Here is a 288358-nt window from a genome sequence, read left to right on the forward strand (position 1 = left end):
CTCGCTGGCACCAAAAGGCCTCTCTAAGGCAGAAGAGTTAAAACCTGACCCGGTAGCCGGGCTACTGGTGTCTTCCATCCAGCCACCACACTCGCGAGAGGCAGCCTCTCTGCAAGGTTGTTTTCAATCCCGTCTTGCATTTTGTGCTGCCTTTCCCACAGCGGCAGCCCGTTCACGTAAGGATGCAGCCTTCTTTACGGCAGTGCATGTAGAATGGGGCTCAGCTACTGAATTGCATCTTAAACACCTCCTGGTTCATTAAGCAGCCCTCATCACTCAGCCTCCTGACAGTGTTGCTGGCATTCATACCTCCTGGCAGCAAGATTGGCCCTTCCCTCTACTGAAGGCATCCTGCCAAAAGCTGAGTCCTCCTGCCTGGAACATTTTTTGCCTTGAAGGCTCCTTTTTGCTAATCCAGCTTCAACTAAATGGCATTTCTTTAGAGAGAGCTTCCCTTGATTACTGAACATAAAGAAGTCTCCACCCCAGGCTATATAGTTTTCAAGGTAGTGGGTTCCTTTCCTTCTTAATGTCTGTTTACCACGGATGTCTCCATTGGTCTGCAGACAGCATGAATAGCATTTCCTAAGGACATTCACCATAGTCAACCCTGTCATCCATTTGCATGATAGGCCTTGCAACTGGTGTCTTCTCTGTCAGTTGTGATGTACAGTTTATTGCTGCTTGTTCTTGCCACTTTACATAAGTATAGGTGTGAATATGTAGATGGTAGTAACCCCATGGGATGATTTGAGGGTGGGAGGGTTTAGACTGTGGCTATTTCCATCAGCACCTTTCTCACTCTATGCACTTGTGTGAACTGAATTAGAAGGGAGGTGGCTGTCAAAATGTAACTTCAGCAGAAGTCCCTTATGGCCTCCCCACCCATCTGTAGACAAAATCTGAAGCCAACACTGAGACATTCTCATTGAAAACCAGAGGGAATGTCTCCTATGCCAGTAATGGCTATTTTGCTCCAGCATCTGCATGTTCATATAAAAAAAAAATTATTGTCTAATAAGACTGTGCTTTTTTTGGTAATGGAAATAATAAATATTAGAGCATAAGTTAGTGATACAGATGCAGAAACAGAAAATCAGTAGAACACATGAATGAAACCAGGAGGTAGCTGGTTCTTTGAAACAATTAATAAAATTGATAACCCCCTAGCCGGGCTTCTCAAAAAGAAAATAGAAATGATAAAAATAAGTAAAACCACAAATGAGAGAGGAGAAATATCAACCAACACCACAGAAATGCAAACAATTATAAGAGAATATTATGAAAAATTATATTCCAACAAATTGGATAATCTGGAAGAAATGGATAAATTCCTAGAAACATATAAACTACCACAACTAAAACAGGAAGAAAAAACTTGAACAGACCAATAACCAGCAATGAAATTCAATCAGTAATTAAAAATCTCCCAACAAACAAATTTGAGGGCCAGATGGCTTCCCAGGGGAAAAATACCAAAAATTTAAAGAAGAGTTAATACCTATCCTTCTCCCATGATTCCAAAAATAAAAATAGAAGAAAAATTTCTAAACTCATTCCATGAGGCCAGCATTACCCTGATTCCAAAACCAAAGATTCCACTAAAAAGAAGTACAGGCCAATATCCATGATGAATATGGATGCAAAAATTCTTGGCAAAATACTAGCAAATCAAATCCAACAGTACATTAAAAGAATCATCCACCAGAATCTAGTAGTATTTATTCCTGGGTTGCAAGGGTGGTTCAATATTTGCAAATCAACGTGATACACCACATTAATAAAAGCATAAGATCTATTTGATCCTCTCAATAGATGCAGAAAAAGCATTTGACAAAGTACAGTAGCGATTCGTGATAAAAAACCCTCAACAAAGTAGGGATAGAAGAACAGACCTCAACATCATAAAGGCCATATATGTAAAACCCACAGCTAATATCATCCTCAATGGGGAAAAACTGAGAGCTTTTCCTTTACAATCAGGAACAAGACAGGGATGTCCACCGTAACCACTGTCATTTAACATTATACTAGAAGTCCTAGCCTCAACAGACAACAAAAAGAAATAAAAGGCATCCAAATTGGCAAGGAAGAAGTCAAACTTTCACTCTTTTCAGATGATATGATACTCTACATGGAAAACCTGAAAGACTCCACCAAAAAATTGCCAGAACTGATACATGAATTCAATAGTCAGTGGATACAAAAGCAATGTACAGAAATCTGTTGCATTTCTATACAGCAATAATGAAGCAGAAAAAAAAAAAGAAATCAAGGAATTGATCCTATTTACAATTGCACTAAAAACCATAAGATAACTAGTAATAAACCTGATCAAAAAGGTAAAAAATCTGTAGTCAGAACTATAAAACACTTGGGGAAGAAACTGAAGATGACAGAAGGAAATGGAAAAAATATTCCATTCGCATTGATTAGAAGAACAAATATTGTTAAAATGTCTATACTGCCCAAAGCAGTCTACACATTTAATGTAATCTCTATCATAATAACAACAGCATTTTTCACAGAGCTAGAACCAACAATCCTAAAATTTGTGTGGAATCACAAAAGACCCCAGATAGCCAAAGGAATCTCGAAAAAGCAAAACAAAGCAAGAGGCATCACAATTCCAGACTTCAAGTTATATTACAAAGCTGTTGTGGTCAAGACAAAAACAGACACACAGATCAGTTGAACAGAAGAGAAAACCCAGAAATGGATCCACAACTATGTGGTCAACTAATCTTTGACAAAGCAGAAAAGAATATCCAATGGAAATATGACAGTCCCTTCAACAAATGGTGTTGGGAAAACTAGACAGTAACATGCAGAAGAATGAAACTGGACCACTTTCTTAACACCATACACAAAAACACATTCAAAATGGATGAAAGACCTAAATGTGAGACAGGAAACCATCAAAATCCTGGAGGAGAACATAGGCAGTAACCTCTTTGACGTCAACCATAGCAACTTCTTAGTAGATATGTCTCCTGAGACAAGGGAAACAAAAGCAAACATGAAGTATTGGGACCTCATCAAGATAAAAAGCTTCTGCACAGTGAAGGAAACAATCAATAAAACTAAAAGGCAACCTTTGGAATGGGAGAATTTATTTGCAAATGACATATTTGATAAAGGGCTACTATCCAAAATATATAAAGAGCTTATAAAACTCAACACCAAAAACAACAACAACAAATAATCCAGTTAAGAAATGGGCAGAAGACGTGAACAGACATTTTTCCAAAAACATCCAGATGGCTGACAGACACATGAAAAGATGCTCAAATACACATTAAAAGTAGAACAACCCTACCATCCAGCAATTGCACTACTAGGTATTTACCCTAAGGATACAAAAATACGGATTCAAAGGGGTATGTGCACAGTGATGTTTATAGTAGCACTATCAACAATAGCCAAACTATGTAAAGAGCCCAAATGTCCATCAACTGATGAATGGATAAAGAAGATATGGTAGGTATATGGTGTGTGTGTGTGTGTATATATATATATATATATATATATATATATATATATACATATATATATATATAGATATGTATGTGTGTGTATACATGAACATATATGTACATACCCACAAACACAGAGATACATACAATGGAATATTAATTATAAAAAGGAATGAAATCTTGCCATTTGCAGTGATGTGGATGGAGCTAGAGAGTATTATGCTAAGCGAAATAAGTCAGAGAAAGACAAATACCATATGATTTCACTCATATGGAATTTAAGAAACAAAATCAGTGGAGGAAAAAAAAGAGGGGCAAACTAGAAAACAGACTCTTAACTATAGAAAACAAACTGAGGGTTGTTGGAGGAGAAGTGGATGGGTGGATGGGTTAAATGCGTGATGGGTATTAAGGAGGACATTTCTTGTGATGAGCACCAGGTGTTGTATGTAAGTGATGAATCACTAAATTCTGCACTTGAAACTAATATTACACTGTATGTTAACTAACTAGAATTTACATAAAAACTTGGAAAAGAAAAAAAAATTATTCCAAAGACCTCAATCTGGTATTTTATTAAAGTAATAATGGATTCAAATGGAAATTGTTAATAAATTGTTAATAAAAGCAAATACTTGCTTAAAGTATTTAATCCATAGTATGGACGAGAAATCCAAACTGATGAATATAAATGTATACAGCTAGTATGTGTCTCCTCGTCTGTGAAGCCACACATGAGATGTAAAGATTGAATCCAGTTTCACATTTATTGAGCACCTAGAATGTGTCGAGTATCTGCGCGGCAGGCATCTAAGCTGCTACGAACATTCTTGTCCATGTATTTACATATGCTTTCTTTTTCTTGCCTGTTTACCCAGGAGTGAAATTGCAGGTCATAGCGTATATGTATGTTTAGCCTTAGTAACTCCTTCCTTATCCTCTCTTATATTGTACATTTTGATTCCTTTTATGCACGGCACCAGCTTTCGAGCCTTTAACATTTACCCAAGATAAGTGGTTCCATTAGCGGTATATGTAATCTAGAACCATGTCAATCCTGTTCTGATCTAAATAGCTTGAGGCTTTGTTCTGTGACCCAAATTCAGCTCCCACTCATCACCAGCCAGCTCACACTCTTGAATTTAAGAGGAAGCAATGAAAAGACAGGATATCAGGTCACATTATCACCAACATCTGAAAAACAACTTAAATTCACGCTCCAGGAGAGCTGGCTACCATCTTCATTTTCATCTGCTGCGCTGAGTTTACCATTCTCGTCTGCACAAGCGGGCCTGTCCCCATATCTGCACTGTTAACGGCCTTTCCTGTCTAAATAGTGTCTGTGTTTGATCCCTGATCAACAGTGGTCTTGTAACTTAAGTTTATAGACAGGAAATCCTTCTACACTTCAGCTCCTTAAGCTGGTCTAATACCACACTCACTTTAAAAGCATTTTCTTGCATAGCGAATGGTTTTGCTCAGCCTTAATGTCTGGTAGTTTTATAAAATCAATGTTAATAATAAAGAGCAGTGCCATCTAATGGAACTTTCTACAATTATGGAAACCTTCTATATCTGTGCTGTTTAGGATGGCAGACACTAGACATAGGGGGCTATTGAGCCCCCGAGAGAGCAGCATGTGATGATAAAATGTGCCAGGCAGTGCTGATTAGGTGCTAATACTTAATGCAACTTCAGTAACCAGAAAACAGAACTACAAATATTCAGTCCCAAATACTCTGGCAAGTTTAATGTCAATCACCATAGATGATTTAATAGTGGTTTTTTGAAACTCAGGAAACAGTCAGGGGCCCAACTTTGAAGCCATGACACTTCTGCAAATTTAGAAAGTTATCACGTTCTTCAAGTCCAAGGCTTGCCATTCAGACAACTGAAAATTTAATCTAATTTTAAGTTTCAAGGTGACATACCTGTTCCACAGAGTTCAACTTGAATAGTAGTCACCAGGAAAAAGAGGCCATAACATTCTTTCGGAGTGGAAAACACAAGACAAACAGAGAAAGGGGGAAAGAAAACAAAACAAAATCTGCCCTCCACTTAAAGCTGCCTTAACCATTCTGTGACCCGGATTAGAATATTAGAGAAACAATCAAGCCACCACCTACAAGATTTAATGATTAAACCGCATTATTTGGGTTAATACTTAGATAGAAGCAGCCCATCTCCTGTCAGTTATTTACGAAAATCTGTTTGGAAAACAGATTAGCTGTCTTTTCTGAACTCTGGGTTTCCTCTGCTGACTCAAAGTCAGAATCCTCCCCTGCCCTTTCTGTCGTTGTCTGGCTAAGTGCACTGTGGACATTTTCCTTGGCCTCAACTTTCTATCTTGTCAGGGCTGAAGTAACTGGCTCATAGATAGGCTATCCTAATTTAGAAAACAAACAGCACTCCTTTCTATCTCTGGTGAACAAAGGACGCCCTTCCAAGAATGGTCTCACCTGACTCTCACCTCCACAGATAAACATCCCGAGAGAACTTCCACTTCAAAGGGAATCATTTTGGTCAGCCCTGAGTTCTGCTGGTTGTGTAAATTCCAAGTTAATGATAGAGAGCACTGCTGTCCAATGGAACATTCTGTGATGATGGGAATGTTCTGTATCTGTACTATCCAATATGGTAGCCACCGGACATAGCTGGCTGTTGACCACTTGAAATGAAACTACTGCTGCTGAGAAACCAAATTTTCTCTTAATTTATGTAGAACGTGTGACTAGCAACTACATTGGTCAGTGCATCTGTAGGACTGTCATTAAGAGCCCCCTGCCATGAACTGGGTGTGCTGGATTCTTTCTGGCACCCTCAAAGTAGCACCTCACAGTTGCTGTTGTTCGAATCATCTTACACGTGAGGGAACTGAGGAGCTGGTGTTTAAGGCACTGGTGGCAATGGGGGAAGACGAAAGGGTGTCACTGGAACCCTATCTCCACCACACTGAACTGCACTGTGTCTGCATTGGTCATCATCGGTCAAAACTGAAATTGCAGCAAAGCCGCAGAGATGCTCTGAGGATTGCCACAATGAGTGGAAGAGAGTCTCCCCTAGTGGGCATTCTACAGATGCCAACAGAAGTGCCCTAGCAGGTTGATGTCTGGGCTTTCCTCTCTACCATGCTGCCTCTTCATGAATTCAGCCCCCAAGTTCCACCTCGTTGCTTGAAAATCATGAGTGGAAAAATTACATCGGGTGACCCTGGTGAAAATGGGGACTTTCAAAGCAACAATGAGAAAAAGATCAACAGCCACACTCCTGCAACACTTTGAGAGTCCTACCACTTCCCCCTCCTGGATAGGGTGATATCGTATCATAGATGACCCATTTCTGTTTGGTGACGCCACCTGGAGGAGCCTCTCCTTACCTTGGTTGCAAGGGCACAGGGCCAGGAAAAGTTGTATTAGAGGGAGAGACAGCCAATATTAGACCCATTCTAGCAATTTCACTATTAAGTGAAATGGAAATTTCCTAGAAGGAAGAGCTCACATAACTTACCCCTGAAAACAAAGTCAGACTAGATGAAGTTATCTCGGGAAATGTTAGACTGGATAAAATCATCAGGAGAATAGAAAAGCCAGTGTGTGGAGATTTTAACAAAGCTAATTATTTGCATCAGGGAACAAAGCCATTTTGGAGACAGATATGATTCAGCTTCAGCCTTAAACTTCCTAAAAGTAGCGAATGTCTTTCTTTCGCTGTACTTAATCACTTACGTGACCAGAATTGAGGACAGTAAAATGCTGTATTGTAGTGGAAACCATTCATTTAAAAAGAAGAAAATCTCTTCCCCTTTGCAGTATGATTTCCCAATGTTTGTTGTATCATTTTTTAAAAGTAGTGAAAAAAAGCAATGCAAGTTCTTTATAGAAAATAACAGAGAAGCCAAAACAGAAAGGTAGAAATCACCTGTAATTCCACCAACATCAAGACCATTATTTATGTTTTCTAAATATTTGGAACATATTTTTCTTAGCCTTGGGTCTGTATGTGTGTGCGCACATGCGCGTGCATGCACATATGTGTGTAAATACAGGCATGTATGTAGACACAGATTTATTCTTAAAAAATAACTGGAAGTAGATTGGCAGCTAACGGGCTGGGGGATAGAATAATTGAGGGAATGGGGAGATATCATTTAAAGGTACAAACATACAAGTAGAACATAAATAAGTTCTGGAGATCTAATTCACAGTGTAGTGATTATAGTCAACAATACTATATTGTAAAATTCAAAGTTGCTAAGAGACTAGATCTTAATTGTTTTCACCATAGAAAAGAAATGATAATTATGTGATGTGATAGAGGTTTTAGTTAATGCTATAGTGGTAACCATATTGCAATGCATCAGTGTATCAAATCAACACATTTTACACCTTAAATTTACACTCAGTTATATGTTAATTAACTCTCAGTAAAAAACTGGGATTATATTATTATGAAACTTTGTCACCTTCTCCCTTGAACTTAACAGTGTGTTTTGAATGTATTTCCACATCATTAAATATTCCTCTATGATATAATTTTTAATGATTGTCTAATGTTGCATTCATTTTATGGCTGTATCATATGCTTTTATTTTTTTATTTTTTTATTTTTATTTTTTATAATTTATTTTTTATTTTTTAAAATTTACATCCAAATTAGTATATAGTGAAGCGATGATTTCAGGAGTAGATTCCTTAATGCCCCTTACCCATTTAGCCCATCCCCCCCCACAACCCCTCCAGCAACCCTCAGTTTGTTCTCCATATTCATGAGTCTGTTTTGTTTTGTCCCCCTCCCGGTTTTTATATTATTTTTGTTTCCCTTCCCTTATGTTCATCTGTTCTGTGTCTTAAAGTCCTCATATGAGTGAAGTCATATGATTTTTGTCTTTCTCTGACTGACTCATTTCACTTAGCATAATACCCTCCAGTTCCATCCACATAGTTGCAAATGGAAAGATTTCATTCTTTTTGATTGCTAATACTCCATTGTATATATATACCACATCTTCTTTATCCATTCATCCATCGATGGACATTTGGGCTCTTTCCATACTTTGGCTATTGTGGATAGTGCTGCTATAAACATGGGGGTGCATGTGTCCCTTTGAAACAGCACACCTGTATCCCTTGTATAAATGCCCAGCAGTGCAATTGCTGGGTCATAGGGTAGTTCTATTAGTTTTTTGAGAAACCTCCGTACTGTTTTCCAGAGTGGCTGCACCAGCTTGCATTCCTACCAACAATGCAAAAGAGATTCTCTTTCTCTGCATCCTTGCCAACATCTGTTGTTGCCTGAGTTTTTAATGTTAGCCATTCTGACAGGTGTAAGGTGGTATCTCATTGTGGTTTTCATTTGTATTTCCCTGGTGATGAGTGATGTTGAGCATTTTTTCATGTGTCGGTTGGCCATCTGGATGTCTTTTTTGGAGAAGTGTCTATTCATGTCTTTCGCTCATTTCTTCACTGGATTATTTGTTTTTTGGGTGTTGAGTTTGATAAGTTCTTTGTAGATTTTGGATACTAACCCTTTATCTGATATGTCATTTGCAAATATTTTCTCCCATTCTGTCGGTTGCCTTTTAGTTTTGCTGATTGTTTCCTTCACTGTGCAGAAGCTTTTATTTTGATGAGGACCCAGTAGTTCATTTTTGCTTTTGTTTCCCTTGCCTCCGGAGACGTGTTGAGTAAGAAGTTGCTGTGGGCAGGATCAAAGGTTTTTGCCTGCTTTCTCCTCGAGGATTTTGATGGCTTCCTGTCTTACATTGAGGTCTTTCATCCACTTTGAGTTTATTTTTGTGTAGGGTGTAAGAAAGTGGTCCAGGTTCATTCTTCTGCGTGTCGCTGTCCAGTTTTCCCAGCACCACTTGCTGAAGAGACTGTCTTATTCCATTGGATATTCTTTCCTGCTTTGTCAAAGATTAGTTGGCCATACGTTTGTGGGTCCATTTCTGGGTTCTCTATTCTATTCCATTGATCTGAGTGTCTGTTCTTGTGCCAGTACCATACTGTCTTGATGATTACAGCTTTGTAGTATAGCTTGAAGTCTGGGATTGTGATGCCTCCTGCTTTGGTTTTCTTTTTTAAGATCGCTTTGGCTATTCGGGGTCTTTTCTGGTTCCATACAAATTTTAGGATTATTTGTTCTAGCTCTGTGAAGAATGCTGGTGTTACTTTGATAGGGATCACATTGAATATGTAGATTGCTTTGGGTAGTATCGACATTTTCACAATATTTGTCCTTCCTATCCAGGAGCATGGAATCTTTTTCCATTTATTTGTGTCTTCTTCAATTTCTTTCATAAGCTTTCTATAGTTTTCAGTGTATAGATTTTTCACCTCTTTGGTTAGATTTATTCCTAGGGTTTTGGTGCAACTGTAAATGGGATCAATTCCTTGATTTCTCTTTCTGTCGCTTCATTGTTGGTGTATAGGAATGCAACTGATTTCTGTGCATTGATTTTATATCCTGCAACTTTGCTGAATTCATGAATCAGTTCCAGCAGTTTTTTGGTGGAATCTTTTGGATTTTCCATATAGAGTATCATGTCATCTGCGAAGAGTGAAAGTTTGACCTCCTCCTGGCCAGTTTGGATGCCTTTTATTTCTTTGTGTTGTCTGATTGCAGAGGCTAAGACTTCCAATACTATGTTGAGTAACAGTGGTGAGAGTGGACATCCCTGTCTTGTTCCTGACCTTAGGGGGAAAGCTCTCAGTTTTTCCCCATTGAGGATGATATTAGCGTTGGGTCGCTCATATATGGCTTTTATCATCTCGAGGTATGAGCCTTCTATCCCTACTTTCTTGAGGGTTTTTATCAAGAAATGATGCTGTATTTTGTCAAATGCTTTCTCTGCATCTATTGAGAGGATCATATGGTTCTTGTCCTTTCTTTTATTAATGTGATGAATCACATTGATTGTTTTGCGGATATTGAATCAGCCCTGCATCCCAGGTATAAATCCCACTTGGTTGTGGTGAATAATTTTTTTAATGTATTGTTGGATCCGGTTGGCTACTATCTTGTTGAGGATTTTTGCATCCATGTTCATCAGGGAAATTGGTCTATAGTTCTCCTTTTTAGTGGGATCTCTGTCTGGTTTTGGAATCAGGGTAATGCTGGCTTCATAGAAAGAGTTTGGAAGTTTTCCTTCCATTTCTATTTTTTGGAACAGTTTCAAGAGAATAAGTGTTAACTCTTCCTTAAATGTTTCGTAGAATTCCTCTGGAAAGCCATCTGGCCCTGGACTCTTGTGTTTTGGCAGAGTTTTTATTACTAATTCGATTTCCTTACTGGTTATGTGTCTGTTCAAATTTTCTATTTCTTCCTGTTTCAGTTTTGGTAGTGTGTATGTTTCTAGGAATTTGTCCATTTCTTCCAGATTGCCCATTTTATTGGCATATAATTGCTCATAGTATTCTCTTGTTATTGTTTTTATTTCTGTTGTGTTGGTTGTGATTTCTCCTCTTTCATTCTTGATTTTACTTATTTGGGTCCTTTCCTTTTTCTTCTTGATCAAACTGGCTAGTGGTTTATCAACTTTGTTAATTCTTTCGAAGAACCAGCTTCTGGTTTCATTGATCTGTTCTACCGTTTTTTTGGTTCCAATAGCATTAATTTCTGCTCTAATCGTTATTATTTCCTGTCTTCTGTTGGTTTTGGGTTTTATTTGCTGTTCTTTTTTCCAGCTCCTTAAGGCATAAGGTTAGGTCGTGTATCTGAGATCTTTCTTCCTTCTTTAGGAAGGCCTGGATTCCTATATACTTTCCTCTTATGAGTGCCTTTGCTGTGTCACAGAGGTTTTGGATTGTGGTGCTATCATTTTCATTGACTTCCATATACTTTTTAATTTCTTCTTTAACTGCTTGGTTAGCCCATTCATTCTTTAGTAGGATGTTCTTCAATCTCCAAGTATTTGTTACCTTTCCACATTTTTTCTTGTGGTTGATTTCGAGTTTCATAGGGTTGCAGTCTGAAAATATGCACAGTATGACCTCGATTTTTTGTACTTACTTAGGGCTGATTTGTGTCCCAGTATATGGTCTATTCTGGAGAATATTCCATGTGCCCTGGAGAAGAACGTATATTCTGCTGCTTTAGGATGAAATGTTCTGAATATATCTGTTAAGTCCATCTGGTCCCACGTGTCATTCAAAGCCATTGTTTCCTTGTTGATTTTTTGATTAGATGATCTGTCCATTGCTGTGACTGGGGTGTTGAAGTCTCCTACTATTATGGTATTACTATTGATGAGCTTCTTTATGTTTGTGAGTAATTGATTTATATATTTGGGTGCATTCACATTTGGCGCATAAATATTTACAACTGTTAGGTCTTCTTGGTCTGTAGACCCTTTGATTATGATATAATGCCCTTCTGCATCTCTTGATACAGTCTTTATTTTATAGTCTGGATTGTCTGATATAAGTATGGCCACTCCGGCTTTCTTTTGTTGACCATTAGCATGATAGATGGTTCTCCATCCCCTAATTTTCAACGTTTATTTATTTTTGGGACAGAGAGAGACAGAGCATGAACGGGGAAGGGGCAGAGAGAGAGGGAGACACAGAATTGGAAACAGGCTCCAGGCTCTGAGCCATCAGCCCAGAGCCTGACGCGGGGCTCGAACTCACGGACCGCGAGATCGTGACCTGGCTGAAGTCGGACGCTTAACCGACTGCGCCACCCAGGCGCCCCTCCATCCCCTAATTTTCAATATGTAGGTGTCTTTAGGTCTAAAGTGGGTCTCTTGTAAACAGCATATAGATGGGTCTTGTTTTCTTGTCCATTCTGTTACCTATGTCTTTTGATTGGAGCATTGAGTCCATTGACGTTTAGAGTGAGTACTGAAAGATGTGAATTTATTGCCATTATGATGCTTGTAGAGTTGGAGTTTCTGGTGGTGTTCTCTGGTCCTTTCTGATCTTTCACTGCTTTGGTATATATATATATATATATATATATATATATATATATATACATATACACACACACATATATATATACACACACATATATATACATATATACATATACACACACACATATATATATATATATTTTTTTTTTTATCTTTTCTCCCCTCAGAGAGTCCCCCTTAAAATTTCTTGCAGGGCTGGTTTAGTGGTCACAAACTCCTTTAATTTTTGTTTGTCTGGGAAACATTTTATCTCTGCTTCTATTTTGAATGACAGCCTTGCTGGATAAAGAATGCTTGGCTGCATATTTTTCTGGTTCAGCACATTGAATATATCCCGCCACTCCTTTCTGGCCTGCCAAGTTTCTGTGGAGAGGTCTGCTGCAAACCTGATCTGTCTTCCCTTGTAGGTTAGGGACTTTTTTCCCCTTGCTGCTTTCATGATTCTCTCCTTGCCTGAGTATTTTGTGAATTTGACTATGATATGCCTTGTTGATGTTGTTGAATCTAATGGGGGTCCTCTGTGCTTCCTGGATTTTGATGTCTGTGTCTTTCCCCACGTTAGGAAAGTTTTCCGTTATGATTTGCTCACATACCCCTATTCTACCCCTATTTCTCTCTCTTCCTCTTCTGGGACCCCTGTGATTCTGATGTTGTTCCTTTTTAATGAGTCACTGATTTCTCTAATTCTTAAATCATGTTCTTTTGCTTTAATCTCCCTCTTTTTTTCTGCTTCGTTATTCTCTATAAGTTTGTCCTCTATATCGCTGATTCTCTGTTCTGCCTCATCCATCCTTGCTGCCGCTGCATCCATCCGTGATTACAACTCAGTTATAGCATTTTTAATTTCATTCTGGCTATTTTTTACTTCTTTTATCTCTGCATAAAGGGATTCTAATCTATTTTTGACTCCAACTAGTATTCTTATTATCGTGATTCTAAATTCTGGTTCAGACATCTTGCTTGTGTCTGTGTTGGTGAAATCCCTGGCTGTCGTTTCTTCATGCTCTTTCTTTTGGGGTGAATTCCTTCGTTTTGTCATTTTGAAGGGAGAAAAGGAATTAATGAGGTAGAAGTATTGAAATTGAAAAAATTAAAATAAAAAAAATTAAAATTAAAAATTAAACACACACACACACACAAAAATCAAATAGATGATGCTAGATCCTAGGTGTGTTTTGGTCTGGGTGTAGAAAGTGGTTTGACAGATTAGAGAAACAAACAAAAAAAAGGGGGGGGGAGAGAAAAAAAAGAAAATCGTTTCAGAATTTGAAAAAATGAATACACTAAAGTAAACTAAAATACACAAAAGTAGAGAATATAGTAGAAAAAAGTTATAAAAAATATTTTTAATAAAAATTAAAAAGAAATATGAATATTTTCATTTTCTGTATTTAAGAAAAAAGAAAAGAAATGAAAGAGAAAAAAGAAAACAAGAAAAAAGAAAAGACAAAAAAATCATTTGAAAATTGGAAAAAGTGAATACACTGTAGTAGACTGAAATAAAATGATGGGAGTAAGATAGAATTTGAAAAAATTTACATAAAAGCAAAAAATATAGTAATAAAAATTAAATAAAAATATTTTTAAAAGAAATTGAAAGTAAAAATTAAGTTTTCCTCTTTCTGCATTTAAAAAAAAGAAAATAAATGAAATAGAGAAAAAAGAAAAAGAAAGAAAAAAAGGAAATTGTTTGAAAATTTGAAAATGTGAGTACACTGAAGTAGACTAAAATAAAATGATGGAAGTAAAGTAGAATTTGAAAAAATTTACACAAAAGTAAAAAATATAGTAATAAAAATTACAGATATTTTTAATAAAAATTAAAAATAAAAATGAGTTTTTTCTCTTTCTGTATTCAAGAAAAAGAATTGTAAAAGAGAAAAAGGAAAAATAGAGAGAGAAAAAATTGAATAGATGAACCTGCTAACAGATTGAAGTAGGACTGAAATTGCTTTGTTTTCCCCTAGAGGTCAGTCCATGTAGCTCTTTATAGTCCATAAATTAAGCTGGTCGTGAGGTTTGTGTTCTTGAAGAGCGAAGTTGGCCCAGTTGGGCAGGGCTTGGTGTAACAGCTCCGCTCTCCCCTAGATGGCGCTGCTAGCCTACTGGGGTAGATTGTTGTGGTGCTTGTCGGTGTGCATGCGCGGGAGCGGCGAAAAATGGCGCCACCCAGCCACCCAGTCTGTTCTCCTGGATCAGCAATCGTGCACCGGTCCTCTGTCTTCAGCTCTCGTCCACTCCCCGCTTTTCCACTCTCTGTGACCAGGCCCCAGGCAGTACCTCTCTCCCAAGTTTTGTCTCAGATGCGGCTGTTTTCCCTGGCCCCTTACTTCTGAAGGACTGTGGCTTTGACCCGTTCTGCCCCTCTGGGGGAGGGTCTCACTGAGCAATGGCTGAATGAGCAATGTCTGAATATCGGCTGCACCCAGGTGCCTGCTGGACCCTGCTGTTGCCGGTGCCCCGAGACTGCAGTCAGGTTCCAGCCCGCCCCCCAAAAAGATCACGAGACAGTATAGCCTCAGTGTTTCAGGGACCATGGAAAATCGCAACATACGTCTGGCACCAGGCTTCATCCTCAACAACTTTGCCCCAGCACCAGCGAATGTGGCTGCCTTCCAGGGTCTGCTGGGACCAGGTGACTTCAACAGTCTCTACCAAATGTCCTTCCAGCAGTGGAACTGCTTTTCCCCGTGTGGCCTGGGAACCTCCCGGACCCCACTCTGTTCCTGGGGATTCACCTTTCCCACCAGAGCACCGCCATGTATCGAGCTACGGAGTTGCAGCCTTTGCGTTCCCCTTGTTTACAGTCTTAATGGAATTTAAAGCCTCTCCTTTCTCCCTTTTTAGTTTAGTCCCTGTGGCTGTTTCCAATTTTCCACTTTCTCTCCAGCTGCTTTTTGGGGAGGGGTGCTTTTCCCATATGCTCCCCTCCTCCCCAGTCTCCATCCTCTCTCTGCCCACAAAAGGGGTTCCCTACCTTCTGGGGCTTCTTGCTCCCCAAGTTCAGCTCTTCGTGTCATGTACCTGCTGAATTCTGTGGTTCAGGTTGTGCAGATTGTTGTGTTAATCTTCCAATCGGTTTTCTAGGTGTGTAGGATGGTTTAGTGTTGATCTGGCTGTATTTCATGGACGCAAGACACACAAAAAGCTTCCATGCTGTTCCGCCTATATCATATGCTTTTAAATCTAATTTACTTTCTTTTTTACTATAATAAAAAATGCTGTGATAAATATTCTGGAAGCTAACAATTTTTTGCTCATTTGTAATAATATCTTTGGTATAAATTCTTAACATTTAAATTTTGGGGTCAAAATTATGCAAAAATGTAAGATTTTGATATATGTTAATGTCCTTTCAAAAGTATTAAGTCAATGTACATATTTTCTGCAGCACAGGCATGTTCATTTTCCAGTATCCTGCATCATTGTCCTCAAAACACTTTTGGCAGTACAAATGGAACAGCAGTATATAAATACTGCTTTGATTTGCAATGCTTTGTTTCACCTAAAGCTGAACATCTTACATGTTGAATGACCATTTGTATTTCTGTTTTGTAAATTGCTTATTTGATCCTTTGTCCTTTTGGGGGGCCAGAGTGTTTATTTTTCTGAAATTTTCTGTGTTGCACATTCTTTGTCAGATATCAGTTCCCCCTTTCAATTTGATATGAGATTATCCCCTTGCATTTTCCTGGAAAGCAGTCCTATATTGCATGTTATGTGCACATGTTTAAACTTTTTCTTTTACTCTTCAACAGTAATACCTAGCTGATGATGATGTTGTTCCTCTTCTGTCTCATTGCAGTGGCACTATCAGAACTGGGTGTTGTAATGGTGGGAATGACATGGACCCTTGTCTTCTTCCTCACCTTAATGGGGGTGCTGCTCTTCCACAGGATCTTGTGAGGCATTTTAGTATTTTTTTTACTTTTTAGAAAATTTTGTTAATGTTTATTTATTTTTGAGAGACAGAGAGAGTCAGAGCATGAGTAGGGAAGGGGCAGAGAGAGACAAGGGAGACACAGAATCTGAAGCAGGGTCCAGGCTCTGAGCTGTCAACACAGAGCCCAACGCAGGGCTGGAACTCCCAAACTGTGAGATCATGACCTGAGCGGAAGTCAGATGCTTAACAGACTGAGCCACCCAGGTGCCCTCAAAATCAACGTTTCAATCTCAAAAAATGTTATAACGAATCAAGCTACTCTTTTCTTTCTTTCTTTCTTTCTTTCTTTCTTTCTTTCTTTCTTTCTTTTTCTTTCTTTCTTTCAAAAAAACTTTTTTAATGTTTATTTTTGAGAGAGATAGAGTGTGAGAAGGGGAGGGGCAGTGTAAGAGGAAGACACAGAATCCAAAGCAGGCTCCAGGCTCTGAGCTGTCAGCACAGAGCCCGTTGCGGGGCTCAAACCCATGGACTGTGAGATCATGACCTGAGCCAAATTTGGATGCTTAATCAACTGAGCCACCCAGGCGTCCCTGTAACTCTTGAATTGACTAATAAGCTCATTTATTTCTAGTCATAGTTAATAATGAAAACATCTGTGACTATGTATTTTCCTCTGACTACTGCTTTGGCCACACGACATAAGAGGTGTAGATGCACAGTGATCTCATTATCATTCATTTTCAAAATACACAGTTTTAATTTTTTCTATAACCCAGTAATTACTTAGAAAAGTGTTTTATAAATTTCTGAATCCCTTTCAAGTTTAACTAAACATACACAGTTAAACCTTGGATTGCGAGTAACTTGTTCTGCTAGTGTTCCACAAGATTAGCAAACATTTCTAATAAATTTTAACTTGATAAATGAACAGTCTTGCAATACAGGTAGTGTTCGTGATGTCACATGTCCCATGATCACAACTGAACCAATGGTTCTTGAAATTCGCTTTGATAAACAAGTGCTTTGGATTACAAGCATGTTTCGGGAATGAATTATGCTCACAAACCAAGGTTTTAGTGTATATGTGTATATCTTATTTTAAATAGCATTCATATTAATCTGAAATACATTTTTATTAATCTGATGCATTTTTAATCTTAGAATTTATAAGAAGAAGTATGTACAATTTACCCACTAATATACAAAGATATTTCATTCATAACTTCAAGTAAGTATCTAACAATATTCTTTTCAAAGGAATCATAAATGAATACTGTGCTGTTAGAGTAAATTTCCTTTTTTACAATAAAAGCATTATAGGTGACTGTTTATGTTGTTTTAAAGCAGATTTATCAGAATATTAAAGAGCTATGATATATATAATTTCTAAGGTAATAAGATCTTTATATCAGAATAAAGCAAATTCCTTACTATGGGTTGATGCACTCATATGCTTGGATTTGTTTGACAACAGCAAAACAAATTGTCAGATGTGCAGCCCAGAATGTCATCATTCAAAATAGCAACTTTCATAGGTCCTGCCAGGGGATTAGAAAGACAGAAGCTCAAGTGACAAATATGAGACACTGTTAATAATTTGACTTCAAACCCAAAGACACCACAAGTTACATATTACATAGAGAGCACTAAAAATAAATTAATTGTTAAATAGCTTTATAGAGATCTCAATAAAATAGATGGAAAAGTAAACTGGATCCTAGGGTTCTTATCTATCAATATACTGTCTTTACTTTCTTATACTTTTTAGTATCTTGCACAAACTTAGTATGTACAAGTTTTAAGTAGTGAACTTGCAGAGGATTCACCTGTATGTAACTTGCTTCATACAATGCTTATTTCAGCATTTCCACATATAGGAGCCCAATAACCAATCAGTAACAGTGGTAACGATGTCAAATAAAGCAGTTTCACTCATCCTGAATATGTTACTATTTACTTCCAAGCTTCAGAGTTTAGAGAATGAAGATAAAAAGTTCAGATTACTGTTGCCCTGTGCAATACAAAAGGCACCAAGTCTCCTGAGACAGGAAAAAGAAGTGGATTTCTCCATGTTTTTTTCATACTCCACAACCCTATTGAAAAGTAGTTACTCATACATAACTATTGATCTGCTGCCCTGGAGGATAAATTAAATATGAGATCACATGGAAAGAAGACACATGTGTCATTCCTTTAATTCATGCAAGATGCCTCTTAAAGTTCATAGTACTGTGGGACACTTGGGTGGCTCAGTCGGTTAAGTGTCTGACTTCAGCTCAGGTCATGATCTCACAGTTCGTGAATTCAAGCCCTGCATCAGGCTCTGTGCTGATGGCTCAGAGCCTGGAGACTGCTTCGGTTTCTGTGTCTCCCTCTCTCTGCCCCTCCCCCGCTAGACTCTGTCTTTCTCTCAAAAATAAATAAATGTTAAAAAAAATAAAATTCATAGTGTTGTAAAAGCATGTGGGCATATGTATATCCATTTACTTGCAGTCAAACAAGAGATGGTAGAGGCCAATGTCCCTTGTGAATTTTGACCCTGATTATTCCATTTCATTATCACAAACAGAAATTTACTAAACCTGTAGCACCTAAATCTACTACAGTAAACTGTGAAACCGTTTAAAATATGATATTACCCTGTAAATTTTTATTGGCTTTGGAAAATGTATCTGACATTAAAAGAAATCAAATAAAACCTTTAATCATTGAATATAGACCTTTTATAAAATAAAAACCTGTACTTTTAAAACTAGCATCTCAATTAGCAGCACTCACTAATTTTCTTGAATAGAAGTTGTAGATGTTTTTTTAAGATTTTATTTTTTTTTAATTTTTTTTAACGTTTATTTATTTTTGAGACAGAGAGAGACAGAGCATGAATGCGGGAGGGTCAGAGAGAGAGGGAGACACAGAATCTGAAACAGGCTCCAGGCTCCGAGCTGTCAGCACAGAGCCCAACGTGGGGCTTGAACTCACGGACGTGAGATCATGACCTGGGCCGAAGTCGGATGCTCAACCGACTGAGCCACCCAGGCGCCCCAAAGATTTTATTTTTAAGTAATCTCCACACCTAGAATAGGGCTCAAACTTACAACCCTGAAATCAAGAGTTGTATACTTTACCAACTGAGCCAGCCAGGCGCCTGAAGTTATAGATTTTTAATATAATGTGATCCTTCATAGTTTAATTGGAATGCAATTAACATATCTATATAGTAAACAATTTCAAGAGGTTTATAATAATTGCCCTAATATTTTCAGAGTACTTAGAGAGGTAACAAAATGATTCTACCCTCTTTAAGCTATCATTAGGTTATGATAGTTTGCATCATATGGGGATACAAAAAACAAATAATCCAGTGAAGAAATGGGCTGAAGACATGAATAGACATTTTTCCAAAGAAGACATCCAGATGGCTAATGGACACATGAAAAGATGCTCCACATCACTCATTATCAGGGAAATAGGAATCAAACCCACGAGGAGATATCACTTCACACCTGTCAGAATGGCTAAAATTAACAACACAGGAAACAAGAGGTGTTGGTGAGGATGCAGAGAAAGGGGAACCCTCTCGCACTGGTGGTGGGGATGCAAACTGGTGCAACCACTCTGGAAAACGGTGTGGAGTTTCCTCAAAAAGTTAAAAATAGAAATACCCTATGACCCAGCAATTGCACCCAAAGGCTACAAAAATCTGATTGGAAAGGGTACACACACCCTGATGTTTATAGCAGCATTATCAACAATAGCTAAACATTGGAAAGAGCCCAAACCTCAAATGTCCATCGACTGATGAATGGATAAAGAAGATGTGGTACACACACACACACACACACACACACACACACACACACAATGGAATATTATTTATGAAAAGGAATGAAATCTTGCCATTTGCAATGATGTGAATGGAGCTAGAGAGTATTATGCTAAGCAAAATAAGTCAGAGAAAGACAAATACCATATGATTTCAGTCAAATGTGGAGTTTAAGAAACAAAACATGAACATAGGGGAAGGGGGGAAAAAGTAGCTTTGGGTGTATTACGTGGTTCCAAAAGATCTAGGTGGAAAATGAGAATAATGGAGTGTGGGACTTAAAAAACCACTAATAATATAAGAGTTGGGATATTCTTAATCACTTTTTTATCTTAAGCAAGATTTGCTTAAATTTATTAAAGGCTAGGTGACATATGATCTAAATATAATGGATGGATGGGGCGCCTGGGTGGTTCAGTCAGTTAAGCGTCCGACTTCAGCTCCAGGTCATGATCTTGCAGTTCGTGAGTTCGAGCCCTGTGTCAGGCTCTGTGCTGACAGCTCGGAGCCTGGAGCCTGCTTCCAATTCTGTGTCTCCCTCTCTCTCTGCCCCTCCCCTGTTCACACTCTGTCTCTCAATAATAAATAAACGTTAAAAAAAATTAAGAATATATATATAATGGATGGGCTTGCCCTGCAAGAGTCACCATGATAAATAATCTCAAGGGTTAGTCGCGTTTGAGCACATGACTCTTCATCTTGCCCTCATCCCAGTAAGCTGAAGACAAGCCCTTCTTGCAAATCTCACTTAGTGTTGCTTAACAGTAGCTACCACATAAGATTTTGTGAGTATCAAATGAGATCTGTATGCTTTATGCTTAAATAGTTCCTGGCATGTAGTATTCATCCAATAAATGCTATTAATAATAAATGATATAACATGTTCACAGATTGAGAAAAAATGGAGCAAAATGTTGGTGAGGAGTAGAAATCAAAGGCAAAGCAGTCGAGTGAAAATTTCCAGTCAGTATCTAAAATGTCAAGGCAGAGTAATCTGGGCTAACCATTTGCATACATGTAAGGAAAGTAGCCCAGGGCATGACCCCCAAACAGCAGATGCCTGTTATTTCACCACAGATAATGTGTTGCTGCTAGAACCCAAAGAAATGGGCAGCCTTCTTTTCTGAAAGAGTAAACTTGGGACCAAGATGTGGGGAAGTTTTGGGTTGTCTTCTTTCTCCTTCTTTCCAGCTACTTCAACTTCGGTCTCTTCAGTAAAGGCAGGAGTGATTCATAATGCAAGAACTACTTTGCTACATGTGGGGGGAGAGCGAAGTCCAGAGTTACGAACCAAGGACAGCAAATATGTTGATGAAGCTTGACTTACTCAGCATATCCTTAAGCGTCTACTACTTTAGGATTCACTACAAAGCAAATAGGTTCTCAGTGAGCTTCTGTTATTAGCTATCTGATGTGGTGTCTGGCCCTTACTGGGCACTTTACAAAAGTTCCCTGAATTTGGTCTTAAGCAAATAATCTTTGAGCATTTGTCAGCACCAGAGCACTCAGGGAGGGTGAATGTTGTTGAGAAGCAAAAGTATGACACTGACAAGTAAGGACGGTACTATTTTTTAGTTAACAAAAAAAAAATTTTAATGTTTATTTATTTTTGAGACAGAGAGAGACAGAGCATGAGCGGGGGAGGGGCAGAGAGAGAGGGAGACACAGAATCCGAAGCAGGCTCCAGGCTCTGAGCTGTCAGCACAGAGCCGGACGTGGGGCTCGAACTCACAGACCGTGAGATCGTGACCTGAGCCGCAGTCGGACACTCAACCGACTGAGCCACCCAGGCGCCCCATTATTTTTTATTTTTTAAAAAAATCTGTCAGCTGACAAAGGAACATTAAGAAATGCAGTGACTAAATGGACTTTTGGAGCATTGGTGAAAGTTTCTGGGGGAGGTGAGATGTTCAGGCTGAGTCTTGCACAACAGACCAGCCCCGGAGAGGACAAAGACAACCCCGCCTGTGTCGAGACACAGAGGAGGCCTGTATGTGGGTTGTAGGTGGACATAGCATGGGATGGTGTGGAAGGGGTGTAGGAAGCTGGAGAGGCAGATTAGGACCAGGCGATAGGTGTTTTACAGACTACCAGGGAGTGTAGACTTCGTTTGATGTCCAGTGAAAGGCCAGTTAGAGTTTTTAAATTAATAGAGGCACACTCAGATTTGCTCATAGGAGCAGCACAGCGCACGGGTGTGCGAGAAACAGGTGCCAAGACACCAGCCATAAGCCAGTTCTCATGAATCAGGGAGGCCATGGTAGGGCTTCCTTGATGATAATGCCAGTCGGTGAGGAGAAGGGACAGACTCAAGAGGCCTTTAAGAGACAGAATCGACAGGACTTCCCAGCCATTGATTATGGCAGGGGAGGAAGGCAAAGCAGTCAAGGACCACAGAGATTTCTAGCTGGGAAAACTGAGTGGAAGAAACACTCCTACTGTGTTCATGGGGTACAGAACAAGGGGCGGGGGGGAAGGAATGTGATGAGGTCCGTTGGAGAGACCCTCAGGACAGCGAGGCTCAAGGCAGCTGGAACCCCCTCATCTCCTCTAAGCCAAACCTTGTTCCGGGGTCCCCCTGGCTGACCCCCATGGGTCTGATCTCCCAGCAGCTCCACCACCTGCCCCCACCCCACCACTGCTGTCCCAACAGTTTTCCCTCTCGGTGCTCCTGCAGTCACCACACCCGTGAAGTTTTATTTTTTTCTCCCAGCTCTGTTACATCGGGACCTGCTTTTCAGATTAGCTAGCACCCACCTCAGCCCCCCTTGCTTCTTTCCTCAGATTGTCTGTTCACAATCTGAAACACAATGGAACAGTGCAGAATTAGTAAACCTGAATCCAATCTAATATATCCTTTAGTGCGGGTGTCACTTTCCAAGTGTAAACAATAGCTGAGGCCCAGAAAAAGTGGCATCAAGTCTACGTCACCTATTATTTCCAAACTCCACCTCTCCTGCTTCATTCACTTACTCTACAAACTCTTCTCCCCTTTCCTTCCTGCCTCCAGAGCCTCCCTGGCACTCCCCTCGTTGCCTCAAGCACTGTGGGCTGGAGAGAGAGAGAGGGAGAGGGAGAGGGAGAGGGAGAGGGAGAGAGAGAGAGAGAGAGAGAGAGAGAGAGAGAGAGAGAGAATCCCAAGCAGGCTCCACGCTGCCAGCGCAGAGCCAGACATGGGCTCGAACTCACAAAGTGTGAGACCATGACCTGAGCCGAAACCAAGAGTCGGACACTTAACTGACTGAGCCACCCAGATGCCCCTCAATCCCCTAACTTTTATTCTCTCCTTTTCTTGTGTTCTCATAGTATTTCTTTTTCACATTCGTACATGCAAGTGTTGCCAACATGATTTGCTCTTGTGTTCTACAAAATTGAAACTTCCTGGAGGGCAGGGGCCTGCTGTATTTGGTTCATTTTTGCATTTTTTATGGCTCATGAATATTTGTCGAATATAATTGAATTGACTAATTCTAATCATAAAGTTGATTTCTATGAAGCCCAATACATTTTTTTCTCATTCCTAGACAGAAAAAAAAAAACAACCAATTTCCAGGATCTATCATAAACAAGGCTTTGGAATATTTTTGTCTCCATCCTGATATTTTATGCCCTATTTTAGGACAAGAAAATCTTACAAAACTGTGATATTGAAAAGGCTCATCAAGTTTTGTAGGTTAATTTTACAGCCATAATCATGATGATCTTTGATGTATTTCCCACAGGCTAACATTGCCTTACTTCAATGAAAGTGAATCATTACTGCTTGGAAACAAAAACTAACTGTAGTTGTGCCAACATCGTATTCCTAAAGTGGGACTTTAAACAGCAGTTTCTCTTTTCTTTTCCTTTCTTTTCCTTTCTTTTCCTTTCCTTTCCTTTCCTTTCCTTTCCTTTCCTTTCCTTTCCTTTCCTTTCCTTTCCTTTCCTTTCCTTTCCTTTCCTTTTCTTTTTAAAGAACATATGTGCCTGTGTGTTCCATCCTGTGAATGAAGACCAATAAATCATGAGTTTTATGTAGTAAAAGTATGACTACGGAGTGTTCTGATATTTTCTCTTAGAGGTTTAATTATTTACACTGCTTCTTAGATGTTATGCTGAAAGTTTTTCATGGTCTTGGCATACAATGCTTGCTGCTTTTCCAGGCGAAAATTCTTGCAACCATACATGGAATAGCATTTTCTGTCTTTGATTGCCTATCAGGCCACCTGGTGGAGTTTAACCAGAGATATTTACCCTGCCCATATGTACTTCCTTTGCCAGCCTTTTTAAAGAGGTAGGAGGGGCGTCAGGGCATGTACCACTTGGGTTAGAAGCTCTCATTTTCATAACAGAACCTTAAACTGTCCTCCTCCTAGCTGATATATGAATTAATTCCTCAAAGCTTCTGCCCTTAAGTTTTGGCCAGCAACAATGGCCTTGTACTCTCTTCTGCCTGAGAGTTAGCAGCAGCCCTTTAATGAAAAATGTGGTTTCTGAAAGACTGTAAGGACCTCTACTCCTACAACTCAGACATACTGGACAGGTTGTTGCTTGCAGTCACTCCCTCATTCTGTAGTGTTGATCAATCACACAACTTTTTCCTTCCATTTTCCTTCCTTCAGCCCCCAAACTTCCCAGTATGGTTGCCCAGTCAGCTACTATGAATGGATCAGAGTTGAAATGCTAGTTGAAACCTACTTGCCATCCTGGGGAACAATAATCTAAATGCTACCCTGGGTTAGGTAAGACCACTCAGGACCTGTATACTTTACTTAGTTGGACAGGAACGTTTGGACATGGCTTAACACACTGTGCTTTGTGCTTATGGCAATGATTTATATGACATTTATATTCTACTTAGCTCACAACACTGTCTTTGTGAGAAAGCAGGATTTCTCTTAGTACTAAAAATTGAGAAAGCTTTACTTCCCCAAATCAATCAGCTTTTGTGTTATGAACACTGGAAAACCTTAAAATGATTATCATTCTCTCTTTTGATGGGCATCCAGAGGTTTACAGTCAAATCTCTGGCCTGCCTTTCACAAGGACATTTTCCTCTGTGCTCACAAGGGGAAAGTTCAGGATCTAATGGCTTGTCTACTTGTCTATCTTCTCATTGGCTACATTACTCTCTTTCTTTTAAGCTCTCCTTTCCTTGATTCTTTCAGCTATTTCGTTTATCCAGCATTGTCTATATTTTCTTAAGTTGCCTCAAATCATTTGGGGAAGAAGTAAGCTATTGCTAACTACATAAAAAGTAACTCAGTAACTCAGTCTGTATTTGGTCTCATTTCCTGTTATTTTTAAGGCAAGAAATCAATGACACTTGAAACATTTTATGTAAATAAAGCAGAGTTCTCAAGGTCAGAGTTAGCTGAATAAAAGTGCTCCGTTGAGAATTGTTCTTTTCTCTGTGTACCTTCTAGCTCAACATTGTGAATGTTCCCACCATCTTCAGGGCAGAAATGGAATGGAGGGGGATGGGAAGGAAAAGTAACTAATATGTTATCCTAAAATCATTATTGCTGGCAAATGAAGAGTTACATGTAGCAAATCTTGCTACTATGGAGGGAAGAAGATAGCTCTCTCTACATGAGTTAAAGGGATGTACATTCAATGAAGATTTATTGAGAATTTATTGTGTAAGGGGCCATAGTAAGTACTATATTTTCTGCCCCCAATATTCCTACTAATCAGATCAAGAAGGCCTGTGGTTATTATCAGATGACAAAAATAATACAGTTTAGTGACAAATTTGATGTCCTTTATTCAAGGGAAAACAATGCATGGATTGTGGGGGACAGTGCCTCACAAGCAGGGCCGCACTGTTCCTAATGGATGTGGGGCAAGAGTGAGTTTCAGAGAGTATTAGAAGAGGCAGCCCAGAAACAGAGCATGATTGGGTAGGAAGCCAAGAACTTCTTACGAGGCTAGGAGGTCCTATTTTCCACGGTAAGGTAGGCCAGCTAAAGCAAAGCTGGAGGTACCTGGTGTACCTGCTGTACATTAGGTTTTCCTGACAAGCGTTTCCCATAAGTGCTGGCTGACTTGGGTTTAGAACTGGGATGTGGGCAGGGCCACTGGAGCAGCCTCCAGTTTGTGGACCCCAGTATACAAATTAACTTTATCATTACCAAGTCCTTTTTCCACCTGTCAACCCCCTTGACGCACCTTTCTTAACTCTCCAGTCATTTCTTGTTCTTCAGAACTGAAGTTGGGACAACTTCAGGCTGTAAGATCCTTGAGGCTCATTTGTCACTGGACTATGGTACTTAATAAATATGGTTTGAATGAATGAGTGAGACTGAATGGCTAGTGCAGAGAGCCCTGGCCCCAGGAGTGCTCATTCTGAGATTTTTGGATGGGAAAGAAAGTTGGTTATATATAACCTCTTCATCGTTTTCCTTCGGGACTCAGAGTTGTAAATGGAGGAAGCAAGGATAGCGGAGTAATCTCAGAGTCCAGGGCTACAACCAGAGTTTCATTCTAAGCGGGGGTGATGTCAGGTCTGGCCCTAGACAGCCAGAGCACAGCAGGTACCCAGGAAGGGTCCTTGGGAGGAGACATCAGGAAATACAGGGTTGCTGATTACTCCAAAGCATCTGTCTAGCACTTAAGGTCAGCTGAGGAGCTGGAAGGAGCGAGGTTTTCCAGGTCACGTTATAGGGCATGAAACTTGGCTAGAAGGAACATAGGTTTAATGGACATGGAAACTGGCCAGAAGGAACATGGTTCTGTGACCCATCTGCCAGTTGTGTTTACCCACTAAACGACTACGTTGCTTCTCATCAAGTCGTGGCGTTTGGAGCCAGGAGGAATCTGAGGAAAGTCACATTTTATTCATTTTCTTTTTTTAATTTATGTAAAAGTTTATTTATTTATTTTGAGAGAGAGCGTGCATATGCATGTGTGTGCACAAACAAGGGAGGGGCAGAGAGAGAGAGTATCCCAAGCAGGCTCCTCACTGTCAGAGCAGAGCCTGGCTCGGGGCTCAAACTCACAAACTGTGAGATCATGACCTGAGCCAAAATCAATAGTCACATGCTTAACCAACTGAGCCACCCAGGTGCCCTAGGAAAGTCATATTTTAGACAAGGACCATGGGTCCACAGCCTCCTTTCATTATACACATGCCACTGGAACCAAGCTCTGGGGCCTGAGTAGGATTCTCAGAACCTGAGCGACCCCCACAGGCACTCCCTGAGGTGTCAGGGACCAGGACTCGCCAGTGGGGAAACAAAAAGGTTGCGGCACATACAATAGATTGAGGTTGAGACAGAGTGCACCTAGCTTTCCTGGTACTGGATGGGCGAGGCCATAGAAGGTTGCAAGGATGTGGCATGGGCAGAGAACAAAGAGATAGCCCAATTGGGAAGGGCATGGCTGAATAAGAGGGGCATGACCACTGGGTGTGAACGGGGTATAGCTATGATGGGAGGGGAGTGAACATTGACTAGCACACAGGCCAGCCAGGGGAGTGGCCTCAGAGGGAGAGGAGTGTTGGATACAGAAGGGAATATAGTTAAGACTGCAAGAGCATGGCCTTTAGTGAAGGTGTCTGGCAGATTGGGAGGGGGCTTATTTATGACAGATAATAGGGAGCAAGGCCCTATAGGTAGAGGTGTGCTCACAGATGAACTTGGAGTACTTAGCTTCGCCAAAAGAAGTGTATTGGGAGGTAGGAAGTGGCTAGGAGTGAATGAAAGGAACTGCCAGTTGGTAGTGATAGGGGTGTGACCTGAACAGGAAGTACATGACCAGGTGGAGCCCAGTGGCATGGCTTTGAAATGATGGGCATGGATGTAAAGAATTACAGAAGCGTGTTGGGGCAACAGCCAGAGACTAGAGAGACATGAAGGGGGCATGATGAAGGGTGGCCCAGTTGGACCACAAGAACGTAGCCATAATGGGAGGGCTATTGCTCATGCAGAAAGGTCAGGAGAAGGTGCAGGAGACCATTTATCTATACATCTCACATACCTTGTCTTTCCCATAATTCGTTGTCTGTCCCCAAAGTCTCTACATCTCCCAGAATTCCTTGCTCTCACTCACAGTTCTCTACTGTAACCCACAATCTTCTCCCCTACAATGCTTTGTTCTTTGCCATGCTGCTTCTTTCTCCCTCTTAATACTTTTCTCCCACATTTCCGTTTACACACATAATTAATTCCATGTCTCTCCTGCAATTCTTTTTTGTAACCATCTTTTTTTTTTATTGAGGCATAATTGACATATATTAGTTTCAGGTGCACAGCATAATGATTCAGTATTTACACATATTGCAAAATGATCATCACAATAAGTAGTTAACATTTGTCCCCATACATAGTTATACATTTTTTCCCCCTTAGGATAAGGACTTTTAAGATCTACTCTCAGCAACTTTCATGTATGCAATACAGTATTATTAAGTATAGCCATGCTGTTCATTACATCCCCATGACTTATTTGTTTTATAACTAGAAGCCTGTACCCTTTGACCACATTCCCTCCCCTCAAACAACAATCCGTTTTCTATATCTATGAGCTTATTTGTCTTTTTTTTAGATTCCACATATAAGTGGGGTCATAGAGTATTTATCTTTCTCTATATGACTTAGCATAATGCCCTCAAAGTCCATAAGTGCAAATGGCAGGATTTCATTTCTTTCTTCTTTTTTTTTTTTAAGAGAAACCATCTTAGGGGTGCCTGGGTGGGTCAGTCAGTTAAGCGTCCAACTTCAGCTCAGGTCATGATCTCTTGTGGTCCATGAGTTCGAGCTCCACGTCGGGCTCTGTGCTGACAGCTCAGAGCCCAGAGCCTGTTTCAGATTCTGTGTCTCCCTCTCTCTCTGACCCTCCCCCGTTCAAGCTCTGTCTCTCTCTGTCTCAAAAATAAATAAACGTTAAAAAAATGTTTAAAAAAAAGAGAAACCATCTTAATGTTTATTTCTTTTTGAGAGACAGAGAGAGAGAAAGAGTGAGCATGAGCAGGGGAGGAGCAGAGAGAGAGGGAGACACAGAATCCAAAGCAGGCTCCAGGCTCTGGGCTGTCAACACAGAACCCGACGTGGGGCTCGAACTCACAAACTGTGAGACCATGACCTGAGCTGAAGTCGGACGCTTAATCAACTGAGTCACCCAGGCGCCCCAGGATTTCATTTTTTTTAATGGCTGAGTAGTATTCCACTGTGTATGTTTTTATGTATGTATGTATTCCACAATTTCTTTATCCATTCATCCCATTAATAGACACATGGGTTGTTTCCATATCTTGGCTATTGTAAATAATGGTACAATGAACATAGGGGTACATTTTTCTTTTTAAAAGGTAGTATTTTTATTTTTGTTGGATAAACACCCAGAAATGGAATTGCTGGATTGTATGGTGGTTCTATTTCTAATTTCGGGGGGAATTCTATACTGTTTTCCATAGTGGTTACACCAACTTACATTCCTACCAACAGTGCATGAGGGTTCCCTTTTCTCCACATCCTAGCCAATACTTGTTATTTCATATCTTTTTGAGAACAGCCATTCTGACAGGCATGAGGTGATAACTCATTGTGGTTTTCATTTACATTTCCCTGATGATTACTGATGTTGAGCATCTTTTCATGTACCTGTTGACCATCTGTATATCTTATTTGGGAAAATATCTATTCAGATCCTCTGATTTTTAAATCATGTTGTTGTTTTTTTTTTCTATTGAGTTGTAGTAGTTCTTCATATATTTTGGATATTAACTGCTTAACAGATATATGATTTGCAACTATTTTCTCCTATTCAGTTGGTTGCCTTTTCATTTTATTGATGGTTTCCTTTGCTGTGCAGAAGCTTTTTAGTTTAATATAGTCCCACTTGTTTATTTTTGCTTTTGTTGCCTTTGCTTTTGGAGTCAGATCAAAAAGGCATTGCCAAGACCAGTGCCAAGGAGCTTACCACCTATGTTTTCTTCTAGAACTTTTATGGTTTCAGGTCTTACATTCGAGTCTTTAAATCATTTTGAATGTTTCAGTATAGTGTAAGATAGTAGTCCCGTTTCATTCTTTTGCATGTAACTGTCAAGTTTTCCCAGCACCACTTATTAAAGAGACTGTCCTTTCCCCACTGTATATTCTTGGCTCCTTTGTCATAAATTAATTGGCCACATATGTGTGTTTATTTCTGGGCTATTTTGATCCATTGATCTATGTGTCTGTTTTTATGCCAGTACCATACTGTTTTAATTATTATAGCTTTGTAATATAGTTTGAAATCAGCAAGTGTGATGCCTTCAGCTTTGTTTTTCTTTCTCATGTTTGCATTGGCTATTTGGGTTTGTTTTTGTGATTTCATACAAATTTTAGGACTATTCCATTTCCAGAAAAAAATGCCATTGGAATTTTGATAGGGATTGCATTAAATCTGTAGATTGCTTTGGGTAGTGTGGACATTTTAACAATATTAATTCTTCCAGTTCATGAACCTGGAATATCTTTCTATTTATTTGTTTCTTCTTCAGTTGCTTTCATCAATGTCTTATAGTTTTCTGTGTATAGGTGTTTCATTTCTTGGGTTAAATTTATTCCTAGGTATTTTATTCTTTTCGATACAATTGTAAATTGGATTGTTTTTTAATTTCTCTTTCTGATAGCTCGTTATTAGTGTATAAAAATACAACAGACTTTTGTATACTGATTTTGTATCCTGCAATTTTACTGAATTCATTGATTAGTTCTAACAGTTTCTTAGTGGAGTCTTTATGGCTTTCTATATATAATATCATGTCTTCTGCAGACAGTGATAATTCTACTTCTTCCTTTCCAATTTGGATGCCTTTTATTTCTTTTTTTTGTCTAACAGTTCTGGCTAGGATCTCCAATAGTATGTTGAATAAAAGTGGTGGCAGTGGGCATCCTTGTCTTGTTCTGATATGAGAGGAAAAGCTTTCAGCTTTCACCATTAAGTATGAAGTTAGCTATGGGCTTGTCAAATATGGTTCTTATTATGTTGAGGTATGTTCCTTTTATACACGCTTTGTTGAGAGGTTTTATCATAAATGGATGCTGAATTTTGTCAAATGCTTTTTCTGCCTCAATTGAGATGAGTGTGTGATTTTAATTCTTCATTTTGTTAATGTGGTATATCACATTGTTGATTTGTGGATGTTGGATCATTTTTGCATCACTGGAACAGATTCCACTTGATCATGGTGTATATTTTTTAAATGTATCATTGAATTTAGTTTGATAAAGTTTGTTGAGAATTTTTACATCTATGTTCATCAGGAATATTGGCCTGTAATTTTCTTTTCTTGCGGTGTTCTTGTTTGGTTTTGGTATCAGGGTAATGCTGGCTTTGTAAAACGAGTTCAGAAGTGTTCCCTCCTCTTCAGTGTTTTAGAAGAGTTTAAGAAGGACAGATACTAATTCTTTTTTGATTATTTGGTAGTATTCATCAGTGAAGCCATCTGGTCTTGGACTTTTGTCTTTTAGGTGGTTTTGTTTACTGATTTAATCTCTTACTAGTAAGTAGTCCATCTATTCAGATTTTCTATTTATTCATCACTCTTGGGAGATTGGATGTTTCTGGGAATTCATCCATTTATTCTAAGTTGTCCCAATTTGTTGGCATGTATTTGTTCATAGTAGTTTCTTATGATCCTTTGATTTCTGTTGTATCAGTTGTAATCTCCTCTCTCATTTCTGATTTTATTTACTTGAGCCCTCTCTCTTCTTTTCTTGGTGAGTCTACCTCAGTTGTCAATTTGTTTATCATTTCAATGAACCAGCTCTTAGTTTTGATCTTTTCTGTTGTCTTGTTAGTGTCTACTTCATTTATTTCTGCTCTGATATTTGTATTCCTTCCTTCTATTAAATTTGGGCTTAATTTTTTTCTTCTTCTTCTAGTTATTTGAGGTATAAAGTTGGGTTGTTTATTGGGTTATTTATCTTATTTTCTGATGTGGGCATTTATCACTATGAACTTCCCTCTTAGAACTGCTTTTGCTGCAGCCCGTAAATTTTGGTATGTTGTATTTCTATTCTCACTTGCCTCAAAGTATTTTTTATTTCTTTTTAAACTTCTTCATTGACCCATTCATTGGTTGTTCTCTCCTGCAATTATTAGCAGCAGGCAGGTAAGAGGCATAGCTAGATGGCACAGGGGTGTGGTTATGGAGAACGAATGCATATGGCCCCAGCAAGAAAGGTATTGTGGTGCAGGAAATAGTGTGACCTCAGAGGGAGGGATATGACAGGGCATGGCCACAAGATGAAAGGATGGGCCCTGCAGGAAAGGTGGATAGAAGAACAAGGAATGAATTCTCTTTCCTCCATAGCCATAGTGGGAAAGGCGGGTTGGCAGCTGGGTGGGGAGGCATGGTGGTCATGAAGTTGACAAAGCAGAAGAGGCAGGGCAAGCACAAAGGGTGAATTCTCAGTATCTCCCACAGGACCTTGTTTTTCCCACCATTCCTTTTCTCTCCCAGAATTCCTTGACTTTCACATATTTCTCTTCTCACCAACAAGTCTTTGTTTTATGTATTTTCTGTTTTAATTGTGTGTTTCCCAGGGTTCTTGGTGATACCTTGGTAGTGGGCATTCTATTCAGATGTGCAGGGGGCATGTCTCTGGCAGTAGCTGTGTGGTCACCACATTGATCAGAGGGCTTAGCTTGTGGCAATAAGAAGGAAAAGGACATGGCCTGATGGAATGTTAGGAGCTTGCCCAGGCTGTGGTGGCCAAGGTGGAGCACAAGGGTTGATTAGGAAAAGGAGGAGTGTGACAAGGAGAAGGAATGGGTAGTGACTCAGATAAGAAAAGCTCGGTCAGCCAGAGTACAGGGGCATGACTCAAGAAAGATGAGAATGGCCATGAAGGAGCATAGGCGCATCCAAGGGAATATTCCAAGGACTAAGACTGAGCTCAGGTGCCAAGGCCAAGGTGAAGGGACACATTTTTGGTCTCTTCTATAATACCTTGTGTATCAGGGTTCTGCAGAGGAAAAAAAAATATATATATATATATACGTATATATGTATATATATATACATACACATATATACATACACATACATATATATGTATATATATACATACATATATACATATATATACATACATATATTGAGAGAGAGAGAGAGATTGATTTTAAGGAATCAATGATTATGATTAAAGTATCAATGATACTCCAAATGATTATGGAGTTGTTAAGTCCAAAATCTGCAGGGTAGGCTTGCAGGCTGGGACTCAGGATAGAGTTAAGTTGAGTCCAAACAGTTGGCTGGCAGAATTCTTCTAGAGGAGGTCAGTCTTTGTTCTATGAAGGCTTTCAGTTGATTGGATGGGGCTCACTCACATTGTAGAGAATAATCTGCTTTACTCAAAGTCCACCAATTCAAATGTTAATCTCATCCGAAAGGACCTAAAAAAAAAAAAAAAGACCTTCATAGAAACATCCAGAATAGTGTTGACAGAGTATCAAAACATTACGACCCAACCAAGTTGACACATAAAATTAACCATCACACCTTGTCTCACCAAACTCCTCTCCTCTCCCACAATTCTCTGTTATTGCCCCAAATCTTTGATTCTCCCCAGAGTTTCTTGTCCGAGAAGGAAAAACACCTCACTGCTTCTGCCATCAAGAAAGCCTTGCTATGAAAAACAGTAATCCTAACTAAATACTGTGTTTCATGACATATCAGATTTACATTCCAGTTCAAGCTTCTTATCTCAGCTTGGACTAGTAACTAGCCATTCCTGAGCTAGTACTTGGGTAGCACTGCCATTTTTCATTTATAGCCTATTCCCTGGTATATAACTGAGCAGTTACTGAGGTATTCAGTCAGCAGGAACTGAAGAGATGAAGGAATCGATGAGTCTTGAACATGACTTATTCACTAATATTTATAGAGCACCTGCCGGTGTGTCAGGTGCTATGATAAGTGCTGGGAATACAAAGTTGAACAAACTAGTCAAAGTCCCTGCTCTTATGGAATTCACATTCTAGTAACCAACCAACCAACCAACAATCCAAAATACAAACGAGTAAATAATTTCAAGTTGTAAGACACAGCATGAGGAAAATGAAACAGATAATATGATAGAGATAGAGAAGTAGGGCTGCTACTCAAAGTGTCTTTTGTGGAACATCAGGTTTGCATCTCCTGAGACCTTGCTTGAAATGCAGAATCTTGGGTCACACTCCAAAATCACTAAGTCAGAGTATGCATTGTATCATGATCTCCAGGTGATCCCTATGCCCAGTGTAGATGGAGAGACTCTGGATGCAACTTCAGATATGGTCATCAGGAAAGACAGCTCTAAAGAGACAACATTTGGGGCAGCTGGGTGGCTGAGTCCGTTAAGCAGTGATTCTTGATTTCAACTCGGGGCATGATCTTGCGGTTTGTGAGTTCAAGCCCTGAGTTGGGCTCTGTGCTGATAGTGTGGAGCCTGCTTGGGATGCTCTCTCTCTCTCTCTCTCTCTCTCGCTCTCGCTCTCGCTCTTGCTCTCTACTCCTCTCCCACTCTACAAAATAAATAAATAAATAGATAGGTAAATAAATAAATAGACAACATTTAAACTGAGAACTAAATGATGAGAAAAACCCAGTCATGTAAATCTCGGCAAAGAGTGGTCCAAACAATAGGAACAGCAAAGGAAATGTTCTGAGATAGGAATGAACAGGGGAAGAGGTGCCTGGGTGGCTCAGTCAGTTAAGTATCTGACTTTGGCCCAGGTCATGATCTCACGGATCGGTTTGTGAGTTCGAGCCCTGTGTCAAGCTCTGCGCTAAGAACATAGAGCCTGCTTCAGATTCTCTGTCTTGCTCTCTGCCCCTCTCTGCTCACTCTCTGTCTCTAAGTAAATAAATAAATGAACATTTTTAAAAAAAAGGAATGAAGAGGGGAAGACTAGTGTGGGTGGGACAGAATGAGAGAGGGAACTTGAACTCCGCTGTTAGATACTTAGAAAAAGCCCTATAAGGGCACCCAGGTGGCTCAGTCAGTTAAGCGTCCAGCTCTTGGTTTTGGCTCAGGTCATGATCTCATGGTTCATGAGTTCCAGCCTGGCATCAGACTCTGTGGTGACAGCGTAGGGATTCTCTCTGTCTCCCTCTGTCTCTCTCTCTCTCAAAATAAATAAAACTTTTTTAAAAAGCCCTATAATGAGAATTGTTGATTTGGAGCAACTACACAAAAACTCTGCATGCAAAGACCTCTATTTCTACAAATCAGAGCTACCAAATAGGTTTTTTGTATGTAGCCATTCACCCACCTGGACCCATGACAGACATTATTAATCAGTCACAGAACTTTTTCCTTCTGAGCCTAGACAAATACACAAAACTCAGCATAGTTATTCAGGTAGCCACTACAAACAGCTTTAAGTTGACAGATGAGTTGAAACCTATTTGCCATCCTAGGAAAGATTATGAAAATGCTACCCTGGAGGGCCTGCGTACTTGAATGAACAGAAAATTTTGATGGTTCACAGAATTGATTTAATGCACTGTGCTTTGTGATTGTGCCAATAGCTTACATTGAGGGAATCTGTGTTTAACTCCTCACGACTCCCATTTCCCACTTAGCTTACTACATCATCTATATGAGGAAACAGGATTTTTCTCAGGACTAAAATGCAAGAAAAACTGTGTTTCTAAAAAAAAAAAAAAAACACCAAAAGGTTGATTTTTATCTTAAGAAAACAGGAAAACCTTAAAATGATTGCTATTTCCTCTTTTCTATTGCTGTTCAAAAGCTTAGGGGCAAATCTTTGTCCCAAGTTAACAACTGTTCTGGATCTGGTGGCCTGCATACTTAAATGCTAATCTTATCATTGGCTGCTTTATTCTCTTTACATCAAGTTCCCCTTTCCCTGGCTCCTTAAGCTATTTGTTTTATCCAGTAATGTCAATATTTTAGTAAGCCGCCTCAAATTGTCCATGGAAGAAGGTAAGTCATTATAAAAATCAACTCAGTGATTTATACAGGCTGTATTTGGACCATATTCTGTGAGTTCATTTTCCAGGCAAAAATGACTGACAGTTGAAACATTTTATAAATGAGGCAGGGTTCTCAGGGTCAGGGTGAGCTTAATACAACTGTTCTGTTGAAACTTGTTCTTTTCTCTGTGTTCCTTGTAGCGCAACATTTTGTATGGTCCCACTATCTTCAAGCCAGAAATGATATGGAGGGTGGGAAGGAAAGAAAAACTAAATATGCTATCACAAAATTATATTGTTGGCATATGAAGAAATAAATGTAGCAAATCTTACTGCTAGGAAAGGAGGAATGTTATCTATCTACACATGTGAAAAATATAAATATTCAATGAAGATTTATTGAGAATTTATTGTGTAAAGAAGTATACTAAGGCCCATAAAAGTGGCTTCCTGTGTTTGCTACCCAAAATATCCCTACTAATCAAATCAAGAAGACTTGTGCTTACCAAATCCTTTTCCACCTATCAGCCCCTTGCCACATCTTCTCTTTCTCATCATTTCTTGTCACATTGAGTCCCAAGTTGGGACAACTTCAGACTCTAAGCTCCTTGAAGCTCATCTCCTTTGTTACGGGAGCATGTACTCAAAAAATAGGATTTGAATTAATGAATCAGATTTCTGCACAGGAGTAGAAAAGCTGGTTATAACCTTCACATTTCTCTTGTGGACCCAGAGTTTTAAGTGGAGAGAGTAAGGCTAGCACAGTGATTTCAGAGCGCACACAGGGCTGCAACCAGAGTTTCAGTCTCGTGGTCGTGTCTCTACAGGCCGTAGACAGCCGAAGCTCACTGGGTGCCTAGCCAAGGTCATCTGGAGGAGGCATCAGGAAATACAGGAATTCTGTTTACTCCAGTAGTCTGTCTAGCACTTAAGGTTGGCTGAGGGACTAGAAAAAACATTGGCCCATAGTTCTGGTTGAGAGGATGTGAAAACTGGCACAAAGGGGCAGTTTCAAATTCTAGTTCAAATGTGAAAACTGGCCTGAACAAACTCAGGTAAAGTGGACATGAAAATAGCGGGAAAGGGACACGGCTGCGTGACTCGTCCAATGCTTGCGTTTCCCTACTGAGCCACGTGCTCTCAGTACATTCAGTCTTCATGTTTGGAAATGGGAGAAACCTGAGAAAATCATTCTCTCTACACGAGGCTCGTAAGCCTGCAGTCTGATTGCACCCGACAAAATGTCGCCAGCGCTCAGTTCCCAGACCCGGGAGTGTTTCTCTAGAGACAAGGGGAGGCCGCCCACGCGATCTCAAATTCCTACGATCAAGTCCCGCCTGGTAGGAGGGAGCGCTAAGGGCTCAGGGCAAGCGGGGCAAGCGGGGCCAGAGCGGAGCGCAGAGGCGTAACCAAGGTGGAGGGCTGGGCCCAGGGGGAGCTCAGGGCGGTGGCCCGGGTGGGGAGGCGTGGCTGTGGCCGGGCCGGAGAGGCCAGGCCGCGGACTACGGAGAGCACGGTCGGGGGGCGTGGTCAGAGCAGCACGTAAGGACGTGAGGGGGCGGGGTCCTGCCCTGTGGGGAGAGGCCTAAATGAGAGGGGCGTGGCCTAGGCTGTGGGGCGTGACGGTGGGGCGTGGCTATGATGGCCCCCCGCACTAGCGGCAGGTCCCGGGACTAGAGCTAGCCGCCAAGGTTCGCGCTCTGGAGAAACGCTAAGGTAAGGGCCGGTGGCCGACTGGAGTGGGGGCTACAGCGGAGACACGCCGACTCGGGGAGGGCTGAGACCCTCCTCACACCCCCCGCCTCACCACGCCAGGTCTCAGACTCGGGACAGCTGTTGGTCCAGCGAGAATTGCCGGGGTCCCCGCGGGGCGTCGCTCTTTCACCCCTGCAGCCCTATTCTACCATGGGACTCATCAACTAGATGGCTGCACCTCCTTAGGGTTATTGCACTTGCGGGAAACAGTTGTCTGAGGGAATTTGGCGGGGAGGCGTGAGGGCAGTTCCCTAGGAGAGAGCGCTGCCAGGGGTGGTTGGATGTGAATTAACTCAAGTCCAACCTGCTGTGAAATAGGTGTAGACAGGGGTAAGGGCTACAAAATCTCAGATTGCAGTTCCGGAAACCAAGGCGCGACAAACTGGGGCTAACTTGGGTCTGGATTGTATTCCCCCCCACCCCCGACTATACCAAGGTCTGTGGACGGAGTCCCAGCCACCCCCAAGGCAGGGACTCAGCATCACAGCTGTGTCACGTGGACGAATCTGAGCCTTCTCCATTCCGCAGTTACTTCTGGCCTTTTTGTTTTGTGCCCCGCCCCAGAACTGAAGGAAAAACGCCTAAGTACATTTTTGATAGTTATGAGTCTTTGTGGCATTCACTGCTAAGCGCTGCTACCTTAAGGCTGGTGGCAACTCTTTAATATTAATGTAAGCACCCTCCCGTCCCCTGTATTTTCCCTGGGAAAATTTGAGAAATACAGAAGTTAATGTGTACACCTGAATTTGGTTCGAACTTGTTCTCCCAGCGTCTGAATACTACAGACTATATTGCTTTCTGCTTCTCCTTCTTAGTCCTTTACAGATAATGTGGCCACCTCCTCTCTGCTATTAAAAGCCTTGCTGGAATAAGGAAAGGAGTAGCCAGATTTTCGGGTGAGGGAAGCTCCCCAGCCCCTACCCCTTATCTGCCTGCACATCCCTCAGAATATGTTGGAATATGGAAAACGTTTCAGCTATCTAGGGCCTTTCTCAGATAATTTTTATGTCAGAACCAGGACTGAAATTCACCAGAAGGCCAAGATCATCAAGGGCACGGTTCTCTGTGCCTGTACACACCGGCCCTGTTCTCCCTGGAGCTAGGCGAAAGGTGACCACTCACAGTTGAGACTCGATAAAGAATGTGAATTGTGAGTGAATGAGAGAACTTGAATATTTTGGAAATCTGATGGGAGGAAGAAAATTCCATCTCATCGGCACCATAGGGGAGCTTGGTTGTGGCACACAAAACAGTTACTGGAAATGTATTTTGAAACCTTTGGCCACCCCAGATTGGAATCACGATCTTGGGGAAGAAGTGGGTGAGAGGAAGAAGCTCCGTTTTCTCATCAAGACGTGACAGCTTAACCTTTCATTTACATTTCAGGGCATATTGCAAAAGACTGGCTTCCTTTGGAACTCAGGAGGTGAGAAAATGGAGAGTCAGTCTAATGAAAATTAAGGAATTTTCTTCAATGTAATTGTAACCTTTAGTTAGTACTTTTTTTTTTCTGTCTGTTTTGCATACATATAAATGGCTTAATCAGGCAGAGTTCAAACTACAGCTGACCCTTGAACAGCACAGGGATTAGGGGACACCAACCCCCTGCCCAGTCAAAAATCCATCTATAACTTTTGACTCCCCCTAAAACATAACTACTAATAGCCTAGTGTTGATCAAAAACCTTACCAATAACATAGCCAATTAACATATTTTGTGTATTATATGTATTATATACTATATTACAATAAAGGAAGCTAGGGGCACTTGGGTGGCTCAGTCAGCTGAGCCTCCGATTCTTGGTTTTAGCTCAGGTCATGATCTCACGGTTCATGAGCTCAAGCCCTATGTCAGGCTCTGTGCTGCCAACCCGGAGCCTGCTTGGGATCCTCTCTCTCCCTCTTTCTCTGCCCGTCCCCTGCTCGCTCTCTCTCTCTCTCTCTCAAAATAAATAAATAAACTTTAAAGTAAGCTAGAGAAAAGAATATTAAAAGAATCATAGGGAAGAGAAAATACATTTACCCTACTGTACTGTATTTGTTGAAAAGAAACCCACAGGGGCGCCTCGGTGGCTCAGTTGGTTGAGTGTCCGACTTCGGCTCAGGTCATGATCTCATGGTTCACTAGTTCGGGCCCCGCGTTGGGCTCTGTGCTGACAGCTCGGAGCCTGGAGCCTGCTTCCGATTCTGTGTCTCCCTCTCTCTCTGACCCTCCCCCCATTCATGCTCTCTCTCTGTCTCAAAAGTAAATAAATGTTAAAAAAAATTAAAAAAAAAAAAAGAAACCCACATACAAATGGAGCTGTGTTGTTCAAGGATCAACTCTCCCTATCATTTAATAAATACATAATTTATTAATGATTCTTTAAAAGCTTTTAGAATCTTTTTTTCATACATTTCTAAGTCTGCAAAACATCAGATAAAGAGACATGTTAGTAAAAGTTAAGGATGTACATAAATAATTAGTGATAGCAAAGGCATATAGTGAAAAAAATGTAGCGCTCCTGGGGCCCATTCAAGCTACTGTCCCATCTTTAAGGACAAACTTAAATAAGGATGGATTTTCTGTGAAATCTAGTAATGTATACTAGTAGTTCATTGTTATATATAATGTTTGATAAACATTATTTATGGTTTTTACAAGTTAAGGTTTTATGAGATCAACAGGTAAATTTAACTATCAATAAATTATAATTTTAATATAACAGAGGGGATTATCTTTAGGCTTTGGCATAAATAACCTCACGTATTGCTACAGGTATTGTAGCCCAGCATTAGCTAAGTTGAGTTTCTGTTTATTTGGATTTCCCTGGAACCCTCCTCACCCCTGACCTTCCATGCTCTGTTCTTTCCTTGATCGCCTTTACTCTTCCTTCTGTCTCTTGGCTTCCTCACTGCATTTTGTCAGTCTCCCTCTATACACCTGTTACTCCTGGGGGAGGGAAGGGAATTTTCTTCTCTCTCTGACCTCAGGACCTCTCCTGAGCACCAGAGCTGCACTGACTCTCTCCTAGACTTTTCCTCCCGCTGTCCCCTTGGACCTCAACTCTGTAAGATTCACGGGAAGAATGACCTCTTTCCCTTCCCACCTGCTCCTTGAGCCGGCTTATTTCTCTCTCCAGGGACTCATCCTCCTTCTACCGTCAGCATCATCCCTCCATAAAATCATGGGGCCTTCTTCAACTTCTTCCCTCTTCTCTCTTCCAGTTGAGTGCCGGATCCTAGGTTTTCTTACCCAAATGGCAGTCTCTTGCATCCAGAGTACCTTGGTTCATCGCTACTGTCACTCTCCCGTCAGTGCTTCATATTCTGTCACTTGGATTCCTGGAATTTCATTTCAAACTCAAGTGCCCAAATCTGAGCTGCTCCTGTCCCACCCGAAACCTGTTCTGCACACTGTGGCGCTCATCTCGGTTCCTGGCAACTCCGTCCCTCTAGCTGATTAGGTGGAGAATCTTTCGGTCATCCTTGAGTCCTTTCTTTCACATCTTACGGGCTGTCTCTCCAGGATACAGCCAACACCCAACTGCTTCTCACCACCTCCACTACGACATCCTTCGTTCCAGCCCCTGGATTATTCTGAGTGATCTCCCTGCTTCTTTCCTGCCTCCCATCCCAGTTGATTTCCAGTAGGCACCCTGAATGATCTTTTAAAGATACAAATCAGGTTGTGTCCTTTCTCTGCTCCCAAAACTCCATTGTGTCCCCCATTTCACTTAGAGCGGGGGTTTCCACTCGGGTGATTCCCCTTCTCCAAGGAACATCAGCAGTGTCAGGACACATTTTTGGTGGTCGTAAGGGAGGGAGTGTGTCATCGGCATCTAATGGGTAGGGGCCAGGGATGCTGCTAACCATCGTACAATGTATGGGACAGCCCCAAAACAGAGTTATCTGGTCAAATGTCAACAATGTCAAGGGTGAGAAATGCTGAATTAGAGACAGAACCTTTACAGTGGCCTAGAAATCTACTTGATCTGGCATTCATGATCTCTCCACCTTGTCTCCTACTACCGTCCTGCTAGTCCACTCTGCTCCTGCCGTGTTGGGCTCCTTACTATCCCTTGTATGTGCCAGCCATGCTCCCGCCTCAGGATCTCTGCATAGGCAATTCCGTCTTCCTGGAATACCCTTCCCCCAATAGCCCCAGAACTAATTCCTTCATTTCCTTCAACTTTTTGCTCAGACTTCACCTTCTCAGTAAGGCCTCCTTCAAGCGATTTATTTCAAAAACAACACTCCTTTCCCAGTGGCACTCCAGAGTCAGCTCATCCTGCTCTACTTTTCGCTGAGTTTATTTTAATCGTCCGTGCAACTGACTTATGTGTTACGTTGCTGTTTATTATCTGTCTCCCCGACTAGAATGTAATTTCCACCAGGATAGGGACTTTGTTTTATTGCCTCGGTGATCCGAGACCAGTGTCTGGCATTTGGTAGCTGCTTGATTGACGTCCTGATGAATGAAAGGATGAAAGAGTGATGGATTGAATGAAGGATGGTTGGAGGAATCTCCTTGTCACGGACCTTCCCGCGTCCGTTCTGCCCACTCCCATCCATCCTGCGCTGTGTGCATGGAGTCCTCAGAAACCATCCTGTATATGTGGAATAATACCTGAGGGTCTTCCAACCTCCTGGAAATTCATATTCTTCAAGTTAATCTCCAGTCCCATCCAGCTTCACCTTCAGCTGCGTCACCTGGGCATCTGCTTGGCCAGCACCTTAACAAATATTCATAACAGACTTGGGATAATGGGAAATTCAGATACACTTGGCTTTGTAACAAAACGGGATTTTTTGGTCTAAAAACACAATAAAATAATCCTCAGAGACTATGTTCACTGCAGTGAGGTCAGCAGCATTCTTAGAAGACAGAGAAATGGTTCAGGTTTCTAGACCCTGCGCACAGCCCACTACTTGGTGGGCTTTGTGAAAGAAGATGACCAAGAGCTGAGGGTACCAGCGGGCTCGCTGGAACTTTGTGTACTCCTTACCCCTAGAGAGCGAGTCCAGAAGTGGGCAGGAGATACTTCCTCTGGGCCGGGTGTCATCAGCCACCAGCCTCAGTGTCGTGCACAGACAGCATGACTACAGAAAGCAGGGCAGTCGCCCAAGGAATGAGCACAGCCCTGGCCATGCCACGGTACTTTCCTGATGGCTCTCTGTGGAGCTAGACCAAGGATCATTCACCCAGACTTCGCTGGGCACCACGCTCACATGCTTCAGATCCCCACACAGCCTCTTATGCAGGGCCAAGTGAGTACCCACTTGTCTGTACAACTCCCCTGGCAGTCAGACACGCACTTGGCTGTGTCTTATCACAGCTTTCCCTTTGAAGGACAACCAGCATGTCCCTTCTTTTGAGTATATGTTGTACTTATCATTGGGTTCCTGGGAATTACTAAGTCTCCTTTTCCATTTAGATTGTTAAGCAAGAAAGGAGTCCTTTTCGATATGTTTGCCAACCTCTCTCTGACACTGGGATTGGTTATTGAATAAGCCCAAGGTTCTACCCATTTCAACCTCAGTTGTCCTCTCCAGCCTTGACTACTAAACACTCCTGCCTCCCCAAATGTCCTCATCATCCCTGACATTACCCCTATCTCTCTAGCTTTGCCTCTCCTGTTCAAATTGTCTCTCTCCTGTGACGCATGGTCCAGATGCTGCCCCCTGCTAAAATTTAGAGCCTCTGCCCTCTGTGTTCTCATTGAATTAAGTCAGAGCTGCCATCACATCTGGCTTTGATTAGGAAGTATTCGTGTAATTATACTAAGTGAGATAAGACAGGCACAGAGGGAAAATGTTGTATGAGTCCACTTACATGAATTATCTGGAATAGGCAAATACACAGAGGCAGAAAGTAGACCAGGGGGTGCTGGGGGGGGTGGGGAGGATTGGGGAGTTATTGTTTAACAGGGATACAGTTTATGCCGGGAATGATGAAAGCTTGGGGTATAGATACTGGTGATGGTTACACAACGTTGTGAATGTGATATTTCATGCCACTGAATTGTACACTTAAAAAAGGTTAAAATGGAAAATATTATGTACATTTTTCCATAATACAAAAAGGTAACTAAAAAAAACAGAAAAGTTACATGTTTAATAGTTTTTTATAGATTGTAAGTTTGTGGGAATGGGGAGAAAACATGACTTTTTCGTCTTCACCCAGCCCGGTGCTTTGCATGAGATAATCACTCATTATTGCTTCAAGTCAGGAACGGAAATCAATGAGAAGAAGCACAGAATTCAGGCAAGGTTTTCCCATACCTCTTAGCAATTTTTAAAATTTTATTTTATTGTTGGAGTGCCTGGGTGGCTCAGTCAGGTAAGCGTCCAACTTTGGCTCAGGTCATGATCTCACGGTTCATGAGTCCATGCCCCACTTTGGGCTCTGTGCTGACAGCTCAGAGCCTGGATCCTGCTTTGGATTCTGTGTCTCCCTCTCTCTCTGTCCCTCCCCTGCTCGTTCTCTCTCTCCCTCTCTCCCTGTCTCTCTATATATCAAAAATAAGTAAACATTGAAGAAAAAAGAAAAAAATGTTACCGTCAAATTGATTTTATCAGAAAGAACCTTCTGTAGTTGGAATTGTTTAATGGCATTGTCTCAAAAAGAAAACAAAAAACATGAAATTAAAAATTGTCCCAAACTGCTTTCTATTTTCTTAGTGTTTGCATTTATAGCATCAGTAGCATTTTAGCAAACTCGATTTGAATAATAAGAACTTTCATTTATACAACACTTACCAGCTTTTCTGAGAGCTTTTTCAGCCCTTAGACCATTTGAAGTCACAGACAGAGTCAACGTCATGTATAGCATTACTGAACAAATGTTTCTCCTTCTTCTCTGGTTCTAGATTCTTTCTTGCATAAGATGAAGTGTGTACATTAAGCCTTATTCTTACATATTTCAGTTCATATAATCCTTTTATTCTGCTGATCTGCAATTATAAATTATACAGTTTCGTGCTGCACATAGTCTTACAAGTTAGAAAAAAGCATAAAGATCTTGATATGACTCTCATCCAAGATTAGGGTGGAGATATCAAGAGAGAGGTGAAATGTTTACATGAAGGGATAGGCAGGTACTGAGAAAATATCAGGTTACTGGGCTTTTTTGCCATGTTTTTAATTTTGGAAAATTGATTGTTTTCATATTCTGTCCATAAACAACACCAGAGGGTATTTTCTACAGATGATTTTTGTGGAGAAGAAACTATAAATTTGGAGATATTTTCCTATGGAAAACAATCATGGATAAGTTTCTAAGATGTCGACCATTTGCTTCAAAGTAATACAGAGAGGGGAAGTAGAAGGGAGGGTAGAAATAAAACATGCTTGGCCACCAGCAGATGATTGTTAGAATGAAGTATTGGGTATAGAGGTGGTTTTATTATAGTATTTCCACTGTTTGTACGAATTTGAAGTTTGCCAAAAGAAAAAATTAAGGACAAAAAAGAAATAGATTCTGAAAGGAGGTAGCCGATGGTCTATTATTTCATACACCTGATGAGTTAATTCAGTGAATGGAGGGATTTGAAAATGAGGTACTTTTATTTGGCACAAGGCACTATCAAGATAATATCTTGAGAAGCAGCCTGTGTGGCTCTGTCAGTTGAGAATCCGACTCCTAATTTTGGCTCAGGTCATGATCCCAGGGTCATGGGATCAAGCCCCGTGTTGGGCTCTGTGCTGAGCACGGAACGTACTTGGGATTTTTTTTCTCTCTCTCTCTGCCCCTCCCCTGCTCGTGTGTACGTGCATGCATGCTCTCTCTCTCTTGAATAAATAAACATTAAAAAAACCTGATAATATCTTGAAGGTTTATTACCAATCTATATTTGAAATCTGCATAGCTTAAAGAAGGTACATATTGACATATCGCCCCAAAATGTGTATGCGTATGTATACGTGCACACACACATAAAACTAAACAAAAGTGAGTTTATGTTGGTTTGAGAATTTCTGATACCTGTTGGCAATGCAAACATATTTTAGTTGTCACTGATCTAAAGACCCCAGGTAAGGAGTTAGGCCTGCAGGCGAGGAGGCTCCATGGGATTCAGAACTTTCTACCAGTCCCCTTTAATGCAGCGACCATGCATCTTTGCTTCCTGTGTTCAGTGTGTTCACTGGCAAAGTGATGTATACAACAGGGTACATGGCACCAGGTTTCAAGGCTGGCTGCTTGCCACAGGTCACTTTACAGTACTTGGCCAGACACATGGCTCGTTGATGGTCATGAAGGGTTCTGCCTGGAGCCCTCACTGGTTCCTTTCAGGTAGTAACAGGAAGTAACTCTCCTTCCTGTTTTTACTGGACACACTTCAGGTGTGATTTTTTTTTCTCTCCTTTCCCTTAGATGTAGACCTCTCCTCTAGCTCAGATCTAGCAAGGTTAAGGGCAGCAGCACAGGGGAGAAGAGCTAGTTCACTGCCAGTTAAAACCAGTGAAGTACACGAAGAGAGGAAAGGGTGAAATGAGACAATTGCCTCTTTGCTCAGCATTGCTAGGGATCATTATTTCTCTTTTTATGCCTTTGGGCACCTCTCCTTCCCCCACCATTGCCAGACAATTGAGAGGCCTCTAATAGGCTGAAGGCAGAATCTGGGGAGTCATGGTTTCCCTTCCCGTATGATGTGCATTTCAAGAGGCCCTGAGCAGGAGAAATTAATGGCACACCTGGAAGGTAGAGTTCATGCCTTGTTCGGCTTTGCATCCCAGCACCCAACATGGTGCCTGGAACAAAGGAAATGACGATAAATGTTGAAATACAAACGTTTACTGGCAGAACTTCCATCCCTGTGAGACCAGCTTAGACTCATATTTAGCTATGGTCCTCCTTCAGATCGTACAGAACTTTGGGGGTCCTTCAGATCTTACAGGTAGGGATTGGGGCCCTACCCTTAAATGGCAAGCATTTCAAAGTGTTTCAGAAGTATAAATAACCCCACAAATGGGTGACGGTGGCATCTAGGAAAAGGAAAAACCCTTCATACTGTCTTAGAACATTCTGGCATCACTTCACAGTTTGTGGTTCTTGAAATTAGTTAAGATCAACATCTTCTCTATCGCCAAGGAAGTGTGCCCAGGTCACTGAGTGGCCATCAGGTGCCAGACAGTAAGAGATACAGCTACGGGAGAGACAGACATGGTCCCTACCACCATGGGGCTCGGCTGCCAGGAAGGTGGCGTCATAAAGTACATTCCTGATGAGGTGTTCAACTGCAAGGAGCACCATGAGGGAGACGAGGGTGCTGGGCTCACCTGGTGAGTGCCGGTCAGGGGAAGCTTCTAGGAAGTGATGCTGGAGTGGAACACCTGGAGGGGGGTGGGGGGGAAGAACCAGGTGGGGATGGAGGGAGAGTGGTCCAGAGAAGGAGGAGCATCTGTACAAGCCCTGAGGCCAGAGGGAGCATAGGGAGTGGGAAGAACCGGAGTCCTTGTGGCTGGTGTGCAGGCAGAAGTGGGGAGGAGACTTGACAGCAAAGGATCTTTCCTGCTGGAGTGGCAGGTAATTTTCAGGAAGAGGAGTGGATTAACTCTTGACTCATTCCCCCTCCACCCCTCCCCAACCCCGCCCCACCATGTGTGCTCAGAGTCCTAATGTTGTTGCCCTACTCAGAGCTTCCGCTCGATGGTCACCCTCGGTTGTTTACAGCTTCGCCTTCTCTGTCCTCCTCCCTCTAGGTTATTAGGTTCCTGCATGTTATTTCGGGCCTGATCAACATTTCAAGCTAAACATGGTGGTGATGAGTATCCTCAGGGCCATTCTGCAAGCCTCTCCATGCAGGTCACCGTGGAGAAGATTCCAGATCCCCAGCTCCGTGCCGGCGAGGCCCTGCAGCCTCTACACCTGCACATACAAAACCCGGAACCGAGCCTGTGAGTATCCCGCTGCCTTTGAGAGAGCGAGAGGCTGGTTTCGTAGCAATCACGTGTGCCCTGTTTATCCACGTGCTGTCAGTGGCATTCCAGAGTGGGATTCTGTGCCCTAAGAACCGTGAGAACAGCTACTTGTTTCTCTACTTGTCTTTTCAGATAAATGTGGAAAATTCTTTTCCCCCAGGTTCATTGAGATGTAGTTGCCACATAACATTGTGTAAGTCGAAGTTGTGCAGCATGGTGATTTGATACACGTATATTGCAAAACCGTCATAAGGTTCAGAAAGTCCTTTCCTTGACCGATTCTAACATGTTCAAAGGATGTCGTGCCGAAATAGGACAAGGGAGATGTCCCAGTTTCCGGTACTCTGGAACCTGTTCTGTGCTGTTGTGGTTAGCAGTGGTCTTCTTACTAACGTGGATCCACAGACGGCGAATTCTCCCCGTGAATCTTAACGTTCTGCAAGTTGCATATTCACTTTTGCCAGCAGGTCAGTGGCTTCGCGCTCTGGAATATTCTCTCCCGAGTCACAAACTGCAGAGTTAATTCCAGCCGAGCAGCTAGCCAGCGTGTGCTCTGCTGTGAGTGCGGCATCAAGGGAGGCGGCAGATGGTCTCTCCTGCCACCTCCCGCATCCCGTTCTTCTCCTGAGACACCAGCTACCTGGTACATCCCTGTGGTGCAGGGATTGTCCACTGAGGCACTACTGACCGGGGGGATGGGCCACTCTGTGATGTTGCACGTGAAGCGTGCACTGTAGGGTGATTAGCTGCATCCCTGCCCTGTATCCACAGTGGTCATCCACAGAGATGACAGTTGCACCCTCACCCAGTTAGAACAACCACAAATGTCAGCAGACATTACTAAATGAGCTCTGCGGGAGACAGAATTGCCCTGGTTAAAAATCAGTGGGACAAGAGGAGAGAATAAGAATGCATGTTTTTGTGGAGAGGTGAGTTTGAATTTGTGGAGAGGTAAAATGCCTAAGTATATTGTGAAAGAGGAATTTTTCGTACTTTCTATTATCTTAAAGGAATTGACGCAGGGTTTTCAAATGTTGGTTTCCTCCTAAGTCTGGGTTTCTCTGCTTTTTCTCTCTGGGTTTTCTCTCTTTTGACATCATAAGCACATACTAAAAAAAGAAGGTAAGAAAGGAATGCTTTTATATCAGTAGTACTAATCTAGCTAAATCCAAGGACTTGAAACTTCTTCACAAATGCATTTTTATTATGAATTTACTTTGTTTCCTCTAACATTGACAATGTTCTCATTAAAATGAATTGGTTGGAGTCATAATAAATTTCTGGTTGCTGGGTGTGGCTTCCTACCAGCAGACCCACATCCTACTGGGACTGGCTTATTCTCAACACTGGCATTTTGTGGTCTGAGGCTTCAAATGGAAAAAAAGAGTCATATTTATGTAACTACCAAAGTTTTACTTTTTTTTTTTTTTAACAGAGAGTTGAAAGATAAAGGTCTAAAGTCCAACATACATATGTCTTGCTTCTTTTAGTGCTGACAAACAAAACGCGGTGGCTTGGGGAGGTATGGGCTTTCCTTGATTAATTTTTCACATCAGATGTTCTTGTTTTTAACTTACTAAGAGAAACAGGCGACAGTCATGATTTGGTTTTGCTTTTCGCATATTGCTCTGCCCCTCCTGTTTTCACTGGGGAGAATATTGTAATTTCTGCTGCGCTGAGCCACTGGCAGCTTAATACGATGGCAGAAGGCCCCGTTGTGTACTTGTGTGACCAAGAATGACCCAAGATCGTTGAGGGCTAGAAAAGATAACCTGCAAAGCCCGTAGCTAGTGGCCGCCGTACAGTGAGGACTGTGTTGGCAAGTACTCCTACTCCTAGTACTACGATTATCGTCATCACTGTCCTTATCGTCATAGGCTCAGTGCCCCCGTCAGATGTTTTTGTGACCATTTTTAAGATTGGGTTAAGCGGGCGGCGCCTGGGTGGCTCAGTCGGTTGAGCGTCCGACTTCGGCTCAGGTCATGATCTCACAGTCTGTGAGTTCGAGCCCCGCATCGGGCTCTGTGCTGATGGCTCAGAGCCTGGAGCCTGCTTCCGATTCTGTGTCTCCCTCTCGCTCTGCCCCTTCCCTGCTCATGCTCTGTCTCTCTCTGTCTCAAAAATAAAATGAAAACATTAAGAAAAAAAAATTAAAAAAAAAAAGATTGGGTTAAGCGGAATGAGGAGTAAATGAAGTAGGAGGATATGGCAAATTCAGGAAGCAGCATTTCACTAGGGCCTTGTGCTCTGGGATTCACCTTCTCACCTCCCAGGGAATCATTGGCTGTCGACTCAGATCACTGTTCGCTGTTATCTCAAGTAGCAGACAGTGTTGACAGTCCTAATTTGAGGACTTGTAGTATGATAAAATAAAGCTAAAAGCCTGCCCCTGTTCCCCAAGATGAGAATAAAATCAAATTCACTTAGTATATCTTCTACTGAAATTTATGTTAATTGTCACATAAAACATTCAGTGTTAGAGTAGATCAGAAAATGAAGTCCAACAGTCAACAATAAAAAAAGTCTAATTAAAAACGGATCAAAGACCTTACTTAACAGACACTTCACCAAAGAAGATCTATAGATGGCAAATAAGAATATAAAAAGATGCCCCACTATGTGATCTGTGATCAGGGAAATACAAACTAACAGAATAAAAGATATCAGCAAACACCTATTACAGTGGCCAAATTCCAGAACACTGAGCATACCGAGTGGGTATGAGGGTGTGGGGCAACACAAACTCTTACTCATTGCTGGTGAAAATGGTACAGCCACCCTGCAAGATAACTTGACAGTTTCTTTCAGAACTAAATATATCCTTGCCATACATTCAGCAATCATGTACCTTGGTATTTACCCAGCATTGTTTTAAACTCATGTCTATACAAAAACCTACACATGGATATTTACAGCACCTTCATTCATAATTGCCAAAACTTGGAAGCAGCCAAGAGGTCCTGCAGTACTTGAATGGATGCCTTATCTATGGTGTATCCAGACAATGGAATTTTATATCCTCACTGAAAAGAAATGAGCTATGAAACCAGGAAGAGAAATGTAGGAACCTTAAATGCATATGACTAAGTGAAAGAAGCCAATCTGAAAAGGCTACAAACTGTGTGATTCCAACTGTATGGCATTCTAGAAAAGGCAAAACTATGCAGGCAGTAAAAAGATCAGTAGTTGCCATGTGTTAGAGTATAGGGAGGGATGGATAGGTGGAGCAGAGGATTTTTTTAGGGTAGTGAAAATACTGTGTATATTATGATGGATACAGATCAGTATACATTTGTCCAAACCCAAGGAATATATAACATCGAGAGTGAACTACAATGTAACATATGGGCTTTGGGTGTTATCATGTATCAGTGTAGGTTCATGAATTATAACAAATGTACCACTCTGGTGGGGGTTGGTCATAATGGGGGATGCTGCATGTGTGGGGGCAGGGGTAAATGGGAAATCACTGTACCTTAAATTAATGAATAAATAAAGTCCTAAAAAATTAAACATGTGATCTGAGACCAAACGACATAAATTTAATAATTTTAATTCTTAATTAAATATAAAGAATATCATCTAGAATTGAAATAGTACGTATTTTTATTTGTTATTATTTCATTGATTCTTATTTTTCATGATCTCTATGTTTAGATGGAAGAGAAATATTATTTTAGGACAACATGGACTAGAATGGCACTGTATAGGGGCACCTGAGTGGCTCAGTCAGTTAAGCGTCCAACTTTGGCTCAGGTCGTGATCTCATGGTTCGTGAGTTCAAGCCCCACATCAGGCTCTCTGCTGTCAGCACAGAGCCCACTTTCTCTGTGCCCCACTCTCTGCCCTGTATAAAATCTAGCCACTAACCCCATGTGTGTATTTTCATGTAAATATAAATGTATTAAAATGTTATGGCCACATGTTGCTAGCACTTACCACAATGGAAATTTCCATCATCAGAGAAAGTTCTATTGGACAGGACTGGTCTGTATTATAGTTGAACTGTGTTAGAAAGTTGTTCTGTTATTTCTCCAGTTAATTTTGAAGGATAAAAATCCTAGAGGACAATAGTAGTAAAAAGTTTGTTTTGCAATGTGTTCACAAAGAACTCTAATAATCCCTAAATAATACAGATTCAGGATGCCCCACATAGAGTTTTTCATTAACATTCAAATAACCTTGAGAAACAATAGGCTGATTAAGAGCCCCTTGGAATTGTATTAATAGCTTCAGGGGTATCAGCAGCAACAAGGAGCTAACAAACAGCCCTGAACTGACCCCCAGGAACTGTGGCCTTTAGTCTTCTGTGTTGTTGACTGCATGTGTATGCTGCTGTTACCTGGGCTCAACATCAAAGTGCCTTTTACAGCCCTCATGCTCTGAGAAGACAATTTATGATTCTGTGATCATCCCTAACAATATCACAAGGGAGGGGGCTGTCCCTGTGTATCCTATCACTGTGCTAAGCCCTTGGGCCTACTAGGATGGTCTTCAATCACATGAGAAAATTGTACAGCTCAAGAAAAAGGATGGTAACAGGGCAAGGCGAATGAGAAAAAAACAATGAGGGCCTAGAATAACAATGTCCAGTAGATGAATAATGTGAACCACCAATATGAGAGCCATATAGGCAATTCTGTATTTTCTAATAACTACATCTTTAAAAAGAACAAATAATGTCAATTACATCTCAATAAATCGGGAAAATTAATTCTAAAATAGCAAAAGCATAGGCAAAATATAGTATATAAAGGGGCACCTGGGTGGCTCAGTTGGTTAAGTGTCTGACTCTTGATTTCAGCTCAAGTCATGATCTCACTTTCTTGAGATTGAGCCCCGCATTGGGATTCTCTCTTTCCCTTTCTCTCTACCCCTCCCCAACTTGTACTCTTTCTCCCTCTCTCTCTCTCTCTCAAAACAAATAAACAAATAAACTTAAAAAAATATATATATATATATATATATATATAGTATATAGTTAAAAATATTTTTGCCAATATATTTGTTGGGGAGGAAGAATATTTAACCTAGCATATCCAAAATATTCTCATTTTAACATGAGATGAGTATAAAAATTCTAAACGAAATATTTTACATTGCTTTGTGCTAAGTCTTTAAGGTCCCTCGCTGTTTTACATTTATAGCACATCTCAATTTGAACAGTCACGCAAGGTGAGTGGTTACCTTATTACGCAGTGCAGGTACAGAGAATAGATATCAAGGGATGCTTAATGTAGTGTGGGGTTGTCTGGGAAGGGGCTCGAAGTGATCTTGAGAGCCTGTAGGATTTTAAGAAATGAGAAATGGGTAGATGTGATCATATGAACTGTTAAGGGGGAAGCATTTCTTTTACCCAGTTCCTGCTAGCCGGACTGAGAATCAAATTGACATGAGACAGATTAAAGGAAGATCAAATTTAATAACATACATAAGGGAAATCCACAGACATGAAAATTCCAAGTATAGTGAGGCAACATGAGGCTTGTATGAGCTACAGAGAGGGGTAGGGGTCTGAGGACAAAGGGGAGGAAGACCATTAGCAGGAAGGTGTGGAGAGATGTTTGGAAAACAAAGGTTTCCCTATTAAGATCAGTCTCTTAAGTAAAGAGGACTCTTTATTAGTAGCTCTCTTCCTGGTATAAGCAAGCAGTTGAGGGAGAGGTACAGAGCTTTTCCTGAATCTGCTGGGGTTATTTGCTTTTAGCACAAAATAGCATTCATGCCAAAGTGGCCTATCTTGGGGCAGCCTACCTGTGGCCCCTACAGTTCGTTCCTCTGAAACTTGCCTGAAGTTTCTACACATTAAAAGTTGAGCTGGCAAATTGTTCCATCTCATTGAACCAGTCTTAGTCCTGACAGTAGGTCAATTCAGCTAAGTTCATTTCATTTCTACCATGATGCAGATGTGTTTTCAAAATTAGGCCTTTGGTTCAAGTCATTGGGTATTAAACAACAGACATTTCTATGGAAACAAAAGAAAAACAATGGTTATTGATTAGGTCAAAATATACATCAGTTTTTTTTGTTCTGAGGATAGCCGGTGGAGAGGATTTCTAGATGTCAAGCTCGAAGCATCTTCAGATAGAGTGAGAGCAGGCAGTGGCAGTGTGACAGAACTTCCTGGTTTGTAGTTCTGAGTGTCTGTGGTGATTTTTGCATGGCCAATAGAAGAGCAGGCATGAAGATTGTCTACACATGAGCTGTTGTGATTTCTCTGAACTTACATCAGGTGGTTTATATTTATTTTGCAGGGCTTCGGGGGCAAAAGGGCAGTTTTAGTTCTCAAATGAATCCAATTCAGAAAGGAGGAACAAAAATCAAAAGCATTAGTTTGGACAGTTGCAGCAAAGCATTGGAAGGGACTAGAAGAAATTAGGAGCTAGCCTTGTTTGTAACAGACAGTATTAGAATCTAGTATTTACATAGGTGTGTTATTGAAACATACTTTTTCCTTTCTGTAATCACCCTGATTTCTACCAAAGATAGTTAAATTTAATATTTGTTTACAAAGTAAGTCTAGTTTTAAAAATTTGGCCTAATTATTTACAGAACCACCACAAGAATACTGATTGGCCATGTAGTTTCCTTTAAATCTCCTTTGCTGGAACTTTTCCTTGTTGTTACGAAATTATTGGAGTCTTTAAAAAAATAGGAAATACCTAGTTTCAAGATTTCAAGCTTAATTACCTTTTTTTACCATTAAAAATTTTTATTTTAATTCCAGTATAGTTAACATGCAGTGTTATATTAGTTTCGGGTGTAAAATATAGAGATTCAGCAATTCTATACATTACTCAGTGCTCATCATAATAAATGTACTCTTAATCCCCTTCACCTACTTTACCCATCCCCCCCCCCCACTGCCCCTCTGGTAACCACCAGTTTGTTCTCTATAGTTAAGAATCTGTTTCTTGGTTTGTCTCTTTTTATCTTTGTTCCTTTGTTTTGTTTCATAAATTCCACATATCAGTGAAATCATATGGTATTTGTCTTTCTCTGACTGACTTACTTTATTTAGCATCATACTCTCTAGCTCCATCTGTGTTGTTGCAAATGGCAAAGGATCTCATTCTTTTTTATGGCTTAGCAACATTCCATTGTGTATACATGTACTTTTTCTTTATCCATTCATCTATAGGTGGACCATTGGACTGTTTCCATAATTTGGCTATTGTAAATAATGCTGCAATAAATATAGGGGTGTATATATCTTTTCAATTAGTGTTTTTGTATTGTTTGGGTAAATACCTAGTAGTGCCATTACTGGATCGTATGGTAATTCTATTTGTAATTTTTTGAGGATCCTCCATACTGTCTTCCACAGTGGCTACACCAGTTTGCATTCCCACCAACAGTGCACAATACTTCCTTTTTCTCCACACCCTCACCAACACTTGTTTCCTGTATTTTTTTTATTTTAGCTATCCTGTCAGGTGTGAGGTGATACAGCATTGTGGTGTTGATTTGCATTTTCCTGATGATGAATGATGTTGAGCATCTTTTCATGTGTCTGTTGGCCACCTGGATGTCTTTTTTGGTGAAATGTCTCCTGCCCATTTTTAAATCGGATTTTTTGGGTTTTGGGTGTTGAGTTGTAGAATTTCTTTATATATTTTAGATAATGACCATTTATCAGATATATCATTTGCAGGGGTACCTGGGTGGCTCAGTCAGTTAAGTGGCCAACTCTTGGTTTTGGCTCAGGTCATGATCCCAGAGTCATGGGATCAAACCCCGCATCAAGTTCTACACTGAGTGTGGAGCCTGCTTAAGATTCTCTCTCCCTCCCTCCCTCCCTCTCTCTCCCCTGTCCCTCCCCTCACTCACACGTGCTCTCTCTCTCCCAAAAAAAGATATCATTTGCAAAAATCTTCTCCCATTCTGTAGATTGCCATTTACTTCTGTTGATCATTTCCTTTGCTGTACAGAAATTTTTATTTTTATGTAGTCCCAATAGTTTATTTTGCTTTTGTTTCCCCTGCCTCATGGAGACATATCTAGAAAAATGTTGCTACAGCTGATGTCAGAGACATTACTGCCTGTGCTGTCTTCTAGGATTTTTATGGTTTCAGGTCTCACATTTAGGTCCATAATCCATTTTGAGTTCATTTTTGTGTATGGTGAAATAAAGTGGTCCAGTTTCATTTTTTGCATGTAGCTGTCTAGTTTCCCTAGAACCATTTGTTGAAGAGACTATCTTTTTCCCCTTGCATATTCTTGCCTCCTTTGTCATAGATTAATAGACCATATAATAATGGGTTTACTTCTGGGCTCTTTCGGTTGCATTGATCTATATGTCTGTTTTTATGCCAGTACCATACTGTTTTGACTACTACAGCTTTGTAGTATATCTTAAAATCTGGGACTGTGACAGTTACAGCTTTGTTGTTCTTTTTCAAGATTGCTTTGGCTATTCGGCGTCTTGTGTGGTTCCATGCTTATTTTCGGATTATTTGTTTTAGTTCTGTGTAAAATGCTGTTGGCATTTTAATAGGGATTGCATTAAATATGCAGATGTTTTGGGTAGTATAGACATTTTAAGAATATTTGTTCTTCCTGCTGGAACTTTTCATAAGGAATTTCTAGTTGTATTTTTAGCAGCATCAAGGCCAGAAGCCAAGCCAAAACTTGCACCAAATACCTGCCAGACTTTGCCTGTAAGACCTATAGATTTGGGTGAATTCTTCTCTTCTTGAGGTTCTCCAAATGTTCTGAGGTTCCCATATACCTGTCATGAATTAACCTTCTTTATCATCTGGTATGGCTGCTGGGAACTCTGTAAGCAAGGTTAATATTAAGGCCAATATTTCCAGGGGGCTTTATTGGCTCCATGAAGCCAATCTTAGTTCCTTAAAGCTGTCTGGTCATATCTAAATCTATATAGGTATCAAATATTACATTCCAGTCAAAGCCTTGGTAATATAACCTATGTTTCCAATTGTGTCCTGTTACAGGAGAACAGATTCTTATTGACCTTATGCAAATAAATGTATTGCCATAAAAATATAAGAATACTTGGGCTCCTGGGTGGCTCAGTCAGTTGGGCGTCCAACTTCGGGTCAGGTCATGATCTCACGGTTCGTGGGTTCGAGCCCTGCATTCAGGGTTTCCATTGTCAGTGTGGAGCCTGCTTTGGATCCTTTGTCTCTCTCTCTCTGCCCCCCCCCCTGCTGGTTCTCTCTCTCTCTCTCATAATAAATAAATAAACTTAAAAAAAAGTTTTAAAAAATATAAGAATACTCATTTTCTGAATTATGGAGGGTTCAGGTAGGGAGAAAAGATAAATGTTTCAATTCTGTTTATAACAGTATAATTTATCAAATTATTATAGGTCAGTTAGCTTAAGAGAAAATATTTCCTCAATCTTGAAAAACAAACCATTTCATGGGGCGCCTGGGTGGCTCAGTCGGTTAAACATCCGACTTTGGCTCAGGTCATGATCTCACGGTCTGTGAGTTCGAGCCCCATGTCAGGCTCTGTGCTGACAGCTCAGAGCCTGGAGCCTGCTTCAGATTCTGTGTATCCCTCTCTCTCTGCCCCTTCCCTGCTCATGCTCTGTCTCTCTCTGTCTCAAAAATAAATAAAAACATTTTAAAAAAAAAGAAAAGAAAAACAAACCATTTCAAAAAGTCAGATATATTTTAAACAAAAAGTCACCAAAATTATAATTATCATCCTCAGTTCATTGAGTCCCATGTTTTTGTTTTGCTTGAATCCAGTTTTTCCACTAGTTTTAGAGATTCTTACCTAGTTCTGTTTTATGATTTTTTTAAATTATATTTAAAAAAAGTTTTTTTATGTTTTTATTTATTTTTGAGACAGAGAGAGACAGAGCATGAGCAAGGGAGGTACAGGGAGAGAGGGAGACACAGAATCTGAAGCAGGCTCCAGGCTCTGATCTGTCAGCACAGAGCCCGACACGGGGCTTGAACTCACCATGAGATCATGACCTGAGCTGAAGTCGGATGCTTAACCGACTGAGCCACCCAGGTGCCCCTCTGTTTTATGATTTTAAGGTTATCAGAAACCTGTGCTCAAGAGTTTTTTCACTGAGTTTTACTGAAGATGAAATACATTTGCAGTGACATCCTAGTGTAAAACAGTAACTGTCAATGACGAGAGTTAAAAATGGCCATGGCTGAAGATTTGATTAGAGTTCAGTATGATGCAGTTCACAAGGAAATTTGATTATTTCTCTAACACACAGCACTTCAAGATAACATACCATGACATCAGATTTCTAGGGGTGTTATAAATAGTTTTTAGGACACTTATTTTAATTGTATATTTTACACAAATATAATTTCACAGGGTTTAATGTCACTTATTTGGCAATGCTTCTCATTTAATTTAATACATCAAATAAGCCTAATTAGTTTAATTTCTCACAAAATCTTTGAAATGTTCCAGGAGTTCTCTCAAACATCTCAGTTAGATTGTAGTGAAAAGATTTCATTTTAGAATTTGATTTTGGGGTGTATGTAAAAAAAATATCAAAAGGTTTAAACATTTCATTAAATAGGATCTCTGATCATTTTGAAACAATATTTAATTATCCATGTAACCAAAGTGACGATAAAAGATACCAAAGGCAAATACAGAAGGTTACACAGCTGTGAGCAAATTTAGGTTTTTTAAAAAATATTATGATTCAGGTTTTTTACAAAAGTAAATCAAAGACCACAAAAACATAGAAAAGTTTGGCAAAATACAGAATCCTTGTTTTCTAGTCAGATAACTTTAAAGATAAAAGCATTTACAGTGTTTTATTAAGAGCAGATCAATAGTTTAAGAAAAATTTTTTTAACAATGAGAAAACAAGAATTTTACCTTTGCGTTAGTATATTTTTGTCATTGAAACCCATTTACTTACTTAAACTTATTCTAATCTTAGCTAGTACTGACCATACACAAAATTCCCTTCTAAAGATTCCCTCTTCATAAACCTTCTACAACTTTACTGTTTACATTCAGAGTTTGTCCTAAGTTTTCCTTCTTTAAATAACCAGTCTTACTTTAGGAAGAAATTACTTTCTTGTCCCTCAACAAAAATGTATTCCCATTCCTCATATTTTTCCCCCAAACACAGATCTTACTTTTCTTGCATACAGTCATTTTTCTTATTATTTCTAGTAGATTTAACTACATTTATTAGAATTCTTAACCCGTAGGAACTTTAGCTTCTAGTGAAAACTAAGTACTAAGCAATTATGAACTTTTGTTATACCAACATTCTTTAGATTCACAAATTTATGAATACATTCCATAATTTCTAGAAACATGCATTTTTTCATAGTACAATTTCTTAAAGAAATCACATAGCAAATTTACTAATAGAACCATATTTGTCTTTAGTTGCTCTGCAATAAAGCAAAAGTAGACAGATCTATGTTTACTACTTAATGTTTCATTATTTTATCTTATTTGGAAATGATGCAGATAATTCAGTAAATCAACTCATCATGTAACTTAGCAAAATTCCAAATTTTCAGGCTACCAAACATTTTGGAAGCCACCCAAAAGTTTACCTATAAACCTTTTTTTTTTTAATTAAAAAAATTTTTTTTAATGTTTATTTATTTTTGAGACAGAGGGAGACAGAGCGTGAGCGGGGGCAGGGTGCAGAGAGAGAGGGAGACACAGAATCTGAAACAGGCTTCAGGCTCTGAGCTGTCAGCACAGAGCCCGATGTGGGGCTCAAACCCTCAAACTATGAGATCATGACCTGAGCCGAAAGTTGGACGCTTAACCGACTGAGCCACCCAGGCACCCTGCTTACCTATAAACCTTTTAATCTTATTTATATCTATTTACTCTACTTGTTCTTAGAACAATTATGTTCAGGTTACCCACAAAACTGCATGAAGCATTAGACAAAGTTAACCATTACTCTAATGTTTTTGACACATTTGCAACAGAGACAACAAGAACCCATTCGACCTTCATTAAACATAGACAAAAGTCTTACATTTAAAATTTTTTTTTTTAACGTTTATTTATTTTTGAGACAGAGAGAGACACAGATTCTGAAACAGGCTCCAGGCTCTGAGCTGTCAACACAGAGCCCAACGTGGGGCTCAAACTCATGGACCGTGAGATGATGACGTGAGCTGAAGTCGGCCGCTTAACCGACTGAGCCACCCAGGCGCCCCAAAAGTCTTATATTTAATGCACAATGCTAAAGACAATTTTATTTTAATTAAGCCAACAACCTTAAATTAGCTTTAGAACTGGATATTTCCCCGGATCACATATCCTTAACAGAGCATTTGGGTTTCTATCTTCCAGAGTTTTGGAATACTCAATTCTTATAAGCACTTGCCTACAAACCAATGAAATAGAACTCTTTTACAAGTTTATTTTATTTTATTTTTTTTAATGTTTATTTTTGAGAGAGAGAGAGAGAGCAGGGGAGGGACAGAGAGAGGAAGACACAGAATCTGAAGCAGGCTCCAGGCTCTGAGCAAGCAGCAGATATCCCTATGCGGGGCTCGAACTCACAAACCGGTGAGATCATGACCTGAGCTGAAGTTGGCCACTTAACCGACTGAGCCACCCAGGTGCCCCTAGAAGTTTGTATTTTTAAAAAACCTCTTTTTCCCTTTTATTTCTTCAGTCTCAGGCAATTGTGGGATGTATTTACATTTTAAAGATGTAAGATTTATGATTTCAAGGGACAGGATGAATGCAAAAAAATGTGTTTTTTCCGAGTTTCAGGGTAATTGTGATTTAAAATTTACCTTTTTTTAAAAAAAAAAAAAAGTACAGGACACTGTTTTAATATCCTGATCTTTCATGATACCCACAAATACTTTGAGAGGAATAGGTGAGGTTTGGGGATTGGTAAAGATAGGTGGGCTTTGACTGGCTTCTAGAGTTGCATTTCTGGGTTTGTAGAGACTTATAAGACCAAGAGTTGTTTTTAATTCCTCAAAGAACTAGATTACAGCCCGAATATCAAAAGACTGACCTGTCCTTTTAACTAAATTAGGGAGGTTTTTAACTAAAATGGGAATGAAAAGATTTTTCTCTGTATAAAGCATCTTAACATTCTCACACTTAAGAAAGCATTTTAACCCTTCTTTCTGGGTACATAATTCAACACGGGCCTCTATTAATCCCTGAATAATGCTTTTTACAGATCATTTGTAAGAGGGCCTAGGAGAAATCTTTGGTCCTGTTTCCTGTGAAGGGGGTTTGTGTAGTCATTCTTTTTATCTCTACATTTAGTTGGATCTTTTCAAAGTGCTGTCCAGAAGACATGAATTCTTTTGTAGTAGGGGGTCAGGAAACACCTGCAAAGGACATTGCATTGGAATGCCTGAAGCTGACAGGGCCTGATTATCAATCCTTGGAAGGTAGAATCAAAGCAAGCCTTGTTGGTAGTTTCAGGTGCTTTTTTTAAATTCACTTCCTAGCTTTCAGGATTTACATGGCTACCTGCATACTTTAAGCCTGGAGATTAGGCCTTGAGTGCTCCCTATAAATCTTCCATAGAAAGGAAAATTCTTAAGTCTAATTTCTGTGATTTTTACTAGTAAGACAAGTGAGAGCTCTCTATAAAGAATATTTCTCTTTTAAATATAGCTAATTTAAAGGTTCCATTGTCTGGCCATTGATGAGTGGGATCTATTAATAGCAACGGAAACCAATAAGCCTTAATGGTTAACCGAAAATGCAAGATGCGTCCAAAGAGGGCACAGGTGATCTGTCCCTGTGATCCAGAAGTTTACTCCCAAAATCAGTCTAAGAGAGCAAAGACCTTCATTTCACAGGCAGTAAGGGTCATATGGTGAAAATGGTGTTTCCAGTCTCCCACAGCATTGTGAGACGCCTCCAGTAGAACAAAGGAGGTTTACTGGTGTAAACCTGCTTGCCTGGTTGGAGAGACTATTGGTGTGAGTGAGGTAAGGGTAGAGAGCCTTGGTATCAACTTATTTGGTTTTCTCTATCAATAAAATAAGCATTAAGTGCCTCCTTTGTGCCTGGTACCAAGTTCAGCCTGGAGGTTGTAGAAGAAGTCTAGGACACAGGCCCTAACACTGAGGCCTTGACACGGGCCCCGTGAGCAGATAAAGCAAATGCACACTGCACGAGCAATGGTTGGATGCGAAAACGGCTAGAGTCAACACGATGTGAGTTCAAAAGAAGGAAAGGTCAACCTGGTGGGAGGTAATGTCAAAACCAAAGTTTGGGAAGATGGAGTAAAGGGGAATGAGAGAGCAGGAAAAGAAATCAAGGAGCATGGTGTGACGTCTGGGGTGTAGGGGCCTGAACTGGGCTGCTGGTGGTGGGCCAGGCACGGAAGAGATAAACCTGAAAGATCCTTAATGAAAAAGTAATGTGGTGATCAGTAGGGTACTAGGAATAAACAGAAAAGGGGACTGGAACCTTCTCAAGGATGCTCTTTATCTTGTACATTCAGTGCACAAGCAGTGATTGAAAGCCAGCTCAGCTGTAGACTGTGGAGCAGTGGGAGAGGCAGATAATTACGCGTATATGTGTAGGGGAGAACAAATCATTTTCCTTCCACCTTTCTGAGTTCTTGGCCGAGACCACCCATAATAAAAGACAGGTTAACAAGAGAAAAACAAACACAAGTTTAGTAACCTGTACACCTCCTGGACACATGGGAGAGACCTAGGAAGACTGAGAAGCTCCCTGAGATGGCCGCAGCCATCACATTAAATACCATCTTCAGCTAAAGACAAAAGATGTTGAGGGGGGGCAGTTATGGGAGGTTACCGAACAAAGCACAGTGAACAAGGGCATGGTTGTTAGGTGGATTTAAGTCTAGCCTTTTCCTGTTGATGAGAGCTTCTGGTGATGTATAGTCATCCTTCTCACCTGGTACAGAGAGGGAGACACCCATGCACAAGGAGATTTCCCTTATAAATGGAGATTTCCCTTACACCAAGAGTAATTTCTACTCAGTTTTCAGAGCTTCTCCTGTGTTGGCTGTTGCCAGAATAATCAGCTCAAAATAATCCTTGTGCCAAAGAGGCATATGGGATGGTGTATCTTGCTACCCTTCACCACCTCAAAATATGCCTCTTTGGCATAAGGATTACTTTGAGCTGATTATTTTGAGAAACTGCAGACACAGGAGAAGCATTGAAAGGAGAGTAGAAGTTATCCTTTCATCAGGGAAATTTACATTAAAAGGGGGGGGGCTGGACCAGGAAGAGAGTTATTACCAGAGACAGCTTTTTCTTTAGAGAGACTTACCTGCTTGGAAGGGCAAACTTGGCTTCCCCTGCATTTTCTCTTCTCACCTTCCTGTGAATTGCCTTCCTCCGCTTTGAAGCCTCGGGCCTCTGCACCTTTCCTTAGCTCCCCTGTTATTTAAGCCTCAATTGCCTGACTGCCATTGGAGTCTCATACTTCTGTGGGTCTCCAGTCAGGAAATAGATAATTAAAAATTTTTCTCCTACTAATCTATATTTTTATTACAGTGGGGGGAGGGTGTCTCAGCTAAGGACCTCGAAGGGTAGAGTAAAACTTATTTGTCCTTCCCTACAATGGCATATTCTGCTACCCTTCATATAAATACAATAATAATTATACCAGTGGAATACATCTTTTGAAAGAAAAAAAATCAGAGTGTTATGATCAAAAAATAAGAAGAAGATCATATTATAAGAGTAGCCAGAGAACATTTTACTGAGGAGGTGACGGTAAAGCCCAAGACTTACAATGGGAGCTGAGTGAGGGGAAAGTGTTTTCTGAGGAGAGGGAGGAGCAGGAACTGAGGGGCCAAGGCAGGAACGTGCTTCCTGTGCTTCAGGAGGTGAAAGAGGGACACTCCTGAGGCTGGACACATAGGGTGGTATAGGCACAAAAGAAATCAAAGCCGGGACTAGTCCTATTAATAAGAACTAAAACTGAGCACATTTTCTCCATGGAATCTAAAGAGATGTTGATGCTTGTCAGCAATAGATTAGTGACTCCTTCATGATGACGGTGTACCTCGACTCACTGAAACTATAGTTGATAAAATCACAGTTTCTGTTTATTTCATTTTCTTCATACAAGAAGAACCTGAAAATGAAGGCACTGTTAGTCAGAACACGTAATCGTCTTCCTATTTGGGGGGAAAGTATGAGCAACTACCAAGATATTGTTTCATTCTGTATTTTGTTAACATGGAGGAAGAGGATGGGAGAGGAGAACAAAATGTGAATTATTTTTAGCAGATCAAACCGTTGGCAAAAGTTGTCTTCCCTAAGGCCACAGTAGACAAGGGCCCCTGGTGGGGGGATGGTTTGGGTTCCAGAGGAGGAGGTTTGGGGTGGGAGTGGGGGTCAAAAATCTTCCAGAAGCTGACCTCGTGAATCAAAGGACATAAATTGACAGAAGCATCAAGGTCATAAAAGAGCAATGAAGGAATAGGTCTGGGATTTGGGGGCTGGCGTTTGCATGGGTGAGAATAGATTCTGGTCATTTCCTGAATGGAGTGGGGGACGAGTCAGGGTGAAAGGAGGGATCGTCTTGGGGATCTGCTTGTTAGTCCCCTTCTTGCCTGGTCTTTACAGGAGACCCTCACGAATTGGTTTTGAAGAATGTGAATTCTCAACTCCTGGGCCACAGTCTGAGTATCTCAGAGGGGAAGGTCCTTCAGAGTCTCTTGGTGCCAGGCATCCTACAATTGAATCAGCCTGAACAGACCAATTACCAGCAAATAGATTGGATCTGTAATCAAGACTTCCAGCAAACAAAAGTCCAGGACCAGACGGCTTCACAGGCAAAATTTAAAACATTTAAAGAGTAAATTAAAAAAAAAAAATTTAAAGAGTTAATACCTATTCTTCTCAAACTATTCCAAAAAATAGAAGGAAAACTTCCAAAATCATTCTATGAAGCCAGTAAACAGCCTGATACAAAGCAGATAAAGACACCACAAAAAAAGGAACTACAGGCCAATATCTCTGATGAACAAAGATGCAAAAATCCTCAACAAAATACTAGCAAATAGAATCCGTTAAAAAAAACCATTCACCATGATGAAATGTGACTTATTCCCAGGATACAAGGGTGGTTCAATATTGAAGTATCAATCAACGTGATACCTCACATCAATAACAGAAATAATAAGAACTATATGATCATTTCAATAGATGCAGAAAAAGCATTTGACAAAGTACAATATTCATTCATGATCAAAGCCCTCAACAAAGTAGGTTTAGAGAGAACATACCTCAACATAATAAAGGCCATGTATGAAAAACTCACAGTGAACATCATACTCAATGGGGCAAACCTGAGAGCTTTCCCCTAAAGGTCAGGAGCAAGACACAGATGTCTACTCTCACCACTTATTCAACATAGTACTGGAAATCCAGGCCACACTAATGAGACAACAACAAAATAAATAAATGAAAAGGATCCAAATCTGGAAGGAAGAAGTAAAACTTTCACTATTTGTAGATGACATGGTACTACATACAGAAACTGGAAAGACTCCATCAAAAAAACTACTAGAACTGATAGATCAATTCAGTAAAGTCACAGGATACAAAATCAATGTACAGAACTCTGTTGCATTTCTATACACTAATATCAAAACAGCAGAAAGAGAAATCAAGGAATTGATCCTGTTTACAGTTGCACCAAAAATAAGATACCCAGGGATAAACCTAACCAAAGAGGTGAAAGACCTGTATTCTGAAAACTATAAAACATGGATGAAAGAAATTGAAGATGACACAAAGAAATGGAAAGACATTCCATGCTCACGGATTGGGAGAATAAATATTTTTTAAATGTCTATACTATCCAAAGGAATCTACACATTTAATGCAATCCCTATCAAAATTCCAACATTTTCCACAGAACTAGAACAAAATATCCTAAAATTTATATGGAACCACAAAAGACTCCAAATAGCCAAAGCAATTTTGAAAAAGAAGAACAAAACTGGAGGTATCACAATTCGAGACTTCAAATTATATTACAAAGCTGTAGAAATCAAAACAGCATGGTACTAGCACAAAAATAGACATATAGATCAATGTAACACAACAGAAAACCCAGAAATAAACCCATGATTATATGGTCAATTAATCTTTGACAAGGCAGGCAAGAATATGCAGTGGGAAAAAGTCTCTTCAACAAATGGTTCTGGGAAAACTGGACAACTACATGCAAAAGAATGAAACTGGACCACAGTTCATACACAAAATAAAGTAAAAAATGGATTAAGGGCCTAAGATGTGAGACCTGAAACCATAAAAATCCCAGAAGAGAGCACAGGCAGTAATGTCTCTGACATCAGCCATAGCAACATTTTTCTAGGTATGTCTCCTGAGGCAAGGGAAACAGAAGCAAAAATAAACTATTGGAACTATATCAAAATAAAAAGCATCTGCACAGCAAAGGGAATGATCAACAAAACTAAAAAGCAAACTACTGAATGAGAGAAGATATTTGCAAATTACATATCTGATAAAGGGTTAGTTTCCAAAATATATAAAGAACCTATACAACTCAAAACAAAGCAAAAAACCCAAATTATCCAATTTAAAAATGGGCCAAAGACATGAACAGACATTTCTCCAAAGAAGACATACAGATGGCCAACAGACGCATGAAAAGATGCTCAGCATTACTAATCATCAGGAAAGTGAAAATCAACACCACAATGATATATCACTTCACGCCTTTCAGAATGGCTAAAATCACTAAAGAAACAAGAAAGAGACAAAAATCACTAAAGAGACAAGAAACAACAAGTGTTGGCGAGTATGTGGAGAAAAAAGAACCCTCTTTCACTGTTGGTAGCAATGCAAAACTGGTGCTGCCATTGTGGAAAACAATATGGAGATGCCTCAAAATGTTAAGGAACCTACCCCTTAGTTCCCAGCAACTGCACTACTGGGTATGTACCCGCAAAATACAAAAACACTAATTCAAAGGGATACATGCACCACTACGTTTATTGTAGCATTATTTGCAATAGCCAAATTATAGAAGCAGCCCAAGTGTCCATCGACAGATGAATGGGTAAGAAGAGGTATATATACACATACATATATACACACACATACACACATATACAATGCAGTATTATTCAGTCATAAAAATGAATGAAATCTTGACATTTACAAGGACATGGATGGAGCTAGAGAGTATAATGTTAAGTGAAGTAAGTCAGAGAAAGAGAAATACCATATGATTTTACTCATATGTGGAATTTAGAAACAAAGCAAACAAGCAAAGGGGAAAAAAGGAGAGAGAGAGAGAGAAACCAAGAAACAGACTCTTAAACTATAGAGGACAAACTGATGGTTACCAGAGGGGAGTTGGGTGGGGGCTGATGGGTGCAACAGGTGATAGGGTTTAAGGATGAGCACAGGTTGATATATGGAATTGTTGATTCACTATATTGTATACCTGAAACTAATATAACACTGTATGTTAACTAAATTGGAATTAAAAGTTTGAAAATCAGAACAAAAAATAATCAAACCGAATCAGGGCTTTTCTAGGGGATTCTAGAAGTTTAAAAAATATTACACAGTAATGAAATAGACCTTTTTATTCCAGAAATGGCAGATGGACAATCAATATGAAAATGAAAGGACGTATATTCAATAAGGCACTATAGGGGAACAAACAGAGGAGGAAGATATGGCTCCTGTCTGCAAGGAATTTGCATTGTAATCAGATTGTGACTGTATTGTAACAATTCATATATATTTTTCACTTAGGATTTATGAAACAGAAAGTTGTCATTCTTTTCTAAAATAAATTCTCGTTCTTCACCAGTTCTTTTACACTAAGGGAAAAAAACAAAAACCCTGGGTTCAGATTTCTCTAGGGATGGGAGTACTGAGCTATATGAAAAAAGAAAACGAAAAAGAGGATAGTTTGAGTTTGCCTCTATCTTTCAGCCCAAGACAAAGACTTGTCAAGTTTTGTATTATTGGTAATTGGGGCCAGACGATTCTTTCTTGTGGGTGCCTGTCCTAGGAATTTTAGGATGTTTAGCTGCATGCCTGGCCTCTACCCACTAGATGTCAGTAGCACCTAACTCTAGTTGCGACAACCAAAAATATCTGCAGACATTACCAAATGTCCCCTGGGAGCAGAATTGCTCCCTTCGTTGAGAATCGCTATTCTAGTAACTGCCTGAAGAGCTTTGTCTATACTGCTGGGGCTCTTTTTCCAAAAGTAACAAGGCTAAGATCTTGAATTTCTAGCTTTGGGGCAGCTAGCTCAGAAAGAGATGCCTTCTCTTTAAGAGTAAACAGTGGTAGGGGCGCCTGGGTGGCTCAGTCGGTTAGGCATCCGACTTCGACTTCGGCTCAGGTCATGATCTCATGGTCTGTGAGTTTGAGCTCCACATCGGGCTCTGTGCTGACAGCTCAGAGCCTGGAGCCCGTTTCGGATTCTGTGTCTCCCTCTCTCTCTGCCCCTCCCCTGTTCATGCTCTGTCTCTCTCTGTCTCAAAAATAAATAAACATTAAAAAGAAAATTTTTAAAGAGTAAACAGTGGTAAGTTTCTGTTTGGCTTTGTTTTATTTTATGAAAAGTGGAGTGTCAAGGGACCCCATCATACACACAGGAGATCGACTAAGTCACAGCTACCTCATCACTTTCTCAAATCCTTAGACTCTTTCTTAGAGGTGGAGTGAGGTACAGAGCATTGTTGGTAATGATTTATCTCAACTCATATTTCTTCTGGTTGTCCTGCTGCTCTTGGTTCTTCTGTGTCTGTGGTGCTACTAAAGGGCAGAGAACTGGAGCACCCCGTATCATGCACATGGGTTCTATCACATCATGCATGGATGTCTCAGCAGCTGCTCTGTCTATGTTACAGGAAGTCTGCTGAGATTTATCAGGAATTTAGCACAAAGACCTGTTGCTTGGCTCTTTGTAGAAAAATCATCATCAGTGCTATATTGTGTCTGTGGGGAACAAACTGTGCATGGACACTTTAATATATAATGTCCATAGCTATGCATGTGACAGAACTTGAGGGACCTTAGCAGTACTAATATTCCACCCGGGTTTTGTAGGATGGTTGCCTAATCCTCACAGTTTGCTTATATAGGAGGTGAACTCAGCATACACACTTATATAGGACCATATAATCCCACCAAAGGGATTCATCTCTCTGCTTCTCTTCCCTCTGACACACTTCTCTGCTGTGATTCAAGAAGTGTTCAAGTCTGTCCTTAAAGATGTAGGTGTCTCTGTGTCTCCTGTTTTTGTTTTTTCTTCTCCTTGGTATAATATGGCCCCCAAACCCTGAACATCTTACTCATATGTCTCAAATTTAGAAGAAAGTACTCTTCTTTTCCCCAGATTCTTTGGCATTTGTGTTAGTTTTTCTAAAACCCAAGACTGTCTCCCCCATCTCAGTTGGAAGACTGTAATATTGCATTGTGTAAATAATCCAGAGATCTTCAAAACTGCAAGTTAAGTTACAGGTGCATGCCACACAAGTGTTTATTTCAACCAGCCAAGCGATCAAAAACTTACAGTGCTTGGTTCAACATTTGCTTTCAAAAATTCTTCCTCTTCTTCCCACATTTCCTTTGTTGGAAATAATTCATTATTGGAAATTTCATTGATTTGTATTTGTATGTAAACTTGGTTTGGTAAGTGGGGCTCAGAAAATTATCAATAAAGAAAAACAGCTCATTTGAAGGTACCCTCCTTCTACACAGTGCTAATCTGCACGCGTCTTACTGTTACCACAAGAGCGGGTAGCACTTGGTTCGGGTGAAATCAGAGGGTGGACTGAGCCGCTTGTGTCTGACAAAGCAGCAGACGTCTGTGCCCGTGCAAGGTGCTCCCTGAGCTGCCTTTGTCCTCTGCCTTAATCAGTCCGTTTAGCCCCCAGGTGGCTAATTCCTAAGATGTAGACTCCATGGGCCTTGACACACTCCCCACAACTAGAATTGCCTCGTGTGTGATCCCACATAGCAGACGTCTTGATGATAGCCCCGCTGTGCTTTTTCTCCTAGTGCACCCGCTCTGGGAGAGCGTGGACCTGGTCCCGGCGGGCGAGCGCCAGTCACCCATCAACATCCGGTGGAGGGACAGTGTCTATGATCCTGGCTTAAAACCGCTCACCATCTCTTACGACCCGACCACCTGCCTCCACGTCTGGAATAACGGGTACTCCTTCCTCGTGGAATTTGAAGATTCTACAGATAAATCAGGTGAGGGTCAGACTGGTGGTCTTGTGTGGAGTTAAAGGGACAGTTTGATGTGAGCACAGGCCACACCACACTGCCTCCTTGGGACCATGGACCTCTATGAGTGGTGGCATGGGACTCCTTGCACTCAGCTTTTTCAATGTATGAAAAAAATCCCTTTGAGTTTTTATGAACATTTTCTTCTACTAGTATAGGTAGTACTTTTATTAATAAGTATGTGTATCTGTATGTATAGACAGAAGATAGGTTGTGAAATTAAAGCTTTGCCTGAAATTTATTTTGTGTGTATTGAATACGTACTGATTTTCTCTGCTTGCTGACTTTACAAGACACTTTTACATTTAATAGTAATACTATTTAATCAGATTTAACTGATCAGATTGCAGTACCTTTGAAATGGGGCAAAAAAGCATATTCATGTGTGCATGAGGTTATAATCTTAACAACCAGTTCTATATTATAAAATGAAAACTCATATTCTGTTAATTTTGTTGATTTAGAAGAAACACAATTTAAAGGAGATTTTCAAAACCAGATATTATATTGCTTTTGAATCTTCTCTGGTTTTGAACCTACCCAGATATAAACTAATCTGAATGATTTCAAAGTTTACCTAAAACTTTTAGTATCTATTGAACACAGAATGTGATTAATTCTACGTAGGTTTCTTTTCTCTTTTTCTTTTCCTTTTCAAATCAGATTTGATGGTACCAAATAGTCTTCATCTGAAATAATTATTATTTGAAATAGTCTCTCTTTGTGGTTATCAACCAGTGGCAATTTTACCACCCCTTCCTCCCCAGGGGCTGGGGACACTTGGCAACATGCATAGGCATTTTAAGTTGTCACACTTGGGAGGGTGGGGTGCACCTGTTGTCTTGTGGGTCAAGGCCAGGAAAACAGCTGAAGAGCCTACAGTATGCAGGACAACATTTGCAAAGAGTTATTCAGCCCCTAATATCAATAGAGCCAAGATTGAGAAACCCTTTAGGAAATTAGTTTTCTCTTATGAATATGAGGAAATGAGCCCATGAACGTGTTAATGAATCAAGTACAAAATGTAACCTAAAGCATAAATGGAAGCGTTTAGTCCTGTATCTATCCTCGCTCTAGAATTCCCAACTGTATCTTGGTTCTCTATGCATTTTCCTAGGGTTGCTCTGAAACTTAGACATGGCTCTCTGGCCCAACAGCAAACAGACTGCTCCTCCAATGGGAATTCTCTCTCTCTGGCTCTCTTCCCTTTGATGTACTTCTCTGCTGTGATCCACCAAGTGTTCAGGCCTGTCTTTAAGAGCTTAGGTGTTTCTGTGTTCCCCATTTTTTTCCTTTCTCCTCTGTGGTATGACGTGGCCCCCCAAACCTGAACATCTTGCTTACATTTCTCAAACTGAGAAGAAATTACTCATTTTCCTCCCAGATTCATTAGTATCTTTCCTAATTTTTCCAAAACCCTATAGCGTGCTCCTGTGTCAACCGGAAGCTATATTACTGGAATGCTGTAGTGTTACATTGTATATAAGGATTCCAGAAATCTTCAAAACAGCAACCTAACTTCCTATATTCCAGATAGCTATCTTGCATGACAATGAGCTTTACTTGTCTCAGGAGTTCTAGCATTACTCCTGCCGACTACACCAATGGGCAGACCCAGTCTGTAAATACCAACTCTCCTACATACACTCTGGATGCACAGCAACCCTCTCAAGTCTCACTTTTGTCTAGGTCCTTGGCAACCTTCTTTCTTCTCTTCTGAGGATCCTAAGTGTTGGTCAGCTTTCTAATGACCTTGACGGTCTAGAGACTGTTTCCAATATAGGTTTCCTTCACTGAGTTGGAAATTGTGGGAAGTTGTTAAATAGGTTTCTAACCAAGTGAGTTAATCTCAAGATCATTCGAGGCAAATAGCTTTCTGTTTCATTTTTTAGTCATTTTTCCCCCTTTTTAACAATAGATTCACGAATTCTTATCCACCCATTTGCTAGGGCAATCTCAGATGGAATACAAATGACCTGCATTTTCCTCATAACAACTCCTTAGGTACCTCCAAGCACAACTCACTAAATTGATTATTCCTCGATGTTACCTTCCCTAGGTATGTCAGTGTCGCACTATTTTTATAAAATATCCAGAAAAATTGTAGAGAGGTTGCTAATTTTCCACTTATTTTGTTAGGAAGGACCAAAATAGGTAACCCTTTTTTAAATTATGCTTTAATAATCATTCTCTTTAAAATACCATTAATCTTTGATAAGTATCTAACTTTCTCTATCTCTCTCTTTTTCCACATTTCAGTGACTGCCTCCTATTTCCTGCTTATTCTTCATTGCTATTTCTCCATGCTGTTGCAAAATAATTAATAGCATTCAAAGAGGAGGAAAGAGTGAATGAACATAAAAAATAAAGAAAAAGTAAAAGACAGCAAAGACTTCCTAGAAATGAAGAAAGGCAAGAACCAATTCTAATTGTAGAAAGGAAAGGAGCTAATAAATATCAATGTCTATAAATTTAAAAAAAAAAGCAACTAGGAAATGCTGCTACAGTGTGCTTTACAAAGAACTCGGGATAAGGTGTGCAAAGAAAGGGTTTGAGGAAGGTATGTGACAAAAAGAAACCATACCAAACCTTATGGGATGTAGCAAAAGTAGTGCTTAGAGGGAAATTAGAGATGAAAATGCCTTTATTGGAGAAGAAGAAATTTCTCAAATCAATAATCTAGCTTCCCACCTTAAGGAGCTAGAAGGAGAAGAGCAAACTAAACCCAAAACAAACACAAAGAACAGAGCAGAAACCAATGAAGTCAAAAGTTGGTTCTCCAGAAAGATCAACAAAACTGATAAACCTTTAGCTAGGTGGAGCAAGAAAACAAATAAGAGAAGACTCAAATTACTGAAATCAGGAATGAAAGAGGGACATCACCACCAACCTTACAGAAATTAAAAGGATAATAAGAGAAGGTATGTGAGCATCTCATAGCACTGCCCTTTGCTGGGTACTGTTTTGTTGTTTGGCTCCCCTGAATAGGACACAGTGCATGTGAGGGATGCAAAATGCCATGGGGAATGGCACTAAATTATGCCTGAGCTGAGGTCCATGGATGATCTCTAATTTCACCTCCTGTGAAAGTACTCTCATCAGCTAGGTCACTAGACCTCAAAGAGAGGAAGAGATGGGTCCTGTTGCTCCCCAAAGGGTGCTTCCTGCCCCATCTTGTGTCACTTTACACACTTCTGGGGTATCACCGGTAAACCCAGGAAGAATGTTTCCCAGACATTTGAAGAGTTCTCCTTCCTAATTTTGGTCTTACATTTGCTTTTTGGGAGAAAACAATGTAATGATTTGTAGCAAACCTACAGAGTGGTGTATCCGTTAGGGCCATCCAATTTGAGAACATTTCCATCACCCCACTTATTCCATATATCTTATGACCACTCTGCTTTCTAATTTACAATCTTCTGTTTCCCTTCTGCCTGTTTCTTGCTGACTGTATTTCCCCCTGTCATCCACACATCTGCCCCACCCGACCCCACCTTTTTCTTCGCTCTTGCTGAGGTTACCAGTGATGTTTCAATTAACAAACCCAACAGATACTTTGCAGTCTATTTCTTTAGTTCCTGGTTTCATTGAGAATCTTCTAAGTACCACACACTGTGCCAGGTGCTCAGAATGGAAAGAGGAAGAAAGGATGGTTGCCACCTTTAAGGAGCTAATACTGTGGTGGGGAGACAGACCCATGAACAGACAGCGCTAATGCAGAGTGCCAGGCGCTGCGAGGGAAGTGTTCAGGTGGGGTCCGGTGGGAGAAGGCTTCCTGGAGGGGGTGACACCTGTGCTGTCTGCATGGAGGGGGAGGTTCAAGGCAGTGCAATGCTTGTGTTTGGTACTACTGTGTGTAAGTGCAAGAAGGAAATGGCAGCCAAGTGAGGCCTGAGGTAGGCAGGAGCTAATACACAGCCAGTTCTGCAGACCTTGCCCAGAGAGGGGTAATGTGGGTGCAGCTTACCTGCGTACTCTTGCTCTGGGTCTCGAGCTGGGCTGTGATGGAGGTGTCAGCTGTGGTTGGGGTTTCATCTCAAGACTCCTCTGGCGAAGGATCCTCATCCAAATTCACTCACGTGGCTGTTGGCAGAATTCAGTTTCTCTCAGGGTCTTGGTTTCTTTGCTGGCTGTTGGCAAGAGGCCACTCCCTTTTCCTTGCCCAGTGGGCCTCTCCATAGGGCAGCTCACAACATGGCAGCCGGCTTCGTCAGAGAGAGCAAGCAAGATGACAACCAGCATCTTTTTGTAACCTAATCTCAAAACTCATATCGCATGACTTTTACCCTTAGAAGCAAGTCACAAGGTCCAGCTCACACTCAGGGGAGGGCATTACACAAGGGTGTGAATACCAAGAGATAGGGTTCATTGGGAGTCTTCTTAGAAATTGCCAGGATACATGGCCAATGGCACAAAGCCAATGAATTCAAACTGAGGTCCCTTTCCTGTAAAGTGCATGCCCTTAGCCCCATTATATAGGAGAATACCTCCCTGTCTCACTTCTCCCCTATGTACAATTTATGTGGATCCAGTGCATGTAGAGACTTCATGATTTTTCTAGTTAGAAGTGCCCAAATCAGATGCCTGGGCATCTCACTTCTCTCCCAGGGATCACAAATGGAGAGGTGCCTATAGCGCCATAGAAGTAATGAGCATGAGCCAGGCTGGGAGAATCTGAGACAAATGGCAGTGATGGCGACTGAGAAACTGGCAGGACCATTGAAAGGTGGTGGCCGTTTCTCCCATCTAGCCTGTTGTTGCCTGGTGGGAGCATGTACCCCACATTCTCATTCTCCATGTGCCTCCATGTGCCTTCTCATTCTCCAGTTAGAAATGTAGACTTTATGGGAAATTGTCTAGCTTTAAATGTTGGCAATGAACTTTAAGATGTATTTAGTATTGTGTGGGTGAATCAAAACACACCTGAAGACCAGTTCTGCCCCCTTCCCCCTGCAGCCACCCACTGGTAACAGCTCCTCTCTGCCTTGCTCATTATGTTTGGAGGAGACACACAGTAAGTTTCCAGAATATGTTGCCAGTGTTTTTCTGGAGATAGGAGAGAAAAGCTAGCCTTCCCCTCTGCCTTGGTCACTTAACATGGGACGAGAACTTCAATTTCATTCAACAGATTAGATTGGATTTTGCCAAAGTCAAGCTCCCAATATGGAGCTGGCATAGAAAAGCAAGGTTTTGGAAAATATTTCATTTTTATTTCAGTATGCTTTAGTACCATCCTCCTGTTATTTTAGTGAATCAGGTGGTATTAGTCTCTGTACCTCCCCTGCCCCTTAAAGAAAAGTGGTCATTGGTGTCTTTGCTCACCTCTTTCAAAACATTTTTTTTAGAGGAAGAAATTATGTAAAGTATTTTCAAAAGGCAATAAGATACATAGCAGACCACTGCATGACATATCCAATGTATTTAGTCCTGGGATTGTTGTAATTGCAAATTTCCTATTTTATTTCAATGGAAGGGGAAAAAAAACAGTAGTATCTTCCAAAATTGAAATGCAAGAGGCACCTGGCTGGCACATGATGGCACATGGTACAGCACATGACTCTTGATCTCAGGGTCATGAGTTTGGGTCCCACATTGGGTGTAGAGTTTACTTTAAAAAAAGTATCAGTGCATAAAAAAATATCTTTTGTCCCCATACTTCAGTTTTATGAGATTGGGTTGGATAAATATGCTAAGAGAAATTTGCATTTTACTGCACATTTAAAAAGTAGGCGCAGTAACTCAAGGTCAAGAGCATGTTCTAGCAGGAGGCGAACGCCCTCGTCTTCTAGGCACAGGCAGTCAGGAAGCAGATCGAGAAGGAGATCATATTCTAAGTCAAGGAGTAGGGGATGATCCAAACGTCCAAGACAGAGAAGATCTCATTTCAGAGAGAGAGGTAGAAGGTCAAGGAGTACATCAAAAACCAGGGCAAAAAGAAAGAAGACAAAGAAAAGGAGTGTTCCAAAACACCACCAGAAAGTTATAGCACAGCCATAGATTCCAGAAATGCAAGCAGAGACAGACAACCCCAATGAAGTAGGCGTGGCACAAGATCTCCTACAAAGCCTAGGTCACCTAAAAGAAAAATGTCTAGTTATATCCCCTAGGAGATATAAAAAGGAGAAGAAAGGTAAAGAAAGAAGCAGAGATGGAAGAGAATGACCAACAAGCAAGAAGAAGAAAAGTAAAGATAAGGAAAAGAATCAGAAAACGAAATCAGAGAGTGATAAAGATGTAAAATTAATAATGAAGAGGAACAAGGGAATGACAGTAAGAAAGAGAAAAAAGAGAAGAAACCAACAGAACCAAGTTCCCCTAAAACAAAAGGATGTTTTGTGGAAAAGGGAGCTGGTGATTCACTAAAAGAATCCAAAGTGAATGGGAATGATCATCATGGAGAAGACATGTTTATGAGTGACTGAATATTGCCACCATGGGAATCCAGCTGCATACATGCACGAGTGTCATTCCTTTGTGTGATTTCTTAATGCTGTTTTTGTTCCTACCAAACCTAGATGTTTACAGTTCTGAGTTATAAATGGATACAAAGCTTCTAATATTGATACTAGTTGTTTACATCCAAAACCATTTCGAAAATGATACAGGAGTAACCAATTCTTTAAAAAAAATTTTTTTTCAATGTTTATTTATTTTTGACAGAGAGAGAGAGAGAGAGAGAGCGCCAGCGAGCATGAGCGGGGGAGGGGCAGAGAGAGAAGGAGACACAGAATCCAAAGCAGGCTCCAGGCTCTGAGCTGTCAGCACAGAGCCCAACTTGGGGCTCGAACTCACAGACTGTGAGATCATAACCTGAGCCGAAGTCGGACGCTCAACTGACTGAGCCACCCAGGCACCCCCGGGAGTAACCAATCTTGACATGGTGAAATCTGTCAAGCAGTTTTAAAAGTATTCTGGTGCTGCTTTAAAACAAAAACGAAAAGCTGCATACATCACAGCACCCATGGATAGTTTATGTTATATGATCTCCTTTATTAAGTAAGTTCACTTGTAGTATTTCTAGAATTTGATTCCTTGCTATAATGCAGCTATGTAGGGAATGCACTGATTGCATGTTAATTGTGGCAGGAATATCCTAAATGTCATTAAAACCCTCCAACATGATGGATCTACTTATGGTCTTATCTGTTGACATGACAAATTAACATTCTTTTTAAAAAATTTTTTGTTAATGTCTATTTATTTTTGAGAGAGAGTCACAGCATGAGCAGGGAAGGGGCCTGAAGCAGGCTCCAGGCTCCAAACTGTCAGCACAGAGCCTGACACGGGGCTTGAACTCATGAACTGTGAGATGATGACCTGAGCTGAACTCAGACACTCGACTGACTGAGCCACCCAGGCGCCCCAACATTCTTATTATTACATCTGAAAATGAAAATTTGACATAAATCACCCTTTAAGGCTTTTAGCTAAATTTTTGTGGTTTTTGTTTAACTTTGAAAGGTTCTATCTGCACTAACCTTTTTTGATGACTGACTAGGCTTTAATTACAGAAACAAGATTTGAAATGAAATTGTCTTTGGTAGTGAGCAAATAACATATTTTGAAGTAGAGTTGTATACTTTTTTCATAAGGTGTTTGGGAATTTTTTTCCCTGAAATAATTTATTCCACATCTACATCAGTGAAGGCTTCTGCCTATCCTGAGCCCATCTGTTAAAGAAAGTTATCTCTTGTCCTGGTTTTCAATTTTCCACTCTTTTATTAGTTTGTTTTAATCTCAGTGTTGGGAAAAGGGGGTAGGGCATTTTAAATTGACGTTCATATACTTTAAAATACGACAAATCTACTTTTAATGTTTATTTATTTTTGAGACAGAGACAGAGTGTGAGTGGGGGAGGAGCAGAGAGAGGGAGACACAGAATCTGAAGCAGGCTCCAGGCTCTGAGCTGTCAGCACGGAGCCCGACGCAGGGCTCGAACTCACAAACCTGATCATCACCTGAGCTGAAGTCAGACGCTTACTGACTGAGCTACCCAGGTGCCCCAAGACAAATCTACTTTTAAATAAATGTTTATTATTTTGAGAGAGAAGTGTGCATGCACATGAGCAGGGGAGGGGCAAAGAGAAAGGGAGAGAGAGGATCACAAGCAGGCTCCACACTGTCAGCACAGAGCCTGATGCAGGGCTCAATCCCAAGAAAGCCTGTGATCATGACCTGAGCCAAAGTGAAGAGTCAGACGCTTAACCGACTGAACCACCCAGGAGTCCCAAGACAAGTCTACTTGATAATGTACTTTTATGTGACGTCCAGTATAAAACCTATCAATTTGTGTTACTGGTACTGCAGTAGTAATCTTATGCGCACAGTGATTCCAGGTTAAATGCAAAGTAGTTAGGCAACGGTTTTCTTAGTTACAGGAGTTTCAAGGTTCACTTTTGTGCAGAAAAAACTAAAGTAGGCTATAGTCTGTGTCATGTTGATGTACAGTTTCTGAAATTGTTTTATAAGACTTTGTTAATAAAACCCTTATTTCATGTTCCTGTAAAAAAAGAAGTGGGCACAGTAAATATAGAATATAAAAATAAGTCAAGAATTGGCCTTTAATGGTTGTACAGAGCTTGGAGTGTGTTAATTCTCAGTGTCTTTCAGAGTGCAAGTCTTGCCCTTATACCTGTACTGACTGCGTGGAAATCAAGTTTATATACACGCGTATCTAATACAGTGTGCCCCATTTAAGACAGTTCACATAGAAGGTCCCCCCAAAGAGTCGGCCTTTCCCCTGCATTCCTCCATGGTATGAAAAACTGTCCCCTGAATTGTTGGATGTGCCATTTCAGTGATCGAGGGAGGACCCCTGGAACACAACTACCGACTGAAGCAATTCCATTTTCACTGGGGGGCCATTGATGCTTGGGGCTCCGAGCACACTGTGGACAGCAAATGTTACCCGGCAGAGGTATGTTGAGCAGCTTGGGAACAGCGACAGCCGTGAAGTGGGGATAATGCTGAATTTCTAAGAAATTATCATGGAAAATCCAATGATTCCTATAAATGCTAAATAGCTCTCTCGGGCATATTTGATTATTCCCAGGTTATACATGTAAAAATGATACGTGCCCTCATCTCACATAATCGAGCAGAAATGAAACTCAAGATCCTAAAACGGAATCCTTCCAGAATTCCAAGCTAGGCTCAAATTATAGCCTGAAGTTATAAGCCAGGCAACAATTCAGGGCCACCAGATTAAATTAATCCAAGTGAGAATTGGGAGAAGCCTAAATAAAGCCTGCGACAATAGAAACAGAAAAAGAGCAAGATTTAACAAGCATTTCTGAAATAAAAGCAACAGGACTTGGAGGCATGGTCCACTTCAGGAGAGGAGAGGAGCAAGTTAACCGTGACCTTGAGGGTCTTACTTGGGAGACTGGGTGATGATGCATTGGCAAATGATGGACAAGAAATAATTTGTAGGGAAGTACAGGGACCGCATAAGGAAACACAATTTATTCTTACAATTTCTCCTTAATTTGGTTTTAAATGTTACCGTGAAAAGAAGCACATTTTAAGTGGTTATCCCTCAAATAAATTTATCTTCAACTCTTGTTTAATTCCCATACAGAGAATCTATTTCTCTCAATATAAACATCTCTCCTTTAGATGCAAATGGATTTTGGATATGACGGTTTCATATCCAAAACAGCATGGGAATGGACAAAGTTTGCTCCCTCCCTGAAATGTTACCCACTTTGCTGTATTTGTTTTCTTTTATTTTTCTCCAAATAAATCCCTCTATTCAGAAGTAATGTTAATTGCTGTTCCTGCATACATTTCTTCCTGTTATTTATTTCTATCTCACTTTGCACCAGATTGGTGTATGCTTTTCTCAGTGGCTTTATTTTGGGCAAGGAAACATTAAAATATTATGTGTTGAATAAGGCTGTCTGTTTTGGAGCAATCCTATATGCTCATGTATCAAACCATCTTTTAATGCTGTTTTAGCTGCACTTGGTACATTGGAATGCAGTCAAATTTGAAAACTTTGAGGATGCAGCACTGGAAGAAAATGGTTTGGCTGTGATAGGAGTATTTTTAAAGGTAAAAAAGTCTTACCACTTTACATGATGTGTTGTATTGTGGGGTAAAAAGATACAACATTGTCATATTAAGATCTAAGTATATTGGGATAAAAAAAACCATAATTGACTTGTGGAATCAATATGTTGTACACCCGAAACTAATGTAAAATTGTATGTCAACTCTATTTCAATTTCAGGGAAAAAAAAAAGAAAATGAACAATGGTTAAAAGAAGAGATTGCTATGAATATATTTCAAATGATATTAAAATGCACAGTCCAGGGGCGCCTGGGCGGCTCAGTCAGTTAAGCGTCTAACTCTTGATTGTGGCTCAGGTCATGATCTCATGGTCATGAGATCAAGCCCCCTGTCGGGCTGTGTGCCAAGCAGCTGAGCATGGACCCTGCTTAAGATTTTCTCTCTCTCCCTCTCTCTCTCCCTCTGCCCCTGCCACACACACTCTCTCTGAAAACAAAAATGTCCAGTCCAATAGAGTAACAAGAGTAACAAGCCACATGTGGCAAATGAGCTCTTGAAATGTGGCTACTTTGACCATGGTATGGTTTTTCATTTTAATTAATTAAAATTTCAATGTAAGAACCGGTGTTTATTATTTATTTGAGAGAGAGAGAGAGAGAGCATGTAAGTAGGGGAGAGGGGCAGAGGGAAAGAGAGAATCTTAAGCAATCTCCATGCTCCGCATGGAACCTGACAAGGGGCTGGATCCCAGGACCCTGAGATCATGACCTCAGTGGAAATCAAGAGTTGGCTGAGGCACCCAGGCGCCCAATGAACTGATATTTAAATGGAGCTGGGGCACCTTTCCCCGCAGGCACACTGACCCTATCAGCAAACAGCCTGCTCATTTGTTTTGTGTCTAATTTGATTCAGTGACGTTTATAGCAACCTAAATTGCCCGTTTAAGTGTAGTTTAAGTAGTGTGATTGTTTTGTTTATATGTGATCACCAGGTGGCTAATTTTAATTCATATTCTGTTCTGATTTCAAAAGTGAAGTGTCAATTGTTTTTAATATTTTCTCATTGCTTCTTCTTTAGCTAGGAAAACATCACAAAGAGCTGCAGAAATTGGTGGATACTTTGCCATCAATCAAGCATAAGGTAATTTCCCCCCCTAAATCACTTGAAATACATTTTATGTTTAATCTGCGAGTGGAGACGCTGACAAGGCGCCCTGGAACACAACTCGCCACTGCCTTGGTTCTGCCGCCATGCCACTGAGCGCTCGGCACTCGGGAACATGGTGCCGTCCCCTCCTCTCCTCCGACACCTGCACACCAGCGTCTTCGACGTCCCCGTGGGAACACTCAGACCAGCCCTCTTGGCTAGACCTCCCATCCCGCAGGCGGGGAGCAGGGAAGAGTGGGACGGACGCTTGGCTTGGCTGCTGTGAAGAACAGTTACCCGTTTCCGTCCGGCCCGTCCGCATGGACGCCTCTGTCCAGACCCCAGGATTAACTGTTGCTTCTTGAGGATCCCAAAGGGGCTGTTCCCTGGAAGTCCTCCTCTTCCCTGTCTCCCCCTCTTCTCCCCACCTCAGTCCCTCCCCACTGCCTCTTTCCCTCTCCCTCCCTCTCACTCTCCCTCTTTTTCCTTGCCTGTCTCTTTCTCCCCTTTTGATGCAGGAGCCTGGCTCCCTCTACTTTGCGTTGTGTTTTAGAAAGGAGAATTCTGTTTGTTTCTCTTGAGAAAGACAAGCCTCCTTGTTCATGCACCAGCTACCACCTGACGCTTCCCACCTCCCGAAGAGTTCAGAGGAGACTGGCACCTGCAGCAAACTCATGACAATGGAGGGGGAAAGTGCTTTTGGCTGTGTTCCCATGGGGGATGATCAGACATACATAGTTAATTACAGGAGCAGTGCACGGGTGTGATTCTGTCTGAAGGTGCCCAGAGATACTCTAGACCACTGCTGGTCCCCAGATTCCCCTCGAATCATTGCCTCATCATCCGATTTCTGAGTGGTTTTCATCACAAAATGATGACTCGGTGACCCCTTCTCTTTGCCAGGACACCCTTGTGGAATTTGGGTCATTTGATCCTTCCTGCCTGATGCCCGCCTGCCCAGATTACTGGACCTACTCGGGGTCCCTGACTACCCCGCCCCTCTCCGAGTCTGTCACCTGGATCATTAAGAAGCAGCCCGTAGAGGTTGATCACGATCAGGTATGTTCTTTCCACCTTTCTGTATGAGGACATGCTAGTCTGCCCCTTTAACACAAGGCTGGGCTCAAACTTTGGCACCGGTTTTGAACATCTTGTAATGCTTCTACATTTTTATTAAAATGCGCTAACATCTTATCTCAAAATGTGGATATAAATTGGGGAATTCTTCAAACCAACTAGAGAGAACAGTTAAAATTTAGGACACATAAGCTTTTTACTTCCATATTTGGCAATGACATATGTCTTATGTATTGTGTATTTTATATATAAATATGACTCTCTATATAAACAAGGCCCTTTTAAAGGGAAGAATGAAGACTGGAGATGGGTGTGCTCACAACCCTTTAAAATCCTTAAGGAGGGGCGCCTGGGTGGCTCAGTCGATTGAGTGTCCAACTCTTAATTTTGGCTCAGGTCATGATCTCACTGTTCATGAGTTCAAGCCCCACATCTGGCTCTGCAGTAACAGTGCAGAGCCTGCTTGGGATTCTTTCTCTCTCCCTCTCTCTCTGTCCCTTCCCACTTACATGCACTTTCTCTCAAAATAAATAAATAAACTTAAAAAAAATCCTTAAGGAAATTTTGCTCTGGAACCTCAGGATAAAGACAGAATCCAACAGTGTCTGTCCATAAATTTTAAGTCAGTTGTTTTGAACTTGGAGTTTATTTTCTCTTTAAAAAGTAAGTTTTACAAGTAAGTTTCTTTTTTAAAAGTTTCTCTTTTAAAAGTAAGTGGTAATTACTTGCCACTAATTACTCAATTCAGTGCACAAAATCCTGTTTAATTCATAATTTAAACTATAATGGTACTTGTATATGCTTGCTTTATGGGATTTTTATTAATTACAAAGCATTTTTATAGGAGCAAAGGCTTCCAAAATCTTTTTTATGAAGCCAAGATAACTGATACCAACACCCATTAAATATTTTTAAAAATTAAAAGTAAACTAAAGATTGATATCTCTGAAGAATATGTTTTAAAGGAAGCAAAGGTAATACATGAAAAACAGAAGCTAGCAGTACATTAGAAGAAACATACACATTTTGACCAAGTAGTATATATTCTAGTAAAGCAAGGATGGTTCATTATTAGGAATGATATTAACATACTTCATCATATCAGTGAATCTTAATAGAAAAATCATGTAATTATTTCCATACATTGTTAAAAGGCATTAGCAAAATGTACTATTCAGTTTTTTAAATTTTTAAATAAAATAGAAATGAATGGAGATTTCCCTAACTTGCCAAAAAGACATGGATCTCACTTCAAAAGTAAATAGTATGTTTACTATGGAAAGAATTGTTACCATATACACTTTGGAAGTTGTTCTGGAAGTAGCCAATACAATTAGACCAGAAAAGAAAAAATAAATTAGAGAAACAATAAAAACTACTTTAAAAATAAGGTAGTTTAGTAATTAGTGGAGTATAACATTAATTTGTAGAAATCAATACATTGATTTTTTAAGCTTTTTTAATTTATTTGAGAGACAACATGCGCACACAAGCTGGGGAGGGGCAGAGAGAAGGAGAGACAGAATCCAAATCAGGCTCCATGCCGTCAGCACAGAGCCCAGTGTAGGGCTGGAACTCACAAACTGTGAGATCATGACCTGAGCCGAGACCCAAGAGTTGGATGTTTAACAAACTGTGCCACCCAGGTGCCCCTAGAAATCAATACATTTAAAGCACATATAAATATATATATCACTATATGTAAATCACAATCAGTTAAAGGATGCAATGATATAAAGTTATAATGGAAGAATGAACCCTATTTATAATGGAAACAAAAATATAAAATGCCTTGGAATAAGCTTAAGAAAATTTAACAAGTAAACTTAAAATATCCCTGAAGGATACAAAAGAAGAATTCATAAAATGTATACCATGTTATTGAATCAGAAGACACCATAAAGATATCTTTAGATGTCAATTCTCCCTGACTCGTTATTATCCACTGTTTATTCTCCATAAATTTGATGTGGTCCATTCACTATGCCAATAGGATTTTTAGATAGATGTGCTACTTCTAAAATCATGTGGCAAAACGAACAAGCATAAATAGCCAGGGAAAATTCTGAGAGAGAAAATGAGAGATGATTAGATCTACAAACTTATAAAGTCACAATAATTAAATAGTATGGTCCTGGCACACAAATAAAGAGATCACTGGAGGGAAGAAAGCGGTAAGTTCAGAAATATGTCTGAGTACATATGAGAATTTAGTTTGTGATAAAGGTAGCATCTCATCTCAATGGGGAGAAAAGATGAGATTCTTCAGTAAAGGCTAATGCGAGGACAACTGGGCAGGCATTTGGGGGAGAAAAATTAGATCCACCATGCAGACCTTATGCAAGAATATATTCCACATATATTAAATGTTAAAAACACTGCTAGGACAAGCGTAGGAAAATCTTTTTATACCTCCAAATGGAGGAAGCTTTTTTCACTATATATCAAAACCAGAAGTCCTAAAGAAACCAACTAGTAAATTAGACCACATAATTTTTTTAAATCTGTCTGATAAAAGCCACCAAAAACAAATGACAAAACATAGCGCTTACCTGTTCATAAGCCTGGGCTTGGTGACCTATATGTTTAGTCTGCGTTTATCCTTCACATTTAAAAATTGACCTAACACTGGGGCACCTGGCTGGCTTCCCTGGTTCAGTGTCCAACTTCAGCTCAGGCCATGATCTCATGGTTCGTGAGTTCGAGGCCCGCATCGGGCTCTGTGCTGACAGCTCAGAGCCTGGAACCTGCTTCCGATTCTGTGTCTCCCTCTCTCTCTGCCCCTCCACCACTCATTCTCTCTCTCCCTCTCTCTCTCTCTCTCTCTCAAAAATAAATAAACGTCAAAAATCAACCTAACACTGAAAAATAAGTCAGTAAAATAAATAAATCAGAGAGTCAGTGGCCCATGTGAGGAGTTTTCAAATGAAATCTCTACACAGAAAATTCAGTAAGAAAAAAAACGTTAGCTGTCATCTATAATCCTAGTCACCTATAATCAGTGGTAGTCATTGTTTGGGTAAATCTTTCTGGTTGTATATCTATACACGTACACATAAATCCTTTTAGTCTTTTATCTATATAAATATACATAATTTTCTTCACCAAATGGAATCATTCTGGACATACCATTTTGTTCCTCTTTTCACTCAGTGATATGTGAAACATTTTATCGGTAATAAACATCTTCAATATCACTTTTAATGGCTATGTACTAGTCCATTTTATAGATCTAATGTAACTTACTGATACTTGAGCGATTTCTAATCTTTTGCAATTAGTTGAATAAAAATAAATCTTAAGTACTTGGACACATTCTTAATTTCTGAGGGTATATGCGTAATTTGCAAATACGGTCCCTATGTTTGCCACTCGCCCCTGGTCACAATCCTGCCTCCGCAGCTCTACTTGGCCTGAAGTCTTTGATCGAAACACATCTTCACATGCTTGCCTACTGCGCCCCAGGCTGTCCTCTCCATAGCTGCAGCGTGCCTGACTGACTGAGGAGAAATGTTGTGAAAAGATTTTACAGCGGGCTTGAAGTCCAGTGTTCCATAATAAGGTGGCTCGGAAAGCCAGCGGGGCGAATGATGCTCTCGCCATATTAGAGAACAAGCTTTTGACTTGGGGTTGCTCCTCTCTGTACTGAGCTCCATTGTCCAGTCCATGAGCCACTAGCTGCACATGGCCATTTACATTGAAATATAAACACATTAAAATAAAAATTAAACATTCAGTTCCAAGGTACCTGGCTGGCTCAGTCATTAGAGTATGTGACTCTTGATCTTGGGATCGTGAGTTTGAGCCCCACGTTGGGTGTAGAGATTCCTAAAAAATAAATGAATAAACTTTCAATACATAAATAAGTAAGTAAATAATCCAGTTCCTTAGTTACACTAGCCACATTTCAAGCACTCGGTAGCCATATGTGGCTAGTGGTTATGATAATGAATCACGCAGAGGACATTTCCGTCATTACAGAAAGTTCTATTGGACAGTGCTGGCTGGGGGCATCCCAGTGCCTGTTAAGAAGACATCCATACTACGGGCACCTGGGTGGCTCAGTCGGTTGAGCATACAACTCTTAGTCTCGGCTCAGGTCATGATCTCATGGTTCGTGAGTTCGAGCTCCACATCAGGCTCTGTGCTGATAGCACGGAACCTGCTTGGGATTCTCTCTCTCCCTCTCTCTGCCCCTCCCCTGCTCGCTCTCTGTCTGTCTCTCAAAAATAAATAAATAAACTTAAAAAAAATGTAAAAAGAAGAAGACATCCATATGCATTGCCTTCCCCTGCAATGCCCAGGTACAGTGAGCAATGAAGAAGACATTGTTTACATTAATGATTCAGTTACATTTTGAAAAAAATGAAACATTTTTGGCACTGTTACTGTATACATCAGGCCTTCCCTATAGTATTCTGTAGGCTAGTTATTTTGCCCATTTAAAGATGAGGTTCCTGGAATCAAAGATGAAAACTTGTCCTTGGCAAACGGCTAATGTGTGGGGGACAGGGCCTTTGACCCCCAGTCTTTGGATCCCAAGTACCCTGCTGGCTTCACCACCTCCTGTTACCCTCCTCCTCATACATTTTATTCCCTGTCTAGTAGTGAAGGCATTCCTAACCAGAAATAAGTTGTTCTGTATCTAGTTTTAGACAAATGTTTTGGAATTGTAAAAATAAAAGTAATTTATTCATGAAGTTAAACTGTTACGCCATTGAAATCATTTATGCTTCCTACTTCTATTTCTAGCTTGAGCAGTTTCGGACCCTGCTCTTCACTTCGGAGGGGGAGAAAGAGAAAAGAATGGTGGACAATTTCCGCCCCCTTCAGCCCCTAATGAATCGCACTGTCCGCTCTTCCTTCCGTCACGATTATGTACTGAATATACAAGCGAAACCCCAGCCTTCAACTAGCCAGGCAACTCCCTAAGACATTCATATCTAGGCAGTACTTTGCTTTAATGAATACATACTAGCTTTTTAGAGATTGCTGGTTGGACTGTTCTAAACGCCTACATTTAATAATAATTGTAGATGCGCATTTCTTGGTGTGGCAGTGCTCCTTCAGTCTTTGAAGAAAGCTCTTTGGTAAAGAAGTTCTTAACTTTTACTGATAATGATGTTTAACACTGACGTGGCAGTAAGAGACACAAGTTTGTCCTTCAGCAACCTGTTGGTAATCGTAATGTCTTTTTATGTCCTATATTTCTGAGTTGTCTTATGTTTATTAGTTGTCTTTTTATGTTTATTAGTAACTCTATAGAGTTGTAAGTAGTGATGGTAATCAAAATATTTAACACTGGTAAGGTGCAGACACTGACCATCCAGAATGCAGGCCTTTCAGAAATGGTCCCAGCGCCCAAACTGGTACTTCCTGGCTAGCTGAACATTGGCCATGGTTTTAGGGATATTTTATTTCAAAATCTGAATGTATATTCTTTTCTAAAGCCTTCTCAACAAGTATGTTTGCCTGATCTTTAGTTGTTATCCCTAGTACATGATATGCTTACTATCAATTTATGACATAGAAGAAAATATTTTGTAGTTCTAAGAAAATAAGAATTTACTTATAACAGGGAATCCTTTTGCACTTCTGAAGATCAAATATTTTACCTCAAGACCTGATCATATAGAAAGCATATACAGAGCATTTTAAAGAAAATGCTTGAAGTTCCTAAAATTTAAAATTCTTTCGTGCTTTATTTACAGACATCGTTTTCAAAAGACTAGTAATATAATAGTCTATAGTTTATAGTGTTATTTTGCATTATTTGTACACTGTTTCATAGAATATAATATTTTCCACAATGACAGAACTATCATGGCTTTCCTTGAGAACTGCCTGACCTTTATTTCATGAGTTGAGGTTCTGTGCAAGGCAGGTGCTCAACATAAATCTCCCAGTTAATATAATGGTTTAAATGACGTCTGCTACAGTAATAAGGAGAGAAAATTAACAGGCTAAAATCTAGAGAATTCTACATATTTGGGGGAATCCATGCCATTGTTGCCTTTGTTCGTAAATACCTTGGAATGTTTCTAGTTGCCTATAAGCCTGTGTTCAAACTCAATATTGAATTTACTAGTGGTCTTTCTTTCATTAGTATGCTAGTCATCTGATCTGCAAGGTAGGGTTGGATGAGTAGACTTGACACTACTAAACTATACACTGAAAAAGTTTAAGATGCTAAATTTTATGTGTATCTTATCACAGTTAAAAATAAATAATACATTCAGTAGAAGAAAAAGAGGGTTGGAGTTGTATATGTGTTTCGGGGGGGGGGGCGGATATCTGCTCTTAAAAAAGGGAGGGGGTGCTCCTGGGTGGCCCAGTCTGTTAAGCATCAGAGTCTTGATTTCAGCTCAGGTCATCATGACCTCACGTTCGTGAGATGGAGCCCTGTGCCACGCTTAAGATCGTCTCTCTCCCTCTCTCTCTAAAAAATAAATAAACAGATAAATAAATAATTTTTTTGTTTTGTTTTTAAAGGGAGGGGGTGAAGGCATTTGCTTCTAGAGTACATGCCTTCTCTGGGAAGAAAATGAATAAAATTCTTAAAAAGATAAATGCGAGGGGAAAAGTTTATGTTAACTATCTAATTGATCTGTTCAAACCATAGTTATCTTTAAAAGGGTAAACACACACACACGATATGCATTTTCTAGAGCACAGGCCTTCCCTCCTAGGCCTCTCACAAAGTCTTTGTGCAAAATTCTATTGCAGTGAGTCTTCCAAATTGGAGTGAGAACCAGTGCGCCAATACCCGACTTGCCCTTACTTCTTAGAGCTACAGAGGATGTCTTTATTGGGTGTGTCCCAGCTTGCCACTCCTGATTCACCTGCACCTGGTGTTTTGGTGTGATTATTAACAGCACCCTCTCACTCTCAACCATGTCCTGGTTTGCATGATCAATTCTTGCTCACCTTCTCTGCAGAGGTTACATGGAAACCACCCTGGGGAGGTGTGTTTCTTTTCCTCTGTGCCTTAGTCATCTGAGCTCCAAAGGGGCTTGCAGATTCCGGGGCTACTGATACACCCTAACAAGAAACTTTGTGTCTTTTGTGCCTCCAAAAGTGTTTTACTTGTACCTTCCTAAACAGCAAGGGGCAAAATGTCCTTGAGAAAGAATTTTGTATTAACATTGCTGCTTATCTTCATTAAATACTATAATAAAACCCTTTCTTTACAATATTAATATTGAATGCCTTTTTCTTCCTATTAGTTTTTTTTTTTTTCAATATGTAAGATGTCTGTAAAACTAGCGAGACATCCTTTACCATGTAGTGACTTTACCATGGAAGTGACTGGAAAACTTGTAACGGATTTATTAGAAAAGCAGGAAACAAAAACCACCCACTCTTCAGCTCACCTCTTTCTGTCAAATTAGTGCACAATCTGCTGATATCACCAGTAGGGGAAACTGCCAACCCTTTTCTCCTCTGTGAGCCTACATGGATTAGGGTAAAATTGCCTATTCTGAAGCAGGCATTCACCTCAAAAAAGTTTAGGAAGATACCTTTCCCTTGCTCACTGGGGGACACATTTCTTTTGGTGTGTTAGCAAAATTACAGTATTGTAATCATTTTAGGTATTTTTCTGTGTCACTAGAAGAACCAACACTATTTACTTGATACGTGTTCTCCTTAACATTTTACTGTCTTCTTGATTCAACTTTATTGGTTAAATTCTTTCCCATAAAATTTTACTTGGATATCATTGTTTTTTAAGCGAATAGGCTCTAATTTTACCATATAATGAGTGCATCTAAACAATACTGGCTTCTTTACATATAAATAGTAATGCATCCTTGTTAGGAACTGAATGTTTATGTCCCTCCTGCACCAAATTCATAGGTTGACACCTAACCCCCAACGTGATGGTGTTAGGAGGTGGGGCCTTAGGGAAGTGAGTAGGTCATACGGGTGGTGCCTCATGATGGGATTAGTGCCCTTATAAAAGAGACCCCAGAGCGGTCCCTCACCTCTTCTGCCATGTGAGGATGGATACAGCAAGAAGATGGCCACCAATGAGCCAGTAAAGGAAGTTCTCACCAGACACTGAATCTGCTGGCACCTTGATCTTGGCCTTCCAGCCTCTAGAACTGTGAGGAATAAACAACCCAAAGAGACTAAGACCCTTTCCGTCCCTTCGTACATTTTGATTCTTGCTTTTTGAGTTCAACCACTCTTCAGAAATAGTACTTTGCTTTGGGTCCTGGGTGCCCATATGGACTCACCACCACATTTTCTCAAACCACCAGCAGTTTTTTGCTTAGAACCTACCACCAGAGGAAAGAATCGAGTAATAAGCGCTAGCACTGCATAGTTTGTTCCTCTTTCAATCAGTTGTACAAATATAGATTTGCATGCACTTTTCATGTTAATATACATCAAGTATTTTATTTTGCTATCTTAGGTAACATATATATACTCTGGAAAATATATAAAGCCCTTGGTATAGCAATGACGGTTGGAGAGGAGTTGAGATCCCATTCTATGTCCCTGAATAAATCTGGTGACTCATCCTGAAATTAATAGTAGGTGAGAAATTAAATGTTCTTTCCTGAGAATTTCTGCATTGACCGTTCCATGAATCCTCGTACCACAGTCCTACGAGGGCAAGAAAAAACCAAATTAATTGAAAGAGTACCAGCCTGGCTTTCAGAGAGTAGATTCTTGCTTTTTCTTGCTCTCTCTTTATGCTTGCAATAAATGTCAGATATATTTATGGATCATTCTTTGGTCATGTTATAATAACTAAGATTCATATGTACTAATAACAGTATCTATGACATCATCTACATAAGTTAAAAAACTTTAACTTTTTGAAGATAATCATCTATTTTCTACTGACGATGTAAAATTAAAATTTAGGCATTTTCCCATAGAGGGGGGATAAACTGAAATGTACATACCTGAGAATAAGTAGATGTTGCATATCAGGAACCAAGAAAAATACATGTTATGTTGCAGAATAAAGATAACTTTGTTCTATTTATCAGGATATTATAGTAGAATGTACCTTTGAACTAAATTTTTACATACTTTATTTTTATCTTATGATTTATTGAATTCAAATGAGCATAACTACAGTTTGAAATGAAATTGGCTTTTAGAATAACTTCTGTAATGAAGTTAATTTGAGCAATTCAAGCTTGTTCATGAAAATGAATTCAGTGGTTAATTGTTGAGGATAAATGTCTAACTCCTATAAAAGGAGATTTACATTCATTTGTAAATCATAATAAAATAAAATCTAGGGGCACCTGCCTGGCTCAGTCGGTTAAGCATCTGACTTCGGCTCAGGTCATGATCTTGCAGTTCACGAGTTCAAACCCCACGTCGGGCTCTGGGCTGACAACTCAGAGCCTGGAGTCTGCTTCTGATTCTGTGTCTCCTTGTCTCTGCCCCTCCCTCATTCTCTCTCTCTCTTTCAAAAATAAACACTGAAAAAAATTTTTTTAATAAAATCTAAATCTGTATCCTTTTTAAAGTAGGAGCATGTTCACAGAAGACATTCTCACTTTATTGCTCTCACATGAAAGTCTGGTCTAACTCATAAGAAATGTTACAGCAATCCAAACAACAATCCAAACAGTGACACTTTCAGAATGGCATCATAAGTCCTGGTCCCAGAAACCAGCAAAACTGGTCATTTGTATAGCAACGTTTTTTGCCCGTCAGGGCATTCTCCAGTTAGGGGCTATAACCACCAAGTCTCCACCTTCAAGTTTAAGATTTAGTTCAAGAAGCAGCTTTGTGAAAGCCGCAAAGAATATAGCATGAGAGGTGTTATAAAAGGTGAAATACTTGAGCTAGGAGCATACACAGGACAAGTATCAACCCACTCTTGAGGGAATAGGGGAGTATTCACACTGATGATGATGATATAACAGATAATGTGTCAGAGACACTATTGCCAGGCACTATGCCAACATATAGCACGCATTTGGGAACTATTATCACTACCTTGATTTTTACAGATGAGAAAACCAGGGACTAGACATTAAGGAGTTTACTCAAGATCAGAGAGCCAAGGCTTGAGTTTCCCAGTCTGTCCAACTCCAAAGCCTGTAACCATAATTACTGACGCACTGAACTGGACAAGGTCAGCTTGGAGGTGTGTTGTTCCAAGTGTGTAAGAGGGAGCAGGGCAAGGCTCTATGCACTTTGGGCTTTGGGTGGCTGCTGAATGATTCCAAGGAGGGACTAGGAGAAGCAGGGGCAGTTTAGTAATTGGGTAGCTCAGTGATTGTCATTTGGAAGAGAGAGGAACAAAGGTAGGACAAGGAAGTTATCCAATCACTAGAAAGATGGGGGTTGTTAATCATTTTGCCGCTGCAGTATGTCCTCAAGAGAAGCATTTTCTTCTTGGTCTTGTCTCTGGCCTTGTCTGTATACATCACAGTCTGATTATTAACAGGGCTGATTTTACTTTCTCAGTCCTACCCTCATTGCCCCAGTTTAATTCCTCATCTAGACTGTGATATTCCAGCGTTATCCTTTGTATTGCAAACCAGAGTAATTTACCTACAACACAAGTGACGACAAAACTCAACCAAAAAGCTTTCAGTACTTCCCTGTTGCGTAGAGGACTTAATTAAAGCTTCTGTGCATGGTTTACTAGGCCCTTCTTCATAACCCAGCTCCACCCCACCTCTACTGCTGTGTTCCTTGATATTTTGGAGCTTGCCTTTAAATTCGATGGCCAAAATTCTTGCGGGTCTGGCAGATTCCACATTGTTTCATCCGTCAGTGGCTTTGCTTATACTGATTTAGCTTTCCCACCTGGGGATCCCACCCTTCTCCCCCTGGGTAAAGGCCACCTTCCTTTAAAACTCAGGCATCATAAAGTCCTCCCTGAATCCCAGGTGGACTGTGTTAAGTAAATTCAGTTGCCTGTACCATATTATCTTTGTATTTGGTCCTTCTTCGTCTCTAGAGTGCACATTCCTTGGGAGCAAAGATGACGCCTTGGCGGCCCAGGTGTTGCTTTTGCCTACAGAGGTGGCAGGTGTGAATGGCAGAGGGCGGAATCTGGCGCTTCGTCTGAGGGACTGATAGGTGGGACCGCAGAAGAAGGCGGTGCCTGAAAGTCGGACTGGGAAGCTAGGCGATACAGTGTGCCTGGAACGAGGTTTCGTGTGACGATGAGGACAAGAGAGACAAGTGTAACTTTAACGTCCTAGCCACAAGACACACCAGTGTGGTGTGGGTAGAGGTAGTGATATTCCCGGGGAAACGCTAGGAGGGAAGAATTACTTTCAGGGAGGGGTAGGAATTTTCGGGAAGGAGACGTTCACTTGTGCGGTTTCGGAACACCAGCAGCCTATCAGAACCCCCACGCGCCATGCGTCTTTGTTCCCCCCGGGACGCCCCGCAGTACCCGCGCCTGCGCGCGGCCGCTCCCTTTCTTGTCAGCCGGCCTCTTCCGGCCAGCTCGTAGGGGCGTGGCTGCCCTGACAACATGGCGGCGCCCGGGAAGATGATGTTTCCGGAGAAACCGAGGTAGGCTGGGCTGTGACAGATGAACTGATGCGAAGAGGGGACGGAGCTGGCCGAGGCTGGACATGGAGGATGCGTAGGCAGGAGGGAGAAGGGAGCTGGGCCAGGCAAGAGCCACCGTGGCCGCTCGAGCACTTCCTCGGGCGCGCCCCAGGCTGTCACCGTCGTGTGTGGGTTCAGGGAGGTGAGGAGGGGACCGGGGGGCGGGATGGAAAAGACCTGCCGTCTGCTTGTGGAACGGCGAGGCGAGAGTAAATCCGTGTTGTGTGATTAAAACACGGGAGGCAAGATTTCACTCCCGGGCACCCGAGCGATTTCCTGTACTGGGCGCCGAGGAGACGGCGCGCGGAGCGGGCGGGCGGGGAGGGGAAGTAGGGGGGGGGGGGGCGGAGCGGAAAACTCCGGCAGCGCCGCAGGTGCGGTCAAGTGATGCTGGCGTGTGCGTGTCTCAATCTTCCAGTCACAAAAAGTTCAGAGCTGCCCTGAAGAAGGAGAAACGAAAGAAACGGCGGCAGGAACTCGCTCGATTGAGAGATTCAGGTAATTTCCCCAGCCCGTTTTGTGTGTCAGAAATTGCTGTCTCCGCTCCCGTCCTGACTTGAAGCCCCCGTGCCAGAAGGAAGCCAAGTATTGTACGCGCTGAAAAATTACTGCGGCCCCTGCCTCCCGGGTGCCGTTAGATTAGACCCACTTCCGAAACGCTGTTAACGTACTAAAAAGAGAGGGGGACAGGTCATGGTGAATCGCCCCTGGTCGTGTGTAAGTATTTATGAAGTATCCGGTATTACAGGTGCAGGCATCATGAATTACAGCAGCTAGCACAGCCCTTGCACATAGTAACTATTCGGTGAATGTTTCCCTTTGTAAAACCAGCAGGGCTCGAGGGGTTTAGACCTTTTGCACAAGTTTCCTCACCGTTTCTCGAGTAACACAAGAGACCCTTTGTGGGCTCCGATTATTATTGTCATTTAAATGTATCTAAGCGCAAAACTGGATACGAAACTCTGACCAGAAAACAATGTCTTTACAGATTACCAAACCAAGTGAAATTACACATCCAGTAAAATTCAAATCTACGTGAATGTAATGTTAGGGATGATGTGAAGCAACCTTACAAGCATGATTATCGTACTGATTGGAGTTTGGAATGCCACTGCTAGTGTTGCCCTGTGGTTATTTAGCAGTTTTTTTTATTCCTATTAAAATACTGTGGCACCTTCGTCTGTACTGGCTGTGGTGTCATTTGTCCTTCACATGGCAGAATCTAGCATTTATATATTAAACCTGCCTGCTTAATACAATGAAATTAGTACTAACGCAGTTTTAAAAGTTACATAGTCATTATAGAGGCTGATGGAAGCACTGAAGCAACACAGTACTGTGTTAGGGTTGCCACCCCGATTATTCAGACAATTCTCTCTCTCTCTCTCTCTCTCTCTCTCTCTCTCTCTCTGGAGTTATAGCCCTCACTGCATTAGTTTTATGGATACAATGTAATGGTTTGATATTTGGATACATTGCACAAATGTATCCAGACACTTCTTGCAGTCCACCACAATGGCCTCAAGTAACCAAGATTCTCTGGCCTTGGGAAACATAGTTATAGACATTTCATTTACTCTTGGAGTTGCCCGGTAATTATTTTAGTAGCAATACTTGCGATATTTAAAATGGGAAGAGTGGTGTGTTTACCTGGGGCCTGTGTTAGTGTCTCTCTTTTACTCATTCCACACTGAACCACTAAACGCAGGATAAAGCTTCAGGGATAAAAAGAAAAAACAGGGCAGGTTGCAGTTATTGATGTCCTTGGTGTCTGCCCCACCCTCATTCCCCTTAACATCTCAGCTACAGTACTTTGTGTACTTAACCTGTTTTCTTCCAACATAACTTTTTTTTTTCACTTGTTAATCTTCCCTGTTTTAAATCCTAGACCTGTTTGTATTGTGTTGATTCCCCCCCGCCCCCTTTGACTTTGCAAAGTGCTTTCAGAGTGAGCCTTTGTGGAGAAGCAAGCTGGTCATGTCCCTTGGCAGTTCAGTCAGTTGAAGGATGCAGTCACTGGTTTGGTCAGGATTGTATAGCTAATGGCAGATCCAAGACTAAGCACTTGTCTTTGGACTACTGCCCCAATTTTGGCCCACTCCAACTCCTAATTCTTAGTGGTGCTTCATGAATAGTGTGGCGTACCAAACACTGCTATTAATTGTAGCACATGTCAGATGGGCAAACAATACCCAGTAAGCTAGAAGAGATATTCTGTAAGAGTGGGTTGGAAACTGAGTGGTAGAAATTTCTGGAATATTGACCGCTCATTTACAAGAAGCCTCTTTAGCATCCAGTTCTACTTGAAATAGCCTGAAATGAGCTGCCTTCTCAGAAACCAAGGTGACATTAAGAATAAAAAGCAAGTTGTCTGATTCCAGTATGTACAGTTATATGTATAATACGGTTAGATATACTATACTTATATATATCCTTACATATATTTGATTGTACGTATAGAGCAAATGCTATACCTCGTACTGTTAGTGATCACCTCTGAGGAGTATGAGCTTGATTTTGAGAGGATGGAGGGGTTGAGTGAGTCAGGCAACATGTTTTTGAGCATCATCTGTGCCCGGGCAATGTCTACTCTATGGGAATACCTCTGTAAGTCAATCAATCATAGCCCCATTGCCAGGTTCTTTGGAAGGCCGTCTCTGTAAATTAGATCATTTAATGATCTGAATAATTAGATTTTATTCTGTGTGAGTTAGGATTTACCCTAATTTTTTTTTTTTTTACCTATTTTAATTTCAGGTGCTAAAATAATAATGTTTAGTCGCTTAAGTAAATTATCTAGGACTGGGTGTGCCTTTGATTAGACCTGTACTCAGCATATATGTGGCAGATACAAAATCTTTTTCCTTTAAGTCTGAGATCTTCTGTTATATTTCCTTAGGATCACTTCAGTTTTCTTCCTTTTTTCTCAAATTTAAATTATGACTAGGAAAGGATAAAAGTTTTTATTATATTAAAAATACTTTCCTACGTTCTTATTTTGAAATGGTCCAGTGTACAGAAAGTTGAAAAAATGGTGCAATAAACATCCACGAACCCTTCATCTAGATCTCCCAATTGTTAACAATTTGCCTTACTTTCTCTTGATATATATGGATACATATGTACACATTTTTTTCTGAACTCTTTGCATGTCATTTGCAGATACCATGACTTCTCATCCCTAAATACTTCATCCTGCATCTCCTAAGAATAAAGACCACAATATCAAACTTGCAGCCAAGTAAAGGAACAATATCTCAGTTGCGATATATAGGCCATACTGGAACTTTCCCAAACCAAGACTGATTATTGTGCAAAGCCCACGGTAGTTGTCTGGTGGAACACCCAGACTTCTGGATTAGCCTATCTTCTGATTAGCTTACAGTTATACTCCTTGTGACAAGTACTACAAAGCCGATGCTGTATACGTGTCATTGCACACCTCAGGGGGCCTGTGATGTCACATTGTTTTGCTCTTAGTAACGCTAGGAGCGGTCAAAGTGTCACCAATCAGATGGCTCCACGGAAAAGGGTATTCCCCCTTTGGAATTAGTACTCATCCGTGCGCTCAGGTTTTGAGGTGGGGTAAATAAATTTCTTGCCAACAAGCTTTCATCCAATGTTTCTAGCATTTTTTTCTAAATAGTTCTTAAGTGGGGGTTGCAAAAATGACGGCCTTTCTGCATTTTTTTTTCGTTGCCGTTTTTCTGTAAAAATGAATGTTCCTTCTCACACCCCACCTCCTTTTTGAGCATGACGATGGAAGCATCAATTAATTTTTTAAATTTAATGTGTTATCTACCATTATTGTTCTTTTTGGGTATCAAAATTGTTACACATTTGGTTGAAGCCTTTATTGTTAGACCCTTTATTATTAGAAGGCTTTAAAAACAGGTTCGTACCATAATTGTAAAGATTAGCTTTTATCTTTTTTCTTTTTTCTTTCTGAATCATTGACCAAGGTTTTACAATATTCAGATCGTTTAATAAAACATTTAAATTCCCTTAGGACTCTCACAGAAGGAGGAGGAGGATGCTTTTATTGAAGAACAACACCTAGAAGAAGAGATGCTGTTGGAGATAGAGAGGTCAGCAGTGATCGGAGCACTTCCTCATGAACCCAGTTGTTTTATTTGAATTTTATAAGTCTTTATGAACTAGTACAGGTCTTTATAATATCTTATACAGCATAGGTCTTATAAAATACCTTGGATACACTATTTAAATCTCTACTTGACAGACTAAAGTTAGATGTTCTCATTTTTCTTAAATGGAAGTATTTTTCACTATTTTTGCTAATTTATAAATGTTTTTGAAAGAGAAATTGAAATAAGTGTAAAAAAGTGAAAGGGCTTCAATGAAATCAGCACACCCAAAGATAGCCACCATTAAAAATGTAAGTGGGGGTCGGGGGAGCACCTGAATGGCTCATTCAGCTAAGTGTCTGACTTCGGCTTAAGTCATGATCTTGTGGTCTGTGGGTTCGAGCCATGCACCGGGCTCTGTGCTGACAGCTCGGAGCCTGGAGCCTGCTTTGGATTCTGTGTCTCCCTCTGTCTCTGCCCCTCCCCCACTCATGCTCTGGGTCTCAAAAATGAATAAACGTTAAAAACAAATTTTTTTTTCAATTAAAAAAATGGCCCATTTTGAGCTCTGCACTGAGTGTGCAGTCTGCTTAAGATTCACTGTCTCTCTTCCTCTGTCTCCCCTGCTTGTGCGCTCTCTCTCTCTCTCTCTAAAAAAAAAAAATTTAAGCGTGTAAATGTACTATACGTGTTTATTTCTATAATGGGAGGATATTTATGCATTTTTTAAATTGCTTTTTTTGCATAATATATAGGACCTATATTTCAAATTTTTTTTTTTTAATGTTTAGTCATTTTTGAGAGAGACAGCATGAGCAGGGAGGGGCAGAGAGAGGAGACCCAGAATCTGAAGCAGGCTCCAGGCTCCAAGCTGTCAGCACGGAGCCCAAAGCAGGGCTCAGACTCATGGACTTCGAGATCATGACCTGAGCTGAAGTTGGACGCTTAACCAACTGAGCCACCCAGGCGCCCCAGGACCTATATTTCAGTGTTGATTCACATACCCGATTCAACAGTTTCAGTGGCAACATAGTGTCCATTGTTTGAATGTGGCATAATTCTTTATTCATAATTTATAGTTCTCTACTGATGGACGTTTAGGTTATTTGCTATTAAATAACGTTCACTTATTATTTACTATGAATTTCCTATTATTTATTAATTTATACTTAGGTATTTTTTATAATTCAGTAAAAAGTTGCCATGAGTATCCACGCTTATGTATCATTGGTAATTGTCCTCTTTTTTACTCAGGAAAATGCCTAGAAACGGAATTGTTGGGATCAAAGGATAAGTACATGTAAAATGTAGGTGGTTGGGTAGAAAGGGCATCCCAGTATGCAGCCCTTCGAGCTGTGAATCGAGGTGCCCATTTCCCCATACCTTCACTCACACTAGGCATCTATTTTTAAACCTCCTGTCGTAAAAGTTGTATTTCATTGTTTCAAATATACATTTCTTAATTAGTAAGCCTGTGTATTTTTTAATATATTTTATTACCTATTTTAGATTAAGTCTCGCACCTTTCTTTTTTGGGATACATGTTTTTAAAGTTTGTTGTGTAAGCAGTATTATTACTATTAATCGTTGGGGCGCCTGGGTGGCTCGGTTGGTTGAGCGTCTGACTCTTGGCTCAGGTCATGATCTCACAGTTCATGAGTTCGAGCCCCGCATTGGGGTCGGTGCTGACAGTGCGGAGTTTGGCATTCTCTCTCCCTGCCTCTCTCTGCTCCTCGTGCGCGCGCTCTCTCTCTCTCTCAACATAAATAAATTTAAAAAAAAATGTAAAGAAAAATTTAAAAAAAGATATTGATCCTTTATCTGTCATATGTATTATATATGTTTTTCTCATTTGTCATCAGTCCTAACTTGGCTTATGGCATTACTCACCATAGTTTGATTTTCACGTCCTCAACTTTCATCGTGATATCTGGCCTTGGTGTCTGGACTGTAAAAGGCCTACTCCGTCCCAAGATGATGAACATATTCTATTTTCTCCTCAATATTTTTCAGGGGGTAGTTTTTTTTTTTTTTCCCAAGTGGTGCAGAATAATGTGCATGTACTTAATGCTGTTCAACCATACACTTAAAAATGGTTAAAATCCTAAATTTTATGGTACATATATTTTGCCACAATAAAAAGTAGATGTTTTTTAAAAGGAGTAGAAAACTTTATAGACACCCTCTAGCTATGTGTATTTAGTAGGGAATGTTGCTTCTTTGCATGTAGTTCATTCCTGTTTTCCACCTAAGCACATAAATAGGTGCAATCAGCAAAATGCCAAGAGAAAATACAGTGGTGATGCAGGCCATGGAGTCGATTCAGCCAGAGCTGCATTGCAGCCGTGGCCCTGCCAATTACATGCTGTGTTCCAGTTGCTTATCTCTCTAACTTCAATTTCCTCGTCTTAAATCTGGAGATAAAATGGAAATAAAATCAATCATAGTACCCACCTCATAGAATTAGGGCGACGGAATGAGTCGGCAGGTGTATATGCTTACCATCATGTTAGCAGATGGGCGGTGCTGTAATAACTCTGCTTGTTTTAGATTCCTCTTACGATGAAGATGATATACATGGTATGATATAGGGAAGTCACTTTTTTGTTTTCCCATTTATTTGAGGCGCTGCTTTTAAATCACATAAACAGATATTTGTGTTCCTTTGGTGTTTTTGGTTCCTGTACAAGTTGCATGATACCGTGTTGTTGAAAAACAAGAGAACTAATTCTCTGGCAGTACCGTATGGCTTTATGTACTACTGCCTTAACGCAGATGTATAGCATCAGAGAAGAACACGGGCAGACTTGAAAGTGGTGAGAACAGATTGTGTCCCGTTTCTCCTGACTGTAGGGGAAAGAGCTGAGCTCCATTCTGATTTGTGCAGGGGAGATTTGCGCCTTTTAAAGGGAGAGAGCAGGAGGAGTATAGGGGCTCAGGAGAATTCAAGAGGTGAAGAAGTACAAAGGGTCAGTCAGTGTAAATGTGACCAGGCCAGCTGCGTTTGTCAGCAGGCAGGCAGAGAATTCAGGAGTCTGTCCTCTCACAGAGGCTGGGACACATAGGCCTTATCCTTCTTAAAGACTGCATGTCCAGCGAATGGCTCTCGGGTCCTGGAGAGAGACCTATTCACAGTCATAAGCCCTTTTTAGTAAATGCTCTAAGGGAGGGCAAGGGCCGATCATCCTGTGTTGGCTACAGCAAATGCTCCATTTTCCTGGCAGTGTTGAGCTTTCTCAGGCAGGCATTTTCGCGGGGGTGGGGGTGGGGTTTCTGGGGGTCAGTCTAAGGACAAGCCTTCCACTGCAGCAAGCCGTGCTAGAATCTGCTCCAGGCTTCCCGGGGCAAGGACTTGATGTACTTAAGTGACCAGAGCTCTGCAGTCCTAGTTCTCAACACTGTATTCAAGTTGCTAAACTGTAAAGTTTTGCCATTTTACTCTTTTGAGGTCTTAGATTTATATGCACTTTGTTTTTTTGGTTGGTATACAATTAATATATTCCTCAAAAGATTCATAAATTAGAGTCCTACACACTGAAACATCTATATGTAACCTACAATGTGCACCGGAATGTTGATGTATGCGGTGTGCCCATCTTTACCATGGGTAAAAGATGTGTTCCTACCATCTGTGCTTGGAAATGAAATCTATTTTCCCGTAGGGTATTTGATACTGTGAATAGGTTCCCCAGACTAGACATAAAACCTTATTTAACTCCTGACATTGCTGAAGAACCATTTCTCGTATTTCACTTCTCTTTTACAAATTCAGTGGCAAAATGGCAATCTAGGTTCTAAATACCATGGGGCACCTGGGTGGCTCAGTTGGGTAAGTGTCCCACTTCAGCTCAGGCCATGATCTCATGGTTCGTGGGTTCGAGCCCTGCGTCAGGCTCTGTGCTGACAGCTCAGATCCTGGAGCCTGCTTCAGATTCTGTGTCTCCCTCTCTTTCTGATCCTCCCCTGCTGATGCTTTGTCTCTCTCTCCCTCTCTCCAAAATAAAAATTAAAAATAAGTAAATAAATACATAGATAGACACCTGCTTGACTTTTGAACTTTTGAAATGTAACCTATCTTTCAATTAGAACCTTGTGCTATTGGATGTCTGAGACGCTTGCCATTTTAAGATAACATCACTCTTTATAATTGGCCATTTTCAAAAATAAACTAGACACCTGCTCATTTATTTTTATAACTCCTTGTCATCTTAAAGCCTGTAGCTTTATTTTAAAGACCAGATCAGGTATAGTTTTATTTCCCTTCTTCGAGCAGTGTAGGTGCTTGGGGCAAGCCACAGGAGTGTCTTAACTGTCTAGACTAGCCATCAAAGATCTATGGCAGCAGATGGCAGGTTTTCATGGTGCTGCGGTCTTCCATCACTACTTGTAAAACGCATAGAAGAGAAAGGATAGGACCCTCGGAACGGGAAAAGCTAGATGGTGCTTCGAAACTTGGCATCTTTATTGACACCTAAACATCACAATGGTCAACCTAAAGGGAAAGTTGTAGCGTCATCGTTCTATGTAACAGATGTCACAGGTATCAAATGTGCACGTAGTGATTTTCAGCTGTCACCCTCTAGGAAAAGAGCTACTGAGATGCAGTGCTTTTCCAAGATAGCTACTCATATCTTCTGTTCCTCTTACTTTCCACTTACCTGCTTTCTGGAAAATATCTTTCATGATAGCTTCATCATTTTGCTATCATTGGGTGTATTTGTAGATTAATGCTCATTTCTTTTGTTTGATTGCATCATTACATTGATAGGCAAAAATTACATGAGGCATGGTTGCTTCGGGAGCAGAAAGCACAAGAAGAATTCAGAATAAAGAAAGAAAAGGAGGAGGCAGCTCGAAAACGACAGGAAGAACAAGAGGTATGGTATTCATCAGATAACCAGCTAACTAGTTAACCAAATAACTCTAATTAAGAGTTACGGGTTTTGAACTTAAAAGAATAGATATTATCCATTTTACCAGTGGTAAAGCTTTTACTTTATCTTCCCCATACGTTACATGTTTTTAAAAAGTGTGTGAGAAGAATTACCTTTCCTTTTCTTTTTTTCTGTAAAGAGAAAGTTAAAGGAAGAATGGGAAGAGCAGCAGAGAAAAGAGAGAGAAGAGGAGGAGCAGAAGCTACAGGAGAAGAGAGAAAGAGAGGTGATTCCTGTCACAGGAGGATAAACGCACTGCGTATCCTCTCAGTGCGCAGATCTGGGCTGGGCTGGGGCTGAGGAATAAGCTATAGGCATATCAGGGTTTGGACTTTGTTTTCCTGGTTAGTAAGAGGCCTGTTTTGTATAGATACACACTAGAGTTGCCTTATGATGCTCTGCTTTGGGTCTTTGCAATGGCAGATACCTTAAATTAACGTTTTCCTGCAACTACCCATCTTCCCCTTTATACCAGGGATTGGCACACTTTTTCTGTAAAGGCCAGAGAGTAAATATTTTAGGTTTTGTAGTTTGTATGGTCTCTCTTGCAAATATCCAACTCTGTTGGTGCGCCATGAAAGCAGCCAGAGATAATATATAAATAAATGGTTGTGGCTGTGTTCCAATAAAACTATTTCTAAAAACAAGCATCTGGCCCCTGCTTTATACTTTGTATCACTCTAGTGCAAGTGTTGTTTTTTTTTTTTTTTTTTTTTTTTGCTCTGGCTCTTCACATTCACACCAAAGTGTTTTTCTGAGCTTCTGTTGTATATGGGTTGACTCATTCAGAGAATATTTTGTATGGTTTCCACACTTATTTAGTAAATAAGACACTTAGCTGCTTATGGCATGTCAGCAAAAATGAATTGGTTGAAAGAAATCACAAACTCACATATTGAGGAATTAGGAAATATTTTTTGTTGCTAAATATTGACTCCCTTTCCAACTTGGCTATCAAGGTCATTGTAGGTAACACGTAGTCACTCATTAAAGAAAGAAATGTATGAGGTCTATGTATATATCTTCCAGGATGTTTTAAAGATTGCTTTGATGTGTTTTGCTGCTGTTCCTTAATGCTGTGTGTTTATTTCCAAGATCCCACAGCTCATCATTCCTTGACTGACTCATCAGGATGTATCTTTTCCATCATATTCCCAAATTTGAATAGCATAAAAATGGGTAGTCACCTTATCATGGAGAAAAATGGATTTGTTTGTCTTAGTTGTGATAGGGTAGAAGCAGCCTCCGTGAACTTTGTTTTTTGTGTCTCAGGCCTTCAGTTAATTGCAGTGCAGATTTTTAACACCCTTATTTGAGAGCTGCGTTACAGATGAGACCATGCTAGGTTTTTAGGGGGCAGGAAAACAGTTGGGAGCTTGTCATTATTTTACAGAGTAATCGATTCCCATTTTAACCGTAGAATATTCTCAATTGAGGTCTTTCTGGCATCAGATAAAAGCTAAGGCTTCTTTTAAAAAATAACTAAGGCTTTTGTTTGAAAAAAAGCCTGGTGAGACATTACGGAAAGGCAGGTAGAATGAAGTAGGTTCTAAACATGTATAAAGAAATATGCAATCTGTGTTTCTGCTGTATGCTCGGTACTTTTCTAGTAGATGGAGGTAGAATGGTGAAAAAGACAGTCCTTGCTCTCCCCGAGTGTTTTAGATGGGGGAACTAGATAATAAGTAAGCAAAAAATAATTTTAAGTGCTTTGAGATAATGGTAAGTGCTACAAAGAAAGAAAGCAGAGTCATGTAATAGTGATTAGGTCGGAATGTACTTTTTTAGATTGCCCTCATCAAGGAAGACTTGTCTAAGGAGCCGATGTTTGAACTGAATGCAGAGATCTTGGGAGAAGGGATCCAGGCAGAGGGAAGAACCTGAGCATGGAGCTGAAAAAATGTCAGGGTGTCTGAAATCTTAGAGAACAAAGGAGAGAGTGGTGGGGGCTAGGAAGGAGGTCAGGAACGTAGGCAGGGTCAGATCATGTAAGGCCTCCTGGATTGGGAGGAGGAGTTTGGGTTTTATGTTACGTGTCATGGGAAGCCATCGTGCGGTTTTTAAGCAGGGTTTGACTTCATTTAATTTATATCTGTACCCTTAACAGATCATTTTTTTTATTAAAAAAATTTTTTTAACGTTTATTTATTTTTGAGACAGAGACAGAGCATGAACTGGGGGAGAGTCAGAGAGAGAGGGAGACACAGAATCTGAAACAGGCTCCAGGCTCTGAGCTGTCAGCACAGAGCCCCACGCGGGGCTGAAACTCACGGACCGCGAGATCATGACCTGAGCCGAAGTCGGACGCTCAACCGACTGAGCCACCCAGGCATCCCAACAGATGGGATGCCTTGTGTAAAGAAGGAGGGCTGAGGAGCAGGGAGCAGTGACCCAAGGAGGCAAGAGTGGATATAGAGTGACCGATTAGACAGTCTGTTCCAGATCGGACATGATAGTGGTTTGAACGAGGGTAGTGCTTCATATCAGATTCGTATCAATCACACAGATTTGGGGTGTGTGGAGGCAGAGTCACTGGGACTCCAGCTTGTAGATTGGACAGGGAGGGGAAGAAGGAGAGGCATTCCAGTTCTACTTTTTAGGCTGTTAGGCGGAACAAGCCAGCAAATGGCAGCACCAGTTACCAGGTGTGGGGCAGCCAGGTGGATGGGGATAGGAAAGAGCTAGAGCTGTGCCCGTGGGCACACTAAGCCAGCACCCCACGTGGCTAGGTAGAGTTCTCCAGCAGCCAGACGGATGAGTCTTCTAGGTCATGCTCTCAGGGGCTGGGGAAGAGAGGTCTGTCAAGAAGATTTTAAAATGTGTTTAAGTGACAGTGAGCTCAGAATTGACTGGCATATTGCAGGATTTCCTTTGCCTTACCAAAAAGTTTGAGATTTTGTCATCAACCCGAATTACTACTGTTCATGTCATGATTTAACCTCTCTTAAGTGGTGATGGCGTTTCACCTGAGCATTACATTTTGTAATATTCACTAATACTAGATCACTCATCTTAAAAGCTAGAATATGGTATATATGAGTAAATATGCTAAATGGTACTATTACTGAAACTTATAAGACTGTTTTGCCATGTGAGCTGTTCAATGCCCTATTTGAATAAACATTCTCAGCCATATGTACTTTGAAGGCTTTTCAGAAGATCTGTGCTAGAAGAGAACAAACTAGAACCTGAAGCCTTTTGTGTGTGTGGTTTGTTTTTGTTGTTGGTTGTTGTTTTTTTTTTTTTTAATTGTTATACTTGAGATTCTTAACCAGAGAAACCAGACGTGACTTTCCTGACTTGCACACTTTCCTGACTGTCCTGTGTTTGCACCATTTGTAGGAAGCTGTGCAGAAGATGCTGGAGCAGGCTGAAAACGAGGTATTTTTAAACCTTCCATTCAGAATTCGAAACTAGTGAACATTTCTATAAAAACGGTTCTAGTAATGTTAATTTTGTGGTAAGCTATTTAGGTCATGTCTGAATATTGGAATCTCTTTTGTGGCTCTGTGACTTTTTTACGGCAGCGACAACAACGGCAGGAGTTTCCTGACAAACAAAAGCAAATGGTATCAAATCAGCCCTGTGGATGTTGCTTATTTATAGTCCTTAAAGTGTGTGTGAGCAACATGACACGCTGTTTCCCCAAAATAGACAGTTTAATTTGCTACAGCGCAGCATAACGTTCCCTCAGGGGTGGCTCCCTGACAAGTCCTTTGACCCTGTTCAGAATGGATGGGCAGCAGGCAAACCTTGGCGACTGCTCCTGGTAGCCACAGTGATGCCCGCTGTGGGCAGTGAGTGGGAGCCAACAAACACCCAGTGCGTGTCTCCAGACAGTTGTTTGTGAAGTCTCAATTGTGTATTATGACCCAAGTGTATATATTCTTAACTCCATTTTTTATTGTTGGCCAAAATATTTGGATATGTTTGAAACATTGAGTTCTTTGTAGATTTTTACACCACCAGTAAAGTCATGGTTATTTTCAACAGTTGGAAAATGGTGCCACATGGCAAAACCCAGAACCACCGACGGACTTACGGATAATGGAGAAAGACCGAGCTAATTGTCCATTCTACAGTAAAACAGGAGCGTGCAGATTTGGAGATAGGTAACTAATTTTGCTTTATCGTGAATTGAAATGTCGAGGGTTTTCAGTTCTCTTTTTGGGAGCATCACAGGCTTGAGTTGGACATGTTTGCAATCAGGTACCTGCTGCATTCTTGCCACTTCTGCAGCCCGCTGTTCCTCCTGTACCCGTTCCCTGGGTGGGCTCAGGCTGGTTCTCTGACCGGGCTTCCTTTGCCCTCCTTCCACGGCTTCACGAAGACCTTTTGCTTCTCGTTCTCTTCCTGTGCTTGCATGGGTCACGTGGGGCGGTTTGGATGGGGAAATGATGTAGCTCAATACGCTGGAGTAGCTTGGCTTTCTTTTTTTGAATGGCCGACACTGTGCGCAAAAGAGGCTTTAAAAAATTGGCATGCCTCAAAAAAATAAGTTAATTAATGAAAGTTTAAAATTTAAATTTAAAAAATTGGCATGCCCAGAGGGCTATCTGTGAAAGACAGGACCGGAGGGAGTGAGGAAAAGTATTGTAATTCTCCATTCTCAGTCTGTCTGTTCTGACGGAGGAACAGATCCTGGGTGCAGAAACTGACTTCAGCAGCTGTCACTTTGAGAAAGTTACTTAAGAAAAAAAAAAAAAGAGAGAGAAAGTTACTTAAACTTTCTGTGCCTTAGCTTCCTCATTTCTAAAATGGGGATTAAAAATGGTATATCTCCCTTCCAAGGGAGGCAGTTGTGAGGCTGCGAGGAGCGCGTGCGGGGAGAGCACAGAGGACCGTGGTGGGCACATGGCAAACACTGTCTTGAGTGTTTGCTGCTACTTTCATTGTGTTCTGGTTGCCCTCATTCTCTGAGACACTCAGTTCCGCCTCTTGTGGCTCAGTGTTTTTGAAACAGGACATTCATGTGGAAAACTAAGTGTCGGTGTCTTCATTCATTTAGCAGATATTTAAATGGTATATGCCAGGCGTTGATGATTTTTATAATTTGGCTTATTTATGAATGAACAACTCAAAGTAGATAAATAATTCATAGTGGTGAATTAATCTATCCAAGACAAAAATCTGATCATTACTAAGCATTCGGCAGAAGAGATCTAATCATTTCTTAGTGTCCTGTTAATCCCAAAAGGGATATGAATAAGCAAATTCATATGTATTTAATGAGAAAACTTTATGTTGTTGCTCACTTGATTCATAAAATTATCCATGCCATGAGTTTCATTTCCTTCTTTGAAAATATGAACTTTCTCTTATTTTTTATTTTTCATTTCTCATTTAAGCCCTCATGCCCTTTTACATTTTTTAAGAGCAATGGTTCTCAATCCAGGTGCACGTTAGAATCCTCTAGAAAGCTTTAAAAAGTTTGTGTCCTACCTAAAGTTGAGTAAATCTGTGAGACTTGGGCAGCCTTACTGTTGAAAGGCCCTCAGACATTTCTCATGCGCCCTGGGATTGAGAGCCACTAACATAGGACGCGTGGCTCCATTTACAATTTAGAGCTGGGCTTGTGTAAACCTACAATATCTGTGAAAGGGCTCACAGGATGCGGTCAGTACTGGAAGCATCCTCTTGAGGAACTGGGAACTAGGGAAAGGAGAAGAGACTTTATTCCCCTTTGTACCTTCAGAAGTGTTTCCTGAAATTTACTTAATTTCATCAAGAAATAGTCATAATTGATGTTAAACACCCCCCACCAAAGAGAACTGTTGAGCCTCGATACACATTCACATTTGTGTGGGTAGCCGAACCAGATTGCGTTTAAAGTTTTCTAGCTGAAGGACTTCTCGTTTATGATGTATCTCTAGCATTTCCTTGAATTTGAAGACTGTGCTCATGTGATTCTAAATTTTCCTTTCGATGGGCAGAAATGAGAGAAGGGGAGATGGCCTAAATGATTTCAGGCAATCAGCCAGCAGTACTTGTTTGCCGAAAGGAGAGCGGACTGTCAGGCTCTCAAAACCCTGCCCTGAGAATCGTTTCAAGGAGATAATTGGCAGTGATCAGATTAGTTTGTGAACATTTCTTAGTATTTTCCTTGGCACGTGAAATTGGGAACATTTGGGTACTTTCATCATTCCAGTGATGAATTGTGAAATCAGATTCTATGCAATGAGCAATTTTGAAATCCAGCGCCATCCCTTCAGACAATGAAGCTGTTCCTCTTCGACAAAGGGCTGCGGTGACTTGCTCCAGACTCACACAACCGTTCTTTGCTGTTGAGGCTTGTCCCATTATCAGACAGACACTTCCATAACCTAAGCATTTCTTCAGTGGTTTTGTTTTCGTAATTAGTACACAGTTCAATTCTAGAACCTTTCTGGAATTGATACTTCTTGGAGTCACAGCTTTGAGGGGAGTTCTATTTTTTTTCCTCCTGAAAACATAATTGCTGATGAAAAGTAAAACTTATTTATCAGAATATTTATAATTCACTGATTTCCAGGAGTGATTTAAAGAGGGCTCGTAATCTACTGCACTAAGTTTACCCAGAGAAATGGAGAACAAGGAAGGGAGGAGAAAGTGACCTATTGTGAATGGGCGGTACGTTTGGCCCTGGATTGTAACATAGCCTGGGCAGATAATGGCTCACTTAGTTCTTACCAAAAAGGAAGAATGAGTGGTATCTCCAGAAAGACAGAGATTTTCCAGGCATCAGATTCTACATGTTTCTCCCATGGAATACTGCGTAAAGACCTGGAGTAAGGAGATGGACACTTTGATAGATGTTTTATTAACAGCTGCTTACAAAATTTCCCCAAAAATGTTTCTTTTTTTTTTTAATTTTTTTTCGTGTTTATTTTTGAGAGAAAGAGCATGAGTGGGGGAGAGGCAGAGAGAGAGGGAGACACAGAATTGGAACCAGGCTCCAGGCTCTGACTTGTCAGCACAGCGCCCGACGTGGGGCTCGAACTCACAAACTGTGAGATCATGACCTGGGCCGAAGTTGGACGCTTAACTGACTGAACCACCCAGGTGCCCCTCCCAAAAATGTTTCTTACAGAGACCTTCAATAAATGGTTGCAGCCTAATTTCAGGATGTAACTTGGTTCTGTGGAGGACAAAGGTAGTGGGGACCTTGAGTGCCCCCTCAGGAAGAGAAAAAGAGGTGTAGTCAGTTGGCTATACCTGAGGGGGCATCTGGAGACCATATGGTTCACGGGCCGACCTTGGGCTAGGGTAATGTCTTATTATGTGATTTCGTGGCAATCTTACTCTCTACTCAACTAACTGCATGATAAGCCTAAACCATGGCTTCGCAAACATGGCTGACCTTCAGTATCAGGTGGGGAGAGTTACTGTGAAAATATGGGTTTCCCACACTGAGCTCTTAACAGATGGTCTGGAACAGAACCTGAGAAATCTTCGTTCCTTCCAGTGATTCTGGGAGTCACACAGGTTTGGTACCACACCTTTAGATTGCCTTCCGAGATCTCTCTTGTCTGAGAGGACTCCTCAGTAGGCGCTTTAGGGCTGGCCCCGAATGAACTCCGATTGTATGGACTGTCTCCAGGCCAAGTGGGGATTTTCCCTAGACAGGGACTTTGGCTCTGTTCCAAAACTCAAATGCTCATTTGACACCCTGGGAATTAGAGCCAAGTTCATTCAGATGTAATAATCCCATGAGCAGAATTTTAACCTTGTTAAATTGGTTTCTTGTTGAAGTCTGTATGTGCTTCGTACTTGGAAAATTCTGATTCACCACCAACACTTGTAGTCAGGTTGAGGTTTCACTCTCTGTATTGCTGGTAGCTCTACTTGGGAAGATGGATCTCATCACAAGGTTTCTAACTGAATCTATATAGGAGGGTCCTTTGGACATTTCACATTAATGGACACTGTGCATCTCTGTACTGGGTATGATGTATGGGAGGCACTTTGTATGCATTGTCTCTCTCGGTGCGCAGATGTATTACAGATGTGGAAAGTGAGTAGGAGTTCAACATTTAGGCATTTCAAGGCCATTGATTTTTCTAACACTTGCCTTTTTCTTCAGCTTTTTTTCTTCCTAAGTTGTGGGGATTTTTTTTTTCTTGAAAATTTTGCCTCAACCAATTTTTTAATAGAAATCTAATCAGGAAAATTTGATGATTTAGAACCGTGAACTACATTTTTTGCCCCTCATTTTTGGAGAAGGAGGTAAATAAAGTAAACTCATATAAAAGACTTAAAATATTCAGGTATAACATGATTCAGTTTAAACTGTGAAAAGAAAAATGTTCTTCATAATGGTTACTCTCTTTATTACATGAAAACTAATTGCATTCATCACACCATATAATGAACAGGCATTAGACAGGTGAACTCAGATCTCTTGAATCCTCTCTTACCAGCCATGTGACTTGGATAAGTATGCTTCTCTAGGCCTCAGCTTCCCTCTTTGCAAAGTGGGGAAAATACTGGCCCTGACTGTCCTAATGGGTTGCAAGGATCAGCAGAATAAATATAAAAATGCCACAGAAACCATGAAATGCTATACACATGTGAAATTGAAGTATTCCGTTAGCTCGAAACTCTTAGATTATATTCGCTAAGCATGGAGTTAGTTGAAGATTGTATGGAACCAGGATCGTATTGTTCTCACCTTCCTCCTGAGTTCCACATCCGGTATCTTCATGCTGTCACCACAATCTGTCATGGCAGTGGACCTTTTTTTCCCTGCACTTTTACATGTAGGAGGCTTTGTGAGCATCACCAAAAGGCAGCTGAATGGCATATGAACTTGGAAATAATTCCCAACTTTACATCTTCATGAAAGCAAGTATATTGGTCAGTCTTAGAACAGTTTAGGTGTTGAAATTGGACATCTGGATAGGGCTTATTATCTTGCAAGTAAGTGGAAACAACCAAGTTATTTGGGTCTCTATCCCAAAGTTTAAAGTGAGCTTTTGATACTGTAACTATTGGACTGCTGCATTTAAGTCTCCCTTTCGTATGCAGGTGCTCACGTAAACACAATTTCCCATCCTCGAGTCCCACACTTCTGATTAAAAGCATGTTTACGACATTTGGGATGGAGCAGTGCAGAAGGGACGACTATGACCCTGATGCAAGCCTAGAGTACAGTGAAGAGGAAACCTACCAGCAGTTCCTGGACTTCTATGATGACGTGCTTCCCGAGTTCAAGAACGTTGGGAAAGTGATCCAGTTCAAGGTGGGCGTGCACAATGCACATGAAGGAGGGGACTGCTCACCTCCCACCAAAGTGCCCCGTAGGACATGAGTGCTAGGGTGTAGGCTCCCTGCCTGGGTTGGGTGTGTGTGATGGTACAGCACCTAGTCCACTGGTGGGCACCCAGGCACTCAAATGTGATTTCCTTGGCCTCCCCCCTGCGTTGGTGTCTGTGCAGTAGAGGACTGCATAAAGTCCTGTGTACTAGTGTGCTATTTCCTGGATTCCAGGGTCTAGATGGATGGAAGGATCTCTCATCTATTCATAGTACCTTTATAGTCCAACTCTTTCCCAGCCTATGAACTCTCAGCATAAGGTCCTGCACATAACCATCCCGGCATTCCTTTAGAGGCTGTGTATGACAGAGGATGCACCCGCTCCCTTCCAACTGTAGTGGATCTCACCTAGAGCCGCAGTGTATACAGTGGAACACCACTTACTGAATTTGTTGCATTTTGTTGATGGTGCCTGCTTGCAATCTCCATCCTAGAACCTATTCGGTCTTCTGGAGCTACCCTAGAAAAGAAACCTTGATTCCTTTTTTTGACATTGTTTTTGTTCATTCAGTACTCTCAATACTGAACACGGTGTTCTCCAAATCATGGCTTGTGGTGCAGCATCCTGGGTGAAAAAAAAGAGCCTTTCGGGTTACAGATAGTTATTTGAGAACATTCCTTAAGGCAAGAATAAAGGCAGAGGTCAATAGCTGCTGCTCTCAGGACCCAGGAATTGAATCCTAGCATAGCATGGCCTCCTACCTCATCTGTGATTTGATCAGATCCGAACCTGAATGATTTTGCTGTGTTAGGGTGGGGAAAACGTCCCATAATTTGGAGGGGAAAAAAAGGAATAAAATCCTGTTTTTTCCCCCTGTTCGTTGGCACTGACCAGGGGCAAGGTGTAATAGCCAGGGAACAGAGCAATTGCTAAGCACCAGTAGCACTCACGGAAGCCAAAGCTATACTTCTGTCCACTGAGTGCAAAATTTAAAAAAAATTATTTTAAAATTTCTCTTCCCCCTTTATGTTTTATTTCTGTGGCGTGCACCTTCCTTCCAGTCTTCACACCGCTTCTCGACACAGGCAGTGAACACGAGAGTGGAAGGCCCGGCCCCACACGGCACAGTAGCACATTAGCAGCGCGACCGAGGGAGGAGTCTGCGTGCTTTGAGTAGCTCTGGGCTTTTGAGCGTGTCATTTTACCTCTTCCTGCCTCTGCCTCATCCCGAAGGGGAGGGACTTTGACTACATCAGTGCGTTCTGATCTGTGGGACCACCTGTGGGCCTACATTATACTGCTTCTGTGAAGTCAGTGGTGCGGCTGCTTTCAAAACTTCCACCTGCTTAGTGGGGACCCCACCATTCGTTCTAATGGGCTGCACCCGCTAGCCATGGCGTGGTTTTTTTTCTGGTTTGGCCAAGCTCATGCTAATCACATTGGAAGTTCTAAATGGAAAGGTGTTTGGTAAGAAAATTTCCAAAATACTGAATTTATCATGGAAAATTAATGGGTCCTTGGGAGCCACTGGATTAAATGATCTCTAAAGTTGATGGTGTAACTGACATGGCCTCCCCAGGCCTTTTAGTCCTCCTTCTAAGGAAGGGGTTTGAAGCTATCATTATGGATCTGCCTCTTTGTGGATACTCTAATAAAAATACTCTAGAACAAATTTGTAACAATGTAGATTCATTTTGAAAATAAAAGCTAAACATTTGTATCAATATTTGAGGACCTTCTTATACCATTAAATAAAAAAACAAGTCCTATTTTTTTAATTTAAGTTTATTTTAATTTCACCATAGTTAACATACAGTGTTAGTTTCAGGTGTACAATATAGTGATTCCAAAATTCTGTATATTTTTCAGTGCTTGTCAAGATAAGTGTACTCTTAATCCCCTTCCCTCATTTCACCCATTCCCCTTCCCTCCCCACCCCACCTCCCCTCTGGTAACTATCTGTTCTCTAGTTTTTCAGTTTCCTTTTTTTTCCTTTATTTTTTAAAATTGTATATATGGGTGAAATCATGGTCTTTGTCTTTCTCTGACTTACTTCGCTTAGCATTCTACTCTCTAGCTCTATCCATGTTGTTGCAAATGGCAACATTTCATTCTTTTTATGGCTGAAGGACATTCCATTGTATATTACCACGTCTTTTTTATCAGTTCAGTGGACACTTGGGTTGTTTCCATAATTTGGCTATTGTAAATAATGTTGCTATAAACATAAAGGTGGATGTGTCCTTTTAAATTAGTGTTTTCATTTTCTGTGGGTAAATAGCCAGTAGTACTATTACTGGATCATATGGTGATTCTATTTTTAATTTTTTGAACCTCCATACTGTCTTCCACAGTGGCTGCACCAGTTTGCATTCCTACCAACGGTACACAATGGTTCTTTTTTCTCTGCATACTTGCCAACACTTGTTGTTTCTTGTCTTTTTGATTTTAGCCATTCTGACAGGGTTTGAGGTGGTATCTTATTGTGGTGTTTATTTGCACTTCCTGATAGTGATGTTGAGCTGCTTTTCGTGTGTCTGTTGGCCATCTGGATGTCTTTGGAGAAATGTCTGTTAGTGTCTTCCCATTTTTTTTAAATGTTTATTTTTGAGACAGAGAGAGAGAGAGAGAGAGAGAGAGAGAGAGAAAACAGCAGGGGAGGGGTAGAGAGAGGAGAGAGAGAATCCCAAGCAGGCTCCACACTATCAGTGCAGAGCCTGACACAGGGCTCCATCTCACAAACCCATGAGATCTTGACCTGAGCCAAAACCAAGAGTCAGATGCTTAACCTACTGAGCCACCCAGGTGCCGCCATGTCTTCCCATTTTTATTATTTTTAAAAAGGTTTAGTATCTATTTTTGAGAGAGAGAGAGCCACGAGCAGAGGAGGGCAGAGAGAGGGGGAGAGAAAGGATCCCAAGCAGGTTCCACACTGAGCATGGAGCCCGATGCAGGGCTTGAAGCTACAACTGTGGGATCACAACCTGAGCTGATACCAAGAGTCGGACACTTAACTGACTGAGCTACCCAGGTGCCCCTGCCTTCCCATTTTTACTTGGATTATTTGTTTTTTGGGTGTTGAGTTGTATAAATTCTTTATATATGTTGGATACTAACCCTTTATTGGATATGACATTCACAAATATCTTCTCCCATTCCATAGGTTGCCTTTTATTAGTTTTATTGATTGTTACCTTTGCTGTGCAGAAACTTTTTATTTTGATGAAGTCCCAATAGTTTATTTTTGCTTTTGTTTCCCTTGCCTCAGGAGACTTATCTTGAAAAATGTTGTTTTGGCTGATGTCAGAGACATTACTGCCTGTGCTGTCTTCTAGGATTTTTATGGTTTCAGGTCTCACATTTAGGTCCTTCATCCATTTTGAGTTTATTTTTGTGTATGGTGTGAGAAAGTGGTCCAGTTTCATTCCTTTGCATGTTTTCACAGCACCATTTATAAAAGAGACTTTTTCCCATTGCATATTCTTGCCTCCTTTGTTGAAAATTAATTGACCATATAATCGTGGGTATATTTTTGAGCTTTCATTCCATTGATCTGTGTGTCCAGATTTGTCATTTTTGAAGGCAAATGATCAAATGTTCAACCTGACTAGTAATAGAACAGTGCATATTAAATGAGATTATTCACACCTATCAGGTGAAAAGTTATAAATTCTGTTAATACTAAGACTGGGTGAGGAAGTGTCCATCAGCAAAACCACTTCAGAGAGCACTTTGTCAATACTTAGTGAAGTGGAAGGTACGTATAACGGGGACAGCACTTCTAATTATGCATACCAGAGAGATCCTACCCACGGAGACATGTTCAGGGATGCCGATTGCAGCACTGTTTGCTGATGAAAAATTGGAAGCACCTTGGATATTTATCATTTAAAGGAGTAGCTAAATAAATTTGAAAATTTGATCTATCCAGCATATAGTTAAAATGAGTCATGTTTATGTGATGATACCTTGAAAAAAGAATGTAAAATATACGCTATTTTTGTAAAAATTTTAAATGTACAAAGCAATACTATACATTATTTGTCAATACATATACAAGTTTCTTTGCATATGTAAACATAAATATACCCGTATATTCACAAAAAATATCCCCATTTATTCGTAATAGACCTGTCTATACATAATATACCTGTGTATTTTATGGCATGCATATATGTGTATATGCCTGTCTGTGTGCATATAGCTATGTGTGTGTGTTTCCATTTGGAATGTGAAGGATACGCCAGCCTCAGGCTAGTGCTCTTCTGTGTGATGGGGGAGGGAAAATAGGCAGAAGGGGTTTCAACTGGGTCTTTCATGTTTTGCATATTTCAACATTCTTAGTCAAAAATAGAAAGCCTTAGTGTTGAATCTGGGTGGTGTATGTATGGGTTGATTTTTGTTCTCTATATTTTTATATATGTGTGAAGCATTCCACATCTATGAAAAATGAATCTAAATCAACAGGGATCAAATAATTGGGGCCTGCAACACTGCTGTGTGCTGAAGCATGCCTTCAATAGACCTGTGAGTGGTATCGTATCTGGGTTTTGGAATCTTCAAATGATAACTACTTTTGGTAGTGTTACTCTGGAAAAGATGCCTGTGATGACCTGGGAGGTGGGGGGGGGGGGTTCTTTTCCTTCATTTTTCTTAATAAGATTTTTTTTTAAGTTTTATTTATTTATTTTGAGAGTGAGAGAGCACGAGGTGGGGAGAAGCAGAGAGAAGGAAAGAGCGAACCCCAAGCAGGCTCTGCACTGTCAGCATGGAGCCCAACGTGGGGCCTGAACCCACAAGCCGTGAGATCGTGACCCGAGCAGAAACCAAGAGTCGGACGCTTGGCCAACTGAGCCACCCAGATGCCCCTTCCTCCATTTTTTTAAATCAAATTTTTCATTGCTCCTTAGGTCAGCTGCAACTTGGAACCTCACCTGAGAGGCAATGTGTATGTTCAGTACCAATCGTAAGTATTTGGAACATAAACATCTTCACGTTTTGTCATGGTATAGTGTTGTGATTATGTTGCCATCTGGGGTTCTTCCACTAAATATATCGCTTTCATATGCATGGTATTTTTAAAAATGTAAATATCAAGAGCTAATATAGAAATCTATATAGAAGGGATTTGAAAATGCATTTGTATTTTATCCGTTGTACACTTAACATAGTTTTGAGTCTTTTGCAATGGTTATTTTTTACTTACATAGTTTTAATAATTGAAATACAAACTGGAAAGGGGGATCTAGAATAGAGAACAGCAAAGTATACAGTGAAAGAGCCAGAAATTGCAGCCCCAAGTAATCTCCGTGCATTTGGCCCACTGAGAAAGCAATCGGTGTATCATTTCTGCCTGTCTTGCTGTTGGTTTGTGCCATGCCATGGCTAATGGGTTAAATTAACCATTGTGATAAGAAAACTAGCAGTCCTAGCTGAGAAAGGAGAGGCTCCGACAGTCTGCGTTTTGGATGGTCGGATCTTTGGTTTAAGCAGCTTTGCCTCCGGCCGGTGGCCATTCGTCAGAACCTCTCAAGAGGGTTAGTACGAAGTGTTCCTGAATAGATTGTGAGCGTCAGGGGCTTGAATGCTCTCATGAGGACTCCTTCGAGTGAAAGCAGTGGACTTGGTGGTCCTACGATAAACTGCTAGAAGGGTTAATTACCAGTAGGGCTTATCTACGTAATAGAAAGTTACTGTAAAATGCACCCTTTAATGTGTGTTTTTTAAAGGGAAGAAGAATGCCAAGCAGCCCTGTCTCTGTTTAACGGGCGATGGTACGCGGGACGGCAGCTCCAGTGCGAATTCTGCCCGGTGACTCGGTGGAAAATGGCAATTTGTGGTAAAATACAGCACGGTGGTTTTACGCCACTCGTTCCAGTGTTGGATAAGAGGGCTTTCTTACGGGAAAAAGCGGTCTTTTAAAGGGGTGAAACATAGCTTTTGCCTCACACCGGACGAGCAGAGGTCGTCCTATAAAGGCCCTCCCGTTTTAGATCTGTAATAGACTTGTGGGTCACTTTATGGATGAGGTGACTGAAGTCCCAGTGTCTCGGTGGCAGAGTGGAGGCTAGAACCTCCGTGTTCTGGTCCTCAGTCCTGGGCTCTAAAATTTGAGGAAGCCTGGGAGTTGTGTCAGTGGGAAGCCGCGTCTTCCTCGTGGCGGTCAGAGGGACTCCCCTCACTCAAGCTTGGTTTGTTTCCCCGTCTTTATCCCTAACGGATCTCCTGTCATCTTTGCCACCTAAAACATGATAACATGTCCTGCCTGGCTCGAAAGACATGTGTTTGTGCAGTGGAGAGCGATGATGGTGGGGTGTGGTGAGGGTGCGTTTGGCCAGACGGACTCCTCGCGGTGTGGCTGCCGCGTCCAGGAAGGAGTCTGTCCTTTGAATAGCTGGCAGTTTTGAAGGCCTCATTATTGTTTCGTCTCTGCCACATGGGCTTGGCCAAACTCTTTATTGTTGAACCATTCCGGGAGCAAAGAGATAGAGTGATCCGTGCCTCAGGGGAGCGCTTCTCTTACCCTTTCCCTTTCTTGGCTTTACACTTGTCTGCTCAAAGCCTACTATTAAAAAGAATCTATGATTTTCAAATTCTTTATCTTTGGCAGCGTGGTCTTAATGGATGCTGTCACTTAAAAACCATCTATTGAAGGTGGGGGGTGTGTGTGTGATAATTTAGAGTTCCTTCTTTTGGAAAGCCCAACTTTTCCGTCTTACATTTGAAAGCTTGTGGGCTGCAAGAGACGGAACTGTTTTTTCCCCAAAGGTGGTTATTTTTGTCGGTTCCTGGGAATCCAGTGTGACTTCAGTGAGGTACCTCTGGGTGTGATATTGAGACGGTTTCACGTTTTTTAAATAACCACTTTGTGATATTCCCTCGTAACTAATGACATTGAGCAGTTTTTGTGTGTCCTCATTATTGGTGATTTGTAGAACTTCTTTGGGGAGATGTCTATTTAGATAGTTCGCCCCTTGTTAATTAGGTTGACTTTCTATTACTGGGTTGTAAGAGGGCTTGATCTGTTCTGCAGACAAGCCCCTTATTGCATATAGGATTTGCAAATGTGTTCTCCCATTATGCTGCCTGTTCACTTTCATCATGTCCTGTAAAGCACAAAAGGTTTTAGTTGTGATGAAATCCATTTAATCTGGTTTTTTTCTCTTTTTTTGCTTGTGCTTTTCGTGTCCTATCTAAGAATGCATTGCTCAGCCCAGTGTCCCAAAGATTTTACTTGTATGTTTTCTTCAAAGAGTCATATGGTTTCACATCTTACATTTAGGACTCTGGTCCATCCTGACTTTTTGTTTATAACGTGTGGTGTGGAGGGATTTCACTTTTCACTGTTTTCCATATTTGGGGAATTTACCAATTGAAAAAAAAAAAAAGTTTGAAAACCTCACGAGGGTCTCTGAATCGTTCAGATAGATTTTACCTTTGACAAGAATCTTTTATATTACAAGCACTTGGTATAAATTTAAAAGCATTTGGCCAGTGTTTACCATCTTCTTAAAGTGTAAGGCAGGGACTCCGAAGGGCTGGGTGTTCAGTGTTAGGGATTTACACTGTCCATCAGTGGGATGGTGCAACCCTAAAAAAAAGATGTGGTCACCATTTGTTCACTTGCACTGCACACTGTCATGCAGTCGGGGAACAGGAGACTCTGGTTAATTAAAACTTCTGGCTTGTTACCTTTTCACAGTGCCATTTGTTAGAGCATTTGAATATTTTTGAAATTCTGGGAACCAGAGCTATGCCATCAATTTATGTCAGCCCCTTTTATTTTCTTATTTATTTATGGAGAGACAGAGCAGGGGAGAAGCAGAGAGAGAGAGAGAGAGAGGAAGAGAGAGAACCCCAAGCGGGCTCGGAGCTGTCAGTGCAGAGCCCCATGCGGGGCTCGATCCCACGAACCGTGAGATCATGACGTGAGTCGAGACCAAGAATCAGACGCTTAACCGATCAACCACCCAAGCTCCCCTGTAAGCCCCTTTCACATACGCAGGAGAAGATAGGTCTATCACCTCCAAACATCGGCAGCGTACCCTCTGAAAAGGATCAAGTGCCAGCAGTAAATGCTGTTTCCTCACTGTGCCATTGCAGGTTTATTTGAAATACAACAGTGTCCGAGAGGAAAACACTGCAACTTTCTCCACGTGTTCCGAAATCCCAACAATGAGTTTTGGGAGGCTAACAGAGACATCTACCTGTCTCCAGATCGGACTGGCTCCTCATTTGGCAAGGGCTCAGACAGGAGAGAGAGGATGGGCCACCACGACGACTACTACGGGAGGCCCAGGAGGCGGAGAAGCCCTAGTCCGTCGCATTCCTACAAGAGAAATGGGGAAGCTGACAGGAAAAGGAGAAGCAGCCACCGGGGGAAGAAGTCTCACAAACACCTGTCCAAGAGTCGCGAGAGGCGCAGTCCGCGCAGTAGAGGAAGAAAAAGGGATGGCAGCCGCATCCGGGCCAGCCGGAGCCAGAGTTCCTCCAGGTCCAGGAGTCGTGGCAGGAGGAGGTCAGGCAGCAGAGACAGGACAACGCAGAGTCCCAAATCCAAATAAACCGATTTTGTTCCGAAATGATCGTACATCTTATTTGTGATGGCTGCTTCATACTTGGGTAGTAGAGGGCTCTGAGCTCGATGGATTAGCAAGTCCGGCAGAAAGAACCCTATTTCAAAATACTTTTATTCTCTGAGAATCAGTGTGTTTAGCATAGAAGACACAAAATGTATAGATAATGTGAAGATCACTTGTAATCCTAACCCTTGGTGATAACCAACACTGGAGCATTGCTTAAGTCTTTTTCCTCTTCTTACGGATGTGTACAAATATTTTTTACACAGAGACCATATGTGGCTGCAGTTGAATATGCTTTTCTTCCTATGCAAAACCTCATATTTTGTCAACCCTCTTACTTTTCTCACTGCATGGTGCGGGTCTATCAGTTTTATTCAACCATATCCCTAATTGTTGGATTTTAAAGTTCTCCCTAATTTTGCACGATTAAAAGAATCCAGTGCCATAAACAATCCTGCTGTGGATCTCCTTAAATACTTTCACACGTTTCTGATGGTTTCCTTAGGATAAATTACATTACACCAAGAGATAGGACTACTGAAGCATTTACAAATTGCCCTCTGGAAAGGCTGCAAAAATTTTACTCTTTCAATAATGAATTTTTCTATTCCCACAACACCAAGTTATTTTAATCTTTGCCAATTTGGTAAAATTTTAATCTCTGCCAATTTGGTAAATTTTATGGTTAACTCTTTGTTTCTCTATGTATTGGTTAAGCCAGACACTTTTTCTGTATTTAATCGCTGTTAAATCTGGTTGTTTGCCCTTTATTAATAATCTATTGGATTTCTCTACGTGCAATAGCTGAGCAGCTTTTTGACTTTAAAACTCACTTTGCTTTAAAGTACTTAAAGTGGGGAGGGGCGCCTGGGTGGCTCAGTTGGTTAAGCGTCGACTTCGGCTCAGGTCATGATCCTCGCGGCTTGTGAGTTCGAGCCCTGCACCGGGCTCTGTGCTGACAGCTCGGAGCCTGGAGCCTGCTTCGGATTCTGTGTCTCCCTCTCCCTCTGGCCCACCCCCGCTTGTACTCTGTCTCTCTCTCTCAAAAATAAACATTAAAGAACTAAATAAAGTACTTGAAAGGTAAAGTCAGTTTTTCCTCTCCATCCTGTCCCTTATTCACAGCGCCTTCTCAGGTGGAGGTTTAACATTGGGGGGGGTTCATCTTTCTTATAGTGTGTTGGGGAGCTCTTTATAGAGAGGTAAATCTTATTTTTGTCATTTTCAGGAAAATTAGGATCCTTGCTACTGCCTACTGTTAAAGGAATTCTCATTTAAAAAACAATGGTCAGAGACCTGTTTACAGAAAAAAAAAAGGCTTAAGGCCAAAAAATACCATTCTTGGATTTCAGATCACAAAGAAGAAAAGATGCTCTCATACTTGATATGTTTTTAATGTCCTTAGTAACCTTTCCATTGACATACTGGAGATACTGAATTTCAGAGTATGTGGCATATGGCAACTTGAGATTTGGAAATAAGGATGCACAAAATACTGAAGCCAACAGAGGAAGAGAAATTTCAAGATTGGGATTTCTGAGTGGTTATCTGTTGAAAATGAGTTCTTAAAAAAAAAAAAAGAAAAAATGAGTTCCTCAGTATGTAGTCTATAGAAGTATGGTCCAGGTGTGCCTGGGTGGCTCAGTCAGTTGAATGTCCGACTTCGGCTCAGGTCATGATGTCACAGTTCGTGGGTTTGAGCCCCGTGTTGGGCTCTGTGCTGATAGCTCAGAGCCTGGAACCTGCTTTGGATTGTCTCCCTCTTTCTCTGCCCCTCCCCCACTCGTAACTCTGTTTCTCACAAATAAACATTATAAAAAAATTTTTTTAAAGTATGGTCCAGAAATCATTTTACCTTACAAATTGATTTGTTCAACTTTAAATGCTTGCTTTACCCTAAAAACGATTGAAAACTGTCATTATCTACTGGACTCACTAATGCAGAATAACTATCCCTAAATCCAGTGTTCTTCAGTACTTTCCTAAATATAGTCAAGATATACACAATTAAAGGTGGTATTCCGAGCTGAATGGCCTTCACAGATCATGGAGGACAAAAGGGGATAAACACCAGCTTGTGCTCAAGGTAATTATGAGATGATGGGGTCTTTTCCCTTGGGCATTCATGGGCATTGTGTGGAGAGAGGGAAAGGGCAGTTTTTAAACCACTTGACTGGTTCATTCGAGTGTGCATCTTGAACTTAAATGTATTACTGTTTTTTAAATTTATAACGTGATTTCTATTTATGATTTAAAAATTCCAGCTCTACGTTGCCAGCAGAAGCCCATCAGGCCTGTTTCCAGTGAATAAACCAACTGAGTATTGGAGACTAAGTCTGCAAGTATCTTTTTAGCAGACTAGAAACTTGATGGTAGTTGATCCTTTGTTCTTTACCATCCTTGCTTTAGTATGTAACATTTCCCATCTGCACTTAGGAGGGGGTCCCTTAACTATCATGATAACCAAAGTTTTGAGTTGCTGCTTATATTAGGCAGTAGTTTGCAAACATCAGTTCATTTTGGCAAGTGTGCTAGCCTCTCCGGGCCTTGGGGGAATGGGGATCCGGCTGATGTGCAGTACCTTCGATTACCTGGAGTAATCAAGAGTTGCTCATTCAGAAAGAGTAGAAAAGTCAACTGCATCAAGGTTTTAAAAGCGGCATTTATTGATTGAAAATAAATGTGTGGATAGGCTCTCAGCATGGAATCCACATTATTTTTTAATGAGCTTGAAGTACATGAAGACTCCTTACATCTTCAACCGTTTATCTTGTGTGCTTTTAGCAACCACATTGAAACGGAGATGAATTTTTGACATTTGACTGAAAAAATGTAAAATTCTTTAAGCAGCTCCCCATAGTTGATAAACCTTTGCAAAGAGAAAGATAAAAACACACTACAATGGTATACGTTGAACATTTATTACAACCAATTGGTGATGTGATAAGACAGTGCTAACATGGCCCGAATATGTATTGGTCACAATCACAACAAAGCTTAATCCAGCCCAGCAGATACAAATGAAAGTGTAAACCATGAAGACATGTTTACATACACAGAAGTATGTATAAAAGTGACATTGAAACAATTGTACAGCTTTAAAAAATATAGGGCCCACTAATGCCATTTTACCTCATTCGACTATCACTTTTATATGAAAGGTGGTGTCTGCTTTTAGAAGATTTCTGATAACTAGGCAGTGCCATGGAAGGGAATGAAGCTGCCCTAACGTTTGCAGCACTTGTAAGTGGAGGGAAGCTAAATAAATTTGGCTCTAACAAGAACCCCGGAAGGAATATTCGTGCTTTAAACAATGACTTAAGCAACACTCTGTGAAGAGAAGAAACATGTTTTCTGTAAGATGCTGTTATGAAGAATTCCAGGTTACGTCAATGTTTCCTTTTTTATTTGGGGGCATCAAAAACCATCTAAGTCACTACATGGTTATGACCACAAAAAAATCTGTCTCAGGAGTTGAATGTTCCTTGGCCTTAAAAATAACGTGCTCACTATTAGCCGCTCTCTGTTCCTCGTCCCAGGTCTGGAATGCCAGTGAAAGATCTTTTAGTGTAAAACACACCATTTCAATTTAGTCATTTGTGTATTCCCTTTAAGTATGTAGTTTCCAATGAGGGTCTTTGGTATAAATTTGGTTCTCTGTTTTAAAGTTTCAACATAAACAGTTAAATTTTAATTCATTTGATATGTATCAATTCCCTTTATCCTCAGATATACTGAAATGTCCCACACTAGTCTTTGGTTTCATATAACCAGGTTTCATATTATAATTTTTAACAGTTTCCTTTGCCAAAGACCGTAATTAATGAATGTAGATTGCCTAATTGTGTCATTCTCATAGATACATAATCAGATTGAGAGAAACAGATTTAAAAACTAAAATATCCAGAAAAGGTACCTTTCTTTTTCTGCATCATTCTAACTCATGTTTAAGTCCCTTAAGTTATCACTTGATTAACCAAAGTTCCCTTTAAAAAAATTTTTTTTGTGTGTAGGCCTGAATGAAGCAGCTTAGCAAAACAGTAATACTGACAAGACGTCATCTTATACCATTAGCTAACATGGACATGAAGGCAGTGACCATCTACAGTGTGTGAAATGTCACAAGAAGTCATCAACAAGGGAGGTGAGTTATGTCAGTCCAATTTCTTCAAGAACACTACGTGGGGTTTCAGCTTCCTGTGGAGGGAAAATGTGAGACTCTGGTAAGCAGATCCGGGGAAGCTTGAGAGTGTGAAATTGACACGGAGGGATGTGCAAGTTTCAGAGAACAATGCAAGCAGTTCATTGGTTTGGGCACAGTCTAAAACTGAGAGCAGGCGGTTATTCAGGGTTGTGGACCCCAAAAGACCACAGAAGGGTATTTTCAGCATGCATTAAATACCCACTAATTACCTACCAATGTGCTGGGTACCATCGCTGTAACACAAAAAGCAGTCAAGCCCGCTGGCAATTTAGGAAATCATTGCTACTGAATTAGCTACAGGAAAAGTAAGTTATCTTTGTGTTAAAATTCAAAACCTCCCCTAAATAAAAAGCAGGGAAAACCCCGAGTTCTTCTGAATCTTCACATAATGTTGTTTCCCATGGCCCTTTTTTTTTTTTTTTTTTTGGTCATGTGTATTCACAGAAATGTCTTACTCTGAGTTTTTACTCAGTTTTTAACTTAACTGTCCCCAGCAGCATGGCTTCAGAAACTCACCTTCCCAGACCTCTCCAAGGCAACCAATGGCTTTGGTGAGGCAACACAGAAAGAATACCTGGGGACAAAGGCATTTTTGTCCTATGTAACAATCAATATTCATTTTTAAATGTCAAAGGAAGACAAGACAAAGCAGGCATATCTAGAAAAAAATTACTTAATATTCCAAAGTGGCTGATTTTGCATATCACAAAATAGGACCAGGTCAGATTCAGGGGTTACTTGTAATAATTCTGTAACTAAAAGGCATACTAGAATTTAATGGAGAAAACGTAATTTTTAGTATCCAATAACAAATTAACTTACTTTTGCATCCTAATTATGGTACAGCACAAAACAAGGAAAAGAACAATATTAAACCACAAATCCATACGTTAGATTTAATTGCATGTAAAGCAGTACATGGAATAATCTTAAGTAAATTAAACGCTAGTCTGTTTCCGTATTTGGATAGTACTTACCTTCATATAGAGATTTGAGGGAGAGAAGGCTTAGTGCCCAACTTCTAGAAAGTGCTCAGAAAAATGTCAACCGATAACATTACACAACTGAGACCTAACTGAAGGTATTTAGCATTTAGTACTAAATAAAGTACTATAAATCAACTCTGCATATAAAGTTTTTATGGTAACCTTTTAGTAGGTGTGTTTACTAATGAAAAATGGGTAAAAAATCAGCTTTGGTTAAAGAAAAAAATTCTGAAGTATTCTTGCCCTCGCCACCCCTCCCCCCAATGAAACCTCAGCTTAACCAGGCTACACATCAAAATATATATGGTGGATAAGCAAACAAGTTAAACAGCGCCACAAGATTACAACCCGCTGGAGGACATTCTACAACATAGGTGACTCAGTTTTAAAAAAATGGCAAGGAAAAAAAGCAGACGAGTTGTTAAAGATGAAAAGACTTAAAAGACATCAACCAGATACAACGTGAGCCTTGTTGGAAATCTGGTTCTAACCAAGTATAGAAATGCATTTTCAACAATTAGGAGAAATTGAACCAGGAACAAGTATTAGGAATTACTGTCAATTTTGGGGGCGGGGGGAGGACTGTGGTACTTCTTTCTCCTGGTGATACATATCGAAGGATTAAAGATGAAATAAGAGGTCTAGGGGCTTGCTCTAAAATACTGAGGCAAAAATGGGGGTGGGGGGAAATGGATGACGAAACAAGCATAGTACTAAGAGTACTGAGCTGGTGGTTGCTGAAGCTGAGTGATGTGCACACAAAGGTTCTCTTTTATTTGCAGGTCTCAGAGTTTTCACGATACAGTTTAAAGAAAGTCTAATGGAAAGATACAACAGTCCCAAGAATCATGTAAGCCAGTCTCTTTCCCTTCTCATGTTTAGCCTCAGACATTACATATACTGTACTGACATCTGAATCACATATATCTTAAATAAAGGAAACAATTTAAAAACAATCGTTTCCATTTAGGCCTTGAACTGTAACCAGTCCATTTACATGTTACCATATGGTAACTCTATTTTCCTTAGGATTTTCTTAACATTTTTTCTCTAGCTTACTTTACTGTAAGAATATGGTATATAATACATATACAAACGAGGTGTTAACTGAATGTTCAGGTTGTCGGTAAGGCTTCCAGTCCACAGTTGGCTGTTAAGTTTTTGGGGGAGTCAAAAGGTGTATGTGAATTTTCAATTGCCTGGGAGGGTTGGCGCTCCTAACCCACTCATTGTTCAAAGGTCAACTGTAATGTTAAATTGTCTTTAAAAACACCATACAGCCTTTAATGCATTTATTAAAAGATGCCTACATTGAATTCCATGCAGGTAACATTCTTCACTTATCCATGTAAGAATGACTCCCATTCTGTTCCCCGGAGCTGGTCAGACTTCCCCTATGTCCTTACTGCCTGTAATCCTATATGGCATTTCCTGAAGAGAACCATGTTACGTGTCCCATATGCATTATTTAAAATATATGTCCTTTCCAAAAGGCCTACTTAAAAGCAATCAGTTACATATTTGATTCCTTGAGACTTGTACTATTTGTACATTAGTTTTTTTTTTTTTTTTTTACAAATTGTGTTCATAATATAAAATGTAATTTTGCCATGTTCACACTGAAATTGTAGCTCAGAATTACCTAGAAAAACTATTCTCTAAAGTAATCAAATTCATAGAAACAAAGTAGAATGGTGGTTACCAAGGGCTGAGGGGAGGGATGGGGAGTTGTTTAATGGCTACAGTTTCAGTATGACAGGATGAAAAATTTCTGGACATCAGCTGCACAACGTGAATATACTTAACAGTCCTGAACTGTACATTGAACAGAATTTGCCAGCTTAACCATTTTTATGTTTTTTAAATATGTTTAATAAAATTACCTGGAAAAACTAAAGTGTAAAATATATTTGTCAAAAGGGATGGAGAAGAAAAAAGTCATTCACATGAGACAAAGTACATGCAATACTTTTATTTTAGACGTGCAAGAAAAGCGATTTCAGAATCTACTAATTTAAAGCAAGCAGCTGTATACAAATAACAAAAGAAGCAACATCTTGTTACAGCTCAGCACACAGCATCCAAAGCAAACAGGCATGAGACAATGCATATTCAGCATTAAAACCAGATGAATAACATATTGCAGGGTTGGGGGAGGGGCAGAGGACAAAAATGGAAATGAAAGACCAGTGTCTCCCAATGCTTTCAAGGTATAATGCTAAGTTTCTCATTTGATAGCCCATCCAGGTGCTTCAAATGTCATGCAGTACAGCGAGAATGGAAAGAACTGGTCTGCATACCTGCCTAATAGACACTCTCATAGGTCGTCTTTCAGTGGTAAACCTGTTTGAGCATCTTTTGAATTGGTTTAATGATAGCTTACTTAATCAGGCTTTAAACTCTCTACATATAAGCAATGAATTATTGGATACTTTTCCTTTTATAATAAGTTGCACGTTTTAAAACTATACACCATAATCAATATTAAGTCTTAATATTTAGAATATAAAACTATAGTTAACAAATCATTAAGTATTTAAATGAAGACTTAATCTATTATAAAACCATCACTAGTAAAATACTAGTATTTAAACTGTATTAGGATTTTAACTATATAAACAAACTCAGTATTAACATTTTGAAAAGGTTATTTCCTATTAAACAACAGATACTGTAGAAGAGACTTCTAACACAGTTTTCTGATCATTCTTAAAGGGACTGTTCAATATTGTGTGGCACAAATGTGATCCAATATACATGGCATTACAAACTTAAGAACTGTGAATGTTTCACCCTTAAATATTATGTAATAGTACAGATTTTACTTTCTTGAATTATTTCCAAATATACTTTTATGTGATACGTTAGAATACATTAGCTCACAGAGAGCTGTAATACAGTCACACTAAATAGAATTTCTTTTCTCCCCCAACATCTGAAGACCAAGTCACAATGTATGTTACGACACTGTTTATTCTGCTGTAGCACTTCTGCTATATGCTCTTTGGTAAAAACTTTAACGATTGCTAACGTTTCCTCTTACAAGATGAATCATGTATGTGTTTAAGGTGAAATACTACTCAAAACATTCATAGGCCATATTTCAAGAAGAAATTAAACCAGTTGAGAGCAGGAATAAACTATATCAAGATCATATATAGAATGAAAATCAGAGAAATGACGACAGGAAAAAAAATTACAATGGTGAAGGTATTGATTCTGAAATGATTATACAAGATAATCAGTCACCAAGCTGAGGGCATTTTCTTTCATAAGTATATCAGCTCTCTATTTCCTCTGTGCAATTCTGCATACACGATGAGTAGTCATTTAGTACACAGGGACATTAAAATATTCATGACGTGGCTACAAAAGAAATGCATATATTCTTATACAGTATACAAACTGAGAGACACAATCAGATTTCTAGAATGTTTACTGCACAGTAAAGAAAATGGAAACTTAAATTTTTGTTTTTGTTCTTTGGTCTGTGGCTGAATATTTAGCTTATAAACAGTGCTAAAGGAGTTCAGATTCCTCTTTTAAAAACCTCATATAATGATAATCAAAATGATCTATGTCCTACAAAATCCAAAAGCACTGTATTTACTAACAGGCTGAAAAGATTTTCAGTGTAAAGTCATCTGGTCAGTACTGAGTTAACTGAAAGTTCAATTAGAACACTACCTCCCGCCAGTCTTCAAGTATGTCAGGATTTTATTACACAAAGTAAAGGAATTTAATCCGTTAATGAAAATCGTTACATCCTAAGGTGACCATAAACTCTTTTACAGATCCTAAAGGAAAATCTTTCCCAAGAAGTAGTGGAAAAGCAGTCACCCATTTGGTATTTTAAGTAGCAATGGAGGTTTTTAATGGTTCACTTAGCTTTAAAAAAACAGAACAAAAAGAAAACAAAAAACAACAACAAAAACTCCAAAGACAATGCCTTTAAGACTGAGGATATTACTTTTTAAATAATCCTCAAGATAGATTGTAAAGAAATCTCCAAAAAGATGTCAACTGTCTACGCCTACAAATTTATGTAAATAGAAGTTTCTCATGTCAACGAGGTAACCTGAGGTGAGGTTTTAAACTGAGCCTAGAGTGTCCAGAGATGGATTTCTAGGGACTCCACAAACCCCTTAAAACTAGAGGCAAAATTCTGTGCAGATTTTCCTGAGAAGAGGGCCCAGGGCTCTTTAGACTCTCAAAGGGATTTTACCCCTGCCAAAAGGCTTGTGATTCAAAGTTTAAAATTGCTCATTTGAGTGCTTCTAAAATATCCTCATTTTAATATTAAATTCAGCATTTTGAAATGTTAGGCTACAAAGTCATGTAAACTGTTCAAATATGTGACAGATCTCTCATATGAGAACCATTAAATATAAAAGTATCTGAGAAGCACCAGTTAAATTTTAATCCTCAGATAATTCTTAAACACTTTCAAGAGACAGTTGTGCCTTCTTCCTCACTCAATACAGTGGAATGAACCAGCAAGTTAAAATAATGTAATAAACCCCAAATGCTTCATGTTCTTATGGAAGCTCTCATTTGCATAGGGGAATTCTATTTCTGTTATCAGTGACATTAGCGCTTCACAGTATTTACTAATACTTTTTTGTCAAAGAACCTCTGAACCTATTTCAATAGTCTGTGTAAAAAAGAAAAATAAAATTCTAAGTCCCAACGATGAATGACTAGCAGAGTAAAATTCCCTATGAAAATAGCAGTTAAAGGAAGTATTGGGACTATCCCTTAAGATTTAATGGAATCGGACTTATCAGGTAATACTAAAATATAAATAACAAACTTGACAAAAACCACACTGAATTCATAGGTCCTACTACATTTTGATGCGTGTCAGAACTCCAGCACGTATTCTAGTACGCTCTCTTACACCCAATGAAACTCTTGCTGTGATACATATTCTCTGTTTTCTGGAGAGAGAACAAGAAAAGTTTAAGTCTGTCAACCTTTCACCTAAATAGCAGTTCTTTGAACCTTTATATTATAGCTTTAAATCTTTTTGTTTTCTCTTAATTCTATACACACTGTGCAAAAACCAACCATGGAGAGCTTATGCCCATTGAAGGAAAAGAGAAAGGTAGTGTCCCAAGTAGGGCTGAGCACACCAGCAGTCCTCCCCAGAAGAGACTTACTATGGAAGAAAACAAACAGCTCTCAAACATGACTGCCTGGCATGTCTGACAGACCTTTTACTACACTTCGTAAAGGAAAGGGGAGATGCTACACCAAACTATTCCTTACAGCCAATGATCCATATTAAGTATACTTAAACAAGAAATTAGCATCCATCAAGTGTGAAGAATATTCTTCACAGGGAAAAATATTCTTTCAGAAACCCTAAAATGCACACAAATAATGTATCCTTTTACCACTTTTAAGTTACCGTAACATGTTTCAATAATTTCTCAGTTGAGACAGTCTGAAAAAGCTGTGCTATAAATGCCTTAGTGACCACTTAACATTTAAGGTTAATTTTAAGCTGAATGATAGATATGCCCACATTAGCCAAATGATTTTTTTCTCTAATATCCAAAGAAAATATGACAGCGGATTAAATATAACTCTAGTATTCTGGGCCCTCACACTATCAGTACATCTAATGAGTCATGGAATAATTATTTACTTAAGAATTGGGGAGGGTGAGAGTCAAGCGTGTCATAATGCACAAGGGGTCCTGTGCAGAACCAGAACTACTATCTTTTTCCACTACCCAGGCAAGGTGAGTTTCTTAATACACTAAAACATCAGCGATTTCAAATACAGGGGAATAGAGGCCAGAATGAAAACAAACATTTTTTTAATACAGTTGTTTTATTACACAAATACCGCAAATTGCCCTTAGTACCAATTCTCTGGAGACCTGTTCTCTGATTAGAGATTAGACATTATTTTCAACCTGAAATGGGCCTACAGTCCTGGGCAATCCTTTTACTCCTCACTCATTTACTCCCCAGTTAAGTCTATTCCAAACCCTCAACATTTCCCTCAGGTTATCTATGTCTCCTCTTTCTCCTCCGTCCCTAGCAGCTCTTCTCTAGACGAGTTTCTCAAAGAAAATGACAACTTTCTCAATTTCGCTCATCCAGCTGATGAGGAAAAAACAAACTACAGCTTTACTCAGTTATTTCCTCCTAACAGGAGGAAGATGTGTCTTGCCTAAGACCAATGCTTTTGATTCCATTCCCATTCACCCTGCCAATATACTTTCCCCTTTAGTCTATCGCTGTCTGCATTTGCTCCTTCTCCTTAGTGTACGTGCATGTATGTTCAGCTTTCCTCCATACTAAGAGTAACTTTCTTCTCAACCCCCTACAAAAAGAACCAGAGGTAGCGGGAAGTGGAGGTTAACAAACACAGCAGAGAGAGGAGTTAAGTTACACCTGTTCTTAAAACTGCCTACATTGCTAAGACAAACTCCATCACCTTCAAAATTCCCAGAAAGTCACCAAACTAGGCCGATAACTCCTAACAATCTGGGAAACTGTAATGAAACCTGGTAAGCTAGCACTTATCTGAAGACTTAAGTCTTGTTGAGATGAGTGCTTAAGTTAACTACTGGTATTGGATCCCGATTTTCTAGTACACAAAGAGAAAATAGCTTACATTTAATGAAAAATACAAGTAACTATAACTTGAAGTTACTGCTTTATTCGTTTTTCTTGTAGAGGGGTTTCACTTATTCCTTGTACTAAAAGTAGTATCCTCTGTCCTTCATGTTCTAGAATACAAAGGTCCAGGGGCGCCTGGGTGGCTCAGTAGGTTAAGTGACCGACTTCGGCTCAGGTCATGACCTCGCGGTCCGTGAGTTCGAGCCCCGTGTTGGGCTCTGTGCTGACAGCTCAGAGTCTGGAGCCTGTTTCAGATTCTGTGTCTCCCTCTCTTTCTGCCCCTCCCCTGCTCACACTCTGTCTCTCTCTCTCTCTCTCTCTCTCTCTCTCTCTCAAAAAAAACATTAGAATATAATGGTCCTTTTTACTGCCCCTCACTGTATTCTGTGGCAGAATTCCTACTCTCAACTCTGGAACCCTATTCTTTGTGCTTAAAGACCAAACGGCCAGAGAAGATCCAAATTCACGAAGATCTATGTTTAGCAATGAATAGAAAGAGAAGAACTAAAAGCCCTTATAAGGTACCTTTTATGACACAGCTCATAATGTCAGTCGTATTCCATCAGCAATTGTGAGGCACTAGTAAAGTCAGAAAGTTTTCTGACATTAAGTTAGCAACGATTGGCAAGAGCAATATGGTTGTTCCAGATAGTTAGGGTCTAAAATGGCCAAGAGCATACAAATGCCTCACTTTACATGCTGGAACTTTCTTTTTAGCAAATTCTACCTGATTTTACCTAATGGAATAACACAATGTGTACTCTCCCATTCACACAACATCATTTTGTCATTTAAAAAACTTGTAAATTAAAAATATATTTCTACTTCTAGTACATGTTTGTTTTACAGTTCTAGAAAAGGGAGGGGGACCTCAAACATTTTCACAGGTAATGCTGATAAGTTAATGTCCCACTCCTAGATCTTTCCTCACTTGATATACTGTGAGTATCTTTCCTTACCATTACATAGAAATCAATCTCATTGCTTTTACAACCAGGTTAACAGTTCCCTGTATGTAGGTAGCATAATTTTCTTAACCTATTTCCCACTGATTAACATTTGGGTAAGTTCCAATGGCTTAATATTACACTGAGTCTTAGTGTATTTGTATATTTCTTTTGGACACAATTCCTTGAAATTTAACTGATGGGTCAAAAGGTGTACACATTTAACTGTTAACAGCACCAAACTCATGCTCCAAAATGGACTACAAAGTTTAAGTGGTCATAAGAAGCAGACAAGAGGGTTGCTCATCCATGCCAATCCAAGAACCAAAAGAAGTTATTCATATTTTAATTTACATTCCCTTACATAAAAGGACCATTTGTTTTTTTCTCTCATCTGTGAATTATTTTCTTTCATCTGTGAATTATTTATTTATATCTACTGTTGTCTTTTTCTATTGTGCTGTTGATCTATGTCTATTCCACGTCTCAAAAGTTTGTCTTAAAAATGATAGGGATAACTACCATCTTGTAAACCCTGCTCTAAAACCTATTAGTTATAAAATACTAAGGACAAATTACTTTCTCTGGCAGTTAATTATACTTTTCAAATTAAAAAAACCAGACTAATTAGCAAATATCACTTTAGACTTAAAATAGTTTTAAGCATACTTTAGGGTAACTATTGTATTTGCCTTGGTCTTCCATTTGGATCAGGACTTGAAATGCTTTAAATTTGATCAGGGTTTTCAAAACATAAAAGATTTCCTTGAATCACTGAATTTCAAATATTCAAACTCTCTATCTTTGCTAAGTAAGTTCTTGAAGGCTAGTAAGGTACAGAAGAACAACAACAACAAAAAAGTCTGCATGTACAATAAAAGCCTGTATTTGCAAATTCTGATCATTTAAATTATTCCTCCTATTAAAAAAAATGATCAAATCCCTAAAGTGAATGGGGAAAACAGCAGAAAATTAAAAAAATATTCTAACTGCCTGCAGGGTATACTCAATTCTGTTTCCATGTAAAAACTCAATTACCTTAACAGACATCAACAGATTTGGTTATTGTTCAGGAAACGAAATTATATAGTGACAACCCACAAGCTTTGCTGTGGGTTAGGTGTTGAAGTCAACCACAGATTATCTCCCCAGGCACTGGTTATCAAGTTAAGGGTGATTTCATTGACTCACAGAGGTGATTTTTATAGCCATTTACATGTTCTTATTAAGCACATTTGTCCTTCTTTTACTGTCCTTAGGGTTTTTTTTTCCCCCTCCTGCTTTTGATTCATCGCAGCCAATCATTTATACTCTGGACTATATATTATATTGAAAAGATATAGTGGTCTGTAAAATGTAAATGGAATCTTTGTATATATATCCTATTGTGTTAAACTAAAGTTTCTTAAGCAGGGCACTCCTGATACTTGAGGCTGGATAAATTCCTTATTCTAGGAGGGCTGTCCTGGGCACTGTTGGACGCTTAGCAGCATCCTTGGTCTTTACCTACTAGATGCCAGTAGCACTCCACTGCCTGTTGTGACAATCAAAAACATGTCTAGGCATTGTTTAATGTTCCATGAGGAGGTATAATTGCCCCACTCCCCATCCCAGTTGAGAACCACTGAGTTAATCTAATCGTCCCTGGTTGATGGGTAAATTATGTTTTAGTGTGCGTACCTGTATTTGCTCATTCTTCTATAATGGACATTTTTATTTAAAAAAAAAAGGCAATAGAGGAAACAATAAAAGAAAATGTAAAAGAATGTGTCAGTAGGGGGGGAAAACCCTCAAACCTTGAAATTTTTCAGAAAGTACTTTTTAAAGAAAAAAAATCACCACCAATGGCTAGGAATATGCTCTTTGCAGGTACCAGTCTTAGGCCTCATGCAATCAATTTAGATCAGGATCAGCATCGAAGAAAATAGAAGAGAAAATGTGAGATTGCAACACAAGAAATAAAAGTATTATTTAACAAAATATTTTTTCAGTTTATGTGCGTGTAACTACTGTGATATAAAAATGTATTTTACTGTGGGTTCTTGTCAAATATCTTTGAAAATCAGATTTACAGCTACTGATTTTAAGTTACTCCAACTTTTCATTCTTACAAATAGCCCAGAGTAGCAAGAGCAGGCTCAAAATGAGTTAAAATGAAACTCATTTAACTCATAAAAATAAAAGGGGGGGGGATCCTCAAATTCTGAAAAGCAGGCAAATACAGAGCTCAAAAAACACATCTAGAACAAAATGATTAGAACCTGAAAACCAGCGATCAAGGACATTGGCCAAATTGTTTCTTATAAAGCGTAAAATGAAAGACAAGATTTGTTCTGCCTTTTGTTTTTTTCTGCATCTGCCTTTCTGTATTTTCCATTTCAAGCATTAATGTAACCAAACCTTACTTATCTAGTTTGTTCTAGCAGACCCCAATCAAGTTTACCTATAAAAAATTACAATATGGGGGCGCCTGGGTGGCTCAGTCAGTTAAGCGTCTAACTCCCAATTTGGGCTCAGGTGATGATCTCATGGTTTGTTGGTTTGAGCCCCATGGAGCCTGCGTGGGATTCTTTCTCTCCATCCCTCTCTCTGGTCCTCCCCTGCTCTCGCGCTCTCTCTCTCAAAATAAATACACTTAAAAAAATTAAAATACGCTGGCCTTGTTAACTTTTAACCCAATTTAAAAGAAAAAGGGTTAGGCTTGAAGGCTTTAACAAACAATGGAAATCACAAAGGAATCAAAGGAGTTTGTCTTATTAAACCAAAGCCTAAGAGGATTTATATCAAAACACTTTTTGCTGTTAAAGGATATTGTAAATATTTGAACATATCTAGCTACTGTAAAACAATGTACAATATTCTTGAGTTTGAGTAGCATGCCAAACATTCTTAATTAACAAGATTTTAATTTAACCCCCCCCCAACTTTATACTAAAAGGCATGTTATTAAATACTCCAAGTACTTATTTACTTAAAAATAATTTTAGGTTACAAAAGATTCATTTTTAAAAATCACTTTTTCTAAGATTCTTACCTTTCCATTTTTATGCAGTCCAACAGATTTATTATTACTTCCACAAAGATGTTGCATAGTACTAAGATATATCATGCAGCCCCAGCACTAAAACAAATCAATTTTAGCAGCGCTAATTCTCCACAGAGCACCACTTTCTAGCCGAGGCAGATTAACAACTGCAAATCCGAGTGAATCTATTCATAAAGTGGATCATCTCGAAGTAGAAGCAAATTCATAAGTGTAATGCTTGCTTTTGGTACCTCACTTATTTTTCATTTCTCAGATTACTTTGTGAGAAACAATACCAACAGCAAACAAAGCTCAAAAGGAAAACCCCCACAAATTTCAAAATGATGCTGTTAGTATAAAAAAGAAAGGCTGACACATCTCAAAGCGCTGATCAACACCATCATGCATCTACCGCTGAGGTTAAAGCCCGACGCCCGGTATTTAACTATTTGATCTTCACGGATCAGGCAAGGACTTGAAATCATCTCACGTGCAACAGTCTTTGCATAACACCCCACTTTATCCATGCCACAAAGATGGTAAATTTAGTAGTTACCAAGAAATAAGTTGGGGGTCAAAGGGACTAAAGCCTTAGACTGCTCTTTATCATAAGATATCCTCAGACAAACCTCCCCATTCTTCATTCTGGCTCTATAAAATTAAGGAGCAGAGAAAAACTGGTAAGTGCCTGACTTTACAAAGAAAATGCACTCTACATTTCCTTGGTCATTACATGTATGTTTATAAATCAACTGTACCACTCCCCCAGGTCCTCCCCCACAAAAAGCTAGCTTAAAATAGGCACTTAATTGGTGGTGTGGGTGGGGAGGTGGAATGTTCCAAGTATTGCAAAGAATGTCAGTTTAGTAATCTCCGCATGTTGCACTTTAGTAATTTAAGAATCAAGTACCAGTGGCATGTTAAGAAAACGTGTTAAATTCCAACAGACATTAAAAATTGGATAATAGACCAATTTTTCTGGGCTTTACCCCCAAATCCATGTATTCACAGAACCAAATACCAAAAGGAATACACATACAGTTCAGTCTAGAAATGTCAAAACTGAACCACTATTTACCAAGTAATTAAGTAAAATAAAAAAGATCTTTATTATTTGATCACAGTGTCTGATATCGTAGCAATTATTCAAATACCCATTGATGTTATGTTCTCATTACTGATTATAATATGCTAATAGAACAGCTACCATATCCATTGACTATCTGTCCTGTTGGTCTATAAAACGAAGGACTACCTGAACAAACTATGTGACATATATACAAATCAGGTAAAAGAGAAATTTTTCTGAGGAAAAACATTCTTAAGGATAGAAATGTATATTTCACAGATTTTAAAAGGTCTAAAATCAAAATTATTTTGCGATTTCCCATGTAACATCAAGCCAACAAATATTTGCATTATAAATTTAAAGGCATCTTTGGTGTCTAGAAATAGTCAATTCAAGTAAAAGACCTGACACCAAATAGAAAAGTCACAATACATGGAAAAGTAATTAATTAGGCCCTCCACAAATTTAAACTTGCATTTAGATGAGTGTCTTTACAGCCATATTTACAATGTTGGAAGCAAAATCATTTCATGACATAGGCTAAATGAATACTATATCCCAAATTTTAAGACCAAAAGAGCTACTATAAATCCAGGAGTTTAGATAAATCCGAGAAGAAACGATTTAAATAATTATTATTTATGCATCCAACTGAAAAATACCAACTACTGATAATGTGGACAATGAAAATCTTCAGTATAAAAGGTAAAAAATGGTATCTTAGAAAATCTATTCTGTTCCATACAGAAAAACCTCCAGAATGATTAATCTCTTTATTCCTGAAAAACACAGAAGTTGGTACCTAAAACAGAAGGTTTAAAATACACATACCAAGACAATACACAAAGGGGGGTGTGGGGAGGGTGATGGGGGAAGGGAGAGAGATGGACAGAGCTCAGTGGTTAAGATTTCACACAGCTCTGAAGTCTAGCAGATCTGGGTTTGGAATGCTAGGACCAGTTGCTGGAACCTCACTGAGCCTCTCCTTCGTCATCTGTTAAAAAGGTACTCATGATCTTTCTCAGGGCATGTTGACGATTAGCACAGGATGCTTCACAAATACATACTCAGCATTAGCTCTCATCATAGTTCTTTTTTTTTTTTTTTTATTTCATAGTTCTTTTTTGTTGTCATAGTGTCCAGACCTGATCTCATGACTGGACTATATGTAATATGCTAAGAGAAAACCTACTTTATCACCTGATGGTCTGCCCTGTTTGCCTGTTAAAGGACTACCTAAACAAACCAAAACATGTTTATATAAATTGGGTAAAAGGGAAATTTTTAGCAAATTTAGAAATTTTAGAAACTTAGCAGTCTGTGAAATGCTTTTTCTCATCTTATTCCACTATTTTATGAATAAAATTTTATTCAATATTTACTCAATATTTTATGAGTTTACTCAAAATTTACTCAATATTTTATGAGTATTCAAATACTCTCCTAGAGATGTAAACATGTATCATGTATCAACATATAAATGAATCTATTTTAGGAAACAATCATCTTGTCATCCCTGGATTTGTGACAGTATGTTGGCAAATAAGCTAAATGAGTAACAGGTTAACCTGAACAGAATCATCTGAAGCCTTACTGCCACAAAGAGACTTTAGCTTGGCTTCATAAAAGCCTTAATCTGCAATGTATTATAACTCACGCTAAATTCAGAACAGACTAGCCACATTCTGCCTCCTCAAGAACTGAATGGCTACATTGAGAAAAATGGTTTATTCAGACACCAAATAGAAACTGTCTTAATGTACTATCACTTTGGTTTATGTACAATGACGTTAAGGTCACAGATAAGAAGCTGGGCAAAATTTCTCTTCTAAAGGTAAGAAACTGTAATTAATAGCAGTCAAAAAAAATTTTTTTAAACTAGGGTGAGAGACAGGGTAAGGAAAATCTTACATGGAAACATAGACATCCCATGCTTCTCTCTACTCCTTTCTACTAAAGATAAAAAAAATACTGCTTCAAAAAGGGAGGTATTATTTACTATTAAAATACTTTAATAGGGGAGATACACACACACACACACACACACACACACACACACACACACACACTTACAAATAAATATGGACTTGTACTAACGTTTTTATCCCCGATACATCAAATACTCAACACATGCTATAAAGTAAACTTAGTACATTTGCCGTACTTACAAAGTCAATAGCAAGTTCCCAGTAGTTTAAACAACAGTCCAGACACAGGAGAGATCAGTACCCTAAACACTACTCTCCAGAAAAAAATATATTAAAAGGTGAACTTCAAGAACTTTAAAATGTTTTAAGGCAGATGGAATTAATCAAGAAATGATGAAGAACCTGGAGGAAATACCAGGATCTGACATAATATAGCTCCATAATAACAAAATATAAAAGTGAACAAGGGAAGAGACAAATATGAAAAATTCATAGTTCCTGATTCTGCTTTTAACCGAATTTTTAGAAAAGTCTGATTAGTAAACAGCAAAATAAGGAGGTGCTAACTTTAAAACCACATATGAGCTTGCGGTCAGAATATCAGAAGTTAAAAAAGGATCTCCCCAGTGACATGTCTGCAATCAATGAATAAAGCACCGCGGCGAGCTGTACGCACTCAGGAAAGGCGCCGTGCCCCTTTCACTACTGACAGCGGATGGCATCAGGGCTGCCAACCAAAGATTCCACTGGTGCAGGCATCTTAACCACTGTTTTGGTACCTCGAGATCTTTACACGCACAATGTGTTGTCTCACGTTTAACAGGTGTATGTTCTGGATGATATCGTCCCAACTTTGAGCAATCCTCACAACTGACCCAGTCAGTGACTGATGCAGAGCCATTATTGAGGCCCTTCCTCCCACAGGGGCCCACTAGAAATTATAATGGACAAAAAGAGATTTACTCTTCTTAGTTCACATTTCTGTTATAGCAGAAATGCTAAAAAACTGGATTTAAAGCCTCCTTTCATAGTAAAAAAGGCAATTATCTTAATGAAAACATACATTTTTTATATTCACTACTCCTTTCTATTTGATTAAAACCACAATTACTGCTAAAGCATAATTCAACTTGGTATCTGAATTAAAGTATCCTTAAGTTTTTTGAAAAAGGTGGCCCTATCTGTGAAACTTTAAACTTCGGAAATTGAAGGTCCAGAAACAACAAATACACAGTTAACCCAGGACAACTATGGAAACTGGAAAGGGAAGATGGTTTATAAATGGCTCTCGTGATAGATATCAAGGCAAAATAAGAACACAGTCATTTGACAGAACACGGTTTGTTATTTAAAAAGAGCCAAGAGAAGGCCAACTACCTTTTAGTTAGTCTTGCTAACATAAAACTACAGACGTCTACAAAAAGTGTAATTATAACACTGTCATTTGCTTGGCTACGTTTGCACTTAATGGACATGAGGTGAAAATATGAACCAATCTGGGATGAAAACGCCACAGTCTCACAGTCAACTGGAGAACAGGGGTTACCGTAAGTAAGTAATTCACAACAACGGATGGAGAGTTCTCAAATTCCTGTTATCTTGATGAATCTTTTCCCTTCTTAGTCTGTCCTCTAAAGGTTCAGACTCTCGTGTTTTAGGGTCCAAAAATGGGCCATCATTATGACAGACCATCTCCAAAGTAAACAATCCATCCACAGATAACTGAGTTGATGAGATGGACACATATTCCCATCAAGAAACTGTACATGGACACTACATGCCAAGCATGCTTCAGAGTAATTTCTGAGAGTCTACGAATGAGGGAGCACAACTGAGACTTCCCTGGCAAGAGCAAAACATGCTACTGCCCAGCGAAGAGAACTCTGATTAGCTTACCTCCTGCAGTAGATCAGCCTGCTCAATTGCTTTAAGGACATTTTTCTTGGATGTTTCCTGAACTTCCCCTCCCAAAAGAAACTCATCCAAAATAAAATAAGCCTTCTCAAAATTAAAGATGATATCAAGTTCACACACCTGAAAAGCAAGGAAAACAATGGTAAAACTGAAAAAAGCAAAAGGTACTTACCCACTATCAGGTAGTGAATAAAATCTGACCAGAGCAAATCCATCTTAATTCTTTCTAAAAATGGCAATCTTGCTAACTAAGCATCATCAATTTAGTCAGCATATTTCTCAAATCTCAAGTACTTGGAAACACAACGCCTACAAGCTAAGTAAGAAAGACCTGATTCTGGAAGCTCCCAACATGGGCAACGTAATAATTTTCTACTCACAAAAACTGATCTTTTTAAATACGTATTTCCCGGATAATGTGATCGTAACTGCTTACCAAATCTAAATTCTATATTAAGCACTTCCAGAATGTTAATCCCTGCAGTTGAACTCCTTTCTGTTTCACTATTTTAAACCTTATTCTCACGACCGTCATTAAATGAGGCAGCGGGGTCAAGCACTGCGGCAGTTAAAGTGGCTGTGCACGCTGGCAAGAGTCAGAGTCAGCCCTTCCCTCTCCTGCAGTTACTTTCAAAGAGTCAGAATCCCCAAGACAATCAAATAATAAACTTGTTACAAAAAAGATTAAAAAAAGATACTATGGCATTCAATTTTCTAAAACAAAATACTACTCACACTGCCAAAATACTTGTCAAGTAATTCCACATAACGATGAATTATTTCCAGGGTAATTAGCTCATTGTCCTGATCCTCGATAGCACAGCAAAAATACAGACTAGCATATCTGTAACAAAAGCAAATGTGGAAAAAATTTTACTCTATAATCATGTTTTCTAAATATATTTTCATATCCTATTGTGAAAGACCCCATACTTAATTCATTTTCCCTTTTACAACAGTGTAGATTATTTTCCTCCCGGAGTGCAAAAGTAATGAATGCATATAGAGAAAGTTTGAAAGGTACAGGCAAGAAAAAAAAAAAATCACTCAAATCACACCATCTAGAAAGACAAACTTATTCTGCTCTTCTTCCTTTCAGGCTCCTTTCTAAGAATATTCATAGAAATACATATAATATTCTAAAACATAGCTGGACCCAGTTACAAAACACATTGAATGAAATACAACGGCCCTCAATTGTATGAAATACGATCTTGTGTTTACTTAACTAAAACAAAATGCACTGTGATTAATGCAAACTACAAGTAAACAGGGAAGAAGATAAACTTTCCGACTAAAGGACTTATTGAAGATATTGTCAATGTGAAGCCAATGTCCCAAAATGTTTTACTGGAGCGTTAATATGCACAAAGAGAACACAAATCATGTATGTACAGCTTAAGGAGTTTTCAAAGTGAACCCACCTGTGTATCAGCACCCTGATCAAGAAACAGATTATCGAACTCCTGAATCCCCTCCCCTAGCCTCTCCAGTTCACCACCTGCCACCCCAAAAGGTAACTACTATCTTGACTTCTAATAGCATAAAATTGTTTTTTAAAAGGTTTCTAGATCTGTGGAATAAACTCCAAGAAAAGAACAGCTCTGTTTTTACAGAAGTTAGAGAAAGAGAACAGGGGAAAACTGAAACCTGTCCTCAAATTTTCCAAGTTCTACCTGTTAAATGAAAGTTTTGGTTATTTACCCTTCATGAAGAGTAAGATTGGAAAAGTAAATATTCTCTTCCAAATTAGGATTGTAGCACATGGGACTAGACTATACTTGACTCAAGGAAGCCAAAACTTAAGACAACCTTGAGGCATAGCAAACAATGACCAAGTCCTTTGAGGAGGATTAAAAGAACATTTTCAAATGGTTTAAGTGTATTAAAGGCTTTTGAAACAAAAAACAAAACACCTATGACATTCTTAACAAGTCTCAGTTTAGATTGTAATTTTCACTGAGGAGCATTTAAGGGATTTTTGGGAAACACAATGAGCAACTACTGCTCATAGCATTGATGGAAAATAATATATGCAAACACATAATCTGTTTTGGAACCCAATGAATTTCTGCTCTTCAGTATGAGAGTAACTAGTATTTACAGAATCCTCTATTAATTTTAATATTATCAACTGATTAAGTAAAGATCAATTATTTGATCTTTCCAACAGCAAGCACCATCATCCTTGACTGGGGGGTGGGGGGTAGAGGACAAAATAACTGAGGCCCCAAGAGTACAGGGTCTGCCAAGTGGTTGCTCTGGGACAAGAAATCTGATCTTCGGACATCAACTCCAAGCCTTTTCCCACTCCACCTTAGGGACTCCCTTGTCATCCACAGCTTGACTTTTCTGCCGTGTCCATTCTACCGGACTCACACATTCAGTAAGTTATTTAAAATGGTAGGAGAGTCTGTTGCAGTCTTAGAGAGGGGGCTTTCCAATGTGTTCATTTATTAGCATGAAGGACATAACAGGGCACCACCTCCAACTTTAACAAAATGTTTCCTCTCTTTCCTACCCTATGGTTTTATCTGTTTAACAGGCAATGGGATGTTCCAATTCTCCACCCTCCCTAACCCATGCTCACCAAATAGTTTTGAATTTGGGGAAATTGATACAAATGATACGTTACAAGTCCCTGAATTAAGAAAACTAAAAATTAAAGGAACTGGCATTAAAATGGTAGATAAAAAAAAAACAGCCACGAACAGCGCACATGAACAGGGTGCTATTTCAATAATCCCATTAGAAAGAATTTACTAAGTCAGTTACTAATAGTAAAATTCCTTTTAGTCTTAATGTCAGCATTTCGACAATGCTACTGTTAAGTAATCGAATGCTTGCCCCATGGTCCTTGCTCCTCATCCACAGTACTGCCAGTGCTGCCTTACTACAAATAAACAGCACTGAAACACTAGTCATCGGTCTTCAACTGTAGAATCACCTGGAAATATTAACTTAACTATCACAAGGACTGGGGGCTCCTGGGTGGCTCAGTCAGTTAAGTGTCCAACTCTTGGTTTTGGCTCAGGTCATGATCTCACAGTTCTTGAGTTCTAGCCCTGCATCAGGCTCTGTGCTACAGCTTGGGATATTCTCTCTTTTGCTCTCGCTCTCAAAATAAATAAATAAACTTAAAATTAAAGAACTGTTTTAAATACCACCAGGACTGATGTGTCTAAGCATCAGCTGATAGTATTTTAAAAATCCTGCAATTCTACCTAAATGTAGAATGGACAAAGAGCCATCCAAGTAAACAAATTCTTTGCTGTAAGTGAACAGCTAGTTATCAGGATTCTAAGACACCACTTTACAGAAAGCTTACTGAAGAAACAGAATAGTGACAGGTAAGATTCACGGAGTCCTCGCTCTGAATGAGACATTAAACATTAGCTGAGGCTTTTGCATATTTTACTATTTGAATCCTCACAACTCTTCTAGAAAGATACCATTATTACTTGCATTTACAGGAGACCCAGGCTTAATTGAGTAACCTCCCTAGGAAGAGCAATTTGACTCCAAAGCCCAAGTTTTATATTAAAAACAATAACCAGGAACTGTATTAAACAGAGTAATCCTGCACCTGGCAAAAATTAAAACTGAATAGGCAGTATTTTAAGAGGTTTGAAGAGGCAGTGAAGTAAATGGTGTTACACTGATTTAGTAAAAGATTACCAAGAGAACCCTATTTTTGAGCCAAATGCTTTTTAAAAAATTCAATTATGAGCTCATTTTTTCTTAGTACATATTTGTAAGTCGAAATCTGAAGTAAAATTAATAGACTAGTAAGAAGAAAGGCATGTTTGGTTATTTTTAGCACAGTGGATTAAGGCTTACTCTAATTACTGGCACTCAGAGAACATCTAAAAGTGCCTATTCTTATACTCAAAACACATGACTTCTCTGCAGTCAGCTAAGTGTCAGCTGACTATGGGTGAATGTAAGGAAACTGTTCTCAATCCAACCGGTATGTCATTACAAATTATTTTGTTAGTAAAGAAAATAAGGTATTCTGGCAAATTTTCAAACTAGTAATTTGGACCTATGTATTTTTAAACTCATTGTAAAACTTTAATCTAGTGCCTCTTCCATAGCATGCTGCATAAAATACACTCTTCAGCCTTTAAGGGATCTTTAAGAGCATTTATTTCAGACATGAGGAAAAAAGGAAAAATGACTTGTTTAAAGTTACAAAACTAGCTAAGGGTGCGAACCAAGCAGAACTCAAGTCCCCTGATTTTCAGTCTGTATTTTCAGCTATATTATCCCTATCAACCCCCCCCACCTGCTCCCCAAGAGGGGGAACTGTTTAAGTGAAATACTCAGCAAGAAGAATGTGGCTGAGACAAAGGGGGGAAGACCTAAAGACCACTTACTGACAGGAACAGCCAGAGTCCTGGTTCACAATCTCTCAGAAGTGATAGCTCTTTTGCTTAAAAAGGTCTTCTCTTCCAGCTGGACTAAGGGGGAAAAAATCACCTGTTTCTATGAATATGTCCTTAAATATAAAACATGAGGTTTTCAGTATGAAATGGGGCAGATGTATCGAAAAATTGACTGAAGATTCTAACTTCTGTAGGTGAATTTTATTTCAATAAAGCTGTTTTTTAAGTGCACCTTTTGTTTATAGCCGCTTGATACAAGTATCAGAGTCAGGTTAGATTACCCTTTATAGCTCTTCATAAGAAAAAGTGGCGGCCCGACGTGGGTGGGCTGAATCCTGTGTGCGGGAATACCAAGGAGTGCTTTCTTTCCCTGTTTAACAGGCCATTGCCTTCTGCTGCAGGAATCTCGATTCCTGGGATTGATTCCCTTGCTAGTATTTTCCTCCTCCACACGGGGGACTCCTTCCCCTATCTAGAAATAAGCTTAAGTCACTCGCACCTTTTTAAAAACCCTGTTTCTGACTCCTGCATCTATGGGTGGTTACCACCTCTTCTTATCTTCGGAGCAAAGCTCCCCAAATAGTCTACACTTGGTGTTTAAAAGTCTCCACCTCTTCTTCACACTTTGCTCCATTTCTTCGAGACTCCTGTTCCTACTATTTCACTGAAAATGTTCCCACAGATGGCATTTTATGAACTCTCATTGTAAAACCTAAAAGATTCTTTTCTTCATTTAAACTGTTTTTGCAATTTTGGCAATGGTGACTTAATTTGCAAAACTCTCTCCCTTTCCCTGACGTTACTGACCCTATACAATACACCCTTTGCTTGCCCTTTGAATGCTGGTGATCTAACACTTTATGCCTCGTTTCCCCCTTGACTTCCACACCCACCCCGAGAAAACTAGGCATCTTCAAATGGAAGTCATACAGGCATCGCAAAGTCAACATGTCTGCTACCTGCAATTTACCCGTCAGCTGAACCAGAAATGTGGAATCACTGCCCCCCACCCCTCCTTTTAGCAGCCACCAAGTCTTCTAAAACTTACCTCATAGTAACAGCTCTCTCCACCTGCTGCGCAGACAGCAGCAGTCTTCCTTCAGGGCCTCATTATAATGTGGTCTCCTTAAGAGACCCCTCAGGTGCCAGTCCCGGTGCTCCCCTTACCCATTCTCCTATTACAAGGATCTTTTAAGAAATACATATGTGCTCTTTTCTCATCCACATTTAAAACCTTTGCCTCCAGGCTTAATATTTCAGTTCTAGTCTCCATGTCAGTCACTAACTAGAACGTGGCCTTGAACAAGTAAGGCCTCCCAAATTCTTCTTTTCTAAAATTGAAGTTTAATCAACAGTAGCCATTTTAGGGGCACCTGGGTGGCTCAGTTGGTTAAACATCCTACTTCGGCTCAGGTCATGATCTTATGGTTCATGGATTTGAGTCCCACATTGGGCTCTGTGCTGACAGCTCAGAGCCTGGAGCCTGCTTTGGATTCTGTGTTCCCCCCTCTCTCTGCACCTCCCCCGCTCACACTGTGTGTGTGTGTGTGTGTGTGTGTCAAAAATAAACGTTAAAAACAAAGTAGCGTTTTATTTAAAACAAACAAACAAACAAACACTTCTCCTATGCAGAGGGTACAGGCCAAGTGAGCAGGGGTAGAAGATCCCAGTCCTGATTTCATGAGAGCACCTCCACTTCCACTTGTTTCATTTAGGGTTCTAACCTTGGGGGCAACAAGCTTTTTAAAACAATCACTTGACTAGATTATTCTAAGACCTCTCTCAGCCCTAAAATGCTATGATTTTTCTCAACAAGTACTAAAACAAACACTGGATACAAAATCGCCCAAAGATGACTAAATTTATTCTACTGGAAAGAGGAGTTTATGGTATTTAAAATATTCTCGATGTCCTATAATCTCCATTACTTCTTCTGCCATCTCCCCCACCAAAAAAAACGCATCCATACCTAGAGTGGAATAAAGGAAATGGAGATAAAACCCAGACTTCTCTTCAACTCTCCTTGCAGCCCATACCTGTTAGTTCTCGGCACTTCCCTACAGAAGACAATTTCTGACATGCAGAAACACTCATCTTAAATACAGTAAATTATTTTTAAGGGAAGGGAAATGGAGAACAAAGTAATTATATTTCTTTTAACCTGATTAGCCCAATCTTGAGAAATGTATTTTAAGGTATTGAAAGACTTTCAGATATTAATAAAGACGTACATTTTTTATGGTTTTTTTAAATTTTATTTTTGAAGGACAGAGACAGAGCATGAGCGGGGGAGGAGCAAAGAGAGAGGGAGACACAGAATCCGAAGCAGGCTCCAGGCTCTGAGCTGTCAGCACAGAGCCCGATGTGGGGCTCGAACTCACGAACTGTGAGATCATGACCTGAGCCGAAGTCGGATGCTTAACCGACTGAGCCATCCAGGCGCCCCGAGACGTACATTTTTTTTAAAAGCTTAGCGTTCAGGGGCCCTCGGGTGGCTCAGTCGGTTAAGCATCCGACTTCGGCTCAGCTCATGATCTCGAGGTTTGTGAGTTTGAGCCTTGCATCGGGCTCTCTGCTGTCACCGCAGATCCTGTTTTGGATCCTCTGTCCTCCGCCTCTCTCTGCCCCTCCCCTGCTCACGCTCGCTCGCTCTCTCTCTAAAAAATAAACTTTAAAAAAATAAAAAATAAAAGCTTAGCGTTCAAGCAAATGTGTGCGACGTTTTGCAACACCAAAAATTTAAAAATCTATTCTTCCCAAAATTATCAGATCTAATTACACCTCCACCACAAGTATACTCCAAATCAGTTAACACTGGTAAAGAGATATTGTATATACGTAGTTTGAAAACATCTATATGACTGAAATGGTCTATCCATCCAAGGTGTTGTGTTCATAAGATTGTAAAAGTCTGAAAAAAGGCATGTCAAGTATCAGTCATTACTGTATAGATTTTCAAGAAGGGGGTGGAGGGAAAAGGCTTGTTTAAATTCAGAGAATTACTCACACCATTTAAAATACGGCCCCATTTTCACCTGCAAAGACATAAATTCATTGCATTTTTCTAAAAAGATTAAATAGTAATAATCATTTATGCCTTTATTTACATAATTAGTTTTCAATCGACTTTCCTGATTTTATCTTTTTGCCTGGGTAATCAAGCAAAATAGCAGTTATTTTAAAAATACAAAGCTTTGACTTAAACCTTTTTCATCTAAATCATTATTCATTATTTATAAATGTCATTTCTTAAAAGTCTGCCATTACCACATTATAAGTGACCAAATATTTCATTCTACTATTTCATCTTTCTGAGAAATAAAAATTATACCTTTTGTAAACAATCTTCAGATCTCGCCACTCAAGAAAGCTGCACATTTTCGGTTTCCGTGCTAAAACGGTTTGAACAAGTTCTCTTGTGATCTTTTTCTTTTCTTTGTCTGACAGTGGGACATACCACTTCTGCAGTCGAAGCTTTCCCTGACGACTAAAAAGCAACATAAACTGCATCTGTTAAGACAAATAGAACCAAGATTACATGCAGCACTTTGATTCAGTAGAGATTAAGAGGACATGTTTCACAGAGAAGCTTTGGGGGCAGGGCCTTTGACTGACAAATGATTAGCAACCATCAGTATTTCTACGCCGGTTAAAATAGCAAGACATTCTTGTAGAAAGATCTTCTGACCAGATGTAAATCTTCCCACCCCATCCCTTTCCACCTAAGTTTAGAGAATAGTGTGTGGGGGGGGGGGGGGGGGAGACAGGTAAAAAGCCAGAGTGAAAATTTTGAGGAAGAAGAAAGATAATTCTTGCAATTTCAGAAACTACTGTCTGCCAGGGCTATACATTTCACATTCTCTGTATGCTTCAAAAGAGAACTGTTGACACCAACTGGTTCAGATACATTTGAAAGAAACAGCAGATCTACTACTGTTTTTCACAGTGAGGCTGCTCCAGTTCCAGGCTGAATTACTTGTGGACAGACTGCTATCACTTAGGATGCCCTCTTCAGTTTACGCTTACATATCTTAAGCAAAACAAAAGATTAACCCAGAGAAAACCCCATAAAGGCACATTTTCCCTGATAAAAGCCTGATTTTTAAGTCTCTCTTCTCATCTTCACTTTTTAAAAATTCCAGCATAAATATGCACACAATAAAGTGGGCTAATGTAATAATATGACAGAGAATATAAACCTCTAAAAGCCAAAGTAAGAGGTACACACATGCAGAGACATTACACGAAATACTTCATTTGAAACCATTAAAAAAGGCATCTACTGATGGAGTGGGTGCTGAATTCTGGTGTATTTTAAACTATTTCGTATATGTGTATTTGGAATCTCGAATCTGTTGATTTGTTTAGATGTTTAATTTTCAAGGAAAGCTTCTTGTAATTCAACTGGTCTTTTCAACTGCAAACAGGTAGGCATGGTTTCTACAAAAGTAATTTAAAGGTAGAATTCAGACAGGGTTTTTTCCCCCCCTTGTGAACTATTTTAAGTTCCTTTAACAGCGTTACTACAAGATTCCAGCCTGATTCTTAATATGCACCACACCATCTTAAATTTGAATATGGGGTGGGGAAATTTACACAACCAATTTGGAATAAACCGGGCTCTAAATTTCCCTAAGAAATTAGTGACGCTTTTCGTACTAATCCAAACGGGCATCAACAAGAAAGATATTTAGCAATTTATGAGGTGGCAATTTAACTTTAATACTCTATATTTAAGTTAAATAAAATCGGCTTATTACACCTCACTTCAAACCTTCCCTGGCACAAAATAAACGAACGACGTTCTTGTTATCAAAGTGCCCCCCATACGAGTCCTGTTAAGATAGCGGCATTCGAAGGGGGACAGCAAGTAAAGCATCAACTGGACAACGGGTTTAACGCAGACCCGTTACCAGAACTTTGAGAATAACAGACCCCTATTCCCGGACCCTGATGACCTGGAAGGGTGGGGGTTTGCTTTGGAAAAAGATTACGAGCTCAAGGCTGTCTGTATCCCCTCCCTACCACTTCATAGGGCGAATAAATAATTCACTCTTTAAAATAATTATGTGCTAACATGGGACGATACCCGGTTACGAAGCACAAGTATTCCTTCCCTCGAGTTAAAAACTAATGCTTTGATTTTGCCGCAAATCACAGGCCACCCCAGTTCCTCGAGATTGGTATTAAAAACAATAGGCTCGGCCGCGGAGCGGGCTCAGGGCCAGCGTTCCTCCGTCCGGCCGTCTCCGACGCCTCCCCGCCGCCCCACGGGGCCGCACTCCATCACTGACCGAGCCCGAGCGAGGTGACGGGCTAGGAGCGGGGCAGACAATGGCATCCGCCGCCGCGCAGGGGGCGCCAAGGGTCCTCGGCCGCCCCGGGCCGCGAGCCCCTCCCGAAAATGCCCGGCAAAACTTGAGGTGATTCCCGAACCACAGGTGCCGCGGGGGCTCCGCATCCTCGGGGCGCGGCGAGGAGTGGAGAGGGGCGCGGACGCGGAGAGAAGTGAGTTGCCGGCCGCGGCGCCCCACTGGGGGGCCAGCGGCCAGACACGGGGTGGGGTCGTCGGGGCGCGCGCGGGGCGGCGGAGGGCGCGCCCAATCCTCCCTCTCGCCTCCCCGTCCCCGACGCCCCCGCTCGCTCCCCGGGACTTACGGCGGCCTCGGGCCGCGGGCACGGCGTGGCTCGGCCGGCGGCGGCTGCGACGGGGGCGGCGGCGGCGGCGGCTGAGGGGAAGCCCCTGTCGCCGAGCTGAGGAAGAGAAGCCGTGTTGCCGCGGGGAGGAGACCCAGTTGGCAGAGGGAAGGCTTAGGCGGCGAGGGGAGGGCGAGCCGACAGACCCCGCCCTGTGGGCCGGACGAGGGAGGAGCCGGGGTTGCGGCGAGCGGAGGGGCGGGCTGGGCGACGCGCGGGAAGCAGCTCGACCGTTGCCAACGGCACCGGAGGCAGCGCAGGTGACCGCACTCCAAGAAGGCCGATTGGCCGCGTCTCTACCGAGAGGCGTGGTCCCGGACGGAAGTCAGGCCACGTGACCCGGAAGCGGCTTTTGCCAAGGCTTGTGCGCCTGCGCGCTCCTGCGCGTACCTTCGGAACTCGGGCGGGCGGCTACCTCACCTATCCAGTGGTGGGAGCGCAGGGTTCCGAGGTGCCCTTTGTCGACCCCGCTGTGCGGGGCAGGGAAGGTCAGGATCGCCAAGAGCCAAGTTCGAGCTCCGATAACTCTCCGTGCCCAAAGAGGGCGGGGCGGGGAGGCGTCACTGCCGGTGGTGATGGTGAGGAGAGTGAGGGAGTGCTGCACCTCTGGGGAAAACAAGTCAGCTCTGTCGAGGAGCTCGTGCACGCGTTCAGAGGGCCTTTTGCAATCATTCTGCCTCCAAACTGCCTGGAATCCGGCACGTCCTTCCCATTGCACTGCTACAGCCCTAGACACCTTTTGCCCCAAGCCGTGCGAGTGTCTTTTCCCTGGGCTTGTCTCGCCAGTCCTCAGTGCTGCGGACCTGATGAATTACTGTCCGTTCTCTGCCGAAAAGCCCCGACCGCATCTCGTCTTTGAGATCCCACTTCCTTCACATGGACTCGCGCCCCCCCGCCCCCAAAGCCGCCTGTGTTCCAGTTAAGCCTTGACGAAGACTTGCTCTGCCTGGCATGCACTTCCTCTCAAATGTTACATCTATGAAGCCTCACCCTCAAACCCTGTAAGAACGAATCCCTCTTTCACCCACACGTTCATTAGCCTCTGTTTAGCACATCTTGAGTTTTACTCATTTTGCATCCCCACGTATCCATTTGCCTCTATTCAGCACGTTTTGAATTTTATTCATTTTGCGTCCCAACCTAGTTCACTGCCTGATAGATAACACATCTAATAAATGGGAGTTGACCGATGAGGACTATAAAATGATAGATTTGTTAAGAACCAAAGTGCTGAGTTTTGTGCCTGGCACATAATGGATGTCCATATTTTTTTGAATGAGAAGAATGGATGAATCATCTAGTCCGACTCATCTTTTACAGATGAGGAAAGGGGAGCCCCACGGGATTAAGTGACCTTGCTTGAACAGCCACGGGTTTCTCATGTTGAATGCTATTCATTACCCCAGTCACCTAGGTTCTTACAAAGGAAGCTAGAAAATTGCTTTTGTTGAGCTATGCCCTTTTTGCAGAGGTTCCCAAACACAGTCGCCAGAATTTTTTAATGGCCCAAAGTGAAAAAGAAATGCTACGTTTTCCACGAAGCTAAATTTAATCAATTTAAAGGAATCCTTTATTAGGGATTGTGTTCTTTTTTGTGTGGTAAAAGGCCTATAAAACTATGATAGTATATAGTAGGGATTTGAGGGCATTTTTAATGCCCTTATTTGACAAAATAAAAATGTATAATACCTTCCCTTTTGAGCACAACTATACTGCTAGGAAAATTTCCTACAAATATATATGATAATGTATGCTGGGATATTAAACAAGTGGTCGACAGAAGGCACAGAGATGGCTTTCTGTGGTCTTTAGGCCCCCTGCCCAAATTTCTCTCTGCTTCCTGAGTAGTCATTCTCCAAAGTCACATGTTAATGCCCCATTTCTCCCTTACTACACAAAACAGATGCCATTAGTCAGTTCAAAGATAGATCTAATACTATGCAATGAAAACTTGTCCTCTGGATCCAAATGCTGTTTTTCTCTTTTTCTGTACAAACAAGGTTCCTAAGATAACCACCTTTAAGTTTAAAGTCATTGGTTATGTTCCTAATGTAGGTCTGTGGTTCTGAAAATGAAGACAGGAGACTTGCTGATGACATATTGGCAGTCTCTGGTGCTCCTAGCCAAGAAAAGGTGGGGGTGGGAGGGTAGTGGGGGAAAGGAATTATGGGAAAAATAATTAGCAGCTGAAAGCAGCTATTACATAATCTTGGCTGCTTATTAATTTAGGAGAAGGAATAGCTTATTAAATTCTAATAGCAACAGCACAACTGCAAACAACCTAGCAATTAACAATGCAGGGCCCATTATTTTGTTAATATGTCCTCTTTTTTTAGCAAGTGTATAAGAACAAAATTTATAGAAGCACATGGTCTTTTTCAGTAGATTATAGATGGTTTTTCCCCAGCCTTAGTATTAAGTGCTAATTGTGCATTCACTGTGGAAGACAAAAGAAGCACTGTTACTGTCTTTGTTGGTAATTAACTGCTTGACTTTGATTCCCACATGTTCCAAATTGTGGGCTTTCTTCTATACGGATTCTCACCTAGTATCTTCTTCATCTGTCATGTTAATAGGGTATCTTTTTTAATCCTCTGCTTTTGTTATCTGGGTGGTCCTGATTTCTTGGTTGTTAAGGATGAAACAAAAATTATTTTTTATGAAAAAGTAAAAATCAGGTTTTATACCTTTTTTTCTTGGTACAGGAGACATTTATTACAAACTCATTTCTCATGGAACAAGAGCATGTACTTTCATGGTGCGAGGCTGTCTGATGCTAACCAGATTTCAGTGGCCCAGGCAGATAAAGGAAAATTGAACAAGGTCAGAAGAGAGAAGAACAGATCTGTCCTTAAGTAGGAAAGAACCGTGTTGCCAGTGTGCAGAAGGGGAACAAATGAAGTATTTCTGGTAAACTGCCTTTTATTTATTTTTTATTGAAATATAATTGACATACAGCATTATATTAGCTTCAGGAATACAATGTAATGATTTGATATTTATGTAGATTTGTGAAATGATCACCACAATCTAGTTAGCATCACTTGTTTCTTAAAAAAGAAAAAAAAGTGCCTAGATTTCATTTATGCTTAATGCATGAGGTGAGGGTGAAGTAGGGATTTTGTTTTCTAACAAGAAAATTTTGAGATTTTTAATGTAATCTTTTAAAAGTTATCAAAAATAACTTTAGTTTCCTGTTAAATGTGTGATGGCTATGTGCTTTTATCTCTCCTTCTCAAAATGCCCTTAAATGAAAGAAAAAAAAAAAAAAGGAATGTTTGAAGTATATAACCCACATGGACAATAAGAGAGGGAACATTAGTGTGAGGATGTCAACAAGGATGTCTGGGTACACTGTTGGCTCATCGTGAAACATTGATGATTTAGGTAAAAATTGTAATATATTGAGAATGTGGAGGATCACAAGTGAGGGGATTTGAAATAATGGTAAACCCTCATGCACTAGCCGTAAGAAAATAGATAACATCTAACATAAACGAAAAAATAGGATTATTAGTGTAGTCTCTTCAAAAATATATTTATTTATTGGGGCGCCTGGGTGGCTCAGTCGGTTAAGGGTCTGACTTCGGCTCTGGTCATGATCTCGCAGTTCGTGAGTTCAAGCCCCGCGTCGGGCTCTGTGCTGACAGCTCGGAGCCTGGAGCCTGCTTCTGATTCTGTCTCCCTCTTTCTCTGCCCCTCCCCTGCTCATGCTCACTCGCTCTCTCTCTCTCTCTCTCTCTCTCTCTGTCAAAAATAAACATTAAAAAAATTGTAAATATTTATTTATTTTGAGAGAGAAAGAGAGCTTGTGCAGGAGAGGGGCAGAAAGCGGGGGAGACAGAGAATGCCAAGCAGGCTCTGTGCTGCTAGTGCGAAGCCTAACCTGGGGCTCAAAGCCACGGACCGTGAGATCATGACCTGAGCTAAAATCAGGAGTTGAAATCAAGGTGCTTATTCTTGATTAGCACCGACTGAGGCACCCAGGGGCCCCAATTAGTGTATTCTTGAGACACCAGGAAGCAAATTGCAGAGGCAATGATGACTTTCTTTCCAGAGACAGAATCTTGAGGTAGGAGGTATTAAAGGTTATTATTACATTATATTTTAGTACAGGTTTTACTTAGATCACTTTTTACAATATTGTAATGAAATAGATAAAACCTCTTCTGTTAGTGCTAACACTATTTTATAGACTTGTACAACATTCCTTTAGCCAGTCTATGTTATTTAGAAATGGTTAAATAAAAATGCCTTGTAATGCAATTCAGTGCTGAATCAGTGTAGAAGATCACAATAAGTATAAAAAAGATGCTTAGAGTTTGTGAATTTGCATCTCCAAAGATAAACTTGTTCCAAGGAGAAAACTGGCCTAAAATAATGAGGATTTGTGAACCAATCATTTCAAATAGATAGAGATGTCACTGCCAAAGTCCTCAACAATGAGCTAAAGAGAAATAATGGGACATCTACTTTTTCTTGAAGCCTGTTTCCAGAGCTTTGAATAAAATGCAAGAAAATGATTCTTCTTTTACTCTTAGGCTAGAGCAGTGATTCTCAACCTGGGCAATTTTATCCCCCCTCCCCTAGAGGACACACGGCAGTGTCTGGAGATACTTTCGGTTGTCATTGGTGCCCAGGTATGGGGCAGGTGGGGGATGGGGGTGCTGCTGCTGCAACGCACAGGCCAGTCCCCTACAGAGAATGATCCAGTCTGAAATGTCAACAGTGCTGAGACTGAGGCCCCAAGTTAGTCACAGAAAAGGTTAGCATGTAGTAACCGAGCTCTTTTGTGGACATTTCAAGAAACGGGACACGTACTATCTTTATACAAGGTTTTCTCTCTCTCTTAGAGAAGTTGGAGGCATTCTTAGTATTTGATGATAGGTACAATTCTTAACTGCTGGAAAGACTGGCCACATACATAAGGCAGTCAGTAACTAGAATAAACTATTGAAATCGGATGTTTTTTCAAAGGGGCCCCGGAATATTAGTGGAGATTATTTAGAACCTGAATCTATGGGATGACTATTCATTCCATGCGTTCATTCATTTAACATAAGCGTTTATTACATATCTACTGTATGCCAGCCACTCTGAAAGATAATGGAGTTGCAAAGATGGATAAGATGTTGACTGTGTCCTAAAGCTCCAAAACCATTTCTCCTGACACAGAATTTCCTGTCTTTTGGAGACAAATTCTGGATAGTCAGAGGAGCAGTCACCAACCAAACATAAGAATACATTCTCTTTTGGGGAAGCCCCTAGAGATGCTTCATAGAAACTTCGATTTCCATGGGTGCCACCTTTGGAAACTATTTGTCCTAATGACCTACCAGGACTCTCTTTGTGATCTTTTCATTCTGTGAGTTTTCTACAGCACTCTTAATTGACAGCAACATAAGAAAGTCGGTATGTTTTCAACAAAATGATTTCAAATAATATTCTTTTGACCTGGTCCTTGGAATGAACTGTTTCAGCCATAATCTAACTAAACTAGACTAGTTATTAAGCTAACTAAACTAGACTAGAGAATACTAGGTTATTCTCTATAGGACTTGTGAAAACATACAGATTTTTGGGTCCCATCCCCAGAGTTTCTGATTCACTGGGTCTGAGGTGAGGCCTGAGAATTGTATTTCTAACAAGTTTTCAGTTGCTGCTGATGCCAGCGATTCGGGGATCACACTTTGAGAACCACTGCTCTACACCAGAAATAAAACACAACAGCCAAAACCCCCCCCCCAAAACCCCCAAAAAAACCACCCTGTGATACCTAACTGGCAAGTTCTCAAGCCAGCAATTGTGATAATTTTCCCAGACTGAATATCTGAAGAAACTTGAGATCTGAATTAAAAAAAAAAATTTTTTTTAATGTTTATTTATTTTTGAGAGACAGAGAGAGACAGAGTGTGAGTGGAGGAGGGGCAGAGAGAGAGAGAAAGACACAGAATCTGAAGAGGCTCCAGGCTCTGAGCTGTCAGCACAGAGCCCGATGCGGGGCTCGAACTCACAAGCCGTGAGATCATGACCTGAGCCAAAGCTGGACGCTTAACCAACTGAGCCACCCAGGCGCCCCAAGATCTGAATATTTTTTTATTGCTGACTTCATTAAGTTTGATAACATTGGGAGGGTAATATTCCCAGTTACATGAATCTGAAGCTGACTCTATATGCACATACCAGAGTGGCATACGATCATTGTATGCCCTGTACAAACTAATGTACTATATTAGTCTAAGTTAGAAATTAGAGCACTTGGAGAAACTTGAATGTTGCACCATAAAAAATCAGATGCTTACTTAATGACTGTCACTACTCTAAAAATATTTTCCAACTACTCTCACCAAGTAGGAAGCCCCTCTGAAATATTTTGTCAACATTTACAGGCATGAGGTAGGAAAGAGAGTTGAGAGGGAATGACTAGACAGAATCAATATCTCTGGATATGGCAGAAACCCACTATACGAATCAGAATATGCCCCTTCTCTTCCTTGCCTCACAGCTAGACCCCATTCCTCAGCCACCCCTGCAGTTAGGTATCCCATGGGGCTGAGACTGGGCTGATGAAATGGAGATGGAAGTGATATCAGGCAGGGCCCAGAAAAACCTTCCACAGGAAAGCCCCTTCTCCCTCCCTCCCTCCTCAGCCCTGCTTTTGTCCCCTGCGTGTTGACACCCAGGGTGACTTTGGAAGTTAGTCTTTTAAGATGGCTGAGTCTCTGTCAGACACACAGACCACCACCACCACCATCATACTTACCACCAGTTGTACTTTAAGTAAATCAGAAACAACTTTGTATGAAGCCACTGATTTTTCTGGGTTCATCTGCTACAGCTGCTAGCAGTACTGGCCATTCTTGCGAACTGTTACGCTGTTACTCGGTTGCAAAGAGAAAGAAACATAGTGACTGGGAGAGCAGGTGAATTTGCCAGTGGATCTGCTCTTTTTCTTAATTCTAAACCTGCTTTTTGTGCTTCTTCATGTATCTCTTTTCATTGAAATTTAAAGAATTTAAAACTACTCATTTATCAAAGGGGCAAAAAGACTGATTGGAGGATTTTTATTTTTTTTATTTTCTCTGGCAGAGCCTAGCATTTGTGCCAGGCGATAGATTAAAAAAAAAAAAAAATCATAGGAACTGAAAGAGCCAAGGAGTTGGGGGTTGGGGGCACATTCCAGTAAACTGTCCCTAATTGTCCAAAGTAGATAATTTTATCATCAGTCTCTTAGAATCAAGAAACCAAAGTTTATAGTTTGTTTGTGACCAGATTATGTCTTTGTCTTCTAAATATTCTAGGACACAGTTAAAACATTTATCCAAAAACACTATTTAGAGTACATGAACATTTTAATTGAATGATTTGAAAATTTTTTAGAAATGCTGCATGTATATAAAATATAACACATATATGAAATAATAGAATTTTAAAGGTCATTTCACTCAAGAACTGCATTTTACAAATAAGGAAATTAAGGCCCAGAGAAGTTAAACAAATGGTTCAAGATCATCCTACCTGGTTAGGGACAGATGAGGAGCTAAGACCCTATGTTTTGTCTCCAGGCAAGGTTTTTTCCACAACAGTATACAGTTGCCCAGAAACCACTAGCCCTTATCTGTAGGCAAAAACAAACAAACAAATAAACTGAAAAACTACACATACACAGCCCCTCAAAATGTAAACTCTTCGGTGCCTCCTCCTGTGATCTCTCTGACTCCTATTAAAGTATTTGTGTCTCAGGGCACCTAAGTGGCTCAGTTGGTTAAGCATGTGACTTCGGCTCAGGTCATGATCTCACAGTTCGTGAGTTCAAGCACCACGCTGGCCTCTGTGCTGACAACTTGGAGCCTGGAGCCTGCTTCAGATTCTGTGTCTCCCCCTTCTCTGTCTCCCCCGCCCCCCCCCACCCCCTGCTCATGCTCTGTCTTGCTCTCTGTCTCTCTCTCAAAAATAAATAAACATTAAAAATTTTTTTAATAACATAAAAAAAGAATTGGCTTAATATGGTCCAACAGGAAAGGTATGCTGTGCTCATGGATTGGAAGAATATTATTAAAATGTTCATACTACCAAAACCAATCTAGATACAATCCCTATCAAAATACCATTAGCATTTTTCACAGAAATATAACAAACAGTTCTAAAATTTGTATGGAACCACAAAAATCCCTGAAGAGCCAAAGCAATCTTGAGAAAAAAGATCAAAGCTAGAGGTATCATGGGGGGCCTGGGTGGCTCAGTTGGTTAAGCGTCTGACTTCAGTTCAGGTCATGATCTTGTGGTTTGTGAGGTGCAGCCCCAACTTGGGCTGTGTGCTGAGAGCTCGGAGCCTGCTTCAGATTTTGTGTCTCCCTCTCTCTCTGCCCCTTCCCTGCTTGCGCTCTGTCTCTCTCTCTCTCTTTCAAAAATAAATGAATATTAAAAAATAAAAAAAGTATTTGTGTCTCCAGTAGCCAACTAAAACCCTTGGAATATCCAAGATTGGGACAGTATCTTATCAATCTCTGTCTCGCATAACCTAATGCAATGCCTTGCATAAAATAGACACTCAAAAATGTTAATTAAATTGGATGACTCTACTTCAAATTTAAAAAAAGGAAAGAAAATGAATTGGAATGGCAAAAGGTTTACTAAGCCCCTGTCTTATTACTTCTCGAATGTTGCCAGTTTTCTGTGCCCCCTCTTCCTGCCATAGCATGCAAAGTATCTTCTTTCTTTCTGTCCCCACTAATATTGCACTAGGTCAGACCAAGAAACTGGAACTTCTCTCTCACCCTTTCCTTCCAACCGATCCCATTACGGTTTCTTCTGCATGCGCATGACCACTTGAGTGTTTTTTCTAAAACTTAAATCTGAGATTAGACCCCCTGCTTAAAATGCTTCCATTTCTTTATTACTTCGTGAATTTGTACACCTAAGTCTAGACCAGGCATTCAGTACTGGGGATAAAATAGAGAACAACTTAGATGGAACCTCCCACCAGGTATAGGGTGTAAAGGTGGGGTTGGCAGGGGGAGTAGAGTTTACAATTGGCAATCCCAATACAGTGGAGTGAGTGTTTCAAAGCGGGGAGGGCAGGATGCTGTGGGAGCATATAAGTGAGGGCCTAACCTAGAGTTTTGGTACTAGTGATATGTGGTGGAGTCAGGGAAGATTGTTTGGAAGATACAGCCTTTGGCCAAGATTTTTAAAAAAGATTGGGGGAGGGGGGCATTAAGCAAGAGAAGACAGGGCAAGAGTGTTCCGTAAAGAGAGAATAGCATGGGCAAAGGTGAAGCGATGAGTGCATGAGTATCCTAGGGACCAGAACAGAAGGTCCACATGGCCAGAGGGTACCTAGATAGGGATGAGTCTGCGAGGATAGGAGAATCAGATCAGGTGGGACCTTTCAAGCCAGATTAAAAAGATACAGGCTTTCTATAAGGATATTGGGAGACATTGAAAGATTTTTATGCAAGGGCACTGCCATTACAGGATATGAGTTTTAGAGTTTCAGAAAGATCAGTCTGAATGAACTGTGGTTAATTACAGGATATATTGTAGCCAGAGTTTAGTTGTAGATAGAATGAACCATGTTCTAACTGATACTGATGGAAGCAGTCTAAAAATGATTGGAAGAGCACAATCTAGGCTGAGTTTCCAGAAAAACCTTCCAGAATAATACTACAGACCTTGACTGCCGGGGAGCCTCTGTGTCTGCCGTGATCAGTGAGCTGGAATGTTAAGAAGCTGTCCCCCTAACTGCTGGCTTCAGGACTATACCTTCTGTGCTGTGTTTAAGAAGTCAGGAAGCTGTTGCCAGCAAAATGGATGCCTGGGTACTGCCTTTTTTTCCCCAGTTATATGGATAGGGACTGGACACTGGGCTCCTTCTCCAGCTGCCACTGAAAGCCAGACGCTTCCATAACCGTGCTGGCCAGCTGGAATAGCAGAGGCAAGGCCCCCTCTTCATGATATATCACTTCCATCTTCCAAATGTTACATGAGTGCACTTGATCATTACAGTCTATGTCACAACCAGAAGCCTGTTTAAAGAAGGTTGTTTTTCATTTTCTGGAAAGAGCACGGCAGGGAGGTTGGAATGGATATTGAGCAAGCAGGTCCACAATGTCCATAGCAGAGGTTAAGACTGGTGGCTAAGAGACCAGTTGGGAAGCTGTTGGATAATTTACATGAGAGGTGACGGTACCCTGAACAAGGAATAAAGAGAGGTAGATTAGAGAATAAAGAAGGAGGTAGATTAGAGAAAGTTTAGGAGGTAGGATTGATTGGTGTAAGTTGCTATGATGTGGGGGCCAAGTGAGTGAGCATAAAGTCAAGAATGACAATGGGGGATTATTTTCTGAGAGGGAACTCAGGAAAAAGGCAGACAGATGGTGAAATGAACCCATTTTTTTAAGCTCCAAAATCAGATATCTGAGGGGCCTGAATTCTACCAGCACCCTGAATGAGCTTGGAAGAGGCCCCCAAGCTGCAGATGAGAATGAATCCCTGGCCAACACCTTGACTTTAGCCTTGTGGGACCTAGGTAGAGGACCCAGCAAACTTGTGCCCGAACTCCTGACCCATAGAAGCTGGGAGATAATAGATGGATATTGGTTTAAACTGCTAAGTTTGTGTTAATTTGTTACACATTTAATATCTCACTTATGCAAATACCCAGGACACAACTCGGGGATACTAACTCTTAGGGGGCAGGCAAGGCAAAGCCTCAAAAGAAGACTGAGAAGGAGTGGTCAAAAGCATGGGAGGAGATCCGGAAGTATGTAGCATCATGAAGCTAAAGGAAGAGATCCTCATAAGAAGGAGAAAGTTGTCAAATGTGCCAAATATTGCTGAGAATTCAAGTAGGAACAGAAAGAGCTCACTGGAGTCAAAAAAGCCATTTGAGTGAAGTGATGTGTAGACAAAAAAGCTATTTGAGTGAAGTGATGTGTAGAAATACTCACTGCAGCATATGGAGGAAAAAGTGGAAAGGGAGAAATGGAGACAGCTTTTTTAGGAGGTTTGTATTTAAAGAGGGGGGAAAAAAGAGAGGTAGCTGAGACAGGGTAGGGCATCAAGTTCATGGTGCTGTTGCTTCAGGAGGAGGACATGCTGGTGAGTAGGAGTCAGCAGAGAGGGAGAGGGTGAAGATTTGAACAGTGAACGGTGGATGAGGAAGAAATGATGTTGATAAACACATAGTTTGGTGGTGCGGAAGGAGCTGCTTCCTCTCTGACATAGAGGAGGAGGTAAGATTATCTACTGGGTGTGAAGAGGGAGGTGGAGATGGGTTGCGAGGTGCGAATCAGTTTTCTACTGGACCTTGGAGAACTGGAGAGAAACTTCTGGAACAATGGGAAAGGATAACTGAGGGCACTGAATAAGCAGTGGAGACAAGATCTAGGACTGGGTCATTCTGTAATTAGTTACACTGATGGAAGGTTGAGATTTGGCAGATGACTGAGATAGAAGGACAAGAGCCTGAAGTGACGAGGCTTGGCATTCAAAGCAGAGCAGGAAGGCAGTGACGCTGGAAGTGGGGAGTTCTAGGATGGGAGGGCAGGAGGTTGAGGAGATCGATAAGAGCAGAAAGAGAGAAAGTAATGGGGCTGAGGAAGAGGAAGACCCTACCCCTATGAAGCCCAGGTTATAGTTAGTGCAACTGAGTGAGACAGCTGGAAGTACTGGAAATTGTGTTCTGAGAGAGACACATGAATGTATTATCTCAGAGGTGGAGGAGGTACGGAGGTTGGGTAGAGTGTGCAACAAATAAGGGTAGAGTGGGTGGCTGAGCGGAATGGAAGCGACGGTCCCCGGAGCAGAGAAGACCAAGGAAGGGACACACTTGGGTGTTAAGTAGTGGGTCACCTATGTGGATGTTAAAGTCATTTGGGATGGGAGCAGGACCAGATGAAAAAGGTGACCATGATGCAATTGCTAAGGACTCCAAAGAGGAGTGGTGTATAATGGCAACAGGAGGAGTAGGGTGTAATTTAAAACAAAACAAAACAAAACAAAAAAACCCCAGCTTTATGGGCATATAATCCACATGCCACACAATTCACCCCCTGATAGTGTACAATTCAGTGGGTTTTAGTTTATTGACAGAGCTGTGCAATTGTTACCAATATCAATTTCAGAACATTTTCATTACTCCAAAAGGAAACCCCATACCTCTTAGCCATTACCCCTGAATTTCTCCACGCCCCCCTTCCCCGCCAGCTTCTGGCAGCCACTAATGTGCTTTCTGTCTATGGATTTGCCTATTCTGGCCATTTCATTTAAATGGAAGCATACAGTATAAAGCCCTTTGTGGCTGGCTTCCTTCAGTTAGCATAGTGTTTCCAAGGTTCATCCATGAGATTTCATTTCAAAGCCTGCTTTTAATGGGGGGACAGAACCTCAAAAGAACTTAGGGGAGGATGTAAGGCAAACACTCCCTTTGGACACCAAGTCAGCTCTGGTCGTTAACATTAAGCATTGAAATTGTTATAAGTACCTCTTTCTCTTGGGAGTATGTAAAATAAGTTAGTATTAAATACTAATACTTTCTTTTTCCCTCCCCACCCCCAGCAGTAAATATAACAGAAAGCGTTGCTTAATTACAAAGATGGAGTCAGTCATTGTTGCTTCATGTTAACTACTGGCTTAAGAAACACATTCATCTTGTAGAGGAGATAATGAGCAAAACTGGCAATGGCCTAATAAGCTGTAAATTAAGCATGCATAATGTTGAGCAAAACAAAAGAATCAGCAAAAAATTTTTTCTACTTATTGATCATTAGTGTTAACGAGAACAGCAGCAAGTGGCTTTGTTCCTGTTCGCTTAGAAAGTATAAAAACAAGGTAAGCAAATAATTAGGAAGGTTAATGTGAGGATTCAGTTTTCATCCTGAGAATGGAATACTTTACTTCCTAGCCTTTTGACCTTGGAAGCCCTCGACGGCTTCAGGTTTTGTGGTCTTTGGCTAATTTTCAATCACATCAGTAATATAAACTGTGCAAATGGGATCAGGGCCTACTAACAGCAATAAAAGCGAATAAATACATCTCCCTCCAGGAAATGTCAGTTACAAATAAGCATATGGGGCTGTTGTCTGTATGAAGGTACTGGAGCCCCTTATTAATAAGAGTGGAGGAAGTAATCCGAGAGACTAAATGTGCTGGCGTGAGGGGCTGAGACTCTTGGAGGAGCTCAGATTGGAAGAGACACATTGAAAACCTGGGAGGAAGGAGATAGCAATCAAAGACTCAGACCACAAGAACAGCACAGACCTGTAACACTAATGCAGGAAAGACTAACTCGAGAGAACTGAGACTTACTGAAGGGTATTTGAAATTGAAGGTTGGATGCTACAGTAGAATCTCTCGTTTGCCCAGTATCCCTCCCTCCTTCTAAGCACAGCACCCCCATTCTTTAGGGAAACTTCTCTCCCCTTCCCACCACCACTCCCCCTCCAAGGATGCAAAGAATAAAAAGAATGCAAGTCTTCAGGTTTGTGCAAAACATAACTGAAACTATGAAAACAGTTTTCAAAACAGGTCCTTAAGATACCATCTGCAGCCTATGGGAAATAAAAGTGCTTCCTGAAGACAGGAAAAGGGCAAATGTCTTGGTTTTCAGAAAGAGGGAGAAGGTAGGTGATGGCAGTGTGAACAGGGATTTCAAAATTAGTTCTGCATTAAGAATATCATATGGGTGGTGTGTGAATTTGCACAGAGGGAAGAGGTGAGCCTTAAAGAAAACAGCATGAATTTACTAAGAAAAGGCAGCCTGACAGGCAGGCTTTGGTTTCTTTTGTGATATGTTTATTAGATGAGTAGATCAAAGGAAATCTGTGGACATAGAGTTTCTGTATTTCTGCAAGGCATTTTTCAAAGACTTTCATGGCATCCTTGCGGAAAAGATGGAGAAACTGGATGGATGATGAGATAATTTAGCAGCATAACCACTCTGCCCTAAGAATGCTGATCTGTTTTTGTCAAATCTGGCAAATTTTGTTGAATGCCTGTATTAAACAGGGATGTTTTCCTAGCATGGTCCTTTTTAAGTAACCTGAATATGGGCTGAATGGACGTGGTTATCAACGTCTGAATAACAAGAAGCTGGGAGGGAGTGTGAATAAATCAGATGACAAAGCAGGTTGCAAACTGGCATTGGCTCAGGGACGATGTATCAGCTAGTATCTTTTGGAATAAGGCAGGATAAATTCATAAATAAATGCATAAGTGGCCATCTCTATTAAAATGAAATTTAAATATGACAAGTTTGAGTGTTTTATCGTTGGAACCAAAGTTAAGGATATGGGGAGAGTTTGGTAAATAGCAGCACGTGGGAAAAAAAGACTTGGGGATTTTAGTGGCCTGAAGCCAGGAAGAGCCCAGAGTGTGATGAGGCTACAAAATAAAAGAAAAAAATACCCAATGGAATCTTGGGCTGTTTAAATAGAAATATAGTATTCTGACTGTTCCGTGCTTTTGATAATCAATCTTACCATCCTTTGATTTATTATGTTCAATTCAGGGAAACATATTTCATGAGAGATGTAGACCAACTTCAACTCCTTCACAGGAGTCATACCATAGAGTGCCATAAATCATGACATAGGAGCAAATGCTGAAATGAGTAAGGATGGTTAGCTCAAGGAATAAAATATTTAGGGGCAAAAGGATGGCTCCCTTATAGCATAGAAAGAGATGGAATATAAGGCAAAATTATGTTTAGTTCCAAGAAGAAAGCAAGGATCAATGGATGAAAGTTACAGGCTGGTAGATTCTAGATAACATATAAATAAGTACGACTAATAATTAGCAGTCTAGAGTTGAGGTAGGTGAGCTCCCGGTTGTTGGAGATGTTCACACGAATGACATGGTAGAGGGGACTCCTCTGCTACGTGAAGGGCTGGATGCTCGGAACCTTAAGGCTCCTTTCAATTTGGGTATCCTGAAGAGACCAGGGCAGGTCTGACATTGTTGGGGGATGTGTGTGTGTGTGTGTGTGTGTGTGTGTGTGTGTGCGCGCGCGCGCGCGCGCGCGCGTGCGCACTCTCTGCCCTAAGCAGAAATGAAATGTTTCATGAGTTATATGCCAAAGTCTAGAATAGTCATGCACAAATGAAATAGGAGGCCAGTGTCTAGAATTTCTTTGGGTTCTCTTTCATAATGCCGAATGCACAAGCACTCAGCCGAGGGGCTCTTTTCTTGAAGTTGCTTTGTGTTTCTCTTAAAGATGCTTTCTTATTTTATACTCCATTATATTCCTGATTTAACCTTGAATTGAGGTGATTTCTTTTCTCTTAAATGAAAGTCTTTCCTTCACCTGTTTTCTTTCTGCTTGTGGGTATCTCTTAATCTGAGTGGAGAATCATGCATTTTCACAACTACTGAAGAAACTGCATTTCCTTACTGTGGTTTCCATCATTGCAAATTCATATTTAGTACAAATACTTTTCTTTTTATTTATTTTTTATTTTTTTAACCTTGACTTATTTTTGAGAGAGAGAGGGAAAGAGATGGAGCATGAGCAGGGGAGGAGCAGAGAGAGAAGGAGACACAGAATCTGAAGCAGGTTCCAGGCTCTGAGCTGTCAGCACAGAGCCTGATGCGGGGCTCCATCTCACAGACCACGAGATCATGACCTGAGCTGAAGTCGGACACGCAACCAACTGAGCCACCCAGACGCCCCAGTACAAACACTTCTCTTTTAAAAAAATTTTTTTTTTCTTAATGTTTATTTATTTTTGAGAGAGAGACAGAGTGTGAGTGGGGGAGGAGCAGAGAGAGAGGCAGACAGAATCTGAAACAGGCTCCAGTCACTGAGCTGTCAGCGCAGAGCCCGACGTGGGGCTCGAACTCATGAACTGTGAGATCATGACCTGAGCCGAAGTCAGACGCTTACTGACTGAGCCACCCAGATGCCCCAGTACAAATACATTTCTAATTCTCATGTTATGGTTTCTCCAACAGCGCTTCGTTGTGGAAGGTACTCGGTGTTGGCCACAAAAGCCTGAAAGCTTTTCAGGGAACCATACAAAACACTATGCCCTTCAAGTCAGACAGACTCAAGCTTTAAATGTTGGTTTTTCTCTGTGCCCTAATCAGCTTGCTTAATCTTTCAGAACCTCAGTTTCCTCATCTGTTAAATGAGGTTAAAAATATATGTTTCAGAGGGGCACCTGGCTGTCTCAGTCAGTACAGCATGTGACTTTTCATCTTGGGGCTGTGAGTTCGAGCCCCACATTGGGCGTAAAGATTACTTAAAAACGTATCTTAAAAATATATGTTTCAGACAGTTGTTTTGACGGTGCAATAAAATAAAGGATGCTGAGCACCTATCACAATGCTTTGTACATAGTAGGTATAAGGCGGCATGTGAATACTATGAATTCTTCACACAGCAACTTTCCAGGAATTCTCAGTTCTCCTTTTTAAAAAAATTATTTATTTATATTAGAGGGACAGAGAGCATGTAAGTGGGGGAAAGAGGTAGATGCCAGGGGAGAGAGAGGGAGAAAGGGAGAGAGAGAGAGAGAGAGAGAGAGAGAGAGAGAATATCCCAAGCAGACTCCATGCTCAACACAGAGCCCAACATGGGGCTCGATCCCACAACCCTGGGATCGTGACCTGAGCTGAAAACAAGAGTCGGACACTTAACCGACCAAGCCACCAGCTGCCCCTCAGCTCTCCTTAAAGTAATAAGTCAAACTAGTTTCTTTATTTTTATTTTTATTTTTTTTAACATTTATTTATTATTGAGAGACAGAGAGACACAGAGCGTGAGCAGGGGAGGGGTAGAGAGGGGGAGACACAATCTGAATCAGGCTCCAGGCTCTGAGCTGTCAGCATAGAGCCCGACGTGGGGCTCAAACTCACAAAGTGCAAGATCATGACCTGAGCCGAAGTCAGTTGCTCAACCGAGCCACCCAGGCGCCCCCAAACTAGTTTCTTAACACTGTAATATTTAGTGCCAGTTGACACTTCTTTCCCTAATCTAATCATTCAGCTGCAGCTAAAATTTTTTACAGGTTTATTGAAAAAAAAAGTTGGTGTGACGGTAACCAAGTACAAGGCATGTGTTTATCATTAGCCTCGGCTTTTTCTACCACCAGCTCTGTGTCTAGGTCTGAAGCTATAGTTCTCCCAGAATGTCTTGCCTGGAGAATAGCAACGACAGGCCTCTTGCCCTAACCAAGCCCAGGGCACTGATTGTTTCCTTCCTGTACTTTGCAGAAATTGGCCTCCTCTGTTGGATTTGAAGTCATGAGTCTGGATCACAGTAAGTGGCACACTCTGCTTAATGAATCATTAGTAGAACAGAGAAAAGAACAGACTCAATTACATGCTGGGCTGGTTAACCAGCCTTTCCCTGAACACTGCCCTGCTCCAACCTACACCGAAACAGGGAAGCTTTTGTATAGCAATGAGTCCCTTACCAGTGGTTCTGTCTGTTGAACCTAGGACCCATATTCTACATTCTTGATTGATTTTAATCTGACTTGGCAGCTGTCTTAAGTACTGCAGCCATCTGCAAGCAGGAATAATGAGGGCTTTGTACAAACAGCATAGCTGCTGGGCTCCCTGCCTCGTTTCCCTCTTTCTGTCTTCTTGACCACATGCTCCATGCTTGCTCGCTTGCAGGTGTCAAACTCTGTGTAGTGGCCCTTCAGGGCCAGACTCCTGGGGCTTGCTCAGGAGTTGATGAGCCCAAGAAGTGAGGGGAAAGAGAGTGGCGGACAGATAAATGATAAACACGTGATCAGATGATGATAAGTGCTACCCTTCTCTCCTTTGCAGCTGGGGCTCTAGCCTCAGAATATTAAAGTTCCTTGAACGACCTATATTCTCTTCCACCTCAGTGACTGAACACCTGTGGAAACCTTCCTCAGCATTCAGAAAACCTCAGCCCTTTTCACTTCTTCACTGAGACCTCCCTGACATTCCCTAGATCGTGACCTATTGTTGTCTGGCCACTGCTATTATTCCAGACATTCCCTACCAGCAGGGACATTGTTTTTCCATTTTCTGTGTCTCAGAGACTTGACACGGTACCTGGCATATAAAGATTGGTCAATAACTCTTGGTTGACTGACTGAATGGGTCAGGGGAAAGTTGAAGGCCAACCTGAATTTATTACATAAATAATGCAGAGCTCCTGTGATATCTCAGGGGAGCTAGACAATCCAAAAATAAACACATAACTCTGTCATGTAGTGAGAAGTGCCAAGAGGTGAGGAGAAGGGAGTGACAGCAGGAGACACACAATAAGCAGATAAACAAATAGGTCAGGAGGTGAGAAACAGCACCAGAAACATGCCAGAGAGGGGCAGCGGGTGTTGCTATTTCTTTTTTTTGTTAATTAAAAAAAATTTTTTTTTATTTTAGAGAGAAAGAGTATGAGCAGGGGAGAGAGGCAGAAGGAGAGAGAGAATCCCAAGCAGGCTCCATTCTCAGTGCAGAGCCTGACACGGGTCTCAGTCCCATGACCCAGGAATCATGACCCGAGCCGAAATCAAGAGTCGGGCACTTAACCAACTGAGCCATTCAGGCATCCCAGAGGTTGCTATTTCTGATAGAGTGGCCAGGGAAGGCCTGTCTGGCAATGTGATATTTGAGCATAGATCTGAAGAAAGTGAGGGAATGAACCCGTAGAATCTGGGGGATAAGCTTTCCGGGGAAAGAGAGAACAGAGAGTGAAATCCTAAAGATTGGTGGGAGGAAGCTGGCATGGCTGGAGTAGTGAGTGAAGAGGAGAGTGACGAGAGGTGAGATTTAAGAAGAAGAAGAAGAAGAAGAAGGGGGAGGAGAAGGAGGAGGACGAGGAAGAAGAGGAGGAAAAAAAAATCAACAAAAATGCAGCATTGATTGGCCATAAGTTCTGGGGTTTGAGCCCAGGTAAATATGATGAACCATCAGCAAAAACTTACAAATGAGACCCTGGATTCCTACTGTTGGAAGGGAGAGAAGCTAGAGGGATGGAAGGGTATGGGGAAAGGGGGGAGTTCCTAATTTTGAAAAATGAGGCAATACCAAAAATTACAGTCTAGTGTACTTGATGTAACTCCCAGGTAATTGATTACAATATTCAAAGAACGATTTAGCACCCACACAGGAAATTGCTGAGCTGTAGGAGCTAGGATGGTGGGGTCACAAAGAACGTAACATCAGTCATTAGATTTCCTTTTACTTGTACTTTTGCTAATGATGTGAGACTGGTTGGTCAAAGTAATGTGGTGTAAATAGTGTACAGAGAGTTCTGCAAGGTGTTTGGCAAGGTCTCAGTATCGGTCGAGATGGACAGATAGGCCTTATTAGGTGGCTTTGTTCTTTTTTATTTCTTTTGTAAATTGTGGTAAATTACACATGATATGAAATTTACCATTTTAATCATCTTCAAGTATGCAATTCAGTGGTATTAAGTACATTTTCAATGTTGTGCAAGAGTTACCACTAGTTGGTTGTAGAACTTTTTCATCACCTCAAAAGGAAACCCCATACCCATTAAGCAATCACTCCCTATTCTCCCCTCCCCCAGGCCCTGGAAATTACTACTCTGCTTTTTATTTTTATTTTTTAATTTTTATTTAAAGAAATGTTTAATGTTTATTTATTTTTGAGAGAGAGACACACAGAGTGCGAGTGGGGGAGGGACAGAGAGGGAGACACGGAATCTGAAACAGGCTCTGGGCTCTGAGCTGTCAACACAGAGCCCGATGCGGGGCTCTTGTGCTGTGAGACCATGACCTGAGCTGAAGTCGGCCACTTAACTGAGCCACTCAGGCGCTCCCACTAGTCTGCTTTTTTTTTTTTTTCAACGTTTATTTATTTTTGGGACAGAGAGAGACAGAGCATGAACGGGCGAGGGGCAGAGAGAGAGGGAGACACAGAATCGGAAACAGGCTCCAGGCTCTGAGCCATCAGCCCAGAGCCCGACGCGGGGCTCGAACTCACGGACCGCGAGATCGTGACCTGGCTGAAGTCGGACGCTTAACCGACTGCGCCACCCAGGCGCCCCTAGTCTGCTTTTTTAAAAAAAAGTTTTTATTTTTTATTTTTGAGAGAGAGAGTGAGTGAGGGAGGGAGAGGAGCAGGGGGAGAGAGAGAGAGAATCTCAAGCAGGCTTCACACTCCGTGTGGAGCCCAGCACAGGGCTCAATCTCATTACCCTGGGATCATGACCTGAGCCGAAATCAAGAGTCGAATGCTCAACTGACTGAGCCACCCAGACACCCCTATTTTTTTTTTTTTGAGAGAAAGAGCACAGGAGTAGGATAGGGGCAGAGGGAGAGGGGGAGAGAGAATCTTAAACAGGCTCAGCGTGGAGCCCAGTGCAGGTCTCTGCCTCATGACCATGAGATCATGAGCTGAACCAAAATCAAGAGTCAGATGCTTAACCAACTGAGCCACTCAGGTGCCCCTGACCATCTTTTTTTAATCATTTTGGGTATGCCTAGGGGTGGAATTGCTGGCCTACATGGTAACTTTATGTTTAACCTTTTGAGGAACTGCCCAACTGTTTCCCATAGCAGCCGTACCACTTTACAGTCCCATCAGCAATATATGAGGATTCCAATTTCTTCACATCTTCACTAACATTTGTTATTTTCTGGTTTTTGGTTTTTGTTTTCAATAGCCAGCCTAGTGGATGTGAAATGGTATCTCATTGTGGTTTTGATTTCTATCTCCCTAATGATTAATGATGAGTATCTTTCATGTACCTATTGGCCATTTCTACATCTTCCTTGTAGAAAGGTCTATTTAAGTTCTTTGTACATTTTTAAAAATTGTTTTGATGATTTATTTTGTATTAGCATAACACTTTATTTGCTGAACGAATATCCGTTGAGTAATCTTACATGTCTGCCAGTTTTGGGTGATAAATAGAAAATGAAGGAATGAAAAACAATGAAGGTATGACATCTAGAAAGGGATGCCCAGGTATAATTATAGACACTGTAAATCCTGTACGGTTATGATTGTGCACCTGTTGGTGTTTTACATATATAAGTTACTTGGTGTAGAAAATAACGCAGAGGCTGGATTATCAAGAAGTTACATGAGTAGTGAAGGTTAGTCAAGGATAATTGGTTGAAATAAAAATGATGATAATGGTGATGATTTTGACTAGTGAAATAATATTGATGGTGTGAAGTCTGTTTTTTTCAGATATACAGAATATGTTTTCTCTATGCCATTAAGGTAGAATACACTTACCACTTACGTTATCGTACAGATTCCTTGGTGTGCAAGCTGGCATCAGTCTGTGTGCCAAGACTTTTCTCCTCCATCTTCACACTCCTTCTAGATCACAGGCCTAAGCCACTGACCGGATTACCTGTCATTTGGCCCTCCTCCACATAGTGATGCTCTTCACAGTAATGGATTTTTCTGTCACTAAATTTTCAAAATTATAAAATATAAGGCATTTCTCTATATGAACAGGGTAATTAGGGACCTCTGGATCTGCACCACCTGCCTCCTGAGCATGTTCTAGGCCATTACCATCAGCCCTCCTGGTTGGCAAGATTTAAACATAAATTCAAAGATTACATTACCCATATGTTCTTCCTTTTATGGTTCTTTATTTTGTCTTGTAGCGGTAACATGATCTTCTCCACCATGACTTCATGCAGTCTTTCCCAGGCCGATCTACTGACTGTCAGTGAACACTGCTCACTTTCCCCTATGATCTCCATCATCAGAGAACTCTTTTTCCCTTTGACACTATCTAGGGACATTTTCTTTGTAGAAGCCATGTGTCTCTCCAGTGCATACATGGTGATTCTTTTGTTCAGGCATCAGAAGGGAACTTAGCACCTTCATAGCATCAGCCTCTCCCCCAGAGAAAAGGGCCACCAAGAACATCTTGCTGCTGGTGAATATACTGGGTGGACTTTGTAATTTCATCCTCCTCAACCCTTTTCTGGGTGTATGGCCCAGTAATCCTGGGTTTCCAGAGGCTGCTAGTCAGTACCTATGCTACTGTCAGTCCTTTGGTGCAAATGAGTTCTGCTAAGAGGATAATCAGTGTTCCACAAAATATGCAGTGGAAGTATCTTATTATTATTATTATTTTACAATTTAGCAATAGGAATATTTTTCTGAAAAACAGATTCTTCTGCCTATAAATTAAACTATTCAAGTTGCACAGAATTTCTTATCTTTTTAATTTATGGACTTAAAAATTTATTGTCTCAAGGCACCTGGGTGGCTCAGTCAGTTGAGTGTCCAACATCAGCTCAGGTCATGATCTCACGGTCTGTGAATACAAGCCCCCCCATCAGGCTCTGTGCTGACAGCCCAGAGCCTGGAATCTGCTTCGGATTCTGTGTCTTCCTCCCTCTCTGCCCCTGCCTGCTCATGCTCTGTCTGTCTGTCTCTCTCTCTCAAAAATAAACATTAAAAAATTAAAAAAAAATTATTGTCTCAGGGCGCCTGGGAGGCTCAGTTGGTTGAGTGTCTGACTCTTGAGTGTCTGACTCAGGTCGTGATCCCAGGGTTGTGGGATTGAGCCCCACATCATGCTCTGTGCTGGGTGTGGAGCCTGCTTAAGATTTTTTTTTTCTCTCTCTCTCAAATAAAAACCACTATTATCTCTAAATACTTTTGAATTTGATGCTGCCATGGATTATGGAGCTCCTTTAGTTTGATGTCCATGATGATTTGATATTTCCATATCAAATCACTTACTGTTATTTTCCTTTTATCTTCATATGTAAAAACTTCTATTTCTCCTAGAAGTGTACTCTTAAGAAGCTGCTATTGGGAATCACATCACTCAGTTAATTTATTTTTGAAAACATTTTAACTTAACTCTTATTCGTTATAGATATTTTCACTAAGTTTCAAATTCTAGCTTGAATACTTTTGCTTGGCACCCAATATTTGTTTTTCTGCCTTCCACCTCTGTAGAAGCTGTAGAGGTTTTTACTCTCACTTTTGTAGGTTTTCTCTCTTTCCTTCTCATTGCTTTTAAGTGTTTTCATTATTGTTAATGTTATGCAGTTTGTTATTTCTTTTAAGTAATTTTTGTTTTCTCTCTTTTTGACAAACTGTACTTCTGAATTCAAACTGTACTGTCTGGCTTTCAATTTTAGAAGCTTATAAATCACTGTTTTTGATTATCGCTTTGAAATTCTCTTTATATCCTTTGCACATTTTTAAATAGTGTTGTTTGTCTTTTTGTTTTTAAGTTGTAGGAGTTTTTTTTTATATATTCTAAATATTAGACCGTGATCAGATATATGATTTGAAAATAGTTTCTCCCATTCTGTATGTAGCTTGTTTTTTCACTTTCTTGGTAGTATCTTTTAATTCTCAAAAAGTTTTTAATTGTGATGAAGTCTAACATATCTATTTTTTTCTTTGCTTGTGGTTTTGGTGTCATGTCAAAGAATCCATTGCTAAATCCAAAGTCATAATTTCTCTCTAGATTTTCTGCTAAGAGTTTTACAGATTTAGAGACCCCCTGCCCCTCCACTGTTACTCCAATATTTATGGAGGAGCTGGAAGGGTCAGGCAGCACCCTGTCAAGTAACAGTGGGAACTGGGAAGCCTTGGGAGGTCTGTCAAAGGAAGGGCCTCCTGGTGAGAGGAATATCCTCATGTCAAAGCCCACCAGGAGAGTTTGCTTCCCAGCGCCCATTCAGCCTTTAGTCTTCAGACCTTGCAGACCTTCCTCCCAGGGCTCATTAAATACAGGCTTCCTTTCAGGGGCAGAAGTTAACTGGGCCCTCAGTGGTGTTTCTACAGTTAGCCAGAGGTTAGAGAAGCCACTGTGTTAATAGACTCCAGAAAGTAGTATAGAGCCAACCATGTAGCTCTGTGGGGCTCTCAGCGCACACATACCCAAGGCAGTATCCCAAGAGGTGACCAGGAGCTGCTTGGTGGCTTCCCCAGGCCTTGCAGGGCTTGCTTGACTTGGCCTGGTTGATGACCAGACAGAGCAGGAGGTATTAGCCTCTGCACACACTCCTCCCTCAGCTAGGTGGCCTTCCAGCACAACCTGACTGACTCTTCTGCTTCCTTTTTCCACTTTGAAGGACCCTTGAGATTACATCAGGCTCAAACAATAATCAAGGATAACCTCATTATTTTAAAGTTAGCCAGGGGCACCTGGGTGGCTCAGTCGGTGAGGCGTCTGACTTCAGCTCAGGTCACGATCTCACGGCTCGTGAGTTCAAGCCGCATGTTGGGCTCTGTGCTGACAACTCAGAGCCTGGAGCCTGCTTCTGATTCTGTGTCTCCCTCTCTCTCTTCCCCTCTCCTGCATGCACTCTGTTTCCCTCTCGCAAAAACAAATAAACATTAAAAAAAATTTAAAGTTAGTTGATTAGCAACCTTAATTCCCCTTTGCCACGTAATGTTACATATTCCCAGGTTCTAGGGATATAGGACATGAACATCTTCTGGGACCCATTACTCTGCCTTCCACCCCTTCCTTGTCATCTTTAGAGCTTGAAAGGATCTTCAGACTTCTGAGAAGAAACCAGGGGATGAAGTCATGGGCAGCTTTATCATCCCATATTTTCCTTTCATTGAACATACACTGCCCTAGGGCTTCTGCAGTCTTTGGGCATAAGCCTTGTGACCACCTGATGATTGATCATTCCAACTCAGCCGGGTGACTTGCCAACAACCCCAGGGAAGATGTATGTCTCCCTGGGTGAACCCTTCTGTGTTTCCAAACGATCATAGCATTAGGTCAGGTGGTGCCACTATTAAATCCCAAGGCAGCAACAAATACTATACATACTACATAATGCAGTGGTAAACCAGGTTTATTGAGGAAACTTAGAGGAGGACCAATGAAATACATGACAGTGTCACGCATGTGCCTTTCTCCCAACTCTTCTCTTTCGTGTAGAGAAGTGCTTGAGGGCAGGGTACAGTTGGAAGCACCAGGGTTGGCTCCAGGAGAAGGACTGTGCTCCTCTGTACTCATAGAGAAGTCGAGAGGGGCAGGAGGCGCCCGATCGGGAGCGCATCGTCAGGACTTAGGAAGACTTGAGTTCATGGTCAATGGAATGGCTCTGCCAAGGTGAGGAGCATCCTAATCTTGGAATTTGCATAAAGCAACCACCCTTGTCAGCTGAACACCTCGAAGTCCTTCCTGTGAGATAGCCTGTCACGAGGTTCCCTGACGGGAGGCACAGGCCCGTCCAGCACACCATCTGTCTCTCTCGAGATGGCAAATTGATCAGATTTTCAGACGATACCCAAGTGGATGGGGTACCAGATCCAGAATCAGGATTTTGAAAGATAGAAGCCAGCCAGAAAGATGAGTAAAACCTAATCACACATCTATTTGTGATCTTCTTCTTCTCCTTCTCCTTTCTTCTTCTTTTTTCCAAAGGCATCTAAAAACTCCAACATCATAAGTTCAGAGTAAGTGAGATGGGTCACCTGTGGAAAAAGAGATTTTCTGGGCCAGTTAACACATCAATATATGTATTAATCCAAGATTAATTTTAAGGACCTATTTTTCCTTCAAAGAGTAACAAAAGATGGAAAGAATAGATACCTGCTTAAGGAAAATAAACATGAAAATAATTACTAGTACTCTTAACAGGAACCCAGAGGCTACTCAAGTAGCCTACCAAGGAAGGCATTAAACATGCCCGAATTTATTTCCAACATCCCGCAACAAATGAATGTTAAAATTTCAACGTGTGTCCTTCTAAATTGGCAAACTCAAAGCGCACTGGTTACCAAACATTTTGCTTGATGTGGTGATATCTGTCCTCCACTCTTCAAGAGCAGCTGTCACTGTAAGACTGTTCCACTCCAGGTGCCATACATAATGCAATGGATGAATAGGGTGCGTACATGAGGGCTGGGGTGGGAGTAGAAAAAGTACAATTGAGACACCAAATCAGAAACGGTATTATTCTAGAGTCAACTTCCCCACCATAAATTTTTTAAAACCTCAAAATCCATCAAAATGCTTATATAATATTTTTCATCTTCAATATCAGGAGAGCACCAAAGAACAAGCCAATTACTTTCTAAAAAATTTATGAAAAAGTAAATCATAGAATTCCATTCAATTTTAAACTACGTATAATATTTATGAGTCCACAAATTGCAAATGAAAAAATAAGGAAAGGTAATAAAAGTGATTTGTTTCCAACTGGGAAACATGCATTAGAAAATTCGAATCTGCTCTTGCAGTCTTGTTCACCAGATTTTCTCCTGGGGGCCTGGACAGTTAGCATTAACACAGATTTTTCAGATGAAGAATGCCTCCTAAGGTTTGAATTTTCACAACTGACTAATTTTGACAGTTTTAGCTGATATCAAAGGACCTAACTCTTAGCCAGACCCGGGAAAAAAATGCATAATGTAACCTAGGAATGTCTGTGTCCCTCGTCCAGTTCCAATCACCACCATTTATAACATTCCCATGACTCTAACTGAAATCTTTTGGCTTGCACTGTTACTTCAACTTGCAAACAGCAGTAGGAGAAAGGGAACTGATAAATAAAACATCCAAGAATATTATAATTTCCAAGTGTTGACAGAAAACCCATCTGAATGCTACAGCAGGCATGATTTTAAAGTAATATTTGGTGTTTGAAAACATGAACAAGTATTCTGTGTTGTGTGATAGTATTTGAACTTAAGTTAACTGATTACTTAGAACTTTTCAGAAACATGAATTCATATATCAAAAATAGGTGTCTACCCTTGGCCAAGAGAAAACAGAAATCGTCCCAAAACCCAGGGTAAAATTGAAGTGCTATATGTGGATAAGATGACATCTTCATGAGTGACAGAAAAAAATTCAGGTCGGTAGGGGGCTACTGGATGCTTCTAAAACAACTAAACTGATTCTCAGTTCTCAGGTGGGAAGCACCAAAATTACCATCTCTCTTGATCTTAGCACTATACATTTCAAACACCTTTTTTCCTTAAAGTTACTTGCAGACTAGATGTTGGTGTTTCCTAAGTTATAGAAATAAGCACAGATGAGGGCAGTAACCCCCCAAAAGTGTTTTTGGAATGCTGATAACAAATAATCACCTCCTTTAGGCAAAAATCTGCCTCAAAGAAGATGTGAATGCATTTTAAATTTTTCAAAAAAAACCTTATTTCTATCCACAATCTAAAACCAATGGTAAAAATGAAAAGTCCCAAAGAAAAATGTTGAACAGGTGCCTGGGTGGCCCAGTCACTTGAGCATCTGACTCTTGATTTTGGTTCAGGTCACGATCTCACAGTTCGTGAGATCGAGCCCTGCGTCGGGCTCTGCGCTAACAGTGCAGGGCCTGCTTGGGATTCTCTCTCTCCCTCTCTCCCTGCCCCTCCCCTGCTCATGCATGTGTGCGTGTGCACACTCTCTCGATCTCTCTCAAAATATATAAATAAACTTTAAAAAAAAGAGAGAAAAATGTTGGAAAGAGCATTACATCTTCCTACTTCCCCAAGATAATGTCTTATTAATTTAGCAGAGGAAAATGGATAAATATATGCAATTTTTACATTTTACACTTTTACAGTCTATCCTTAAGCCTGCAGTAGTAATTGCCATTATGATCTGGAATGCTGCTTTAAAAAAAAAAAATGGTAGCAGTGTTCCAGATCATGACGGCAATTACTCGACTATAGGCCAAGCCCAGCCCACTGGTCTCCTCATCCCTATCCAGAATGTTCCGGTAGGGACTGAGGACTAAAATAGGAATTGTTTATGTATTTTAGAAAGTCTGACTATACCGAGGTGGTCAAGTAATGCAGTCACTGGCGAATTCAGCTTCACTGATTTCTAGTGTCTTTTTTCTACCCACCCACTTCCTTCCCCTCAAACTTCTTCATGTGTTTCCAAATTTCTACCTCTTCAGTTCGCTTGCCCTTTTGTTCATGGAGCCTGGACAGATGTTGCTTCCATATCTGGCCTGCCCCCTCTCTCAGTCATGCGATGGGGATCAGATCTTTTTCCTCTTTCGTTTTTATTTTTTTCCTGAGACACAATTTGCCCCTTTACACTATCAGCCTCTATAAGGAAACATCCATTTCTCACCCCAGTTTGTCATGACCACTCAGACCAAATCCTGACTCCAAAAGATAAATGAAATTGTGTGTTTTCATTAAGGTCAGAGGCCAGTAGATTAGGAGAAAAAGCTGGAAGTTCAAGGCTTCATTTGTGGATATTATAGCTTAGACATGTTAAGAAATCATCTAGATTGTCTTGAAAAGCAAATATGAAACTGAAAGAACCTTAACTTCATGGTTATGGTGGTACCCTCCTATATAAACTTAAAACGCCTAATCTTGTTTTTAAGGAAATGCTTTAAAATTCCTACAGTACGAATAATAGAAATCCAACCAGCAGGATGAAGGTCCAAATTGTAGAGAAAGAAAAAAGATTGCAATTCTACTGAAAAAGGAGCCCTACTTTCTGTGAAGAAAAGTACAAGGTGGCCAGCCCTGACTCAGCACAGATGGGGCAATAATAGCCTAAATCGAATTCTTCTGCTGCAGGATTATCCATTTCATTAGGGATTTCGATTCAGAGAGAGCTGTGCGTTTTTGCTCATTCTTATTCTCACAACAATAATATCCTTTCCTTGAGCTAGTCAATTTTATCTAAAGTTCTCTATGGCTAAGACTGCTAGAAGCTATAATACCCAGCAGAATCTTTTGTATGTTGCAAAGTAAGGGCCAAGGAATATTATTCTTTATGTTGTGACCCTAGTGATCTCCCCCTTTCTATCTCATTTTTATTTAAATTTATAGGAGGACAGAGAAAAAATGTTGAATTTCTCTGTTATCCCTAGTCTGTGACCCCTGTCAAATTGCTTTTATCTCAATAAAACTGTTTCCATAACACATATTTTTAACATCTAATTTTACATGATGAAGCATGAATGACTATTCATGATAAAACTTCAAAAAATACCCATTGATGTTGTTGCACTAATTACTTGAGCATCCCCTGTGTAAAACCATAGAATTATTTCTAATATTTGCTTGAATAGATCATTTTTCTTGTGAAGGACCCACTAACAGAGTCAAATAGAATCAGCAGGGTATGTGCCTACAGGGAAAAATGAATCTATGCCTGTCTTTATTATGATAATGGTATACTTTTCTCTCAAGAAATAAAAGCTCATTGCATCCATCCCATAACCCTCTTGTGACAGTGTTAGGAAATGTTTTCCTCCTTTAGTGATCAAAATGATAGTGTTTGTGAAAGCCCTTTGTAAGCTCTAAAGTAGTATTCATGTGTGAGTTAGTATCGTTGTTGGGTTATACTTATTTATATCTGAGGCTAAAACGAAACACTTACATGTTGTTCTCATTTGGTTCCCCCAAAGCAGACCCTGAAACTAGGATTTGGGGGCAAAGAGTAAAATGGGCAGGTGATCCCAGGAAGCATAGGTAAGGGAGTGGGGACCGTCAGGCGAGGGAGGAAGTCACCAAAAAGGGTGAGTTATGAGTCATTATACCCATGTGCAAATGAAGCTCAGGGGAACTGAGCAGCCTCTGAGCCCAAGGTATTTAGCCACAGGCTTCTGTCCCTCATTGATTAAGAGCTGCCCCCAGGGGATAATAAATCCCTGGCACTTCCTAGACTGCTGGGCACAGGCTGAGCCAGCTCCAAAGGTGCTAGAGAAAGCCCTCAGACAGAGATGCAGGGAGACATGGGTCACTGCTTGAGGCGAGGAAGTGTCAGCATGCACAGGACTGTCTTCCCCAGTAGCTGCGGGTGAACCCGGGGTGGGCCGAGGGCATATGGGGCAGAGCATTTGTGGTGTGTGCTAAGAAGTCAACCGTCACATGCAGGCTCAGAAACAAAGTCTGGGATCTGATTTGTTACCTTGGTCCCAGGCGGATCATAAACACTTTGCCTGAGTGGAGCATCCGAGGTGAGATTACTCTGGGTTTCCTTTAATACTGTGTATTGCCGCCACTATTAGCTATTTTTAGATGTTGAGATTGAAGTGCTGTCCAGCCTCTGCTATGTTTCATGAAATTTACTGATAGGGTTGGGGAGGTACATTCTAGTACAGTTTGTTCTAACCCGGGGTTTTCATTAGACTCATCCAAGGAGCTTTGCAGGAAAATGCTGATGCCTGGGCCCCACCTATTTAAAATAAGGATCTCTAAGAGGAGTGGTGCCAAAGTCGTGTGTGTGTGTGTGTGTGTGTGTGTGTGTGTGTGTGTGTGTTTTAACTCTCCAGGTGATTTTTATTGCAGCCAAAAATGAAATCACTGGGTAATAAAGAAAATAGCTTTAGAAAAACTTTGAAATCAGATGGCCTTGGGTATAGATTTCTGCCTCTTCACTAAGCAGCTGTGTGACTTTCTATGAGTAACACGAGTTTTCTGGGCTCAGTTTCCTCATTTGTAAAACAGAGACACTATACCTATCTCACATACTTGAGAGTTAAATGGATGCATGCACACACACAAAAGTCTACTCTTGTTCCAGTACGTAGTTGGCACTTAATAAATGTCAGTTTTCACCTTTCCATTACTCTCTGACTTGGCTCTAAAAAGTGGCAGTGTGTCTCTATATGTTGGAAAATGAAAATTAAGCTTTCCTGTGTAGGTGGAGAGGGTGGAAAGCTATAAGAACAAATGGAAGAGGGCAGGATAAGATTGTTGCACTGTCAGAAGTTAATGAGAGAGAATATAGCAAGAGAACAAACAACTGGTTGAAAATGGAAACAAAACCACTAATGGGCTAAAAAAAAGAGTACAATTATGCAAAGGCTTCTTTTGGAATAAACTTAGGATGGCCTGAGAGCCAGTCCCTGCCAGGGATAAGTGGATACTGTAGCGTCAGGCCTTATGAAGCATTTGTACAGAGTTGAAGTCTTAAGTGGAAATATCTTCAAGTATTTGAAAATATTTACTAAGGAGCCTTTACAATACCCTGTGTTAGGCTAAGTCCCCTCCTCTGGGTTTCTTAGGTTACTTTTAAATTACCATTTAATATTACATTCAAAGGAACTATTTCTGAATTGATTAGAAGCCTGTGAGTTTCCTTTGGGCAGGGCTATGTTCACTCATCAACAATACCTGGTTCAAAATTGAAGTGCAGCCATTATCAAACTAAACTGAGCCAAAAGAGAGACTCGGGTCAATGCGGCAGACTTGGCAATTGCCTCTCCCAACAAGTAGCAGCCTTAATCCCTTCCCCTTTTGTTTCGGGAATGCTGAGTTTGTCCAGTTAGAGAAGAGTCTAATGTCAGGAGAGACAAAACCTGCACCCATTTTGCTTCCATAAAGAATGCCAGTCTTGGCAATCATCACGGTATTATGTTGGAAGACAGAGCAAAGAGTCACGAATAATGGAGTCTGGGGCCCTTACTACTGGAGCTTGTCAGTTATGTGACCCAGTCCTGTTTCAGTTAGGTCTTCTGCAACTTGCAAGCCAAAGTTTCCAAGTGGATCTGATTATTGTTGGGAAAGGCAGGCTCACATACATTGGCTCCCCACCTGGCCACATAAGAATGGGCCTTGGACCTTGACCACTACCTTGCCAAGAGGTAAAGAGCCCGCACAGCTTATGCTGCCTTGTGTGGGAAGATCTTTTCCTGTTTCATGCTCAATGAATGTTCCTTCAGTCTCCTTAACTCCATGTATGTCAACAGGCCACAGGCACACACCTAGCTCTTGGTATTGCAGACTCCATGGGGAGGGTCAGAGTTCTTCTGTGGCACAAGAGGGGTGTGCATAGGCCAATTGCCCTGCGTTGGCTTCCTGGGGAACCTGCTGGCTATGGCGGACTAACCCCCCTATTGTCACTGGTCTTGCTCTGTCTTTTCTCCATGTAAGTCAAGCATCATTCCATCTAGTGCTGGACTGTGTTGCGTTTTCCTTAGCAATTCCAGTACCAACATGCAATGGGCAGAAGTGTTTAGGGTCCTCTGGTGGCCAGTGTGCAGGGGATTGATAGCTGGTGCATGGTGTTCTGCTCGACAGTGATATATAATCATATTTTGCACCAAAGTATAGTGAGTGCATTATCTTCAGACAAGCAGGATAATGACTAAATTTCTTAGCATTGCTAGTTGTATTAGTTGGAACTTTTCAAGACAGATGGTAAAACAAACAAAAAGGACTTTAGGTAAAAAGGGATTTATTAGAAGGACCTTGGGATGATTCATCGTACTTCTTTTCTCAGTGATGTGGTTTGTGGAAAGATGCCGATAGACAGAGTTAAAGGAGTATGTTTTCTCTGATGTCAAAAGATACAGAAACTTAGCTTCACACAACAGCCTCACAAAGCAGGAGACGATGCAGTTTGCATCCTTGATTCCTCCAAGATCCTTTTAAGGACAGCAGGCACAGAGTGACAATTTTACTAGGTGAGAGAAACCTTCACTTGCCGCTTCTTTTGGGGTCTTTTTACTCTCTTAGCCCCTTTCAATCGTACCGGAGAGCCCGGCCACCTGCTTGCCTACTTGCCAGAAAGAAACGTACACAAAACAACCCTTGTACACTCCTCATTTGCCATGAGACTGGAGACATTAAAGGTAAATTTCCCACAAGTTTCTGGTTCTGAGCCTTCAGGCCTGCTTGAGGTCCATTCCATACTTCTAGAATAGAGATCAGAACCAACAAAGTAGTCTTGGCGAAGCAAAAACCAGGACGCCCCTGGGAACTTCAGGGATAAGATGATGATGCCCCTCAAGATTCCCTCCCTCCCTTGTTGCTCCCTCTCGATGCAGGATTCAACCAGGATGTTGAAAACCTGCTTGATGGCAGCTCAAGGGCTCATATCCTTCTAGCACAGATGCCTGAAAAGAAACAGTTCTCTCCCCTGGGCTGTTTGGAAAATGCCCAGAACAATCTTGGTCATGTACCCTCTCCTGTGAATCAGGTTTCTTAGCTCAGGCAGCTATACCAGAATATCATAGACTTGGTGGCTGAAGCAACCAACATTTATTTCTCTCAGTTCTGGAGGCTAGAAAATATGAAATTAGGGTGCTGGCATGGTTGGCTTCTGGTGTGAGCCCTCCTCCTGGTTTCCAGATGACCACCTTCTTGCTGTGTGCTCACACGGCAGGGTGCAGGAGAGGGGGCAAGCTCTGTCATGTCTCTTGTGAGGGCACTAATCCCATTTGTGAGGCTCCACCTCGACATCATTATTTCCCAATGAGTCCCTAATACCCTCACATTGGGGGCTGCGATTTCAACATGTGAATTTTATGGGGACACAAAATTCAGTCTCTAACATGGGCTGTGGGGTGGTGATGGGAGCTGGGAGGAGGGTATTAGGATTAGCAGTGCCATTAAAACCACACAGTTGGAGCACGAAAGACAGTCCTCCAGAAGAAAGAATGGGTCTTTGTCAGAAGGCAGGGTAGTGGCCACATAAAATAAGTAGATCCCACCACAACAGCAATAATAAACCTTCAAAATCCAAATAACTTTCACCACTAATGCTATGACCCTGTTCAGGAAGAGCTATCATCCCTGGGAGCCTCATTTGTTTTCTTTTTTTTTTTTTTTTAATTTTTTAATGTTTATTTTTCTGAGAGAGAACGTGAGTGGGGGAGGGACGAGAGAGAGAGAGAGAAAAAGAGAGAGAGAGAGATTCTGAAGCAGGCTGCAGGCTCTGAGCCATCAGCACAGAACCTGACGTGGGGCTTGAACCCATGAACTGTGAGCAGGTCGGACGCTTAACCAACTGAGCCACCCAGGTGCCTCTGGAGCCTCATTTCTTAAAGAATGGTGCCCAACAGAGTTGTTTTTCTAATCTTGTTCAGTCATGACAAATATTGTGGTTCTCCTGTCCCTTCAAGAAAACACTCAGGAACAGAGGGTGACTGTAGGTTCCATTTCTCTAAAATGTCTAGAATAGGCAAATTCATAGAGATAGAAGGTAGATTAGTGGTTGCCAGGGACTGGGGGAAAGAGGAGTGATAGCTAAAGTGTTTGGAGTTTCTTTTTGAGGTGGTGCAAATATTCTAAAATTATGTTAATGGTCGCACAACTTTGTTGATATACTAAAAACCCTTGGATTGTACACTTTAAATGGATGAAGACAGTGGGTGGGGACAAGGTCATTACTTAACTCAGAGCTATTTCAAGTGTGGACTTCTCACCAGCAGCTGTGTCTCCTGGGAGCTCGGTAGAAATGTAAATTCTTGGGTCCTACCCCAAACTACCAAATCAGAACCCCTGGGGATCCTTAAAGTTGAGGAAGCACTAATTTAATATAATTCACCATTGCTTTTAATAACAGGAACTCCTCCCCTAACAGTGTGCAAAGTGCTACCAGCAGTGCTTCCCAAACTGCAGGTCAAACAAGGTGTAAAAGCAGCAGTAACACATTTTTTAAAAAAGGTTACTCGGGGACGCCTGGCTGGCCAAGTTGAAGGGGCATGTGCCCCTTAATCTCCAGGCTGTGAGTTTGAGCCGAATGCTTGGTGTGGAGATTACTTAAGTAAATAACCCAAAACTTTGGGACAAAGGAACTTTAATTCTGTACTTAGAAGATAACGATACCAATGTAGCATGGATTAACAACCATGGTTACTTGCAAATGAAGATAGGTTGTTTGCTGGAAGCTGCTGAAGCAGTTAAGCAGAGTGATGTGCCTTGAAGATGCAAGTATTTTCTCCATGACCTGCTGGAAAGATGCCTCCATCATTTTTCTCCACCCAAGATGCTGAAATTGGTGTGAATGGAATGAAGGCTGAGATGCAGGTGGAAATTCAGAGGTAGTTCTGTCATCTTGAAAGCCAATTACTTGCTCCAATGCCACATTTCCAGATCCAAGGTTTGAGGACAAATTTATCTCCTGTAATCATGTGAAGCAATGTAAGTGCTGCACACATATTAGAAATAAGAAGCCAGAACAAGAAAAACAATCTTAAGGCTGCTCCTGAAAATATTCAGAAATTCTCTTCTTTAAGCCGTACACAAAAGCCTGGTTAGTGAGCCTTCTTCACTGAAATTGCTCGTCAACATCCACCTAACCTTTAACTGTAGGAGGTAAATTTTGACCTTGGTCAGTTACTGTTAGGAAGGAAACTTAATAAATCGGTGGCAACATCCCCAGAAGCAGAAGTCCATGCTGGCAGGTGCTGGCCAAAAACACTGCACGCCTGCTCTGACTTCACTCGAAAGCAAACGTCCATCTGGTACAAAATTGCCAGCATGTGTGTGGTACAGTGGTTGAGAGAGCAGTCCAGCAGCTGTCTGAACTCAGAAGTTTCTGTAGCTACAGTAAGATGTCACATTTTAAATAATGACTACTGTAACTTTTAATAATAAAATTGTAATATTTTAGAATATGTATAGAAGATCATTCTAGGATAAAATACAGTTGACCCCTGAACAAAATGAGGGTTAAGGTCCCAACCCCATTTGCAATTGAAAATCCACGTATAACTTTTGACTCCCCCCAAATTTAACTACGAACAGCCTATTTTTGATAGGGAGCCTTACTGACAACATAAACAGTCAATTAACATATATTTTGTATGTTATACGTATTGTGTACTGTACTCTTACAATATTTTTTTCTTTTTTGGGGGGGCAGCTATTTCTAGACCATGTGTTTTGTCTGTGAGTTTTTTTTCAAATTGTGGCAACTCTCCAAAAATTTTCCAATATATTTACAGAAAAAAGTGCACCTATAAGTGGACCCATGCAGTTCAAAGCTGTGTTGTTCAAGGGTCAACTAACTGTATTTGGTTGTGGCTTTGGCTTATGCCATTGGGCACTTGGCTTAAAATGTGTATTTTGTGCACCCCTGGATTACAATGGACAAAACTGAAAATTAACATCAGATATCCAGATTTTTAAAACAATTTCCTGGCCTCCTCTACAACTCTGCATCAGCTTGTGTCCTTGTTCAGCTCTCCCTCTCTTCTTCCTCTTCTGTTTTGTTCCTCTCAGGAGCCAAACACAAATTCCTTCCATTTTTCTTAGGGGAGAGATTTGGCTGTCTCTCACCTGGACCTCCAAATTCAGCCAGGGCCTTTCTTCACATAGCTACGCCCTTCTAGTAAGTACAGAAACCTGGGGCAACTCCTTCCCCAGACTCTACAGAGACAAATGTATATATTAGCAAATATATGTAATATAATGTAGTTTATATATAATATACATAAGACATATGCAAACAATAGATGATATTAAGTATTAAACTACATAAAAATGTTCGAAAGTACAAATAAGGGGTGCATGGGAATTCTCCATACCATCTTCACAGCTCTCCTGCAAATCTAAATTTACTCCAAAATAAGAAAAAAAATTAATAGATGGAAGAATAATATGTTGGAAAGAAAAACAGTCCCGCCAGCAAGACCCCTGTCTGTACTAATATAGAAGAGAGAGAAAACACAGGATGCAAGTAGTCCACACAAGAAACTGTGGAAATAGGGCAAAATCTCACATACTTTATAGAGCAAAGTAGAAGGAAAAACAATGACTTCTCCTATGTCCTGAGGAGACAAAGGACTTAGCTTTCTGAAGGCCTCCTGTACCTCTTTCAGGACACCCTTTAGCTAATTCCAGAGGTACACACATTTACATATCTAGAGGCTCTTTGGTCCTTGACCTTGGAGATAACTACATTGTCAAAATTGGAGACTGGAAACATTTATCTCTATTCCAAAGGTTAGAGTAAGGATTCCAATTCATGATGTCACTATGTCTTAGGAAACACTCTAAGAAAAGGAGTGAGGGAGAGAATGGTCTCTTTGCCCTCTGTAAACAGAGAAATAGTTTTTATTTACTCTCACAATACCCAGTGTGGAAGACATGTGTGAAGGAGAACTAATATTCTGCTGGTGAGGATGTGAATTGGTAAACTCCTTTGGAAAACAATTTGGCATCATCTAGAAAAATGAAGGTGCACATACCCCATGGCCTTACTGCTATACTCTAAAGAAACTGTGGTCTAGGTGTACCAGGAGACATAAAAAAATGTCCACCACAGATTATTCAAAGTAGGAGTAAACTGGAAACAACCCAATAGTCATTGACAGGATAATGAATAAATAGTATTATATTCACATAATGGAATACTGTAGAGCAGTGATCATGACTGAACTAGAATTTCACCAATCAAGATGGCTGAATCTCACAAATATACTGATGAGTAAAGGAAGCCACAGAATATAGAATACAGAGTATAAAGACACACACACACACACACACACACACACACACACACACACACACAGCATACAGAAGCAAGCAACTCTAAACAAATATTCTTTAGGTTTAAACATATATGTTGTAAAATTACTAAGAAAAGCAAAGGAGTAAAAAAATTAACGAAATTCAAGATAGTGGTTACCACTGGAGGCAAAAGGGATGTGATAGAGATCTTGAAACATTGGTAGGATTGTTTCTTAGATTGAGTGGTACATACATAGATATTGTTTTATTATTCTGTATACCTTATATAGGTAGTATAATCTTTTAAAATATGAAGTAACTCATGGTAGATAGTTTTGTTTTAATGGCAGGTAGAGATAGTAAAAGCCACAGGAGAGATTAGTGCTGGCAGGATTTCCAGAGCAGAACCCTTCAGGAGGAGCTGAGACTTCAGTTGGGCCTTCAAAGGGAGGAATCACACAATTTTTCAAGCCTGGAAGGAATATGAGAGTTTATTTGCCCCATCCCTTCCTTTTGCAGATGCAGAAATTGAGATACAGGGAAGTACCTTTTTAAAAAAATTTTTAAAGATTTTTTATTTTTTAAAGTAATCTCTACACCCAGCGTGGGGCTCGAACTCACAACCCTGAGATCAAGAGTCACATGCTGTACCAACTGAGGCAGCCAGGCACTCCGGGAAGTACCTTTTTTTCTTAAAAAAAAAAAAAAAAAAAAAAAAAAAAAAAAAGATTAAAAAAAAAGCTTAATATATTCTCCACATCATCAGACCAATTGCAAGGTGGAAAATTGGGGCAAAAAGCTCTTTTGAGAAGAGCCTTTTAGGAGTTGAACACCACAGCCCTCTAAATGTCAGGTTGCCATTCTCTTTTTCTCAGTCTTTGCACGGCTCTCTGTTCAGTATATGCTCCTGGCCCTATCACGGGGGCCTGAGTGGGTCATTTGGCTATTGGTGATCCGGCATGACAGGCAGCTATGAGTGGGCAGACAACCTCAGTCTTCTGGGCTTCCCCTCTTGCACAGGACAGGTGCTGCCTGGGGCCTGTTAGAGTCCATTGGGGTAGTGACGGTACCAGATGAGTGTCCTGTCCGTGGTACTCTTAGACTCCTAGGTCATTAGCCCAACACACCTGGAGAGTGCCAAGTACTAGAAATATTATGTATTATTCATTTCATCTTTAAGGGGCTACCTCACTTCATCATACGACTCACCTAACTACTCAGGAACAGGATTATAATGTTCCCTCCCACAATGGAGGTTGGACATCGTCAGGTTCCACCTCAGAGCTGCCTGGCTCCAAAGTGCGTGCTGCTTTTTATCATAACCTACTGGCTGTGTTATCTTCGTCACTCAAACTATTTAATCCTGTTTTAACCCTGTCTTTCCCTGTCATGAATTAGTAATGTATCTATTTATTTGTGGTATTAGTACGTCACTGGATCTAAGGTTGTCAGATTAAATGCTATGCAATATTTGGGACATGTTTATACTAAAAATGATTTCAAGTTTATCTGAAATTCAAATTTAACTGGGCATCCTCTATTTTTAATTTGCTAAATCTGGCAACCCTAACACAAAACCTTTGAGAAGGTACTTTATTATTTCTAGTGAGGCTTTCCTCCTCATGGGATAAAGAGCAACTCATGGGATAGGTTGGCCACTGAGTAAAGACCTTAAAGAAGTCTTCTCAAGTCTTAACTGGGGGTGACCGTGCCCCCCACTCCCAACATTTGGCAATGTGTGGAGACATTTTGGTTGTCCTAATTGGAGGGGAACTTGCTACTGGCATCTAGTGGGTAGAGTCCAGGGATGCTGTTAAACTTCGTACAGGGCACAGGACCGCCCTCCCCTGCCAACAACAAACAGTTATCTTGTCCCAAATGCCAATAGTACCGAGGCTGAGAAACCTTACCTTAAAGAATCACTCATCTAAGGCAGTATAAATCCAGGAAAATCATATATATTTATGGGTTTTTTAATCCGTTTAAGGCTACCAATATATTTCCAAATAGGGCTTGGCCTTCTTTTATTTCCTGGAAAAATAATGCCAAAGCCTTTCATTTATCTGAACTAGTTAATTCATAATTATGGATGCTGGTGGCAGCAGAAGTAGACTCAAATTCTTATGTACTTTAGCACATATTAGAATAGGCTTGTGATATAAGATTTGTACTCTTAATTATGTTTATTGAATAACATTCTTGATTTGTACTGGAGCGGGGTTAGAAATGAGGTGGTCTCGGGAAACAGTGTCAATATTAGGTTGAAGTACCTGATGGTCAAAACTGGTTGAACGTTGGCACTTTCACATGGTTCGACCTGACGGATGCTGTGTGGTAAGACTGCACGAGATGGAAATGCACGCTGACCCAACCCTTTGAGTCATGTAGGGCTTTGGCTGGGCCGCAGAGTTGCTGTGGCCGTTGGTCCTGGGGTAGATCTTTCACTGAGCGGTTGGAAGGACAGCTTTAGTTTTTTGTTTTCATTACCAATGGCACTTGGGAAACTCGTCTTTCAGCTATTTGCTGTCCCTGCCCTTTTCTCCTTTATCCGCTTCTGTGCATTTCCCTGGCGTGGGCCATAAAGAACTTAGGTCCCCAGGTGCACACAGTGTGCCCAAGCCTTGAATAGCAGGTAAACCAACCAGGAAAGAGAGTTCTAACTTAATTTCTAGTCTTCAAAATTTGGATCCAGATTTAGCTCAGGGCCCTGTAGTGAAGAAGGAACAGAATGTTTTAATTTTATTTCTTGTCAAGAGCCCCTAGAGATAAGGGACATACGAGAAATGCCAATTTCCCCCTGTTCAACATCCTTGAACATAAATATTAGCTATATTTTGGAGTAATAGATTTAGAAGGAAAAACTTCTTTGTTTAAAAAAAAGACTAAGGACAACATATACTAAAATGATTTGAATTTCACAGATGATACCCTACTAATATTTTTAGTTTAGCACCATCTGTTTATCTGAAATTAAATTTCTGGCAAATGGTCACGCCAGGAGATGCTGTTTTTATTTTTGTGTGCAGCTGAAACACAGAATAATAAAAATCTGCTTGAGTTGAAGAAATATGTTCATAAAATGTTTCTTTTTTAATATGAGTTGGCTGAGAAAATGACTTTTTAATCTAGTGGCAGCTGCTTTCGTTTGGCTGGTTTTCAGTCTAAATAGTTTATGTTGGAGACAGATCATTTGTTTTATATTTGGATGCAGTATACTAAACAGTGCCTTTTGAGCTATGAGGAGGACCCAGATATACAAACATCTCATTCTCTCATTAGCCTACCTTTCTGATGATCTCTTGTTTCTTTGACCGACACAAGTGGCACGCGGTAGGTCTGTAAATTAAAAGCACAAGTGGCAAATTGCATAGCACCCAGTTGCCGTGTTATTTTGATTCGACTCTAAGAAAGTCACATCCTACACATTAATTGGCATTTGTTTACAGGAGGGGAAAACGATGGCTTTTGAAAATCTGACTCAGTGGAAACCCTTCTCGTCACACTGGCTTGCAAATAGAATCACTGCACTCCCTTCGGGTACTGTGGGTGATCCCACTGGGAGCCCGATTCTTCCCAACAGAGCGTTAATTAAAGAAAGCCACCTCTTGGCCCCTGTCTTGCTCCAGCTACACTTCAGAATCTTCCAGCCACCTCTTTAATCAACAACATGTGTTCGATGCCTACTTTTAATGTGAGGCACTGCAGCTCTCACCCTGATTTCAAAGGCAGTGGCAAGGACAGCGTGGGGGGCTTACTGCATTCTTTCCAAGTCAGCGCACCTAAGCCTACATCAAAGACGCTACTAACATCGGCCAATGACCTGAAATAACCAAAACTTCCCGAGAAAGGCGTGAATTAATTTCATGGGAGAGAGGGATCTGGCCTGTCTGCCTTAGTGCCCTAGCACTTTGTGCCCAGGTCTCATTATGTTTATCTAAGAAACCTGCTTGTCCTACTGGGCACAGTTAATTTTTGTACCAGTTTCTCTTAATAATGAAAAAACGATGCATTATTTTGAAGTGTAGAGGCCGGTCTTCAGAAATAAACTCATTAACTCAGAAAAGTGAAACGCATCTTAAAGAAAATGGATGTATTGGTTAGCTCGGGCTGCCATAACAAAACACCACACACTGGGGAGCTTAAACAACAGAAATTTATTTCTCACAGTTCTGGACGCTGGGAAGAAGTCCAAAAAGGTGCTAGATCCTGCTGAGTGCTCTCTTCCTGGCTTGTACAGCCTTCTTGCTGTGATCTCATAGGGCAGATTGTGGTGGGGTGGAGGTAGGAGTGGGGGAGAGGGGGCACGGAGATATCTTCCTCTTCTTGTAAGGCCACAGTCCTATCAGATCAGAGCTCCACCCTTATGACCTCCTTTAACCTTGATGACCTCCTAAAACCCCTGTCTATAAATACAGTCACTCTGGGGGCTAGGGATTCAACATATGTATTTTGGGGGGACACAATCCAGTACAGAGCAATTGGACTGGACTAAAAAAGACACTTAAAAAATTTTTTTTAAGTGTTTATTTATGTTTTGAGAGAGAGACAGAGCATGAGCAGGGGAGGGGAAGAGAGGGAGACACAGAATCCAAAGCAGGCTCCAGCTTCGAGCTATCAGCACAGAGCCCAATGAAGGGCTCAAACTCGTGAACTGTGAGATCATGATCTGAGCCGAAGTTGGATGCTTAACGGACTAAGCCACCCAGGCACCCCTAAAAAACACACTTTAATAATAAGACTCTCAAGTTACCATAAAAAAACAACTTAAGAATTTTGGTATTAATATTATTACCTTTTAATTTCATGTTTCAAAAATAAATCCATTTTCAGAGTTTTACTTACAATTTGAAAAGATGCCAAACCAATCTATGGAATATTAAAACTCAGGATAGGGGTGCCCGAGTGGCTCAGTTGGTTAATGGTCCAGCTTCGGCTCAGGTCATGATCCTGCAGTTCATAAGTTCAAGCCCTGCATGGGGCTCTGTGCTGACAGCTCAGAGCCTGAAACCTGCTTCAGATTCTGTGTCTCCCTCTCTCTCTGCCCCTCCTGCACTCGCACTCTGTCTCTCTTTCAAAAATAAGTAAACATTAAGAAACATAAATAAAAATAAATAAAATAAAAGTCAGGATAGTCATTCCAGGGGACAGGGTGGGGGTAGTGACTGAAAGGGGGCACAAAAGGGGCTTCTGGGATCCTGCAGTGCTCCATTTCCCATTTGGGTGCTGATTCAAAGGATGTGATCAGTTTGTATCTGGTGAGCTGTTAGTATATAATTTGTGCACTTTACTCTATGTGTGTTCTAGGTCAATCAGAAGTTAAAACACAAAAGAAAAATCTGAATGATGTGTTTAATACTAGAGGTAAACGAGACAATTGTCCCGTTGAGTCCCAAACTAGACAGTGAACAGGCTACTCCTCCTTTGTGTTTTCTGCTTCAAAAAGGCAGCAGGGGTTAAAATCTAATGAGTTGGAGCATACGAAGATGACTAGCCTTGTATAAGGTTGAGTATAATATTATCTTCCCACAGGCACAAGCAGAAAGAACTGCAGACACAGTGAAAATTTCTGGCTGACATTGCTTGATGCTGTTTTTCTCAGCCTGGTAGCTCAGCAGCTGGAGGCTAAAAAGCCAGGTTTCCAGGGACAGGAGGAAGGCTTTCTGCGTAAGAGGCAGCGTGGACTCCAGAATAGGGGCCTAGCCGGAGTCCTCTCGACAGCAGAGGCAATTTTAAATGGGTTGTAAACAAACACCGCCATGTTGTTCCAGGAAGCTCCAGCTGCCCCAGGAAGAGGCTTTGAATCTGTACAAGTGCCAAAGCCGGTTTTCGTAGGTGATGTGTGGAGCTGAAGGATCAAGTGATATGTCTGTGACCCCGGATGTCAGTGTCCCTAGAAGCTTCACACCCACACACCCAAGGGGGAACTTGTCTTCCTCAAAACAGCTGCAGTTACGGAGCTTGCTCCGTGTAACCTTTTACACCAGCCAGCCTCTGCTTTGTAGACGCCTTCCAGGGTTACAAACAAGATTACTGCCCAAATTGTAGAACGCCAGGACTCTGCTCCATTGTTCCCAGCTTACACATTCAGTATTTGATTGTTTCACATTGTGCTTTAACTCCCTACAGAATATTAACAGCAGTAGCCAGTTGAATGTTTTCCAAACCATTTACGTGTGTGGCGCTGACCGTGCCACACAGGCTAATGGAAATTTCATTGTTCCAGGAGTGCTGGCTCTGTCGACAACCATCTTGGTGTTCTCAACTTACTTTTTACAATTGTTGTGATGTAATTTTATTTATTTACTTATTTTTCTAATGTTTACTTATTTTTGAGAGAGAGAGAGAGAGAGAGAGAGAGAGCGCGCGCTTGAGCGGGGGAGGGGCAGAGAGAGAGGGAGACACAGAATCTGAAGCAGGCTCGAGGCTCTGAGCCGTTAGCACAGAGCCTGACCTGTGGCTCGAACCCACCAACCCGAGCCTCCAATTAGTTTATGATCAGAGGGAAGCAAAGACTGAGGAGAGCCCCAGGGAACACCCTCCACCCCCAGCAGGATGGCAGTCTTGAGATGGCAATTAAGAAATGGACGGGGCACCTGGGTGACTCAGTCAGTTAAGCATCCAACCTGACTCAGGTCATGATCTCATAGTTCATGGGTTTGAGCCCCACATCGGGCTCTGTGCTGACAGCTCAGAGCCTGGAGCTTGCTTCAGTTTCTGTGTCGCCCCCTCTCTCTGCCCCTTCATTGCTCACACTCTGTCTCTCTGTCTCTCTGTCTCTCTCTCTCTTCCTCAAAAATAAATAAACATTAAAAAAACTTTTTTAAAATAACTGCATCAAATGCTTTTTACAATTAATTTGGGAGCTCTTAGTTGTTATTTCCCTGCAGAAATGTTTCCTTGTGGAAAAAAATTACTTTACGTTGTTGAGGGATTGCTTCTCAGCCTTTTGGTGAAGATCAAGTGAAGTTGTTGAGGTTGTTGAAAAGTTTTGATTTGGTGTTTGTGGGTTCTGTGTGGGTGTGGTGGCAACAAGCCTATCTCTTCCTGCTTTACTATGAGACTCTAGACATTCCTGATCACATCAGTCTCTAGCTGTTGGTAAGTTTCCAAACGTTGAGGGATGTAGCTCTCTTTTCTTCACCATTACCCAACGATTGACACTCAAAATGTCCTTGGACCACCAGCATGGGATTACCACAGAGCTGGGCAGAAGGACAGAATCTCGGGCCCCATTTTAGCGTATATAATAGCATAATTTGCATTTTAACAAGATCTTCTGAGTGATTCCTACACACATGCAAATGAATCAGCGCATAGGCAAAAGCATGAATTGAGAGATCCCTCTTCTCAAAACTTCTCCCACTGGGCCAGGACTGCTATTATTTAGGATGAATTTTTCTAGTTTGTGCCACTTATTATGAAATATGCCTGGCCTGCGTAACTCAGTAAGTCATTTTCAGTTCAAAGCCTTCCTGTGAATTCATCCACTAGGGCCTTTCCAACTCGACAGATGGCAGAGAGCAGGTTGACTGAGGAGTGAAGGTGGGAGGAAGGAAGTGGAGTAGAAAATGCAGCACCTTCGGTGGAAGAAAGTAGGCAGTCTCCATAACTGGCACCCTGGAGTAGGGCTGCATGGGTGGGCGACAGGAAGGAGCCAGATATCAACGACAGTGATTACAGTAATGGTAAATCTATGTCGTGCAGGAATGCCTAAACTCGTTTGACAATAAGAGTCACCTCAGGGAGGAGGGGGACTTCTTAAAAAAATAGATTCCCCAGAGGCAGGGAATTATGGAATGTTCACCCTGGTTTATGGTTTATTCACCTTGGGCTTATGACATCTGAGTCTCTGGGGTAGCAATGTGTGTATTTTTTTTTTAAGTTTATTTATTTATTTTAGAGAGAGAGAGAGCATGCGCACTCATGAGCAGGGGAGAGGCAGAGAGAGAGAGAGAGACGGAGAGAATCCCAAGCAGGCTCTGCACTGTCAGCACAGACACCAGCTTGGGGCTGGATCTCATGAACCATGAGATCACTACCTGAGCCAAGATGAAGAGTCGGAGGCTTAACCGACTGAGCCACCCGGATGCCCCAATATCTGTATTTTTAAAAATTTTTTTAAATGTTTATTTTTTTTGAGAGAGACAGAGCACGAGAGGGGGAGGAGCGGAGAGAGAGGGAGACACAGAATCCGAAGCAGGCTCCAGGCTCCGCACTGTCAGTGGACAGAACCCGACACAGGCTCCAACCCATGAACTGTGAGATCGTGATCTGAGCTGAAGTTGGACACTTAACTGACTGAGCCACCCAGGCACCCCCCCCCCCCCCCGCCCAATATCTGTATTTTTAACAAGTGCCTCAGGTATTCACATCCACAGGCATGACTGAGCAAATGGATCCTGTGCCTGGTGTTCTATAAATATTATTTCTAGTGCCCACAATAAGCCTAACAAATTGTATGACATTTTACTACCTGCCCTTTGTAAAGGAGAAGTTCAGGGCCCTGCCCGGTGTCACACAGTACAGAACAGAGGCAGGATTCCATCCCAGATCTGACTCCAAAGCGTTTGTTCTCTTTACTCCGTCATACCTTAACCTTTGTAGGGGACAAAAACTTTCCCCTTCTTCCCTTCTAGATTCTTTGACTGGTCTAATAATGAAATTGACATGAGACAGATTAACAGGAGCACAACTAATTTAATTATATATGTGTGGCAGCTCGAAGATGTGAGACTCAAGGACAAGTTGAGCTAACGGGTAGGGCCTGGGGCTTCTAAGGGAAGAAGGGTGATTGACAGGACAAAAGAAGTGCAGATGTTTGGTAATGAGAGGGTTGCCCTGCCAAGCGAGGTGGCCCACTCAGATGAGAAGGTATCTCTGATAATAGCTCTCTTTCTGGGCCGGGCCCCTATCTAAGTTCTTTTAGGTAATTGAGGGAAAGGTAAAAGCTTTTCTTGATTCTGCTGAGTCTTGACCGCCTTCAACTCAAAACAATCCACATACCAAAGTGGCACGTTTTGGGGTTGCATATTCTGCTCCCCTTCACCTTCCGTAAAGCTGTTGTGGCCCAAAGGTTATTCTACCCAGAACACACTCTGTTTTCCCCAACCCCACCCTATGGGGGTGGCAGTTTCTGCAGAAGTTTCCTAATTTGATTCTGAAATTATGACATGAACATCCAGATTTGGGTGGAGTTGGACAAGGAAACCACACTGGTGAACTAGGAAGGATGACGCCTCCTTCCTCCTGCTGCGGTTAATAACCAACAGAACTAATAACCCGGGCCTAGCCTGCTGGTCCCAAAGGGAGGAAAGGCAGGGCTCTCTTGGGGAAGTGAGAATTTCTGGTTGCCTTGGTAGTAAAGCAGTTTTCGAAAACGATGGAAGCAGGCGTATATTGTTCTTGCCCTCTGAAACCTTATTTTGTTTCAAGAAATCCCTAGAAAGAAAACACACTAATTTAATACGGCAATGTTGAATAGTGATAGTAGCAAGAACAGGGCACCATCTGGTACATTTGAATAATTGTCAAGGTTGGCTTTTCTTTAAATGCTGCTTATTACTCAGTCCACCCGTATTCAATTACTAGAGCTAGAAGTCATCTGGTGGTGATGTGTTGGTATTACAAGAGTGTACCTGCATAATAAACTCGTCAACTTGGACTCAGTTTGGAAATTCAGATGCAATGTTTGACCTTCATCTGTATTTAATCTCGTGTTGTTGGTCACAGCCTCCTTTCTGGATTTGTTTCAGAAACTTTGGGTCCTGATTCTGTCGTTTAGGATGGTGGTTTCTCATGCAAGGTATATAAACCCCCAAATAATCCACTGGGATGTAGAAAACAAAATTGCCTTTTTCGTTAAAGTTTTTATTTTATATGTACCTTGTAATGTATATGGCATTGTACTGTAGTAGTAGAATATGTATAAGATTTAGAAATGAATGCGTATAAATATACTGTGGTGAGGCTGCATGATGAAAACTTCCCACCCTTTGGGATGCTGGCTCAAAAAATTTATACTTTTCTTGCTGTGTATTAACTCTTCCTCCCAGCGTCATGTTATCTGCTCATTTGACAAGAATGCCTTTATCCTTGTGATTTTGGTTCAGGCTTACCCTATGTAGGATCATGTGTTAAATGTTCTAGTATATACAAGGATAAGGCATATGTATTGCTCTTGCAAAGTCTACTATCTGGAATGGAGATGTCGATAATGGTAGTGACTGTGGAAAAGGTGACCATGATAATGGTGGGGATAATGATGATGATGATGATGGCCAAGAAAGGGAAAGGGAGACGAAAGCCTCATTTATGGTTGACATTAAAGCAAAGCTGAAATCAACTGCTTCTCCTCCACGCTATCTGGTAATGTGACATCTTTCGCTAGCACTCTTCCCTGCTTGTTCATCTTGCTTCCAGTGCAGCTTAAAAATACTTTTTAGTCATCGTCAGCATGTACTATAATTCTCAGCTTCCTAGGATTTAAAGCCTTGGGAACAGGAGGTTTTTCTAGGCCTCTGCCACTCTTCTGTATTTTGGTCCTTGGTGCTCCACAAGCTGTGAGTCATGACTCCCATATGGCGGGATTCCCTCCCCTCCCCTCGATCCACACGCCTGCCCAGCCATCTGCTGCCACTCTCAAGGTTATGGAGCAAGAGATGACACAGGGAAAGGAAAGGAAAACACCAGGAACGTGAACACTGTTTTATAAATGAAACTGAAAAAAAGATGTATTTTCTTATTACAAAAGCAATTTGTATTCATTGCAGAAAATCAGAAAATGAAGCACAAAGACAAAACAAACAAAACAAAAACACAACACAGCTTCCCTCACAGCGTCATTAATCATTCCAAGCATCTCCACATACGTTTTTCCAAACCTGCCTCCTGCATGTATTTAGGTAGCTAGCTATCAAACAAAATGGGACCATTACCACTTTATTTCGTAACCTGTTTTTTGAACTGAATCAATGAACATCTTTCTGTGTCTGTAACTAAGCCCCCACGCTAGCATTTTTTATGTTAAAGGAGTATTTTCTATGCAAGGCATTATTCCAATCACTGCAGTTTATATACAAAAATAGGTAAGATCGTCTCTGCCCTCAAATGGGTATAACATTATTTTTTTCTCTAACATTTAGGTCATTTCCATATTTTTGCTTTTACAAGAAATGTGTGATGAGTATCCTTAGAGCTAAATCTTTGCATATACCCTTAATTTTTCTATGATTGTGTTGGCTACTGTCTGTTTGCCCCTCTGAGTTTACTCCCCATCCCTCTTTGCCTTGCTCTGTGGTCTGCGTCAGTGGGCTCATTTACTCTCTGGCAACGGGAAGCACAAGCAGGACATCGGGGGAGGGTAGAGAAAGGTGGGTGGTATATTCTGACTTCCACGCTGTCTCCTTGTGGATTGTCACTAGCTGCATTCTTGTATTGATGATGGCTGTGGTGCCTCGGCAGTCCTCTCCCAGGACTCGGTTCTCAGGGACTTGCTCACCCCAGGGTACCACACCATTCCTTGATGGTTTCCCTTAACCTTGCCCTTGCTCTTATAGACAGTTCTTCATTAAACCCTTCTCTGTTACCCCCATGGGAGTGTGCCATTTGTTTCCTGGCAGGACCCTGGAGGTTAAGCCATCTTCCTCCTGGCATATTGTGCATCCCTAACCACTTGCCTGCATTGGGAACCTGGGATGGATGGTACAGAAAGGTCAAGAATTCCCTTTTCTCCTTTGATTTAAGACCTGGACACCAGTGACTAGTGAGCGGCTATCTCCCATTTCTTTCTCCTGGACCCCTCCATACCCCCATGGAGATCTCTCAATTGGTGACTATGGGACTCTGGTGGGGGCACAAGAGAGAACCAGGAGCACCCGGAGCTTTGACCCCAGGGCCTGTGTCACCTTCATCTTGTTTTTTTCTTTTTAGTCCTGGAATTAATATATTTAATTTATTTATTTATTGGAGTATAACATATGATGTTATATTAGCTTTAGGTGTACAACTTGTTGGTTCAACAGTTCTATATATTACTCAATGCTCAGCACAGTAAGCAAAGTCACCATCTGCCACCATATAACAGTGTTACAATATTACTGACTATATTCCCTATGCTGTAATTCTCATCTCTATGACTTACTTATTTCATAGCCAGAAATTTGTACTTCTTAATCCCCTTTGTCCATTTCACCCATCCCCCAACCCACCTACCCTTTGGCAACCATCAATTTGTTTTCTGTATTTAGGAGTCTGTTTTGTGTTTTAGGTTACACATATAAGTGAAATCATATGGTATTTGTCTTTCTCTGTCTGATTTATTTCACTTAGCATAATGCCCTCTACATCCATTTATGTTGTTGCAAATAGCAAGATCTCATTCATTTATGGCTGAGTAATATTCCATTGTGTGTGTGTGTGTGTGTGTGTGTGTGTGTGTGTGTGTGTGTATACATATTCTCTATCCATTCATCTATTGATGGATACTCGGATTGCTTCCATGTCTTGGCTATTGTAAATAATGCTCCAATGAACATAGGGATGCTTATATCTTTTCAAATTCATGTTTTTGTTTTCTTTGGGTAAATATCCAGTCCTGGAATTACTGAACAATATGGTACTTCTATTTTTAATTTTGGGAGGAACATTCATACTGTTTTCACAGTGGCTGTACCAATTCATATTCCCTGCAACACTGCACAGGGCTCTTTTTTCTCCCTATCCTCAGCAACACTTGTTATTTTTTATCTTTTTTATTCTAGCCATTCTGACAGGTGTCAGGTGATATCTCATTGTGGTTTTGATTTGAATTTCCCTGATATAAGTGATGTTCAGTATCTTTTCACGTGTTTGTTGGCCATCTGGATGTTTTCTTTGGAAAAATGTCTATTCAGGTCCTCTGTCCATTTTTAAATCAGTTTATATGGTTTTTTTTTTTTTTTGGTGTTGACTTGTATAAGTTCTTTATGTATTTTGGATATTAACCCCCCTTTCCTTGTTTTTGGTGCCAGAAGCCTTCCCTGGGGACACAGTGAATTAGGAGTGGTTGTGTGGCCAGTTCTTATCCTTATAAACACCTGAGCTCATAGCAAACTTTGTTTCTTTAGTTCTTTCTCTACTTTAGTCTTAAGTGGTATTATAGTATTCTTTTTTTTTTTTAAGTTTATTTATTTTTGACAGAGAGAGAGAGAGAGAGAGAGAGACAGACAGACAGACAGAGCATGAGTTGGGGAGGGGCAGAGAGAGGGAGACACAGAATCCAAAGCAGGCTCCAGGCTATGAGCTGTCAGCACAGAGCCCGATGCGGGGCTCGAAGTCAAGGAGCGCGAGATCATGACCTGAGTCGAAGTTGGACGCTCAACCGACTGAGCCACCCAGGCGCCCCTAGTATTCTCATTAAATAGGCAGAGCTTTATTTTTAGAGCTTCTAGCTTGAATTAGTCCCCTGATACTATCTCTTCTGTGGTTTTCTCTTTTCTGTGAATCAGTAGAAATGTGTTTTCTTAAAAGTCCACATCCAATTTACCTTCCTTGCCTTTTGAATTTTTAGATAATGCTATCTCTTTCTTCAAAAGTTTTTCACACTTCTGTTTAATCAGTTGTTCTTGACTGTTCAGAATTAAGTGTCCCATTTCTTTTGTCTGCCTCCTGTTCAAGATTTCTTGTAAGACTAGCCAAGAATGATCAAATACTCTTCTTTTTAGTAAGATGAAACTTTCAGATGTCCACGTATTTGGGGTTCCCATCTTATTGCTGTGCACCAGGGCCCTGCTCCTTGGTGCATTACCTTGTTCTGGAATTCAATTGCCAGAGGTGGGCACTTAGAAGGAGTTTAGTTTCCGAGTCAGAAAGATCTAGAGTTAAATGCAGTCACTTACTGGCTTTGTCACTTTAAGTCTTCTATCTTTACTGAGTCTCAAGTTTCCTGGCTTCCCTCTCAATGTTGTTGGGAGAAATAAATGAGATGACCTGTATATAATAAAGAATCTAGCCCAGCATGTGGAAAAGTGGTGCCTCAGACTGTGTAACTTTCTCTTCCCTCCCTCGGCTCCCTTCTTCTTTCCCATGTCTCTGCCCTCCTCCCAACATCTCTTCCCTCATCCGCATTTCTTCCCTCCTGCCCGCCCCCATGTTTTTCTCCTTCCCTTCTTTACTTTCCTCTCCCTCTCTCGCTTACCCCTTTTCCTCTTCCCTTCCTCCCTCATCACTTCTCCTCTCCCTTCTTTTTCCTCCCCATTTCCTCTGCTTTCTCTCTCTTCTCCCTCCCCACTTTCCCCTCTCTTCTCTCCACTTTCTCTGACTGTGAGACTTACTCCAAAGGAAAACTCCCAGTTGTAAATCTAGGCCCCCCAAAGGCTTTTCCAGTATTTCTGAGTTCTTTCATGAACTTTCTCCTTGTAGCGTCAAGACACAAAGAATGATGGGAAGTTGCTGATAATGATCATTATTTTCCTGGGCTTTGAAAAATGCTTGTCCAGTGTTCCAGACTGAAGATTTGTTGTGTTGAATCAAAAGATGATTACTCGAATGGGGCACCCTGCTGGCTCAATCAGTAGAACATGCGACTCTCGATCTTGGGGTTGTGACTTCAAGCCCCACATTGGCCATAGAGCTTACTTAAAAAAAAAAAAAAGATAAATCCTCAAATTGGTTATATAATTTGTCAAATGGTCCTATCCCTGGTGGAAGGGAGCTGGCTGGCTAGCATGAGCCAGTTCAATAATTCTGAGGTATTTGGAGTTGGGTTGAAAGTATGATCCTGGGTTTCAGGAAACTGCTGCTCTAAAAGCTACCTGGAGAAATGTATTGTGAGTCCTTTGCACCAGAATTGACACTTCACTTGGTCCCTCCTTCTCAATTCGTACAAATTCTCAACTTTTCAAGGAGAATACGTTGGTCTTAAGATCTTTTAGGAATTTACATCATAATATTATGACAGAAAAATATTTTTTTTCTTAAATTTTTATTATGTAAGGTTTTATGTATACAAAATAATGAATGGGGGCACCTGGGTGGCTGAGTTGGTTGAGCATCGAACTCTTAATCTCAGCCCTGGTGTTGATGTCTTAGCCCAGGGTCTTGAGTTCAAGCCCCACGTTGGGCTCCGTGCTGGGTGTGAAACCTACTTAAGAAAATAGTAAATGTAATATGTAATGTATGTATACATATACATATATGTATGTATGCATGTTGTGGAAAATATTAAAATATAAATACACGGGGGTTGAAACATTAATACGTGGCCTCTCCTCCATGATTTTTACTTTTTCCACCAAAATAACTGCTCTTCTGAATTTTGCATTCCCTTTTATTAAAAACAAAACACTTTTTGCCATATATAGATGCATTCCTAAATAGTTTATTTTTGCTTTGTTTGGAGCTTTATAAAAAAATGACATCATAATGTGTATAGTGTTTTTTCACTCAAGTTTCTAACATTCATCAATTCACTTATATCATTGTTTATAGCTGAAGTTCATTCCTTTTTACTACTGTTCTTATATTCCATTTGGTGAACATTACCACAATTCACTTATCCATTGCCCTGTCTGTGAACAATTTTGGTTGTTTATTGTTTCCAGGCGTTCTTACAATAGTCTTGTTAACAAACATAAGAAATATACTAATAAGAATTTTTAGTGTTCCTTTGTCAAATTGTCATAAACACTAGATTTGTTTGCCTAGTATCCCTTTGAGCTTTTTCTATTTCATTATTCCCACTTATCACCTAAATAAACCTAGATGCAGGAAAAGAAAATGAATGATTTACCCAGGCTCTGTTGTCACTCCTGCCATTTCCACTATTATTAAATTCAAAAACCAGTTACGTCCCCTCTTGGTTCTTCTTCTCTAAACAAAGAGGAGCCCCTTCCATTCTCACACCAGAATTAGGAAGTTATTAATTTTTATCTCACAAAACTATGATCCAGGAGGCAGTGTGTTGCAGTGAAAACAATACTGGCAAAAGAGGCAGCAAGTCTTGGCTTTTAAAATACTGGCAAGAGCAGTTAGAGCAGGGGGTAGTCTTGTGCAAATTACTTTATTCTCTCAATTTCATTTTCCTCATCTGCAAGATACAGATTGCAATGCCTTCCTCACAAGATGGCTCACTGATTATGTGACGTGTGAAAGGCCCAGTCATCACATTATAAAATATGGAACAGAGGAGGATTCACAGCCTGTCCAATGGGACTCATGATCTCACCCTAAAAAAAGACACAGGTAGAATACAGAAAGAGATCAGTTTTGGCTTGTGCAATTTCTGACCCTTCTGCAGATCTTTCTAGCTTAGAAAAGAGGAATAACGAGGGCCTTTGCTCACCTGATGGTGTAGGGGTAGAAAAATGTTCCCTTCTTCCTTTCTAGGTTCTTTGGCTGGTCTAATCATTAAATTGACATAAGACAGATTAACAGGAGAAAAACAAATTTACTTTGTGTGGGTGCCCCAAAGACATGAGACTCAAAGGCAGCCAGGCAATTAAGGCTTATATGCCATCTTGAGCCAAGGAATGGGATGGGCGCCTGGGCTTTCAAAGGGGAAGAGGGCAATTCACAGGATATAACAGCAGAAGTTTGGTTATTAATGTTTGCCCTGCTGCACAGATAGATCTTTCAGATGAAAGTTATCTCTGGTAATAGCTCTTCTTCTGGGGCAAGCTCGCTGTCTAAATTCTTTTAAGCAGTTAAGGGAGAGGTAAAAGTTTTTCTTGAGTCTGCTGGGTCTTGATTGTCTTTAGCTCAAAATAATACACATGTCAAAGTGGCACATTTTGGGGTGGCATATTCCGCTTCCCTTCAATGGTAATGTAATGTTTTGGCTTTGCTTTGGATATCAGCTTTTTCTTCCCCAGCCTATCTTGTGGGTTATTTTAACAGTCCTTTCATTCACAGCATAAAAGTCCTTTGTATTCTGACTGGCAAAGAAAAACTGATCACAGTGTCTAATAATTAAGGAGATCATGCTTTTACGCTTGGAGAAAATTTTAAATTAATAAATGTGAATTAGTGTTAATTAGTTAATTAATGTTAAGGCCATTGCATAGAACATTTAAATCCAGATATTGGATGGGAGCTGCATTGGGAGTGTGACTTAGTCTTTCTTGATCTTTACTCTATCCTCAGTGCCTTGCACAGTGACTACCCATAATAGTTGATCAAAAAATATTTGATGAATGAATAAGTGTTAGGGCTACTTCTTTTTTGTCTTTTCCTATTGCTAAAATAATATTTTTTTCCTATTCAGAATCTTGAATAATGGAAGTTTGGGATATCATGAAACTTTGTCAAAATGTAAGCAACGTCCCTTTGGAGCAATTATCTCTGAAATACAAATATTCCTGGGAGTAACATACTGTCATGCTGAAGAACTAATGGATAAACTGAGTTTAGCTAATCCTATGGCTCATCCTCAGCCTCGGGGTTTAGGGAAGAGACTTGGGGAAGGGACCAAAGACATCACAAACACCTTTATGAATTAGTCTAATTGGAATTAGTTTAACTGGAGGCTTTCCTGCTGACAATTTGCTGATATTCATAGCTGGAAGGAAAGAGACAGAATGGGGGCGGGAGAGGAAAAAGGCCTAATCTGGGAGTCTGGACCTCTGTGAGGGAAAGGAGCCTGGAGTGGAGCTTACCAGAGCAACCTGAATATACCTTGCATGGGGAAATGGAGGTCAGGCAGACAAACCTTGTCTACATGCCCTTTTTCTAGGGGGTAGATAAATGAAGTTATGGTATCCTGCCATAACAGACGTCTCACAGTAGAGTAATAACTTCTATTCGTTCATTACTCCATTTAACAAATATTCAGGGAAGGCCTTCATTGTTCCAGGCATTCTTCTAGGGTCTTGGGGTACATGAGTGAAGAAAATGGACAGAGATCCCTGCCGTCATAGAGCTTATATGCTACTGGGGAGAGACAGACAATAAACGAAAGATGCAATAAGTAAGCAAACCGTATAATATGCTAGAAAGTGAGACGAGCGAGAGGGAGCAGAACATGCCTGCCACCCTAAAATGTGCCACTTTGACATGTGGATTATTTTGAGCTGAAGGCAATCAAGACCCAGCAGACTCAAGAAAAACTTTTACATCTCCCTTAACTGCCTAAAAGAATTTAGACAGGGAGCCTGGTTCAGAAGGAGAGCTATTACCGGAGATAACTTTCATTGGAAAGACCTACATCTGTGCGTCAAGGCAAACATCTAATGTCCTCCTCCCCTTTGAAGGCCCAGCCCCTATCTCATTTCTTAGCTCAAGATGGCATATAAGTCTTAATTGGCTGACTGCCTTTGAGTCTCATGTCTTTGGGGCACCCGTATGGACAAAATTAAATTTGTTTTTCTCCTGTTAATCTGTCTTATGTCAATTTAATGATTAGGCCAGCCAAAGGACTTAGAAGAGTAGAAGTAAAATTTTCTTCTCCTATACTAGCAATAGAAAACCAAACATGTGGAGCAGGGAAAGGGACACTGAATGTGGGAAGAAAAGGGGAGCCATTGGAGAAGTTTCAGCAGAGACAGCAGTATGATCTCACATGTTATAGAAGGTGCCACCTCCCTGGCTGCTAGAATACATGTGTGGCAAGGACAGATTCAGACAGAGAGACCTACAATTCAGGCAGAGTTACAATTACCCAGGCAAGAGGCCAGGTGCTTGGACCAGGGTGGTACCAGTGAGGTGGTAAGAGGAGATCAGATCGTGGATGTATTTTGAAAGTAAAACCATCATAATTTCTTGATGAATCAGATATGGGGTGGCAGAAAATGAAAAGAGTTGGGAATGTGTCAAGAGTTTTTGCCTGAGCAAATAGAAGGCAGATGTTGGCACTACTTGAGGAAAGGTTGCTGGTAGAGAAGAAGGTTTGAGGGGAAACAGTTTGGAAATGTTGAGTTTGAGGTGTCTGTCACATGGGATTGTTGACTGTGCAGTTGGATGTATGTGCCTGAATTGGAAAGAAGTATGGGCTGGAGATATAACTAGGGGGAATTAAAGGCATTCTGTACCATTTAAAGCCTCGAGATGGGTTGAGATCATACAGAGAATGGCGGAGAAGAAGAGAGCCAGTATTAAGCCCTGGAACATTACATGAAAAGAAGAGGAGGCCAGCAAAGGAGATTGAGAAGGTGCAGTCAGTGAGATGAGGAAAGCAAGAGAGGGTGGGGCCCCGGAAACCAAGGAAGAAGTGTGTATCAAGGAGGAGGGATTATGGACTGTGCAAACTGCTGCTGCTAGGTCAGTGTAAGAGAAGACTCAACCGGGGATTCAGCAATATGAAGATCATTAGGGAACTGTGGAGAGTGGCTTCAGTGGAGTGATAACATGAAAGGCATAACTGAAGTGAGTTTCATGGAGAATGGGACGAGAAGGATTGAGGAAGGCAAGAACAGAGAGAGCTATTTTGAGAAAAGACTTACCTTTCTGGGAAGTTATATGGCAACATGTTTTTTAAAATAAGTAATTAAGTTCTTTTAATTATTAAAATTTAAAAATGAAATAATTTTTAATTAATATCTTTATTTTACAAGGATACTCTTACTCAATAATTCTAAGAAGCTTTTTGTTGTTGTTTTTAAAGAAAAAGTAATCAGAGATATGCACTGAGATTGGCCTACATCTTTAAACACAAGGATGCACATGGCCTTTACATGTGACTTCAGCTTTCTCACAGCATGGTGGCTGAGTTCCCAGGACAAGAGACCTGAGTGAAAGTCACATGCGAGTATCACCTGGGGAGACTTGACAAAAAATGTGTGCCTTCAACTCCCAGAAATTCTGATTCTGTTTCTCTGGGATGGGCCCAGGTATTGATATTTTTATAAGCTCCCCAGGTTGGTTTTGTGTGGCCAGGGTTAAGAACCACTGCTCTCGTGAAGAGTATATGAAACAAAAGATTCGGCTCCCCAAGTGTCTGCTATCAGCAGTGGTTCCACAGTGGTTCCAGAATGTTTCCAGAGGTTTTAGTCATGGCCTGTGACATTGAAAGGCCTGCTGTAGAAATAAGATCAGGACAATGCCTGAAGCAGTTGGATCACCAGTGCAATTACTACAGAGCTCCACAGCTCCCACCAGGCTGCTTGAGGCTGATGGTGGGTGGGCCCAGACCGCAGGTGTCTGACCTGCTGGTGAGGAGGAAAGGCTGAGTTGAAGAACTGGACCGGGACTCCTGGTTGCCCTATTCTTGAGGTGGCCGTTAGATGAGCCAAGTGCCAACCAGAGTTTCCCCATCATTCCCGAAAATATATCATCTCTGCACCCGCGAAAGGAATTCCCCTGTTGTATTATTTGATCAGCAGCTAAAAGGAGCAGGTAAAGAAAGATGAATGTTAGCTACTGCTCATCTGAAGTATTCCCAGTAGGTGCCACAAAGAATTAAGATCTTGTTACTTTTTAACCTGACACAAGATGTCACCATTGCTCCTGTGCTTTTAGCAATAACAGTATAAAGTTAAACAGCAGTGAGAGTTTGACTCACTGATGACACAAGTTTTTCCTTTTCCCTAACAGTATGTTCTGTCGGTGAAGTCCATTCATCTATAGGCCATTCCATTTATCCAAGTTAAAGTATTTATTTATAACACTTACTTGATTTTTTTCCCCTTACACCAGCTATGGATCAAAATTAATATCTCTTTGTGAGCACTTCACGAAGAAACTTTGGTGGAGGTGACTGTAAAACAAGATAAGCTGACATTTTTATAGGATAACTGGAAAATTGCAAATCATGTTTTAGTTCAGCTTTACTGCTGCTGCCAATGTTGAAGTGATCTCCTCTTACCATGCTTAGTTTGGTGCCAAAGTGGGAAAAAAGGCATGGCCATCTTCCTAGGGTACAAATGGCTAAGAAGCAGGGTTGGTAAAAGAGCACTAAACATCATTGGAAATGTTGCCAAGATGGAGAAACTTCTCTCACACAGCACTGTGCATGGTTGGAAGGAATACTTTGCAAAGCCATTTGGAGGTAAAGATGGTGAACTCAAAGTAGAGCTGAGTGAAGTGTGGAATTTTGGGTTGGAGTCATATTATTGGGAGCATGAAGAGAGGCTGGGGCTACTGAGCGTTTCTATATTCTGCCATTCCTGTATAATACATCTCCTCTATATAAACATTGAACATTGCCTAAAGAATATGTACTTGAAGTGGTGCCTAATTATGATTCTGCTATAGTTTTTCACACCAAAATGTTCAGTGTCTGTTGACTCAGGCTTGTGGAATTAAGGACTAGTGATTAATTTCCTGATTTTCCAATTTTTTCTAGAAGTATGTAACTAGAAAAAAGGATCTCAAAACAACACAAACTATATACTGTATAATTTCAACTAATGTGACATTCTGGAAAAGGCAAAACTATGGAGACAATAAAAAGATCAGTGGTTGCCAGGGGTCATGTGTGCAGGGGGCAGGGATGAATAAGCAAAGCACGGAGGATTTTTAGGGCAGTGAAAATACTCTGCATGATGCTATAATGATGAATTTAGAATGAACATCAAGAGTGAATCACAATGTCAACTGTGGATTTGGGGGTGATTATACATGTCCGTGTAAGTATATCAGTTGTAATGAATGTACCACTCTGGTGGGGATGTTGATAATGGAGGAGGCTATGCATATATGGGAGGCAGGGGGATATGGGAAATCTCAGATCTGCTGCAAACTCATAACTACTCCAAGTCAGTAAGTCTTGAGAAAAACTCATGATTCCAGAGATTTGTGATGAAGAGAGATGTGCTTGTGTTATTAGTTAAGAAAATATTATTATCATTACTTTCTAGTCAACCTAGAGGCATATGTACCTTAAGCTCTGGATTAGTCATGGTCCTGGCAGGAACATGACACATTTAAATTCCGTAGTTTGAAGAGAATTTTAATGAAGAAGTTGTTTTTAGGGGCGCCTCGGTAGCTCAGTCAGTTAAGCATCCAACTCTTGATTTTGGCTCTGGTCATGATCTTAAGGTTCGTGAGTTCGAGCCCCACGTTGGGCTCCACACTGAAACTGCAGAGCCTGCTTGGGATTCTCTCTCTCTTCCTCTCTCTCTGCCCTTCCCCACACTCACACAAGCACTCACTCTCTCAAGAAATAAACTTAAAAAAAAAAAAAAAAGAAACTGTTCTTAAAGGTTTAGATAAAGAGAAATCCCAAGGGAAAGTGTGGTACTTGAATATAGATTAGTGGAGCTGTTACCATTATTAGGTCTGGAGTGCAAGTGGAGAGAGAGCCTTGTAGACCACACAACTGGAGTTGTGACCTTCGCTGGAGGGATGTAGACGGCCTGTGGTGCCAGCATACAGAGGGAGCTGTGACATTAATGCACTGGTCTAATTCTTCTCTCTCACTCCAATCTCTACTGTTTAGCTGATTCAACTAAGACTGTTAGTGGGGTCCATGTGAGTCAACTTCCCAGGACACTCAATGGGGAGGAGCAGGGCAAAGGGTAGATCTGAGGGGGAAATGGAAGATATACAGCAATATTTTTTTTAAAAAATTAATTTTTATCACACAGTTCTACAAATTCATAAGGTTCTATTCTACGAGGTTGCCAATGAAAATGAATAATCTCTTTCCCCACCTTTCTCCTTGTCTGTCACCCACTTCTAGGAGTCAATCACTATTGATTCTATTAACTATTTTTTTTCTGGGATTTATCTCTTTATTTTAAATCAACACTGAGAGTTCTAATTTTTTTCTAATTTGGTACTATTTGTGAATTTATTAGTATAGAGGCTGAGGATTTAAGTCTTCCCCTCCCCTTCCCTTCCAATCTCACACTGAGCTCCAAAACTCACCTATTTACTCCATCCTACCTTCTAGTTCTGTTATACCAAATTTGAAAAAAGATCAGAACTCACTGTTTCTTATGTGACTTTGTAACTATAATGTATAAATGAATTATGTAGTATATAATCATTACATTTCTTTTCTTGGAAAAGCTTTGTGTTCTCGGGAGCTGATGATTGCATAATTCTTGGACTGGTTTTCTGCATATCTTTCCCTACTCATCCTCAAACACTCAGCCAGAAGCATCAATTCCCTTTGAGTGCATCACACGTGTGTGGTAATCTACAGCTTCATTTTGTGTTTGGTGTTACCATAATTGGAGCCCTCATCCTCTTTCTTCAGTCTGAATCAGTGGTTCTCTGGGTCCACTTCTTAGCTGTGTGGCCCCGGGATTTTCTTCACCTTCATCCTGGTGGAAGACAATTATCTTCTCTCTCCTCTGTTTGATTCCTTTTCTTGATCCTTTCTTTATCTTCTGTCTTAGTTGACTCCCTCAGTTTGGTGGGCACATCTACTGATACTGATGTCAATTCCAACACGGGGGATAGAGGTTCTACCCCACCAAGCAACTCTCCAAAACCAGCTGGTTGTCCTACAATTCAACTCAATTCCGACATTATCTACCTGGTGATAGCATCGGATTCCATAGATTAAGGGCTCAGTCCTACAAGGCTGCCCCGACCCAGTACGTCAGAGTCAGACTGGATACCAATCGAAAGTCCAGGTTGTCACCTGTACTTCTAACCTGACTACTACTGACTATAGATTGGAGGTTATACCTGCCCCCTCCTTGGATTTGACTAATTTGCTAGAGTGGCTCACCGAACTCAGAGAAACATTTTACTTCCTAGATTGCTGGTTTGTTATAAAATAATGTAACTCAGGAACAGCCAGATGGAAGAGATGCATAGGACAAGGTATGGGGAGAGGGGCCCAGAGCTTCTATACTCTCTGAGCCCGTCACTCTTCCCACATCTCCATGTGTTCACCAGCTGGAAACTCTCAAAACCGTCCTTTTGAGGTTCTGTGGAGGCTTTATTACATAAGTATGATTGATGAGATCATTGGCCATTGGTGACTGAACTCCAATCTCCAGCCCCACTTCCCTCCCCAGAGATTGGGGGTGGGTGGGACTAAAAGTTCCACCTTTTTAATCACATGATTGGCTCCACAGGCAAACCAGTGGTTTCTAAAAATCACTTCATTAACATAACAAATGACACCTTTATCCTTCTCATCACAGGAAATTCCAAAGGTAAACTGAGACAAAGACCAAATCTATATTTCTAATAAGAAATAAATATAAATCACAATATCACAACATCCCAGTAGTTTCCTGAGGCTTTTGAGGCCCTATATGTTTTTGAGACATTATATGCCTGAAAATATTTTTAAACCACCATCAAAACAGATTGATGAGATGGCTGTGTGTAGAATTCTATGTCAAAATTATTTTTTTAGAATTGTGATAGCGTTGTTCCACTGTCTTCTAGCCAGTTTGCTTCTTTAGCTTTTCTTTGTGAGCTATATTTTTTCTCTGGAAGATTTTATTTTATTTTATTTTTTAAGTGTTTATTTATTTTGAGGGGGTGGCAGAGAGTGGGAGAGAGAGAATCCCAAGCAGGCTCCACGCCAGCAGCACAGAGCCTGACACAAGGGTCTATCCCAGGAACCATGAGATCGTGACCTGAGCTGAAATCAAGAGTTGGATGGATGCTTAACCAACTGACCCACCCAGACTCCCCTCTCTGGAAGATTTTAGAATCTTCCCCGTATACCCAGTATTCTGAAATTTTATAGTAATACCTTAGCAAGAGTAAAGTGCTGGGGCAGGAGGTTGGCTCCTTATTCTGTTCTGGAACTTTTAATTATTTGTTTTTTATTGTTTTCTCCTCGCCATTTTTATGTCTTTCTTTCCAGAACTCTTATGATACAGTCTTGGACCTTATAGATTGATCCTCTGATTTTCTTATTTTTTTCTTGTCTTTTCCATTTCTTTTCTTTTTCTATCTATTCAATTCTCTATAAAATTTCTTCAGCTTTATTTTATAACTTCTCTATTGATTTATTTTCTGTTATATTTTAATTTTAGAGAACTCTTTATTGCTTCCTTTTTTCTATAGCATGCTGCTCTTGCTCCTTGGATGATGCAATCTCTTTTATCATTTCAGGATATAATTTATAGTGAGGCTTAGTTTTCCTCTGCTCTCTGCATTGTTTCTGTTTTCTCTGGGTTCCTTTTTTCCATTTTTCTTCTTTGTCTTTCATGTTAGAATCTTTCTTTAAGTGAAAATTCTTGGTAGTCTAGGAGTGAAACACTACAAAACTTAGTTTTGGGGCACTTGGGTGGCTCGGTCAGTTAACCATCCAACTTCAGCTCACTCAGGTCATGATCTCACAATTCATGAGTTCGAGCCCTGCATTGGGCTCTGTACTGACAGCTCAGAGCCTGGAGCCTGCTTTGGATTCTGTGTGTGTGTCTCTCTCTGCCCCTCCCCCACTCATGCTCTGTCTCTTTGTCTCTTTGTCTCTCTCTCTCTCTCAAAAATAAATAAGCATTAAAAAAATAAAAATAAATAAAAATAAAAAGCTAGTGTAGTGGAAACTGTGTATACTGGTAGGGCTTGACAGTTGATGGACCTTACCATAGGTTGATTAAGAGGGGGCTTGGATGTTTCATTGGAGACCCCCATATGGTAGTATCTGTGAGTGCTTTCTCAGGGATTATTATCTTATCTGGGAAGTAAGTGAGTGGTTGCTGATATTCTCAGAGCCAAGTAGGAGAAGGGATTGGGAGCATATCACTATTTGGAATATAATAACTCTGAATTAATTCCTCTGGTTTTAGTACAGTACCCCTGCCTGCCCTCACTTATGACTATGTTTTAGCCTTCTGCCAGTAAACCTTCAGAAGCACCTGGTCCTGCCAATTTCTGAGCATCCCAGGAATTCTGCAACTCAGATTCGTTTTTTCTTGCCACTGCTACCTGACCCTGAATCCTTGTGGATACTTAAGTTTTAGCTTTATGCTAAGTCAGTTACCACCTAGCCACCTGCTTTTCAGCTTTCAAAATTTTATGGCCACTTCTTATTTGCTGTCTTGTGCTCTCTCATTCTTTCTGACCTCATAGCCTTTCTAAAAAATCATTTTCCCTGCCATGTTTAATCTGAAATCTTTCAATTCTCTTGTTGTTTTGTATCTAAACTGAATGAGTGGTCAGAAGAAACTATAGCTTAAGGTTGTTCAGCTTCCCAGGATCACTCCCCCCTAAGTAGTCTCTTGCTGAAGATCTTAGGAAGCCTCATTTGCCTTTATAAACTTCTTGCTTCTTTGCTGTGTTGACTCTTTCTCAGACATCTGGCCCATTACACCCTTGAAATTACATATTCCTCCATTACACTCAAGTCCAGTTCCTTTATTCCTCAGAAGATTACAGGCTTGCATATGATCAGTGTTGAAATGAATTAATTTCTACTCTATTTATAGAAATGTGGTGACGTGTCTCCCAAGGTATAAATAGAACAATGGGTGTTGACAAGATTTTTTGTAACCATGGATACGCTGCAATTATTCCTGAGCCATACTCATTGTGTATCCATATCTGAATTTTAACAAACAGGGCTCTTGCCGCTAACACGAATTTTCCAGGGTAAACATATTGCCCATTATTATCCTCTTCTCGTGAGTCAGGCTTTGTCTTTCAAGTTTAAATTCAGCCATATACATTTGAGAGGCCTGACTTAATCACTCTTCTTGGGTAATAGTTGAAAATTCATGATGAGAATAATAATGGTAATAACGATGATGACGATATAAGAAAAACCAAATATTCTGACAGTGTTATTTGGTTCTAAAAATAACTCTATGATGTAAGCAGGTATTATTGTTAATCCCCACTTTATAGATGAGAAGACTTGAGCCTCAGAGATCTCCATTTATTGCCCAAGACCACAACGCTAATAAATGACTGAGATTCATAATTAGGCTGTCATCAAACATTTGCTAGATACCCATTATGTCTCAGGCACTAAGGATACTGAGATGAACTACATACAGTCTCTGCCCTCTGGTTGCTTACAGATTGATAAATTAATGCATAAATGAATAAGTAAACAAATACTTGAGAATATGTACTGGACATAGGAATGGGGGTGGGGATGAGGGAGATAAAAAAATTTACCAAATTGCATGCTGATTTCAATGTGCCATGTGAAAGGACCAGAGAGAGAAAGGTTTGAGATTGTATTGGTTAGGTCATAGTAATAAAACAGTAGTTTTGAAAGCAACTGATACCAGATCCACCAGCTGTCAGTGGTCCTTGTAGGTCACTTACTTGGATGAAACATTTGGGAGAGTATCTGGAGAAAGCATTGATCAACAGGGTTTTACACACTTCAGGATTGTTTTCAAAGTACGTATGTGCATTCCATGATGGCTCTCCCTACAGTAACACTATGTAACCACTTCAGTGAATATTCCACTTTATATACTTAAATTGATTGACCACTCAGTAATTCACTTAATTTCACACTCTATTTCCTCATTTGTAATAAAGTACACCATAGACATTTCAAGTATACTTAGAAAGAAATTTTCAGAGCTTCTGAATGTATAATAAACCAGATATTTTTATTTAATATTTTCTTTCCTTTGGGGTTCTGGCATCCCCTGAGTTAGCCCTACTCCACTTATAATGACCCATAGCTAAAACCTACCATATCGCTCAATTTCAAATAACCAAAATTTGCCTCTGTAAAATATTCTATAATGTTCTTCTGATGCCAAAAGACGGATTTAAATTATTCATTTGTTTAAAAAATACATGTTAAAGTCCCTGGTTTTTGAATCCAGTTCTCTCCACTCTTTTTACTATTCCTACCTTTCTATAGAATATAAGCATAATATTTAATATGTTAAATTAATGTTGTGACTAAAAAATAAAGTCTCCAAAATGCTTAGATTCACTTTTAAAAAATCAGTGTAAAACTACAGGCTTGGGAAGACATTCCCCCAAACTCTTCCAGATGTGGAATTACATTGGATTTGACTTTCATATGGCTTTATGGTTTCCCTGGAGTGAGGTGCTAAGGGAGCTGTGGCAACAGTGCAAGGGATGATGGGAAAGTTCTGTCATTTCAAGGAGTAGAAGGGAGCAGTATTCACCAGGGACGCCTTCCATGAAGCAAGGGGCTGTTTGACCAATAGTTCCAAGTACTGATGAGAAAAGGAGGTATGCAAATTAGATCTGGTACCAGAAACTCTTGAAAACCAACCTCTAGGTTGGGATGGACCTATGTGCATATCTGAATAAGGCCTGGCTTTTTGTTCTGACCCCTCTGAGAGTTTGTATCTAGTTCCATCTCTCATCTGCCCCAAGGAAGCATCGCTCAGGTGAGTGCTCCTACAGTTTTTTGTGGGGACATAACATTGGCCTTCCTGATAGTTGTACCCATAAAGCATTTGACTTCTCCATCAACAAATAAAAGATAATCCTCCTGATCTTGATTATCCTGTGTTCCGCATTAAAAAATTTTTTCAGAAGATTCACCAGCTAATGTGAAATTCATAAGAATTTTGTTACAATAAAAAATGGTAAAAATGGACAAAAGCATTCAGAATAGCTTCTTTATTCTCACTGGTATTTTCATGGCAGAAGATACACATTTTTTGTCCTCCAAGGAAAATGTGTAGCAATTTTACCCCAGAAGCCTACATTCTAATTGTATTAGACAGACTATATCTCTAGCATTGTCATTCCATTAGAGAATTTGCAATAAATCTTAATGATACATGCAAATACACCAACCTAATGGTCCATTATAAAAGAAATGACTGACTGTTACCATTTGTTTCCAGCAATTTATGTGATTTCTCACCTCCTGCTGGTAAAAAGTTCCAGAAGGCAGGGAACTTAATTTTTTTTTTTTAAGGTCAAAACAGATCAGAGTGAAAAGGGAAAACTAAGAAAAAATATTGCTCTTTTCTTCTGCCTGCATTAAAAGTTTTATAGACTTTCATAACCTAGCATAATTCTGAGCTTTTTGACTTGAAAACTACCTAAAAATAGTTATGTATAGATATTTTTTTGTTTACTTTGCTTTGGCATTCTTTTTGATGCCCTCCTCCATGGAGTTATCTATACAGAGTGTAGAAAAACAGGGGAGTAGGTAAAAATCAGGTCAGAGAGGAAAAAAAAAAAACTTTGAAAGGGTTTCCTTCTTCTAAAAAATCAATGGAATCATCTCCCCTTTCTGCCTCTAGGCTACTAAGTCATCTTCCAACTAAGAGATCTGAACTCCTTCTTGCTAGATATGACTTGATGTGCATATACAATACTGGAGTTGGTTGAGAGTCATTTACGATAGCAAATTATAAATTCCTGGACAGGGTCCATGTCTTAATCATATGTGCAGTCCCAAGACCTAGCACAGTGTAGAACCTCAGTTGAACTCAGTTTCTCAAATTGAATCCAACAAGCCAAACCAATAGACCAATCCCTTTTCACTATCTTTTTCCCTTAATAACCTGTGATGACATATGGCAGGCAAGATGACTCTCCTGGCAGGAAGTAACAGATACCTACTCAATGAACTATACACTAGGGATGGGGATCGGGGAACACATAAAAAAGCCAGCAAATTTCATGCTGGTTCCGGTGTACCACATGGGAAGATCACAGATGGAAAGGTTTGGGATCATATTGGTTAGGTCATAGTAGTAAAGGTAAGCCCTTGACATGAGCTACACCAGCTCTTTATAGTCCTTCCCTTTCATCTACTTGGATGTAACGTTTGGGGGAAATATCCACAGAAAACATTGATCTGCAAAACAAAGGCTGCACCATCTCTGCTTCCCTCTCCTCTATTTGCAAAGTACTTCTCTTGGCATAAACTTGGCAGAAGATATCTGCCCCATTGTTTCTGAACTTATATATCCTTTGTTTAAATGACTAGTGAAGACTGACTTGTGATTTTGATCACAGATCCAAAGTCTCAGAAGAGAGAAACAGGTCTGCTTAGCTTGGGTAAGTTTTCATCCCTGACGCAATATTCAAGGGCCAAGGGGTAGGTTAGGTAGTTATAAATATGACTCAGGGACCACTCTTGTCTGGGAGAGCAGTTCTCAGAGAGGGGAGTTGGTGGGTTAGGCAGATAACCTAGAAGGCCTGTAATACAATGAAAAAAATAATAATAATTTACTTTGGCCCAGAGAGGAAAGAAAGTACAAAATGAATAGGTTATATAGACAATCAATAAACAATATGTGCAAATTTATGGAAGGCAATTGAATTGGATCGATAGCTCTCATAAATATAATGCATTCATCTGGTAGCACAGGAAAAAATCTCATCAGTCTTTTTTAATTAAAACTTTCTTTTCAGAACCAAACCTGAGAAATGGCTGTAACAAAGAATACCTGCTTCTAGAGGAAGGATTTATCCCCTTCTTCTATTAAAACAGTTGGGGCAAGGTGTTGCCAAAGAGCTGTATGCTGAAATTGTCTGCACGCAGTGGGACTTCCCAGAAAAAGTGTGGTTTTGTTGTTGTTGTTTAGCTCCCCCCCCCTTTTGTTTTTTAAGAAAAGGGTACATAGCTAGCATACATGCTTTATACTTTTCACTCCTTTCCCTTCATCCCGACTGGAACGCAGGCATGATGACTGGATTCCCAGCGCCCATTGTGGAACAATGAGGTGACCTTGAGGGGATGGTAGTCACACTCTAAGAATGAAGGAATAGAGGGGTGCCTGGGTGGCTCAGTTGGTTAAGCGTCTGACTCTTGATTTTGGCTCAGGTCATGATCTCGCGGTTAGTGGGATCAAGCCCCACTTTGGGCTGTGCGCTGACAGTGCAGAGCCTGTTTGGGATTTTCTCTCTCCCTCTCTCTCTGCCCCTCCCCTGCTTGTATGTACTCTCTCTCTCTCTCAAAATAAATAAACTTAAAAAAAAAAAAAGAATGAAGGACTAGAAATATAGTAGGTGACTGGGTCTAGGATGATGCCATGGAGCTCTACTGCTTAGCTACAGACTTCTTTTACATGGTGGGGATGGGGTGGATCAATGTCTGTCTTAGTTGAACCATTTGTGTCTCAGGTCTCCATAACTAGCAGCCGAATGTAGATCCTAACGTGGTTAAGGAGCCTCTGTTCAAGGGGGGAGCACTATGAGATCAACTGATGAAAACTGATAAAAAACAAAATTGATAACAAGACCCATCACTGAGACTAGTTTGCTCTGGTCCTGACCCTTTATGTTTTCATAGTGGCTAAAATCTATTAAAACAAAATGGTATACAGATAAGACGGATAAACTCATGTCAAATTAAAAAAAAAAAAACAACCACTCTAGGTTTGGTTGTGTGCTGTGCTCTGAAGCTTGAGATATGAAGAATGAAGGATGAAATAATGTTGTCCCTCTTTTGCTACCTCTAATTTGGTTGAAAATACGAAAAAGTGGAGAGAGACTCTGCCTCACACAGTGTTCAGGAAACCAGGCAGACCTACCTCTGTCTGCTACCTTCAACATGTGGGAGGAAGGAGGGTAGAGGATTACATGGGAGCATTTTTGAGGCCAGGCCTGGAAATGGGGTGTATAACTTCCTGCCTATATTCCATTGGTCAGGAATCTGTCACATGGGAGGCTGGGAAATGTAGTCTACAGGGGAGCCAAGGAAGAAATGGAAATGGGTTTGAGGAACAATTGGCCAGTTCCTACCCCAGTCACTTAGAAGAGGAAGTATAAGGAACAATGGGGCCTTAGTTTCCTCAGAAAGGGGAGTTTCTTTTTACAGGGACATTTCAATATAGTGCTTTCTCTTTATCATTACTCTGGCTGCATCACTTCATTAGAAAGTATAAATTTTTAAGGGATATAGAATATAATAAAATAGTTTATGGTAGTTAAACTGTCTTAACACCACTTAATTTACTTGGAGATTTGTTATGCAATCAAGTATTCCCAGACTGCTTTGAACAGATTGCAAAGCTGCCTGATCAAAATTCTCATTTCTTATTTATAGGCAGATTATCGTTCAGATCCAGATGTTGAATGGGGGAGCAGGTAAGAAATTTTATCTTGCGCTTCATAGGCATGTCAAGTGAAAAGATGAATTGTATTTTCTTTTTAAATGCACAAATAGATGGCTATGAATTGGACCCTGAATGAAAATCTATTTAGGATCTAATCAAATTTCTATGAATTGGAATACACTAAGGCTATTTTATCCATTAAAAATAAAACTAGTTCAATATCACAATGTTCCATATGAACCACCACTCAAAGATGGAAATTTTATTTTTAACAGTGCATTAAACCAAATCAACCTTTACTTTGAATACTGCCAATTTTGGGGTGGGGTGGGGAAAGGAACATGTGTAAAATGCTCTCAGTAACATTTCATTTAACATTTGCCTAGACTGTCAGCATATCTTTTTCTAACTTGTGTTAGCTATTTGGCAATTCCAGCTGCTTGATAACAGTTGCAGGATACGAATTTCTCCAGATTGCTGACTACCACACGAGACCACACAAAGTCAGAATTAGATTAAAAATAACATTCGTGAAAGGATAGCAGAGTAACCAAAAGCATCACTTTTTAGTTTGGTTTCATGATACCAGCAGTTAAAGAAATTCTCTTGCCAGTAACACTTTATGAATGCAGTGCTTTAAATTCAGAAAAGATCTTAAAGGTCAACTAGTCCAACCTTTTCATTTCACACTTGAGAGAACTGAATCTCAAAAAAGGAAGGTTATGCAGCTAATTAGTTACATGGCCGGGTTTAGAAGCCAAGTTTGTCCATCCATCCATCCACCTATCCATCCAACTAATATTTATTGAGTTCCCACTGTCCAGACACATGCTTGATGCTGAGGATACAATGGTGAACAAAATCAGACATGGTTTCTGTTCTCGTGAAAGAAACAAACACTATTCAAATGGTTATAATAATATATTGCCACAAAAGAGAACTACACTGTGTATTGAGAGCATATAACAGGGGCTGACCTTTTCTGGTAGGTGAGGATGGCAAGGAAGTCTGACTTTAGGCCCTGAAATTTAAGCTGGGAGCTGAAGTCTGAGTGTGCCTTAACCAGGCAAAGAGGAGGAAGAATACACCATGGAGATCCATGTGCTCTGATAGAAGTAAGGTAGCATATTTGATGAGCTTGAAGTAGACCAACGGAAGTAGATTGCAGAGACCAAGTGAGAACCTGGTTCAGGGCGGGGCTGAAAGATAGGCAGAGGCTAGCGAAAGAGAACATCTGTCATCCTAGTGAGTTGGTGAAGATACGAGGTTCAGACTTGAGCTGCCCTTTTGCTACAATGGGGGGCAGGCCAAGGCCTCAGCATACAAGGCCTGAGGATGGTGCCAATGCCACGGAAGGCTGAGAAGAGACTAGTGAGAAACCAGGCCCTTGGTGGCACTTCATGAGCCATGGGGTCAAGTCTCACCTGAATTAAGCAATAATGTGCGACTACTTAGTTGTAGTTTTTATGATTTGAGTGAGTTTAAATTGGATTTTTTGTCACGTGTAACCAAAAATGTCTCCCTCATATAGGGAGTCAACCAAATTAAAATGGCAGTCATTGTACTTGATGTGATGTTTGTCTTTTTTTTAGTAATTAGTGAATATTTGCTGAATTGCGTGCCCATTTCCATCACTCTGTGGATGCATGGGATGCTTTCTATGTCTCTTTAAATCCTACTCATTCTCGAAGCCCAGGTTAACCTCCCTACCTTTCAGGATGCTGAACACGTACCTTCATCCCCTTTTTGACTGCTTCTGCTCTTCCTGTTGGTCCATTAATACTGTGACTGAGTCTACGTGATCTTGTATTTTACTTATTTCTTTTTTTTAAGAACTACCCCCTGCCTCTAACCTTTTTTTTTTTTTTAAAGAATGCTCTTGTGTTTTAATGTCAGGGCTTCACCTGTATCTTTTTCTCCTTTGTGTCTTTTCAAGTATTACCTCTCACACATAACAATCACCTGTGGACTTGTTAAAAAGGCAGATTCTCTCATATATCATAGGTGCACACATGGAGAAACACTGTACATTAGGTATTATATATTATAGGCACTCAGTGCATAACTCATGAGTTGAACTGAATTAGAAGTCCAGGAGGGATTTGCTTTTGGGATTATCAGAAAGCTTTCTCCTATAAGGCTTTAAAACTGGGAACCTCCTTCAACTTCTCCCTGGTGATCTCATAACCAAGCTGGGTACCAAGGTTGAGATATTGCATGATTAAGAGGCAGCCAAAATTTTTGATGACTTTAGCTAAAAGTGGTGAGAGAAACCGTATCTCACCCCTCAGATTCTGCATTAATGAGAATCAGTGTCAGAATTTCTTGACAAATAATGGGTATTTCACCAGCTCCTCAATGATTTTTCTTTTCTTCCCAAGTGCCTTTACTTCCTTCACCTTTGAGCACTGGTCTCTTCCCACTGATTTTTGGTTTGTGTTCCAATAAGAAGCACCCTGGTGTAACAAGAAGCAGTGATGCTTCTACCTGGACCACAACTTTGTCTCAGCAACAATTTGTTCATTTCTTCCTTTCTCCCTCTGGCCTGAGCTGAGCCCTGCCTTACCCACCTTTACCTCTCATACACATATACAGCTCTTAGCGGTGTTTGCTGCAGACGAAGACGGTCTTCCAACTTCTCCTACTGTAATCTTCTTTTCTTGGACACACACACACACACACACACACACACACACACACACACACCTTTTTCAATTCCATATATGAAAATATAAAATTTTACATTTGTTTAACAAAACAATGGAGAAGTTTAAAAAACTATAAGAATTTTTTTTTTTTTTTAGTTTATTTATTTTGAGACGGAGAGAGAGCAAGCAGGGGTAGGGCAAAGAGAGAGGGAATCCCAAGCTGACTCTGCACTGTCAGCAAAGAGCCTGATGCGGGGCTCAAATTCACGAACCGTGAGGTCATGACCTGAGCAGGAATCAAGAGTCCAACACTTAACTGATTGAGTCACCCAGGCGCCCCCAAAAGTATAGGAATTCTTATAAGCCCTAGTAATAAGGGTCTGTTTTAATTGCCCCACTGGTGATGGAGGAATTTCCACCCTACAGTTCTAGGGATGGCTGAACACACAGCACCCCCCACTGGATAGATGAGATGGACGACAGTTTATTGGTCTTATGTACTCACAGTCTGGGGGGAGGAGAATACCACATGCCATACATAAGGCTACATGGGGATTGCATTCAGGAACGGAGTGAACACCCAGGGGCTGTGAGAGGCAAGCTTGGTGGTATCAAGAGGGTGAGGTGACCCCTGGATCCTGTGGGAGGATGTGATCGGCTTGTCTGGATAGCTCTGAAGGCTGGCAGGGAACTGCAACCCACTACTCAGGGATAAGCAGGAGCCGTGCTCAGTCCCTCTTCAGGAGAATCGTTTGGCTAGAGGACATTACCCTCCACAGCAGAGTGGGGAGAGGAACTTGTATGTCGGCCATGGAGGCCTTCCTGATTTTACCAGATGTCAAGGCAACACATAATATTAATTTTAGGCCTTATACCACAGGGTCTCTATTCTTCAAAAAAAAAATCTAAGCGGAGCTAGTCTAGTTGTTTCTGCCTCCTGGTTTATCTCCTCAGTGTTACTTTGTGAGTAGACTCACTCAAATAATTTTTCTTTTCAGAATTTATATCGCCACTTTGCTATGTATGCCTTTGGGTCAGATTAGAGTGTGTCAGAGGTCCTTGTATTTCTGCTTGCCCTAAATTTGAGTGATTAAGTAATAACAGTGAAAATGATCGACTCTTTATACACTTAACTTTGAAGCTCTTCACCTCCTCTCTGAGCTTGGGTTCCTTAGAAGCAGAGCCTGAGGCAGGAAGTCAGGTGGATGGGACGCGTTGCAGGAGCATTCTTCAGGAATAACCTGTGAGGAGAGAGGAAAACAAGAAAGGAAAGGAAAGCTCAGCAAGGAAGTGGTCTCATTTTCTTAAAGAGAGGCTCTGAAATGCAAGGCATACGTTGGAGTTATCCCTGCCTTGAGGGGAAGGGGGTCTCTTTTGCACCCCATAGCAGCTGGTCATTGGCTGTGGGTCGTGGGGTGGGGTGACTTCAAGGAAGAGATGGCTGCTATCCATCCAGGGAAGTTCTGCAGAGAAAATGGGCAGCTGGGGGGAGGTGCTCTGCCTTCCATTGATCTCCTCAACAACCCGAAGAGGCAGATATATGATTACTCTATTTTTCAGGTGAGGAAATTGAGGCTTAGAAGAAGCATGGCTAAAGTCAAGTCCATATTCCAACCTGGAGAGCCGGGTGCTCATTTTTAGAGCATTACAGGGGAAACATGCTTGACAATTCTAAAGTGTCTTCTAGCTCTTCATTTTAGCCTTTTAATTTGATTCAATTCATAAAAGATGCACTGATCACCAATATTGTGTAGAGTTGTCTTACAGGAGTGTTTTGCTGAAGGGCCTGAGTTACATTGCATCCCTCTCCACTGGAGGCTTTGATGTTGAAAGACCCTTGGGCCCATTTTGCCCAAAACTTCAAATTATATAATTAACTACCCATACCTTGTTGGATTCAGTCTCAAACTGTCTAATCTGTCTAATGAGTTTGTTCTTCTTAATTCATCCATGTGAATTATCTGCTCATAAGATATGTCTTTTAACGAGGGAATGAAACAATGACTCTTCATTTAAGTCAGTAATTAAGGAATATCATAGAGAGGAACATTATCTCAGCTGCCAGCATTGTACCTTTTTATCCTCAAGCAAATAGCTTGAAAGAGAGAGGCAGATGACTAAAGATCTTTCTGAATAAGACCGGACAAGTAGCCTGCCCGTGTTTCTGGTACAAAAGAGAAATGGCATGAGCCATGGGTTCTCTGTGAAAGAGGCAGATCCATCTTCTTAAGACTTTACCCCTGGGGTGCCTGGGTGGCTCAGTTGGTTAAGCGTCCGACTTTGGCCCAGGTCATGATCTCACGGTTCATGAGTTCGGGCCCGTGTCGGGCTCTGTGCTGACAGCTCAGAGCCTCGAGCCTGCTTCGGGTTCTGTCTGTCTGTCTGTCTGTCTCTCTCTCTCTGCCCCTCCACCGCTCACGTGCTCTCTCTCTCTCTCTCAAAAATAAACATTAAAAAAAAAAGACTTTACCCCTTTGTTTAAAAAAATGGGATGGATTTCCATCAGCAGTGATCTCTGGGGAAGAGGAAGATTGCTAGGTAGGTCAAGTTCGAGTCACAAATTTTCTAAATTTTTTATTCTTAAAATAGATAATACATCACATGGTTTAAAATTCAAAAGGGTATTCCAGTAAAAAAAAAGTCTTTCTCCCTGATCCTGCAGGTATCTAGTTCCATTTCTCAAAGGCAACCAGTGTTGTCAGGTTCTTGGTTATCTTTGCAGAGATGTTTTATGAATATTCAAACAGGTACATGTAAATATTTCCTGAGATCTTTGAAAATTCAGTGCTCAGGGTAGAAGTAGGAAAATCCATGTATTAATCACCTACGGCTGCCATAAAAAATTACCAGAAACTGAGTGGCTGAAGACAACGGATACTTATTCTGTTGCAATCCTGGAGGCTAGAAGTCCAAAATCAAGGTGTCAGCAGGGCCATGCTTTCTCTCAAGGCTCCAGGGAAGAATCTTTCTCTGCCACTCCCTAGCTTCTGGTGGTTGCCAGCTATTCTGGGCATTCCTTGCCTCGTTGACACCTTACTCCAATATCTGCCTCTGTCGTTTCCTGGTGTTCTCCCTAGGTGGCTCTGTGTCCAAATTTCCCTCTTATAAGATCACCAGTCACTGGATTAAGGCCCACTCTAATCCATTATGATCCCATTTTAACTTGATTACATCTGCAAAGAGTGTATTTCCAAATAAAGTCACATTCACAGGTACTGAGAATGAGGACTTGAACATATCTTTTTAGGGACATAATTCTACCCACTTTAACCCATAATGTTATAATTTCTTTTTCTTTTAATTTTTAAAAAATGTTTACTTTTGAGAGAGAGAGACAGAGTGTGAGCAGGGGAGGGACAGAGAGACAGAGGGAGACACAGAATCTGAAGCAGGCTCCAGGCTCTGAGCTGTCAGCACACAGCACAACACGGGGCTTGAACTCACAAACTGTGAGATCATGACCTGAGCTGAAGGCCAACACTTAACCAACTAAGCCACCAAGGTACCCCTTTAATGTTATAATTTCAAAGCTTTAAGTAGCCTTTGTAGGAAAGTAGAGTTCTTTTTTTTTTTAATATATGAAATTTATTGTCAAATTGGTTTCCATACAACACCCAGTGCTCATCCCAAAAGATGCCCTCTTCAATACCCATCACCCACCCTCTCCTCCCTCCCACCCCCCATCAGCCATCAGTTTGTTCTCATTTTTTAAGAGTCTCTTATGCTTTGGCTCTCTCCCACTCTAACCTCTCTCTCTTTTTTTTTCCTTCCCCTCCCCCATGGGTTCCTGTTAAGTTTCTCAGGAAAGTAGAGTTCAATTCACTTTTAGGATGTGGAATGGGGTTGAGAGTTCTGTCGTTTTGAAGAAAATTAATACCTAAATGGATCTTTCTCTTTCATAGACATGAAGCAAAGATCCATAACAGTAGATGGAGATTTCTAAACCTCCAGTAGCATCAAGAAACCTAGCTGTTCTGGATGAAAATGAGTATTTATACTGGTGAGGGTTTTTTTTTCCCCAATTTTTTTTTGATTCTTGCTCATAGTATGAAATACGTCATAACCCTGAACATCCAAACGTTTGAATATACATATATGAATAGATATAACTGAAACAAGGACTTGCTCCATGAAACAGTATGTACATTTATTATTTGAAACGAATTTTTATCTTTTCTAGTCTACCCTTTTTGATTAATTTTTTTCTCAGGACTACTAATGGGTTGCCACTTACAGTATGAATAATAGTTCTTGGTGATTCATTCTTCCCTAAGAAAGGGCTTATAGGTTTCACTGCCTGCATGTTATTACTTATTCTCATGGAGATGTTTGTGTATAGCAGGAATAAAGTGGAGGACTAATCTTCACCTCCCCACGGGGGAGTTAAAGGCTGTAAAAGGGAAATGACCCATGCTAATCCTTGGCTCAACACAGATCAGACTGTAGGTGCCATGCATGCATGTTACTCAGTTTTATGTAAGTCAGACTTGGTTGAATGTACTAATGTCAGGCTTTTGTGTTCCAATGTCTTCTTGGAGTCCTAAGACCAAGATTAGGGAATAGGGCTGTCAGTCATCTTGGAAAATCCTGGAATTGAAACAGGATTGAGTGATGTCTTTAAGGGAGAAAGAAATGTCTCTAGGACCTCGGACTCCACGGAGAGGAGCCAGCTCAAAGACATTTTTGTTGGTGGAATGGGAAGGAGGTGGAAAAATGATGAATAAGGTTAAGTCTTTTAAACACTGATGAGGCCAGGGAGATTGGCAGAGGTGCTCTTCAGGGACTAGTTGTGAGCTCTGTTTTGGTCATTGTAATAGATGCTGTTGGTACCCACCCAGATGTCTGTTTAAGGGCTTGTGCCCCATCCCTTAGCCGTTGTGAGTGTTGCCTGTTAACAGTTCATAGCTGCCTCTTTCTCTGGAGAATTGTCCTCAGCACAATGGGACTCTCCTTGTCTGGGAAGTTATGTTACCCTATCCCCTGAGTAGCAATGGCTGATGACTGACTGACACAAAGGTACAACAGGCTGGCTCCTTTGCCCCAGGGGACAGCTGTTCTCCAGAGTTCTCTGTGGGACCAGGTTGAAGCTGAATTCCCACTCCTTCCTTCCTTTGCCCCATCCTGCTTCCTTCACCCCTCTTCTCTCTCCTCCCAAGAAATCACATGCCAGAGAATTCTTATCTTAGGTTCTGCTTCTAGGGAACCCAGCCTAAGATGGTTACTTCTGTTTTGTACCGTCCTCAACTTGCAGTTTTATTATTACTTATTAGCATGTTCTGATTACTATAAGCTGCAGCCTTGCATTTCACTTTGGAGATTAAGGAAGGTGATCAGGACCATGCTTTGGGCAGAGCAGCACATGGGAGTGATGCAGGAACACAGGGCAAGTGGATCCTGGGAGAGGACAGTGACCAGCAGCAGGGTCATCAGTGGCCCCAAGGCTGGACAGGAGTGGCTTTAAACCAGGAAGGTACTAAGTCAGCAGGGGACAACCAGGGCAAACTCAGAGAAAAGAGTAAGCCCTTCCCTTTTACTTGTGGAGGGAAGTCAAAGCCTGGTCTTCTAGTGACAAGTGAGATGGGACTTGAGTTGTAATTTAGGGACCAGGAGTAAATTGATCTCATCTTGTCTGCATAGGCTGTTGGCATATTAGTTTCCTGTGGCTGTTGTAACAAATTACCACAAATTTAGTAACTTAGAACAACACAAATTTGTTATGTTACACTTCTGGAGGTCAGAAGTCCCAAATGGGTTTGCGGGACTGTGTTCTTTCTGGATGCTCTGGGGGCAAATCTGTTTCCTTTCCTTTTCCAGCTTCTAGAGGCTACCTGCATTCTTTGCCTTGTGGCTCCTTTTTTTTTTTTCCTTCAAAGCCAGCGGCATAGCATCTTCCAATTTCTCTCTGTTCCTCTGCTTCTGCCTCACATCTCTTTCTCCCTGACTCTGACTCCTCTTGTGTCCCTTTTATAAAGACCCTTGTGAATTGAAAGGGCACACCCACGTAATCCAGGATAATCTTCCCATCTCAAGATTCTGAATTTAGTAACATCTACAAAATCTCTTTCATTATGTAAATTAACATATTCATAGGTACCCTGAATTAAGTCATGGACATCTTTAGGGAGGGCCGTTATTCAGCCTACTGCACAGGGGAGGCCTGGACACAAAAGTTATATTTGCCTTTCAACCTTTGCTTCACGTTCAAGGCCAATAATCAATTTTGCTGAGTTAATAATGTCTGCACCTACTCCTCACCCTCTCAGTGCAAGAGCTAGTCTCTGTGAGGGCTTGGAGCTGGATCACAGTAGGTTCTGCCTCCGATACTGGGGCCATGGGATCTGTGTCACACAGGCCCAGAGTATACAGGGCTGTGTGGTGCTGGTGTGCCTAGACACGGACAGACTTTGTCCTGGGACGATTTGACAAGGGCAGAACCATGAGTGACATCTCCATATGGTCTGTCCACCACCAGCTATCTGACCGGCTCTTTTGGGAACTCACTAAAGCCCAAAAGGAAAGGATGAGATGACTCTTCTCTTGCCACTAAGGGTGTATACGTATGTTCAGCTGATAATTTATAGCCACTAAGGAAGCAAGGGGACTTAAAAAAGAAATCGCCATGAGTCGCACCCCAGCGTCACTCTCAATCATTCTCTTTTCCTTAATTTGTCATGTGTTGTTCCTCTTTACACAAGATATCAAAATCAGACTCAGGGCTCCAGACAGAGTCTGCAGTGCATGCAAAAGAATTGCAGAAGTACCGTTGAGTAAAATGCTAAGATAGGGTGGCATGGGCTTTCTTTCTCCATTAAATAAAAATTTCTTTGTGGACAGTAACTCATGATTAATGTCAATCAAGGGAGGAATAGTATCAGAAGGTGCTGTCATTTGATACCAGTAATTTTTCTTTTGCGTTCTTCAAATTACTGTCAGAGGCCATTGGGAGTGAAGTTAGGCATGATTTTGCCCAGCAAAATGTATCTGACTGAAACATTTCCTGTTTTCTGTCTTTGCGTTGCAGTCTCGATATGAAAGAAGTAATTGAGTCCCTCAGCAAGGGGTGCATGATGTCTTCCACTCCTCATACTTTGAATTCATGCCTTTGAGTCTCCCCTTTCATTAATCTCCCTGGCTTTCTCTCCCTCTCCCTCTATCCTGTTCAGATTTTTTTTTCATCCTCTATATTACTTATGTTCTTCATTCTAGCAATTCTTGCTTGAGCAGGATCCTGGTCATCATATGGATAGTTTGGTGAGAGCTAAAGTTAGAAAGCTATGCTAACTCTACGTTTTTTGTTTGTTTGTTTTTTTTAAGATTTTATTTTTAAGTCATCTCCACACCCAACCTGGGGCTCAAACTCACAACTCCAAGATCAAGAGTCTCAAACTCTATGGACTGAGCCAGCCAGGCACCCCTAGTCTACGCTACTTTTAAGACACTTGCAGTATGTCGAAAAACAAAACAAAACAAAACAAAATCATCTGAACCTTTTGAGTTGCTTGCCATCGAATTTCAAAAACCCACCAGTGATTTTCTCAGAATATTGGCTTGAGCCATGTGCTGTTTATGACAATTCATTATTCCTAATATAATGCAAAAGAGAGATATTGACTAAAGGTCAAAATCATGCACATTGCCTAGTCACTTTTCACAATCCAAGATGTGGAACCATGAACTTGATGAATTCTGGGTGTCACTGACATGCTTCAGGAAACCAAGTGGCTGCTTCATGGATATTTGTTCAGTCTTCAATCTTTCTTGCTAGCTGACTGTGACAGTTTTGTACAGGGCAAGAATATCCTTTCTTAATATGTTTCCTTCAATCCCCAAGAATATAAATGAGTTGATGATTAGAGCTCTGAAGCATACAGGATTCCATATCACTCTAATATGTTTCTGAGATTTGAGCTATTGATTTTGCCAGCTCAGTGTTTCTCCAATGCCAGGAAGAAATCTAGCAAGAGCAGGAACCCTGTGATGTTCTTCACGTGGGTATGACTGTAGAGACGATAGAATAGAATCCAACAAGCGACCAACCTGTCTTAAGTAATAATAATAAGAAGAAATAATAATATGGAAGAAGAAGAAGAAGAAGAAGAAGAAGAAGAAGAAGAAGAAGAAGAAGAAGAATTTCTTTTTTTTACTTTAGCAAGAAGTAATAATGTGCTCTTAGGGGAAATAAGCAAAATTATTTCAGAACTTGACTAAAGTATGTTATTGGCATTTTGAAAAGCATCAGACAGAGGATTTCATGAGTGCATTTGAGTTGATTGAACTTTTGTGTGGGATGGCAATACGTATAAGACAAATAGAAAGTCCTTTCTCCATTGAGAGCTACTGGCCTAAGGGAAGCATTTTTATTGACAACCAAGTAAGAATGCAATTTTATTAGTTTCTTTAAAAAAATAGATAAGTATTTTATTCCATAACTGTAGAAATATTTTTAAACATTTTATTAGGAGATTTTCAAGTACACACATAATTAGTGAGAACAGTATAATAAATTCCCACATATCCATCATCTAGCATAAATAACAGGCATAGATTTTCCAGTCTTCCAACCTCTTTCAAAAGTAAGAAATACTTGAGTCTTATCTTATAGAGGCCCTATTCAGTGTCTTATCTACTCTTTCAACTTCTTATGGACCTTAAGACTTCTTAATTTCAATAGATTTCCTTACCTCTTCCTTCCCTGAGAAGATAGGCCATTCTACCATGTTTCTTTCTCTCCACTTCAAAATGTCTTGTCTGTGTCAGAATTCTGCTCTATTTCTCCCATATTTTCCTTTTATTTCTTTTTTTAATTTTTGAAAGAGAGAGAAAGAGAGAGAGACAGAGCATGAGTAGGGGAGAGGCAGAGAGAGAGGGAGACACAGAATCCCAAGCCAGCTCCAGGCTCTAAGCTGTCAGCACAGAGCCCGACGCAGGGCTTGAACTCATGAGTTGTGAGATCATGACCTGAGCTGAAGTAGAATGCTTAACTCACCGAGCCACCCAGGCGCCCCCTTTTTATTTCTTCTTGTTGCAGAGAAATAGTGTTTCTTCTCAAGAAATTAAACCTCTACCTGAATATTTTGGTCATATCTATCTCATCCAGAATCTTGTCCTATTGATTTTCCCTCATCTATTTTCTTTTTTTTTTTTATTTTTATTTATTTTTGAGGGAGGGGAGGGGCAGAGAGGGAGGGACACGCAGAATCCGAAGCAGGCTGCAGGCTCTGAACTGTCAGCACAGAGCCCGATGCAGGGCTCGAACCTGCCAACCGCAAGACCATGACCTGAGCTGGAGTTGGACACCCAACCAACTGAGCTACCCAGGCGCCCCTCCCTCATCTATTTTCTATCTTTACTCTTCCTCTTGGCTCTGCCAATAAACATGCTCAGATCTGCTCTGACTCAAACCTTCCTATTTGTGGTTTTTCTTTTTTTCCACCTAGACTTGAAATCTGGGAAAATTCCTGTTTTCTTCTTGTTGTTCTTTCTCCAGCCAGGCTCCGGGAATCCATATTCCCTCATTGACTTTGCATCCGCCCCAGAGTAAGAGGCTGTATTTTCTGAAGATGGCCACAGCAGTGTTTCCCGTCCTACATGTTCTTCTTACAGTGTGACCTCGACACACCTCCTATTGGGTGGTATGGTCTATGTCCCTTCCCCTTGCACTGGGTGAACCTCTGTGACTAACCTTAACCATTAAAGTATGGAAGAAGTGCCCTTATGTGACTTCTGGGATAGGTCATAAATGTGCCATCTGCTTTGCTCTTGTTCTTAGAGCCCAGCTACCATGCTTCGAAGAAGCTCAGATTTGTCCACATGGCGAGACCGCATGAAGAGGCTGTGTGTAAGTGTGTCAGCTAATAGCCAGCCTCAACTACCAGACATAGACGTGAGAAAGTCTTCGAGATAAATAAATGGAGTTCCCAGTCCTTGGGTCACTCCCAGATTTGAAACTTCCCCAGCTGAGGTCCCAGGCATTTTAGAGCAGAGACAAGCTGCCCTCGTGATGTCCTGTTCAAATTTATGACCTACAAAATCTTTGAACATAGTAAATGGCTGTTTTATGCAAGTTTTCAAGTGGTTTGTCACTCAGCCATAGCCCTGGAATACTCAGCCTCTCCTTCCTCGGTATGCTAGCTCTGGTTCACACACGCATTTTCTTGGCCTGATTTCTGGATTAGGCTTTTGCCCTTAAGGATCTCATTGCTGCCTCCATGTCTCACCTGAACAGAACACTCTCCTGTTTTTGAAATACTTGTCTGTCACATTTTTCATTTGCTCCCCAACACTGGGGAATGGGCAGGGCATATTCTAAGAATTATTTTGCAGATAAGGAACTGAGATTTAAGTAAAGAGAGGTTTAAAAGTCTCTCAATTTGGGAGGGAGGCAAACCGTAAGAGACTCTTAAATACTGAGAACAAACTGAGGGTTGATGGGGGGGTGGGGGAGAGGGAAAAGTGGGTGATGGGCATTGAGGAGGGCACCTGTTGGGATGAGCATTGGGTGTTGTATGGAAATCAATTTGACAATAAATTATATTTTAAAAAATAAATAAAAGTCTCTCAAATTAGCTTACAGAGCTAGGACTAGAGCTATAAGAGGGGATTTACTCTAGAATGCAGAGTTTCTCAAACTTGTTTCCCCATAGAATCCTTTCTGTAAACACCTATCAACATTTGAAGAACACTGGTTTCCCCAAGGACCACAGTTTGGGAAATTCCCTTCTAGCCCAATTTCCTCTCTTTATGGTCAGGCTTGGGAGATTCCATTTCCAAGAGATAATTAAATAAAAGATACAAAAGGGACAACTGGAGCGCAGGGTTATTCTGCCAAGTCTTTACAGCTTGCTGTATGTGGTGAGAATTTTTGTGCGCTTATACCTTTGGAATATTCCTATCAGCCTGGCTCGTGGTATCCCAGATGAGAGAGGAAAAGATGTATTTGGAGGTGTCAATGCCTTTTAACCAAAGACCACTGGAAGCACACTTAATTAAATAAGTTGAGTTTATTACTCATTGCAGGGTACCCTCAGTAAGAGTGTTAGAAAGAACATATTATAAGATTTGGGCTTCAGTTGGCTGAGTTAGGGGGCAAGAGTTTAGATTGGATGCTGTCAGAAAGCAAGGATAATTCTATGATTGGGCATTTTATGGTTTGCAAAGTGACCTTGTTTTTGTTCATGCTTAATCAAAATTATGAAGTAGTCTTGTTTTGTTTCATTTTATCATGATCTCAGAGTAACCTTGTTTGGGACTGGTGTTTTGTCAGTTTGTTTATATCCAACAGGAGAAAAAAAATGGCCTGGCTGTATCAGATGAGCATGTAAAAGTATTGAGGTCTAGTTGTGAATATCACATTAGTTTTGGATAGCAAAGATTTTTTTTTCTTTTTCAGAGGTCATTATTCTTAATCACCTTAGGTATTAAAGAGCAAAGCAGGCTCATCCAAGGGAGCATGACTTGGTTTGGGGTGGGGTCTTTACTGCTGGGTAACAGGAGAACGTTGTACAGCAAAGAAACAAGCAGATGGCCAACAGACTTTGTGAGTAACATCCAATTCTTATTGCATGTAATCTTCCATAGAATAAAAGACACTGTTTCAAAACAACAACAACAACAACAACAACAACCACCCTTCTAACCAATGCCCATTAGAATTCTGAACCTTTCAATTACTGCCTTAGAAGAAACAGATCCTCCTGATTCAGACCAAGAACACTCAAGACGCATACGCACAGAATTGCATTAGAATGGAGAGACAACACTTATGAACTTAGAACCTGGCTCATAAAGCAACATTTTCCCATTTTACACAACTGGTTAGCATTTGATTTAGGACTAGAACTCAGGTCTCTGACCCCTACTTCAATGCTATTAAATCCCCAGTGCCTAGCACATGGCCTGGTACACAGTACACATTCAGAAAATGGTTATTGAATGGATAAATGAATTCATCATAGATACTTGGTTTGGAAATGGATTGGTCAAAGGTGACAGTGAAATCTATCACCATGTAACTGGCTGAATTTAACTGGCCTCCTGGCTTGCCCTGCCCCCCACGTGCCATTCTCAGCTTAGAGTTCAACAGAAAGCATAAGCTGAGGTACTTCCTGTTTCTTTTATAGTCTCGGATCTGTGTCTGAGGCAAACCAAAGTTTATTGTATTGGTTCTCCAGCAGTAGGTTTCAGCAATAATCAATAATCAAAGAAAACCCTTTGAAGGGTCCTTTAGTGGAGAGGTGAGTTTTCCAAATATAAAAATGTGACAACATTTGTTTTTCAACATCGATCAAATTGGCACTCATATACATAGGCATTGACATTATTCATAATGTTATGTTGGCATCTAGCACCAATTGTTTTTGTCCCTGCATGGCCCTTAATGGGTATGTTTTCCATAGAATGGTTAATCACATTTTAAATTGTTACTTCAGAACTCATGAGATCTGATAATCATTGGTGTATTTGATGATTCTTCCCCAGTGTTTTTGAAGGATAATAAGACTGCAGAAGACAAGTGAATATTTTCTTCTTACAGCAGTGTAGCTCATAATTAATCGATCATCATCTCCTATTAGTGAGGTATCTTTGATCCTGCTAATTGAAAATGAGACTTTTTCCCTAAGTACAGAATAAAAGCAATATTAAACTGCTTAGTCTTTGTCCACTTAAGGGCCAGACGTTAGTCAAGTGAGTTTAAAAGAATGATTAATCAAAAAGTTTAAACTGATTTTTTAACAATTTGCTGGCCACACTGGTTGAGAAAGTCTTTTAGCAGAATAGCTTTCTTAATAGCAGAGAAGTAATTGTAGAGAGGTTAAGGGGGTATAAAGAGAAGGGGACCACAAGATACAGTGAACCTTACCATCATCATCATGACACAAGCATGTTGCTTTCACATAATTATTACTACTTCCCAGAAGTCCCGTGAGAGGTAATTTTTATTCCCTTTTTACAGATAGAAGCATCAGGGCTACATGGTGTTAGGAAATTCACACAATGTAAGTGGCATAACCAAAATATAATGCAAATTTTGGACTCTAAGTCCTATGTTAGGTACAGCACTCTTTTTCCTGTATCATTTGGCTTTATAATCTGATTAATGTTAAAAGAAAATATGAGCAATGCTAGAATATGAGCAGCTATAGACAAATGTCCAGGATCAGTATAACTTACCATCACAATTCTGATGTGATTGTTATGCTTATACTTACATTGGAAAGACAATGTAACTTGCAGAGTTGATAGATATGGTAAAATGTTCTTGGAGTTGAGTGGCTGGATATTGTGAAGTGATGGTGAAGAGTAATTGCTTTGGACTCTACAAATTTCCTATAAGACTAGAATACTCTTAACAATGGAACACCTAAGTAGATAGTTTTAGAAAGAAGAAATCCATCCACTGTTTTCCTCAAATTAGTTCTTTTCCTACTGCAATGCTACATGTCTTTATTCCCCTTAGCAGCAGCAAAAAGTATCACACAAGAGCACAATTTGTTACAATGTCATAGGGACATGATCTAGTGTGTGAAGGATGCTGTTGAGTCTTGCCTTTTTATAAACTTACAGTGTGGTCATCAACATACAGGCAAGACAATGATAACACCTAAATTAGGGGTCGGTAAACTTTTTCTATAAAGGGCCAAATAGTAAATATTTTAGGCTCTGTGAGTCACATGGTCTTTTTTTTTTTTCAGCTTCTCACCTCTGTTGTTGGAGAGCTAAAGTAGTCATAGATAACACAGAAACAAATGGGCAGGGCAATGTTCTAATAAAACTTTATTTATGAACAATGACATTCACATTTGATATAATTTTCATGTTTCATGAAATGTTATTCTCCTTTCGATTTTTTTCAACCATTAAAATAACGTGAAAAACCATTCTTCACTCACAGGTTGTACAAAAACGAGCAGCAGGATGGACTTGGCCGGTGGGCCACGGCTTGCAAACGCCTGGCCTAATTAGGATAGAATGGCTGTAAGGGATAAAAGAGATGTGGATTTAATTGGGAGAGGGTAGAAAGGCATTAGGATGAAAACAAAGCTGACTTTAGGTTTAGAGAGGGACAGAGCAGAGAAAGCTCTTGGGAGCAGGCGGACACCTCTTCCCAGCCACAGTAATGAGCAGTGCCTGATGGTTTGAGGGATCCTGAACAGATTCACTCAGAATGACTCACTGGCTTGAACAAAGCTAGGGAAGATTTTTTGCCTTTTATTCAAAGAGAGTAATTGGCCCACCTGCATCTCTTAAATTAAGATTGCCAGAGCTCTAGGCCTTTAAGCCTTTTAACATGGTTTACTTCTTACACCTTTTATCAGCATAGAAGAATGGCTGCTCTTCTCATCTTTTTTTGTAAAACCCTGTTCCAAATGTCCAAACCACTTTATCCACATGATGATTCATGGCCATTTCCAGGCCTATGATCACGGAAACACAAAAAGTTACAGAAAATTTAAATGGCACCCTGTTAAGTGTTGTGGGTAGCCTTTGACAAGACATAGATAATCTGGAGTTTCAGAGTTGTGATTTGAATTTCTCATCTGCCTTCCTTCCTGCCCCCCCCACCATTTTTTTTAAACTGAGGAATAAGTTATATATGGGCAATTCATTCTTTTTCGTACATAGGTCTATGAAGTTTGACAAATGCATGTAAGCACCATGACACATTACATTTAACAGTTACATAACTACCATGGCAAGCAAAATATAAAACATTTCCATTGACTTACAAAATTCCCTGGTGCTCTTTTGTAATTATCTTGTACCCTAACCCTAGTCCCTGGTAAACATTTATCTGTTTTTCTGTCCCTATAGTTTTGTCTTTTGCAAAATGGCATGTAAATGGAGTCATACAGGATGTAGCCTTTGGCATCTGGCTTCTTTCATTTGGGATAATGCAGTTGATGTTCATCCATGTCTACTCTGTTTTCTCACTAGTTTGTTCCATTCTATTGCTAAGTAGATTTCATTGTTTGAGAGTATCAGTTGTTTACATATTCTCCAATGGGGGATATTTGGGTTGTTTCCAGTTTTTGGTGTCTCTGAATAAGGCCAATATAAACACTTATGTAAGGTTTTTGTGTGAACATAATAAGTTTGTATTGCTCTTGGGTAAACTCCTAGAAGTGGCCTTGCGGAGTTGTGCGTGAAGCATACGTTTAACTTTGTAAGAAACTGCCACGCCATCTTCTGTGCCATTTTGCATCCCCTCCAGCAGGGTATAAGAGTTCTAGTTGCTCTGCGTCCTCTCCAGTGCTTGGTACTGTCAGTTTTTGTTTGTCAAGTTTGGCCATTCAACAGGTGTATAATATTATCTCACTGTGGTGTAATCTGCACATTCAGATGACTAACAATGTTGAGCATCTCTTCATATGCTCATTTGCCACCCATGTATCTTTGGTGAAGTCCAGTCAGATTCTTGCCCCATTTTTTAATTGGGTTGTTTATTTTATTACTATTCAGGTGTGTGTGTGTGTGTGTGTGTGTGTGTGTGTGTGTGTGTGTTTAAGTAAGCTTTATGCCCAACGTGGGGCTTGACCTCATGACCCTGAGATCAAGAGATACATGTTCTACTGAATGACCCAGCCAGATACCCCCTTACTATTGAGTTTTGAAAAGTTTTTTTTAATACTCTAGGAACAAGTTCTGTATCAGATATATGTTTTAGAAATATTTTTTATCAGTCTGTGGCTTGTCTTTTCATTTTCTTAACAATACCTTTTGTAGAGCAAAATAGTAATAATAATAATTTTGATGAAGTTCAATGACACCCCAGTAACAAGGAGCACATATAGTGCCCAAATTTTGGGTTTAAAATACCATTCTCCAGTAAAAGGAAGCAGGACTCCTTAGAGAAATGACTGATTCCAGGGCTGGGGCAGGGAAAATACATGAAACATCATATGGTGTCAGAAAGCAAAAGTGCTAAAAACTCATGGGGATGGGTTGAAAGAGCATGTGAGTCGACCTGAAGGAGCCCTCAATGGCCACATCGGGAAAATACTAGCAACAAAACAAATAATGATAGTAATGGATTATAACCTATAGAATAAGATAAATATCCATGAATCCATACTGACATAAGTAAATAATTGAGTAAAATGATAAATGAAAAAGAAGTTCTTTTTTGATGAGATTTTAATAATAAATATGGAAAGAATGATGGAAATAGAAACTTGCCATTTGGCAAAAGCTACAGTAATAATTGTTTTAGGCAAATTAATAATGGATGTTAAATTAGCAGATAAAAGTTTCAGCAGATAGAGTATATGAATGATACCTCAGTAAAGCTGTTTTTAAAAAAAATTTTTTAATGTTTTATTTATTTTTGAGACAGAGAGAGACAGAGCACAAGCAGGGGAGAGGCAGAGAGGGAGGGAGACACAGAATCTGAAGCAGGCCCCAGGCTCTGAGCTGTCAGCACAGAGCCCGACACGGGCTCGAACCCGCGAACCCTGAGATCATGACCTGAGCTGAAGTTGGATGCTTAACCAACTGAGCCACCCAGGCGCCCAGCCAGTAAAGCTGTTTAAAAAAAATTTGCTGTGGAAATTTCGAACACAGACAAAAGAGTCTAATACAGTGACCCCCACGTACTCATCACCTAGCTTTTTTAAAAAGCAAGTTTTGGGGTGCCTGGGTGGCTCAGTCAGCTAAGCGTCTGACTTCAGCTCAGGTCATGATCTCGTGGTTTGTGGGTTTGAGCTCCGAGTCGGGCTCTGTGCTAACAGTGTGGGGCCTGTTTGGGATTCTCTCTCTCTGACCGTACCCCCTACCTCAAAATTGAATTAATCGTTAATTGAATCGTGTACCTCCTGATAGGATGCACTGAGAAGGGCACAGCATCACTTCTATGGTTTTCTTACCCAAAATGCATCACCTGAATTTAACCATGAAAAACCATCATTTAAACTCAAAGAACTTTATATAACTAGCCAGTCCTTTTCAAAGGTGTCAAAATCATGGAAGGCAAAGAAAGATTGATAAACCGTCTCACATTGGAGACAACTAAGGAGTCATGACAACTAAATCTAGTGCAGGATCATGGATGGGATCCTGGCCCAGAAGGAGGACATCACTGGGACAATAACAATATAATAAAATCTGAAAGAAGTTCATAGTTAATAGTATTATACCAATGGTAATTTCTTAGTTTTGAAAAATGTACCATGGTTAAGTAAGATGTAACATTAAGGGAAACTGGATAAAAAGTATATGAAAACTTTCATATTATCTTTACAACTTTCTGTAAATCTAAAATTATTTAAAAAGAAAAGAAAAAAAAAACCCAAAAGCAGTGGAAAAATAAGCCAAAAACTTTAAAATTATCTACACATTGGAAGAAGGAGGAAACCATGTTAAAGAGACAGGGATAGAAATTGGATTTTCTGCTACATTATGTTTTGTATATTGGACTTTGAAATCATGTCAATATTTTACATAGCTCTAAACAAAATTAAATTTGAAAAGAATTTCTTAAAACTAAAAAGACAAAATAAACAAGTCTAAAGGTTTAGTTAGTTGCAAAAGTACAGAGACAAGACTATTTCAAAAGACTTTAAAACCACAGTGATTTTGGAGCACCTGAGTGGCTCATTTGGTTGAGAGTCCGACTCTGGATTTCAGCTTAAGCCATGATCCCAGGGTTGTGGGATCGAGCCCTGCATTGGGCTCCGTGCTAAGCATAGAGCCTGCTTAAGATTCTCTCCCTCTGCCCCCTCCTCTGCTTGTGCTTTTGCTCTAAAACTAAAAACAAACAAACAAACAAACAAAAAACCCCAAAAAACCTACAGTGATTTGACTGTATATTGCTAATGAAATATACCCTCTGGACAAAAAAAATTGTAAAAATTCAGTTGTGTCTTATGGCCACAGCTGGGTCATATAGTAGCACAAAGCTGCAGGGGAATATGTGAAAGCACTTGACATTTCACTCTCTGTAGTGTGAGGCATCAAGGGAGAATGGGGCTGGGAATGGCTTTGGGACAGCCATCGACACTGCCAGCTCAGGATCTACTGGGGCCACCCTCCTCCCTATTTCCACCCCTCTTGGATTGGGGTAGACAAAGTCTTTCCCACCAGCAGATAAAATGGTAATGGCAGCAATGCTTCTGCTTCAAGTGTTCTGCCAACTTACTGAGGCTAGGGTTGCTGCCATGACCGAGTTGGGCAGCAAATCTGCAACCATGTCTTTTCTGACCAATGCAGGAAGAATTCCAAGTTTGTTATCAGCGGTTACTAATCTCTCATCTCCAGGCTAACGGTTGGAACACTGCCTCCATCACTTATTTTTATGCTGAAGAAAATGGTAACCTTGCTTAGAGACTCTTGCATTTTGTAACAAGACTTGTGATTTTGAAAGTAATGGAAGAGTAATGGAAGCCTCAATTCGGGAACGTTGCGTGGTGTGTAAATTCAGTCATCATTATGCAAATGTATATTCACATAATAAATCCAGAGATGGCTGACTATATTTTAGAAATATTATAGGCCAATTATTTTGACATCCTGCAGGAGGTAGATAAATTGTGAAATATATGTTATAGTATACACAGTAGCTTATTAACAAGATGTCTTTTGCTGGAAAATATTTTAGCAGAGAAACCATCCATCAGCACATTTCCAACTCTGTTCTCCTCCTTTGACTTCACAGACACATTTAGTAGCATGAAAAAAAGGAGGAAGCCTTGTGTGTTTGGTAGAGGCTTTTGGTAGTTTTATAAACCTTGTCTCATTTTATACTTATAATAATTAGTGAAATATTTGGGTTTTTTTTTAAGTTTATTTATTTATTTTGAGGGAGAGAGAGCAGGGGAGGGGTGGAGAGAGGGAGAGAGGGAGAGAGAGAGAGAGGGAGAGAGAGAATCCCAAGCAGGCTCAGTACTGTTAGCACAGAGCCCGACACAGGGCTCTATCCGATGAATGTGAGATCATGACTTGAGCTGAAGTCAAGAGTTGGACGCTTAACTGACTGAGCGACCCAGGTGCCCCAATGAGTGAAATATTTGAACCATAGCTCCTGTTCCCATTTTACAGATTAGCAAACTGATTAATGATTTATTTAAGATCAACTGAGAGGCAAATTCAGATCACAGCCCTTTATCTGCTCAGTGTCTTTTGCACTGTGACATTTCTATCCTGCTTTCACTCCTCACTTTTCAGATTGAGAGAGTTTGGTGTAGTCTGGCACCCTCAGATGGAGAGTGACTGGACACACATGAGGGTCCTAGCATTATTGGTGCCATATCAACAGAGGGTAACGCTAAAGAGTTTGCCTTTTTAGCTAATGCCTGTGTGCAAAAATGTTCAGTAGACAAAACCCGAACCTTCCAAGACCTCTGCTATCGTTTGCATTGTTCACCAGGTAACACTGGGGACGGTGTTTCTATATTCAGAAATGCACATTAATGGCAAAGTGTCAGGGCCTCAAGGTAGAGAGAGTGTCAGGAGACTACTGATTTCTTGGGTGACATAGTACAAATTACTTCACCCTTCTGGACCTCAGAGTGTATTACTTCTCAGGCTCCTACATAGTTCTAATATTTCATAATTCCTTGCTTGGAGTTGCAGTGAAGAGAGGGAACGTTCTAACCCAGGGGAATGGTAAGAGGTCAACTGTTTATGCCATAGATTTCTGTCTGGACACATGGGCCTCACCTGCAGAGTTTAAAGTCTGACAAGAGAATTCTCAACTCCCACAAACAATTGCGGAGTGCAGGAAAGTTGAATTAGTAAAGATAATAGCGTTACTAGGAATTTTAAATGATGCACTTAGTGCTGTCTCTGTCGGCCTCACAGAAGCTTCATGGTTGGTTTTGTAAGAGCAGAGAATGACATGGTTAAATTTGCTACTTAAGGACAAAGCTGGGGGTGGATAAGAGAAAAATACCCTGGCAGTTGTGGTAGCCTGGTGGTAGTGGTTCTCAGTTCTGGCCATATCACTTATAATTTTAAGATTTTAAAGGTTATTTGCAATGGAGATTTAAAATAAACAAATAAATATACACACACAGAGCAAAAATCTTAAGTATACAACATAATGAATCTTTACCTATGTATCCACTTTTGTTACCATTACCCAGGTCATTCCCAGCACCTCAGAAGCATACCTTCCCCCTGGGGTTACCACTCTTCCGTCCTCTATCACCATAGATGAGTCCTGCCTATTTCTGAACTTCATGTAAATAGAATCGTATAGTAGATACGCTTGTACCTGGCTTGTTTCACTCAATGTTATGAGTGAGGTTCATCCATGCTGTTGTATCAGAGGTTTGCTCTTTTCTGTTACTGTGTCCTGTTCCGTGGCATGCAGCTACTACGTTTTATTTGGCCATTCTACCGTACATTTAGGTTGTTTCCAATTTTTGTATTACTCTAAATGAAGTTGCTATGCACATTCTTGTGCATGTCTTGATGCACGTGAGCACTCATTTCAGTTAAGTGTATACCTAGGAGTGAATTTTCTGGGTCAGAGGGCAGATGTATATTTACTCTGCAAGAAACTGCCAAACAGTACCGCAGAATGGTTGTACCCCACCAGTTGGCTCAGAATCTCTGAGAGTGGGGCCCTACCTGAATGATAGGGATCATTCAGAATCTCACTTGGTGGTTCTGACACACAGTAGAAATGACAGCCTCTGTGGTCCAGCCTTAATTCCCAGGCCTGTATCTCTGTTATCATCTCAGCTCCAAAGGAACAATTCATTTATTGTCCAAAAGCAAGGACATTATTCCTTGTCCACAGATCTGAGAAGGAGCTGAGATTTATCTTTTGGGGTTTGCCTCTTACCTCTTGATTGCTTTTGTTATACTTCGTGGGGATCAAATTAATCATCTTTCTCCTCCCCAGACCCTTGAACACAGGAATGGAAGGCTTTGTCCTATGCAAATGGGATTTTATGCATTAGGAAATATGAAGTGTGAAGATGAGGCAAAGAGCTCTTTCAGGGCTCTTGACAGCATCTGACCACATGGGTAACCACAATCTTCTCACACTGTAGAAATTCACCTCCTTTTAGCATTTCTCTACCCAATTAGGCTGAGGGACTGTCGTTATTTTCTCGGTCTGTCAGTGCTTTGAATTGACTTCGCTCAAAAATTTTACAAGCAACATGACCCATTTAGTTATAGTTCATCTGAATTAATAAGAACAGCTAATATTTAGTTGTTATTATGGACAAGGCACCCTGCTATGTCCATGTATTCTCTTGTAACAAGCCAACAAGCTTCAGGAGCTACTGTGAAGCCCATTTTACAGATGAGGAAACTGAGGTTGGAGAGCTCAAGTAACTTCCCCAAGTTCATGTGCTGATATATTATGGAGCTGGGATTCAAGCCCTTGTATTCTGGCTTCAGAGATGGAATTCTTAGTCACTAATTATACCACCTCTACTTAACCAATCTGAGCTTTTGAGAGCTATTTATGGCCTGGAATATGAAAAACAAGAGCTTTTCCTACTTCTCTGAGTTACAGGTCTCCTGGAAAGAAAATGCCAAATAATGGTGGTCTCTTGAATAATGGCATAGGGTGGAATGACTGAAGGGCCAAACTTGGCCTTTATATCTCCTTAAAAGAGTTGCTAGTCCGCCGGATGATTTTTTCAGGAGAGGAGCAGAAAGTGAAAGGGAACAGAAAAAGCAATAGGAAACTTATACAGCTTGCCTTCTTGTTCTTCATTCTATGTAGATGATCTTACCCACAACTGGAACTAAAACTCTAAATGGGCATGAATCCAGGATTTTTATCCAGAATAATTCTAAGCCACTCCAACTCCTTATTTGATTCCTTTACTTGGATGTCTTATGGGAACCTCAAATGTAACATTGTTCAAAAATGGAATTTTTTACTTCCTCTGCCCCCCCCCGCCCCCCGCAATCTGTTCCTCTTAGCATTCTTTACTCGGTAAATGTCACGTCCCCCACCATTACTTATGTCCCAAACCGGAGTAGCCTTGCCATTCCCCTTTGTCTTCTTCCACCTTATGCCATCACTATGTCCTGTTGATTCTGGCTCCAAAATATATCCCACCTGCCTGTGTTTGAGTCCTGACTGTCCCATTGGAGACAAGTCTCTTAAGCTCTCTGTCCTCAGTTTTCTCTTCTGTAACATGGTGCTAATAGTTGTAAGGCAAGCTAGCAACTATGATTATTATTCTCGAGACTACACCCTAGTTTAAGTCACAACTCTTTCTTCCCTGGATTTCTGTAAGCACCTTCTAACTGGTCTCACAACCATTGGTGTCCTTTGGACCCATTGTCTAAAGCAGTGGTTCTCAACTGTAGTTTTGCCCCCCAGGGACACTTAGACATGTTGGAGACATTTTTGTTTGTTACAGTAGGGGAGGGGGTTGCTATACCCCCTGGCATCTAGTGGGTAGAGGCCAGGAATATTGCTAAACGTCCTACAGTGCACAGGACAGCACCCACAACAAAGAATTGTCTGGACCTATGTGGAGAAACCCTGTTCTAAAGTGATGTTTGTGAAACACAAATCAAGTCAGGTCGTGCCCCTGCTTCTGTCTATCCAATAACTCCCCACAGCTCTTGGACAAAGCCCATTCATTTGGCTGTGCCCCCAGGTCCTGTGGTCTGGCTTTAGCCTACTACTCCAGACTCATCTCCCACCTCTCTTACCCATTTACCCTGATCCAGCCACCTCGGTGTTCCTCTAGTTCCCAAGTAGACTGAGTGCCTTACTGCCTTAAAATCCTCAAATAGGCTCTTCCTGCTGCCAGGGCCACTGTTTGCTGTCTGTGTGGATCCCCACCCTGCCCTTTTCTGACTTTCCTGAGAATTGGTGGAAGATAGCCCTTGAGATGGAACAATCAATTGCACTTGCTACCAGGTAGTGACCAGCATCCTCTATTAGTTCCTCTATCCCTGCCTTAAGCATCATAGTGTACATTTAGTCGCACTACTCTTCTGTGGCCTTTAATCTGAAGTGATTACGGAAGGGTCCTATAAGGATAGGAAGGTGAGGCAGAGGGCTACACTTCCCTGAAAGGCCTGCCTGGAGATGGTAAACAGGAAACCTGATGGAGAAATCAATTCTTCAGACTAGTCTCTGAGGATTATGAAGAAAATTAAATTAGTTGCCAATATTTAAAGATCCAGAAAATTACCATGGACATCGGAATTCAATTTATCTCTTTCATAGGAAAATCTGGGAGTACGTGGTTACTGCCTCATGAGGTAATACTCACCAAGTTCTGATTCTGGTTTCCCTTTAAATGCGGCTTCCGCAGCCCCCACCTGGCTTCCTTTATGCAGGTACCTTACCTGCCCACCCTTAGCTAGCCATCCTGTGTCTGAACCCCTGTGTCAGTCTAGAGCCCTCTAGTGCTAGAGGATTTTGTCTGTCTGGGGCTGCCAACCCATGCCACTGAGCCCTTGCTACCTACACTTAGGAGGAATGTAAACAGACCAGAGCCCGAGCTCACATCTTCTGCTTTTTGGAGTGTTCTGTGTCTCCCTCCTGGCTGGGGTTAATTTCCTGGGCCCCATTAGGAAGACACTCTGCTTTCGTTTCTGTTTGAAGTCAACGTGAGAGTAACTTGGCTGGAAAGCACGTTCATTCTGCCACCTCAGCTTGGATGCGTGTATCTGTACAGGGGAGCTTGGTCACTCATTGTCAGAGGTGCCTGGGTCTCGTGAAGACATTATGTTGTGATAGCAAATTACAGTGTCATAGTCAGTTTGGACAGCTATAATAGAATACCATGGACTCGGTGGCTTAGGCAAAAACATTGATTTCTCACATTTCTGGATGTGGAAGTGCGAGATCAGCATGCCAGCATGGTCCAGTTCTTCGTGAGGACGCTCTTCCTGGTTTATAGATAGCTGCCTTCTTGCTGTGTGCTCACATGGTGGAGAGAGAGAGAGAGAGAGAGAGAGAGCGCGCGCGCGCAAGCACGTGCTCGCTTTGGTCTCTTCATCTCCTCATAAAGGCATCAATCTCAGCATGGAGGCTTCACCCTCATGACATCATCTAGACCTAATTTCTTTCCAAAGGTCCTACCTCCAAATACTATCACATTGGAGGTTAGGGTTTCAACATATGAATTTCGGGGACACACATTCAGTCTATAGCACACAGCATTAATATTTCTAGCAAATATTAGTGGTTACCAGCTATGCATCCCTAAATTGATTCCAAGCAGGTAGAAGACAAACCTATGTGTCCTGGATCACCTCAAATCCACCTCCTGCTCTGGGAGATTAATGTGGCTGAAACCCTATAGCTGCACTCTTGAGCAAATGTGGGGCTCTTCCCACTGTGTTCTCAGTTCCACGCTGGACTTCCACAGAATCCCATGGCTGAATTCATGTTGGTCATCTTGATCCTGCCCTGAGCTTACCAGAGTTCAAGGCTCCTCTGCCAGTTTTTTTTTTAAGTTTACTTATTTATTTTTGAGAGGGAGAGAGAGAGAGAGGCAGAGAGGGAGGAGAGAGAGAATCCCAAGCATGTTCTATGCAGAAAGCATGGAGCCCGACGAGGGGCTTGATCTCATGAAATGTGAGATCATGACCTGAGCCAAAATCAAAAGTCAGACACTTAACCAACTGAGCCACCCATGTGCCCCTGTTTTGTTTTGTTTTGTTTTGTTTTGAAGTCCATTATGGGCTGGTTAGCCTATAGATTTAATCCAGCTTTGGGGCTCTCCTAGAGGAAGATTTTCAACTGCTTCCTGAACTTCCCATTATCTTGGCAGCTATTAGCTGACTTTCTCTCCCTCCGCCCACCACCCTTGCTTACTCTCTGCTCATATTTCTCCCTCCACCTTCCAAGTTCTCCAACAAGGAGCAGGCTTTCTGAGTCTTCCCGCTGTTTGTAGTTTCCCTAGGAATTCCTGTGAATAAAATTTTCTTCATCTCATCCATTGTTCTGAAAGACAAATAGTGTGGAAGGTGACATTACTTTTCAGCACATATATCAAGTCTTTCTGAAAATCACTGACTTGCATCAAACTACAGATTTCATCAGTTCCAAAGCATACATTTTCCTCCCACATTTTAACATCTGTGAAACTGAGATGTGTATTATGTCTGCTAGTGGGTCATGATTTAATTGTCAGTGTGATTTTCTTTCTTAGTGGTATAATAGTTGTGTGTCTTAGAGTTAATGACATCTTAGATTTGCTGAACTATACTAACATGAGCATCTTGCTTACAAAATGTTTTCTTGAGACAGAGACAAGAGGACAGATGCCTGAAGGCTGTGTAGGGATGAACTGTGGGAAAGGGCTAGGGGTGCAGAGAGAGGCAATAATATTCTCAAGGCACCTGGTGGGGGGAAGAGAATGGCCTGTCCAACAAACCAAAAGTGTTTAGGGAGGCAGGCGTGTAGAGAGCAGAGAGGATAATGAGCCACTTTAAATGGATGTGAGGATTGCACAGGAATATTTATGGAAAGTGCTTAGGGCTTATAGGCACTGTATAAATGGTACTTTGCTTTGGTTTGTTTTCTGGACAAATGAATGAGGAAATTTATGATATTTTATCAGTTCTCTGACCTTCTCCCCCCCCCCCCACATTTTACACCTCCAAAATTTGGATGCATTTTAAAAGTAGGTTGTTTCATTATTTAATTGGCAGCGTTTCCCTCCATAAATGGTATCTTATAGTTGATGAAGCATGGTATATAAAATCAATTGCTAAAACTGACACACTGTCCCTTTGTTCCTAAGTTCTTAACCTGAATTCCTGATCTCCTACAAATTCTGATCTGTATACTTGGAACTTTTTGAACTGCTTTTCCTAATCCAGGCTTAGGTTATGGGTCTCATGGCCTAATCCCTTTGTGCCTCAACCCTTGGTGTCTATGAGATCCTATGGGGCTGACCTGAATGTCAGTTTGGGCTTCTCTACACCTGTGTGAAAAGGAACAGATGAGCATTTGAAGGAATGACAGTTCATACAAGTATTCATGTATAGTTTCTTCTTCAAATTCCAGGCTTTAAAAATTCATCCATTCAACCAGTATTTATTTGAATATCTATTATCTGCTAGGCCAGAGTTTGGCAATCTATGGTCTACAAGCCAAATCGGGACCAATGCCTGTTTTTGTAAATACAATTTTATTGGAACACAGTCATGCCCATTTATTTACAAATGGTCTATAGCTACTTTTGAGCTACAAACAGTAGAGTTGAGTAGTTGCAACAGATGGTATGGCTTGCAAAGCCAAAAATATTTACTATCCTGGCTCTTTATAGCACCAGTCTGTCCTCCTGGGAGATCAAGAAGGGTCCTATCTTAAATGAACAGTCAGAGAAAAGACAATACCATAAGAAAAACGTTCCATTTTATATTGAAAAGCACACATCTAACCCAGGAGAGCATGGGCCTTATATGTCTTTGTCTCCAAAGAATTCCCACCGACTAAAACAGTGCATGGCACAAAGTGGGTGCTTGTGGTAGATAAAGATGCCTTCTCTCTTTGTGGCTCCTCCCACTGAGAGGTGTAATCTATTTCTCCTCCACTTGGTTTGGGACTAGACTAGTGAATTTCTTAATTAATAGCTTATGGCAGATGTGATATTCTGGAACTCTGAGGCTAGGACATAATGCACCTTGCAGCTTACCAAGCCTCTTAGAATGCTCACCCTGAGGGAAACCAGCCACCTGATAAGGATTCTGACTCCATCATTGCTGGAGGAGCCAGGTACAGGCACTCTACTCAACAGTCTTAACTGAGGCTAGCCTTGCAGCCATCACCTGCAGACATGTGAAAGAACCCATCCTGGACCCTCCAGACCTCCCATCCACCAGCTGAATACCACTGAGGAATCCCAGTTGATAACATGGGAATCAGAAGAATCACTCAGCAGAGCCCTGCCCAAATCCCGGACTCATAAAATCATGAGATATAACAAAATGATGTTGTTTTCTTAAGCCACTAATTTGGGGGTACTTTGTTCCTAAGAAGTAGATAGCCGGAACAATGTTCAATAAATATTGGTGGCTTTGTTTGTTTACATAGCCAGGCAAGTGTAGAGTCAGTACCAGAACCCAAGTCTGTTGATTCACAGCATTTATGATAGTTTTATTTCTATTGATAGTTGCCTAAGCTTAGCAGGGCAATCTGATTCTTCTCACACCCCTTCCGATCTCTCCCAAAGTCTGAGTCAGTTAGAGGCCAAATAACATGTTAGGAGCTTTGTGAAAGGTGATATCTAAAGTCTGACAAGTGTTTCTGGACCAGATGCTGGGGAGCATGATGGCACTAGAGTGTGCTTCACAACATACAGGGGCCTAAGGTGCACCTTCAAGTTTTGAGGAGCCCCTCAGAAGGTTTTAGTAGTTCTGCAGAATCTCAGATATAGTACATTTATAGAGGAGTCCAGGAATAATAATGAAATTCAGTTTCTCCAGAAAGACTGCTTGGGTTTCAACTCAGATCTCATGCTTACTAGTTAGGAGGCCTTGGATGAGGTATTGAATTGTTTTACCTCACTTACCTCATTTGCAAAATGGTGATAATATCGACACACGGGTTGTCATGAAGATTGAATGAATTAATCCATGCAAAGCAAGTAGAAGATTTGTAGCACTTAGTAAACACTCCTATAAAGAGAGTCATTCTTAGTAGTAGTACTAAAGATCCAACTTTCATTAAATCTCAACTTTCATCTAGAAATTAAAAAAAATTTTTTTAACGTTTATTTATTATTGAGAGACAGAGAGAGACAGAGCATGAGCATGGAGGGGCAGGCAGAGAGAGGAGGAGACACAGAATCTGAAACAGGCTCCAGGCTCTGAGCTGTCAGCACAGAGCCGATGCGGGGCTGGAACCCACAAACCATGAGATCATGACCTGAGCCGAAGTCAGATGCTTAACCGACTGAGCCACCCAGGAGTCCCTAGAAATGTTTTTTTTTAAACACAGGACATATCCAGTTGTCCTGTAGGGACTAATATATTGGCATATGTTTTTATTCATGGATTTGTTGGAATGATTCATGTGTAGTCACCTACCTTTGGTGTGTTGTTCCACTGCACATTTATCATTTATGTTCTTGACACACTGAATATCTATACTCTATTACTTCATTAAAGGCATTGGAATCTGTACCACAAAAATTTTTTTTAACTACATCTTTGGCTTTCCAGTTTACTCAGCTGTTAGGCATACTTTGCAAACTCTGAAGGGCAGACACATCTCATCCATCCCCAAGTTTTCTGGATCTGCCTGTTTTGTACCCTAAGTGGCTCAGTGGAAAAGGGAGATGTTCTTTCTTTTTTAAATTATTTTTAACATTTATTCATTTTTTTAGTGTTTTTATTTATTTTTGAGAGAGAGAAAGAGTGTGAATCGGGGAGGGAAAGAGAGAGAGGGAGACACAGAATCCAAAGCAGGCTCCAGGCTCTGAGCTATTAGCACAGAGCCCAAGGCCAGGCTTGAACCCAACAAACCGTGAGATCATGACCTGAGCTGAAGTCGGATGCTTAACCAACTGAGCCACCCAGGTGCTTCAAGGGAGACGTTCTGTCTTTACTGAACCACACTGTGGGATGGAGCTAGACGTAGTGGTTGGGGTTGGTTTAAGGGAAACTTAGGTCCCAATAGTTCATTGTTGCTTTTGTTTCCCCTGCCTCTGGAGACGTGTTGAATAAGAAGTTGCTGCGGCCAGGGTCAAAGAGGCTTTTGCCTGCTTTCTCCTTGAGGATTTTGATGGCTTCCTGTCTTATGTTTAGGTCTTTCATCCGTTTTGAGTTTATTTTTGTGTATGGTTAAGAAAGTGGTCCAGGTTCATTCTTCTGCATGTCGCTGTCCAGTTTTCCCAGCACCACTTGCTGAAGAGACTGTCTTTATTCCATTGGATATTCTTTCCTGCTTTGTCAAAGATTAGTTGCCATATGTTTGTGGATCCATTTCTGGGTTCTCTATTCTGTTCCATTGGTCTGAGTGTCTGTTTTTGTGCCAGTATCATACTGTCTTGATGATTACAGCTTTGTAATACATCTTGAAGTCCGGGATTGTGATGCCTCCTGCTTTGGTTTTCTTTTTCAAGGTAGCTTTGGCTGTTCAGGGTCTTTTCTGGTTCCATACAGATTTTAACATTGTTTATTCTAGCTCTGTGAAGAATGCTAGTGTTATTTTGATAAGGATTGCATTGAATACGTAGATTGCTTTGGGTAGTATTGACATTTTAACAATATTTGTTCTTTCAATCCGTGAGCACGGAATATTTTTCCATTTTTTTGTATTATCTTCAATTTGTTTCATAAGCCTTCTATAGTTTTCAGTGTACAGATTTTTTTACCTCTTTGGTTAGGTTTATGCACAGCAAAGAAAACAATCAACAAAACTAAAAGGCAACCAATGAAATGGGAGAAGATATTTGCAAATGACATATCAGATAAAGGGTTGGTATCCAAAATCTGTAATAAACTTCTCAAATTCAACACCCAAAAAATAAATAATCCAGCAAAGAAATGGGCAAAAGACATGAATAGACACTTTTCCAAAGAAGACATCCAGATGGCTAACAGATACATGAAAAAATGCTCAACATCACTCATCATCAGGGAAATACAAATCAAAACCACAATGAGACACCACCTCACACCAGTCAGAGTGACTAAAATGAACAACTCAGGCAGCAACAGATGTTGGCGAAGATGTGGAGAAAGAAGATCTCTTTTGTACTGCTGGTGGGAATGCAAACTGGTGCAGCCACTCTGGAAAACATTATGGAGCTTCCTCAAAAAGTTAAAAATAGAATTATTCTACAACCCAGCAATTGCACTACTAGGTACTTATCCAAAGGATACAAAAATGCTGAGTCAAAGGGGCACATGCACTCCAATGTTTGTTTGTTTATTTATTTATATTTATTATTATTTTTTAATATGAAATTTATTGTCAAATTGGTTTCCATACAACACCCAGCTCATCCCAACAGGTGCCCTCCTCAATGCCCATCACCCATTCTCCCCTCCCTCCCACCCCCCGTCAACCCTTAGTTTATACTCAGTTTTTAAGAGTCTCTTATGCTTTGGCTCCCTCTGTCTCTAACTTTTTTTTTCCTTCCCCTCCCCCATGGTCTTCTGTTAAGTTTCTCAGGATCCACATAAGAGTGAAAACATATGGTATCTGTCTTTCTCTGTATGACTTATTTCACTTAGCATAACACTCTCCAGTTCTATCCACGTTGCTACAAAAGGCCATATTTCATTCTTTCTCATTGCCACATAGTATTCCATTGTGTATATAAACCACAATTTCTTTATCCATTCATCAGTTGATGGACATTTAGGCTGTTTCCATAATTTGGCTATTGTTGAAAGTGCTGCTCTAAACATTGGGGTACAAGTGCCCCTTGCATGAGCACTCCTGTGTCCCTTGGGTAAATTCCTAGCAGTGCTATTGCTGGGTCATAGGGTAGATCTATTTTTAATTTTTTGAGGAACCTCCACACTGTTTTCCAGAGTGGCTGCACCAATTTGTATTCCCACCAACAGTGCAAGAGGGTTCCCGTTTCTCCACATCCTCTCCAGCATCTATAGTTTCCTGATTTGTTCATTTTAGCCACTCTGACTGGTGTGAGGTGATATCTCAGTGTGGTTTTAATTTTTATTTCCCTGATGATGCACTCCAATGTTTATAGCACTGCTATCGACAATAGCCAAAGTATGGAAAGAGCCCAAATGTCCACTGACAGATCAATGGATCAAGAAGATGTGGTATATATATACAATGGAGCATTACTTGGCAATAAAAAAGAATGAAATCTTGCCATTTGTAGCTATGTGGATGGAACTAGAAGGTATTACGCTAAGTGAAATTAGTCAGTCAGAGAAAGACAAATATCATATGACTTCACTCATATGTGGAATTTAAGATACAAAACAGATGAACATAAGAGAAGGGAAGCAAAAATAATATAAAAACAGAGAGGGGGATAAAACATAAGAGACTCTTAAATATAGAGAACAAACTGAGGGTTGCTAGAGGGGTATGGGTGGGGGAATGGGCTAAATGGGCAAGGGGAATTAAGGAGGATACATGTTGGGATGAGCACTGGGTGTTATATGTACAGGATGAATCACTGGATTCTACTCCTGAAATCATTATTGCACTGTATATGCTAACTAACTTAGATGGAAATTAAAAAATAAAAAAATAAAATATATATATATATATATATATATATATTACAAAAAAAGAAAGTTAAAAAAATAAAGGGAAACTTAGGAGCTCTGGTTGCGGTTGAAAAGCTATGTTAGAGCAAGAAGGTATAGTAAGAGATGGTTCTATATGCTGTTTCTTATTCTCAGGCTTCTCATGGGAGATGGCAAGGAATCAAAACTTGTTGAAAGGCTAAAGTAGATACTGGAAAAGGTTTAAAGCCAGAAATCTCTGGTGCTAAGGTCTGCAAATGTTTGAAGGAATATAAGCAGTCATGAAAGTCTATTCTGGGAACCTATGAGTTGTTAGCTTAGCAGGCTGGGCACTGGTAAAATAAGGTCAGGGTCTTAGATGTCATTCCTAGGAAGATAAATGAGCTTTACTCTGGTCCCTGAATTCTGTATTTCTATGAAGCCTGGCCAGGCTTGGTTATTTAACATAGGCTAGTTATTTTGTCCCCCCTCACTGAGATCCTGAACACAACGGGGAGTGGATGAGCAGTACGTGAATTAGATGGATCCATCTTCCCTGGTTGGTTAACAACACATGGTTTAAAAAATGTAGCTGTGAGTGGCACCTGGGTGGCTCAGTTGGTTAAGCGCTCGACTTCGGCTAGGGTCATGATCTAACGGTTTGTGAGTTTGAGCCTGGCGTCGGGCTCTGTGCTGACAGCTCAGAGCCTGGAGCCTGTTTTGGATTCTGTGCCTCCCTCTCTCTCTGCCCCTCCCCTGCTCATACTCCGTCTGTCTGTCTGTCTCTCTCTGTCTATCTCTCGCTCTCTCAAAAATAAACATTTTTTTAAAAAATGTAGCTGTGAGAGCAGAGGGGCACCTGGGTGGCTTAGTCGGTTAAGTATCTGACTATTGATTTCTACTCAGGTCATGATCTCACAGTTTGGTTCGTGAGATTGAGCCCGCTTGGGATTCTCTCTCTCTTTCTGTCTCTGCCCCTTCCCCAGGTTGCGTGTGCACTCTCTCTCTCAAAATAAATAAATAAACATTAAAAACAAGTAGCTACGAGGGAAGAAGGATTATTTTGACCAGGTCGTGGGAGGGGAGTTAAAGTAGCCCAAATATTAGACCTGGGAAACAGCTGAATTGCTTCTCTCAAAGGATGGCTCTTTGCAATGGACATGGAGGGGAGGGGGCAGGCTATGGGTTTAGGGTGACATGTGGGCATGGATGGAGCTTTTCTTTCTACCCTAACTATAAAATTCAACTGTGTGTTATTCGAGCAGGCAGCAGAAGGCCTCCAAGCACTAGACTTTCTAACTCTTTCCAGTGAAATTTGTATTGTTGAGTGGATCACATGCTTTGAGACTCTAAGTGGTAGGAGTGGGGGTGGGGAAGAGGAAGGGACAGGAAATTCCATTTCTTTCATAGTGAGCTAACTTGAGGATGCTTCTCAGGGCCAGGTTATCAGCAACCACTCTAAATTGACCATGATTTTATCCTTGCCTCTCCTTGTAAAGATTTCTTTTTCAGAATTTTCAGCCAACAGCTTCCAAACTGTCATTTACAATTTACGGAAGGACAGGAAGTAGAATAGTTGTCAGCAAGCAGCATAATTATGTGCCAGGAAATGACATGGCAAATACTCTAGCCTGGCAAGTGCTAGGCGGCTCTTTCCCTATCTTCTAGCTTCAGGCAGGAGCAGAACTATAATATCTGCTCATCTGTTTGTGACTTACTTTACACTTGGAGTGCAGATTACTAAGGAGTATTTGGTCTGGAGATGAGGCAGAAATTTATTTTTTTACAAAGCAAAGCAGTGGGGATACAGGAACTTGGAAAGTGTGATCTGATGTTATGTTATGAAATTCTATTGTGTAATCCAGTGGTTCTTAAAGTGTAACTCCTGATGGAGCAGCTGTGTCATGTGGGCACTTGTTAGAAATGCAATTTCTTATGAGCCATCCAAGGCCTACTTAATTAGAAACCCTGGGGCAGGAGTCCAGCAGTCTGAATTTTAGTAAGTCTTTCAGTTGATTCTGATGTCTGCTCTAGTTTGAAAATCACTAGTATGTAATAGACATCAAGTAAATCCTGCCTTGTTTTACTTGTTTATCAGTTACAAATAAAATTAGCTGCAAAAAAAAAAAAAAAAAAAAGCCCCCAAATCTGGAAAACCTAGCAAATAGTGTGGCTGTGTAAGTAAGAAGAATTTTTATTATTCTCACAAAACAAAGGAGACACAAAACAAGGGAGACAGTCCAGTTTTGTCTCACAAAACAAGGGAGACAGTCCAGGTTGTTTTCCAGGGCTCAAGGATGCTGTGTCTAAGGATCCAGGCTCTTTGTAACTTCTTATTCTGCCATACTTAGCAAGTGACTTTTCTCACCAGAGTGGCAAGATGGCTGTGATGTGTCCAGGCATTACTTCTATGTTCCAGGCAGGGAGAAGAAGGAAGGACAAAGGGCTTCCCCTATTTTTATTCGGGTAAAATAACTCTGCTCAGGGATTTCTGCCTTATCTCATGGTGAGAACCACGTTATATGGCCAACTTGAACAATAATGGAAGTTAATCAACTTTAGCTTTTTTAGTTTTTATGATAGAGAAAGTCAAGGGAAAAGGGGTAAAGGTGAGAGTAGTTTTGGGGAGGCCAATCCATACTATCTCCTTCAACTTGGAATTTGTAGCTAATTCTGTTGCTTTTTGTTGTTGAAATTCTTGGGATAGGTCATTATGGAGAAAGTCATCTTAATGTTTAATAGGGAAATAGGATCAACAAATTATCTATTTGCACTTTAATTCTGAAAATCCAATTCATTAAGGAAAGCTCAGGTTTTATGTCTAAGAAGTTATGTTACATTAGGTTAAGGGTTTGGCTGAGCTTGCCTTCTTGAGATTTAATGGAAGGTCTGTAAAATAAGGCAAAATAAGAAATCATGTGAACTACTGCACAACTACACATATTGGGACTAATTATAGTTGAGAGTCTGAAAATTAGAGTATTTTAAAATACTCATCTATTATTTCTTTAAAATATAAATAATAATTAGAATTACGTTCCAGGGTGGTTACATACAATTTCTTCTTATTATAATGCATAGACAGTGATGATTATTGACTTACTTACAGTAAGAATTGTTTCCAAATTAGTATAGCAGTGTAAAAGCTCTTTATTAGTTTCTGTAATCCTATAAATTTCTCAACAAAGCCATTCCTCTTGTATTTTAAATGGTAAATTTGCACAGACTTTGTTCAAAATATTACCAGTTTTGATTTAATGCAATGTGAATATATGAGCTACTGTTGGACTCATTGCGGTTGCAATGGTAATTATCTAGCTGACAGCTAGAAGCTGAGGACCAGAGAAGATCAATGATATGACTAGGGTACAAGAACTTATCCATGTCAGAATTAGGGTCAAAACAGAGATGGCCGGACACTAAGTCCTTTGTTCTTTTTATACTCTTTTCCTCTAGCTTCCAAAGTTCTAATTGTTAGTCTTCAACAAAATATCTGTAATTAAGACAGCCTCTTAGCACTCTCTTCCTTAATCCCCATCCTGTAGGTCAAGGGTTGGCAAACTAGAGACAGTGGGCCAAATCTGGCCCATCACCTGGTTTGATGGAGCTCATGAGCTAAGAATGGTTTTTACATTTTGAAATGTTTGAAAAAAATTTGTATGACGTGTGAAATTTATATGAAATTCAAATTTTAGTGCCCATAAATAAAGTTTTATTAGAATATAACCATGCCCATGTGTTGAACATGTCTATGGCTGCTTTCATGCTGCAACAGCAGAGTTGAGTAGTTGCAACAAAGACTGTATGGCCAGCAATGCCTGAAATATTTACTATCTGGTCCTTTACGGGAAAAGTTTGTGGACCCCTGCTCTAGGCCAATCCTAATCAAGGGGCCTTTTGGACACTGAGAGAAAGGGAAGCCCTCTGGTCTGAAGAGCTTAGACACCTCTGATCAGTCTTTCTTACTTTTCTGACATTTTTCATAGTTCTCTTTCTGCAACATGAGTCTTGCTTGGACATAAACGGTGATAGTTTGTAGCTGTGCTATCAAATATGGTAGATACTAGGCACATGTGGTTACTGAGCACTTGAAATGTGGCTTGTGTACATTGAGATGTGTTCTAAGTGTAAAATATATACTAGGTTTTAAAGAATCAGTACAAAAAAAGAATGTAAAATCTCTCACTAATATTTTATATTGATTACATGTTGAAATGATAATACTTAGGATATATTAGATTAAATTAAATATATTATACAAATTAATTTCACATGCTTTTTCTTACTTTTTAATGTAGCTATTAGAAAAATTAAAATTACACATATAGTTCACGTTATATTCCTTTTGAACAATGCTGGTTTGAAACCTTTCACTTCTTCCCACCCTCACTCCACCCCTCGGAAATAGAATTTTTCTTTTTTGGGGGTCAAATTTGCATTTGATTTTTTTTCCAGCTTTATTGAGATACAGTTGACAAATAACATTGTGGAAGTTTAAAGTATACAAGGTGATGATTTGATATGTAGGCTGTGTAAAATGCAGTTAGTTAACACATTCGTCACTTCACATAGTTAACATTTTTGTGTGTGAGAATATTTAAGATCTACTCTCTTAGCAAATTTCAAGTATACAATACAGTGTTGTTAATTATGGTCACCATTGCTGTGTGGTCTCCAGAACTTATTCATCTTATTACTGAACCAATTTTCCATTAGCAAACCTCTGTCAAGTCACTAGAAAAACCGTAACAGGTGCTTTATCAGAGTTCACCACCTTCTTGTTTCTCCATGGGTCATTAGTGACACTTTGGGCAGAAAGTTGTCTTCTTAACCAGGCAAGTAGACAGAACAATTTAATGGTGGACAAGTATTTCCAAATTTGTTGAGTTACCAGTAAAATTGATTATTTACTGCTGTAGTTTGAAAAGTGTTATTTTTCTAAAGGGTGAAAAATGTTAAACAAAACCATTTTCAAAATTACATCACTTAAAAATATCAAACCATTTTATCAACGTGAGTTTTCCCACTGGTATTTATATATTTTGTAAACTTTATAAATTACAATATGGGAATAGAAACAAATGTAGGTTATGGGTTCCTTTTTATAAATGGCAAATTAATGGTAAAAGGCTTATAGTTAGCAAAAATGTAGAATTGACTGCAACTACCTAGAAAATGTCATTTTTCCTGGCTATTGTACTTTCAAATCACAATTGGCATAATATGCTAATTCTTATTTGAGTTTTTAAAAATAGACGCTATTTCTTACAGCAGTTTTAGGTTCATAGTGAAATTGAGTAGGAGGTACAGAGATTTCCTATATACTCCGTGGTCTCTCGTACCTCCAACGTGTACAGCCTACCCCATTATCAATATCTGTCACCAGAGTGGTGTATTTGTTACAATCAATAACCTGCACTGACCCATCATTTTCACCTGGAGTCCAGAGTTCACATTAGGGTTCACTCTTGGGTTGTACGTTCTGTGGGTTTGGGCAAATGTATAATGATGTGTGTCCACCATTATAGTATCATACAGAATAGTTTGACTGCCCTAAAACTCCTCTGTACTCTGTCCACTCATTCCTCTTACATGATTTTTAAATCTGCACAACTCAATAGTTTTGTTTCTACACAGCCACCTTCTTTTAAATTTTATTTTTCTTTTTAATCAGTTATTTTTGTGTGTAATTTAAAGAGACAGGTACTTTCCAAGATTTATTATGACTAAATGTCAGTTCCGTCTCCTCACTTCACCCCTTTTCCTTCTTCAGAGGCAACATTTTCAACTTATTAATTTTTTTTTTTGGTGTTTATCTCTATAGCTTTAAATAACATGCTTATATTGCAGTTTTTTTTTAATTTATAAGAATTATCTGATTATTTTCTACTATCTTAGATCAGGGCTTAGCTCTTTCAGATCTTTTCATCCCCACGACACACATGAACATTTCCTGTACACCAATTTTCCCAGCATAGTTTCATTATAATTTTAGTTAGCTTAATAATTTGACTGTATAAATGCTATTTGTGGCTGAGCCAAGTTAAACCACTGGTAAGACAACTAAAGAAATAGGGAATTGGAATATAGATTTAAACATTTACCCAGAATTCAGCTTACATAGATAAAACTAAGAGAAAATGTGAAATAGAGGTTAAAGGGACATGAAAGACAGAAAAAGAATGCTCAACATATGCTAATGTAAGTTTAGAAAGAAGTACAAGAATGAGGGGGAATTAAGTGTCAGAGAAAGTAGACTAAGGAAGAACAATCAAATAACTAGCAGGAACATTTTGTAAAAATCATACTTCTATCTATTGAGATTAAAAATGAAATAAAGATTTTTCCCAATAAAGTCTGAGAGAGTTGACCATTCACAAACCCTTGATATTAAAGGATGTACTTCTGTAAGAAAGAAATTGAATCTAGAAAGAAAGATCAATACTAAGAAGTCATGTTGCACAAATAAGTTGGCAAACATGTTGGTGATTTTAAATAACCAATGACTGTTTAGTTTATTTTATTGAACATTAAAAAAATTATGTATCTATTTATTTTGAGAGAGAGAGCACAAACAGGGGAGGGTCAGAGAGAGAGAGGTAGAGAGAGAGAATCCTAAGGAGGCTTCATGCCATCAGCCCCATGTGGGGCTGGAACTCATGAACTGTGAGTTCATGACCTGAGCTGAAACCGAGAGTCGCACACTCAACTGACTGAGCCATCCACGTGCCCCTAAATAACCAATGACTATTTTTTTAAAAAAACCCTCAAAATCGTAACAGCAATAATGACTATGGGGAGAGGAAAAGTTCAAAATAAAGTGGAATTAAATATTATATGACCTATCATGGAACATTGAGGATGTGTCCATATGGAGTTAAAGGGTTCTAAGTACCTTGAATTGTCAAGAGGAGTCTAAACATGAGATTACAGTCAAAATTTTGAAGTCAAATAAGTATATTAAATCTTTTTACTAAAATAATAGAAATAAGGGGGGCCTGGGTGGCTCAGTTAGTTAAGCGTCTGACTTCGGCTCAGGTCATGATCTCACAGCTTGTGGGTTCAAGCCCCACATCAAGCTCTGTGCTGACAGCTCAGAGCCTGGAGCCTGCTTTGGATTCCGTGTCTCCCTCTCTGTGTGCCCTTTCCCTGCTCATGCTCTGTCTCTCTCACTCTCTCTCTCAAAAATAAACATCAAAAAAATTTAAAATAATAGAAATAAGATGTATATTTCCCAAATAAATGGAAAACAGAGAAAAGAAGAAGCAAAGAAGAATCTAAATAGGACACTCAATAAGAAGAAATCACATATATTTGTAGTAACGATAAATATAAGTGGTTCGACACTCCTCTTTAAAGATAGTGTTTCTTAGATTAAATAAACCCCAAATCTAACCATATTCTGTTTATAGAAGATGCACATAAAACCTAAAGACACAGAAAGGTGGAATGCAAAAGGATAGAAAATGAAAAACTAAGGGACTATTTGTTGAACAAATTACTAAAGTTTCTGGATGGCAGAAACTTTTTCTCCTCTTATTAATAGACTTCATATTTTAGAGCAATTGTAGATTCACAGCAAAAGTGAGTACAAAGAGTTCCCACATATCCCCTCCCTCCCTGCCTCTCCCAGCCTCCCCCACCACAGTGGTACATTTGTTATAATCAGTGAACCAACATTGACACATAATTATCACTCAAAGTCCAAAGTTTTTATTTGTAGTCACTTGGTGTGGTACATTCTATAGGTTTTAACAAATGTATCATGTCAAGTATCCATCATTCCAGTATCATACAGAAGAATAGTTTCACTTCCCTAAAAATCTCCTGTGCTCCACCTATTCATTGAGACTGTGTCTTATATTTATCTTTTTTTTATTTGCTATAGGGCCATGCTTAGGTGTTTGAACGTCTGTGCTTGGATTTAACTGTCTTACCAAGTCTGTTCTCATATTCATCTCTTCTGATTATTCATGATAATCAGAGAAAATGAAAACTTTTTGGCAGTTCCAAATACTAGATCTTTAATGAAAATGCCACCACTACCAAGTACCTGATGCTTTTGCAGACACTTCAGAAAATGGTATTTCTTGCATAAACAGGAAATAAACCTCTTCAATTTTATCTTCTAGAACTAGGGATGCTTAGCTCAGCTCTATGGAAAATGGACATGTTATTTATAGTAATAAAATAATTTGTTCTGTGAAGGATTATCAAATAATCTTAATTTTTCTGAGTTTGTACTTATTATTAAAAGGACAGGGGCACCTGGGTGGCTCGGTCAGTTAAGCATCCGACTTCGGCTCAGGTCATGATCTCACGGTCCGTGAGTTCAAGCCCCGCGTCGGGCTCTGTGCTGACAGCTCAGAGCCTGGAGCCTGCTTCGGATTCTGTGTCTCCCTCTCTCTCTCTCTACCCCTCCCTCACTCACACTTTGTCTGTCTGTCTCTCTCTCTCTCTCAAAAATAAATAAACATTAAAAAATTAAAAATAAAATAAAATAAAATAAAAGGACAGCGCCCTATGTGACAATCATAAAAAATCCTTGGACAGAAAGAACATCATCCATCAAATTAACGATTCATCAATTGATTTTAATAAGAGAGTTCTAAGATATTTAAAGACTCAAACTACACTAAAATCCTCTGTATTCTTTTTCTTTTTTTTTTAAATATGAAATTTATTGTCAAATTGGTTTCCATGCAACACCCAGTGCTCATCCAAACAGGTGCCCTCCTCAATACCCATCACCCACCCTCCCCTCCCTCCCACCCCCCATCAACCCTCAGTTTGTTCTCAGTTTTTAAGAGTCTCTTATGTTTTGGCTCCCTCCCTCTCTAACCTCTTTTTTTTTTTTTCCTTCCCCTCCTCCACGGTCTTCTGTTAAGTTTCTCAGGATCCACATAAGAGTGAAACCATATGGTATCTGTCTTTCTCTGTATGGCTTATTTCACTTAGCATAACACTCTCCAGTTCTATCCACGTTGCTACAAAAGGCAATATTTCATTCTTTCTCATTGCCACGTAGTATTCCATTGCGTATATAAATCACAATTTCTTTATCTATTCATCAGTTGATGGACATTTAGGCTGTTTCCATAATTTGGCAATTGTTGAAAGCACTGCTCTAAACATTGGGGTACAAGTGCCCCTATGCATCAGCACTCCTGTATCCCTTGGGTAAATTCCTAGCAGTGCTATTGCTGGGTCATAGGGTAGATCTATTTTTAATTTTTTTGAGGAACCTCCACACTGTTTTCCAGAGTGGCTGCACCAGTTTGCATTCCCACCAACAGTGCAAGAGGTTTCCCGTTTCTCCACATCCTCTCCGGCATCTATAGTCTCCTGATTTGTTCATTTTAGCCACTCTGGCGTGAGGTGATATCTGAGTGTGGTTTTGATTTGTATTTCCCTCATGAGGAGCGACGTTGAGCATCTTTTCATGTGTCTGTTGGCCATCCGGATGTCTTCTTTAGAGAAGTGTCTATTCATGTTTTCTGCCCATTTCTTCACTGGATTATTTGTTTTTCAGGTGTGGAGTTTGGTGAGCTCTTTATAGATTTTGGATACTAGCCCTTTGTCCGATATGTCATTTGCAAATATCTTTTCCCATTCCGTTGGTTGCCTTTTAGTTTTGTTGATTGTTTCCTTTGCTGTGCAGAAGCTTTTTATCTTCATAAGGTCCCAGTAATTCACTTTTGCTTTTAATTCCCTTGCCTTTGGGGATGTGTCGAGTAAGAGATTGCTACGGCTGAGGTCAGAGAGGTCTTTTCCTGCTTTGTCCTCTAGGGTTTTGATGGTTTCCTGTCTCACATTCAGTTCCTTTATCCATTTTGAGTTTATTTTTGTGAATGGTGTGAGAAAGTGGTCTAGTTTCAACCTTCTGCATGTTGCTGTCCAGTTCTCCCAGCACCATTTGTTAAAGAGACTGTCTTTTTTCCATTGGATGTTCTTTCCTGCTTTGTCAAAGATGAGTTGGCCATACTTTTGTGGGTCTAGTTCTGGGGTTTCTATTCTGTTCCATTGGTCTATGTGTCTGTTGTTGTGCCAATACCATGCTGTCTTGATGATTACAGCTTTGTAGTAGAGGCTAAAGTCTGGGATTGTGATGCCCCCTGCTTTGGTCTTATTCAAAATTACTTTGGCTATTCGGGGCCTTTTGTGGTTCCATACAAATTTTAGGATTGTTTGTTCTAGTTTCGAGAAGAATGCAGGTGCAATTTTGATTGGGATTGCATTGAATGTGTAGATAGCTTTGGGTAGTACTGACATTTTAACAATATTTATTCTTCCAATCCATGAGCATGGAATGTTTTTCCATTTCTTTGTATCTTCTTCAATTTCCTTCATAAGCTTGCTATAGTTTTCAGCATACAGATCCTTTACATCTTTGGTTAGATTTATTCCTAGGTATTTTATGCTTCTTGGTGCAATTGTGAATGGGATCAGTTTCTTTATTTGTCTTTCTGTTGCTTCATTGTTAGTGTATAAGAATGCAACTGATTTCTGTACATTGATTTTGTATCCTGCAACTTTGCTGAATTCATGTATCAGTTCTAGCAGACTTCTGGTGGAGTCTGTCGGATTTTCCATGTATAATATCATGTCATCTGCAAAAAGCAAAAGCATGACTTCATCTTTGCCAATTTTGATGCCTTTGATTTCCTTTTGTTGTCTGATTGCTGATGCTAGCACTTCCAACACTATGTTAAACAACAGCAGTGAGAATGGACATCCTTGTCGTGTTCCTGATATCAGGGACAAAGCTCTCAGTTTTTCCCCATTGAGGATGATATTAGCTGTGGGCTTTTCATAAATGGCTTTGAAGGTGTTTAAGTATGTTCCTTCTATCCCGACTTTCTCGAGGGTTTTTATTAAGAAAGGATGCTGAATTTTGTCAAATGCTTTTTCTGCATCGATTGACAGGATCATATGGTTCTTCTCTTTTCTTTTATTAATGTGATGTATCACATTGATTGATTTGCGAATGTTGAACCTGCCCTGAAGCCCAGGAATGAATCTCACTTGATCATGGTGTATAATTCTTTTTATATGCTGTTGAATTTGATTTGCTAGTATCTTATTGAGAATTTTTGCATCCATATTCATCAGGGATATTGGCCTGTAGTTCTCTTTTTTTACTGGGTCTCTGTTGGCTTAGGAATCAAAGTAGTGCTGGCTTCATAGAATGAGTCTGGAAGTTTTCCTTCCCTTTCTATTTTTTGGAAGAGCTTGAGAAGGATAGGTATTCTCTCTGCTTTAAATGTCTGGTAGAATTCCCCAGGGAAACCATCTGGTCCTGGACTCTTATTTGTTGGGAGATTTTGGATAACTGATTCAATTTCTTCGCTGGTTATGGGTCTGTTCAAGTTTTCTATTTCTTCCTGTTTGAGATTGCTTAGTTTGTGATTAATTGTTTTATATATTTGGGTGCTTCTGAATTCAGTGCATAGACATTTATAATTGTTAGCTCTTCCTGATGGATATAGACCCTGTACTTGTTATATAATGCCCTTCATCATCTCTTGTTACAGCCTTTAATTTAAAGTGTAGTTTTTCTGATATAAGTGTGGCTACTCCAGCTTTCTTTTGACTTCCAGGAGCATGATAGATAGTTCTCCATCCCCTCACTTTCAATCTGAAGGTGTCCTCAGGTCTAAAATGAGTCTTTCGTAGACAGCAAATAGATGGGTCTTGTTTTTTTTTTTTTTATCCAATCTGATACCCTATGTCTTTTGGTTGGAGCATTTAGTCCATTTACATTCAGTGTTATTATAGAAAGATATGGGTTTAGAGTCATTGTGATGTCTGTAGGTTTCATGCTTGTAGTGATGTCTCTGGTACTTTGTGGTCCTTGCAACATTTCACTCATAGAATCCCCCTTAGGATCTCTTGTAGGGCTGGTTTAGTGGTGATGAATTACTTCAGTTTTTGTTTGCTTGGGAAGACCTTTATCTCTCCTTATATTCTGAATGACAGACTTGCTGAATAAAGGATTCTCGGCTGCATATTTTTTCTGTTCATCACATTGAAGATTTCCTGCCATTCCTGTCTGGCCTGCCAAGTTTCAGTAGATAGATCTGCCACGAGTCTTATTGGTCTCCCTTTATATGTTAGAGCGTGTTTATCCCTAGCTGCTTTCAGAATTTTCTCTTTATCCTTGTATTTTGCCAGTTTCACTATGATATGTCGTGCAGAAGATCGATGCAAGTTACATCTGAAGGGAGTTCTCTGTGCCTCTTGGATTTCAATGCCTTTTTCCTTCCCCAGATCAGGGAAGTTCTCAGCTATGATTTGTTCAAGTATACCTTCAGCCCCTTTCTCTCTCTCTTCCTCTTCTGGAATTCCTATTATATGGATATTGTTCTATTTGATTTCATCACTTAGTTCTCTAATTCTCCCCACATACTCCTGGATTTTTTTTTATCTTTCTCTCAGCTTCCTCTTTTTCCATAATTTTATCTTCTAATTCACCTATTCTCTCCTCTGCCTCTTCAATTTGAGCTGTGGTCGACTCCATTTTATTTTGCAGCTTATTAATAGCATTTTTTAGCTCTCCTGACTGTTTCTTAGTCCCTTGGTCTCTGTAGTAATAGATTCTCTGGTGTCCTCTATACTTTTTCAAGCCCAGCGATTAATTTTATGACTATTATTTTAAATTCATTTTCTCTAACATTGCTTAACTCGTTTTTGATCAGTTCGTTAGCTGTCGCTACTTCCCGGAGTTTCTTTTGAGGGGAATTCTTCTGTTTCGTCATTTTGGATAGTCCCTGGGGTGGCGTGGAACTGCAGGGCTCTTCCCCCGTGCTGTCTGGAGTAACTTGCGTTGGTGGGCGGGGCCGCAGTCAGACCCGATGTCTGCCCCCAGCCCACCGCTGGGGCCGCAGTCAGACTGGTGTGTACCTTCTCTTCCCCTCTCCCAGGGGCAGGACTCACCATGGAGTGGGGTGGCCTCTGTCTGGGCTGCTTACATACTGCCAGGCTTGTGGTGTTGCTTCAATGGGGTCTGGCGTATTAGCCGGGGTGGATCTGCAAGGTGCACAGGGGCGGAAGGGGCAGGCTCAGCTGGCTTTGCCTTTGGTGGTCCGCTTCAGGAGGGGCCCTGTGGCACTGGGAGGGAGGCAGGCCTGTCGGAGGTATGTATCTGCAGAAGCACAGCGTTGGGTGTTTGTGCGGTGGAAGCAAGTTTGGTGACAGGAACTGGTTCCCTTTGGGATTTTGGCTAGGGGATGGGAGAGGGAGATGGCGCTGGCCAGCACCTTTGTTCCCCTCCAAGCTGAGCTCTGTCTTCCGGGGCTCTACACCTCTCCCTCCCAGTGTCCTCTCGCCCTCCCGGTCTCCGAGAGCAGAGCTGTTGACTTATAACATTCCAGATGTTAAGTCCCACTGGCTGTCAGAACACATTCCATCTGGCCCCTCCACTTTTGCAAGCCAGACTCCGGGGCTCTGCCTTGCCGGGTGGCCACCCCTCCACCGCCCCGGCTCCCTCCTGCCAGTCTGTGTAGCGCACTGCCCCTCTCTGCTCTTCCTACCCTCTTCCGTGGGCCTCTCGTCTATGCTTGCCTCTGGAGAGTCTGTTTTGCTAGTCTTCTGGTGCTTTTCTGGGTTATTTAGGCAGATGTGGGTGGAATCTAAGTGATCAGCAGGACGAGGTGAGCCCAGCATCCTCCTACACCACCATCTTCTCCTGTATTCTTTTTCTGTTATGCAAAATAAGTTACTCCAAAACTTAATGACTTAAAACAACGAACATTAATTATCTCATAGTTTCTGTGGGTTGAAAATTTGAGAGCATCTTAGCTGTGCAGTTCCAGCTGGGGACCTAGCTTAAGATTTCAGTCAAAGTGTCAGCTGGGGCTGCAGTCATCTAAGGGCTTGACCATGACTGGAGGGTTCACTTCCAAGATGGTGCACACGCATTGCTTTTGGCAGGAGGCCTCAGTTCCTTGCCACATGGGCCTCTCTAGTTGCTGCTTGAGTGTCATGATGCATGAAGCTGGCTTCCCTCAGAGTGAGTGATCTAAGAGAGAGCAAGACAGAAGCTACAATGTCTTTATGACCCAGACTTTCAATGTCACACTCTATCATTTTTATAATATCTTATTGATTATATAGGTCAGCCCTATTCAGTGTGAGAGGGAACTATCCAAGGGCATGAACTAAGAGACAGGGATTACTAGGGGATCATTTTGAAGATTGGTGATCATGTTCTCAGATATAGACATCAAACTAGTATTTGGAAAGGATAGAAGCAACATTTTTAGGAAATAATTTAGAATTTTATCCCTACTTTCATTTTTTTCTATGTTACATAATGGCATTTTTAATTTAAATCAACATTTTGACTTTTCCTTAATTCCTACCTTTTCTAGTTTTATTAAGCCTGAAATTCTTGAAAGTTAAGAAAGCTGGTGACATTTAGAGGTTTGTCCACTCTTATTGTGTAGCAATATTGAGGATTTAATTGTCACTCTGGTGTGAATATCTCAATGTATGTATATATCATTTGAAGTGAAAACTGTCTTCCACCCCTATAACAATTATCTTCATTTTATGTGTAGCTTTTCCTAAAGTCAGAGGTAATCTCTTTTGTCAACATTTTAGCTGTTTTCATGCAATTGAGGCCACGTTAAATATAAGGAAAATGTTTTTTTTTTTACCTTCTTGTCATCTTCTGATCTGAAAATTTCTGAAAAATGTCCTCTAACTTCCATGAAATTAATGCCTTTAACATTTTTCCATCCATACTAGAACCATAGTAGGAAGTGCTTTTGTAACATTTTTAAGGGAATGGTATATGAAAACCTGCCTATAATTGGCTAAATGGAGACATTAAAGAATGAAATACCTCAGCCCTTTCCAAAGGGCTGCTTCCACGGGACCATATGAGCTTTGAAAAGTGGATGCGACTTTATGAAATTGGGGGCTTACGATGCATTAAAATCTAGAAAGTCTGCACTTCATTTCAAATTGAGGTTTTAAAAGGAGTACTCTTACAGCTGCGTTATTTTCATAAAACTTCAGGGATAATTATTTTGAAACCACCGTCATCCTGGATTTAAATGAAAATCACAAAAACTTGATTTAAAACTTTAGAACTTGAAGTATGAAAGTTGCTAGAGTCTATTTCATATCATTTTTAAGGAGATTTGAAATAAATGAATAGCTGACACTGCCACCAAACCTCACTGCAGATAATCTTGCATGGGTCTCTTGTCTCTTAACCTTGGAGAATTCCAAGTCCTTAGGGACCTGCACAGGCCCGTTTTTACTTTGTCTGGAATCTTCATGGCTACACACTCTTCTGGGTTACAGAACAAAGGAGAGGGCATTGTTTTCAGAAGGTTTTAGTTGTTTCTACATTTTGTGTCTCACCAGTGTGTGAGTTCATCCCTAGACTCCTGATTTGGAACCCACCAATTGCCAGACTGGCAGGATCTTCTTGTACTTGCCTAAAATCAGGCTGGTGGGATGAAACATAGCCCACAGGAAATCAGAGCTGATGTCTTTGAACTTGCTGTCTTTCTAACTGCAATGTTCTCCTACCTCTAACCCAAAGCTCAGCTGCTCTGCTCAGATCCCATGAGGGAAACCCTTGCCTGCTGATCTCCATTACCTTCCTTGGGATTTTGGCTGGACTATTAGAAATGCATCTCTGTCTCTCCCTCTCTCTCTCTGTCTCTCTCTCTGATGATAGGGCTACAGGGTAGGATTTGGTCTCAGAGCTCTTGGTGGTCATCTTTGTCACCACTTGGGGAGAACTGTTAGAAAATAAAACCAACTGGGGCACCTGAGTGGCTCAGTCGGTTAAATGTCTGGCTCTTAATTTCGGTTCAGGTTATGATCTCACAGATGGTTCGTGGGTTCGAACCCCATGTCAGGCTCCAAGCTGACAGTACAGAGCCTGCTTGGAATTCTCTCTCCGGCTCTCTCTGCCCCTCCCTCTCTCATGCACACTGTCTCTCAAAATAAATAAACTTTAAAGTTTAAAACAAAACAAAAAAAGAAAATCAACACAGCAGAAGAAAGGGGAAAGAAATGGAAAGAGACTCTTCTGGGCTCCTGCCAGGTGACTGTTAGATTTGTCAATGAAATAAGCCCCAAGATTCCCTCTTCTTGTGCTTAAGTATATTTGAGCTGAATTTAGATCACTTGAGACCAAAAAGAATCCTTATTACAGCAGCAATTATGAGATGAAAGTATTGCTTATAAAAACAAATGTTATCTCTTGAGGGAAGAATTTGATTATGTTTTTCATTGAACAGTGGCCAAGAAAAAACAAAATAAATCCTTAGTATGGCTTTTTGAGTTGCTATAAAAAGAATACAAATGACATTATACCTAAAAAGTGGAGTAAGCAAAGGCTACTGGTAATATAAAGAGGTTTGGATTGGCTCAATGGCTGAATGAAGATCGAGGGGAAAGCTAGTGATTTTAGTCCACAAGTGCTTTGAGGCAAAACTAAATAGGAGAGATACTTTCTTCTTGTCAAGAGAATTTTAAGACAGCCATCTGGAGAAATGAGAGCAGTGGATAAGACAAGGACCTGTTGCCTGGTCAGTTTTAGGATGCGAATTGTAGGGTGGGGATTGGTAACAGTAAAGGGCATTTGTCCTATGACTTTGTCCTAGATGTTTTTGTCTTATAACTTGAGACACCAAATCTCAAGACCCTGTGACCTAGCAAGCCAGATAGAGATATTAAGAATCAGACTGAAATAGGAGGAAATTTTGAGTTCTGAGCCTGATTTTTCCTTTTGTCTCATGGAGCAACATGTCCTTATTTATAGTCTCTCTTCACATGCTAGAGCCAGTGATGTGGTGAAGCCCTCGGGACAAACATAGAGAAAGCATCTGTGTGGTGTGTGTGTGTGTGTGTGTGTTGTGTGTGTGTTGTATTTTATGCAGGGGACAAGAACTGTCTATAGTGTACTTTAATTATTATTCCCTTTGACTGTTGGGGAGCACTTTGGTGAATCGAGGGAGAGAGGGAGACGCTGGTTTCTGGGATCATATTGTAGACACTGGACAGTGTTTCACAGAAGCAGCAGAGAAAGAAGGATGTGGTGGCTTCACTGCCTAGGAGATAAAAATACTCAAAATCTGAATTTCGAGAATCCACAACTGTTACTTGCCCCACCCATGTTTCACCTCTGCAGCAAACACTGACAAGTATCTCCCCCTAGTTCCACTTCTATCTATAAAATAGCACTTTTTGTGACATTACCCACCCCACCACCCCCACCACTCCCACCATCCCCCCCCCCCCCCCCCCCGCTTCAAAGCTACCCTGATACTTAGGGAAGAGAGAAGAGATGGAAATGGAAGGAAAGATGATGAAGATAAAATTCAAGGCACTCCTCCTCCAGGCCCTTAAATGAAAAGGAAATGTTTTAGCCACGCTTTCAAATAACAGAGGCTTTGCTGGCTAATTTGGGCAAAACAGGGAGTAGGACCATCCTCGAGGAAAAAGAAGGTGAAAAGAGTCTTGAAGCCTAAGTACATTTCAGAGCACCCAGTGCTGCTTGAGAGTGAATGTCAAGCAAGGGCTTCCGATTCTCTGGTTGGCAAATTCTCACTCCTGTCTCACTCTTTGACCATGTTTCCTAGCATTGGAATGTTCAGAGTCACATTGGCTGCTGTAATATGAATTAGAGCAATATATGACTGGCACCATTTCTGATTCCCAGCTTAAACCTGTGCTTTTGCACCCAAGAGAAACAATGGATCCATAGACCAGAGTGTATTTTGCTACAAAAACATTCATCAGTGTTTGAGCCCCACCTCAGGATGTAACTTGAATCACACTGGAAAATTATGTATTGGAAAATATGTGTCTAATAAATCCAGTGTCATTCAGAGAAAGAAGACCTGTTATTAGGCTGAGGCACTGGCCCGCTATTCATTTTCCCGGTCAAGACCTCCAGGCATGGCAATTTAAAGTTTAGCTCTGAAACAAAGAGCCCTCTCGCCTTGGAAACCTCTTTCTCCCCACTGTTGCTAGGTCCTCCAGCTCTGTGCCAGCACCGTGCGTAATAGCTTCTTGTGAGGAAATGACATTTAGAGCTCTCTCAATCTGTTAGCATAATACCCGCATTTTAAAAATCCTATGTTAGTGAGGCCCTCTCTTCCTTTAAGTCTAAATTTTTCTGCTTCCAAGTTTGAAAATATGTTCAAGGAGCAATTTAAAATTGACACTGACATTTGTGTGGTGATTTTCTATTTAACAGTGTTGATTTTCCACGTTGAAAATAGCTTCTTTAATGAGCAAAATATAATATTAAAAAATAGCTGTGAATGAAGGGTTTTCTTGCCATAGCTCATTTCCCCAAAGCATTCCTTTCCAAGTAGGTTACTGTGGATGAAAGTACATAATTATTTATTGAGTGGGCTGTTCTGCATTTTGGCTTTCTTTCTAGTGCCTGGCACATAGTAGATGCTCAATAAATAACTGCTTAATGTTTAAATGAATTAATGAGTGCCTGATGAATCAGACCTGCCTCATTATTTTATACTGAACTCCAGATCAATATACCAGTGTTGTACTTTTTGGGGAAAAAAACTTGATTATCTTGAAGGAATATTAACATTGCCGTGTGTGCTTTTAATTTTTAAAATTATTTTATTGTGAAATTTTTCAAACATACTGCAAAGTTGAAAGAATTTTATGGTGATTATTTGCATACCATCACCTAGTTCCTCCCACTTATAGTTTACTGTATTTTACCACCTGTATCAAATCATCTTATCTGTTGATGTGTTAAAATTGAAAACATCTGTATGCTCCCTCCATGTCCTGCAGCATTCATGCTACCAATTAGAGTTAAGTATCTGCCTGAAGTTTTCCTTTTGATGTAAAATTTACATGCAATGAAATGCACAAATCTTAAGTGTACATCCCTGAGGTTTTTTGTTTGTTTGTAATGTTTACTTACTTATTTTTAATTTTATTTTTTGTTTTTTAAAACTTACATCCAAATTAGTTAGCATAAAGTGAAACAATGATTTCAAGAGTAGATTCCTTAGTGCCCCTTACCCATTTAGCCCATCCCCCCTCCCACACCCCCTCCAGCAACCCTCAGTTTGTTCTCCATATTTATGAGTCTCTTTTGTTTTGTCCCCCTCCCTGTTTGTATATTGTTTCCCTTCCCTTATGTTCATCTGTTTTGTCTCTTAAAGTCCTCATATGAGTGAAGTCATATGATTTTTGTCTTTCTCTGACTGACTCATTTCACTTAGCATAATACCCTCCAGTTCCATCCACGTAGTTGCAAATGGCAATATTTCATTCTTTTTGATTGCCAAGTAATATTCCATTGTATGTATACCACATCTTCTTTATCCATTCATCCATCGATGGTCATTTGGGCTCTTTCCATACTTTGGCTATTGTGGATAGTGCTGCTATAAACATGGGGGTGCATGTGTCCCTTTGAAACAGCACACCTGTATCCTGTGGATAAATGCCTAGTAGTGCAATTGCTGGGTCATAGAGTAGTTCTAGTTTTAGTTTTTTGAGGCACCTCTATACTGTTTTCCAGAGTGGCTGCACCATCTTGCATTGCCACCAACAATGCAAAAGAGATCCTCTTTCTCCTCATCCTCGCCAACATCTGTTGTTGCCTGAGTTGTTAATGTTAGCCATTCTGACAGGTGTAAGGTGGTATCTCATTGTGGTTTTGGTTTGTATTTCCCTGATGATGAGTGATGTGGAGCATTTTTTCATGTGTCGGTTGGCCATCTGGATGTCTTCCTTGGAGAAGTGTCTATTCATGTCTTTTGCCCATTTCTTCACTGGATTATTTGTTTTTTGGGTGTTGAGTGTGATAAGTTCTTTATAGATTTTGGATACTAACCCCTAATCTGAGATGTCATTTGCAAATATCTTCTCCCATTCTGTTGGTTGCCTTTTAGTTTTGCTGATTGTTTCCTTTGCTGTGCAGAAGCTTTTTATTTTGATGAGGTCCCAGTAGTTCATTTTTGCTTTTGCTTATCTTGCCTAAGAAGTTGCTGTGGGCAAGATCAAAGAGGTTTTTGCTTGCTTTCTCCTCGAGGATTTTGATGGCTTCCTGTCTTACATTGAGGTCTTTCATCCATTTTGAGTTTATTTTTGTGTATGGTGTGGTGTATGAAGTGGTCCAGGTTCATTCTTCTGCATGTTGCTGCCCAGTTTTCCCAGCACCACTTGCTGAAGAGACTGTCTTTATCCCACTGGATATTCTTTCTTGCTTTGTCAAAGGTTAGTTGGCCATACATTTGTGGGTCCATTTCTGGGTTCTCTATTCTGTTCCATTGATCTGTCTGTTCTTGTGCCACTACCATACTGTCTTGATGATTACAGCTTTGTAGTATAGCTTGAAGTCTGGGATTGTGATGCCTCCTGCTTTGTTTTTCTTTTTCAAGACTGCTTTGGCTATTCGGGGTCTTTTCTAGTTCCATACAAATTTTAGGATTATTTGAGAGAGAGAGGGAGAGTGAGAGTGAAGGAGGGACACAGGGAGAGAGAGGGAGACACAGAATCTGAAGCGGTCTCCAGGTTCTGAGCTGTCAGCACAGAGTCCCACGTGGGGCTTAAACCCAAAACCATAACCGACTGAGCCACCCAAGTGCCCCCATCCCTGAGTTTTGGATGCATTCAGACCCCCATCAAGGTATAGAACATTGTCATCACTCCAAAAAGTTCCTTCATGCCTCTTCCCAGGCAGACACTGTCCTCACCTAACACCCTATTCCCCACCAGGAAACCACAGTCCTAATTATTTTCCCTATAGATAAGATTTGCCTCTTCTAGAGCTTTGTATAAATGGAATCATACAATATGTATTCCTTTCTGTAAGGCTTCTTCCACTCGGCATGTCTTTGAGATGCGTGCATATTATAGAGTGTATTGGTAGCTCAATTCTTCTATTGCTGAGTTGTATTCCATTATATGAACATATCATAGTTTGCTTATACATTCCCTTATTGATGGACACTTGGACTCTTTCTACTTTCAACTATTAAAAATAAAGCCACTGTGAACATATGTGTATAAATCTTTCTGTGGACATGATTTTCATTTCTCTTTGGTAGTACCTAGGAGGAATTGCTGCATCATAGGGTTGGCATATGTTTAGTTTATAAGAAGCTGCCAGACCTTTTGCCCAATGGATTGAATACTTTAAAATTTTTTTTTTCAACGTTTATTTATTTTTGGGACAGAGAGAGACAGAGCATGAACGGGGGAGGGGCAGAGAGAGAGGGAGACACAGAATCGGAAACATGGATTGAATACTTTTAAAGTCATACCAACAATATATGAGAGCTCTGATTGCCCCAAATCCTTGCCAACATTTGGTGCCTATTCAAATATCTTGCCCGTTTAAAAAAAACTTTGTTTTGTTTTAAATTATTAAGTTTTAGTTCTTTATATATCCTGGATGCCAGTCCTTTGTCAGATAATATGTTTTCTAAAGCTTTAGGGCTTTTACTTTTATGTGTAGGTCTGGGATATATTGCAAGTCAATATGTGTATGGTGTGAGGTGGAAGGCTGATGTTATTTTTTTTTTTCCCCTTTACATATGGATACCCATTTATTCCAGCAGCATTTGTTGAAAAGACTCTTCTTTTCCATTTGGATTCCTTTAGTGACATTATAAAAAATAAGATGACCATATAATTGGGGGTCAATTTCTGGGCGCTATTCAGTTCTGTTGATCTATTTGTCAGTCATTAGACCAGTACCACACTGTTTTAATGATTTTAGCATTGTAGTAAGTCATGAAATTAGGAAGTGTAAGTTCTTAACTTTGATCTTTATTTTCAAAGTTGTTTTGGCTATTCCACATCCCTTGATTTTTCATGTATTTCTATACTTACCTTGTCAATTTCTATAAAAAACTCTGCTGAGAGTTTGATTGGAATTGCATTGTATCTCTATAGATTCAATTTGGGTGAACTGACATTTTAGTAATATGGAATGTTCTAATCTATGATATGATATATCTCAACATTTATTTAGATCTTCTTTGATTTCTCGCAGTGATCCTTTACATTTTAAAATGTAGAGACCCTAGAAGGCTTTTGTTAGATTTATTATGTTATGTTTTATGTTATAATTATGTTATATATATTATATATAACATGTTAGAATGACTTTGTAATTGTTGATGCTATAGATGGGATCCATTTTTAAATTTCATTTCCCAACTGTTTGTGACATTACTTGACTTTTTAAATTAACATATCTTGTGACTGCTAAATTCATTTATTAGTTCTAGCATTTATTTTGTGATTCTTTAGGCTTTTGTATGTAAATAGTTTTGTCATCAGCCAATATATTCCTTTTTAGTCTTTCTGCCTCTTATTTCTTTTAATTTTAATTTTCTGCCAGACTGAATTGCCTGAGACCTCCTGTACAATATTAAATAGAAGTGATGACAGTGGCAACCTTGCCTTTTCTTAGTATTACAGAAGAAACATTCAGACTTTCAGTATTAAATATGAAGTTAGCTGCAGGTTTTTAAAAGATGGTTTAAAAAAAATTTTTTTAACGTTTATTTATTTTTGAGAGACAGAGAGAGACAGAGCACAAGTGGGGGAGGGGCAGAGAGAGAATGAGGCCCAGAATCCAAAGCAGGCTCCAGGTTCTGAGCTGTCAGCACAGAGTCCAATGAGGGGCTTGAACCCACAAACCGTGAGATCATGACCTGAGCCGAAGTCAGACGCTTAACTGACTGAGCCACCGGGTGCCCCAAAAAGATGTTTTTTATTAAGTTGAATAAATTTCCTTTTATTCCTAGTTTGCTAAGGGTTTGTATGATGAGTGAGTGGATTATTTATCTGCACCTAGTCAAATTATGGTATAGTTTTTCTCCTTTATTCTGTTAATATGGTAGATTGCTTTGACATTAAATGTTAAACAATCTTGCATTCCTGAGATAAACCCTACTTGGTCATCATGTATTATCATTTTGATATATTGTTGGATTCCATTTGCTAATATTTTGTTAAAGGTTATTTCTGCATCTATGTTCATGAAGGTTATTGGTCTATAAATATCTTTTTTGGGCTGCCTTTTTCATGTTTTAGAATTAAGATGATGCTGACCACACAAAATGAATTGGGCAGTATTGTTTCATTCTTTATTTTCTAAGAGAGTTTTGGTAAGATTGGTGTGATCCCTTCTGTAAGTGTGATAGAATTTACAAGTGAAACCATCTGAGTTTGGAGTTTCCTTCTCAGAAAGCTGTTTAACTATGAATTTAATTTTTCTAATAAATACAGGAATATTATCTTTCACACCCTCAATCCAATCCATCAGCAAATCCTATTGGCTTGACCTTCAGAATATATCCAGAAACTCACTTCTTATCACCTCTTCGGCTACCACCTTCCACCAAGCATCTCTGGTCTCTTTCTGGATTATTGCAGTGACTGCTTTGCTGGATTTTTTGCTTCTGCCCTTGCTCCTGACAGTCTGTTCTCAATATAGCAGCTATTGTGCTGCTTAATGTTAAGTCAGATTGTGTCACTTCACAAAACCCACAGCCAGAGTAAAAGTCAAAATCCTAGCAGTAGCCTATAAGATTTCACATGGTCTGGCACTACATTACCCCTATCACCTCTTATTCTTCTACTCTCTCTCTCTCTCTCTCTCTCTCTCTCTCTCTCTCTCTCTCTCTCAGCTGCTCTTCTCCACACTGTCCTCTTTGCTGTTCCTTCAACATACCTTGAACATACCTTGCCCCATGGCCTTTGCACCTGCCTCCTCCCTCTTCCTCCCCTCCCCCACCTCAGCACATATTCTCCTTAAATATTCATAAGTCTTGTTCCCTCATCTCCTTTAGGTCTTTGTGCAAATGTCATCTTCTAAATGGAGCCATCCCTGACCACCTAATTTAAAATCCCCAGTGACCCCTGGAATTCCCTGTCCTTTTTTCCTTTTTTCTTGTTCTCTATACACTTATGACTTTCTAATGTACTATGACATTTACTTATCTTGTTTATTGTTTGTCCTTTCTATAAGGTCTATGAGAGCATAGATTTTTGCTTATTTTAGGTACCACTGTATCTGAGAATCTAAAACAGTGCCTGGTAAATAGAAGCTACTCAATACATATTTGTGTAAGGAATAAACTGTGCTCCTAGATTCACAACCTTGTCTAAATCATATGGTATTTTGGGGGCACATAGGTGGCTCAGTCGGTTAAGCATCCGACTTTGGCTCAGGTCATGATCTCGTGGTCCATGAGTTCAAGCCCTGAGTCAGGCTCTGTGCTGACAGCTCAGAGCCTGGAGCCTGCTTCGGATTTTGTGTCTCCCTCTCTCTCTGCCCTCACCTGCTCATGCTCTGTCTCTCAAAAAATGAGTAAAAATGTTAAAATTTTTTTTTAAATTTTAAATTATATAGTATTTTCAAGAAAGGAAAACTAATATGTCAAAGTGTTCCAAAACCAGCTCTAATGACAGTACCTTTTTCCTAATACTCTTAATCTTCATCATTTAAAAAAATAAGATTTTTTTTAAGTCTGGATCTTTTGTAAATAAATGGTACCATAAAACAACAATTTTGTATCTTTGTTCAGCAACAGTGTCACAGAACTTATCCTCAGGAGCAGTGAATTATTTTATAACAGTTGATGGAATTGACAGGTGAGGTTGCTAAATGAAAATGCTATCAATCCCACAATCCTTTAACTGTGTTACAATATTTTAAAATATAGAACACCTTAATATGATTCTTATTCAGTAAAAATGGTATAAGAAAGAGAGAAGCCCTGCTGTGAGTTTATGATGATTTGAATAAATGAAGTTTGCAAACATCAGTAGTTAAACTATCCCTTTGTTTGTGTGCCCCTGAAGTTTTCACACTCTGGGGTAAGGCCTAATGGTAAGATTTGAGAATTCATAGAAATATGTCTATGCCTGAAACATGGAAAAGGATGCTTGTGAAAGGAGAGGAAGGAAAGAAGACCACCACTTTTAGGAGGGATTGCATATATAGAGAAGTTGAGCTGAAATTGATTTCCTCAAAACTATTTATGCCCTTGTATCCCTTGGAAAGTCTTTGTATAACCCCAGCTTGAAGACTGCTGCTATTGTTTTAACTCCATTCTTCTGCAGTTTTGGCTCTCTTAAATCATTTTGGTAGGCATGGATTTTTTGGAGGGGAAAGGATATTTATGATATAGATTTTTTTTTTCAACGCTTATTTATTTTTTTTGGGACAGAGAGAGACAGAGCATGAATGGGGAGGGGCAGAGAGAGAGGGAGACACAGAATCAGAAACAGGCTCCAGGCTCTGAGCCATCAGCCCAGAGCCCGACGCAGGGCTCGAACTCACGGACCGCGAGATCGTGACCTGGCTGAAGTCGGACGCTTAACCGACTGCGCCACCCAGGCGCCCCAAGATTTTTAATAACTGTAGGCTGGCCTAAGATTTTCTTTACATCTGCAATGATGAATATAGAGCCTGAGTTTAAGGATGCTTGTGACGTTATCCCACATGTGTGACTAGTCTCCACTGAAAGAGATGCGTTGTCATTCCTCACAGGGTCTTCTGTGGGCTACAGAGCCTTCATTGTGACTGGTGGAAAATTACAGCTTCTTCTAACTGCATTATAACCCACAGTATGTGGAAGCTCTTAAAGAATGTTAATGTAAGCTTCTAAGTCAAATCTCTCACTTCTTTCTAAATTTGTTTGGAAATTTCCCATGTATACTTGAAAAGAGAATCATATTGTACTTGTCTTTGTAGCTGTGTTTTTCCTGTTAGACCAGAGTATTATCTATCTATTACTATATAACAATTACCCCAAAACTTATTGGCCTATAATGATAAAACTTTGTCACCCCATAGTTTCTGTGAGTCAGAAATTCAGGCATAGTTTAGCTGGATGGGTTTGGTTCAGGTTGTCTCATGAAGTTGCAGTTAAGACATGGGCTACCCTCATCTGAAGGCTTGACTGGGGTAGGAGAATCGATTGCCACAGTCATGCAAGGACTGTAGGAAGAAGGTCTCAGTTCCTTGTCAATTGTTGGCAAAAGGTCCTAGTTTTGCTTCATGTGAGACTCTTCATGGAGCTGCTTGAGTATCTACACAACATGGCTGCTCTCTTCCCCCAGAGTGGTTGATCAAAGGAAGAGAGTAAGGAGGAAATCACAATGCCTTTTATATCCTAAGCTCAGATGTCATAGACTGTCACTTCTACCATTCTATTCATTTGAAGCAAGTCACTAAATACAGGTTGCATTTAAGGGAAAAGGAATTAGTTTCTACCTTTTGAAAGAAGGAGTATCATTTAATTTGTGAACATATTTCAATGCCACTACAGCCATATATCTGGATCAAAAGTAGATTGCTCTTTTTCTTTGGCTAAGAAATTCCATGTTAGGTAAAGCCAGGATAAAAATACTGTTTCTGTTTTTCAAGGAGGCTCAGATACAATGAATGATAGACGTACTTACACAGTTAAAAAATGGTGGTCTGAGATTAGCTCAGATCTTCTGACTATGATAACTCCTACTGCTTGATAGTGGTTTTCATCAATTATGTCAATAAACACTTGAGAATAAGTCTTTCTGTTAATAACTCACCAGTACATTATTGAAAACTGCCCATGCAATAATGCATTGCATATTTCTTGTACTTATTTGAGCCTCATTAAAATATTTCATTGGTATGATATCCCCAGTAACTAAAGAAGAAACAGATTCCTATGAAAGATACCATTTCCATGGAAACTATTTTCAGTTGCTCAGATTATCTTTCAAAATACTTGGTGTGTTCATTGAAAATGACACATTGGAAAATAAAAATTTATTTTGTTTACTTTTAATGGCTTGAACTTTTGTGTATCAATCTACAGAGATTTTTCAATTAATAAGCTTGTAGCTGTGAGTTGGCAGAATGACAACATGTATACTCTTTGTGGTCTTTGGAACATCATTATCCTCTCCTCAAAGGTCAGAGATAGAGGTGCTGATAATTTGGGTCCTTGTTAGCAGAAAAGACAGGAAAACAACTGAAGTCATTATTTCTCAACTGTTTGCAAAATAGTTGAAATTTGATTTCAGAGACTCAATATTATAACAAATTTTTCTGTTTGTTTATAAACAGTAGTTGAACTTGGCTCTTGAAAAGCTCATACAACTTTTGAGTAGATAATACTCCTTGCATATTACTAGCAAATCAGTCCCTTTAAAAATAATGGCCTGCACATCAGTGCTGGATACACACCTGTACTGCATTGTCACACAGCTCACATTGCTTACAAGTTCGCTGAGCTGAAGGAAAGATTGATCATCGTTCTGGAAAAAGGCTGGAAGATGGTCCCAAGTTCTTGAAACCTGGTGATGCTGCCATCGTTGATATGGTTCCTGGCAAGCCTGTGTGTGTTGAGAGCTTCTCTGTCTTCCTCTGGGCCGTTTTGCTGTTCGTGACATGAGACAGACAGTTGCCTTGGGTGTCATCAAAGAAGGCAAGAAGGCAGCTGGAGCTGGCAAGGTCACCAAATCTGCCCAGAAATCTCAGAAGACTAAAAGAATATTATCCCCAGTACCTGCCACGCCAGCCTTAATCAGTGGTGGAAGAGCGGTGTCACAACTGTGTCAATTGGCCATTTAAGTTTAATAGTAAAAGACTGATTAATGATAATAATGCATCATAAAACCTTCAGAAGAAAAGGGAAATGTTTTGTGGACCATTTGTGTGTGTGTGTGTGCATGTGTGTGTGTGTGTGTGTGTGTGTGTGTGTGGCAGTTTTAAGTTATTAGTTTTTAAAATCAATACTTTTTAATGGAAACAACTTGACCAAAAATCTGTCACAGAATTTTGAGACCCATTAAAACAAAAGTTTAATGAGAAAAAGAATAATGGCCTGGTAAGAACATCCTAAAACCACTCAATGAATGCTCCCACAGAAAGCTCCCCATAATTGTCACTGGTTTTGTTATAATGGCTCAACAAGAAAGTTATTCTATTTTGTCATGCCACTGGTTCTTCATCCTAGACATATGACTACAAGCAGTATACTTTGTGGCAAGTCCCCCAAATTATAACATTCTCAGCCAATCTTTTAAAATGAAAAATCCCTTCGGGAATAGGGGAAGCGCTTAGCAGAGGCACTTGTGTGAGGCACTTGATTGAACAAGAAAGTACAAGTATCTTTGTCTTTTGGTTTCTCCCCTAAGTTATCTATACCATGAGTCACCTCATGGTGTATTATAAAACGAGCATACCTGATCCTCAATTACGTTTCTATTGAAATATTATAACATGTTTGTCTTTAGATGGGGGAGGATGCAACAATAACACATCATTTGCTGGTACTGACAGCTGTGTGGTCTTTGGGGAAGGCTGAGTTAGGGGAAAAAGAGAGGCAGGATCTTATTGTTGAGGTTGATAATTAGAATCGTGCTCTCTGCTCTCAGTGCAGTATCCAGGCACCCTGTGAGGCGGTAGGCTCACTCTCTCACTGGTCTCACTCCAAATTTGCTTTGTTAGGGGCAGAGCTAGTGGAATGAGGATTGAACATAGAATAAATAACCCAAGAGAGGCAGGAGTAGCAGCATTAGAAGGCAAGGGAGATAGGTTAGCCAGATTCGTTTCTGGGCTCCAGGTTTATACTGTGGCAATAGTCAGACTTGACCTTTTGGGAGGCAGGGAGTATCTATTTATTGTTATTTTAAAATAACACTAGTTCTTGGGGCGCCTGGGTGGCTCAATCAGTTAAGCATCCAACTTCTGCTCAGGTCATGATCTGACTATTTGTGAGTTCGAGCCCCATGTCGGGCTCTATGCTGACAGCTCGGAGCCTGGAGCCTGCTTCCGATTCTGTGTCTCCCTCTCTCTCTGCCCCTCTCCCGCTCGTGCGCGTGCGCTCCCTCTCTCTCTCTCAAAAATAAAAAAATAAACATTAAAAGAATTAAAAAAGTAACACTGATTCTTGACAAAATACAGATAAATACAAAGAAGGAAAACAAACAAAAAAGGTCATATTCTCACTGTTCAGAGAATGTACGTTAACACTGAAAACATACCAAACTTCACATATGTACATGTTTAGAAAATGTAGGTAAAAAAGAAAGATACAAACAAATAGCACAGACATCTTTTCTTGCTCACTTTCCCAGCCCATTTTTTTTTCCCAAAGGTGACTGCTGTTAACAGTTTCTTAGTGTCCCTTAAGAAAGAGTAAAAACCTATCTGGGATTGAAGGAGTGAAAAATCATCTCAGATTTTGGTGGGGGGAAAGGAAGTCCTTCTATCATTAAAACTAGGGAGATAGACACATAAATTCAGATGCAAAGTTACCAGAAAACATTCTTTCTCCAATGATTGTGCAGCAGCTGTAATATGCCGAAATGGCACCCCTTGTGAGTGGCTCCCGGTTTCTTACTGATGACAGCCCTCTAGCCCCACTTTTGCTACATCCATCTATTATCAAGAGACCCAATCCTGCTAAAGTCCCCTAACCTCAAGACAGCACTCAATCCCTAGTTGAACTCCCCTTCTAACACTACTTCAGAAAAGTAACCAACCCAGAACTGATCACCACTCTCTTAAACCTTCCTTACAATCCTTCAGCGAGAACCCAAATCTTATAAAAGATGTTTCTCTCTTCCTTGTTGTTGAGCAGCACTCCGTGGTTCTCCCAGAGGACCCTCCCTCGCTGCATCGAGCGAGACAATAAATCTAACCTTGTCATACTTCAAGTTTATCCTTGGTAGTCTTTGGCTGATTCGGCTTTAAGGTAACAAATTTTGTATTCATCAACCTGCTTTTTAATTTACAGAAGTGATTTGCTTTACACACCGAATTACACATGCCTTTTTGGTTTAATGATACATCTTGGAGGCCCATCTATATTACAACATAAAGGTCCACTCCTGCAAAGGATCCATAATAAGAATTACCATAATTTGTTTAAACTTAAGTCCCCTATTGACATGTACTTTGGATGTTCCTAGATTTTTACTATTGAAAAGAAGGTTGCAATTAACATCTTTACACACGTATTACTATACATTTGTGGTTGAACTACCTAGCATCTACTTCCAGCCTCTCCCTTCTCAATAGTACACAGCTTTTCTATCTGGGGAACACATCCCATCCTTATCTTTGGGGGTTGATGCTGATTGATTTAAATCATGTAGCAAAATCACAGGACGCCTAAGTAGCTCAGTCGGTTAAGCATCTGACTTCAGCTCAGGTCATGGTCTCACAATTCTTGGGTTCAAGCCCCGTGCTGGGCTCTGTGCTGACGGCCCGGAGCCTGGAGCCTGCTTCCAATTCTATGTCTCCCTCTCTCTCTGCCCCTCCCCGGCTCACACTCTCTATCGCTCTCTGAAAAATAAATAAACATAAAAAAATGAATAAATGTTAAAATATTAAAAAATAAATAAAATAAATCATGTAGCAAAATCAGAGGCCTTAATTCAGCCCTATTAGGCTAAACATGAGCATTGTTTCTTGGAACATTGACACTGAAGTGCTTTCTATATCCTGCAATATCTATATCCCCAAATGGGACTGCTAATCATTTAATGAACACTATGGAAAATATTGGTTGGAGAAAACTAACCCTGGAAATCAGAGGGGAGAGAGTATGATGTTGTTCGGCTGCTGGATCGCCCAACCCTGAAGTCCGCCTGTGGCAGATGCTATCAGTGCCCTGCCCGTATCCACTTGTCTTTACCACTTCAGCGCACGCTGGCCTGATTTCTAACTGTCAGTACTAAACTCTTTGCCTCAGGGCTTTCTCTTACTGCTGGAGTCCCCTTTGCCATCCACTCAGCAGAATGGAAGGAATGTCCCTGAAGGGCAGCTCTCAACCAGTGACTCATTACGTACCTCACCCCTCTAGGGTGGATTACCTCCAAGGCATATGTTTTACACCGGCTCTCAAGGGTTCCTCCCTGGAATTAAACTCCAGTTATCCACAGTGGAAATTAGCTTGATAATATACCCAGCATTGGCTCTCTTCTCACCTGTCTCACTTTTCTACCCTTTCCTTGGTGTTTCCTTCACATCCCCCAAACCAACCCAAACTATGAAACATCTTACACTTGAATTTTCCAAGTCTTTGAGCCAACAAACCTCCTTTATTGTTTAAGCCAGATTGCATTGATTTTGTGTTACTTTCTAGAAAAGCGTTCTGACAATACATATCTTTCGTGGGCATATCCAAGGAGTCATTTTTTTTAAATATATGAAATTTATTGTCAAATTGGTTTCCATACAACACCCAGATGCCCGAGGAGTCATTTGTGTAGACATATCTGAGCAGTGAGTATGTGGGGACTAAAAGGTACACACATTTTTCATTTGGATAAATATTGTCCTCCAGAATGGTCGTATCAATTTGCAAAAGATTTGTCTCTTTAAAAAGTAACCCATGTTAGGGGCGCCTGGGTGGTGCAGTCAGTTGGGCGTCCGACTTCAGCCAGGTCACGATCTCGCGGTCCGTGAGTTGGAGCCCCGCGTCGGGCTCTGGGCTGATGGCTCGGAGCCTGGAGCCTGTTTCCGATTCTGTGTCTCCCTCTCTCTCTGCCCCTCCCCCGTTCATGCTCTGTCTCTCTCTGTCCCAAAAATAAATAAACGTTGAAAAAAAATTAAAAAAAAAAAAGTAACCCATGTTATAGTTACCCAGATGTTACCCTTTTCTTTGCAAAACTGCCCAAAGTTACTGAGCACTAAAGTGAGTTTGAATAACCTGAAGCTTTTAAGGATTGTTGTCACCTGTTCCAGAAACTGCCACCTAATCAATTATGCTTCACACATACCTGAGGATTTTCTATAGCAACCCTAAAGAGAAATAACATGTGTGGGGCAATCTGACTGGGTGGAGGCTGGTGGGGTGGGTGGTGAACGAATTCACCCAAGGTAGAACAAAGGAGATAGAAATTTACTGAATACACACAAGGGAGCACGGGTAGGACAGCACAGGAGAGACTGTCTGCCAGGAGACAGTGATGAGGGGCTATAATTATAGGGGGGGAGTGAGGGAGTATGGGAATGTACAGTTTTTCTGTTTTGGTACCTGTGCTCGGTTGTAAGTAGCCTATTGGTCAGTTAGGGCTTATGGATAGTTTGAAGTGGGTTGCCTGATGAGCCTGTTTGCATTCAGCCTGGTAGTCGATAGTCGCTGTGGGCCCTCTTTACCTTACCCAGGTTGCCTAAAAGCAGCCTCTACGCATCATTTTTCCTTTTTATGGAGTTTCTCATTTATTCACTATCATTGCAACTTTGTGTGAATTATCTTCCCATTAATAGCTTTGGTTTTACAGCTAGTCATCAATTGAACATTGTAGCAGTGTTGAATTAAACTATTGATTGATTTCACATGGGGTGAGCAAGTAACGTTATATAGCATCATCTTAAATTCTCTTGCAAGCCAAATGATTTCCCCACCCCTGGACATAGTAATGTCACCAGGAAAGCTATGGATAGAAATATCTCTCCTTTTGAGATGTTGGGTTTCTTGGAGGATTTTGTTTACTAATCTAATATTAATCTAGTATTACTGATGATCTAAATGCCATCTTATATGAACAAACTTTTACAATATACATAATGTCTTTGAGCCAAAAGTAACTAGGCTTCAACCTTTTTGGTAACAAAAACTAAATCTGTTATGAGCATAGATTAGTCTAGACCACTTGGGGTTCCATTTTAGAACACACCATGTTGGCACACTTGGGTGGCTCAGTCGGTTGAGCATCCTACTTCAGCCCAGGTATCATCTCACTGTTCCCGAGTTCAAGCCCCACATCTGGCTTGCTGCTGTCAGTGCAGAGCCTGCTGCAGACTCTCTGCCCCTCCCCTGCTTGCTCTCTCTCTCTCTCTCTCTCTCTCTCTCTCTCAAAAATAAAAATAAATGTTAAAAGAAGAAGAAGAACACACCTCAAATTCAGCTGACTCTTAGAACTCTCAGAAAGGTGAACTAGTGTCCCCCCAACCTCCATCTTATCTGCCTCTTTAAAGTCTTCCTTTGCTGGGGCACCTGGGTGGCGCAGTCGGTTAAGCGTCCCACTCTTGATTTCAGCTCAGGTCATCATCTTGCGGTTTGTGAGTTCGAGCCCCGAGTCAGACTCTGCGCTGACAGTGTGGAGCCCGCTTGGGATCCTCTCTCTTTCTTTCTCTCTCTCTCCATCCCTCCCCCACTTGTGCACTCTCTCTCTCTTTCAAAATAAGTAAATAAAACTTAAAAAAAAAAAAGTCTTCCTTTCCCAAAGTGAGATTTTGGCACACTTTATAGTAGAGATTTGCCCTGCTCATCATCTTGCCTGTGAAATCGCGTTGACAATTTCAGTGATTAAGGTTAAGGGTAGAAATAGAAATTTCAACACCTATAATTTAGTAGTACCACAGAGAAAGAGACAAAAGATTTGTTTGATGGGCCAGAATATACTCTATTTTGGTTAAATGTTCTCTATGCACTTGAAGAAAAATGTGTATTTTGCAATATTTTGAAATGTTGCATAAATGTTAACTAGGCATTTTGTTGATAGTGGTGTTCAAGTCTTCTGTATCCTTATTTGTTTTTTTGTCTATTTGTTCTTTCAATTATTGAGAAAAGGCAAATCTCTGAGTATAATTATAGATTTGTCTATTTCTCCTTATACTTACATCAGTATTTTTCCAAATATTTATTTTTGAGGGAGCACAAGCAGGGGAGGGGCAGAGAGAGGGGGATCTGAAGCAGGGTCTGTGCTTTGAACTTGCGAACTGTGAGATCATGACCTAGGCTGAAGTCAGACACTTAATGGACTGAGCCACCCAGGTGCCCCTATTTGTATCAGTCTTTAATTCATGTAATAATTCTTTCATTAGGTGCATGCAAATTTAAGATTGTCATGTCCTCTTGCTGAATTGCGCTCTTTATGAAATGACCCTGTACTCTTGTTAATATTTACTCTGAAATCTACTTTGCCTTATAATAATATAGCGGCTCCTGCTTTTTTTTTTAGATCAGAATAACATGGTATATATTTTTCCATTTTTTTAAAGTTTGTTTATTTATTTTGAGAGAGAAAAAGTGAGAGGGAATTCCAAGCAAGCTTCATGCTGTCTGTGCAGGGCCTGACGTGGGGCTCAATCCCAGGAACCATGAGATCATGGTTTAAGCTGAAATGAAGAGTCAGATGCTTAATTGACTGAGCCACCCAGGCACCTCTCCATTTTTTTATTTTTAACCTACTTGTGTCTTTATATTTAAAGTACATTTCTTAAACGTAGCATATAGTTGGGTCTTTTTTTTTTCTTTTTTTTTTAAATTTTTTTTTTTAACGTTTATTTATTTTTGAGACAGAGAGAGACAGAGCATGAACGGGGGAGGGGCAGAGAGAGAGGGAGACACAGAATTGGAAACAGGCTCCAGGCCCCGAGCCATCAGCCCAGAGCCCAACGCGGGGCTCGAACTCACGGACCGTGAGATTGTGACCTGAGCTGAAGTCAGACGCTCAACCGACTG

General features: G+C 40.5%; 3 protein-coding genes, 1 long non-coding RNA gene and 1 pseudogene across 13 annotated transcripts; 4 read left to right on the top strand and 1 right to left on the bottom strand.

Moving 5' to 3' along the window:
- The first annotated feature begins 37568 nt into the window (after positions 1-37568).
- Positions 37569-89289, top strand: CA5B (carbonic anhydrase 5B). Of its 2 annotated transcripts, XM_027054486.2 has the most exons (9): positions 37617-37707; positions 39133-39172; positions 47430-47624; positions 69626-69823; positions 78655-78773; positions 79817-79912; positions 80949-81011; positions 81921-82076; positions 86847-89289. In XM_027054486.2, the coding sequence occupies exons 3-9, from the start codon at positions 47483-47485 to the stop codon at positions 87024-87026; spliced, it is 954 nt and encodes a 317-aa protein (XP_026910287.1). In that variant the 5' UTR covers positions 37617-37707; positions 39133-39172; positions 47430-47482; the 3' UTR covers positions 87027-89289. The 2 variants fall into 2 exon arrangements, with proteins under 2 accessions (XP_026910286.1, XP_026910287.1); XM_027054485.2 differs by lacking the exon at positions 39133-39172 and having other exon boundaries at positions 37569-37707.
- Positions 75305-78641, top strand: LOC113597698 (serine/arginine-rich splicing factor 11-like; annotated as a pseudogene).
- Positions 89290-93297: 4008 nt separating the features above from the next.
- On the top strand, positions 93298-120495 carry ZRSR2 (zinc finger CCCH-type, RNA binding motif and serine/arginine rich 2). 2 transcript variants are annotated; one of them, XM_027054458.2, is made up of 12 exons: positions 93569-93605; positions 94063-94142; positions 94393-94438; positions 97654-97732; positions 102498-102606; positions 102803-102889; positions 106006-106044; positions 106657-106775; positions 111670-111883; positions 116809-116864; positions 117628-117737; positions 120002-120495. In XM_027054458.2, exons 4-12 carry the CDS (start codon positions 97713-97715, stop codon positions 120460-120462), a joined length of 1215 nt encoding a protein of 404 aa, XP_026910259.1. In that variant the 5' UTR covers positions 93569-93605; positions 94063-94142; positions 94393-94438; positions 97654-97712; the 3' UTR covers positions 120463-120495. The 2 variants fall into 2 exon arrangements, with proteins under 2 accessions (XP_026910258.1, XP_026910259.1); XM_027054457.2 differs by lacking the exon at positions 94393-94438 and having other exon boundaries at positions 93298-93605.
- A 2890-nt stretch (positions 120496-123385) lies between these two features.
- On the bottom strand, positions 123386-151387 carry AP1S2 (adaptor related protein complex 1 subunit sigma 2). 7 transcript variants are annotated; one of them, XR_008290024.1, is made up of 7 exons: positions 151238-151386; positions 148911-149089; positions 141927-142035; positions 141174-141311; positions 136837-136931; positions 125201-125258; positions 123386-124677 (listed from the first exon to the last, which is right to left on the bottom strand). XR_008290024.1 is itself a non-coding variant. In XM_027054698.2 (6 exons), exons 2-6 carry the CDS (start codon positions 149087-149089, stop codon positions 124670-124672), a joined length of 492 nt encoding a protein of 163 aa, XP_026910499.1. In that variant the 5' UTR covers positions 151238-151387; the 3' UTR covers positions 123386-124669. The 7 variants fall into 7 exon arrangements, 5 of the variants coding, with proteins under 5 accessions (XP_026910499.1, XP_026910502.1, XP_026910503.1 ...); XR_003418533.2 differs by lacking the exon at positions 125201-125258; XM_027054698.2 differs by lacking the exon at positions 136837-136931 and having other exon boundaries at positions 151238-151387.
- Positions 151388-151521: 134 nt separating this feature from the next.
- Positions 151522-220458, top strand: LOC113597751 (uncharacterized). Of its 2 annotated transcripts, XR_003418535.2 has the most exons (4): positions 151522-152277; positions 153982-154186; positions 168494-168539; positions 220143-220458. It is a non-coding gene; the product is annotated as an uncharacterized LOC113597751 (long non-coding RNA). The 2 variants fall into 2 exon arrangements; XR_008290025.1 differs by lacking the exon at positions 220143-220458 and having other exon boundaries at positions 168494-171064.
- Positions 220459-288358: the final 67900 nt, after the last annotated feature.

This window comes from Acinonyx jubatus, chromosome X (assembly GCF_027475565.1).
Source record: "Acinonyx jubatus isolate Ajub_Pintada_27869175 chromosome X, VMU_Ajub_asm_v1.0, whole genome shotgun sequence".
Classification (NCBI taxonomy): domain Eukaryota; kingdom Metazoa; phylum Chordata; class Mammalia; order Carnivora; family Felidae; genus Acinonyx; species Acinonyx jubatus.

Bases quoted from the DNA above. Each gene is read 5' to 3' on its own strand.
- CA5B (XM_027054485.2), top strand. From the start codon at position 47,483: ATGGTGGTGATGAGTATCCTCAGGGCCATTCTGCAAGCCTCTCCATGC. The intron at 47,625-69,625 runs GTGAGTATCCCG...TTTTTCTCCTAG, and splicing joins CAAAACCCGGAACCGAGCCT to TGCACCCGCTCTGGGAGAGC. The intron at 69,824-78,654 runs GTGAGGGTCAGA...GTGCCATTTCAG, and splicing joins AGATTCTACAGATAAATCAG to TGATCGAGGGAGGACCCCTG.
- ZRSR2 (XM_027054457.2), top strand. From the start codon at position 93,565: ATGGCGGCGCCCGGGAAGATGATGTTTCCGGAGAAACCGAG. The intron at 102,607-102,802 runs GTATGGTATTCA...TTTTCTGTAAAG, and splicing joins AACGACAGGAAGAACAAGAG to AGAAAGTTAAAGGAAGAATG. The intron at 117,738-120,001 runs GTAAAATACAGC...GTGCCATTGCAG, and splicing joins GTGGAAAATGGCAATTTGTG to GTTTATTTGAAATACAACAG.
- AP1S2 (XM_027054698.2), bottom strand. From the start codon at position 149,089: ATGCAGTTTATGTTGCTTTTTAGTCGTCAGGGAAAGCTTCGACTGCAG. The intron at 141,312-141,926 runs GTGAGTAGTATT...CTTGCTTTTCAG, and splicing joins TTGACAAGTATTTTGGCAGT to GTGTGTGAACTTGATATCAT. The intron at 125,259-141,173 runs GTAAGCTAATCA...CTTTGTCCCCAG, and splicing joins AGGCTGATCTACTGCAGGAG to GTATTCTTTCTGTGTTGCCT.